Below are 244,946 nucleotides of genomic sequence, written 5' to 3' on the forward strand. Positions count from 1 at the left end.
TCTTCTTAGCACTTCACAGAAAATTCTCTAAAATTGACCACATACTTGGTTACAAAGCAAATCTCAGCAGATACAAAAAATTGGAATAATTCCCTGTATCTTACCAGATCACCATGGCTTAAAGTTAGAATTCAACAACACAAATTACAGAAAGTCTACAAACTCACAGAAACCAGACAACTCTGAACTCATCTACCACTGGGCCAAGGAAGAAATGAAGAAATTAAAGACTTCTTAGATTTCAGTGAAAATAAATGTGCAATGTACCCAAACTTATGGGACACTATGAAAGCAGTGCTAAGAGGAAAATTCATAACACAAAATGCCTACATAGAAAATTTGGAGAAATTTCAGACTAGTGTCTTAACAGCACACCTGAAAGCTCTAGAGCAAAAAGAAGCAAACTCAACCAGGAGGAGTAGATGAAAGGAAATAATCAAACTCAAGGTTGTAATCAACAAAAAGAAACAAAGAGAACAATAAAAATAATCAGTGAAACAAATATTTGGTTCTTTGAGAAAATCAACAAGACAGACAAACCCTTATCCTAATTAACCAAAAGACAGAGAGAGAATATCCAAATTAACAAAATCAGAAATGAAAGGGGGAACATAACAATAGACCCTGAGGAAATACAGAGAATCATTAGATCATACTTCAAAGACATGTACTCCACAAAATTGGAAAATCTAAAAGAAATGAACAACTTTCTGGATAGCTACCATATACCAAAACTAAATCAAGACCAGATAAACAATTTAAATTAATATATCACCCCCAAGGAAATAGAAGCAGCCATTAAATTTTTCAAACCAAAAAAACAAAAAAAATACAAAAAAACCAAACAAACCATGGACCAGTTGGTTTCAGCATAGAATTCTACTAGGATTTTACAGAAGAACTAATATCAATACTCCTCAAATTGTTTCACACAATAGAAACAGAAGGAACATTACCAAACTCTTTTTACGAAGCTACAGTTACCCTTATGTCCAAACCACACAAAGATACAACTAAGAAATAGAATTACACATCAGTCTCCCTTCAAGAATACATAAAAAATCATCCACCATGATCAAGCAGGCTTCATTCCAGAGATTCAGAGATGATTCAACATATGAAAATCTTTCCATGTAGTCCACCATATAAACAAACTGAAAGAAAAAAAGATCATGTAATTAGATGCTGAAAAAGCCTTTGACAAAACCCAACACCCCTTCATGATAAAGGTCTTGGAGAGAGATCAGGGATACAAGGAACATACCTAAACATGATAAAAGCAATATACAGCAAGCTGACAGCCAACATCAAATTAAATGGAGAAAAAGTCAAAGTGATTCCACTAAAATTAGGAACAAGACAAGTCTGTCCACTCTTTTTCTATCTATGCAATGTAGTACTTGAAGTTCTAGATATAGCAATATGACAAAAAGGGAGATCAAGGGAAAACAAACTAGAAAGGAAGAAGTTAAACTTTCTCTACTTGCAGATGATATGATTGTATACATAAATGACCCCAAAAATTCTATCAGGGAACTCCTACAACTGATAAACACCTTCAGTAATGTGGCAGGATACAAGATTAGCTCAAAAAATTTGTAGCCCTCCTATACACAAATGATGAACAGGCTGAGAAGGAAATCAGAGAAACAGCACCACAAATGATATAAAATGCCTTAGGGTAACTCTAGACAAACAAGTGAAAGACTTGTATGACAAGAACTTTAAGTCTTTGAAGAAAGAAATTGAAGAAGATATCAGAAAATGGAAAGATCGCCCCTGTTTATGGACAGGTATGACCAACATAGTAAAAACGACAAACTTACCAAAAGCAATCTACAGATTCAATGCAATCCCCACCAAAATCTCAACAGAATTCTTCACAGACCTCAAAAGAACAATATTCAGTTTCGCAGGGACAAAGAAAAATCCCAGGATAGCTAAAACAAGCCTTACAATAAAGGAACTTCTGGAGGCAACACCATCCCTTACTTCAAGCTCTACTATAGAGCTATAGTAATAAAACAAGCTTAGTATTGGCATGAAAAACAGACACATGGGTCAATGGCATCAGATTGAAGACCCTGACATTAATTCACACACCTAGAAACACCTGATATTTGACAAAGAAGTCAAATTTTACAATGGAAAAAGTAAAGCATCTCCAACAAATGGTGCCAGCATAACTGGATATCAACATGTAGAAGAATGCAAATAAATCCATTTCTATCTCCACACATAAAACTCAAGTCCAAGTGGATGAAAACCTCAACTTAAATCCAGTTACACTGAATCTGATAACGAGAAAGTGAGAACTAGCCTTTATTGCATTGGCACAGGAGAGTACTTCCTGAATGTAACACCATTAGTACAGAAACTGATATTGACACATAATAAATGGAACCTACTGAAACTGAAAAGCTCTTGTAAGGCGAAAGACACTGTCAATAAGACAAAACAAGAGCCTACAGAATGGGGAAAGATCTTCAATAACTCCACATCTTACAGATGGCTGATATCCAAAATATATAAAGAACTCAAGAAGCTAGACATCAAAATACTAAATAATATAATTAAAAAATGGGCTACAAATCTAAACAGAGATTCTCAGCAGAAGAATATCAAATGCTGAAATACAGTATAAGATTTGTTCAATATCCTTAGTCATCAGAGAAATGCAAATCAAAATGACTCTGAGATACCATCTTACATCTATTAAAATGGTTAAGATCAGAAACACTGATGTCAACTTATTTTGGAGAGGATATAGAGTAAGGGGAACACTCCTCCACTGCTAGTGGGAATGCAAACTTTTGAAATCAGTATGGTGGTTTCTCAGAAAAATGGGAATCAATTGACCTCAAGATCCAGCTCTAACAACCTTGGGCATATACCCAAAGGATGGTCAATTAAACCACCAAGGATACTTGCTCAACTACATTCATAACAGCATAATTTGTAATAGCTAGAACCTGTAAACAACCTAGATGGTCCTCAAATAAAGAATGGATAAGAAAAATGTGGTACATTTACACAATGGATCATTACTCAGCTATAAAAAAACAATAATATCATGAAATTTGCAAGCAAATGGATGCAACTAGAAAAAAAAATAATCCTGAGTGAGGTAATCCAGGCCCAGAAAGACAAACATGGTGTTTACTCATTCATAAGTGGATATTAGGAGTAGAGTACACAATAAACAACCTACAATCCACAGCTTCAGAGAAGCTAGCTAATAAAGAGGGCCCAAAGAGGGATGAGTGGATTTACCTGGGAAGGGGAAATAGGAGAGCTCTCCTGGGTAAACTGGGGCAGGGGTGGGGGTAATGGGGAGTGGCAACTGAGGAATTGGGTTGGGTGAGCTGGTCCTGGGAGGTGGGTTGGGGTGCGACGGAGCAGGAGAGTAAGGAAAGAGGCATCTTGATGGGGCCCATTTTGGGTTAGGGAGAAACCTGGTGCCTGGGAAACTCCCAGGGATTCACAAGGATGGCCCCCGCTAAGGCTCCTAGCAATAGTGGAGAGGGTACCTGAAGTATCCATCTACTGTAATCAGATCGGGGATGGCTCTAACAGAGTTTGTACTTGTAGCCTCTGACAGTCCTAGAAAACCCAACCCTTCTTCAGTGATCACTGAGCCTTAGGAGCAGGAGCTGTGATGTAGATGAAGAAGTTGACTCTCAACTCAACAATGCTTCAGTCTGATTGGTTGTGGTTTCCTGTAATGGTCTCTGTTGCAAAGAGAATTTTTCTAAGTGAAGGGTGAGGAACACACTTATCTATGTGTATAAGGAGAAATGACCTGCAGTAACTGCAGAAACCAATGCAGTAAATATGGCTCATTGTGGGGTGGGAGGAAGGCAAGCAATAGAGTGGAACAGTGTGGCTGTTGGAGAAGCTAAACCTCCACTTTATTAAGCCAACACAATCCCCAATTACCTTCTAGTGTTAGCTCTGTCTTTTAAAAAAGATTTATCTATTGATTGTTATATGTGTATGAGTGTTTTGTCAGCATTTATGTATGTGTATCACGTGTGTGCCTAGTGCCTCAGAAGTTAGAAGAGAACATTGGATCACCTGGAGTTGAAACGAAATGTTTTTGAGCCACTGTGTGTGTGCACTAGGAATCAAACTCAGGTCCTTTGCAAAAAAAAATCAGTGATCTTAATCACTGAGCCATCTCTCCAGCCTTTACTGTTAACTCTTAAATTCCCTGTGTAACCAAAGATGATTGTTAATTTCTGACCTCCCCAAGTAGTTGGTTACAGATGTGCACTACCACATCCAGTTTATATGGCACCACTTAGCATCATCCCTGCCCCTTGTGATAACAGTTTTTACAAAATGTTTAACTAGAAATCATCAAATAAGCTTCAAAAACAGCTTTGTTTATTCCATTGGAGAGAATGAGTCAATCTAACAAAGTAAAGACTCCTAGAGGCTCAGAAACACAATCATTTAACTTAGCTTGATTAAATTATTAAATTGCATGGGTATGGTTATACAGAGCACATTTGTATCAGAACAATTCTGTTTAAATCCCTATTCCACCATTCTCACACTATGAGTCTATGTTAAACTCAGATGTTTTTTTGGTCTCAAAAAAAGACATTTAAAGGAATGGCCCCATGAATTTGATGAGACAATTAAGTTAGGTTCTTCATGTATGGAATTTAGCTGAGTAAATATCACATGAGAAATATCAAACATTTTTGTTAACTATCATTGCTTTCCTAATTGCTTCATTACTTTATTTTTCTCATAACTCTGGCAAAACCCATGGAAATGTACCCCACTTTTGATGAACAATTATGCTTTCTGGAGTGATTGTTCTTGTACTTCTGTTTTGTTCCCTTTGCATTAAAACACAATGTAAAAATTGGTAGACTATGAACCAAGATTATTAAAAAATTCAAAGATGGAAGGAAAACCGATATAGATCTTCCAGAGATGTATTCCAGGAGAAAAGTTAGTTTTTAGCTTATGAGTAATGCAAAAAATTTCCATGAGGCATTTTTCTCTTGAAAAGCAATACTTCTAGCAACAGAGGATTATCAGGTAAGGAATAGTAATTTCATGGAGTCAGGTCTTCATTACACTAGACTATAAATGAGAACCACATGCCATGCTGCGTGAAAAATGTAGGAGACTTATTTTCTTTCACTTGAGGGTATCTGTGTGGAATGACAACATCATTCCAATATATTTTAATTCTTCTCACATAAATTCTCAGAATATATTAAAAGATATATTTAGCTATGTCTTGAAAATTTCCAATGAGTTCATATGAATATATTGCTTTAAAATGAATTCCATTTAAGAACGTTTATGTTAAGAATTCCTAATTGCATTGCCAAGTGACTCTGACATAACTAAAGTATGGAATAAGTTTTTCCTTTAGATATTGGAGTGAATGTATATTTGAAATGGTAACTTCTGCCTCATGACATAGAAGTACATGTATTTTTATAAAGCCAACAGAAAAAATATTATGCCAGTATAGTATTTATAATTAGAGAGAGCAGATTAAGTTGCCCCTATTTTATATTCCCAACAGCAGACTCTAAGGCATGGTTTCCAGTGAGAGTGGTATGTACATGTTGTTCCAAAATGTAGGTAAGGAGCTGAGAAGGAAGGTGACTTGAAGATACTGCATTCCGCTGGGGCTACCATAACAAAATGATGCAAACTGAAGAGTCTAAAGGCAATAGAAGTATATTTCTCAAAGTAATGGGAACCAGTAAATTCAAGACCAAGGTGCGGTCAGGTCTGATTTCTTTAAGCTGTTCCTTCACACAGCTGATGGGGCAGTCTAACTCTCTAGAATTTTTTATAAGTGTACCAATCTCAATCATGAGGTTTTTGTAGCATTGTCACTGGTAACATATTCAATTTTTAAGTATCATTATTGTGTGAGTTCATAATCCGTTGTGTGAATGCAGGGGGGATACATTCAAACTAGAATGGGTGCATTATCAAGAAGCTACTGTTTTGGGAAATTCTGGAAGAGTATAATACCTCAAGCATTTTACCAATTGAGGTAAAAGTTAGTCAATCCTGTACCAATCCTGCCAGCCATTGGTTGGGAATGGCTAGAGAGAGTATTAATTCCTAAAGATTTCTAGTCTGGCTACAGGAAAAATATATGCGGATTATGGTTAGATAAAGCCATTCAGTAGAATGGTCCATGTCAAGGTTAAGGTGAGATATTGAAAATGTTTTCTACAGTTTGAATTTAGCTCTCATTCCTTTTAACATAAAATCATTGAGTATTAATCATATACTCTTTTCTTAATAAGAGTACTATTACCTCAAATTACCACCTATTATGGACCATTTTAAGCTGTTGTATTCCATGTGATATATGTAGCATTTATGCAAATTTGGCCATGGCTGATATATCATAATTATCATATATATATATATCCCATAGGGAGTGGTGGTCCCACTTCATAGGTTCTTGAACATTAACTATCATTATTTAGTAAAAAGGGCAAAGGAATGCTTAAGACCTCAAGGCTTAACCTATTCAGTACATGTCAAATCCTAAAACACAAAGCTAGATTTTCATAGAAGGTATACAAAAGTTACTGATTAATGAATTTTCAGTATAGTACCCAAATTTGAATGAATCAGTTATATTAGTTGCATTTCTCATTGCTGTGACTTGTTTTGGCTCACAGCATTAAGTTAATGTCTGTCATGGTGCAGAGTTATACTAGCCACTGGTCACTGTTCACATGACTTCCATAGTCAGAAAGTAGACAGTGATGAATGCTTGTGTTCAACTGTCTTGCTCCTTTATATTCAGTCCAGGCTCCTAATCCATAGAATAAGACTACCCACAAATAAGGTAGGTTTTCCTCTCTCAAGTAACTTAATCTAGATAGTCATCCACAAGTGTGCCCAGAGGCATAGCTCCTAGATCATATCAAATTGACAATATCAATTATTACACCACTATAGTTTGTTGCAAAACCTTTCCTGGGGAGTTGTGAACAAATGTCTCTTCACCCTATATAGGGTACCAGCAACACAGTGAAGGAATGTTTTCATCAAAGTCTTTCTTTATAAGCCAATGACTTTATTGGCAGTACTTAAAAGAACATGACATAGGGGTTACTCATGAAACATGGGTTACCTACAGGCATCTAGCACCAAAATGCCCACACCAACATTGGTGATAACTCATTACAATTCTAACTTTCAAACTTCCTCAACTGAACGAACTTGCAGTCAACTCCACAAATGCCAATAGCAAAGTCTAGTACCCATGAAAAGATTCCATCATATGTTTCACATTTTTCCCTTGAAAAAGCAATACTGTGGGATGAATGGGGAGCATTATTTTATTTAACCCACTATAGTTCAGTTGTTCTCTGAGAGTTGTCTTGCTCTCTCCTCCTGGGGGGATGGATGCTGCCTGCCACCCATAGTTTCTTCACTGACTGCTAAAACATTGGTGGGCTGAGCAATATACACAATGCATTCTTGAGGGATGGCTGCCTACTGTGAGGAAAGCATTATTGTTCTCGTCTGTATCAGTCTGTCATCTACTTCTTTTATCCATTTGAAGTCGCTCAGGCTTTAAAGTCTTACAGCTTTTACGTTTAGTCAATGTCTTCACTACGAATTCCAAGTTGTTATTAATTGCCAGGACCCGTGGGACAAGTCAACGTGGGTTATCCTGGGGAGAGACAAATGGGGGACAGGAGACACAGGAATGGGAGCAAGACAACATGGCTGATCAAGCTCTGTTTATTGAGGATTTGTATATGCTTATATAGGGGAATGAGGTAGGGGCATGGGGTAGAGGAATGCAGGACACTGAGGGAGGGGTTGGGGCAAATAAATGCAAGACATTATTAAAGGCAGGAAGCATTAAGAGATGGGTTATCTTTGGTGCATAGCTTGTCTGCAAGGAGTCACCTGAGAAATGGCTTTAGGCTGAGAAATGGAAACTTCCTGAGACCTGGTATGGGAACTTACTGAGGCCAGTACTTGTGCTGTGGCTTAAAGACTTAAGGTCCCCAACAATAAACCTTGCAGCATTTGATTTTAAGAATAACCTCAGAAGATCCCCTTCTATGATTTGTTCTTTTATAATCCCCCTTTAATTGCTTTGGAATTTTATATACCTGATTTACACACTGGTCTAAGTCAATCAGATCCATATTGCAAAGAGCTCATAACACCATGGGTCTCAGCACATTCACTAAAACCCCATTCTTCTCTTGAGGTCCCTGATGGGTTAATTGCTGCTTTACTTTTCCTTGAAAACACAATCCTGTCCATTCCATCCCATTGAAGGGAGCATATAACTTTCATTACATCAAAGGGGCACACCATCTCACTGCGAATTGGCCAACGCATCCACATAGAGGCTGTTTACATAGTGTTCAATCTCAGGTTGATCAGCCTAAGTTGCATGTCTTGTCATTCATTGCATAATCAGGCACTTGCTTCTTCCCAACTCTTGTGTGGTTTTATTGATCCCTGTTTTGTTCAACTGTATTGTGTGACTTTTGGAGAGATGTGTTCAACTGTCTGTTCACCATAGGTAGGACACCAACAACTGATCAAATAAATATTTCCACCCAGCTCTAGCTTGATGAATCAGTAAGTTTATTGCCCTTATTTTAGAGGGGTATTGGTGAGAGGTTGCTTACAGAGCACAGGGAGCTGCATCACCTCAATTTATCATGAGTGAGATTTCATGAATGATACATCCATGTACAACTTGTAGATGATCCCACCAACTCTTTTCTCCCAGACAGTTGTTTACTGCTTCAGTAAGCCTGGAGAAGGGTACTGTGAATCCTGGAACTTTCCAGAATTTTCAAGCCCACTGAGTATCATTAGTTACCCAAGTCTTATAAGATACCCTGTCACTTCAGGAGGGAATATTTCAGTTTGGAGGAAATAGCTACACAGTGAGCTACCCTTTTAAACCAAGAAGTTTAATTCTCCAGAGGGGGAAAAGTTTCAATGCTACGTAATTAAAGCAAAATTTACTCACATTAAAAAGCATCCATGTTGATGTAAAAAGAAATGACCTTGCACATATTGAGCCATATTTTCCCTGGAGATTCTTTGAGAGTGTGGCTAACTACCACATTGTGTGATAAGTCAGAAGCACTCCTGAAACAAGATAAAGTCTATTCTGAAAGAATGTGGTCTTGATTAAAATCATGTGGAAATTTAGTCTAATGTTGTAATAAAATTGTGGGAATGATTTCCGAAGCCATACAATTAATTTAAAGTATAAGTAACAAAAATTAATTTCACAGTTGCATGGATTTATTGTTAAGCCCTTGTAGATAATACTTTGTTAAAATAACATGTGTAGCAAAATGTACAAAACAGGCTTTCCATTTCCTGCCAGTGTGCAGCTAAGATTACAGAGTCAGTCACAGATCCCGAGACAGCTGTGAAACTTAAACCTTTCAATTTTTTCTCCTGAGTGAACATAAAGATATCTTCCAGGGCACTTACTTTCTTTAAACTTCATGAAAGAGATGGCTATACTCAAGTGCACAAAGTCAAATGTTTACTGAGAGTTATGGAATGACTACATGGGATGTAGATAAGTCAGTGTGACTTTATAGGAGATTTCTTAAATGCATCGGTTAATTGTCCTGAAATATATCATAACTAATTTACCAATGGAAAACAAGGGCAGCACAAAATTTTGAAACAAATATCTTAATGATAATTGTTTTGTTTTTAATATGAATCTATCTGCATGTGGATATATACATATGTATATGTATGTGTGTGTTTAGTTGCCTATGGAGGCTAGAGAGGGATTTTGGATTCTGCGGAGTTGGAGTTACATGACGTTGTAAGCCACTTGACATCATCTGCAGGAGCAACAAGTGTTCCTCACCACTGAGCCGTTTCTCCAGCCCTGAGACAACTTTTATTTATTAAAATATCCAAGAATGAAGTGCCAGTGCTGTGAGCCTATAATCAAGCTAGTATTTAACAATGTTTATATTTCTTGTGGATTCTTAAATCCAGTAAGGGATTCTTTCTGACAGTGATATTTCCATATATCTTGTGGTTTTTTAATAATAAAAGATTTCTACTGATTCTTTGAAAGTTTCATGCAAGGTGTATCTTGATCATATTCAGTCCCTATTCCTTCTGAAACTCCCGATCCACTGCCTCTACTTTGTGTTTCTCTGTCTTGTAGCAGATGCTCTGGTCCTCTGGCTCTTACAATCTTTCTGACTCCTCTTTGAGGGTGTTCCACTAGCCTTAAGTGTAGGGGTTTGTTGCTAATTTGTTATGTGCGGCTGGGCACCCCACAATCAATTGATTTCTGCATTTTGATTACTTGTTGCTTTCTGTGATTATCTCCATTTTGCTCAAAAAGATTTTTTTAATGAGGGTTGAGAGCTACACTTAACCTGTGGATATAAGGATGAGTATTCAGATGCCGTTAGAAATCACTCTGGTTTGAGAAAGTAGCAGTAGTGTGTTCTCCTCTAGGTTTTATGGTACTGCCAGCCATGGGGAGTTAGCAAAGTTTACAGAGCCCGGGATGAATTCCCTTCCACTGACCAGGCCTAATGTTCAACTAGGTAGCTGTTGCTTCCTCTCAGGAATAAGTGCCACTATTCAACCTTTCAGAATATCTGTCTGTGCTAGCCATTGTTGTGGCTTGTAGGGATTATAGCTGGGTGAGGCCACTAATTGCTTTTCTCCTTTGGCAGCTTGCAGGGCTCCTTCTGATACATTGAGAGTTAGTTCTCAGGGAGGAGGCTTCCAAGTCTGTTCCAGATGAATCTCTTCAAGTCTTGTGTGCTAAAGATATGATGTTTTCAGTAATGGGGTCTTATTTTATTTTTCTTGAAGGCAAAAAGGATGGCTTTATACCACTTGTTATTTCTTAAATCTAACATCCTTTAAAATTCAGTCCAGGTACTGTGCATATAGTAATGTGTTCTGTGTGTGGTGAATATATACTCACTGGGGTAGGGTTGCAGTATTTTAGAAGAATTAGGAGGTGTGGCCTTGTTAGAGGAAGTGCTGGGGTGGGCTTTGAGGTTTCAAAAGCCCATGCCAGGCCCTGCCAGTCTCTCTCTCTCTCTCTCTCTCTCTCTCTCTCTCTCTCTCTCTCTCTCTCTCTCTCTCTCTCCTTCCCTCCCCCTCTCCCTCCTCCACCATCTGTCTTCACCTGCGGGTAAGGATGTAGCTCTCAGCTACTGCTCCAGCGTCGCGCATACCATCATACTCCCTGTGATGATAATAATTGACTAAGCCTATGAAACTGTTAGCGTGTCCCCAGTTAAATGCTTTCCTTTCTAAGAGTTGCCTTGGTCATTGTGTCTCTTCATAGCAATAGAACAGTGAGTAAGAAACGTGTATCAACAAAAATCCTCAAAGCTGTCATTTGTATCTTACTTTACCCTTCAGCAGGCCCTCTATCAGGAAAACTTTGTGAAAGAATTTTCTACATGGACTCTTTTTATTCCTTGTGATGGGATCATGCTTCAATTTACCGTCTTATCTGGTCATTTTCCTAAAACACATCAACGACCATAAAATACCTCAAAGAGCTCTTGCTTCATTCATCCTGTGTAGGACCACTCAGCAACACGTGGCATTCCCAGATGCTTTCCATCTCAACTAATGCTATTGTCTGCAGGTTGTTTTCCTTCAAATTACTCCCTTTTAGCCTCCTTTGTTTCCAGTCCTTTCCTGCATTCTACATATTGTGATTCCTCAATTTTCACTGTAAGTTTCTCCCATTTTGTGCTTCTCTTTCATCTAAAATTACTTTATTACTATCTTTAATTTATTATCCTAGCCAAAGCCCTCCTTTGGATACACATATTAGAATGACTACTTGATATGACTTGGAGACCTTAAAAATGCTTCACATCCAACAAATCCAAACTGAGCTCTGATTCTCTTAGCTTTAAACCTCCCCCCTCATTCTGTAAATTAATCCCAGTGGGTCATCTACACTTACTTGAGCAAGTCACAATGTGGGGATCGGCTTAGATGCCTTTTCTGCCTTAGTACTATTGTTTCCATCATGTGTGTGTAGAAGTGATACAGCTCATTTTTTTTCCAATTTGAAACGGTCATGTCTTGTACAGTTGTGTCACCATTGCATGACTGTCTCCTTTTATTTGTGGAGGATTGGCTTAAAAGACTTCTCATAACCAACAGAATCCATGGATGCCTTTCGCATATAAAATCACAACAGATTTGCCTATAACTTGGGCAGTCTTCCTGTGTGCTGTAAGTCAGCTCCAGATTGTTTCAACATGTAAAACTAAGGTGATGCTATGTGAATCATTGGTATACTGCATTGTTTAGGGAATAATTACTAGAAAACGGATGACAAACATTTAAAAAATTTTTTTGCAGAGAGTTTTCATCCAGTAACTGATGGAAACAGATGCAGACAGACCCACAACCAAGCATTGAGCTGTGCTCAGGGAAACCTGCTGAAGAGAGAGAGGAAGGAATTATGAGACAGGGGTGTGGGGTGGGTCAGGGACCTCACAAGAAAACTCACAGAAATAACTTATGTCTACTCATAGGAGCTCACAGAGTCTGAACCAAATAACCAGGGAACCTGAATGGGACTGACCTAGGCCTTCTACCTATATTTGACAGCTGTGCATCTTGGCCTAATTGTTGAGCTCGTAACTCTGGGAACAGGGTTCTGCCCTTAATGCTTTTGCTGGCTCTTTGGAACCCATTCCTCATACTTGGTCATCTTGCCCAGCCTTGATATAAAGGGAGGTGCTTAATTCTACCACAACTTAATATGTCATGTTCTGTTGCTACCCATGGAAAGCCTGACCTTTTCTGAGCAGAAACAGAGGAGTGTGTGTGTGGAGGGGGCGGGGGTGGAGAGGAGGTTGGAGGAAAGAATAGGAGGAGAGGAGGAGAGGGGTAATTGTGGTTGGGGCTGTAAAATAAATAAACAATTAATAAAAATGTTAAACATTTTATCTCAGAGATATTAAAAATAAAATTACTTTGAGATTTGATTTTACCCCAACCAGAATGTCTATGATTTTTAAAAATGACAAAAATGCCGGTGTGGATGTATGGAAAGAGGAATACTTATCCACTGCTGGTGAGAGTACAAACTTGTGCAGGCAGTGTGCAAGTCAGCGTGGGACTTTTCAAAAAGCTAGAAATAGATCTTTCACATGCGCCAACTATACCACCCCTGAGAACATACCCCAATGGGTATGGGGAGATTCCAAGAGACAGGAGATAGAATATGCTAGCATAAAGACTTTAAAGGGAATAATTCTATAGAAATGATTAAAATGAGGAAGAGGATGGCAAAGCCGGATAGAGGGAGGAACATTGGAGATAAGACAAATAACTAAAGACATTTTGAAAAAGTCATGGAAACCTACTACTATAGAAGATTCCTAAAATATATGCACATAAAAGAGTTTAAATGGAATTACCCTATGTAAAAATAATGCCCCAACTAAATGCTATAGGATAACAAACCAAAAGCTAAGTAGCAGGAAATGGGCTGCCTTTTTTGTAGTTGCTGGACAGTGAAGTACTATGGACTCCCAAACATTATTGGCTATTCTCACTGCTCTTGGTTACACTCCAGAACTTGGCAGTACGGTCCTGTTTTTAAAGACAGAATATACATGAGTCATAGAATCTGGGTGAATCTAGCTGGTTCTGACTTGGAAGCTCCATTCCTACTGGATAGCTTTCAAAGTTCTAGACTATGCTATGCATGGTACTAGAGGAGAAAAGTAATCTTCAGTCATTCCCAGCTATGAACCCTGAGAACTACAGTAATGAATAGCCAGCCTGTCAAGACATACCCACTGTGTAATAGTGGCACAAATATGAGCGTAACCAATCAAATTCAGATTTCTGATTGGATTTAAGGTCTTCTCTACAAAATAAAACTTATATGTGACACCATTATCAGGATAGGAGCCCATGGCTAGAAAAGTCTTCCACTAGGTCCTATAGAAGAACTGAATACTATTCTGCTAAATGGACGTAGTAATAACTGACTCCTTATCATTGTGCCTGTAGATCAATGCATATCTCTACCTTCATCTGAGAATCATTTATTTGCAGTAGATGGTGAGTAATACAGGGATCCATGACTGGTTGATGGGCAGAGAATAGAAGACTCTGGATTGTTCAGTTCTAAATGGGACCTGCATGGCACTACTTCCTTCCAAGCTCAAGGATGATGATAGAAGAGAGCATATAAGAACTGGAAGAGAGGGATGGCTACAATGAAACTGTCTTCTAGATACAGAAGTTGTTACAGCATGCAAAAGACCTGCCATGGAGAGTGGAAGTTGGCATGAAACTCCCCTGCAACCAAGGAGCTGTTGGTAGCTGGTAGTTGCTCAGAGAGGAATCGTCAGTTTTCTTTAAGTGTATTTGCAAGTGGATCATACTCTAGAGGAGGGAAGGCCACACATCTGAGAATATATGAACAGCACAACTGGACCTGTGAGTTAAACAAACAAAAAGGTATAAAGTTGGGTGCATAGGGAAGTGGAGGCAGGTTTGTGAGGAGTTGTGTGTGGGGTCAATATGATCAAAACACCTTATATGATTTCTCAAAGAATTAATACAAAATTAAGAAATTATCATAAATCATGCAGAGATTTTAACTGGATTTAATTTATAAATTACCATTTCTTGAATATCTGAGTGTCTTGAAATGTTGCCTCCCTATCCAGTCTAAACAAAACTTTATATTTACCTCTGAAATCCCCATGTTTTCAGAAAGTTAGGTTGACCAATATATTCCTTCTCCCTTCTACCCAAGTAGATACTGTTATAGGGACTTTCAAAACTGTGGTGTGAACTAAAGTTTTTCCAAAGAGGAGTCGTTTGATCTTCCCTGGTGTTTAAATTTCACTGATGGAAAGTTGTGATCTTTTGAAAGGGATTTGTGTTATAAATTAAGAAGCCCAAGATGTATTGGGCTATTTTGAAGCCTTGGACAAGTAATTTTTTTCTTTGTACAACTTTTAGTGATCCGAAGAGTTTTCTTTTAATTTAAATTAGAAACAAGCTTGTTTTACATGTCAATCCTAGTTCCTTCTCCCTCCCCTCTCCCATGACCCCCACCAACACCCTATCCCATCCCCTTTTGCAACCCAGGGAGGGTGGGGCCTTCCATCGGGGAATCTTCAAAGTCTGTCATGTCATTTGGAGCAAGGCCTAGGCCCTCCCCCATGTGTCTAGGCTGACAGAGTATCCCTCTATGTGGAATGGACCCCCAAAGACCATTCATATACTAGGGATAAATACTGATCCACTGCCAGAGGCCCCATAGATTGCCCAGGCCTCCTAACTGACACCCATGTTCAGGGAGTCTGCGGTCAGTACTGTGCTGGTTTCCCAGCTGTCAGTCTGGGGTCCATGAGCTCCCCCTTGTTCAGGTCTGTTTCTGTGGGTTTCTCCAGCCTGGTCCCGACCCTTTTGCTCATCACTCCTTCTTATCTGCAACTGGATTCCAGGAGTTTGGCTCAGTGTTTGGCTGTGAGTGTCTGCTTCTTCTTCCATCAGCTACTGGATGAAGGCTCTAGAATGGCATATAGGTAGTCATCAATCTCATTATTGGAGAAGGACATTTAAGGTAGCCTCTCCACTATAGCTTAGATTGTTAGTTGGGGTCATCCTTGTGGATCTCTGGATAGTTTCCTAGTGCCAGATTTCTCTTTAAACCTATAATGGTTCCCTCTGTTATGGTATCTCTTTTCCTACTCTCCTCTATTCTTCCTCTGACTCCATCTTCCTGCTCCCTCATGCCCTCTCCCCTCCTCTCCTCCCTATGCTCCCAATTTTCCCAGGAGATCATGTCCCTTTCCCTTCTCCAGGGGAATATGTGTGTATCTCTTAGGGCCTCCTTGTTTCCTAGTTTCTCTGGCATTGTGGTTTGTAGGCTGGTAATCCTTTGCTCTATCTCTAAAACCCATATATGAGTGAGTACATTTCATGTTTGTCTTTTTGTGACTGGATTCCCTCACTCGGGATGGTTTCTTCTAGTTCCATCCATTTTCCTGCAAATTTCAAGATTCCACTGTTTTTTATCCCTTGCTGAGTAGTACTCCATTATGTAAATATACCACATTTTCTCTATCTACTCTTCAGTTGAGGGGCATCTAGGTTGTTTCCAGGTTCTGGCTATTACAAATAATGCTGCTATGAACATAGTGGAATAGACATCATTGTTGCATGAATGTGCATCTTTTGGGTATATGCCTAAGAGTAGAATTGCTAGATCTTGTGGTAGACTGATTACCATTTTCCTGAGGAATCTCCATACGGATTTCAAAGTGGCTGTGTGAGTTGGCACTCCCACCAGCAGTGGAGGAGTGTTCCCCTTTTTCCACATCCTCTCCAACATAAACTGTCATTGGTGTTTTTGATTTTCGCCATTCTGACAGGAGTAGGATGGTATCTCAGAGTTGTTTTGATTTACATTTCCCTGATGGCTAAGGATGTTGAGCACTTTCTTAAGTGTCTTTCAATCATGTTAGATTCCTCTGTTGAGAAATCTCTAGTTCTGTACCCCACTTCTTAACTGGATTATTTGGTGTTTTGATGACTAGCTTCTTGAGTTCTTTGTATATTTTGGAAATCAGTCCTCTGTCAGAAGTGGGGTTTGTGAATATCTTTTCCCATTCCGTGGGCTGCTTTTTGTCTTGTTGACTGTGCCCTTTGTCTTACAGAAGCTTCTCATATTTAGGAGGAGCCATTTATTAATTGTTGATCTCAGTGTCTATGCTACTGGTATTATGTTCAGGAAGCAGTCTCCTGCAAAAATTCATTCAAGGCACTTCTACTTTCTCTTCTAAAAGGTTCAGTGTGGCTGGATTTATGTTGAGGTCTATTATCTATTTGGACTTAAGTTTTGTATATGGTGATAGATATGGATCTATCTTCAGTCTTCTACATGCCAGGATCCAGTTAGGCCAGCACCATTTATTGAAGATGTTTTCTTTTTTTCCATTGTGTAATTTTAGTTTCTTTGTCAAAACTCAGGTGTTCCTAGGTGTGTGGGTTAATATCAGGGTTTTCCATTCCATTACATTGGTTTACCTGTCTATTTTTGTGCCAATAACAAGCTGTTTTCAGGACTGTAGCTCTATAATAGAGCTTGAAGTCAGGGATGGTGATGCCTCCTGAAGTTCCTTTATTGTACAGAGTTGTTTTGGCTATCCTGGGTCTTTTGTTTTTCTATATAAACATGATTATTATTCTTTGAAGGTCTGTAAAGAATTGTGCCGGTATTTTGATGGGGATTGCATTGACTGTAGATTGCTTTTGGCAAGACTGCCATTTTTACTATGTTGATCCTACCTATCCAAGAGCATGGGAGATCTTTCTATTTTCTGGTATCTTCTTTATTTCTTTAAAGACACAAAGCTATTGCTATAAAGAGCTTGTTTGGTTAGCATTACCCCAAGATATTTTATGTTGTTTGTAGCTATTGTAAAAGATGACGTTTCTCTGGTTTCTTTCCCAGCCCACTTGTATCCTGCCATTTTGCTGAAAGTATTTGTCAGCTATAGGAGTTTCCATGTAGAGTTTTTTGGGTCACTTATGTATCATCTGCAAATAGTGAAAATTTGACTTCTTCCTTTCCAATTTATATACCCTCGGTCTTCTTTTGTTGTCTTATTGCTCTAGCTAAAACTTCAAGTACAATATTGAAGAGATATGGAGAGAGTAGACACCTTGTCTTGTTCCTGATTTTAGAGGAATTGTGTTGTTTCCATTTAGTTTCTTTTTGGCTGTTGGTTTACTGTATATTGTTTTTACTATGTTTAGGTATGTTCCTGCTATCCCTGATGTCTCCAAGACCTTTATTATGAAGAGGTGTTGGATTTTGTCAAAGGCTTTTTCAGCATCTTGTGAGATGATCATGTGGTTTTTCTTTTTCAGTTTCTTTACATGGTAGATTACATTAATAGATTTTCATAAATTGAACCATCTCTGCATCCCTGAGATGAAGCCTACTTGATCATGGTGGATGATTTCTCTGATGTGTTTGTTCTTGGATTTGATTTGCCAGTATTTTATTGAGTATTTTTGCATCAATGTTCATGAGGGGTATTGGTCTGTAGTTCTCTTTCTTAGTTGTGACTTTGTGAGTTAAAACGTATGAACTCAACTTTCATGAGTTGAGACCAAGGAATTCCTTCCCCTGTTCCTATGTTATTTGGGCCTTCCTGCCTAGACCACAGGTACCATCTCCTTCTATATCAATGCTAAGATGTCATTTTTAAAGAAATGGGTAAAATTGGTCATATTTTTTGTTTTGTTTTGAGACAGGGTTTCACTATGTAGACCAGGCTGGCTTCCAACTCACAGAAATTTGCCTGCCTATGCTTCCTGAGTGCTGGGATTAGAGGTGTGTACCAACATGCCTGGTGGGAACTATGCTCATTTAATCCTTATTATGTTTGGATCCCACAGGTATTGTGGCCTTATGGAGGATAGACTCACTTTATCATGGAGTCTGAGCTCATGAACAGAAAGTAAACGTGTTTTGACTGATGATAGCATTAAGATGGAGATGACCACATGATTTAGCCACTATCTTTGTTAATGACGTCATAATGATGATGAAAACCAGGTGAATTTGCCATCATCTTTGTTAATGTAATTACATGGCATGAACAAAATTGGTCACACTGATAAACTTCCTGGTGACATTGGGCCCTCAGGGGCTTACTTCTTCTATATTGTACTTAGGAAGCAATGCCATATTTCCATGGTGTTTATTTGTTCTGTTTTATTTAACTTCTGTGCATTGCTTTGCATGATATATTTACTAGCTTCTAGAGGGGAATTAAAGAGTATCCTAGGGGTTTTGATGGATGAAGGTCCAGTACAAACAGGTTAAAATAAACCAGATAAAATACAGAGATAATCAAATAAGTTTACAGGAGAATCCAAGCAGACTGCCTTTTTATAATCCCTATTGAAGAAATGGAAGAAACAAGTATCCTGGCCTTTATTTGTTAGGTATACTATTTATATTAGATACATTATTTATTTTTTAAACTTTTTGTTGATTCTTTGTAGATTTTATATCATGCATCCCAATGCCCCCCAACTCTCCTTTCTATCCATCCACTGTCTTTGCAACCTTCCCCCCAAAATAAAATTTAAAAGAAAAACAAAACCAAAAATCCCAAACCAAATAAACAAAAACAAAACAAAACAAAACAACAAAATCTGCCTAGGGCAGCTGAAGCATGGGCCAGTGAGTCACACAGTATACCCTTAGTCCATGCATCTTCACTCTGTGTTTATTAAAATGAGTCATTTGTCTGGTTCAAGGCCGTTGACTTCTTCTACACTATCAGTCCTGGGCCCTCACTGGGGCTCCTCTTGGATATCCTGTGTCATGGAGCTTATTCAGTTTTGGATCTGCAGGTCTGGCCCCTTCGCATGCTCCAGCAGCTTATAGATGGGGTGGATGTTGGGGTGGGCTAATTCATAGCCCTGGTTCTGGGCCTGGGTGGTAGCTGAGTTGGTCACTCTTCCAGCTTTCCCTATCATCACCACCAGGGCGAGGTCTCCAGCACTGCCCCAGTTAGTTCACCCAGTGCAGTGGGCAGCAAGGAGTCAGTCTCTCACACCCCAGGGCTGGTTCATCTGCACTCACACTGGGTGCAGGGACCTTTCTCCCAATTGCTGCAGTTGGTGAGCGGCAGTTCCAGCTCTTCTATTCTCATGCCCCTCCTCCCTCCCCTGCTACTGAGGCCAGCTGTCTTGCCTGCCAGTTAGCAAAGTGTATTTTCCTCACCCATGCCACCATATGGCATAGAATGGGGGCATCAGATCTCCTGCTCTCACAACCTCTGTGCCCCTGCCAGCAGGGTCAGCTCTAGTGTTCTCTAGGTGAAGTGCAGGGCCTGCTCTCCTGAGTAGGGCCGTCTCTTTTACTCTTGTGACCCTGGGGCCAGCTCTCCCACCTGTTGTAGGTGGCAAGGGGCAATGGGGAGAGAGAATCTTTCCCTCACTCATGCCATCATATGGCAGATGAGGAACAGCAGGGTCAGTTTTCCTGCTCTCAGGCTGGCTCCCCTGTATCCCTGCCAGCAGGGTCAGCTCTATTGTGATGGCCAGGTGAGGGGCATAGCCTTCTCTCCTGAGTCCTGCAGCTTGTAAGGGGAAGGACGAGTTCTTCTACCCACCACGGGCATTAAGGGGTGGGAGTAGGAGGAGGGGATCTCTTCTTCACCCATTCTACCAGATGAGGGGTGGGTCCACATCTCCTAGGCATACTTGCTGCACCCCTATTGACATGGACAGCACACTAGAGCTGCCCATGTGAGGTGCAGGGTCCAATATTCCCTGTGCTGCATCCCTTGAGGGGCAGGGTCATCTCTCCCACTCTCCTGACTCCAATTTTCCCACCTGCAATAGGTGGGGAGGGGGAAGGGGTGAGGGACAAGGGACAAGGAGAACATCTTTCCCTCATCCACATCCATGAGTTATAAACAGAGTTTTCTACTCTCAAGACTTCGGGGCTGGTTCACCTGCATGTTCATGGGGTCATCTTTACTGGACTACCCAGGCAGGATGCAGGACCTACTCTTCTGAGTTGGTGAGGATCAGGGCCCTGGTACTGCAGTCAGTGAGAGGTGGGCCAATTCTATGCAGCCCTCTTATCACTGTCGTTGGTGGTAACAGGAGCAAGGGACATCAACATAGACCATGCCTGCTTCAGGGCCACAGACAGAGACATGGCCCTGGGTGGCAGCACATGCCACTCAGATCTGTATGACTCCAGCAGCAGCACAGCCCTTGGATACTAACATGATCCTAGGTCAGGCCCTGGATGTTCATGTGGCCCTTGGTGGCAACATGGACTATGAATATCAACACAGACTCCAGCTGTGGTTGGGCCATGGACCCAGACATGGTGCTTGGCAGCAGCCCAGATGTCACCATGGCCCCAATTGGTGGTACAAGTCACTCAGACTGTTCACTCAGATGGACCCAGTACTAACATGGCCCTTGAACACCATCATGGACCTAGGTGGTGGCCCAGATCCCCGGCATCTGCATGGCCCTTGATGGCAACAGGAGCCTCCATCAACAGTGGCCTTGGCTCTGGATCTAGAAATGGTCCCTGCCACAGCTCAGGCCCATATGAAGCCATGGTCCTGGGTGACAGTGCATGCCATTCAGGTTGTAGGGCCCTGGCAATGGCATGGTCATTAGGCACCATCATGACCCCAGTTGTTGGCCCAGATCCTGGGCATCTGTGTGGCCTTTGGGGGCAACATGGACCATGGACATCAACCCAGCCACAGGTTGTGTTAGTACCATGGACCCAGACATGGTCCTTGGGTGGCCTGAGCCCAGATATCATCATGACCCTAGCTGGTATCACAGGTTACCTAGACTGACATGGCCCCAGTGGCAGCATTGGTCCAGAACACTAACATGTCCCGAGGTGACAGCCCAGACCCTGAGCATCTATCTGCTCTGTCTTCAATGGTAGCAGGGTCACGGATGTCAACACAGATCCTAGATAGAATAGGGCCATGCAGATATTATTATTTATATAAATAGTGAACTGACTAATCAGATAGGTGTCTCCATTTCCCATGTTAACTTGTTGAGGACCAGCTCACTGTACATCTCTATTTCTCGCCCCAAGGCACTTCCCAAAACTCAGGTGCCTTCCCACAGGTGGTCTGGAGCCACAGTGCTTCATTAACCCTGTGCTCCCTGGTGACATCTCCTGCTCATCCCTATCAAACGCTTCCTGCTTCTGACAGCCCCCTGCCCCATTTCCCAGCACCTCCTGTCTAACAACCTCTGCCCCATTCAATGCCACATTCCTCTACATAAGCTTGTATGAAACCCTCAATAAATAGAGCTTGATCAGCCAGTTTGTCTTGCTCTCATTCTCTGTGTCTCCTGTCCCCCATATGTCTCCCCTCAGGTTAACCTATGTTGACTTAGCCCCATGGGTCGGGACATTAACTCGTGAGAAAAGGAATAAAATCTAGGAACTATAACTATAGTGGATGTTCTGGAGAAGGAAACAAAGATGTGGAAGATCTTTCAATAATGTTTCGTCTTACAGATGGGTGGTTATCAGTGAAGAACCTCACTCACTGTATCTAACCCATTGGAATCTCTTCCATCCAGGAGCCTTGAGGAGGGATTGTCTAAGGCTTTTCTGTACATAGTTCTGGTCTGAATACTACTTGAAGGATAAAGAGTAGTCTTTATAGAAAAACAAATGCAAACAAACAACAGTATTGTATTGCTCTACAACTTGATTTCTTTGTAGAAGGGAGGGTACTTACTAAGTTTTTCAGCTTGTCTGCCTCTGTTTGTAGACGTACCTAAATAGATTGTAGGTATTGGTCACCCCAAGTATAGCCAGAGAGAGCCTCAGTGAAGACAGATACTTCTGTTGGTTTGATCCTGCTTGATCATGTGTATTGACTGACACCCTTGATAAAGACATCAGAAAGGTGACTCTTCAAATTTAAATGTTCTGTTTGGTGAGGTTCTCTAACTCATTTATTCTGTTGGGGTTCCCCGAATTGAGAAGGGGTCCCCAAGCTGGATTCATCACCCCAAGAATCAAGAGTCCACGTGCCAATTGATGCAACATGCAAGAGTCTTTAATTAGGCATCTGCAGATGGGCCTCTCGGTCAGCTTTTAGACCGATTGGCCCTGAGGTTCAGTTCCAATCAGCTTTTAAAGACAAAAACCACAAGCCTTCTGGAGGGGTCCCTATCTTGTGACTGGGGGTATGTGACTACTGACCAGGGGAAGTAGGTGTCTTCCTGTTGTAAATTCCTCAGACCTTGGTATGAGTTAATCATCTCTCCCTAAGTAAATGGTGGTTATCATCTCCTTGTTTCCCACGAATCTTGTTTGCCCATCTCTGACGCCCTGGTCAGTTCGTCACAGGTGGTCAGCAGCTCGGAATTGGCCTTTTGTGGGTTTACAGCCCTTCTGCAATTAAGGTTGCTAAACCATACATCCCATTCTGTGGTCTTTCAATTCAATCTGTTAATCCCTGTTCCCAGTACATAACCCAAAAGATGATGAGTAGTGTAAGCAAATCTCTAAAGATTATAAGGAAATAAGGAAGATTGGTGCTTTGGGGCCCACTAGTTGTTACTGGATTCAGCAGCAAGTCTCTGAATGTTGAATGTAAGCCCAGGGATGCAGCTTTATAAGGGAACAGGACCTCCTGTGTATACTAATGTTCATCTCATGAGATAAAGGTATCTTTAGTAAAAACAGTTGATAGGAAGCTAATCCATGGAGAGGCTAGAGAAGACCCTCTGTCTAAAGATATGTCTGTAGTAACTACAGCACCAGAGATTTCTTCATGGATTTCTTTGCCTAGTTTTACTGGAATCTACAAACATCAATGTGATGATGTTTTGTTATATATTTGTTGCTGCTTTGTATCTTCTACACACACTAATTTGAAAACAAATGAAAGGGTATGGGTAGCAACTCTATGTACAGCATAAAAAACTGTCATGTGGGTTTTTCTTTTTTAATAAGGTTGAGCTTAACAGTATGTCCCTAGGAAACATTAAGTTATTAGATTATTTTATGTATTATCACTACCTTGTGGGCTAGCCCCCAGCAGCAGCAAGACTCAAGGTAAGTCACGGCATTGGGGCATACTAGGCTTTTCTATCTGAAAAAGGTACCCACATTTTCTCTTGATCTTTTCCCCCTTTATTCTCTATTTTTCTGTATTATTTCTACTGTATACTATTTTTCTACAGCTTATATACTGCAACGAAGTTTTTCAGGTAATATAAGAACTACAATGTGGTTAGGTTACACTGAATACAAAACAAAGAGTAAAAAAAACCAGCATGTTTTTCATATCCCTTACATGATTAAACATTTTGCATGTTATAGGTGAAAAACAAATTATCATAAGAACCCATGTACATTCATACCCAACCAACTTGTTATAGATTAACCATGTGGACAAGCAAGGTATGCTTCTCAGGGAGGTCTTTTACTGGTAGGTTATATCTTGCAGTTACAAAGAAAGGGCTGATTACTTAGCAGTTACAAAGAAAGGGCCAAATATATACTTTATTGCTTATTTTGAAAAGTAATCTTATAAGGAATCTTAAAGAAATCATAAACCTAAGATTTTATATAAGAAAAGAATCACTTAGCTCTACTTTAAGCCTCCAGGGTGTATATTCACTCATCAATAGTTTTTTATATCAGGATACTGATGGCAGGAAAGTCGTCACCTTTGATCATCAACCAATCCTAGTAAGAAAATACGTCAGGTAATAACAGTTGGACTACTTTGTATTTTGACCTCAGCTGTGTGTTCTTGTGAACTTTAGATTGTTTTACTGGGATTATTCATATTAAAACTATTATCAAAGCATCTGATCTAGCCTGAAGTTATCTTAAGAGTTTGTTTCAGCCAGTGATGCACACCCAAACCTGTAGCTGCACCTTTCAGCATTAAGATTAAAGGATTTTGATTTGGCTCCTGGGACTCTTTTGTCTTTTTTCCTTTTTTTTCTTTTTGCTTCATGTCAGAAATTTTTCTTTACTATTGGAAAGAGTATTTTGATTTTCATTGTAAAGCCACATTTAATTTCAAGAATTTAAAAATTACCACTCAAATGTGAATTAAAAAACATTTATTCTTATAATTATGAATATTATATTTATAAAATTTCAATTTTTTATACTCAAGGTACTTAATTTTTTAACTCATTTTATACACCAACCAGAGTTCTCTTTCCCTTCCTTACTCTTGCTCTCCCCACCTCCCTCCACCCCTCATCCATGACTCAGAGAGGTTAAGGCCTCCCATGGGGAGTCAGCATATCAAGTTGAGGCAGGACAAGTCCCCCCCCATTTCTGTCTTCCCCAAATCAAGACTGAGCAAGGTACCCTTCCACAAGGAATGGGCTTCAAAAAAGCCAGTTTATGCACCAGGGATAAATCCTAGTCCCAATGCCAGGAGCCCCACCAATAGACCAAGCCGTACAACTGTCATTGCTTTCTCAGAAAATTGGGAATCTGCCTCAAGACCCAGCAATACCACTCTTGGACATATGCCCAAAGAATGCTCAATCATACTACAAGGAATCTAGCTCAACTATGTTTATAACAGCATTATTCATTAATAGTCAAAACCTGGAAATAACCTAGATGCCTCTCAACTGAAGAATGGATAAAGAAAATGTGGTACATTTACACACTGGAGTGTTACTCAGTGGTAAAAAACCAATGACATCCTTGACTGCCCTGACTTCAAGCTCTATTATAGAGCTATAATCATGAAAACAGCTTGGTATTGGCACAAAATAGACAGGTAGACCAATGGAATAAAATTGAAAACCCTGAGATTAATCCACACACCTATGAACAGCTGATTTTCGACAAAGAAGCTAAAATTATACAATGGAAAAAAGATAGCATCTTCAGCAAATGATGCTGGCGTAACTGGATATTGGCATATAGAAGACTGCAGATAGATCAATGTCTATCGCCACGCACAAAACTTAAGTCTAAATGGATCAAAGACCTCAACATAAATCCAGCCACCTGTTAGAAGAGTAAGTGGGAGGTACCCTTGAACGAATTGGTACAGGAGACTGCTTCCTGAACATAACACCGGTAGCATAGACACTGAGATTGACAATTAATAAGTGGGACTTCCTGAAACTCAGAAGCTTCTGTAAGGCAAAGGACACAGTCAGCAAGACAAAAAGGCAACCCACAGATTGGGAAAAGATATTTACTAACCCCACATCTGACAGAGGACTGACCTCCAAAATTTACAAAGAACTCAAGAAGCAAGTCTCCAAAACACCAAAGGTTCCAATTAAAAAGTGGGGGACTGATCTAAATAGAGAATTCTCAATTGAGGAGTATAAAATGGCTGAGAGACACTTGAGAATGTGCTCAACATCATTAGCCATTATGGAAATGCAAATCAAAACAACTCTGAGATATCATCTTACTCCTGTCAGAATGGCTAAAATCAAAAACACCAGTTTGTGCTGGAGAGGATGTGGAGAAAGGGGAACACTCCTCCACTGCTGGTGGGAGAGCCAACTAGTACAGCTACTGTGGAAATCAGTATGGAGATTCCTCAGGAAATGGGTCTGAGTCTACCACAAGACCCAGCAAATCCACTCTTAGGCATATACCCAAAAGATGCCCATTCACACAACAAGGATGTCTGTTCCATTATGTTTATAGCAGCATTATATGTAATTGCTAGATCCTGGAAGCAAACTATATAAACCACAACTGAAGAGTGGATAAAGAAAATGTGGTACATTTACACAATGGAGAACTACTCAGTGGAAAAAAAACCAATGGAATCTTGAAATTTGCAGGCAAATGGATGGCACTAGAGGAAACCATCCTGAATGAGGTAACCCAGATACAAAAAGACAAACTTGGTATATACTCACTCATATATGGATTTTAGATATTGATCAGGGGAGTGTCAGCCTACAATCCCAGTGCTAGTGAATCTGGGAAACAAGGAGGTTCCCAAGAGAGATGCATAATACCCCAGAGAAGTGGAATGAGCCAAGATCTCCTGAGCAGATTGGGAACATCAGGGGAGAGGAACAGGAACCAAGAAAAAGAGAGGGGGATAACAGGAGGGGAGAAGAAGGCATGGGGGAGCAGGAAGGTTGAGTCGAGGTAAGAATAGAGGAGAGCAGGATGAGAGATACCATAATAGATCGAGTCATTATAGGCTTGAGGAGAGAGCTGACACTAGTGAGATCTCCAGATAACACTAACTGGCAAACTAAACAATAGTGGAGAGACTACATTAATAGCCCCTCCTTGATGACAGGCTTGATGACTACCCTATAGACCATCCTAGTACCTTCATCCAGGGACTGATGGAAGCAGAGTCAGATACCCACAGCTAAACACTGAACTGAACTCTTTAAATCTAGTGACAGAGATGGAGGAGTGATGAGCAAAGGGGTCAAGACCATGATGATGAAACCCACAAAGACAGCTGACCGGATAAGGCGGAGCTCTTGAATCCCATACTGATGGCTGAGAGGCCAACAGGGGATTGATCCAGACTCCATGAATGTAGTGTCAGTGAGGAGGTCACAGAAATCACTGGGGCCTTGGGTAGTGGATCAGTGTTCACCATGGCTTATGAATGAGCTTTGGGAGCCCATTCCGAATAGAGGGATGCTCTCTCAGCCTGGACACATGGGGAAGGGCCTAGGTCCTGCCCAGGATGAAATGACAGACTTCAGAGATACCCCCAAGGAGGGCCTCACCCTCCCTGGGGAATAATGTGGGGATTGGGTGGGGGACTGGTGGAGGAACAAGGGAGGAGGGGTGGGAGAGGGAGCTGGGACTGACAGGTGAAGCATTCACGTTTCTAATTTAAATAAAAACATTTATTGAGGAAAAAAATTGAAATTTACAGGTAAACTAACAGAACTAAAAAGGAAATCATCCTGAGTGACGTAACCTCAACCCAGAAAGACAAACATGATGTGTACTCACTCAAAAGTGGATATTAGATGTAAAGCAAAGGATAACCAGACTACAATCCACAATTCCAGAGAAGCTAGGTAGCAAGGAGGACCCTAAGAAGGATGTGCATGGATCATCCTAGGAAGGGTAAATAGATGAGATGTCCTGGGAAAACGGGGTGGGTATGTAGAGGGGAGGAAATGAGGGATGAGAACATGAGGGAATGGGAAGGTTGCGTTGGGGGAGGGAATGGAGAGGGAGAACAATTAAAGAGATAAGAGAGAGCCATTATGGCATTAGGGAGTAACCTGGTGCTAGGAAAATTCTCAGGAATCCACAATGATGATTCCAGCTAAGACTCCTAACAATAGTAAAGAGGGTGCCTGAACTGGCCTTCTTCTGGAATCAGATTGGTGTCTACCTTAATTGTCATCATAGCACCTTCATCCAATAACAGTTGAAAGCAGATGCAAAGATCCACAGCCAAGCATTGGGCCAAGTTCCTGGAGTCCATTTGAAGAGGGGAAGGAGGGATTATGTGAGCAAGGATGGGGGGATGGGGTGGGGTCAAGAGCATAATGGGAAAACCCACAGAGACAGCTGACTTGATCTCATGGGATTTCGTGGACTCTGAACTGACAGCTGGGGTGTCTGTATGGGACTGAGTTAGGCCCTCTGAATGTGGGTCACAGTTGTTTTTCTTAATCATTAACTTGAGCTAACTCTGTGCAGCTCTTTAAATGAAACTCATGGGCCCTAGTTGTGTAAGATTTCCTTGTATTTATTTTTATTCATCAAAACTCTGTATAAGCTAGCATTATTATTATCAATTTGATTGAACACCTTAGGGACGAATCATCTTCATAATAATCCAAAGGTAAAAATGCCCAGTAGAACAGGATGTTTCCAGGAGATAAACACACTACATTACAGGCAGTGGGGATCTCCCCAGTCCAATTCACACTATGCCAGAGACCAGAGAAAGATAGCAGCAGCAATCATGTAAAGGCAAGGCAGAAGAAAAAGGCATTTAAGGGTCTGTAGTCTCAGGGCCTTGTTTAACAGAGATTGACCCATCAGGAGGTTTGGAATTCAATCGCCACATGCTGCTCCTCTGACAAGGCTACAGGCAATGTATGCAGTTTCTAATCAGTTTTTTTAAGTGGTGCTATGCAGCACTATTCTAAGCCAAACTACTATCTTCCTAAAACCAGCTGTGTCTGCACACAAAAGATGACCACCATTGGGTTTGTAGAGGGAGTAAAATAGGTCATTGAATCCTCATTCTGAGTATCTAACTTCTCTTCCAGTCACTTGTATGCAACTGAATACTAATTATCGTGGCCTCATGGTTTGGCTAAGAATGATTAGGGACAGGAGGTCCACTTATGTAGCTATGGGAAAGCCATTATGCATGTTGTATAAAGGCTTCCCAGTTTGGCTGCTTTTAGGGATACCCACAACCCTGTGAGTATCCCTTTCATCTACACTCAGTGAATGAACCCCATACACTCATTGTTTCCCCAGGGTGAATTTTGGTGAGACTAAACTTTGATTTGCCATCAGGACCTCATGAGGAGGGGTGGAGGTTGCTTAGTTCCTCTCTATTGGGGAGAAAAATTTCCTAACAGTTGATAAATATACTTGTTAATGTTATTATGTCTTGTGTTATTAAGAAAAGTATTCAGTATGGAGAAGAAAATGTTAGAAGGATACAAATATGTAAATGTTTTAATAAAGGACATAGATAGATGAAGATTAAGATGGTTGGATATTTTCCAAATAGAAAAGACTAGAAAGATTTTTACAAGTTACTAAGGTCAGAGAAAATTATATAAGGTACATAACTTAAAGATGATGCATATGATATTAAAGTTTATAAGGGCGAAGATACCAAATACAAAGCTTAGCTAAAATGTATGTCTAATCAAAGTTGAGTTAGAGATGTCTGGTTATTGAAATACTATGCAATAATTACTAGACTGGTGTGACTAGGTATTTAATAATCGTGCTTGGAGGCTATTCAGATGTGTTCAGAGAGATTAAAAGAGAGAATATTTTCCCCCTAGCCCTCCAAGGTTAATGAGATCTCAGGGGACCGTGGCTCATCTGTCAAAATCTTTTCTAATAGTGGAAAGAGTTCCTCAGCACTTTCAAGGAAGCCATAGTCAGGCTGAGCAAACCCTTTGACTCATCCTCACACTGATGGATAACCAGTAAAAGAAGGGCCAGAGGAGCCTGAGGTTTCTCTCAAGGCCAAGGGACCCCCTGCGGACCAGATTCTCAACTGGCCTTGACAGTAGAAAAAGAGAAGTTAATCTTGGCCATTGCAATCTTAAACATTCAACAGGAAAGTATAACCAAAGACTACGAGTGTCTGAGCCAGACAGCTGATCTGGGTTCATACCTGAGAAAGGGAGTGTGAATTGAGGAAAGAAGCAAACAGGAAACAAGAGATAGAATTGGGAGGGCATTCCGTAAACATTGAATATACCAAGTTTAATGTTCAAAGCTTTTTATACCGCCATTAAAAGAGGAGGAGACGGCAAAAGACTTCTTTTCTTATAATACAAGGAAAAAACAGACTAATTACCTCTCCAACACCCAAAACATCAAGTAACTACATCCTGAGTTAAGCATTCTAGTGTTTAGGCAGGACATGCAGCGACCATACCTTAGGCCAAGTATCTTGTTGTATTTACATCTTAGGCCAAACATCTTTGTCGTTTCACCTTGGAAGAAGGGCAGGAAAAACTCTCTGACCTTAAGTCAAAATGGAATGGAGTCAGTTCTGTGGGTTCCCACATAAGAGTACAAGGTATTGAACTCTCCGTACATTAGATGTAAGTCTCCATGAGATGTTATTTAGATTACTATGACTCACTAAGATTTTCTTCCTGATAAAAAGAAGTTGCCCCAATGTAAGACTCCAGATCGTGGCTCACTATACAGCACCTGCCTACAGCCAAGGGAGACAGGACCACTATTGTTTTAACCTAAAAATTAAATGATGGATAATCACTTCTTTCCCCATCTTGAAGCCAAATGAGTAAGACATTGTGCTGACTTTTAGCTGGTGCAGTGGTTATAATAAAGCACAGAAGCAGATTGTTGTTTCTGTAAGTCAGAGTACAGAGACATCAGCAAACTAGACTGTTCCATGGGTAAAAAGAAAGCAACAAGTACTCTTAACATCAGAGCCACCTCTTCAGCCCCAGACACTCATCTCTTGATTGTTACTGGGCACTTTAATGTATTTTAAAATATTCCATTATGGGAATTTTGTTATTTGAAAGTCATTACAACAAATTCTAAAGAAATAATAATAATGTATAATATTGATTCTTTTAATGACTTGTGCTAAATGCCATTGTATCTACATTAAATCATATGCAGCCTAATTAGGTAACTGTAAGTGTGACCCCAATTTATAAGGAAGAGCAGACATAAAAACTGAGCAGATAGTTCAAGCTCACGTAGCCAAATCATGAGATTTGAAGCAGGTCAGAGCCCCAATCATACCTGCACCCTGGATCAATAGACATATGTAAAATTCACTTACAAATTATTGTAAAATATTTGTTGAATTGTGTGAACTTTTTAGAATTCTATGAAATCATCAGTAGGCAATTTATAAGGACCAAGTTCTCACAAGGTTGAGTACTATTTACACTGGCTTTTCTTTTAGGCAAAAGGCTGAAGTAATGAGGAAATTTCTTCAGATGATTCTTTTTGCTTTGTCTCCAGGCAACCATCACTGCTTGCCAAATAGAGCATGCAATACTCTTTAATAATTACACAATCATATTTATGAACACATATCATCCTTTACCTCCAGATGCTTCAAGGTTCAAATACAAGACACACAAGTTCATGCCTCTGTAATGTCCAGAAAAAGACAGAAGCTGTAATTGTCTGTAGTAATTCAGTTATGTACTTATGGTCACAAGCATGTTCCTACATGCAGCAAGTAGGATGCAGGGACTGGAGGAGAGCCCTCCACCTCTCTCTCTATGTTCCTGACTCATGCATTCAGTACTGTTCGTCTTTGTCACTCCATAAACAGCAGGGGGCACGCTTGCCTTTCTGATCTTCCTCCCCACACTGAAGTTGAGTTTTATTGAATTCCCTGGTGTTCTTGATCTGTCTCTTGGGATATGTTATATCATTCAATAAATTGAGTTCATAAAGACTGAAATACAATCCTATGTTCACATCTTTGAAATATTTGAGAAATTCTTAGGTAAAAGATATGTTTAAAATTCACATAGAAAAATTGTAGTGGATTTATCGCTTAATTTACAAAACTCAAGTAAAGGATTTGTCTGAAATAAAGTGACCAAATGAGTAGACTATGTCAACTTGAAGTCTATGAAGTCAAACCAGAAAGCTTTCTGTGGCTGGTTCTGTACACACTGTAATTTTACGTGGATTGTTTGCATGTTTCTATCACACAAACCCCAGAATTAGATGCTATTATTTTCTCATCTTAGTGCCTTTGAACTTTTGTGTGTGAAAGAACCAGGACTCGTGATGTTTTCTTTGAACCAATTGTCCTCACCAGATGCAGTCAACACTTAATTTGGGAAGATTGTTTAGAGAGTATTAAACGTATTTCCCCACGAAACAAGTAATAGATATCTTGGTATTATCCTAAGGTAAGCGTTCTTTTTAAAGTTCATTTTGCTTGTGTCTATTTTTGAAATAATAACAGCCAATAATTTCATCTTACAAGGAAAGTTTCCTACTTTAGAATGTTTTTCTTCTTTGCAAGAAATAGATACTTCGAATATTTAAATTTTAGACAAACCCCATGCTTTATTTATGAACCTGGAAGAAGATGAAAAGTAACATATAGGCAGCATTTAGTCACTTAAAGTACGTTCATGAGGACGGCAGATTACTGCTGAAATAGTGCCACAGAGCCTTCCAAGGATCACGGAGGACTGGAGCTCTGTGCTGCGGAGCGTCTTCTGCTTGTGCCAGCATCTCGCTGCTCTCAAAGGGCCTGTCCTGGCTGCAGCCGAGCATGACTACCTCCTGTTCTTCTCGCCAAGTGCCTCCCATGGAAATTCTTGAAAAATAAAGCAACGTTTCAACCCACACTTTAATGAGTGGACTGGAATCCCTGTCCCGTTAGCTATCTCAGAAGTGACTCATGCAATTGTCTAGCCTATGCTTTCCTAACGTTTTCCATCTACACTAAGTTATTTTTCCATCTTTTACGGCTTGAGAGCTCTTCATGTTTGCCAGCTGAGAAACTAGGAATAAATGAAACCTATAGTTTCAAATTTGAATATGCTGCCGTTTGAGCTTTTTAAATGCAGCGGTGATCTAGTGTCTGGCAGAAGCACTTTTTGGAAAAATGGACAGTGAGAATGCAAATATAAGTTACTCACCTGCAATTTACTTAATGTGAAGCCAAACCCTGCAACCTGACCTGCTCATGTTATCTACTGTAGTCTTTTGCAGTCACTCATTTGCTTGGTACCATTTGTTGCTGTGGAGGCACCTTTAGGTCATCCAAAGAATCTAGATACTTAATTTCAAAGCAAAATCAAGTCCTGCCCCATCAGATAGAGTAGTGTCTGAAATACAAGACAGGTGGGATATTGTAATTAGGGCTTCAAGTATGTTCTTTGAGATAATTCAGGGGGTGAGGAATACGCTAATTATGTGATTTGTGAAACTCTAAGTGTTCAGGTATCAGCTGATCACACATTTGCCTGGAGATTCTCATGTTACTGTTCACATGAGCAGTATGTGTGAAATGTTATAGCGGCCTGAGAAGTTACATTTTAAAGAACAACCTATATTTTAAAAGGCATTTCCTTGTTGACATATTTTTGAAATCTCTGAAGCCCTAAACTCTAGCATTTGCTTTACCAGTAACTCAGAAGCCATGTTTCTGGTGACATTCCTCCTCAGAAGCAGAGCAGCTGTGGGGAGACATGGAATAGATGACTCAGGACCTCTGTGGTTCTGCCATGGTAGTTGTGGTATGTGACCTTCTGAAATCAATGATTTCATCTTGACTTCAAGTGTTTCTAAAGTATTTCCTACTTTGTCTCATGAGATTTTTGTTTTTGAGCGTCAAATGAAAGGATACAGAAAGAAGAAAAGATTCCTAAGATGCTACCATTTGTCACAATGTTCTTTGTAGGCTCAGGCTCAGGAATTACAAGCTGTGTTGGCTTTTTACGGACTTTGCTAGACACTCTCAATTACAGACAACAGCTGGCAGAGGGGTGCATTCTTTCTCAAATAAGACCTTAGGAAGTTTGTGTTATCCAAACATAACTTCCCTTCTTCCTTAGACTTGTAAGAACTGACTGTGAATTATTAAACAAAAGAGTGGTCATTGGTGAGGAATACTCAAGTGTTAATCAAATAGAATTAAAAGGCTTTAATGGCCCTATAATTGATTACTTACTATGCCTTGAAAAAACTATACATAATAAATTATATTTAATAAAATATTTGGGCAGAGAAAACTAGTAGCACAGAACATCTCATTAGATGAGAATATCTGTTTGTGGGGCCCCTATCAGTGGGACCAGGATCTGTCCATCTGTCCCTGGTGCATGAGCTGGCTTTTTGGAACCCATTTTCCTATGGTGGGATGCCTCACTCAGCCTTGATGGGGGAGGGGACTTCGTCTTGCCTTAACTTGATATGCCAGGCTTTGTTGACTTTCTGAGAGTGGATGGGGGAGGATAGAAGGGGGTGGGGCGAGGGAAGTGGAGGAGAGGAGGGAGGGGAAACTGTAGTTGGTATGTAAAATAAATAAAAAATTTAATAAAAATATCTTTTATAGTACTGGAATAATTTTGATTCTTTTATCTGAAGTAGGCAATTTCCCACTATTTCTTATACATGAACTGAACATTCTTAGAGTTTTGTTTTACATATTATGTTAACAGAACTGCTGTTTCAGCATGGCATATTAATTTGAATTATATGGCATAATGTGAAAATCAAGGGTGTCAGGTACTGTTGGCTAGAATATACTTTCCAGATCTCAATAACTTAGTAATTGAAACATTTTCTTTTTTGAAATAAAAAGCATTTCAGGTCTATTTTCATTTTAATTGTGTGCATGTGTGTACTTGTCTGTATCTGTGAGTGTGCATGATCTTCAGAGGCTAGAGGTATCAAATTTCCTGGAGCAGGAGTTACAGACAGCTGTGAGCTTCCTGACATGGGTGCTGGAAACTGAACTTGGTTTCTCTGCAAGAGCCATATGTGTTCTTAATCACTGATCTACCTTTCGAGTTTTCCTCTTTGTGTGTGTGTGTGTGTGTGTGTGTGTGTGTGTGTGTGTGTTGTACGTGTGTGTCGTGTACACATCTGAGTGTACAGGCATGCGTTTATGAGTATACATACAGAGGCTAGAGTAGAATGTTGGGTGTTCTCTATTGTTCTTTGTGTTACTACCTTGAGACAGTGTTTCTCACTGAAAGTGAAGCTTGCCATTGCAGCTATAGTGAGCTCTTGGAATCCATTTGCCTCTACTTCCCCGGTGCTGTGGTTATATACGTGCGTAGACATAAAGATTTTTACATGAGTCCTGAGTATTTGAACTCCAGTCTCATGCTTTCAGTATGAGCATTCTTAACCACCAACCATCTCAGCTCCTAAAAGACATTATGCCATTGCAGACCAACATCAGAGGCCTGCTCACTGCTGCTGCTGCTCAGTGACATACACTGATGGAGGATCTAGCTGTCTCCTTAAACTTGCCTGTTTCAAGGCAAGAGAGGGGACTGTGTTCTTCTATTGTCCCAGAATTAACATGCATTACCTAGTCCCACATCTTTTAGACAGAATGAGTCACATTTCCTACCCTCCTACCTTCCCCCAAAAAAGCACCAGAAAGTGAAATTTACCACATTCCTAAAACAAAAAGGAGTTGAAGCAGAAGCAGTTGGTAAATAGTTCTAATGACTAAAAGTGAAGACAGAGCTCATGGAAATTAACTGGAGATAATTATCTTATGTGAAATAAGTCAGTCCTGCAAAAATAAGTATATGAAATGAAGGTGAATAGTTAGGATTGTAGAAAGAGGAAAAGTAGAAGGGGAAAAAAGGAGAGCAATAGAAGGGGTGAACATGATGAAAGTAAATTATGTGCATGCGTGGAAATGTCATCATGAACCCCTTGTATAATAAATTTTAGAAATTCAATGACAAAATTATTGGTAACATTTTCCTTGAGAGCTATGTGCTAAGTGATGTGTGGAATGATTTCCACATAGTGTCTCATGTAAATCATACAGTGAAACCATGAGGTGAGTTAAATTACTACTTCTATTCTAAAACTGAAAAAACAGATGAGATATACTAAATGGGGCTGGAGAGATTGCTCAGCCATTACAGGCTAGGCTCACAACCAAAAATATAAGAGATATATTAAATGATTCATCCAGTGGAATGGATGCAGTGAGTATTAGATTCAAATCTGTCTGACTCTTGAGGTAGCAGCTATAGAATTCAGCCTTCAAAAGTCTACAGTCATCAATGTTCACATTTAATGAAAAGGGTATAAGAGGAAGAGCTCCATATTCTTGTGTTAAGCACTGAATGATTTCTCTCTTACGTTTTGGAGAAGAGGAGCCCAGTGAAGAAAGCCAGCCTATGAGCTGAGGGAGCAGGAGAGGCACCACGCATTCCAAGCATCTTAATTCTGCTTTTAATTACTTAGACCAAGCAGAATTATTCTATGTAACATGCAATTTTTGTACATCTTAAAAATTAATGGTGAATGTGGTTCAGATTAGAGAGACACTTTACATTCATGTGGTAGCTTTTGAAGTTTTCAAAGTTAGGCTGTATTTTTAAAGTAAACTGGAATGACTACTTACAGAAATCTTGTGAGGATAATTTGGAGAGTTTCTATCTACTGTACCTCATTTTGTCTGCGTTAAGGCCTTATATCAGTGTCTTTGTTGCTGTTCTATTGCTGTGAAGGGACACCATGGCCAAGGCAACATACAAAAGTTCATGAGCGTCATGGCCAGTAGTATGGTGGCTGATAGGCAGGCATGGTGCTAGAGTAATGGCTGAGAGCTTACACACATCTCATCCACAAAAGGAAGCAGGGTAAACCTGGATTATTAAGAGTATTCCTGCAGCAACTATTATACTTGAATGAAGGAGAGCTGAGACTGAAAAGAGAGCAAGATTCACTCCCAGTCACACTTCCTCCAAGGCCACACCTCCTAATCCATGCCAAACACCTGTAATTAGTCTTTTTCTGTCCTGACAGCCAGCTCCCAAATAACGACACCAAGACTTCTTATTAATCATGAAAGCTCAGCCTCAGTTTAGGCTTGTCCCACTAGCGCTAGTAACTTAAATTTATTTTATTTGATTTTAATTTACATTTATTTTAGTCTACATTTTGTCACATGACTCATTATCTCATGTATTTGTGCTGCCCATGTTGCTTCCTCTGTGTCTGGCTAGCAAATCTGCCTTCTTCCCAGAGTTCTGGCTCTGTTTCGAAGTCCCACCTGTACCTCCTGCCTAGTTAATCTTTTTAATGACACCAAACACAGAAATACACCTTCACACAGTGTATAAATATCCCACAACACAGTCCCCCAACTGGGAACCAAAAATTCAAATATATGAGCCTATGTAGGTCATTCTCATTTAAATCACTACATTTAGCATGACATACTTGTCACAATGAGTGAATTAATATAGACTCACTACCGTGGCTCTGCTTTATTCAGATTCTTTAGCTTTTCCCCACTATTTCTTTTTGTTTCAATGTCTCATCTAAGATATCACAATGCATATAGCTAGCATGTCTCCCCTGGTTCTTCTCCATTGTGACATATTCCATATGCTTCCTTATTTTTCTTAAAGATTTGAAGCCCAATAAAGTAGTTTATGGAATGCTACAGCTACTTTCTGTAATATGAATCTCATGTTCAGACTGGAATTCTTAGTTCTTGATTTCCTGGAGGAAGACTACAAAGATCAAATTAGCCTCACATTTTACTCTTTTTTGCTCGTTTTCCCTCCAAATCCTCTCCCCCCACATACACACATAAAGTAAATTTTTACATTTCATATATGTGCATAATGTTTTGGTCACTATCTCCCCCACTCTCATCTTTCTTCATTTCTATCAAATCACATCTCTCCACCTTAAGGACATTTGATTTTGTTATGTGACCTGTTTTGTTCAATAAACAACATTTATGTGACCATTAGATTAGCACTATCCATTGAAGTCTGATGGGATCACCAGTGGATATAAACTGAAAGCAATGGCTTTCCCTTTCCTTGAGTCAGGAGTGGAGTGGGGTTCCCTGAATATCCCCTCCATTTTCTTGTGGCTATTGGTGGGTCTATTCTTGTGCAGCTGTATGTAGTAGCTGAGAGTTTGAGAAGACAATAGTTGTGTATTTTCCAGGTGGATTTCACAGATTTTCTCTCTATGTTCTAGCTATTACAGTCTTTCCACTCCCTTTGTCAGTAACATCCCCTGGGCCTTAGAGGGGCTGATGTAAATGCCTTGTTAAGGGCTAAGCGCCAAACTGTTACTAATTCTCAGAACCTTGTTAAACCATAAACTCTAAATTAATCCTAGCTAACTGGAAAGAGAGGTTTTCTCATTCAAACGGAGAGTGAAAACTGTCTGTAGATATAAACATATCTATTTAGACACCGTGTCAATTTAGCTAGCCAATGTAATTAAATTGCCTCCTGGGTCCTTTGTCCTCTTCTGTCATTAGATTTTGAGTGGGTCTTGACAGGGGCAAACTGATGTGGAACAGCCATGTGACCATTAAGTGGTAGAAGATGCTGGTAATATATCATTGCTGTGTCAGCACAGATTGCTAACCCCTAAACCTAGAAGTGAAAATTGCACTTCTGTTTGCATGAGTCGCAAGAATTGGATTTTGACACATGCATTTAAGCATAATTCTCAAATTAGGCATTTTTTCTGCTGGTGCTGGCAGTAGGGGACAATCCACTTCTAGAGATTCTTGAGTTTTCCCTGGTGTGTGGATGAAATGAATGTATTAGTAGGCTAATGATGGCACATTTTGTTATAGTGGCTGGGGCTTCTCTTTGATCGGTTCTAACAATCTACATATTAGAACTGGTTCCAGTTGCTCTGATGGCAACTTAGAAAATTTTATCACACAGATTTCTCTCTGATCCTTTCTATATGTTTAAATCACATCCCCAGAGAGACCTTTCTTTCCCCTTTGTTTTCATTCTTCCTTCCTTTCCTCTATTGAAAATTTATTCTTCTCTCAACAATACACCCTAACCAGTTTCCCATCCTTCTACTCCTTCCGGCTTCCCTACCTCCTCTTTACCCCAGAATCACTCTTACTGTCAATTATATCATTTTTTTAACTTTTGTTATTGATACTTTAAGAAGAAAGGTCCCAAAAGATCAGAGACTTTGTTCTGTACATTGCTATATGTATTACAAGTTCAACTAGTTGCAAATTTCATTCACACTTATTATTTGTTGAGTGAATGAAATTTGCAAATAGTTGAACTTCCTATTTTTAGTGGTAATATTACTGGTAACCATTATGAGCATAGTATATAATGGTTAATTAAATTTTGATTTGGTACTGGGTTTATTCCTTGCCTCATGAAGCAACCATAAGTATAAACTAATGACAAATGCCTTTTTTGCCCTTCTTGACTCACTTTTTGGAGTCTGACTTTTAGACACTGTCTAAAAAAATATTTAATAAACTGAAGGCTTTTCCCTTTCCAAATAAGAAGCTCCATTCATTGAAATTTTATACCAGACAGATCACACAGTTGTCATTCTTTCCTAGTTATTCATAACCATGGAGCATTTTTGGTCAGTGGTTTGATGAATAAATTCTAAGCTTCTTTAACCCCTGCTGTTTGCAGTGTTCAATATCATTTCTGGCTAGACATTTACCCCTTCTGGTCATATTGTAGTGATATATCAATAGCTGTCCTTCAAGTGTCTCTTTGTAAAACAATAATAAAAAATACAGCCTGACAATCTCATATGGTTTCTATAAATATTAAATGACAATTATTCAAATGTATTCTAAGCATTGGGAATTTATTATAAAACATGCAAATATGTATTTCTTTAAGTTCACTTTCATGTGTTCCAGAAGAAAAACAGTATTTTTCCGTTAGCTCTAGAACTGATGGTTACACGAGTTTCTTTTCTGTTAGTGTGGCAGAGATACCTGGTAGAAACAACGCAAGGGCATTTACTTTCACTCACATTTTTAGAGTGTTTGTCCAGTGGAGAAGACATGGCAAAACAGCTGTTTCTGGCAGCAGTGACATGAGGCAGTGACTGCTCATGTCATAGTGGGCAAGGGAGTAGGGACTGTGCTGGAGCCAGGGCTGCCTCTAACCTTCAGAGGCTCAACTACAGTGACCTCCTTCACTCAGCCAGACCTTGCCTTCTACGTGTTCCCAAGCCTCTCAAAAGAGGCAGCAATTTGAAACATGGTCATATTTGGGGTATTTCAGACTCCCACCACAACAGTGGTTACTGACAGGTTGTAGTCCTGTGCTTTTTAAGTGACAGCTTGCAGGTGGACTCGATGAATGTTTGCTCTCTCCTGGAAAACTGCTGGGACCTTACTCTGTATAGAAAACTATAACCCTGTGAGCCTCAGGCTACTTAGCTTATTCATTTTGAAAGTACTTTACAATTTTGCTCAGATGTTGAATATATATACAGTCTGCCTTAGAAAATATACAACATTGTTTGGAGATGCTTATTTTGGGACTATACTGAGTTAGGAAAAATCTTCTGATGCAAGAAAACTGTGTGCCAGGCCCCTAGCTTTGCTATTCCATTTTGTTTAGATTTGCCGTTCTGGGGATGCAGCACAGGACCTTTGGATACCAGGCATGTCTTCAAGGAGCTGTACAACAACCTGCCACAAATCTTTACAAAGAAACCCTAGTGTAATAATGTACTAGCTACAAAAATCAACTTTTGACATGTGAATTTCATTTGGACTAGCTTTTTAAAATTAGTTTTGATATTAGTATAGAAGTGTTTGTGGCTAAGCTGGAATTTTTACAAAAATACCATTATCATTTTATAATAAATACATAGATGTAGGAGGAGACTTTAGGACTGTGCCATTACCCATGTGGTGCGCTAGAGGTGCATACGGATGTGGTAAGGATAGGGATGTGAACAGTGACGCTAACCACACCTACTTTGGGCGTGACTAGAGCCATGTACGGATACGGTGAACTATGCTTTTGGGCGTGGCTAGAGGTATGTACAGAGGTCCTAATAAAAGACTGTGCTGCAGAGCAGCACTCTTTCTTTTTGGCTTCCGGTTTGGTGACTAATGCTACTTGACTCATCTGGGTTGCCCGTTTCCTCTTATAAGTAATTTCTACAATAAACAGTTACCTATACCCTCAACAAGTGTGCCGTTTATCGTTATAGCTACACATAGACTATATGTTTGCTGGAAACCAACATTTGTGTGTATGTATAATCCACTTTTATATGAATAACCCAAATTCATATGGCTGTTTTCCTATGCACAATATTTGTTTACTTTCTAAAAAATTGTCAATAAGTTTCTAACTATTTATCTTTTCTGTCTTCTATAAATTTGTTTTTAAACTATTAACTTAAAAACCACGATTCTTTTATCTTGAACTCTTCTCTTTAACCAATGTTCTTACTTTAGTCAAGTTTTTTCCCCCTGTTTTTTGTTGTTGTTGTGGTGGTGGTTCTTTCTTTTCTCCTTAAAATCCTTCCATTCTTTTTCTTTTTGAACTTGGAAGTTTCAGTATGAAATTAAAATAGACTTTAATACTGAAAGTAGGACTCTGAGCTGAATGATACTCAAATTTCCCAATATAATATCCATCTGAAACAATGAGTTCCATAAGAAGAAATTATTAAGCAAACAGAAAAAAATTTTTAAAATAAGTATTGTCAGAATGGTAGTATGTGTAATGATAGGTGGCAGAAGCATATGCTAATACAAGACTCAAAAGTTGGTTATGAAAAAAAACATGATTGCTAAAAATATTCATTTGATGCAGAAATCCTGCTACTGGATGTATTGCCAAAAGAAATGAAATAGTCTATGTAAGGCATACTTAATGATTGTGTTTTGTTCAGCTCTAACATACCAGCAAAATGTAGAGTGAATCTAAGTATCTACCAACAAGTGAATAAAGAAAATGTGTGTGTGTGTGTGTATCACATAACATTAAGTGAAATAATACAAACAGAGAAAAACAGTAACTTCATGATCTCACATTCCACAAGAAGAAAAATGTTATATGAAATCTAAAAAAACTGAGTTCAGAGGAAGAAGGAGCAGCATAGCCTTGGGTGGTTAGTGGCAAATGACAAATGGGGAGATGTTGATCAATGAGTACATAATTATAGTTAGACAGGAGGGATGTAGAAATAACCATAATAAAAATACACAGAGACAAAAAGTAGATACATAACTACGTGGGGTTGGTGGGAAGAATGGAGAGGATGAGTGGATAGTGCTAATGATTATGAAGTTTGTGTGAGAGATTTCATGGGTGTGCATGTGCACATGTGTGCGAGTACATGTGCAGGCTAGAGGGCATTCTCAGGAGTCATTCCTTATGAACTTTTCACCCTGTGCTATGAAGCGGTGTCTTTCCCTGGGACCTGTGACTCACTGACTAGGGTAGGCTGGCTGGCCACTAAGCCCCAAAGGTTCTCCCATCTCTGCTTTCCCAGAACTGGTACTAAAGGCATCCACTACTATATTCTGCCTTATTCTTTTCTTTTTTTGTGGAAGGTTCCAGGAATTGGACTCTTAGGTCTTTATGGCTAAGACATTTCTCAAGGTCAAAGTGTCTTTTCCGAGTGATGGTAATGTTCTGAAATTGGTCAAGGTTGTTATCTAAGGTGAACAAGCTAAAATCTTTTGTATTCTGTACTAGTGGGAGAAGCAGCTGAGACAATGTGTTATCATCTGTCAGATACTCCTGAGTGAAAATCACATGAGAAATTCTACTGTCACCGTGAAATGACCTCATTAATTAGTTTTCCAGAATTAAGGGAAAAAAGGGCTTGGCCTGAGAGATTTTTAATCTTTTCCTAAATCTAGCTATGGTTATCGCATTGTTTGGAGAGATGTAGAATATCTATTTCACCTGCCACAGAAGAGGACTATAAAAAGCCCTATAATACTGTTTGAACTGTGACAGAAATTATTTCCTGAAACATTCTTTTTAATTTACCAGAAGAATTTTCTTTACAGTCATTTACTCTAGAGCAGTGGTTCTCAACCTCTGGGTCACAACCACTTTGGGGATCAAATGACTCTTTTTACAGGAGTCGCATACCAGATATGCTGCATGTAAGATATTTATATTATGATTCATAGCAGTAGCAAAATTACACTTATGAAATAACAATGAAGTAATTTTATGGCTGGGGTCACCACAAAATGAGTAACTGTACTACAGGGTCACAGCACTACGAAGTTTGAGAATCACTGCTCTAGTGTGACTCCACTCCCTTTAAACACTTCAGACCAGGACTGATCTCACTGTAGCAATTCTTATAAGTAAGTATTATATATTGAGTCAGGGGTATTTTTGGGTTTAAGCTGATGCACTTTGATTCTGGGGCTTAAATACATTCCTTCCAAACAATACATTTTTTTGATACGACCACCAAGAATGGCAATCATATTTCTCATTCCTCCAGGAGGTTCTGCTTTAGCACATTACCACAGTTAATTACCCTATCTTTCATATGAGTCACTTGCATATTGCCATCGTGGATATGTTGCCTTGTCTCCAGAGCTACTCCGACCAATGTTGCTTCACCTTCCAACTAGCCAGAGTCTGTCCATTCTTAGTTGATGGACAAAGAAAAACTTAATTAACTTTAGCTTCACTTGCTCTTAATTTACTTGGGAACCGTTGATTTTGGAGCTCATCCAGATGGAAACACATTATTGTTTTACTGACTTTCTTACATGTATGTCCCCACAAGGGGATTATGGTAACAGTTGTACACATTACTCTTCAGAGACTGTGCTGGCTAGTTTTATGTCAACTTGACAGAAGCTGGAGTCATCTGAGAGGAGGGAACCTTAATGAGAAAATGCTGCCAGGAGACTTAGCTCAGGCTAGCCTGTAAGCATTTTCTTAATTGATGATTGATGTGGGAATAGCCAGTTAATGGTGAGTGGTGCCATCCCTGGATTCATGGTCCTGGGTTCTATAAGAAAGCAGGCTGAGCAAGCTATGATGAACAAGTCAGTAAGCAGCACTCCTCCACGGCTTCTGCATCAGCCTCTGCCTCCAGATTCCTGTCCTGTTTTGAGTTCTTGCCTTAGCTTCTCTTAGTGGACTGTGATTCAGGATATAGAAGCCAAATCAACCCTTTTGCACCAAGCTGTTTTTGGTCATGGTTTTCATTACAGCATACTAACACTAGCTGAGACAGAATTTGATGGCCACTTGGGCCCAAAACTTGACTCTTAACTTGGGCTCATTTCAGGTGTCTGGGAGGATTTCCATCTTCAGATTGTGCCTGGCCCCTTTGTTGCCAGAATGTCTAGATCAGATTCTACTCAGCTCTGCCTGTAGACATCTTGATTGTCCACTAAAGCATGCCGTGTGTCTTCTCATGCTCTGCCTCTGTGCTTTTTCTGCAGCTTTAGCAGTTGGCATGGCAACACCACCAGCCTTATCACTAGGCCCAGATGGACCACAAGCAAGAATGTACAGGATGCTCAAACCATTTGCAAAAGAAATTCAGCAATTTCCAGGACAAGCTCAAGCTGGCTGCTGATTAACCTTCTAACTAAAAGCCAGGATATTTGCACAAAAGGAGGAAAACATAGTCTCCAAAAAGAATGCCCAAGGCAACTGTAAAATTACCAATTTTAGCTGAACCCAGCAGGCCAGTGGAAGTTGCCTCTCCATTTGGAGAGCCTGGTCTCTAGAACAGTGCTGTGTTCATCGTGGCCTATCTCAAGTTCTGTTGAAGGCATGCCTGCGTGTTCTTAATATTCTTCTCCAGTATGATTCTATGGTTTCTTGACACAAGATCCCATCTCCAGCCACTGCTTACACAACACGGCATTTCTACCATGTCTGTAATTTTTCTAGTTCTTGTTTGAACTTCTCTGAGGTGTCTACTGCTAGCCTGTTGGGAGTCGGTTTTTTACTTTACCAAAGCAAGTTTGATATTTTTAGTACTAATGTTTCTGAAGATGTTCCCATTTTGGAAACCTAAACAGCTTCAGATTTTTCCTGAAAGGAAAAGAGTTCCTGACTGCCAAACTTTCATTCAAATACCATCACTGTAAGTGACAGATTACTGTTCTGTCAAGGCTTATTGGTGACACTGTGGCTGGCAAGGGTCTTGTTTGTAAAACCCATCTTCCTAAGCCATTGCCTAAGAATCTCCTCTCTTTATGACTCTTGCTAGGAGGGATGTCTAAATAGGCCTTTGTAATACCTGGGATGCTTTTCTCTTTAGGAATATAAAGAAAGCTAAGGATGTTTCAAGTTGACCTGAACTCACATGTAATTAGCCCAGTCAATTCTTACATTTTCAACCTGGCTTTAGTTAATGAAGCTGTTCTTCTGTTTTGTTTGTTTGATTTGTGCTAACTCTGATGAGCATCAGCTGATCATATATATAATGTTATATATATAGTCTTTATATAGTAAAAGTATCTATGATTAGTGGGCTTCTTATTTTGGTTTCGTAGCTAGGAAATATAAGTACTATTAATATATAGTACTTTTATACATCAGTTAATATAGACCACTCATTGATTTATGCATTTCATATTTGTTATTTGATCCCACCTCAGTTGATTTTTTTAAATCATCCTAACAGGAAGAATTAATGAGTTAATTGACTTTAGAGAGTTTCACAGCTTACCTTTTCACAGAACATGGCAATGCTGAGATTCAAACCAAAGTCTATTTACAAAAAAAATTGGAGTTAATTAACTCATTTACTGCGAGTTTTCTGCACTAGAAATTTTTAAAAAAGCCAATCATTGATAAGTTAAGGATGTAAATTTAGGCAGAATTTATTGTATTATTAAGTGTATTTGGATATATTACTATAAAACACATTCATGTAGTGGATGCTGTAGAGAAGAGAAGACGAAAGCCCTGCCAACCACTAGAGTATGAATAATGATTAGTTCTACATGCGCAACAACGCACATTTAAAAGATCATTAAGTCTAAGCCTTTATTCTCTCTTTTGGAAACAATATAGAAATATATCAACTTTTACTCAGACACATTTTGAAGTAGTTTTCTAAACTGGTAGGCAGAGCTTTAAGTAGGTCACATTTTTGTAACATGACTCATAAGTGAGCAATTCTTAAGGAAATTTTAAATGTGGCAATCAGACAACAACTATATGCAATGTGGCAAATGCATAGTTTAAAATTCCAGCCCACATTTTGAAGTTGTTCAGAAATTTGATGTCATTCTCTAAGTCAGAAGGGAAAAGCCTCAGATTTCTCCATTTCCGAAACCACATAGGAGGCAATTTACTGTAAGTGAGCAGTGGAGTTCAGACAGCTCATCAGATGTGTGATGGTGAATAGCACACTGTGGTCAGTGCACACTCCATGCCACAGCCCCACTGTAGCTGCCCAGAGCTGGTCTCACAATGCCAACTACCTAGTTTGACTGAAAAGCATTTAAGAGTTAATTTGAACTGGTATAAATATTCACACCTATAAGCAGGGGCAGGTCAGTAGTATTTTAGCAGCTTTCTTGAATTAAGAAATGAGAATAAATATATGTCAATATCTTCCTTTTTGGACAAAGAAAATATTAGTTGATCAAGCAAAATTTCTAATTTTGATTTAAAATGCTCATCCTAATACAGGCAAATATCAACTGCTCAATCATATTAGCTGGTTGTAAAGAATAAAAAAAAGGGTATTACTTATTTAGAAACAACATTACTTTCTCAATTTTGTGGTATTTTCAATAATTTGATTAGTTGGTTGTCGGTTTATTTACTTAATTTATTTTTTATTCTTCTCTCATATACTACATCCTGACTGCAGTTTACCCTTCCTCCCTCAGTCTCTCCCTCCATCCCACTCCTAGTCTTCCTCCCACCTCCCCCTCTTTCTCAGACCTACCCTCATTCCATCTCCCCTTAGAAAGACCAGGCCTCTCAGGGATATCAAACAAACAGGACATAGTATGTCACTATAAGACCAGGCACATACCATCACATCAAGGCTGGATGAGGCAACCCAGTAGGAGGAAAAGAGTCTCTTAAGTAGGCAAAAGAGTCAGAGACAACCCCTGCTCCCATTGTCAGGTGTCCCACAAGAGCACCAAGCTACTCATCATAATGTGTATGCAGAGGACCTAGGTTAGACCCTACAGGCTCTTTGATCTCCATGAGCTCCCTTGAGTCCTTGTCAGTTGATTCTGTGGGTTGTGTTTTCTTGCTGTCCTTGACCCCTCTGGTGTGAATTTATGTGTTCTATTCTATTCTATTTTATTCTATTCTATTGACCAATGTGTACATTTTTATACCAAAACCCTGTTTGTTTGTTTGTTTTTTCTGTAGTTCTGTAGTAGAGCTTGAAATCAGGGAGGATGATACCTCCAGAAGTTTTTTTAGTGTACAGGATCATTTTAACTATCCTTGGTGTCTCTGTTTTTCCATATGAAGTTGAATATTGTTCTTTCAAGGTATGTAAAGAATTGTGCTGGAATTTTGATGCAGATTGCATTTCATATGTAGATTACTTTTGGTAGGATGACCATTTTTCTGTGTTCGTCCTACTGATTCATAAGCATGGGAGATCTTTCCATTTTCTGATACCTTCTTCAGTTTCCTTTTTCAAAAGGGAACAAAACAACAGAAAGTGAGAAAATCCAGATACTATTATGATATACTTTAAAAGCCTGTTCTCCACCTGATTGGAAAATCTAAAAGAAATTAATAATTTTCTCAATAGGTAACACTTACCAAAGTAAAATCAAGATCAGATAAACAATTTAAATGGACCTAAAACATCTAAAGAAATAGAAGCAATCATTAAAAGTTGCACAAACATAAAATACCCAGGGTCAGAGGGTTTTAGCACAGAATTCTACCAGATGTCCAAGGAAGACCTATTACCAATACTCCTCAAATTATTTCACAAAATAGAAACATAAGGAACATTGCCAAATTCATTTTATGAGTCCACAGTCATCCTGATATCTGAACCACACAAAGATTCAACAAAGAAAGAGAATTAAAGACCAATTTCCCTCACGAACATTGATGCAAAAATACTCCATAAAATACTTGCAAACAAAATCTAAGAACACACCAAAAAGATCATCTACTATGATCAAGTAGGCTTTTTCCCAGAGATGCAAGAATGGTTCAACATGTGAAAATCTGTCAAAGAAATACATCATAAAAAACCCCATATGATCATCTCACTAGATGCTGAAAAAGTCTTTGACAAAATCCAACACCCCTTCATCATAAAGTCTTAGAGAGATCAGGCATACAAGGGATATACTGAAATATAATGAAGGCAATATACAGAAAGCCTACAGTCAAATAAAATTAAATGGAGGAAAACTCAAAGCCCTGGGGAAGGGCACACGAGCCAGTCAAAGATGGTGCTGAGGGGAAGTCAGATAGGCAGGTCCCGAGTTGTTTACAAAAAAGCAATTGGTTGCCTAGATCTAGCCAGATGAGGTCACTGCATGAACAGCTCGTGTTCACTAGGTAAAGCATAGGGCACCTAGGTGCGTGATAGGCTGTCATTTTAAACCATTGGCTGGCTGTTTTCCTGCTCTGTGGGGTTTTTTTGCTTTAAAAGATGCTTGCTATGGGACAATAAAGGAGTTCCTGCTTGACTAGACTCCCTGCTATGTCTGAATTTCTTCAGAATCCTGGGAGGCTGAGGAATGGGCAAGCAGTGCACTTACCCTTCCTCGGACCCAGCTCAGCCTTCCATGGTTGGGCTATCAGAGCCTGCATACCTCTCATGCTCCCAGCCTTCTTCAGCTGCCTATAGTTCTTGTGAAAGGCCCTTATTGGCCTTTTCCTGTCCACTTGGGTTTTTGGTTTTATTTTTGTAGTTTGTTTGTTTATTTGTTTTTTGATTTGTCAAGACAGGGTTTGTCTATGTAGCTTTGAAGCCTTTCCTGGAACTCACATTTTAGAACAGGCTAGCCTCGAACTCACACAGAGGGATTATGCTGGTTTAATGAATCGGTGGTTGTAGACTCTCCTACAATAACTGTTACTTCACAAGCACAGAGAATTAGCTAGGCTTTCAATTCCAGGTGTGCTTTTTCTCTTGTTGAGTGGTCTTATGGACAAAACAGTTCCAGACCTAAGGCTTATTTAATAATAATTGTTGAAAAGAGACACCCTGAATTTCAAGCTGAGTGGGGAGGAGCATATGAAAGGGTTTGGAGGGAGGAAAGGGAAGGAAGAAATGTTATCATAATTTCAAAAATAAAATAACACGCAACAACACTAAAAATGCAGCACCCTTCATGTGTTGATATTTCAACATTTCTTCTAACAAAATTAATTAATCCATCGCATTTGAGTTCAGCTTCATTCAAATTTCCAGGTCTCAAGCTAATCAGTCACAAGTTCTGTGTAAGATGCTTTCTGGTGCAATTCCCAGCACAGTTGTTGTTCCCATGGAGCAATCTTTACCACCTGAACTTCTGGGAGGTTCTATTACTTAGAGCATATACTGGAATGACCCATGACCTCTGTTTGCAGCATTCAAAGGCTGTAGCCTGCCACAACCCGAAACACATCCAAATTTCTGACCAAAGCCTAAGAACTCCTTGGTTGAGTTTATTCACAAGTGTAATACTCCTTTTTTAAATCAATTATTTTACACAGTTCTGGGACTGCAGTAATGCAAAACTGGACACCTTCACAAAGGATTCACAGACAGTTCATTAACAGAAAGCAGATTATATTGTGAGAGTGTTGTACACATTTTGGTTAAACCTTCATTATTTTTTCATTAGCTCAGCAATCTTATTTATTGACAAATTGAATCTGCATTTGCTGAGTATAGCATAATTTTAAAATTTGTTTGTCTAATGGAACTTTTAAGTCAAACTATCTAACATATGGATTATTTCACATACTTCTTTGAGGTAAGAATATTTATAATTTATTCTCCTGTGGATTATAAATATAAACAATGAACTGTTATTAATTCTTGTCTTATACATACCATAAAACTCTGAATGTATTTGATCAAGCTATCTTATTTCCCACCTTTCCAAAATAATTATCATTCCATTTCTATTTTTGTTCATTTTAAGCTCTTATATGTATTTAATATATAACATATATGATACCCAATATTTATAACTTTTTCAATCTATTATCAACCATTTCTTTATCATATATATCTATATTCTCTCTATTCATCTATTTCTCTTTCTATTGTCTGCATACACCATCTATCCATCTATCTCTCTATATGCATCATCTCTATGTATCTATCATTTATCTCTCATCTATCATCTTTCTTTCTTTATGTATCTATCATCTATCATCTGTCTATCATGTTTCAATTTATCTATATTCTATCTACAAATCTCTCATCTCTCATCTATTTATATCTATCTATCTATCTATCTATCATCTATCCACCCTCATGTTTCTATTTATCTACATTCTATCCATTTATCATTTATTATTTATATTTATCTATACTATATCTAATGTTTATCTCTTTGTTTCTCTATTTCTATCTATCTATTATGTCTCTATTTATCTATAATCTTTCTATCTACTACCTTAGATCAAGTGATACTCAATTCTTGTGCCAGGCATATTTTACTTAGTAAAACATTTAACCACATTACCACAAATGTCAGAATTTCCTTCTTTTATGTATAACTAGTATATTTCCTTTATTTAGTCATCAACTGATGGACATTTAGATCGTTTCTTTTTTTGGGTTTGGTAAAGAATGCTGCAGTAATCATAGGAGTGCAGGTATTTCTTTACACTGATTTCTTTTCTATGAAATGTTTATCTATATATTTACAACCTTGAAAAACATTTGTTATTTTTCCCTTTTGACTATATAATTTCCTATATATGGGAGGCAATAACTCTCTGTTTATAATCATATTTGCCAAAATTAATGACCAAAGAAATTAGGTAATAATGCATGGACCAAAAGCACATACATTTTTATTAATATACAAACATACACTGTTTAATAATATACATTTTCTAAATGCTCTTTGCTTTCCATCATCATAATACCTTTCATCAAATCAGTTTAATTTTCTGTACTGAATTATACATAAAATTATAAGATAAATCTACACTATTATTGTAAATGATCTGAAAATGACCAGTGTTTTGATCCATCTAATTTGCAATCTATCTTTACTTAGGATATTATAAAGAAGAGCTATTTGTGCTGCCTGTTGGTTTGTGGATAGCACAGGAGAACCACCCAGTCATTTACAATGATATTCTGGGCAAGAAGAAAGTTATAATCATTTCACAAATTGGTGGTCATAACACACAGAACATACACAGAACAAAGATTTCCTTAGTTCCCAAAATGGCTATCATATTTGTCCATGTCCTCAAATTGGTAGAGAACACCTACCCCTCTACACATGCTTCATGGATTTTGTCATCTGTTTCTGAGATCTAGAGTTTAAAAGTCTAGAATATTTGGAGCAGACTCACTGCAAAGCTATTACATAGTAAATTGTGGAAAATTGAGAATTTAAAAGGAAAGCCCGTGACTATCCAGTCTGAAGAAGAAAAAGTGAGGTGTGATTTATTAACTTTACTCAAGTATGGAATTAATTTTTCTGAGAAAAAGTATCATCTGTTTTCCAACCACATTATAGAAAGAATTATTGGAAGACTTTCAGATTTAAGAGAGCCAAAAAGAATTTCCTTACTGTGGAAAAGTTTGGGTAATAGAGTTATTAGTCACCCCAATTCATGACATCCCTCCTTGCATTCCTTCAAGATAAGGTTGGAGCTTGGCTTCAGAGAGAGCATCATAAGCTGTTAGGGAGATATGTGCTCTTCATATTCAATGTCCTTACCATAAAGACTTTGAGAATTTAAATGACTGATGACTAGCAATCCGGACCTAGCACAAATGTCTGGAAAATGCCCTCTTGACCAAAAGTTGTGTGCTTTCTCAGCCTTCTCCTAATGTGTTGATATGTTTACGTGGACAACTAAATTTATTCAGCACAGCCAATACTAGTAGAATTTTCTCCCCAAATATTATTTGTTACAAAGAGATGACTCATTTTTGATCAACTGGTAAAGTGTCTCATGTCTTCTCAAAGCCTCTCCTGGCATAGTCCACTGTCTTCTCTAGGGCTACTGCAGCTAACTTTCATTTTCTTCAAACAATTCATGTCTAACAAATCTACACAGACCAAAAAAAATCAATTTCCTGCACATCTCTTTGAGGTAGAATATTTTGCCTAAAAATTTTATTTCTAAATATACTGAATAAAATCTGTTCAGAGCATTACTATAAAAATAGCACAAAGTCTGGAAATGATTTAAACTTCTACCACAGAATCAGGAAGCCAGAAATGAAGCAGCTGGCAAATTTTACCCAAAGAGAAGAGAATGCCTTGCCTTATAAATGAAGCGATTACCTTTTTTGGTAGCAATAATACCATTTTTAAAATGTCTTAGTTTAGTGATTATAATTCTGTTTTCTTTAAAAATTTATCTTAAAAACGTTGTGTCTCAAAGAGTGGGGGAAAATAAAACTGGAACTTGATTGATATTTATTCATGGATAAATTGTGAATAACACATTTTGATGTCAATTTTGAATATGGAGACACAGAAAACTCAAGTATTAGATAGTCATTTCTGTCCTTAGTAGCTAAAAAAAACCACAGGGAAAGAAACATAGGCACAGCTGTATTTTTTTAAATGTATGAAATTGATTAAAGTCATTGGGTTACAAAACCAACAAAATTATACAAAATGGAGAATGTTGTGTGCTAATACAGCTGGCTAATTTGACTTGATAAGTCATTTTCATGGTGGGCCAGATGACTTTCAGTAAAATATTCATTTACACAGGAGCGTTTGCAAATATCACAATATTTACTTTAAATGGAGATGCCCTGAGTCTGTGAATCAGGTTTCTAGGAGAACAAAAAAAATCCATCATGCTACTTCTTTAATATCCTGGGTCACCAGCTTTATGGCATTTTATTTTATTCAGGAGCTAGAGAGATGGCCCAGAGTTCAAGAGCAGTGGCTCACAAAGTTTGATAATTTCATGTTGTTTGTGGCAATTGTAAAGGGTGATGTTTCTCTGATTACTTTCTCAGCCCTTTTATTGTCTGTATATAGTATGGTTACTGATTTTCTTGAGTTGATCTTGTATCCTGCCACTTTGCTGAAGGTGTTTATCAGTTGTAAGAGTTCCCTGGTAGAGTCTTTTGGGTCACTTATGTAAACTATCATACCATCTGCAAATAGTGAAAAATTTACCTCTTCCTTTCCAATTGGTATCCCCTTGATCTTCTCTTTTTGTCTTATTGCTCTAGCTAGAACTTCCAGTACAATATTGCGTAAAATACCTGGGGGTAACGCTAACCAAAGAAGTGAAAGACCTGTATCGAAAGAACTTTGAGTCTTTACAGAAAGAAATTAAAGAAGACACCAGGAAACAGAAAGATCTCCCATGCTCTTGGATAGGTAGGATCAATGTAGTAAAAATGGCAATCCTGCCAAAAGCAATCTACAGACTCAATGCAATCCCCATCAAAATCCCAGAACAATTTCTCATAGACCTTGAAAGAGCAATTCTCGACTTCATATGGAAAAACAAAAAACCCAGGTTAGCCGAGACAACCATGCTCAACAAAGCAACGCCTGGAGGCATCACGATCCCTGACTTCAAGCTCTATTATAGAGCTATAGTCCTTAAAACAGCTTGGTATTGGCACAAAAATAGACAGGTAGACGAATGGAATAGAATTGAAAACCCTGAGATTAATTCACTAACCTATAAACACCTGACAAAGAAGCTAAAATTATACAATGGAAAAAAGATAGCGTCTTCAACAAATGGTGCTGGCATAACTGGATATTGGCATGTAGAAGAATTTGGATAGATCCATGTCTATCGCCATGCACAAAACTTAAGTCTAAATGGATCAAAGACCTCAACATCAATCCAGCCACACTGAACCTCTTAGAAGATAAAGAGGGAGGTACCCTTGCCCGAATTGGTAGAGGATACCGCTTCCTGAATATAACACCAGTAGCATAGACACTGAGATTGACAATTAATAAGTGGGACCTCCTGGAACTGAGAAGCTTCTGTAAGGCAAAGGACACAGTGAGAAAGACAAAAAGGCACCCTACAGATTAGGAAAAGATATTCACTAACCCTCAGCTGACAGAGGGCTGATCTCCAAAATTTACAAAGAATTCAAGAAGTAAATCTCCAAAACACCAAAGGATCCAATTAAAAAGAGGGGGACAGAACTAAAGAGAGAATTCTCAATAGAGGAGTATAAAATGACTGAAAGACACTTAAGAAAGTGTTCAACATCCTTAGCCTTTAAGGAAATGCAAATCAAAACAACTCAGATATCATCTTACTCCTGTCAGAATGGCGAAAATAAAAAATACCAATGACAGTTTATGCTGGAGAGGATATGGAGAAAGGGGAACACTCGTCCATTGCTGGTGGGAGTGCAAACTTGTACAGCTACTTTGGATATCAGTATGGAGATTCCTCAGGAAAATGGGACTCAGTCTACCACAAGACCAAGCAATTCTACTCTTAGGCATATTCCCAAAAGATGTCCATTCACACAACAAGGATGTCTGTTCCACTATGTTTATAGCAGCATTATATGTAATAGCTAGATCCTGGAAGCAACCTAGATGAACCACAACTGAAGAGTGGATAGAGAAAATGTGGTATATTTACACAATGGAGTACTACTCAGCAGAGAAAAACAATGGAATCTTGAAATTTGCAGGCAAATGGATGGCACTAGAAGAAACCATCCTGAGTGAGGTAACCCAGTCACAAAAAGACAAACATGGTATGTACTCACTCGTATATGGATTTTAGATATGGATCAGGGGAGTGTCAGCCTACAATCCCAGTGTCAGTGAGTCTGGGAAACAGGGGGGTTCCCAAGAGAGATGCATGATACGCCAGAGAAGTGGAATGAGCCAAGATCTCCTGAGCAGATTGGGAGCACAGGGTGGGGGAAGGGGAAAGGGAGCCAGGAAAAGAGAGGGAGAAAAGAAGAAGTGAGAGGAGGACATGGGGGAGCAGGAAAGTTGAGTTGGGGTAAGAATAGAGGAGAGCAGGATGAGAGATACCATAATAAATCAAGTCATTATAGGCTTGAGGAGAGAGCTGACACTAGTGAGATCTCCAGAGATCTACAAGTATAACACCAACGGGCAAACTAAGCAGTAGTGGAGAGACTGCATTAATAGCCCCTCCTTGATGACAGGGTTGATGACTACCTTATATGGCATCCGAGAACCTTCATTCAGTGACTGATGGAAGCAGAGTTCAGATACCCACAGCTAAACACTGAACTGAACTCTTGAAACCCAGTGACAGAGATGGAGGAGTGATGAGCAAAGGGATCAAGACCATGATGGTGAAACCCACAATGACAGCTGACTGCACAAGGGAGAGCTCTTGAACCCCTGCCTGATAGCTGAGAGGCCAACAGGGGACTGATCCAGACTCCATGAATGTAGTGCCAGGGAGGAGACCTCAGAAATCACTGAGGCCTTGGGTAGTGGATCAGTGTTTACCATGGCATATGAGTGAACTTTGGGAGCCCATTCCAAATAAAGGGATGCTCTCTCAGCCTGGGCACATGGGGAAGGGCCTAGGTCCTGCCCTGGATGAAATGATAGACTCTGGAGATCCCTCCCCAAGGAGGGTCTCACCCTCCCTGGGGAATAATGTGGGGATTGAGTGGGGGGCTGGTGGAGGGACAAGGGAGGAGGGGTGGGAGAGGGAGCTGGGATTGACATGTGAAACATTCATGTTTCTGATTTAAATAAAAACATATATTGAGAAAAAAAAGAATTCCCAGTCATGTGTTGGGTTATGGTAGTGCGCTAATCCTAGTTAGTATCTAGGACTGAGAGAAAGGATAATCAGAAGCTCAAGGTCAGCTTCAGTTATAGAGCAAGCTCAAGGGCAAGCCTGGACTATGAAAGATTCTGTTTCATAACAACAACAAAGAAAACATTGAAATAAAAGACTAATGCACAGAAACAGCTGGCCTGAACAAGGAGGAGCTCTTGAAAGCCAGACTGATGTCTGAGAGGCCAGCATGGGACTGATCCAGACCCCCTGAATGTGGGTGTCAGTGAGTAGGCCTAGGCAATCTATGGGGCCTTGGGTAATATTTATTCCTGGCATACAAATGGACTTTGACTGCCCATCCAACAATGAGGGAGGCTCTCTCAGCCTGGACTTTTGAGGGATGGCCTAGGCCCTGCCCTGGATGAAATGACAGACTCTGGAAATCCTCCATGGAGGGCCTCATCCTCCCTGGGAATCAGAGTGGGGATTGGGTGGGGGCTTGGGGGACCTGGTAGGAGGTGCAGGGGTGGAGGGGAGGGAGAGGGAGCTGGGATTGACATGTGAAGCAAGCTTGTTTCTAATTTAAATCTAAAAAAATGAAAAAATAAAATGAAAGGGCTGATAAAAAAAATTGATAATTTCATTTTCAGGGGACCTGATGCCCTCTTTGGCTCTCAAGAGCACTGTATACATCCAAATAGGCAGAAACACTCATGCACACAGAAATGCAAATAAGTAAATCTTTCAAAAGTTTGTTAAATTTTATTTGGAATAGGGAAGACTATTTTTCCAGCTCTCGGCACTCCTTAGTTGCTTTTAGTTCTTTGTCTAGGGTTCAGATCTTATGAATTTTCCCCTTCCATGCTAGCCTGTTTGTTGATGTCAATCTGGTTCAGGTCTTGTTTAGGCAGTCATGTTGTTGAGGTTTCATGGGTGTAGCTTCTCTGATACTTCTAGGGGACAAAATCCCAGCATATTTCCTGTTTCTATGGCTCTGATGTTCTTTCTGCTCCCACTTCTGCTATTCAGATCGCTGAATTCTGATTTGTTGTATTTTGCTGCATTGGTCTTCATTGACTGCAAGGAGATGTTTCTTTGATGAGGGGTATAATAGCAAGCTGTTAGCTCTGAAATTATATATATACAAGTAAGATTCCATAGACTGAGCAGGTGTATTTTTACATTTAGTGTGCATTAGAAAGGCTGGAGAGAAGAAAGGGGAGGGAAAATATGCAATTACATCTTAATTTAAAAACAAAACATTTAAAATTTAAAAAAGAAATTTTATTTTGTTTTAATTATTCTATTACAAAGGATTATTACTAAGTGTGTGTGTGTGTGCATCATGGAGTACATGTGGAGATTAGAGGACAGTTTGTGGGAGTTGATTCTCTCTTTTCACTAGGTGGAACCTCAAACTCAGGTCAGCAGCCTTGGTGATGGCACCTTTATTCACTGAGATGCCTGCATTTTCAAATAAATGTGTTGAATCACAGAGTATCTCCAACTTCCAGTATTACATGCTATACTATAATAACATTTTTAGACATGCTATCATGTGACTATCCAGCAGATTATCTCTATAGAACATACACAATGGAAATCATCATTGAAGCAATGTTTCAGAGTATTTTAGGGCAGCTTTATTGAGATATAATTCAGAGGCCATTAATTCATCTTTTAAAATATATATCCCAGTGCTTTAGAATATTCAGAATTCAGTTATCACTGCTACAAAATTGTAGAACAAATTTCGTCACCTCCAGAAGATGTCTTGCACTCGTATTGTACCTTCATTTGCATCAACTGAAGCTCTTGCCAGTTATTCATGCAAAGAAAAAAAGTCTGCTTGCAATTCATTGAGCCTGGAAATAACTTCATTTTACATATACAAATAAAACTTGTGTTCAGAATGGTTTCTTGAATGCAACTGTATATTGCAATTAGGATATACTGATTTGGCAAAAGTTGGTATGTGTATACATGATATTTCTAACAACTTCATTCCATCTTAGTACAAGTTTTCAAATGTTTTGTAAAAGACAACACTGAATTAGATCGACTCAGAGTCAGTCAGTTACTGATCTAAAAAAGAGAACAAGTCCATGAACCACAGATGCTCTGCTCTTGATCGTTTTAAAAGTCGCTCTGGGGAAAACCCAGCTGACCTGAAAAAGTGGGAGCTCATAGACCCTAGTCTGACAGCTGGGGAACCAGCTTAGGATGAATCAGGCCCTCTGAACATGGGAGTCAGTTGGGGGGCCTGCGTGGGCTCTGGCAGTGGAACCAGCATCTATCCCTAGTGCATGAACTTGTTTTTTGGAGCCCATTCCCTATGGAGGGATACTCTCTCAGCCTAGATATGTGTGTGTGTGTGTGTGTGTGTGTGTGTGTGTGTGTGTGTGTGTGTGTGTGTGTGTGTGTAGGTCCTGCCCCAAATGATGTGAAAGACTTTGATGATTCACGGGAGGCCTCACCCTCCCTGAGGAATGGATGGAGCATGGGATAGGGGAGTTGGTGGGGGGAATGGGAGGACTGGGAGGGAGAAGGAACTGGGATTGATATGTAAAATAAGACTTTTTTCCCCCTGAGACAGGGTTTCCCTGTATTATTTTGGTGGCTATCCTGGAACTTGCTCAGTAGACCAGGCTGGCCTCCAACTCACAGAGATTCCCCTGCCTCTGCCTCCCAAGTGCTGGGATTAAAGGTGTGTGCTACCAATGCCAGGCTGATTGTTTTTAATTTAAATAAAAATTAATAAAAAGGGGGGGAAAAGTCACCCAGCTCCACAATGTAATGGACCAGATTGGCCATACTTACATTCTTTTTTAAAAAAGATCTTTTTTCTAGGTAATGAGATGGTGTGTGCACATGTGTGTTTGTGTGTGTGCACATGCATGTATGTGTGTGTGTGTTTATGAAACACTCAGTGGGGATCTGACAGGTAGTACCTTTCTTTTTCCTCTGCAACTTACATTTGAACTTTCTTTTTCATCTGGAAGCCTGTAAAGAAATGCCTTTAAAAGATGAATTAGTCCTGTATTCTTATTTAAGGAGTTAGCGTTTGAAAACTGCACAAGAAACTACATAAGATTTTTTGTTTTGAAGTTAATCTTTGGATATGTAGTTACTGAGAAATTCAAATTAAATCATGTACACATTCACCAAAGGCAATATTGGCAAAACCCTTGTAGAAAATAATTAGTTACACTTTTATGAAGCTTGCCATTAACTAGGATGCACATAATCTTGATTCTGTGTACTGTGGTATGCTTTGGAAATGTCTTACTTCCATACCTCCCTGAGTTTGGAAGCACTCACCTCTTCTCACTCTGTCTTTCTGCCTGTTTAGTCTGTTGCTATAGCAGAATGTGCTTCCTAACACTTGGCTGGAAGCTCAGACTTGTGCAGTGAGTGACAGACATGACAACTTTGCCCTAGCCACTGGCCAAAGTAAAGACCGATGTCAGTGAATGGGATGGTCATTATAGTCTTCCCCAAATCCTGTGTGAGCTTCATGTTTTCCAAGCTGAAAAAAACAAGGAAATCTAAGCTGGATCATAAAGCCAAATGTGTTACTGACTCTTAGAACCAAGAACTAGCTAGCTGACATCTGATTCGAGTGCACTGTATGATGGAGGAGAGGAACTTTTATGATTCATATTTCTCTTGAACAACTGCCAAGTCTTTTCTGACTGACTGACCAAATGTCAAATATCCTTTGGAGGATTTCTTGATGTTTTCAGCCAATCTGCAAATCTCATTACTCTTCTAACAATCTTTCCAGACTTCTTTTGTATTTGCTTTTTCTCTTATTTTCTTTATGGTTTTTGAGGATGTTCTTTACCTAAGACACCATTTCAATGCATTTATGTAGCCATTAGAGACATTTTCTTTGACATATAATTGCAATTAAACATTTATAACTTGATGGTGACATCCTAAGTTTTTCATTCATAGTTGTTATAAATACATGCTTATTTGAATTAATAAGCATTCTTAGCATGCTGAATAAATTCTGCGTGACTATATCGTTGTGAATTATATGAAACACGTGTTTTATCTCAGTACCTTTATGGAGGAAAGTTAGGATGAAGTGTTAGGTCTCAGGATCTCAATGAATTTTTAAAATAATTGCAAAAACTCATTATAATAAAAATGTATGTGTGTGTGATTTATATATGCTATATACCAATATATGGTTATCTCATATATATATCTGTCCTGAATTCTTGTTCCTTCAACCTTATAGTCTAGTTGCCATAGACACAAAGAGTTCTGCTGTATTTTCAAAGGCTTCATAGAAGGAGAATAGCAATGTTTTTTAAGTGATCAGAGCTCATGCTTTTCCTCTTATGTAACCTGAATTCCTACTTCTGCAATGTAATTTCCCTTTTACAAATTCTGAATAGAGCCCATCTGCTCACCATCCTGCTCTCTTTTTATCTTTGCCAAATGTCATTGGCAGAACCATCTCCTCTGACCTTTACCCCTCAAGTCTGACCCTTTGAAAAGTGCCACTTTATTTTTGTCTGTTGTAGGGAAGAGTGCACAGCAATGGCTTCTTTATCTCTGCCTCATTGAACACATCCTTTGGCTCTCTCTGCATTTATCTCGCAATTCTGGGCTCACCTATTTTCATACCATGATTTCAAGCTTTGAGCTACTTTAGAGAGTCAGAAGGTGGTAATAGATAGAGCTAACCACCCTTGAGGTAGCTAGCCTTTTAGTTTTAGAAAATGGAGCCTGAAATCATTAGATTATCCACAGGCTCAGTGGCTAGTCAGACTAAGACATTTCTGACCACTGTCTTCCTAGGATACCTTGTAGCTATTATCTTTACTTGCTGCAAGTTTTGAGTTGATGTCTATGGGCAGCCTGATGAGGAGGTATGATTCTCATGAAGGTAGCCATTAAACAGTAAGTGTGAGCATTTGTTTTGGAGACCCTATAATTTTTCAGAATTACCTAGAGTAATGCCATGAAACAAAGTTTAAAAGCATGTTTATATTTTGTACACTAGTGGTCTTACTACATTTATAGCAAAGGTAAATAAAATTAAGGAAATAAATACCTTTGTGCTTCCATACATTTCTGTGTCCTTTGTTGGCTGTGTTTGATAAACTTTTATGCTCTCTTCTGTCTCTTGTGTGGAATCTCCCATAGCAACTGGGTCATTAGCTAAGTTATTGAGCTCTGTGACCCTTCAGTATTCTGCCCAGGAGACAATTGGAAATTGTTTGGTGTTTTTACCTAATGAAGTTCTCAATATCTTTTTTAGGAAATGCCATTAGCAATAGAGCAATTCTGATTTTCTTTGTCATGTATCTTAAACTCTGTGTGGTCACATTACTTAATGGGCAAATCTTATGTTAGATTTCAACTACTTCTGTCAACAAACAACTTATGAGATCATTTGCCAAATACAAGAGTGTGAAATATGAGAATATGGGTTTCTTTTTTATCTTCTCTTTTCATGTTGATTTTGTTTTATGATCATAGAAGAATGACACAGATAAGGAATAATGAAAAATATAAGGAAATACTATTTCTTAAACTTTGGAAGAGTATAAAATCTGAAAATTAGTTTAAACTTGTGACAAATCTTTTAAGGCTGCTTTGGAAAAATGCATGGCATAGAGTTACTGTAGTGAATTAGAATATTCATATTGCTAGTGTATGGGGTTCAAAATAATTAAGGAGCCGGGCGGTGGTGGCGCACGCCTTTAATCCCAGCACTCGGGAGGCAGAGGCAGGCGGATCTCTGTGAGTTCGAGGCCGGGCTGGACCGATAGCCTCCAAAACAATACAGAGAAACCCTGTCCCGTAAAAACAAAAAACAAAATAATTAAGGAGAATTAGATCTTGAATGAATGTTACCACTAGACTTTGTAACTCACAGTTCTTAGTGTGGGGTCATTCTAGCTTGCTTTCTAAACACCATGGTCAAAAGCATCTTGGGTGGACAATGGCTTACTTGTTTGATACATTCAGGTAACAGTACATGTCGGAAGGCAGCCAGGGAATACTCCAGCAGGGCAGGAACTTAAAGTAGGAATCATGGAAGAATGCTGCTTAATGGCTCATTCTCATCTCTTTCAGCTACTTCATGTATGCAGCCTAGGTAATTCTTCCCAGGAGTGGCACTGCTTACCGTGGGATGCGTCCATCTACATCAAGTAGCAATCAAGAAAAAGTCTTGAAAACATGTCCATAGTCCAAGCTAATAAAACCAATGCTTCAGTTGAGGTTTCTTCTTGCCATGTGTGTCAAATAGCACACAGCACACAGTCACACTTGGAGAGGAAAGCAATACATGTTTATTTCTCCTTATTGTTACTCTCCAATCCAATTTCAATAGTAACTGCACCACCATCAAGGGCGTTTCTGGGCCATATAAGACCAGGGACTCATTATAGATAGATTGGCTAGTGTACATGAATAGAAAAATTGAAGTCAGTCTTATTTTATTCAGATTAAGCTCAAGTTTTTGAGCACCAAACTGTTTCATTGGGATGCTAGAAATACAAAGTGTTAGATGAGATTGGTCCTTGAAGGAGTCTTGGAGACTGTCTGGTCAAGCTTTTAAAACAGCTACAGGAATAGGCCAATGTTTGGCTAGGGCTTGGCCAAGGTCACGTAGCAAGCACAGCTGGCATTGGCACTCAGCTCTTCTGCACCCTGCTGCATGCTCTTCCTGTCTCACCATATTGCTCCCTGGCAATTGGCTATTTTCTGGACAGCTGAACTTACTTTCTTCCAGGCAAAAGAGGAATAAAATCTGCATCACTATCAAGCAACCAACCTCCTCAAAAGAATATTACATAAAACTTCTTTAGTGTACACACATACAAGTATATACTATGTTACCCCATCGCTTCAATTTAAAGGGCAAGATTTATTTATAAATTTCATAACTAAATGACTTTATTTCTCAATAGAAATAGAACCAAAATTACTACTGTAAGCACACACACACACACACACATCCTACTTTTAGAGAATTAGTTATCTCTGATTCCCAATAAAATAATTTGGTATATTTAGCTAAGACATCTGTTTTGAAGAGAATATCTACTTCAAGTTATGGAAAAGAACAATTTTGTAAATAAATTATTATACATACAAAATTAGATATTGTGGAGTAACTTAAATACTATCCCAAATTTGTTTTATAGTCAAGTGCTAGGGTTACATTTGAATATTTGTAACTCTTATCATTTTTAATTTATATTGAAATAGATGATATCTCTTTTGACAAAAACATTTGAAAGAGTTGATATTCATTAAGGTTTATGTGAATTTTACAATTTTAAACTAAAAACTTTCAAATTTGTGTGTGTGTATGTGTGTGTTTACACGTATGGATACCCATACATGTACTGGTGCATTTGGAGTCTACAAAAAGGGCTTCAGAGCCTCTGGAGGTGGAATTACAGGAAGTTTTGAGGTGCATAATGTAGGTGCTGAGTTCAGAACCATAGTCCCATTGCAAGGACAGCAAGCTCTCCCCCCATTTATTAAAAGCAGCTTTTTTTTCTCACATAATGCATCCTGGTTACAGTTTTCCCTGCCTCTACTCCTCTCAGTTCCTCTCTACCTCCCCTCCCATCTGTATCTACTCCCTTTCTGTCTCTCATTAGAAGACAAACAGGCTTTTAAAGGATAATAGTAAAAGAAAATATAATAAAGTAAAATAAAAAGGAGTATATTGCAATAGGACAAAACAAAGAGAAGGGAAAGAGCCCAAGAACAGGCACAAGAAACAGATATAGAGGCAGAGACCCACTTACTTGCATACTCAGAAATCCCATAGAAACACTAAACTAGAAGCCATAGTACACATTCTTAAGAGCACTCCTCCCATCGTCTCTTCTGCAGGGTTCCCTGAGCATGAGCAAGAGGATCTAAAGAGACATCCTATTTGGAGCTATGTGTCCCAAGGTCTCTCATTCTCTGTATAGTGTCTGACTGTGGGTCTCTGTATTTGTTCTCATCTGCAGCAAGTGCTTCCTTTCCAATTGCAATGTTTCAGAATCGTATACATTATTTAAATAGACAATCATCACAACATAATAATAAGATAGTAATTAGACGTTTACCTTGTACCAGTTAGAGAAAAAAAAGGTGTCTTTAAAATGGAGGAATCATGGACTGGAGAGATGGCTCAACAAGTAAAGTTTGCCATGCCATGTAAGTGTGAAGACTTGCAAGTGGGAAGACCTGGGAAGTGGGAAGACCTGAGGTGCTTCTCCAGAACAACATGGAACCAGCAGTGAACCTCTGTAATCCCAGAACTCCAATGAACAATTCCTGGAGCGCATATAGGTCAGCTAGGTTGGCTTAGGCATTAATGAACAAGAGATCCTATCTCAAACAGAAACCCTAGGGACAGAAACCCAATTTGTTCTCTGACTTCCACATATTCAACATATTCACTCACTCCTCACTCACTCACTCACTCACTCACTCACTCACTCACCTGTGCTTATCACATTCATATCACACACACACACACACAGAGAGAGAGAGAGAGAGAGAGAGAGAGAGAGAGAGAGAGAGAGAGAGAGAGAGAGAGAAACTTTCATATGCACTAAAATCAAGAACATAGACAGTCTTTCATTCTGGATATATATCCTTTAGATATGTGTGAGGTATGTGCATGTCATTAACTTCAGTGTCATTTATAATAGAAAAACCAAAAGTGGTCTGAATCTTAAATTTCTCCAAATAATATACTGTTTAAATACATTTTCATATTTTCCAAAGAGAAAACAATGAAAATATTAGAGCATTTTTTGGTGACTTAAAAATCACCCCAAATCAGCCGGCTTGCCCAGCAGGTCAGGTATTGTCAGTCAGCCTGGAGAAACAGTAAGTCTTAAGGTCCCATGCTCATCTAAAAGATCTGGAGACAACTGAGCAGAATTTCCTATGCTTGCTTACTCCTTTGAAATTTGCCCTTTGCTGACTGATTTCTCTGTCTCAGAGAAAAAAGAAAGGCTTTGAGTTTTGCTGATGGTTTCTACCACAGAGAACACAACACAGGGGCAGGGAAAATGCGAGACAGTGCATCTTTTGTGTTTTGAACATTTCATTCCACAAACCTGTTTAGTACACTATGAAAGAGCAGCCTCAGGACACTGCCCATTGCTCAATGCCTTTCTACAAGGCTCCTCAGAAGCCTCTGCTGGCTTTAGAAATAAAATTAAAAGCCTTAGCTCTTCTGTCTGGACTTTCTAGACTGGAAGCAAGGCAAATCTCAGTTAACATTGATTCATTACTAGTTCCTGGGTCTGGGACATTGCAGGCAGGAAAGAGTTTATGGTTAGTACTAACATATGGATGCACTAGTTGGAACTCCCACTGGTGGTGTGATCATTCCCAGAACGTAAGATGCTTTTGTCATCAGTCTTCTTGTTGATGGCCATTCTGACCTTAGTGAGATAGGGTCACATGCAGTTTTCATTTGCATTTCCCTGATAGCTGAGGATTTTAAATGTCTATTGGTCTTTTCTATTTGTTTTAATTTGCCTCCTTTTGGAGTCTGGGGTGCATATGTTTTTAAATTTTTTGTACATCCTAGATATTAATCCTCCCTCAGATATATAAATAACAAGGATTTTTCCCGTTCTGTAATCTGTCTCATCATTCTGTTGTTGTGTAGAAACTTTTTAATTTCATACAATTCCATTTGTTAATTCCTGCTATTATTTCTTGGGCTGTAGGAGTTCTCAAAGGTATCTGTATCTTGAGAGGTTTTTTTTGTTGTTGTTGTTTGTTTGTTTTTTATTTTTTGTAAGCCATCTCAGCATTTTGGCCCCAGCAGTGAGGTCTTCACTCTCCTTGTATGAAGTTGAGAGGCCCCAGATTGTGCGTCTTTCTATCATTAGGTTATTTACCTTCCGTGGTGCCTTTTAGTGCCAAGCCCATAATAAGCCTTTCACCCCAATGGGAAATTTCCCTCACCTTACTTTTGCAGCATGTGCTTGATTCACTTTAGTTTTTACATCATTCTGACCTATGTGAGAGATATCTTCTTATTTGCTCCACCCTTTTGTTACAAGCTCCACACCAGCTTATTTTAATTCTATGTAGAGTCTAGCATTAGAGCCAACGTAAGGTAAGAATTAATACCTACGATCAAATTGAATGGATGATGGAAATATTTTATCATGAACAATCCTTTTATGAGCATATCAGCATTTGAAAACAGTTGTTCAAATAACAGTGGGTCTGAGTGAAATAAATGGAACATCAAAGACACTTTGGTTGTTGAGATTAGAGGAGAAAAGTTACCGTTTGAATGCAGAAAAGCAAGAGTACAGATGTTAATATAATCACACTGTGAATTTTATTCTTTGGAAAGAATGTTAAATGGCTACACATACTTTACTGTTTTAATGATTAATTGGGGAATGCAGCTTTTTTTTTTCTTCAGAATTTATATGTGAACCAGACTTTTAGTTTGCTTGGGTCTTAACTGTTTATTTTTTAAATTAACTTAATCACACATTGCATTAATTAACATTTAGAATTCATGTTTGGATTCTTAGACTCTCATCAACCAAGAGTCTCGGGCTCAGAGATGTTTCTAAACCATGGGCAAGAGCTCTCTAGCTGTTTTCCAATTGTTTGATGAAGATGGACTTGTGCATTATGCTGGTCAGCCATGATCCCTGGCAAGGGATAGCTCAGAAAGGAACCCCTGCTGGTGTTGACGAGCCCACGTAGCAGTCAGCTGTGAGCAGCAGGGCAGGGCTCTGAGAGGGCTGTGCAAATGGTTTCCTCGGGATGAAAGGGGTGTGGACTCACGCCTTCACAGGGCAGAAACGTGCTTCCCAAGCTGAACGAGAATCTGTGAGGTGGTTTACTTTCCATACTGGCCCCAGATTCAGTATTCCTGGCATCCTTCAGTCATGGAATCCTGTCTTTTGGCTCCTGGTGACAGGCAGCCTGTCACCTCTGGTCCTGGTGCCATGTCCAAGGAAATGCTCTGTGCCACAGGGCATGGAAAGACACAGTTAGAACAGGAGAACTGCCAATGGCCGAGGTTCCACACCAGGATGAGCGCAAGGGAGTGGCTGTAGGCCACTGTGGTCAGTCTGAGCGAGCTTCCCTTTCACAACCCACACTTGGATGACTAGATGTTGCACACATTTGGCTGGCTGTCCTTTGGGGACATTTTAAAGTCCTGCCTCTGGTCTTTCATTGGCACAGTGACGCTTTAGATCTTTGGCCAAGTTGCCTTTGAATTTTTATAGTAAGGTAAGCCAGCCAACATTTAAACCTTGTTTCTGACACCTGCCCATATGATTAAAGTAATGCAACTCACACAGGCTCACTAGTCACCATGTCGTTACATTATAACAGAGCTTCTGCTTAAAACTTAAATTCGTTCTATGACTCAGATGTGTGGTGTCTTCAGCAATGGGACCTTTCCATCAAGTTCTAGAGAGCAGCCAATCACATTGACAGTAGCTGTAATATTTAGGGTTTTATTGCAGTTCACTGACCAAACACTCCAAAAGAGGTAACCCTTTTGGCACTGGGCTATTTACTTGTTAGTTTGTGGTATCTAGCAGGAGCATTGTTACCCCATTATCAGGTAACTCAAACTTTTAAACAAGTAAAATTTTCCATTCTGGTGGTTTCAGAAGGATTTGTTGTAGGTTACCATGACAGTCTTGGCGGTTTCATTCACTATGAATCATTTCAGATGCATAGGACACCACCAAGATTATATGCAAATATTGCTAAATGAAGGTACTCCAGAAAACCTCCAGGGGTTAGCATTTATACCATACAATCTCTTCTCCATTTTGATCTCTACTTCTCTCTCTCCCTTACACACATTCACCCTTCCTTTTTCATACTGATCATATTCCTTACTGATTTTAAAGAGTATTCATCTAACTTTTGTTTTGCAGTCATTATAACTCATATTTCCCAACTATTTCCTAGTTATTTACTGTTACAAGATCAGTTTGGAGCCCTTCTCATCTCAAATGAATGCAATTAGCCAGGAGCCCAATGCTACAACCATTCCCATTTTGCACATAATTGCACAGAGTTCACACCACTAGACTGGGTAGGCTTTTGACAATATGCTCCTGTTGTCTTTAGAACACACCAATTGAAAGATTCATGTCATGATTCCTTATGGGTATCTGATTGAAACAAGAAACTGATTTGACTTTGTTATTTGTCTTTCCTTAAAGTAAGAGTACCATAGTTAAAGAAATCAAGGAAGATGAGATGGCAGTTAAAAGAGGAGCAGGCTGTCATAGAACTCACTGTCTCAAAGTGAAGGCTGACTTTCTGTCCCACCTGGTCCTGCCACACTTCAGCCCCAAATAAACACACTGAGGCTACATTAATTAGAATCTGTTTGACCGATGGCTCAGCCTTTTTACTGGCTATTTCTCCCTTAATTATTAACCCATTCCTATTAAACTATGCATTGCCATGAGGTTGTGGCTTATCCGTAATCCAACTTTACATTGACCCACTGAAATAAACTGATAAAATAATTTAGGATACTCTAGTTATTCTCAAGTCCTCTAATGAATTATGGAGCATTTTTGAACAAATAACCTTTAGTACTGAATTGCCACAAACACAAATCAATGTTCTCTTGTCATAAATATGTACATACTTTCCCCCCACTGTTTTATTTCTTAATTTTATTAAAGCTACAGATGGGATATTTTTGTTATAAATGATAAAAAACAAATATGGTTCAATTTTAAGTCAACTCACTTTTTTTGTAAGTACTTTGAAATATTATAATAACCTCCTTAATATTATTATAATCATCTTTTAATTATCTTATCAAAATAGCCTTAGGAATGTTTTGAAACTGTTCTAATAAAAGATATAGAAACAGGAATACAATGAAAATATAGCATGAAACAACAATGCATTTCATAAAATTGTCGAAGAATATTGTGTCAAAATTGCTTTTTTTAAAGATGTGGAATGGTTTAAAAGCTATAATTGACATAAAAAGTGGGAAAAGGACAAAGCCACCATGGCTAGTTTAGGAAGTCATAAATTATAATAGGCAGAATGAACTCAAAGTATTTTCAGTGTATAATGCAGAGTTTTGAGACTCAGAATTATGCTGACACAGTGGTCACTAGAAGCTTCTGCACTTGTCCACATATGTCTATGTAGCACATATTCAATAATTTATTCTTTATCTCATTTTGAATGATTTCCTTCAAGAAAGTACATGTAAAATAGAACTGCTATTTCCACAGAGTCATTCTTCCACTAACACTCCTGTAACTGCTGCCAAATATTTCTGCAATAGTTTAAAATGTGTTTCACCATTCACCATCTGTTTTTTCTCTAATTTTTCAAAACATGGAAATAGCTGAAGATAAGGGAAAGTTCTCTGAAATGCCAGACTGTGCTGTATAAATATAACCTATAATATATACATACAGCTATGTCTTGGGAATGCAAGCTACTAATTTGTAACATTGAAAAGAGTAGTTGTTATTATAATAGCAATTGTGACTTTTAAAAAGATTATATATATATATATATATTTTATATTGCCTGTTTCTTGTACATTAGAGCCAGTGGTAATAATAAATGTTTCCAAAAAGTATAACTTGAGAAACTCAAAAAACAAAACCCAATACCGAACCAATCAAACAAAAATAACTGGATTAAAAAGTGGGGGAAAGACTTAAGCAGCCATTTTTCAAAAGAAAACATTTCAAAGGCCAATGGGCACATAAAAAAGTGATCAACTTCACAGGGCATAAGGAACCATGAGGCACCACCGAACCCCAGTACAAATGCCTAGTAACAGCAAGACTAACAGCACATGCTGAAGATGTGGCGAAAATGGACCCTGGCACACTATTGGTTGTGTGAATTAGTGAAGACATTATGGAAAACAGTATAGAGGTTCCTTGAAAATTAATACTACAGCTAATGTTTGAGCTATGAACCCTGGCATGGGTAGATATCCAAAAGAAGTAAAATTAGTGTGTTGAAGAGGTTCTACACTCCTGTGAGTTAAAAATAAGCTTGAGGTCACAATGATGCAACCATTCCACCTGAAGAGTCTGGACAATGCAAGACTACTCACGGCAGCGTGCTGGAAAGAGGGATACACAGGGACAAGGAAAACACATGGCTTTATTCTAACTCAGGTGGCAAGTGGCTCTTTCTCACATTGGCTGGAGTCCCACCTCACAGTCTTACACAATTGGCTCCTTTAAAAGAATTGGCACACAGGAAGTGAGGGAGGAAGGGCCAGGCCAACCACTTTAATTGGAGAATGTAGTAGGGCCTTTGTATAAACAAAGGGTGTCTGGGTGGGGAGATTAAAGCACTTGCATAAACATCTTACAAGATAAGGGAGATAAAAAAGAATAAATTCCTCCCCTAAGCACAAGTTTTAAAGTATTTGATAGAAGTTTCATATTAAATATTTCTTATACATGTTCATTGTAACATTATTCATAATAGCCAAGAAAACAAAAACCCAAACCTAAATATCATCAGTGATGAAAGGATAAGGGAAAATGCAGTACTTGTTAACAACAGAGTCATAAATTCAGCCATAAAATGACAGAAGCTGTGTTGTATGCAACACTGTAGATTATTATACTAAGTCCGGAAAGCCAGGGACAGAAAGATCAATACAATATCTCACATGTGTGGAATCTGACAGTGTTGACTTTCATATAAGAAAGCAGAATAGTAGTTCCCAGAGTCTGAGGAGAGGAATAGGAGAGGGATGAGAATGGGCTAATCAATAGGCACTGTGTTACTGTCAGGTAGGTTACAGGAGGAGGATAGGCTAATCAATGGGTACTGTGTTACAGTCAGGTGGGTACAGAATGAGGATGGGCTAATCAATGGGTACTATGATGCAGTTAAGTAGGCAGAGGATGATCTCAGGAACCACTGCACAGCATGGTGACTGTAGGTAACAATAATGTACAATGCATTTCAATAAACTAGAAATGGGGAATTTAAATAAATAGTGTTTGAGAATGTAAATATGCTTAGTCTCATTTAAAACATGCTATATGCAAAGTGCATCAAACATCATGTATGTGGAGGCAATTGGGATGTATGAGTTTTATGTTTTCACCCATTAGTTAAAAAAACAAGAAATGTAAATAAAATAAATACAAAGTATGGCTTTACTTAGAGAGTAAAATATTTCCAAGGTAAATATAATCAGTCTTATTCCTATGTAGATTAGAACACACGTTTCTATTTCTTTAGAACCTGTCACTGTTTAGCATGGTGAATCTTTTTCTATAATGTGATGTTTTATAAACTTCAAAACTATTATAGCAAGAGATTAAGCATGCCTTAGGATTCTGTTTGAGCACAGTGTTCCTTCTGGGAAGTGAGGCTGGAGTACAGGGACCTACACGGATATTAATATATACATGTCTACACTGGTTTGTGAATATTTAAGTAACATGTTGGATAAAGAGTTCTAGTCTTCCAAATGATAGTTTCTCTTTTAGGTAATTTCCCTTTCATTGCTCTGGAATTTCCTAAAGGTGGCCTCATTTGGCACTACTCCTTTTGTAACTTGCCTCTGCTTGCCATGATGTCCATCCCTCTGTTCTTCTCCTTAATGCTCCCTGCAGTCTCTAAAGCACTTTCTCGTACATTAGATCAGGTTTTGTTTACTCTGAAGACAACCAAACTGCCCTTTCTTAGAATTCCTTGCCTGTCTACCTCAAATCTAAGATGGTTTAAGATGATTTCATGTAAGGTGATCTCTTTTATCTGACAGGAACACCTTCTTCCATTACTGCTGTGTGTGTCTGCCGTGTGTGTGTGTGTGTGTGTGTGTGTGTGTGTGTGTGTGTGTTTATGTATGCTGTTTGAAATCAGAAGGGTAGTTATTTAATCTTCAGTAGACTTGATTTAATGAAATTCATCCAACTTGAAGTTACCACCTTTGGGTAGGTATTATAAGGCAATTGGTTTTACCTAGAGTCCTTTAAAATTCTAGCTTTTGTTCCTTATTGAAAATATAGCCATTAATTCATCAGTTACTCAGTAAGATGTCCCCACAAAAGTCTTGCTGAATGCTTCATGTGCATGTTTAAGTGTCAAGAGAAGACGAAAACCCCAGCATTATACCACCCACAACAGTGAAGCTAAAGGGAACCAATTATATTAGAATGGTACACATTTCCCCAACAGAACAGAAAAATATACCTAGAAGTACTTCAAAATTTGTAATCAATGTAGATGCATTGAATTAAAACAACTCATTTTAGTTTTATAGACTCCGGGCAAACCTGATAGGATCCCATTGCACCTACTCTTGCGACTCCATCACAGAATAGCAGCCCCAGACTATTTTTATTTTATTTTTTACCTTTCTACATAGCATTTTTTGTTGATGATTTGGGAATTTCACATCATGAACCCTAAGCAAACTAGTTTCCCAGCCCTCCCAGTTCTGCCCCCTCCCACTCTTGTGACCTCCCTACCAAAAAGAAGGAGTCCAACTTATGTTGCCTGTATGCTCATTGGAGCATGTCAAAATCCCAGTGGGAAGCCCATTAAAGAAAACAGAGTCCTTCTCCACTTCCAGCCTTGCCAGAAGCCGTCAACATCCTTATCACAATTTTTAAGAGTTCTCTTGGATGGCTTTCTGTCTAGGTTGTTACCTCTTTTGGAGGTGGGGCAGGGTGGGGTGGGGGTTGTCACAGAAGCCTTCTGTGTCCCTCTTTCCTCAACTGTGAGTCTACTGTCATCACTACCATGGCAAAAGTGACTTCCTTGCCCTTTACAGTCATCGGGAGCACGGATGATGGACATACACATAGTTTCCGGTGACATCATACGCCATGGACCTCAGTATGGTCTCCAGTGGCAGTAGAGACCACAGATATCAACACGGCTCTCTGCTGCAGCATGGTCCACAGGTCCACAGACACCATGAGAGCCCTCTGCAGGAGCACAGGCCAAGGACATCAACATGGCCTCAGGTGGCAGCACAGGCCACTCACATCAAAATGGTCCCCAGTAGCAGCATAGCCGACAGACATCAACATGGCTTCAGTACCTTTTTATTTTTATTTTTATTTTGGTGTGTGTGTGTGTGTGTGTGTGTGTGTGTGTGAGAGAGAGAGAGAGAGAGAGAGAGAGAGAGAGAGAGAGAGAGAGAGAGAGAGAGAGAGAGAGAGAGATGGTACATATCTGGAGTTCAGAGGATAACTAGTGGAAATCTTTTAACATGTGTGTCCCAGGGATTGAATTTAGGTCATCAGATTTGACCAACATGCCTTCACCTGCTGAGCCATCTTGTTGGGCCATTTCATTTTAATTTTAAGACAACATCTCTAAAGGTTCCAAAACTGGCCTTGAACTCACTCTATAGCTCAGGTCGGCCTTGAACTTGTGAGCCTGCTGCTTTCACTTACCAAATTAGTGGGATTGCATGCAGGTCTGTTTTACCAGGCCCAGCCTTATAACTACTTTTTTTTGACAGGGGTTGGGGGTGGGGGGTTGTGACAGGGTTTCTTTCTATAGCTCTGGCTGACAAGGAGCTTGATCTGTAGACATGCTGTCCTCAGATTCAGATATTGGCCTGTCTCTGCCTCCCGAGTGCTGGGATTAAAGGTGTGTTCCACCACCTCTCAGAAATATAACTCCTTTTTAATATTTGATTATTATTTTCCATATTTATAAGCTACACAGAGCTGTAACTACTTTTTCAAATGTTTAAAAACTAGTTTTGCTACTTCAAAATTCCCATAAGCAAATAGAAAACTGGTGCCAAGATACCTAAGAATATATATATGTATATATATATATTCATTATTAAAAATACTTACCTTACTCTTCAATGAGAGTCTCAGAGCTTGGGGGAAGTGATCGTGACACAGATGTCCCATTTACTGCTAGAGTAGGATGAGTTTCACAGGCCTCCACCCTATGTAAGGAGCTATTGACAGCTGCCTACTAGAAGAGGGAGAGTCAGTTTTCTCTAAGGGTGATGTTCCTTGTATGTTGACTATGCTGTAGTGAATGGTCTCATGTCCATACATCCATATATAGATGAAGCACAAATTGAAGCTGGTGGGTTATGATAAAGATAAGAGGATATGAAGTTAGGAGGGGATGGGGGATAGCTACGGAGGGAGTTAGGAGGAGCATATGGAGTCAATATGATCAAAATGCATTATGTATTTGTATGGAAATTTCAAAGAATAAGAATGTTACATAGAAAAAACATTTATAACTTTCCATAACAAATGTTTTTGTTCACAGGAGGTAGCAATATCACCAAGATGAATACAATGTAACTAATAGTTGTAAGTTTTTGTTTCTCTGTGACTTTGGAGGCTGTCCTGGAACTACTCTTGTAAGCCAGGCTGGCCTTGAACTCACAGAGATCCACCTGAGTGCTGGTATTAAAGGCATTCACCACCACCGCCTAGCATTTTACGGAATTTTTGATGGTGTTCTCATTATCTGATCAGAAAACTCAGCAGCTTGCCTCAGATACATTCCTAGGTTGACATGATTTCCCATGTCTGTGAATTCTTATGCAGCTTAGTATTTCTGTCATTTCACATATAGGTTAGGAACTTCTATCTTTCCATCAATATTGACTCCTGTGATCATTTCCGAGGTTTGCTGTGTGTTTGTGTGTTGCAATGGTGGTTTCTATGACTTTATTCTTAGTTTTATTTGTGGATTCTGTGAAATAACAGGTAAGGTTTAGGTATTTATAATAAAGGATTAGACGGGAAAGATAATGTAGCTTCCAAAGATATACTCACAGTTAGAGGACATCTGGAAAAGGCCAATAGTGTCTCCCAAGAAGAAAACACTAAAATGTGAATTCATGCATATGATTAAGGATAAAAATATTGGGCTGTTATCAGGAATAAACCTGTAGATTGTAAAAGTCCACAAGATTCCAGAAAAAGAAACAATGAGGTTTTCGTGAATAATATCCTAATCATATTTTTTTATCACCAATGAAAAAGGACTTCATGACATATTCTAATGGGACATAGCTCTCAATGTAAATGGTAAGGGAATAAAATGTTTAAAGTAATCAGTGAATATCTTTATGATTTTTTAGGTAGTAAATATTACCTAAGCAATGTACACATATTGTTATCAAAAAGGAAAAATTGAAGTTAAGAATGCTGTTTATTGGTTAACAGTTAGATACAATGTGGGAGAATGATGCATTTGTAAAACTAACCAACATGTAAAATAAAGGCCTTTTATCCAGAATAAATGAAATACCTGGAACAAGCAGACAAAACAGCAGAAAAAAACCTTAGTAGGTGGTGGTCAAACCATTCATAAATCTATGGAAAAGGTCTCTAATATATTTGGTTGCCTGGGAAATTCTAAATTGAAACCCAAATGAAATGGCATTCCATACCAATTGATTGGCTAAAGTGACTGTGCCAAGTGTTGGGGAGGAAACAGAAAGCCTAGGCCCCTTCTCCATTACTGACAGGAGTTGTAAATTGACATGACTTCCCAAATTACTTGTTAGTATTTAGTAATACTAACCACATCCATATTCTCTGGTCTAATAACTGTGAAAATTCATCATACATTGCCAACAGGAAAGTACAAAGATATTTCTAGCAGTCCTATTTATAGTAAACCTTGTCAGCAGTTGCCAGGACCACCCCAAAGTTGGCAATTCACAGACATACTTTCAAGATCCAACATTATTAGTGTAATGTTTGTTAGTATGGCTTATCTTCATGAAAACATATACAACGGAAGCAGCACAAAGAAAAGACTTATGGGGCAAAGTCCAGAGACCAGTTTCATGTTTCTAGAGTTCTCTCCAAGTGGAACACAGAAGAAATGCTACCCCAACCATTAGAGCTGTCTACCAGGGAAATTTGGTGGAGACTTGGTGTCAGGTGTGTTTTTTCCCTTTTATTGAAAATAGACTTTTTCCCCTCACATAATATATCCTAAATACAGTTTCCTTTTCCTCTACTCCAGTTTCTCTCTCCTCCCCTCTTATCTGGGTTCACTTCATTTCTGTTTCTCATCAGAAAGCAAGCAGGTTTTTTTAAGGGATAGTAACAAAATAAAATAAAAAAATTAACACATCGGAATTGGACAAAACAACGGAATGAAACGAGCCCAAGAAGGTAGACAAGAAATAGAGACCTGCTCATTCACACACTCAGGGATCCCGTAAAAACACTCAACTGGAAGCCATTACATATATGAAGAGGACCTGTGCAGGCCACTGGGCCAAATGTATTCATTTTGGATGCCATTTTATATTTTATTCAATGAAAAGTTTACTTATGAGCATGTTTCTCTAGTTAAAAAAAGTAGATAGGAAGGTAGGAGAAACATATTACCTAGAAAAAATGGTTAGAATTTCTAATAGTTTTGTGGTATAAAAATCAAATAGTAAAATTATGAATGATTTGGTGAATATCAAGTCAGATAGTTTACTGAGAGTGGCATTACAGAGCTTTGTACTGTCCATATAGTGATACTATATCTAATTTCTACTTAGAGCCTGAAATGTGGTCATTTCACACTGATGCATCCAGTATGTCTATTGCATAGGTGTCATAGTTATGTGCTCTAAGTACAAAATACAAGATTCTCAATATAAACAGTCACATCATGTCTCAACATTGTATTGTTGCAGGCATAGCAGAAGCTACTGAGCACATTTCAAACACAATGTTTAGTCTGTTTACATTTTAATATGACTACCACAAATTAAAACTGTATATGTGGCTCATATTGGATTTCATTTAGTGGTATTATAAATAAAAAATATGAATAGACATATTTTCTATTTGATTAGTTTCTAAATACCAAACTCCTAATCAAGTTGTTCTTACTGGTCCTCAGACATCCAATTCCATACGCTAGTTTAGCGTGGCATCTTTAGAACTCTGTTGGCTCTCAGGTCCCGTTGGCTGTTTAAATGTTTATATCTACTGACAAATAGCCATATAAATCAAAAATGTTAATGTCTTGTTTTCAATTATCTTGACTCATGGCAGCATGTAGATTATCTATAAAATATTATGTAACGGGACTATTTAAAACTATTATTATCTTTCCTGGGTCCCAGTCTCTAATTACCCGGAAACACAGTGAAGGCAGCGAGAGCACAGGTGACGATGCTAACAGGGAACTAACTGTACGTGAACTTGGTGTAATGAGCACATGCATTTCTGCCTCCAGGGCTGTTGATTCTATGTGCTTCCCCTAGACTGCGGGGCTTTGGGAAATTTCTGAAAAGAAAACCCAGGATACTAGAAACCTGTTTGTTATGCTATATGTTATTGATGAACCAGTCAACCTCACCTGCTACTCAAACTGAGTCTCAGTGTAAGTCACAAGTAGAACACACATCCTCCGCTACTTCATTTCCCTTTACTTCAGGTGGGACTGCGACAATCAATAAGCACAGGTCAGTTCTTTTTAGTTTATTTCTCCTTATCATGGCAGTGTTTCCAGACTTTCAAACAATGAACGACTCTCTCAGCCCTGTTCACTTCAGATTCTGCTGCGGGCACCCATGGAAGAAGCTTGCTTCTGGTTTAGTTCCATCGGGAGCTCTGCTCTGAGCTGGACTTCAGAGTGTATGTGGGTGATTGCTGGCATCCCACGTTGAGAGCTGGGATACTCAGTCATCCTTTCTGTTTCCTTGCTGCCACCAGCTCAGTGATTCTATTACACTGTTGTTACTGCTGGAGCTGTTGGCATCAGTGCTTACATTCCCCATGTCCTGGAGTGACACTGACGCTATATGGACCAACACAGCTTGGATCTTACTTTAACCATAACCCTTTCACTGCAATATTCATGTTAGGGGCTGTGAGGACATTTTTGGACGGGCATAATGATACTTAGACCTGCTCTCTCACTCAACTGATAATCATATCCTTTAACCACAACTTCAGTCCCCTCACAGTTCTCCTCCATTACAGACCAGCTTGTTTTTATGAAGCTCTTGTTCGTGCCACTAGACAAAACACAGAAAATCCAGTCAAATTTTAACTTAAAAAATTGTCTTAGTCAATTTAGTCTATTCTAACAAAAATATAGATGACATAGTTTAAAAACCATGGAAATTTTCTTCTTGGACTGGGGAGATAATAAAGTGCTTGCTATACAACCATGATGATTTGAGTTCAATTCCAGGACCCACATAAAGATCAGTCTTGTCAATGAACGCTTGTTATCCCGTAGCTGGGGAGACAGAGATAGGGGGACCCCTGGGACTTTCTGGCCAAAGAGTTTAGCCTAAATAGCAGCCTAAGGCAAGTAAGAGATCTTTTTTTCAAAAAACAAAACAAAACAAAACAGTGTGGATGTCTCTTGAGGAATCATGCCTCCACAAAGGTATGCTCACTTACCAGCACTCACACCTGCACAAATACCCATATGAATACCCATACACACAGGAACAAGCACACACAAACACTCACAGGAACAGGCACCTATACACATTTACATTTCATAGTTCTTTAGACTAAAATTTAGTGTCTAGTGAGGGTTCCTTCCTGGTTTTTATTTAAGTCTTTCATACAGTTTTAGTGGTGTGTGTGTGTGTGTGTGTGTGTGTGTGTGTGTGTGTGGTTTATGGTATAAGATAAAGGTAGTATTTGTTTCTATTGCATATGATATTGAGTTTATCCATCACCATTTGTTGAAGATTATGTTTATCCTGTTTCCAGCACCCTTTTCAAAGAAGAATCAATCATATACTCATAGTTTCATTTCCTATGCCAATGATATACCATTGTGTTTTTTATAGTTTTGTAATTTGTGCAATCAGAAAGTATGAAGTCTTCAACTTTTTTCTTCTTGAATTAATTCAGATGTTTGGGTTTCTTTGTGCTTTCATATAAATAGTAGGGTTTTTTGTCATTGAGATTTTGATGAGAATTTAAACTGATTGAGTCAGGCTGTATGAACATTTTAGTAATGTTAGTCCTATAAATCCACAAATAGAGATACCCTCCTATATATTTGTGCTCATTTAATTTTCTTCACATACCACACCCATAATTTTTGGAGTAAAAAATTTCATCCTTGATGGGCATGGTGGCGTACACCTTTAATCCCAGCACTTGGGAGGCGGAGACAGGCAGACCTCTGAGCTTGAGGCCAGCCTAGTCTACAAAGTGAGTTCCAGGACAGTCAAGGCTACACAGAGAAAGCCTGTCTGGAATAACCAAAACCAAAACCAAGAAAAAAGAAATACATCCTTGGTTAAGATTATTTCTAATACTTTCTTCTCCTACATGCAAATGGACATGGAATTATTTCCCAGCTTCTTTTTAGAATTTTCCACTGGTAGTGGTAGAAAGAAAACAGTTAATTTTTGTCAAGTCTTGTATCCTGAAACCTTACTGGTTTAACAAAATTACTTCTATTTCTATTTTCACTCTGTTGTTATACAAACAAACACTATGATCTTTTAAAAGCAGCTGAGGAGAGGGAAGGATTTATTTGGCTTATACTTCCAGGTCAGTCTATCATTAAGGGAAGCCGGGGTGGGAATTGAAACAGTAACTTGAAGTAAAAATCATGGAGGAACTCTGATGTTTGGCTTACTTTCTTATGGAGCCTTCTGTCACCTGCCCAGGAAATGGTGCTTCCCACACTGGACTGGTTGCCCTACATCAGATAACAGTATTAAAAGAATCCCTCAAAAGACATGCTCACAGGCCAATCTGCTCTGGGCAATTCTTCATTCAAGTCTTTCCTTGAAGAAAATTCTGACCTCAAGGTGACAGCTAAAGTTAACTAGGATGTCGAGCTCTTTAGAGGATAGAAATGTTCTCTCTATCTAAGGTCACATCATCTTTACTAACTGTAAAAGATAACTTCACCTTCTTCCATTCCAATTTGAATGTCTCTCATTGTTTTCCTTGCCTAATTGCCGCACTAAAGACTCTGATGCTATACTGAATAAGAGTGGCAGCCATGTGTATTTGTGCCTTGCTCCTGATTGGAGGGAAGAGCTGTCAGTTTCATTACCTAGTAAGATGCTGGGTGTCATTTAGGAGGCCTGGGCAATATATGGGGCCTCTGGTAGTGGATCAGTTTTATCCCTGGTATATGAATGGACTTTTGGAGCCCATTCCACATAGAGGGATACTCTCTCAGCCTAGACACTTGGAGGAGGCCTATGCCCTGCTCCAAATGATATGACAGACTTTGAAGATCCCCCATGGAAGGTCTCACCCTCCATGGGGAGCAGAAAGGAGATGGGACAGGGTGTTGGTGGGGGACAGGAAGGAGGGGAGGGGGAGAGAACTGGGACTGGCATGTAAAACAAGGTTGTTTCTAATTTAAATAAAAAAGAGGAAGAAAAAGATGTGTGAATATATGGTATATGGCTTTACTTATGGTGAGATAAGTTTAAGTGCTTTTATTATTTAAATGTAATTAATTATATCAAGCACCTTATCTGCATCTATTTCGATGATTCTATGATTTTTTTCTTTTGATCTGTTTATTGGGTAAATTGGATTGATTATTTGCATGTTTAATCTTCGTTGTTTTCACTGTTCCCTAAACAATTTAGTTTATATTTTGTTCTATACAGATTCTTTTTATATCCACAAGGAGAAGAGCATTCATTTCATAAGAAAGCTCCTTCAACTACCACCCTCTCTGCTGGCTTTCTTTGGTGTTTCTTTTCTTTGCTTGATCTCATTCTTATGGCTGACACATTTTTCCCCCTCAGAAGTATCAAGTATCATAACAGTTTTGGAAACAATCTTTTCACTGCTGTGAAATTCACATAGAAAGTGTTTATTGTTTATGAACATTTAACCACATACATGAATGCACATGAACACACACATGTGCAAACATGCATATACATTTATTTCTCTTGATTTCTCATGGGCTCATATTCCCAAAATAAATAAACCCACAGCACTAGGACCCGGGAGGTGAACCAGGACACATAACAACCCAGGCTCTATTCCTGTACTCACGGTCAGTCAGCATCACCTCTTTTACTTCCTGTGTAAGCATAGTGTAGATGTATACCATGAGTGATTAATTTTTCACTTTATATAGTTTGAAATATATAATATAAAACAAATGCTTTTGGTTTCTTTTGTTCAACACTGTATTTGAATTTTTGAATGATTGTGCCGTTAGAGACCATTTACCATTGTTGCTGTGTGATTATAACCACATATTTACCCACTATGCTGATGATACATATTTGAGTAGTTGCTATTTTTCTCTTTTAGGAATAGTTCTGGAATGAATACTTTTGTTCGTGACTTTCATGAGCAAACAGACAGATTACTAAAAGTCAAATTAGGTTTGTCTAATTCTCTGGCTTATTTTTGGTCTTTCGTTGGTTAGCTTGGTCTAACATCCGTCAGGACTCTATGAATGAAAAGAATGATATGCATTTAGAATTGCAGTGAATGATGGGCTTGGCAAGTATCTGTCAGATACAATTTTTCACAAAATATTGTTCCAGCACATGATTTTGTGGCTAACTCTTACACAGGAGATAAATTGGGAGAGGAAATACGTTTAGAATTTTAAAAATGCCTTTTCCAGCATGGTTTTACTCAATAATTATTTTAGCAGATAATTTGAAGAAATTTATTGTAATGAATAAAAGACATTAAGATATTTTGCTATAAAGTTGCTTTAGATAGGTATATATTTTTTAAGGTTTGGCTTTGATAAAAATAGATATTTGACCTTTTTAATTGAAACTTGGAATTTGCTTATGTATAACACTTGGCTGTTATCCATGAATTATTCTGCCATACCTCCTGGGGATACTACAATGAGTAAATGAGAAGTTTTCAACCTATCAGGCTAGGCTGAATTTATGTGAACGTAGCTCACAGAAGTAAAGCTGACTTATTCTGGTTCTAAAATCTGTTTCTCATGTGCTCAGTGATGGCGCTTCATTCTGCCTTTAACGGAATTTTACCGCTGGGGTTCTGAGAGGCTGTCTCCTGAATGCAAGTGATTTCCTTTCCTCAACTATGAACAGAGATGCCCCTTCTGAGCAGGAAAGCAAGAAGGTTTGCCTTGGCCAAAACCTCATGGCCCTGAGTCAAGTCCATAAGTGCTTTTTCAAGTGCCTAGACTAGTTTCTTTGAGGACCAGACAAGGTAGACTAAGAAGGAAATTACCCAGTCATTTCTGTTCTGGCATCTATTAGTACACATCTGTTTCTTTCAGTTCTGTAGGAGAATGGGTCTGAACTAGCCACTTCCCTGGATATGAGGATACATCTACTATGAGACCGAAAATAATTTTCCTGCACCTACAAACAGTTGGAGACTATATTATAAAAAATTATGCCTAATTACAGTTTATTTGTTAAATCTCTCTCATGCAGGCTGCATAGTATTTCTAATGATATTTACAGAAGTAGAAAGCTTGAAACTTGGGCATTTGTTCTAGGATTTCTCAATATGTGGACCATGCCCTGGTCCTGTTGAATCTGAGTCTCTGTTGAAGGGGCCTAAACACTGTCACTTCTGTCAGTTGTTTCAGATAACTCTGGAGTAAACTAATATTCAGTGTCTATATGGCCTCATCCTTAGGTCATGCCTTGCTGAACTGACTGTTAGCACTCATTTGAGAATAAAAGAAACATTATCAGTAAAATAACTGGTGTGAATTCAAATATAAATACTTTTAGCTTCAGAGACAAAGTAACTGTAGAGTTCAGACATCATTAGTTTATCAAATTTTAGTGTCACTCTGATAACATACACAACTTTGCACCAGAACAGCACAGATTTCGGTGTGATAACCATGCAAGAGTAAATGGGCTTTGCTTAAGTATGCAGTAACAATGGAAATATTTATCTTCAAGAGTGAAGAAGAGACTCTGTTTGAACACCACGTGTCAAATGTGAGCTTCGCTGGGTTACATTTCTTGATTCTTTACTTAGTGGTGAGGACATTGTAGGGCTTGGACACGTGTTTTCAGTGTTAATGTTACTGTGCCCATTTTTTCCTCTTTATCCTTTCTTTCCAGCAACATCACACTTTCTCTACTCAGGGTTTAAGTTTCTATGCCTCAACAAGTAACAATATCTTAATCATATTCTGAGTAGCAAAAACCCCAAGTTTTATCACTAGACCTAGATACTATTCTTATGGCTTTTTCCCACTTAAAAGAATTAGAATAGCATTCTTATTCTCTTCAACAAAAGCCCTGAATATAAGAACATTTGATCATTGTAAACAGAGCTTTGTTTAGAAAGTTGTCTTTTCTGCCTTTTTAAAAATACAATTTGGATTGCTCACCAGGATGAGTATTGAAGAATATCTGTTGCTTTCTCTTTTTTTTTTTGGAAGATTTTTTTATCCAACTAGACAACCTGGACAGAGTATAATCACGTACTTGCTTGCCGTCATTGTCTTCTCTTATTTTGTTCTCTTTCTGGGGTTAATTTTGCATTATTGAATGATATCTCAGGATTTTTTCAATGGTGATATATTTTTTGAGGATAGGCAGTGTATCAGTGTGCTGCCCTACTAATGCTCAGAGATGCTTATAGATTACTGTTCCCCTGATTTCAAGACTTTGGTAATGAAGAGATGAGAAGCTTTGATCATGTTTATGCTGCAAGGAAGTGACAACATTCACAATTAGTGTTTAGATTTGCTTGACTTAAAAACTTGTGATTTCTTAGACTTTTAAAAAATTATATTTTAAAATGATTTCTCAATATATATGAACATTGTTATGGCTTGGTTCTTTTTTAGTTTTAGTTTTGTTTTTCTTGTTTTGTGTTTGTGTTTCAGGTTTTTCTTTTTTAAAAAAATTGTAATCCTCACAATTCTTTAAGAATTCTACTATGGGGGAGGGACCTGGAGGCAGAAGAAAGCAGTCACCATCATTCTGGTCTCGCCCCTCCACCCTCCAGTAGAGAGATGAGTCCCAGGGCCTCTGGACACCACCCTCTACTCTCCTGACCCTCGGCCACAGGAACCCTCCTGCCACCAAACACCACAGAGGAACCTGGAGGCAGAAGAAAGCAGCCACCATCATTGGCCGCCATTCTGGTCTTGCTCCTCCACCTTCTGGGGGAGAGAAAAAGAGAGAGAGGGGGGAGGGAGAGAGAGAGAGAGGGAGAGAGAGAGAGAGAGAGAGAGAGAGAGAGAGAGAGAGAGAGAGTATGGGACATTGTGAAAAGATCAAACCTAAGAATAATAGGTATAGAAGAAGGCAAAGAAGCCCTGCTCAATGGTGCAGAAAACATATTCAACAAAATCATAGAAGAAAACTTTCCCAACCTGAAGAAGGAGAAGCCTATGAAAGTACAAGAAGCTTTCCAAACACCAGATAGACTGACCCAAAAAAAAGTCCCCTCACCACATAATAATCAAAACACCAAACATACAGAAACAAAATCATATTAATAGCAGCAAAGGAAAATGTCAGGTAACATAGAAAGGCAAATCTATCAGAATTACACCTGGCTTCTCTATGGAAACTCTGAAAGCCAGAAGGTCCTGGATAGATGTTATCCAAACACTAAGAGATCACAGATTCCAACCCAGCCTATATTCCCAGCAAAACTCTCAACCACTATAGATAGATTAAACAAGATATTCCATGACAAAACCAGATGCACACAATGCGTATCCACAGCCTTTTAGAAAGTTCTAGAAGGAAAACTCCAACCCAAGGAAGTTAACTACACTCACAATAGCATGGCAAATAGATAATCTTACTTTACTAGAAGCCAGAAATAGGGGAAAAACTCATAAATAATACCATCACCAAAAACAGATCCAAAACAAACAAGAATCAACAATCAATGATCATTAATATCCCTGAATATCAATGGTCTTAACTCACCTATAAAAAGACACAGGCTAGCAGAATGGATACAAAGATAGAATCCATCCTTCTGCTGCATACAAGAAACACACCTCAATTTAAAGATAGATGTTACCTCAAGTTAAGGGTTGGGAAAAGATTTTCCAATCAAATGGATGTAAGAAGCAGGCAGATGTAGCTATCCTAATATCTAACAAAATAGAATTCAAACTATAATTAATCAAAAGAGATGAAGAAGGTCTTTTCATATTCATCATAGGAAAAATCCATCAGGATGAAGTCTCAATTCTGAACATCTATGCCTCAAATACAAAGGCACCCACATTCATAAAAGAAACATCACTAGGACTCAAATCACACATAAAACCCCACACACTTATGCTGGGAGACTTCAACACCCTATTCTCACCACTGGAAAGGTCCACCAGACAGAAACTTAACAAAGAAACAAAGGAACTAACAGAAGTTATGACTCAATTGGGTTTAACAGACATCTATAGAATATTCCATCCAAACACAAAAGAATATATCTTCTTCTTAGCACCACATGGAACCTTCTCTAAAATCTACAACATACTGGGCAATAAAGCAAACCTCAACAGATACAAAAAATTGGAATAGCCCCCCATATCTTATTGGACCACAAATTGCAGAAATCCCACAAACTCATGGGAATTGAACAATGGTCAATTGCATCACTCCTGGGTAAAGGAAGAAATAAAGAAAGAAATTAAAGACTTCCTAGAATTCAATGAAAATGAAGGCAATACATACCCAAACCTATGGCACACTCTGAAAGCAGTTCTAAGAGGAAGGTTCATAGCACTAAGTGCCCAAATGAAGAAACTAGATAATAGCCACACTAGAGAATTAACAGAACACCTGAAAGCTCTAGAACAAAAAGAAGCAAACTCACCCAGGAGGAGTAGAAGCCAGGAAATAATCAAACTGAGGGCTGAAATCAATAAAGTTGAAACAAAGAAAACAATACAAAGAATCAATGAAACAAAGAGTTGGTTCATTGAGAAAATCAACAAGATAGACAAACCTTCATGCAAGACAGAGAGAGAACATGCTAATTAACAAAATCAGAAATGAAAAGGGAGATATAATAATAGACACTGGGGAAATCCAGAGAATCATCAGGTCATATTTTGAAAACCTGTACTCCACTAAATTGGAAAATTTAAAGGAAATGAATGATTTTCTGGATAGATACCACTTACCAAAATGAAATCAAGAACAGATAAACAATTTAAATAGATCTATAACCCCGAAAGAAATAGAAGCAGCCATAAAAAGTCTTCCAATCCCCCCCAAAAATCCAGGGCCAGATGGCTTCAGTGCAGAATTCCATCAGAAATTCAAGGAAGAGCTAATATCAATTCTCTTCAAATTGTTCCACACAATAGAAGCAGAAAGATCACTGCCAAACTTTTTTTACGAGAGTAAAACTACCATAATTACGAACCACACAAAGACACAACCAAGACAGGGAACTATAGACCAATCTCCTTCATGAACATTGATGCAAAAATACTCAATCAAATACTGGCCAATCAAATCCAAGAACACATGAGAAAAATCATACACCATGATCAAGTAGGCTTCATCTCAGGGATGCAGGGATGGTTCAACATAAAAAAATCCATCAATGTAATCCACCATATAAACAATCTGAAAATGAAAAACCACATTATCATCTCACTAGATGCTGAAAAAGCCTTTGACAAAAATCCAATACCCCTTCATGATAAAGGTCTTTTAGAGAACAGGGATAACAGGAACATATTTAAACATAATAAAAGGAACATACAGCAAACAGACAATCAACATCAAACTAAGTGGAGAGAAACTCAAGGTAATTCCTCTAAAATCAGGAACAAGGCAAGGGTGTCCACTATCTCTATATCTCTTCAGTATTGCACTTGAAGTTCTATCTAGAGCATTAAGACAACAAAAGGAGACCAAGTGGATACAAATTGGAAAGGAAGAAGTCAAACTTTCACTATTTGCAAATGATATGATAATTTACATAAGTGACCTGAAAAACTCTACATGGAAACTCCTACAGCTGATAAACACCTTCAGCAATGTGGCAGGATACAAAATTAACTAAAAAAAATTCAGTAGCTCACTATATACAGACAATAAAGGGATGAGAAAGAAATCAGAGAAACATCACCCTTTACAATAGCTACGAACAAAATAAAATATCTGGCAGTAACTCTAACCACACAGGTGAAACACTTGCATGACAAGAACTTTGAGTCTTCAAAGAAAAAAAATTAAAGAAGACACCAGAAAATGGAAAGATCGCCCATGCTCTTGGATAGGTAGGATCAACATAGTAAAAATGGCAATCTTACCAAAAGCAATCTACAGATTTAATGCAATCCATATCAAAATACCAGCACAATTTTTCAAAGACCTAGAAAGGAGAATCCTCAACTTTATATGGAAAAACAAGACCCAGAATAGCCAAAACAACCCTGTAAAATAAAGGAATGTCCGGAGGCATCACTAACCCTGACTTCAAGCTCTACTATAGAGCTATAGTCCTGAGAACAGCTTGGTATTGGCACAAAAATAGACAGGTAGACCAATGAAATCGAATTGAACATCCCAACATTAACCCACACAACTTTGAACACCTGATCTTTGACAAAGAAGCTAAAATTACACAATAAAAAGAAAGAAAGCATCTTCAACAAATGGTGCTGGCATAACTGGATGCTGGCATATAAAAGACTGCATATAGATCCATATCTATCACCATACACAAAACTTAAGTCCAAACTCATCAAAGACCTTAATGTCAATCCAGTTACACTGAACCTCTTAGAAGAAAAACTGGGAAGTACCCTTGAATGAATTGTTGCAGGAGACGGCTTCCTGAATATAACACCAGTAGCATAGACACTGAGATTAACAATTAATAAATGGGACCTCCTGAAACTGAGAAGCTTCTGTAAGGCAAAGGACACAGTCAACAAGACAAAAAGGCAGTCCATAAAATGGGAAAAGATATTCTGTAACCCCACATCTGACAGAGGACTAATCTCCAAAATTTACAAAGAACCCAAGAAGCAAGTCTCCAAAACACCAAAGGACCCAATAAAAAGTGGGGCACAGAACTAAACAGAGAATTCTCAATAGAGGAGTCTAAAATGACTGAGAGACCCTTGAGAAACTGATCAACATCCTTAGCTGTCACAGAAATGCAAATTAAAACAACTCTGAGATACCATCTCACTCCCATCAGAATGGCTAAAATCAAAAACACTAATGACAGTTTATGCTTGAGAGGATGTGGAGAAAGCATAACCCTCTTCCACTGTTGGTGGGAATGCCAATTTTTATAGCTACTTTGGAGACTGGTATGGAGATTCCTCAGGAAAATGGAAATCAGTGTACCTCAAGACCAAGCAGTTCTACTCTTAGGCATATACCAAAGATGTGCATTCATACCACAAGGACATCTGTTCCACTATGTTCATAGCAGCATTATTTGTTACAGCCAGAACCTGGAAACAACCTAGATGCCCCTCAACTGAAAAGTGGGTAGAGACAATGTGGTACATTTACACAATGGAGTACTATTCAGTGGGGGAAAAATGAAATCTTGAAATTTGCAGGCAAATGGATGGCACTAGAAGAAACCATCCTGATTGATGTAACCCAGTCACAAAAAGACAAACATGGTATGTACTCACTCACATATGGATTTTAGACATGGATCAGGGGAGTGCCAGCCTACAATCTCACAGCCAAAGAGTCTGGGAAACAGGGAGGACCCTAAGAGAGATGCATGGTAACCCAGAGAAGGCAAATGGGATGAGATCTCCTGATCAGATTGGGAGAGGGAATTTGGGGGTTGTGAGGGAAGATGGGAGAAATAGAGGGGGAGGAGGGGAGAGGAGGACATGAGGGAGCAGGAAGTTTGAGTCAGGGTAAGAACAGAGGAGAGCAAGATGAGAGATAACATAATAGAGGGGGCCATTATAGGTTCGAGGTAGAGATCTAGCACTAGTGAGATTTTCATAGATCTACAAGAATGACAGCAACTGGCATTAAGGGGACCATAAATGCCCTCCCCACATAATGAGATTGATGCCATCCTAGAACCCTTATCCAGTGGCTGATGGAAACAGAGACAGACACCCACAGCTAAACACTGAACTGAACTCCTGGAACCCAGTTGCAAAGAGGAGTGACAAGCAAAGGAATCAAGACCTGGCTGGTGAAATCCACACAGGCAGCTGACCTAAACAAGGGGGAATGCATCGACCCCAGACTGATGACTGAGAGGTCAACATGGGACTGATCCAGACCTCTGCCTCCCCCGAACCTGGATGTCAGAGAGGAGGCCTCGGTAATTTATGGGACGTCGGATAGTAGATCAGTAATTGTCCCTGGCATTCAAATAGACTTTGGGAGCCCATTCCACATGGAGGGATGCTCTCAGTCTGGACACATTGGGGAGGGCCTTGGTCCTGCCTGGGATGATATGACAGACTTTGAAAATCCCCCATGGAAGGTCTTACTCTCCCTGTGGAGCAGAGGGGGCATGGAGTGGGGGACCGGGGGTTGTGGGGGCGCAGGGGAGGATGGGAGGGAGAGGGAGCTGGGAGTATCATGTGTAAAGGTTAAATAAGAAAGTTATTATAAAAAAAGAATTCTACTATGGTGGCAGTGGAGGCTGGGAGATGGCTCAGTGGTTAATAGCACTGGCCACTCCTCCAAAAGACCCAGGTTCAATTCCTAGCACCCATATGGCAGTTCATAACTGTCTATAACTCCAGTCCCAGGGTATCTCTCATACTCACATCAGACATATAGACAGGCAAAACCACAATGTACATAAAAAAATCTTAAAGAATTCTACTATCTGCTCTACATTGAGGGTAGTACTTAGTAAGCTCAGTCTACCCAAATGATCCTGTACTGTGATGTTAATCACACTATAATATTTTAGTCTACATACTAGATATGGACGTTTTTAAGGCAACAGGAACCTAGACTTTTTTCATTTTTGAATTCTTATTTTTTTTAGCCCCCGAAGAATAAAGCATTGAATAAATGAGTTAAGTGAGTATAACAGTAGCCAGTACAAATTAGTAGCTTGACTGAAAACTGTGAATCCATTGCAGATGAAAGTATTTAGAGAAGGATGGAACATGAGGACATCACTCAAATTAACCTACAGAATTCCATGTTTCATTTTGCAAGTGATTATACTAAATCTGTTAAAATGAATTCCCCTTGCTTTGTCTACTTACTAAAATTAAGGTCAGAGCGTTTCATAATTACAAGGCTTGTGCCCCTTAAAAACAGTTTAATTTATTGTTCTTCTAACAGGCCAGCTCAATAATTGAGCCACATAAGAAGAGTGAGGAAGGATAAATGCAAAAAGAAGACTCTAGTCCCACACATGGCACATTAGACCAGCAGTGGAGAAGTGGGGTCTGCATTTCAGAAATTGGTCCAAACTGGGCCACATAAGAATTCTTCAAGGAATCTTTGAGGCACTTAACTGAGTCAAGCAACTCAGGTTCTGGTTTCAGGTCTGCTGTTGACTGTGTGTCAGTAAGGAATTAGTTTGCTGGAGTCTCAGCTTGTTGGAGCAAAGACAAGAAAATGTAACTCATGGGAAGTTCTTGAAGGCTTTAATAAAATCACGTAGGAAAATAGACTCAGGCTGATTCCAAAAGCTGATGTTAATAAACAACAGCTAAAACAGAACCATTGCTTGTTTAAATACATGAATCAAAATTCTTTGTCTACACATGTAATTAATAGTGCTGTCATCATGGAAGAGGGATCAGAAAGATTCTAAGAGTCAGGGACAGTAGAGGATGGTCACTAAATAGTATTTTCAGGGCATTACATTGCCATTGCACACATGAACTCCCAGAAGCTGTGTCTGTATGAACAGGACCTGCACAAGATAAAGCCAGCCAAAATTACAGTGTGGCATGGGGAGGATCTCAGGAAGGCTCATCTCTAGTTGAGGAGCTATGACAATTGATGGCTGCTGAAGAGACATAGGTTTTTCTCTTTTCTGATAGGCTACCCATGCTCTACTAGATGGCCCTATCCCCAGGCTGGCAGCACTGAGTGGACTCCAGTGAATATAAAAAGAGTCCATGAAGTTGGCAGTGGAAAGTGTGGGGGGGTTGAATATAGAAGAGTTGGAGAGGAGGAAGTGGAGGTGGAGCTGATCAAAACACAATATACGTATATATGGAAATAACAATAAATTAAAAAATAACAGTGAAATTTCTTTTAACAATTTTGCATACACCCACAGCACATACATGCAGAGGACTGGAGTGGGTTTCCAGCACTGGATTGGGTAGCTTACAACCACCTGTAATCATAGCTCTACAGGATTTGATGCCCTCCTCTGTCCTTTGATGACACACACATATAGGTGTGCACACATACATAACACACACACACACACCACATACACACCACACCACAGCACGCACATATACACATACCACACACACTCATACACACACACACATACACAACACACGTACACCATATACAAACACACAATATGCATATCATATACAAAACACATACCACATGCACACACCACACACACATACACACACACTACATATACTACACACATCACACACATACCACACACATGCACCACACCATACACACACCACACCACACACAGTACAACATATACACATACATACACACACATCACACATACATATACACACACCACACATATACACACACCACAACATACACATACCACACCACACAAACACACCACATACACACACACATGCACACACACACACATGCCATGCTACACACACACAGCATACACCCACAGCACATACATGCACACACACACACATGCATACACATACACTCACACCACATACACATATACACATACCACATCACACACACACACACATTAAAAATTGGTCTTTCAAGAATTTCAGTGAATGAATTTATCTTTTTTTGTTTTTTATTTATTGCTGCAGAATTTGGTAGGCTTTCTTGATAATATTTACTTAATATCTGTATAAAATAAAAAACAGTGAAATCTTGGAGACAGTGTGTCTTCTTAGTTAGAAATAAGAAGGAAATGGTGCTCTTTTGGTTGGTCGTTTCTGCCTTCAGACTGCGAAGCATACACTTACAACAGCTGTAAGGAGCCTCACCCCTCAGACTTTGGAGTCCACAGTTGATTCTCTAGAAAAGGAACTGCCGAAGGTCACCAAACAGGGATTCCTTTTCCAAACGAAGTTCCCTAATTATAAATCTCCCATTACTAAGGGATGTAAAGGTCAGCATTAGCAGCCTTGCTCTCCAACTGATCATGAACAAATCTGCTAGTGGACATTTGCCAAGAAATGGAGTGTTTGCAGATTGTTTGGCATGGATTCCTATAAAGGAGCAAGCTCCCACTCCACCCCTTTACACTGCATTTCCTGCCTGCCTTGCTCCAAGGAAATAAATGTTTAGATACATTTGAAACATCAACAGCAGTTTATACCAATCTTAGCACAATACATTACGGAGAACAGATAATGTTGCAGTATTGCTCATTTCCCCCCAGTTAGCAAGATCTTTAACTTCACCCTTGAAAACAGAGGACTGCCCTCTTTCCAGACCCATCTCTGTTTGTCCTTGAAAGTTCTGAAGTCCGTGTGATTTAGTGCATTATTTCTCGAGTAGCTTTTTCCGTTTCACACTTTGAACTGAGCTAGTGCCCACACTGCTGCAGGTCTGGCCAATCAGAAGCTCACCATATTTGGATTTTCTGTTTTCTACTTCCAGTGGGTTCCTCTGTCTTTTACAAAAGTAAAATATTTTAATCAAGTGAAAACAGACGGGAAAAAAAAAAGACTCATTCTGCTCAGCCAGGGGATTGGGTTGCTGATGTCATTCTTGCAGTGGTGGCCAAGCGGTTCTAAGAAAAATCAATCTAGCAGACCCCGCTCCTCAGTTAGAAAGGAAAACATTTGTTGCAAGCTCTCTTATCTTCTCCTCCCTCCTCTTGTTTTCTCCTTTCCCCGTAGAAAGGAAAGAAACAGAAGCGAAGGTAAATCTCTGAAAGAGTTGCATGCTTTCCTTGTGTGTCACGCCACACGTGTTTCTTTTCATCCTCCTGTCTCATTCCACTGGTTCATACACATTTTGCGTTCAACACTGTTATTCTTTATGGACAGAAAAAGAATGACACAAAATTTTATTTAGCGGTTCCAAAGCTCTTCTCACACCAGCCTTCCTCTTAGTTCAGGCATTGCTGTTCTTTGTCTAGGCCCTGAACTCTTTGTCTTCATGTAAGCCTGTTAAAAGTATCCAACTGAGATCCAGCTTCCAGTCAGGAGCATGCCTCAGATGTTCTATAAATTTGAATGCAAAATATTTGACGTTGGGAATTCACATCGGACACCTGAGCCTGGTGTCTTACTATTCTTATTTGTCACTGTCATAAGAACTTCATCAGCCACCAGACATCAAAACTGGGTTTCTGAGGTGATTTTGACTTCCCTTTCTTGGCGATTCTGTCTGGTCAATTAGTAGCCAAACACCATTGCTTTGTTCTAGATGAGAGGACTGGCATCACTGAAAGTCACATGAACTTTTTTCTCTTGTTCTTTTTGTGGTGCTGAGGGCAGAATCCAGGACCTTATGGATGCCAGACAAGGGCTTTCCTACCGAGGTACCACCCTGGCCCCAGCCTTATTTTAATATAAAACCAGAAACTCTAGTTTAATCCCTATTTCTACTTCCTGCCTGGGGGACTGGAGTGAGAGACATCTGCTGCTTTAAATTTCCCTGGGTCTCCTAGGAAATGGAGATAAACCTAATGCCAATCTCAAAAGAATTATGGACTTAGACTAGCATGTTGGAAGACTTCTATAGATGTTAGATGCTGTGTTTTTTCACCATCATTGTCTTCAGTCACATGGCCCCTGACTTTATTTCTGCCTAGGATACTGAGTTGTTTAGTCCGCTGTCGTCTGCATCTCTATTTCAAATCCACAGCAGTGTTTCTGCCAGTCAAGGACCCAGTCAGAGCTGAATAAAGTCATACTAGGTATTTCAATATACACAATCAAAGATGGAATGACTGTCATTTAGTAGAACACAGAAAATTACCCAGAGAAGGAACAAGATGAAGATCTTTTTTTTCAGTAGAGCAGAGGGAATGAGGCAGGAAGCTGGGGTGTTCACTAACTGAAGCAAAAGTCCTTGAAAGCAGGAGTCTGATGTGGCTGGGATGCCCCAGGTACCTCCCCAGGGAACAGAAGGAGCCTGACATAGGAGAGCCAGATGAAGTTCCAAAGGTAAAGTGATGTTGACAAAATTTGTAACAAATGGAAAAGAAGGAGCTGATTTTTCACTCCTCTTTTACAGTTTTCAGATTCTAAGAGAAGCATCTGATACAAAAAAGTGATTTGCATCACACCTGGGCATAATAGTAGAAGAAGATGAACTGGGTGAGACATAGGCAGCACCGTGTTGTCTAAAACACAGAACCTCTCTTTCGCCTGGAAAAAAAATCATCAACTACCTGTTCAGGGCTTAGGTGAGAAAGTTCAGATGCCTCAAGGTTTGGGCAAAAATCTACTTTTCCAGTTCTTTCTCCAAATCCTTTATTTCCTCACCATTATCCGTAACTGGGAGTCCCTTGACTTTGTATGTTTTGATTCGTTCTCCTGAAACATTTACTTCTTCTATTGTTTTCCTCTATCGCCTTTTTTATCGTTTTTCTTTGTATTTTAACAAAATCTTCATAATTCAAGATTCATTTCTACTATTCTGTTGAAATTCCAAGGCAAAATTAATAACCTGTTGTCTTAGTTATCTTTAAATTTCTCAGAAAAGACTCTGTGACCAATGCAGCTTATAAAAGGAAGTGCTTAATTGGGGGCTCAAGGTTCCAGAGGGATAGAGTTCATGACTGTCAATGTGGGAAGCAAGACAGCAGGCAAGCATGGTGCTGGACCAGTAGCTCAGAGCCTATATCTTGAGATACAGCCATGAGGGAGAGAGAGAGAGAGAGAGAGAGAGAGAGAGAGAGAGAGAGAGAGAGAGAGAGAGAGAGAGAGAGAGAGAGAGAGAACCAATTGGAAATGGATAACATGGGCTTTAGAAACTTCACAGCCTGTCCCCAGTGACACAACAAGACCACACCTCCTAATCCTTCCTCAAACAATTTCGATAACAGGGGACCAACTATTCAAATATGCGAACCCATGGTGGGGGTCATTCTCATTCAAATAACCACATCTGTTCCTCTGTAAATCCGCAACCACCTCTTTACTCATTCAAAGAAAGTATGTATTGATCTTTTATTATGTAAGAGACACTGTTCAAAGCACTGCACTTTCAACAATGAGCACAGCACTCTTGGTCTCCGATAAGCTGACCACCCTGTGGGACTGACCCTGGAACTGGACTCTGAGGTAACTAGTGGTAATTAGAAAGGGGGAGGTGGATTGGAGAGCAGCAATGAAGTTGGTCTTAGACAAGTTAACCTTGATAAGTTTTTGAAGACATCTAAGAGGAGAACCCAGAAAGCTGTGGTGCATATGAGTTTAGAAGTCTAAAGTAGTGATGGCTAGAGAGATGTATTTGGAATCTGGATTTACATTCTAACTTAAGTGCTGAGGAGAGAGAGAGTAAAGAGGAGGCCTATGGCTGATAACAAATTACCAGTGTGTCTACTGAGGGGCTTCACCCATTAGAACAGGGATGCCAGAGAGGAAATGGGGCGGGCAGGGAAGATCTCCAAATGTGGAGAAATCGGCCAGCACACAAAGGTTGTCACTGGATTGGCAATCTCACTAGAAATCACACAGAGATCCTCTGCAGCAGAGTGAGAGCCCTTTTACAGGAAGCAGAACAAAAAAGAGTAGAAATGGAGATCACTGTTGTAAAGAGCTTGCTTGAGAAATTTGGCCAGAAGAAAAAATGAACTTATTTTACTTTGTATGAATGTCTCTGTTTCTCTGTCACTTCTCTCTCTCTCTCTCTCTCTCTCTCTCTCTCTCTCTCTCTCTCTCTCTCTCTCTCTCTCTCTCTCTCTCTCTCTCTCTGTGTCTGTCTGTCTCGCTGTCTCTGTCTGCTTCTGTCAGTCTATACGTCTGTCTCTCACTCTGTGTGTCTTTTTGTCTGTCTTGATTCTTTCCCTTTGTCTCTCTGTGTGTATGGTTGTCACATGATGCAGAGTACACTTGTACATAGCAAAGCTTGCAGTAGTTGATTTTCTCTTTCTACCACGTGGGTCCTGGATTTTGAGTTTACATCATCAGGTGAAACTGCTAGTGCACTTACTCATTGAGATGTCTCACTAGCCCCAGGGTACTTACTTTACTGTATTATATTTGCTATTGGTCCCAGCTCCTTATTTTATTTTATTTTTAAATTTAAATTAGAAACAAGGTTGCTTCACATGTCAATCCCAGCTCCCTCTCCCTCCCATCCTCCCTCACCCTTCCACCAACCCTCCATCCCCCTCCCCCAATCAGCACACTCCTTTCCCCAGAGAGGGTGAGGCCCTCCATGGGGAGTATCTATAGTCTGTCATTTCATCCAGGGCAGGGTAGGCCCTCCCCCAGTAGCCCAGGCTGAGAGAGCATCTCTCATTGTGGGATGGGCACCCAAGGCCCCATAGATTGCCTAGGCCTCCTCACTAACACCCACATTCAGGGGGTCTGGATCAGACCTATGCTGGATTTTCAGCCATCAGTCTGGGGTTCAAGAGCTCCCCCTTGTTCAGGTCAGCTTTTTCTGGGCGTTAAACAAGCCCAGTCTTAACCCCTTTGGTCATCAGTCCTCCCTCTCTGTCACTGGGTTCCTTGAGTTCAGATCAGTGTTTAGCTGTGACTGTCTGCCTCAGTTCCACTAGTCATTGCTTGATGGTTCCGTTTCCTAGACTCTCTGGCAGTGGGATTGTAGGCTGGAATTCCTCTGACCCATGTCTAAAATCCATATATGAGTAAGTACATACCATGTTTGTCTTTTTGTGACTGGGTTACCTCACTCAGGATTGTTTCTTCTAGTGTTGGCAATTTGCCTGCAAATTTCAAGATTCCATTTTTTTCCCTCTGAATAGTACTCCATCGGGTAAATGTATCACATTTTGTCTATCCAGTCTTCTCTTGTGGGGCACCTAGGTTGCTTCCAGGTTCCGGCTATTACAAATAATGCTGCTATGATTACAGTGGAACAGATGTCCTTGTTGTATGAATTTGCCTCTTTTAGGTATATGCCTAAGAGTGGAATTGCTAGGTCTTGTGGCAGGCTGATTCCCATTTTCCTGAGGAATCTCCATACTGATTTCCAAAGTGGCTGTATGAGTTGGCACTCCCACCAGCAGTGGAGGAGTGTTCCCCTTTGTCCATATCCTCTCAAGCATAAACTGTCATTAATGTTTTTTATTTTAGCCATTCTGACAGGAGTGAGATGGTATCTCAGAGTTGTTTTGATTTGCATTTCCCTGATGGTTAGGGATATTGAGCACTTTCTCAAGTGCCTCTCAGCCATTTTAGACTCCTTTATTGAAAATTCTCTATTTAGTTCTGTATCCCACTTTTTAATTGGATCCTTTGGTGTTTTCGAGACTTGCTTCTTGAGTTCTTTGTAAATTTTAGAGATCATCCCTCTATGAGATGTGGGGTTATATCTTTTCCCATTCTGTGGGCTGTCTTTTTGTCTTGTTGATTGTGTCCTTTGCCTTACAGAAGCTTCTCAGTTGCAGGAGGTCCCATGTATTAATTGTTGACCTCAGTGTCTGTGCTACTGGTGTTATGTTCAGGAAGCCGTTTCCTGTACCAATTCATTCAAGGGTACCTCCCACTTTCTCTTCTAAGAGGTTCAGTGTGACTGGATTTATGTTGAGGTCTTGGAGACATCAGGGATAACAGGAACATACCTACACATAATAAAACCAATATACATCAAGCCAACAGCCAACATCAAACTAATTGGAGAGAAACTCAATGCAATTCCTCTAAGATCAGGAACAAGATAATGCTGTCCATTCTCTCCCTAGCTCTTCAACATTGTGCTTGAAGTTCTAGCTAAAGCAATAAGACAACAAAAGAAGGTCAAGGGGATACAAATTGCAAAGGAAGAAGTTAAACTTTTGCTATTTGCAGATGATATGATTGTATATATAAGTGATCCCCAAAATTCTACTAGGGAACTTGTACAGCTGATAAACACTTTAAGTAAAGTGGCAGGACACAAGATTAACTCAAAAAATTAATAGTACTCCTATATATAAGATGATAAATGGGCTGAGAAAGAAATCAGAGAAAGGTCACCCTTTACAATAGCCACAAACAACATAAAATATCTTGGGGTAATTCTAACCAAACAAGTGAAAGACCTGCATGACAAGAACTTTAAGTCTCTTTTTTGGCAGGGGGGTGGTGGGGGGAGGTTGAGACAGAGTTTCTCTGTGGCTTTGGAGGCTGTCCTGGAACTCACTCTGTAGACCAGGCTGGCCTCAAACTCACAGAGATCTGCCTGCCTCTACCTCCTGAGTGCTGGGATTAAAGGTGTGTGCCACCATCAAACGACTGAACTTTAAATCTTTAAAGAAAGAAATTAAAGAAGGTATCAGAAAATGGAAAGATTTACCATACTCTTGGATAGGTAGGATCAACATATGAAAAACAACAGTCATACCCAAAGCAATTTACAGATTTAGTGCAATCCCCATCAAAATGCCAACGTAATTCTTCACAGACCTTGAAAGAATAATACTCAACTTAATATGGAAAATCAAAAACCCAAGGTAGCCAAAACAACCATGTACAATAAAAGGAACTTCTGGAGGAATCACCATCCCTGACTTCAAACTCTACTATAGATCTGTAGTAACGAAAACAGCTTGTTATTGTCACAAAACAGACAGGTAGACCAATAGAATTAAATTGAAGACCCTGATATTAATCCACACACCTATGAACACCTGATTTTTGACAAAGAAGCTAAAATTATACAATGGAAAAAAGAAAGCATCTTCAACGAATGGTGCTGGCATAACTGGCTGCCGACATGTAGAAGACTGCACATAGATCTATATCTGTCGCCATGCACAAAACTTAAGATCAAATGGATCAAAGATCTCAACATGAATTCAGCCACCCTGAACCTCTTAGAAGAGAAAGTGGGAAGTACCCTTAAATACATTGGCACAAGAGACTACTTCCTAAATATAACACCAATAGCACAGACACTGAGATTAACAATTAATAAATGGGATCTCCTGAAACTGAGAAGCTTCTCTAAGGCAAAGGACACAGTCAAGAAGGCAAAACAGCAGTCCACAGAATGGGAAAAGATCTTCATCAACCCCTCATCTGACAGAGGGTTGATCTCCAAAATACACAAGTAATTCAAGAAGCTATTCACCAAAACATACAAATAATCCAATTAAAAATGGGGTACAGATCTAAATAGAGAATTCTCAATAGAGGAATCTCAAATGATGGAAAGGCACGTAAGAAATCATTCAACATTCTTAGCCATCAGGGAAATGAAAATCAAAACAACTGTGAGGTATTGTCTTGTATCTGTCAGAATGGCTAAAATCAGAAACACCAACGAAAGTTTATGCTGGAGAGAATATGGAGAAAGGAGAATACTCCTCTATTGCTGGTGGGAATGAGAACTTGTGTATCTAATTTGTAAGTCAGTATGGAGGTTTCTCAGAAAAATGGGAATCAGAAATTCCACTCTTAGACATGTACTCAAAGATGCACATTCATACGAAAAGGCCATCTGTTCAACTTTGTTCATAGAAGCATTATTTGTAATAGCCAGAACCTGGAAGCAATCTAGATGCTCCTCAACTGAATAATTGATAAAGAAAATGTGGTGCTTTTATACAATGGAGTACTACTCAGCAGAAAAAAAACAATGGAATCTTGAAATTCACAGGCAAGTGGATGGAACTAGAAGAAATCATCTGGAGAGAGATAACCTAGTCACAGAAAGACAAACATGGTATTTACTCATTCATAAGTGGATATTAGACATAGAGCAAAGGATGACCAGTCTACAATCCAAACCCCAAAGAAGCTAGGAAACAAGGAGGACCCTAAAAGATGCACACATGAACCTCCCCTACCCCCCTATCCCAGAAGGGAAATGGTACAAGATCTCCTGAGCAAATTGGGAGCATGGGGGAGGAGCGAGGAAGGTAGGAGAAAGAGAAGGGGAAAAGGGAAGGTGGGAGGAGAACATGAGGGATCAGAAAGGTGAAGTTGGGAGAACAGAGAAGAGAGAGCAAGGAAAGAGATACCTTTATAGAGGGAGCCATTATGGGCTTTAGAAGAAAACTGACACTGGGGATATATCCAGGATCCACAAGGATAACCCCAACTAAGAATCTAAGCAATAATGGAGAGGCTACCTTAAATGCCCTTCCCCTGTAATGAGATTGATTACTACCTTAAAAGCCATCCTAGAGCCTTCATCCAGTAGCTGAAGCAGAGATTCACAACTAAGCACTCACTGAGCTGAACTCCTGGAATCTAGTTGTAGAGAGGGAGGAGTGATGAGCAAAGGGATCAAGACCATGCTGGGGAAACCCACAGAAACAGCTGACCCGAGAAATTGGGAGCTCACTGACCCCAGTCTCACAGCTGGGGAACCATAATAGGACTGACCCAGCCCCCCTGAACATGGGTGTAAGTTAGGAGAACTGGGCAGTCTATGAAACCTCTGTCAGTGGAACCAGTATTTATCCCTAATGCGAGAATGGGCTTTGGAAATCCATTTCCTATGGAGGGATACTCTTTCAGCCTAGATATATGGGGCAGGGCCTAGTTCCTGCCCCAAATGATGAGATAGACTTTGGTGATCCCCCATGGGAGGCCTCACCCTCCTTGAGGAGTAGATAATGTGAGGGGGTGATGGGGTGGGGCTAGTGGGAGCCATGGGAGGACAGGAGGGAGAGGGAGCTGAGAATCAGTTGCTGCAGGCCGTAGTGATTGGTCAGCCCAAGGGAAGTCTGTGAAGTCTGAGACTGGAAGTAGCTAGACACTCAGTGTGTTCCTGTTCACGTAACAAGCACCTTACCTAGAGCCTGGTTTAGAGGATGAAACGCTGCTGTTCTTCCTTTTCACGAGTTAAGGAAGCAGTGTGTTTGACTAAGTTATGGGAACTCTGTTCTTTATTTTCAGTTCCTGAACTATATTCTCAGTCTTGCAGCATGACATTTCTGAAGTCAAAGAGCAGGCATTCCACTTTTATTGAACTTCCCCCTCACACGAAACCAATCAATCATGTTTTAGACTGCGGGGTCACCAGCTTTTCTCTCTGTGACATTGAAAATATGAAATGTTTCAAAGTGAGAAAACAACTACAGCCATGTAACAAAGATGAGGCCATAAAACAAATTATAATGGGCAAAGTCATTGGCTATTTAATAGTGACTGCTTATTCTACACAATTTATGAAAAAAATGACAAATGATACTTTGTTCTCTAAACTTGCTGAAACACCACAAGTTGGATATTCCTTTATGTCTAGTTCAGCAGTTTCAGAAACACTGAAACATTCTGCATACAGCTGTGTTCCCACTTGCACAGACACAACATCTGCCAAAGCAAATACTGGTCTCTCCCTGTAATTCTACCATTCCACCAGAATTTCTCTTGTATTTATAGGATGGGTGTGTTGATTATAAGCTGGAGTTCTGGTATTTGGTTCTCAACTACATTGTATTTAAGTTCATTCTATGTGTTTTTGGTTAGAACTTGAAAGCAATGCCACTTTTAGATTTGGGAGGGTGCAAAGAAATACAGCCAGACAATTACATTATGTTCATGGTATATCCTCATTATGTGTCTTTGTACCATATGCATGTTTGAAGTGCTCACTATTTCTCTCCTTTCCAAAATATAAATTTAAAAACTCTATTAAAGATTTATATTTTGTATGTAACAGTTAATAGTACAAAATGAATCTTGTTCTTACCATTTTAATCTATTTGTGATATAGAAAAACATGCATTGATGAAGGGATTTAAAAGACATCAGTTATGATACTACAGAGAAGAGTACCAGATGTATCTACACATGTCCATACATCATCCCCACAGTTTGCTCAACTGATAAATATATCAGTGATGACTATTCTTTCCAATAATTGGATTTTATTACTACTTTCCTACAGCTTTCAAAATGATAACACATATCTATTTTAGAAGGGTAAGTAAAATGTTTGTTTTTTATTACATTTTTTTTATTTTTAAGTTTAAATGTAGATTAGAAACATGGTTGGTTCACAAGTCAGTTCCAGGTCCCTACACCCTTAATCATTTTTTAATGTACTAGGAACTTTCTTCAATTTGCACATACATTACTGAGTTAGATCGGGCATATATCAGTTGAACTAGACGTATATATTCTTTGCAATGGCACACTGCATTCAAAGGTCGTTATGAAATAAGACTTTTAAAATTTTACTTTTAATTACCTTTTATTTCTTTAAGCTTATAATGTAATTACATCATTTCTCGCTTCTTTTTCTTCCTTCAAACCCTGTATACAAAATATCTTGAGTTTTTTCAAACTCAAGTCTTTTTAAATTAATTGTTGCTACATATGTATACGTACATATGTATACATACAAACTCCTAAATACATAAAGTACAACCTGCTCAGTTCATAAAATGTTGCTTATATGATATTTGCAGGGATGAACATTTGGTATTAGATAACCAAATAGGTTGATTTTCTCTGGGAGGATTATTTCTCCCCCTCTCAGCATTCCTTATTTGCATGTAGATTTTTGTGTATGGTTGAGGCTTTCTGGTCTTTCCCATCCACTTTGGCATGTCTGTTGTTGTCCTTGTTCAACTCATGTTTAGCAGTCACACTGATGAGCTTTTAATGGCTGTAGCTTCTTGTCTTAGTTAGGATTTTTATTGCTGTGAAGAGACACCATGACCATAACAACTCTTACAAAGGAAAACATTTAATTGCGATGGGTTACATTTCCACAGGTTTATCATCATTATCATGGTGCTACATGGTGGCATGCAGGAAGACCTGGTGCTGGAGAAAGAACTGAGATTCTACATCTTGACTCACAGGCAACAAGAAGTTGTCTGAAACCCTGAGCATGGCTTGAGTATATATGAAACCAATGGCTTGAGTATATATGAAACCTAACAGCTTACCTCCACAGTGACATACTTCCTCCAACAAGGCCATACATACTCCAACAAAGCCATACTTCCTAATAGTGCCATTCTGAATGGGCTTAGGAGGGCCAATTACATTCAAACTACTACACATCTGATACTGGGAAGAAACACAGTCTCACACCAAACTCTTCGTTCCTCTGGCTCTTACAATATTTCTGTTCTTCTTCTACAATGATCCCCAAGCCTTAGTATGGGTACTGTATTATAGATGTATCGAATGGGACTTTGTTCCACAACTCTGCATTCTTATTTGTTGTGATTCTCTGTAATGTTCTCCATCTGTTGCGAGGAGAAGTTTCCTTGAAGAGAGATGAGAATTACACTTATCTATGGGTATATGTCAAATATGTTGGTTTAGTAAAGTGGTGGTTGTTGATTCTCATTCAAGGGCTAGGTTTCCAGTAACAAGCATGGTTTCCCTCCTTTTGAGCAAATCTTAAGTCTAATTAGAGAACTGTTTGTTACCACCAAAATAGGCATGTTACTACTACACCCTTAGGATTATCATTCTATGTGGATCATCGCTATGGCTCACAGGCACTATATTTGTCTAGGATTATTGGTTGCTTCCCTTATTTGGAAGCTGACATGGTGTTTTCATGAAAAAATCTATACAAAGCTTATTGTACCATGGGAGCAGGTACAGGGAACCTCTGAATCCTGTCTGGAGTGCATAATATTTTTAGCAAATAGGGACTTACATCCCACCTCTGGTGGGCAATCAAGGATAATAGAAATGGCCTGTAATGTTTTGTGAGTCTCTTGGACAACCTTGACCAACAGCTCCAAAGCAGATTTTTCATGCCTAGTTTTGGGAATTTTGTTGTGTGGTCTTTGGCTCTTGGAGGGAGCATTGCCATCCCAGATGAGAATATTTCCTTTGAAAGATATATACACTGACTTAAGTGTATTATAAAAATGGAATTCATTTTTAAGCATCTAAAACATTTACTATTACAACAAACATCTCTTGATTACTGATTTCTCAGACATATGATTAAGGAAGGTTTCTGATAAATGGCTTTGTTCATTACATGGCTTCCATTTGTAAACAAGGAATTCTCTCTTGATTGTCCCCTGTGCTATTAAAATTTCTTAGCTACCTTCAAGAAAAGATCACTGGATTTCTTCAAAAAGTGGTTTATTTTGCTTTGTGATCCCTTGGTGCTATTTGTACTCTATCAAGGTAAAGACGAACATAAATTCATTTAGCATACCCTTTTGTAACTCCCACACAATATGTAGGAGTGTCGCTAGGTTCTGCCATCTAGTACTCAGACACTTAACTCAATTTCTCCAGGAACTGTTTCCACCTTCTGTTATTGTAAACTGAGAGATAATTGAAGAATTTGTCAAGAATTCTTGAATTAGTTTTGGATTACCAGCAGTCATTGAAAGAACTATTAAATAGTGATGTTAAAATAATAACTAGAAAAGGGTAGGATATAAAGCAAGATAATATATGTCATTTAGCCATGCAAATATTCCCTTTCCCTAAAGTCCTTGACATCTTACTAATTTGGATTGTCAATTCTTCACATTATGAGATGGAAAAAAGTCCTTGGAAAGTGATTGGTGTTATGAATATTAGACAATGACTATACAGGGGTTGCTAATGAGGTGATTTTATTTGATGCTCTGTGTTTTTCCTTCTATGAGTGGAATAAAAATAAAACAGTTTTGAAAACTTGAAAAATAAATACAGTAGTGAAAATAAAGACAAGAAATGAATATTCTTGGATCATGAAGTAGATCAGTATTTGTCAAGCAATGTCAAACTTTTAGAGTTCTTCAAAATATTATAATTATTAAGAATCCTAAATAGATTTGGGGGATGATATCAATTGATACTATGAACTCTTAGTTTTAAGTTAGTAACTATTTTGAAATAATAATAATAATAATTACATATTGACATAAATTATATTGTTTTATGAAACTAAAATTTAATTAGAAGAGGAACATCACATTTTTAAGACATCAGTTTAATATTGAATTTAATGCAATTCAGAAGAATTTTTATACTTGCATCTGATTTCAATCTACTTCCATATGTCATTATGGTTAAATTCTCTGAAAAATTCTGGCTTCATACAGACACACAGTTAAAAAAGAGAAAAATCTCCCCATCAAATCCCTACCTTCAGTGCTCAGGGGATCCTGGGGAAGAGGAGGTAAGAGGATTGCAAGAGCCAGAGGGAATGGGGGACACCAGGAGAGCAGGGTTCTCTAAATCAACAAGACTTATGAACTTCCAGATAATGAGGAATGAGGGAGCTTGGGTAGAACCTACACAGGTCTGCACCACAAGGGGTCCTAGACCTAAAAGGAGACATGGACACAGGGCCTTACCCTTAACCCAGAAGCAATCTCCAACTGATTGCCACTTGTAAATGAAAACTTTAGTTTTCTCTAAGAAATTTTACTGGGAAAACAAATTGCACCTAAGTTTAGGCTGCATACCCAGAAGTAGATGGCCAACAGGAAAGAAACTCAATAGCATCTTTGGAAGTTCCTTGTCTCATAATGTCATATAAAGAGTTTTTCTTCTTTTTAAAATTTTTATTCTTAAAAAATACATTATATATAGTATTATTACACACACACACACACACACACACACACACTAACTACCCTAGAGGTCTTCTGTTGAGTGTTTTTATGGGAGTTGTGAGTGTGCAAATGAATGGGTCTCTGTTGTGCCTTCTCGTGGGCTCTTTTCCTTATGTTTATTTTATCTTATTTCAATATGTTAACTTTTGTTTAATCTTATAATTTATTATAGTACTATCCTTTAGATGCATCTCTGCTTTCTAATGAGAGACAGAAAGGGAGTGGATCTAGATCAGGGGGAGGGGAGGAAGACCTAAGAGGACTAGAGGGAGGGAAAACTGTAATCAGAATATATTATGTGAAAGGATCTATTTTCAGTGAAAGTAAATAAAAGAAAAGAAAAGAAAAAGAAAAATATTCACAGACTTACCCCATTTCCTTTCCTCATAGAAAATTTAGGAGTTCCCAAGTGTATTTATTCTGTCTGTGATTCAGAGGAAGAAACAGAAGTCAGGTCTGGGGTTGAGTTCTACATGGCTCACTCATATAATTGCATATGATTTGATATTTCTTAATCAAATGCTAATTTTCTGTAAAAACATGTCTCTAACTCATGGTGTGGTTGAGAAAAATCAATAAGACATTTTTGTGAAAATCGTCTTGGACAGCAAAACAGAGGAGATGTAGCAGGCATTTTTAAACTATAAAATCAGAAAATTCTCTTAATAGGAATGATATTTGGAGTGCTTACAGTCATGAATGGCAAATTAATAATAGTTTGGTTTTATGTATAGTATTTAAGAAATTGTAAAGTTTGTTTGCTCCAGTACCCTCTGACACTATTCTTTCTCTTAGTCAGTGTTATTAAGTCAATGATTGAATGAAGTCAAGGAGTTTGAAGGAAACTGGCAAATCAACAAGCATTGCATCACTTACTACTACTCTCTTCCTTTTAACAAGCTGCCTTTACCATGCTGCTTCACAAAGAAGGCACTGCACACTACAGAACTCTGAGGGCTGCCTATGTAAAGCAGCCAGACCTCACATTTCCCATGACCAAAGATCCTCTTACTTAACAAAAGGTGGATTTTCACTCCATTTGTACTCATATAAAATTAAAATAGGGTTATACTTACCTCTTTAGTGTTTTACATTAAAACTGTATTTGAAGTAGAAGCTTCCTAGATAAAATTAGAAGGGGCCCACATAGGAGTGTTTTGCTTTTCTCTGATATATTGACTTGAGCTGCTGACAAAGATATTATTCTGAGCCTGGGAGATGGAATGAGGTCACTATGTGACAAACAGAATTCTGATCTACATACGGTTGCGTATTCAAGCACAGCTTTTCTTGAGCCATGTCTTCTTTTGGAAGGGAAGATATGGGCATGGTTCTACAACAAAACCCAAGTAAAGTTGTAAAAATGTTTTTTTTTCTACGAGAATAAAGATGTGGGGATATTATTCAAGTATTTTTCTGTCTCCCCAGTGGCCTGATACTATAGAGATTCTAGTTCAGCAGCCTGGCTAATGAAACAATTTTAGAAGTTCCAAAACGCAATGGTTATTGTAGAAATTCTCTTGGCATACTGACTAGACCATTATAAGATAAAGTTGATGTCAAGGCTGGTGTTACAGCAATTGGATCTCTGAGATATTTCTGGTAATTCTTCCCATCATATGGCCTATTAAATTTTAAGAGTTTTGGTTGGGATTTTGGTTTGTCCATTTAGGTGAGAGACCAGTGACTTAACTCTGCTTGGCTAGTAATAACTTTTTTGTCCCACTTGAATTTTCTTTAATCACACTTCAACCAGTATTTGCTGGTTTAGTGTACTTTCGAAAGTTCTGTATAAATTCCACAAACATGAGTATCCTTCCAAGATTTTACCTTTACCCTTCCAGTGTTTTTTATACTTCCAAAGAACTTATCCCTGTATATTCGTGATTTAAATGTCAGGGGTTGGGCTTACTATCTAATCCAGTACAAGGATCAACTCTGTCCTGCACATATTTGTTTCCTTAAGGTGTTCTCTTAACAATTGTGTATTACATCAAATGGTGCACAACTTTGAAATTGGAATCCCCTTCATCCTTAAGTTATGATAATGAACTTGATGTTTATAACCATCCGGAAGCCTTCATCCTGTGACTGATGGAAGCAGAGGCAAACACACAATTAATCACTGAACTGAACCCAAGGAACCCAGTGACAGAGAGAGAGGAGTGATGAGCAAATTGGCAAAGAATGGGCTGGCAAAACCAGCAGAGACAGTTGATCTGAACAGGGGAGACCTCTTGGACCCCAGACCGACAGTGGGGAGGCCAGCATGGGACTGATCTGGACCCCCCAAATGTGAGTGTCAGCGAGAAGGCCTGGGCAACCTATGGGGCCCTGAGCTGTGGATCAGTGTCTATCCCTGGAATACAAACAGTCCTCGTGTGCCTATAGCACAAAGAGGGATGCTCTCTCAGCCTGGACTCTTAGGGGAGTGCCTGGACCCTACCCAGAGTGAAATGACAGATTCTAGATATCCCCTATGTGGAAGGAATTGGCAATAGGGTGGGAGGGTGGGAGGAAGGGGAGTGCGGGAGGAGGAGAGGGCGAGGGAACTGGGATTGACATGTAAAACAAGCTATTTAAAATTAAAATTAAAAATGATAAAAAAAATGTAGTAGAGCTCAGAATTTGTGTAGGAAATAAAGTATGTTATAGCTCCAGGAATTGACAGGCTTTGGAGATTGACTACAGAACATGAATTCATAAAATTATCTTTTTGCAGACAAATGGATTTAGGTTGAATTTAGAGTAGGCTAACAAGAAATGGCCAGGTCTTCTAAGGGTCAATCCATTGTCTATGCTGTGTATTTTATATACAGAAAGAGATTTCAGACATTCTAGCAACAGTTTTCAAGATTCCCTTTGTTCCTGATTGAGGGAGGCAAGCACACTGCTATAAAGAAAGCCAGAGGACATTTATAAAATCCCACTCATCCAACAGTACATTATAATTGCACCCATTCCATAGCCAACAAAAGTTACTGTGAAGTAGCTCAGTAGACATATGTGCTCTTTCAAACCTCATTAGAGCATACCACTCATTCCCCAAAATTAAAACGGTACTTTTTCCTACTGGTGAGTAAAACCCGAGTTAGAATTTCCTATGAGATAGGAATAGTACATGTCTTTTCATAGGAAGTGATCATATTGGTGTTTGACTTTTAGTTTTAGCTGCCACAGAGGATTCAGGCTTATGAGGACACAATAATTGGCAGTATACTTAAAATCAAGTTCACAAACTGCTATTTAGCAATCCTTAACAAATAGGAGTATTTATTTAGTCTATGCATATATACTGTATTAATTAAATGGCAATTATGGCAGATATACAGAATGTTTCTGATGTCAAAATGGTATAACAAAAGAGTAAGCAGCCTTGTGGTATTTAGAATATTGGAAAAACCTTTATAATTCAAACTTCAACTATGGTGGTTGAAATTTACTTTAATATATATTTGTGAGTTCAGGGATTACATGAAGATATTTAAATAGAAACTGTAGTGTAACTGTGTCCTGTATTTTAAGTCACTAATTTGGACATAGTTTTATTGATGATTTAAGCCTGTGGGTAGAGAATGTGTCATAGGAGTTCAGAGCAGACCTTCCTACTGTTTTGTACCAATCAAGACTGGGCCCTACAGTTAATTTCCCATGTGACATACTCCACCTAGGAGAGGGAGAATAGATGGTAATTTTTATTACTCAGAAATTGTCTAACAATATTTTCCAAAAGTTAGGCATTTCACACTTCAGACACAGTGATAGATGGTTTAATTACTTTATTCAAATACTAACACAGTTATAACCTATAAAGCAGAACACCGCAAAAGTGGCTTCAAGTAAGTTCATGTATCTGTTTTCCTGTCTAATAGCTAGGTTACAGATGCTTCCTGCACCCCTTGCAAAAGCAGAGAATCCCTAAACTTCAAAACAAGTGACTACAGAGTACAGGAAATAGCTTTCCCAAATCCAGGAAATATTAAAATTAACCAATACCAATAGACTTATAAAACAGGATAAAATAGACCACATGGCTTCCACACTCTCCACTGGCCTCTCTATGTCAAGAAAAGACCCATTCCCAGACCCTGGGTCACCACATATTGGTTAACTGAACAATGAATGTAAGGCTTTGATGGGCTGAATGGTGCCTTCCCAGAAAACCATATTGAACATTCTAGTACTTGAACTTCCTTAAAAAGCACATGCAGGGTGGCATGCTCATTTGGTAGAAATGGCTTTTGGTGTCAGTGAGCTTCTAGACAATTTCTCCTTTGTAGCCTGTATGTAGCCTTGTCATTGAAAATGTTTCCCCCGGGGAAGTACTGACTCATGACTCTTATTTTAGCTACACAGAATTGTCCATTCCAGTACAAACAATCTTCCATGGCTCAAACGAATTAGACTTAAAAGTAAATAATGGATTAGTGGTTTAAAAATTAACAAAACTTTAAAATATGTGTACAAAAAGTTTAAAACAAGTTGCTGATAGGCCAATATGGGTGAGTTTGAGAACCAGATACAGAAGACTGAGAATAGAATGAATCTATTTATCTAACATCTTAGAACAGCAAAGCCATAGAAAAAGAAATCAGGTCAGGCTGCTAGGGCTTAGATGACAGGAAACATTGACTCCAAATTAAGGATTTGGGGAGGCAAAAATATGTCCTATGGATTGTGATTATGATTACGTAATCTCACTCATTTGTCAGAATTCTAAGAACTGTATATCTCAAAATATGATGTCTGTTTTGTATAAACCATCTCTAATAAATACATTTCTAAAGAGGGCATCAAGTGGAGCACATGTTGTGATTAAATTAGCTAGTTAGTCACCGTGGTTTTTTATTTTAAAATAAACTTAGCAGTCTGACGGCAAACTTTTTATTATATCAGCACTAATATCACTATTTTATGCAAATGACTTCTAAAATCTTTACAACTCTAACTCATTGCATTCTCACAACAACCCTGTGAGGCAGACAATATTACTATCCCCAGTTTTCAGATGAAGAGATAAGTCAAAGAGAAGACATCAGTTTTCTTAGGACCACCCATCTGGTAGATGGTTGGATGATCATTTGAGTTGTCTGTTTGGCTTTAGGGCCATATTTATAAGTGCTGAATTTCCATGAAAATTTTAAAGCTATTTTCCTAATTAGTAAAATTTGGGTAACTTTTAAATTATTGAAGAAAATTCAAGGAATGCTAAGACTTAGGAGAGTTATACTTGAGAATCATTCTTTGCCTTAGGAGAATTCTGGAAAGAAATTAATGTTGTAGACATTTCCTAGGGATATAATAAGCAAACATCTGTTCTTCCCAGTAAGTATCACTGATAACAGACCAAAGAAAATTCCACTCATTTAACTTAGTGAACCAATAAGTTTACTGAAGGTACATAAGAACCTGTGGTGACTCAAAGGCTGCTGCATCATTGAAAACCCCACCAGCATGGGTGATGACTCACAAAGCTAATTTTTAGGAACTGAGGTTCCTTGGAGATTCCCCCCTCCCCAGTAATCCTTACTGCTTATTTAACTTTGGGGAGGGAACTTGTGGATCTTGTAAGTTTCAGGCCCTTCTTATGTTTGTTAGTTTTGCCTGCTTCAGGAAATCCTATCATTTCCCATTACTACCAAGGTCCCTGTCCAGGAAGGATTGTTTTAATTCAGAGAAAATAGCTACATAACACTTAATTGCTTTGAATCCGGATTATGCAAATATATAAAGACAACATACTCATGAAGTTTGGATACTGGTAACATTTATTATAAATCAATTAACACATGTGTTTATTTAATTGAAAAGATCCCATAGCATCCGTGAATACCTCAGCAGGTAAAGATGCATACTGTTACACTATGCAATTTCAGTAGGATCCCCAAGATTTGGGATTTGGACCATAAGAGAGAACTGACTTTTGCAAGCTTCTTTTTGATGAAAATGAGATAATAGCAAATTCAAGAGATTATAGAAAATGAAGCAGCAGTTTTTAATATACAGAAAAAGAAGATGTAGAAATGGCTGGTGTACTGATTTGATGAAGGACAGTTTTTTAAGCTCCCTGACTGCAAGACATTCCTGACCTTTTCTTCCATGACTGGACCTGTTCCCTTCTCAAATGAGACAATGCCTTATCTAATGAATAATTTGGGTCCTGAGAACACATTTTCTGGTTATGTGGCCAACCACTTAGTGGACTACCTGTAATACTCCATCTCTCAGAGTTCTGAGAGAGGCAGGTGCACACCATCAGCTGGAAGAGAGGTTCCAGAATCCCATGCTTATATGTAACTCTGATGTTTTCTAGGTGAAGTGCACCTCACACTTACGGTGGACCATCAAAATCCATTTCTTACCCTCTGAAATTCACACCTGTGTCATGAAATTAGAATGTCTCCACCCATGCACACACATATAAATGAACAAGATGTAATTTTAAAATTTTAAAAATATTAGGCAGATAATCTGAATTTTTCACTATAGCCACGTTTCAAAATGTCAGCGACACAATTTACAATAATGAAGTAAACATTCCACAATAACTTTGAATTTCAAGTCTCTGCTAGAACAAAGCATCCAGGACTTCAGACCTGGATCCAGGACTTCCCTGACATGTTAATTGATCCAAGTTATTAAACTTCAGTGAACCTCAATTTTCTCCATCATCCAGAAAAAAAGCAATTATGGTTGTAGCTCGTATGTTTAATTTGGAGATTAATTCATTTAATATACATGTGGTACTTGCTTACCAACCATATTATTACTGTGCTTATTATTTTCACAGTGGCTTCCAACGAGAGTATACTAATAAAATGTTTTGTTCTCTGTTCAAATTGCCATGTTGCTGTTTCAAAGAGTTTATATGTATAGGTGTATCTAATAAATGATGTGTTCTATTTCTGCTCCTTTACCTATTCCTCTTCCTTGTATAGTGTAGATATTTCTATCATTTTCCTAGTAATCTAGAGTTGACATCTCGCAAGCATCTTTATATAGGCTCGCCACCATTTCTCTCTTTGTTGTAAACCATGTTTTTGATTCTCTATTAAACAGTAGGTGTTCAACAAATAACTACTAGGAATAAATACCTGACAGATGTCTGTGTTATCAAGGAGCCTTCACTGTGGTAGAAGACACAGATAAATACAGTGTGGTATCTCTACAAACATATCAGTCTGTGTTATGAAAGAGAGGCCTGGCTGGTCATGATTAAGGAGGCAATGACTAAGTCTTGCTGGCTTCATTATCTACATAGGTGGCAGAAGTTTTGTCCCTGGGTGGTAGGAGAAAGAGAAGGGGAGAAGAGGAGGGGAGAGGAGAACATGAGAGATCAGGAAGATTGAGTCGGGGGAAGAATAGAGGAGAGCAAGAAAAGGGATACCTTAAAAGAGGGAGTCATTATAGGTTTAAAGAGGAATCTGGAGCTAGGGAAATATCCAGAGATCCACAAGGATGATCCCAACTAAGAATCTATGCAATAGTAGAGAAGCTACCTTAAATGCCTTTCTCCTTTAATGAGATTGATAACTACCTTAAATGCCATCCTGGAGACTTCATCTAGTAGCTGATGGAAGCATAAGCAGAGACCCACAGCTAAGCACTGAGCTGAACTCCTAGAATCCAGTTGTAGAGAGGGAGGAATGATGAGCAAAGGGGTCACGACCATGCTGGGAAAACCCACAGAAACAGCTGACTTGAGCAAGTGGGAGCTCACTGGCCTCAGTGTGACAGCTGGGGAACCAGCATAAGACCAAACCAAGCTCCCTGAATGTGGGTGTCAGTTAGGAGACCTGGGAAGTCTATGGGGCCTCTGTCAGTGAAATCAGTATTTATCCCTAGTGCATGAATGGACTTTGGGAGCCCATTCCCCATGGATGGATACTCTTTCAGCCTAGATAAATGGGGGAAGGCCTAGGTCCTGCCCTAAGTGATGTGACCAACTTTGATGATCCACCATGGAAGGCCTCACCCTCCCTGGGCAGTGGATGGTGGGTGGGATGGGAGGGTTGGTGGGGGACATGGGAGGATGGGGGGGAGACAGAATGGAATTTGATGTGTAAAATAAATTTGTTTCTAATTTAAATAAAAATTTATATAAAAAAAGAGGTGCTGTCCCTTATGGAGTCCATGTGTCTACCGTTTTTAGTGGATGAACAGTCTCAAGTTCTGTAATGTATCGTAGGTTCCCCTACTCCCTTTTATTTTACTTCCTTAGTCTAAGGTATTATCATCTCTCATTGTAATAAAGTGCTACCCAATTTGAGTCTCTGCCTTCATCTTTACATTATATAATACATTTATCACATGCTATTCAGATGTCTACAAAATCAGTTAATTCTCAATCCTTTTTGGAGAGGAATGGGTAAAGAATGTGATATATATTCATGTATACTTACAGTGAATTTTTATTCAACTGTAAAGAACATGAAATTATGCCATTTGAAGGAAAAAGAATGGACCTGGAGATAATACTTAGAAAATTAGTCTGACTGAGAAAAGAAGTATTTCATGGTTCTTTCATATGCAAACTCTACATTAAAAATATATAAATATATATAAATGTAGAAAGGGGATTAACGGGGGTGAAATGATGTGTTTAGAGAAAGGGATAAGGCTATAAGATAAAATACTGGATAGAGAATAGAACAAGTATCACAATTTCTCTCATATATGGGACCTAGTTTTATATGTATTTGTGTGAAATGAAAGCAGAAAGGTGACTATTTGGAGGTAAGAAGGGGACCAGTGGGAGGAGGCAGTGGGAATAAGGGGAGATGATTAGAGCAACAATTAACAAAGTACAATAAGATATATAGAGAAATGTGAGTGTGTGTGTGTGTGTGTGTGTAAGTAAAATAAAGAAGTTCATTATTTTCTGTTATGAGAAGCTTTCCTTGTTAGCTGCTTTGGTTTATCACCAGTCAGTCGCCTGGGCTCTGCCGCGTCGTAGACCCCAAATAAACACACAAGACGCTGTATTAATTATGAAGCTGTTGGCCTTGCTTGTTTCTTACTGGCTAGCTCTGACTTAAATAATTACCCCATAATTGTTAATCTAAGTATGTCTCTTACTGGAGAATAGTTCCGGGTTCCTACCCCATGGCGTTACATCTCGAACTCTCTTGTGTTTCTCCTTCCCAGAATCCTCCTGGACTCCTAGTCCCACCTATCTAGATTCCTATTGGCCAGACAGTGCTTTATTAACATAAGACTTCCCTAACAATTTTCCAGGATAAACACAAATTACTTATTTTTATTTTTATCTATGTGTCTGTGTGAGAGTGTTTGCTTGTGAGTGTGGGTATCTGTGAAAGCCTGAAGAGAGCACTGGATGGCGTAGAGCTTGCATTCTCAGTGATTGTGAATCACTCAATAACATGGATACAGGAGCCAATCTGTGATCCTCCACAAGAACAGCCAATGCTTTTAATTGCAGAGTCATCTCTCCAGCCCCTCAATTAGTTTATAAAATAGTTTACCCTGGTGTCTTCCTGCATATCTGTAATTCCAGCAGCTCAGGAGGAGAGTCTTGGCTGAACCATGTTAGTATGTAAATAAAGCTAAGGACAGCTAATAGCCACTGTAACCCAAATCAATGAACAAGGAGAGGACAACAGTGATGGCAGGTCAGACGTGACAATTGAAAACATCATCCTTATTCTGTTGGGGGGTTCCAAAGGAAACTGGACTAGTGAAACAGATACACAGAGAGAAAAGGGTCCCCAAAAGAGGGAGGGAATAATCAAAGAATCAAACAATTTAGGGAAGTATGGTTAAATCTGCAGTGCTTTCTGCAGGTTCCTCTTTTGAATACTTATTTCCCAGGTGGTGGTACACACACACACACACACACACACACACACACACACACACACACACACCTACACACACATGGGAAAGGGGAGAGAGTTATTAGAGTTGCTACACTTACAGGCTGTGGTCTGGGTAGTCCCATACTAGCTGTCTTATGGTAGAAAGTGTTTGTTCAGTCCCTGAGACTGGTTGCTGGATGTCTCAACAGTCCCATTCTAGGTCTAGAGTCCAGGAGAATTCCTGGAGGGCTGCTAGTCTTCTGTCTGTGCTGGCATTCCAAAGAACCTGGTTCTAATACCAGCAAAGAGATGCCTTGTTAACAAGACAGATGAAGTTGCCAGTGTCAGTGAGAGCAATAGGCAGAAAGCAAAAAACCTCCTTCCATATTCCTTTATATGTGTTGTCACCAGCATGTGGGGCTGATATTTGAAGCTCCCCACCTTAATCCTCACAGGCATGCCCAAGCTGATTGGGTTTGACTCTGAATACAGTGATTTTGACATTGAAGATTACCCATCAGATTAGCAAATGAGAGAAAGGACATACTGTCCCAAGGTAAATTGAAGGGATGAGAAGAATGGAGAGGGAGATATTAACTCAGAAAGAGTGCTAAGGATGTATTTTCCTCCTGAGATAGGAACATGGTATCAGGTAGGTCTAGAAGAGACAAGAAACAATGGTAACCCTCACATGAAGTTAACCATCACACAAGTAGGAACTTAGATGGACTAGATAGGCAGACTTGATCAAGAAAGCTTCTTTAAAGCACAGTTTTTATAAAGAGTTTGAAAACCAATAGCAAAGTAAGCTTTTAGGATTGTTATGAGAACTGTTATAGATTCACTCAAGTACTTGCCGTGGTGGGTTGCCGGCATGCCTCATGAGAACCGGGCCTTAATTCTAGAGCCCTGCTCCAACAGTAATGGGCTAGAGCTCATTCTCTACTTCTCAAAAGGCATAGTGGCATTTACTTCTCCAGGAATTCAACTGCATCTGTTAAACTGGTATATCTGCTGACACCTGTGTACATTCTAGAATTTTCTACATTGTTGTGGAAGAACAGCTCTAGCTGGAAACAGTTCACTCTTAATGGTTTCATGGCAACAGATGGCAGAAGCTCATGGAGAACTACAATACAGACATTGATTTATCTCAGCTCCCAAGAGAATGGTTCCTATGTATGGTCTTATCACAGACTTCGAGTGTGATGCAAAGAGATAGTAGAAATTATGGAAGCCTGGGAAATTGTTTCATTGTGTTTATAATTCCCTCTATAGATGTTGTGCCCACAGGTAAACTTAAACACCTGTATTGACAAGCTCATAACTGTTGTAACAGCAAATGGAAACTGATAGGAACAGGCACTGAGATTAGGTTTGCTCGCTCTGCTCCTGCAATCTTACCTTATCATGTTTGAACTTTCAGCCTGGAAATAGTTTCCAAGAGCTGTAGATTCTCCACAAACATCTTTTATCTCAATACTTCAGTGAAGATTTCAAGATACCCCAAAAGTTGGCCCAGGATAATTTTGGTGCCAGGATGATGTTGGTATCTAAAATGGTCTCCTAGTAGAAGAAAACTGGTAATCTCAGTGAAAACGATGTTTTTTTCCTGTATTTATTTATTTTTCTGTCACTGCCATTGATTATTTAGCAAGATACTTTCTCTTTGCTTTTTAAGATTATAATATAATTACATCATTTCTCTCTTCCCTTTTCTCCCTCCAATCCCTTTCATATTCTCTTCCTTTTTCAAATTCATGACTTATTTTTCATTAATTAATTACATACATAAATGTACACACATAGATTTATCTATTTCAAAGAGTATAACTGCAACCTGCTTAGTCTGTATCATGTTACTTGCATGCATATTTTCAGGGATGACCATTTGGTATTAGATAACCAGTTGGTATGATCCTCACTGATGAAGGCTATTACTCTCATGCTCAGCATTGCTTAGTTGCCTGTAGTTATCTGTGCCAGATTGAGGCCTCCTGGTCTTTCCTCTGCCTACTTTGGCATGCTTATTGGTGTTGTCCTTAGTCAGCCTATGGTAGGCAGTCATGGTGGTGAGACTTTATGGTTGTAGCTTCTAACATTATTAGTAGCACAGTCTCATAGCAAACTTGTCGATGCTTTGACTCTTTTTACCTCCTCTTCCTCAATGTTCTCTGAGCCTTAGTTTTAGGAGTTGTTCTGTAGATGGATCCATTAGAACTTGGCTATACAACTCTGCATTTTAATTGGTTGTGGTTTTCTGAAGTGATATCCATCTGTTGCAAAAGAAAATTACATGGTGATGGATTAATAAGAGTATTGACATCATGGTTTTTCTCAGATACTGTTCAAAAAATTAATAGAAGATTGATTTTTATTCTTCATTTAGTCCATTAAGTGGGAGCAAGACAGCCATGGGAACAGCAGTGTTGGTGAGGGAGTCACTGTACAGGACTAGAAAGCCATTCTTTGAACTTCTCCAGAGTCTACCTGCACCACTCAAACTGAAGCCTCAGGGATTTCTTTTACTAAGAAAATTAAATAGTAAATCAAGCCTATATTCCTATTCTAATTATAGACTCTATTTTTTGTATTTATTTTGGGTTTAATTCATTCCACACCATTATATATCTGGTTTGTATTTTTTTCTTTCATGTAGACATATTTTTCATCCATTGCATATGTTTCTTAAAGACGACAGATGTGGCCTTTGTTTTTAGTATGCCATTGTTTTAGTTAGGGTTTCTATTGCTGTGAAGAGACACTGTGACCATGACAACTCCTATAAAGAAAAACATTTAATTGGGCGGTTTTAAGTTCAGAGATTTAGTCCGTTATCATGGTGGGATATGGCAGTGTGCAGACAGACATGGTGCTGGAGAAGGAGCTGAGAATTCTGCATCTTTGATTCATAGACAACAGGAAGTGAACTGAAACACTGGGTGTGGCTTGAGAATACATGAGACCTCAAAACCCACCTTCACAGTGCCATACTTCCTCTAACAAAGCCATACTTAGTCTAACAAAGCCATCTCTCCTAATAGTGATACTCCCTATGATCTCATAAGGGACAATTACATTCAAACTCCCAAAGGCACCCTACCTCCAGTGTTCAGTGAGGCTCAAGGTACCTGGTCAGAACTGAATAATTATTTACAGTTGAGTCACTCACATTGTGTGGGGCAGATTCCTGATCCTTGAGGACTCAAGGTATCAAATATATTAGACTGCTTCAAATGCACTGAAGGCATTCAGATCTTGTCAAGCCTGAGTAGGACACAAAGTTAATGGCTTTTGCTCTTAACAGGAATGTTCAGCTGGGACTACCATGCTTCCTAGAAAGCCATTTAGGGTTAATAACAGCACCATCCACTTTTATGTAGCTCTTTGCAATTTGGAATGTAGTTAATAGCACATTACTCATTTTAGTGTCACCAAACCCTGCATACTGGTCAGGGAAAAGCCCCTTTTCCAACAAGAAAATTGGAGTGCACAGAGATAAGGACTATGTATAACTTCACAAAATTGGTGAGTGGCAGATCTGATGCTGGGACCCACCCTTTCTTCGTCCAAAAGCAGTGTGTTTTCTTCAGTCTACACAACTCTTAGTAGATTTTTCTTACTTTTAACATAATAAAATGCTCTGTGATGAGGAATATGTATAGATATTGCCCTTTAAGAGATGTAGAAACAGCTTAGTGCAAAGTATTTCAGGTTTGTTTTTGCAATTTTATCCAGTTTCTTCTCTAAGAATCCTCTCAGAGCATGAGAAAGGGAACAGAATGAGAACTGGGACAAGAAGTCTTCATCTGCAGTCAAAAGAAAGGGTTAAAAAATATGACGTTTTAAAGGCTTAAAGTGGCGAAGAAACTTCAGAATACCTAAACGCAAAAACAAAAACAGAAAAGAAAAAAGAAAAGGAAAGAAAGAAAATTCCCACCTAAAGGGTGTTTGTCCATCCTCCCTAAACCTTTTTTAGTACCTCTGGAAAAGTCAGTGGGTGTGTTTCTGGGGGAAGGGTAGGGAGGGGAGGATCAGACTCCTATTTGGCTTTCTTAAAAAAAAAAAAAAAGAAGAAAGAAAAGAAAAACCAAACACACACCCAACAGAAAGAAATAAAAGTTTGTCTCTCTTTGGCTCCATCTGCGCTTAAAGTCTACAAGAAGTAAGTGAAATCCCAAGTTGCAGAAGCGCGCGCTCTGATTTGGTTGTTTACCATCAATCAGACGGTTGCTTGGCAGACACTGGATGGTTATGAGCCTGAACAAGCTGAAAGGGGCAGGAAAAGAAGTGGAGGCAGCATTCTTCCTATTTAAAGCTGCATCGCTTGAAAAAAGTTTTCGCAGACTGTGCCGGAGCTGGTGCTGAAACAGGCTGAGGCGGCCTGGGGGCTGGTGCTGAAAAAGAGCCCTCAGCGGAATCCATGGTGCTACAGTGACCTCAGTATCTACTCTTCGTTCCCAGGACCCACATGTCTCATATTTAGACGTGATGGCAAACTGGGTGGTAGCAAGACCTCTCCTCATTCTCACTGTTTTATTAGGGCACTGTGTCTCAATAAAAGCCCAGGAACAAGAGAATGGTGAGTTCGCTTTTTGCTTTGCTTATGGTGTTTATGGCTTGGTTTGGGACTAGATGGAATGTTAAGCTGCTGGAAGAGTGTGAAGAGGAGACTATTTGAAGTTTGAGGAGGGGGCTGTGGGACTTGTACCTGGGAAACAGCTTAACTCTGGAGCTTCTGTGTCTGTCCTGGCAGAGTGGGCTTCTGCCGTCCAGGAAGAGCCAGGATCAGACCAGTCTTTTTGCCTGAATGTAAGAGCAGGACTTTTAAAAGAAAAGAAGAGTGCTTAAAACGGAGCCCCGAAGGCACTTTTAGTCGGAGTCAGTTGTGTGGGCTGGCGCTTTCCGAGCAGGGAGAGCCTCTGCAGAAGCTGGGCAGGGTGGAGTCGTTCCTGTGCGAACTTCAGCTGCTTCATGAAAGTCTTTGTTTAGAGAAACCTCTGCTGCAACTCTGATAGCTCGGAATTTCCTTTGTCTTTGCTCTTCATTCCTCTTTCCCCACAGCCTCAATCCTCCCCTCCCAACGTTTTCATCTGTGATCTTAAAATCGTGTTTGCTTACTGAGAGAGAGTCAAGTTTATTTCTCCATGACAGGGGCTGATAGAAGCCAGATTTCTTAAACTGCGGTATTTTCCCACCCTACTGACTTGGTTATCGGGACAGTGTGGTTCCTAGGGGGTGGGGGGAAGGATGGCTGAAGGCAGGAAATCAGCACGCCTTAACTAATTAGGCATGGAGTATTGATAAGGACATTTCTCTTAGATCCTTGCTTCCTTCCTTCTTTCTTCCCTCCCTCTCTCCCTCCCTCTCTCCTTCTGCTCATCCTTTTTCCTTTTCCTTCCTTTTAAGGCATATCTTGCTTGGGTTATATTGTTAAGCAAAATGACATGGCTGCTATAGAATACTACAAAAAGCAAAGCAAACAACGAGAGCAACGAAAAGCGCCTGGCTCCTGATTCATTTAAGCAAAGTTAAATCCTTAACTTTTGAGGGCTGAAACACCAGCCACAGACATGTTCTCATTTGCAATAGGCCGGCAGAGATCTGAGTCATCACTAGTACTGAACTCAAGCTTCTAACTTAGCACATGTGTTAATCATGTCTGTCTCTGTCTTTCTCATGTGTGTAGCAACCCGTTTCTATACATTTGTCTCCTGCATCCCTGTTTATTTCCTCTAAAAATGTTTAGAAACTGCGTTTGGCAGCTATATATTCTAGAAAAGTATAAGGAGGGAAAACAAAATTCTGGAGATGAATTTCAAGTCTGTTGTAGTCCCATAGAGGGGGCCCTTTTCTAAAATCTTGGAACTTTTTAAGTCAGTTTCTATGTTTCAAAGAGTGAGGGGATTTATACAGGGTGAAACTTATCACATTTCTTCATAATTCCTAAAGGACAGAGAAGTTAGGAATGAGTACAAAAAAAGCAGTAAAATGTCTATTATCAGGAGTCTGCTCACTCCCCTCACCCACCAGGGACTTATGTTAAAATGTTTGTGCAGACTTCATTCCCAACTTATATTAAAATTATGTGATTAATTTTTGCAAAGTATGGACATAATTGAATATGTGTGTTAGTGAAAGATGTAAGATGTTGAAAAGTCTTGAAGGGTAGGCCATATGCTAAAAACCACTTCTAAGTCATTCCATTTATTCTGTAGATATTACTGAAAACTAAGGGGTTTATCTTTCTCTACCATTCATTTACATAAATTAAGAATATAAGGTTGGTTCAAAAGAAGCTCTGCCTCTGAACCAACCTCTTTTACCCTAGTGTCATTAAATAGAAAAGAAACTCAAACCCCAATTTACAGAGAAAGTAAATTCTCTCATAGACATTGTGTATAGTAATTAAAATAGATGTGATAAAAATTAATTGCAGAAAAGTGTGTGTCTAAGTAAGGATAATATTTACAACTCAGCAATCTAGTGTATGCAAAGCCATTTAACTTACACTCGACTCATTTCCCTGCATACTTGGGTGTGCACTGATACTGTGTGAACACTTGTTATACTTCATTTCTCCTGTTAGAACCTGGTAGTTCCACATTATTTTTGTTTTACTTGAGGAACAGTACATATGGGGGATGCTGTTATATTAAAGAAAAGCCTAAGACTTGCATGTCAAGAACATAAAAATTTCAAATTGTTGTTATAAATGGCACTGATAGTGGTAATTCCTTTGTGTTCCCTTGAATATGTGTTATAGAAAGCTGGCATTGTATGGACGTATATATTTATAAGCTTAGCCTGTTCTTCCATCTTTTGTTAGTATAAAGTATAGCTCTCTCTCTCTCTCTCTCTCTCTCTCTCTTTCTCTCTCTCTCTTTCTTTCTTTTAACTGTGGACCATGAAACACAAGCACAGTGCCAGCCTGATGGAAATACATATTGATGCTAAGATATAGTAAATAAAGTTTTAGACATTTGTGGCCAAAACAGAACTACCTCACTCAACTTTAAAGATTGATTTGGATTTTAAAAGTTTGTTAGAAACTAAAAAGAAAGAGTTTGGGAGTTAGACTAACTTTAGTTGAAAGTATAATGTAGCCAAGATGAGAAAATCAGCTTTGCAAGATCTCCCCCACCACCAAACACTCCCTCTGGTGTGTATGGTGTAGGGAGGCTTTGGAATGTTCTACATTTGTTTTTTGTAAGAGAAAAAATACTAGGCCACTTTATTTCCAAATCAAAATGTAACATCTAGGGAAGGATGCACATTTTTGTTATTAGCACCAGGCATACTTAATCTTAGGGAATAGTCTTCCCTAAGAATATTTATTGACTTGAATCATTTTATTCAACACTGCATGAGTGATGGAGAGGAGGCTCAGAAGGGAGTACATCCTGTGAACTTCAGTGCTTCCAGAAGCTAAGCTTGTAACATAAACAGTGATGCAATAGTTTTGTGTATTAGCAGGGTTGATGGGACTTGTGGAGAACTGAAGACACAAATATGCCCATTTTAATCATTCCAAATTAACATTTTTTTCAGGAAGCATTTCATGAGCCACATCTAATATGTCCAATGGCCAAATGTGGCTCATGGACTATGAACTGTCAGTACCCATGCTACAACCCTACACTGAAACTTGATTCCAAGCCAGCTTCAAATAGCAAGAGAAAAAGTGCATATAGGGTTTTTAAAAAAATATTGGGATCTCTTGCATTTTTTTGTGATGTTATACCTGTGATTTATCTTGTAAGAATGCAGACAGGAAGCATTAGATGCGTGAGAGTTAGCCATGCTTGGATGATGTCATTTCAAACGAGGCGCAAAGAAACAGGATGAATATATCACTTAATATATTCACATTTATAAGTTGTTCTACGCTCACTACTATTGAAATGATTTTATTTTAGAGTGCTTCATATGTTAGAATACAGTTTCAATCAAGAAAAATATAACAGAAGCCTTTTCCTTATGTTAAAGAAGATCTCAAGTAGAGTGATGAGCTGGTGATTGAAAAGAGCTGGAGACTCAAACTTTTTCTCTCTGTGTTCTTTCATCCCTAGAGCATAGTCTTTGATTTTACAGTCCTTGGTGACTGCTTGAGATCTGGCTATTGCATGTAGTTTCCTAGTCATCTGGACAGAGAATGAGAAAGCTGTGACTCTGCATTTCTTAAATGGAATCTTCTCTCTCTTCAAAACATTTAAACTTACTTATGCTTGGATGGAGTTTCATCATACAGTCACACAAAGATGCAAGAATGGGTAGGAAAATGTTTATTTTTTAGGTGGACGATGGTTCTGTGATGCTCTACTATTGAGGACACTAGAAAGAATTTTGAGTGATATACTCTGGTGACTGTTTATTTCCGAGCAGAGTGGAAAGCCAAGAACACAACAGAGATGTGTGTGCATGTGTAATAAATATTTAATTATTATCTAGACAACAGTGAAGTGTCACTCTGAATACTTATCTCTCTCTGCATGGGAGGTTAGGGAATCCATTATATTGACTAGTGCAGTGTGCTTCCTCCATGATTTAGTATTGCATAAAGGGTTGCCTGAAGATCTTGGTATTGATACAGCTTTCAGGTCTTATCCTTTTTAAATGTATATGGTAAGCTTGGATGTGCTATGAGAATCAGACCTTTGTGGGTGAGCTCTGTTCACACTGGTAAAGCACTACACTGTGTCTTTGAACAGACTTCTTCTGATACAGAGGATGTGGCTTCTATGCACCAAAGTAGAAATTCTGGGACCTTCGGTTTGTTAGTGATTCATTTTACTCATGAGGCTGACTGAAGTTTGCTGGTAAACCTTTACAAATTTGATATCATTTGATGAAAAGATAATCCAAAGCCTAACACATGGTATTAGGTAAATAATTCGGCTTTACAGAAGACATGCGTAATTCCGATATATTTCCAGGAAGTTGAGTTCATCTCCCATCCCTCCTATCCCTATTTTTCATACATTCAACACTATTACCTCAAGCCTGGAATTGATTATGGTGACCATCCCAAACATGCATTCAGTTCAAGATGGGAAACTAAATCAGGAAGAGGAGGTTCTGTCTTGAGGAGACTGGAATTATGCTAACCTGATATGGCAGTATGGAATCATTTTAATCATACAATTTGTTCCATGTCAAGGATAAATCATGTGTCTTTGGCCTCATGAGGCATATGTTAGTGTTGGATTGGGAACATTTTAACCTAATGTTTTTTGACTCTGCGATCACAACATTGAGAAGTGTATATATACATATGAGAGATACAGTAATGTTAAGAGGAAAAGATTAAAATTGTTACTAAGTAATCTATCATCTAAATTTGGGTAGGTTGTACAAGGTTATAAAAACAAAATTTATCCTAGAGGTAATTAACATTCTTGTATGCATTATTCTCAGTGATTTATTTCTGGATACTTGGATATGACATGAGATATTATCAATTTACTGAAAATTTGCGTTTTTTAAAACTTTTTTTCCATGAGTGTATATACATGTTCATGTGTGTATACTTGGTTTTAGATATCATGCGTGTGGAGGCTGTAAACTGACATTAGATGTCTTCTTTTTCTTCTTATGCCTACTTCAAAATTTATTGCTAGTGTGTGAATATATGTCTGTTTGTGTGTGTACTTTGTGAGGTCAGTTCTTTCCTTCCATTTTTATGTGGGTTCAGGGGATCGAGTTAATGTAGGCCGAATTTACCAGATGAGTTCTTGGCCTTCAATTTTATTTTTTTCAAAGATTATTCATTTATTTTTATTTTGTGTTTCCAAGTGTTTTGCGGGCATGTATATGTATGTGTGTGGTGCCCTCAGAAACCAGGGCGTCAGATTTGGAAGTGAAGTTATAGGTGGTTGTGAGCTGCCACGTGGGTGCTAAGAACCAAACTTGATCTGAAAGAGTGGCAAGAGCTTTTATTTGGTGAGCCAGCTCTCTTGTCACCTCAGTTGTTTTTTTGTTTTTTTTTTTTTTTTAGAAAGGACGGTTGGTTCATTGATTATCTAAAGCGGATGGTATGTGAGCTTCCTGTCTCTGTCTCCCTTTTGCTAGGAATACAACCCGCATTTTTACATAGGTACTGTTTATTCTAACTCAGGTTCTCATATTTTCATGGCAAACACTTTACCAACTGAGCCATCTCCACAGACATGATCATTTTTTATAACCAAAAAATTCATTCTAAAGTTAGAATAATAATCAGAAAAATGCAGACAATTTCCTTACCTTTAAATGACACAAGATTGAAGAGCTGTGTTTTCCATGCCCCACCTACATGGGGGGCAGTCCTGACAACAGAAGGCTTTGTCTTTAAGGTGCAACTGTATGGGACATTTTTATCTTGTTCTAATCTTTATAAATAAGCTGTACTTCAAATTAATGTGAATCCATCTTCTACTGAATTTATTCAATAGGGGAAAATCCAGTGAAGCAATACTTTCCTAACTACACCTTGCCTTCTAGGGAGAAATCACTCATGCCAACAGCATTAATAAATGAACACAAATATATTCATGGAACTTTATCCCTTTAACATTTTGGTGTAGTGTGCAAACTGAAATGTTTACTTGTTCAAAGTTTAGATGTAGGAAGAAGATAGCATCACAGTTTTCTTTCTTATGGCTTTATTTTCAATCAGAACTATGGCTTCAGTTTTAAGATGGGAACTAGCGTGCCTTTGGTCACTTCTCAAGGAGAGTCAGCCTTGATCTCTCCACTGTTTATGAGAACTGTGTTCTTGGCATTGCTGCAGCTCTGCAACATTCCAAGTCCTTTGCATCTTCACCAAAAATGGGAGGAAATAAGACAGCCTTGCAAATGGATTCTGGAGCTTTAACTGAGGCACAAAATATGAACACTTATTCCAGTCGTGACAGGTCTAAGCTCCAGCAGTGTAATCGTTTTCCTTTTAAACAAATCTTAGACTCTTTTGAAGTGTTCTATGGATTTGTTCTGTAACTTGCTTGTTTTCTATCTTTCCGATGAACTATTTGTTATCAATCATGACCTCTTCAACTACTTGCCTATTCACACTTGGCGCTTTCTTCCTAGCCTCTGAGCAAGCTCAACTGTCTCTCAGAACTCATGTTTTCTTTCAGAGCACAACTGCTTCCAAAGAAGAGTAGTCGAGATTTCTGTCCTAGTCTCCCTTTTCTCCCAGGCCTCATTTTTCCCCACTTGACTCTGATTTTGATCACTGTCCCCTGTGGCCCCCCAATCCGTGTAAACTGATGCAGAAAGGAATAACATGCATGATAATTCCATGGCCTCTCTCTCATCAGTTTCAAGGCCTTTCTACTGAATTAACACCATTGAACACTGTAGAGTTTCAAAAATGCAGTTCTCTGAAGGTTTTCCCTCCCCTCCCTGACTTTCTTTTCTTGTTCATAGGACTCCTCTTTTTCTCCCACTAGCTTTTTTTTTCTTCTTTAGTGGTTCTGTCAGGATATTGCCTTTTTAGGTCATCCAGGTAGCTTCCGCATTGTCAAGGGTTTTACTTGGTGACTAATGCTAATTCTCCCACCAATCCCAATCTTTCATATGAATTCTAGAGTATATATCTAGCCACTTAGAACCATTTTGAATTTATGTATCTACCCCCCAAGATTGAGCTATTTTCTTACACAGTACTTATGTCAGTTAATGCCAACATCATTGTGTCATTCAGTGAATACATTTCCAATCAGTCACTAATTTTGCCGTTTCATTTACTAAGTATTTCTGATACATAACTAACATTCACCTTTATTACAAATTTCTTAGTTCAAGCCCTCATTTGTCCATCCCTGGGTTACTGCAATGCCAGCTAAATAGATATTCTTGTCTCTGTTGTGGCACTTTCCTATCAGCAGCTCCATATACCCCCTTTTTACCAGTGCAATACAAAAACAAAATGTAAGCCTGTTTTTAATTTCTTATTCTTCCATGGGAACTCATAGTGTGAAGAGACAGCAACGGTCATGCTTGTTAGCTTGCATGTATTCGTAATGTCACTTGTCATTCTTTACCCCACAATAAAAAGTCTCTTGTAGTTCTCACCCCCAAAGTGCTGTGCTTGTCTTTATACATGGACACACACACACACACACACACACACACACACACACACACACTTTTTTTCTCTTTCCAAACCTCTACTCTTCAGAGTGCACTGAGCTTTAATTTTCTCTTAGTAGAACCCACTGTTCCTTCATTTTTATCTCATAGAACTTAACTCACCTTTCCTTTCCCTGCATGAACCATGAGCCATATGTAGAGGATTTCTTTTTTAGATCTTCCATTTTGACAATTTTCTTTCTAGGCTACTGATCTCAATTCCTCTACAGAAATAGCTATAATTATTTTTATTTGTGTTTAATACTGTGTAGCATCATTTCTTGGGTTATTGAAATATTTTAGTTGAGTAGTCTGTAATGATTACCTCTTTCATTTCTCTCTATGTTCTCTAAGTGGTCAGTTGTATTGATGCTAATTCTCTGTCTTTTGAGAAATAGAGACCATACCATAAATACATTTCATTTTTTTCCTTTTAGACAAACATCTCAAAAGGCTATTAAGCCTACTGTGTGCACATGTTCAGATAGATGGGCTCAGATTTTAAAATTATTTGTGGTTCTCAGCTTTAATTATCTGTCATCTCTTTAGTGCCAAGAAAAAAAGTGAGGAAACAAAAGGCTGCTCAGGGAGCTTGTTCTGGGAGTCTGCAGTCTTCCTGGTTTGCACTCTGCTTCTCTTGGGTTTCTCAGAGGCATACAAGCCATGCATGCTCCACCCATATACCAGTTCCATTCTGTTTCTGTACCAACTCAGTCTACTTCACAGCTGATTTTCTGAAAATATGTGAGTCATAAAAGTCTCTACTGAAAATTGGAAGCCATCTTTCCACCCAGCCTTTCCCTGGGTCTACATTTGCAGTAAGAGGAGTTGTTTCATGGCAAAAGGATGTACAAGGCAGGACTACCTGGATACAGCAGTGAGTTGAGCATCTTTCACAAACTTTGCAGTGAGTTTCTTCGTTCTCCAGAGGCTGCCAATGCACTCCACTCCCTCCACTTCAGGACATTATGGTGATTGACTCCGGATAGTAAACACTGTTGCTGGTTAGGTACTCTTCGGATTCTGCAAGACTTTTCTTGCTTCTCTATTCTACAAATGTAAAGGAAATCACAACAACAAGATGATGGGATTAATCCAAGAGGAGAGATTAAGATAAAATTTTGTCCAATAATTTGTTACAATGAAATTATTTTATTCAATCTGTGATACCCAATATGTTTGTTCTCTGGCCATCAGCATTAAGTTTTCTTATTATATAACCCTGAAGATAATGGGTAGTCTCATAGCACTTTAGAGATTTAGCATTTTTCTTGCTTTCATTACCTGTTATATATTTATTTGCTCCTTTAGTAAAAGAATCTGTCAGGTCCATTAATGTTAATTTCAAAGTATTTTTAAAGCGTCTTCAATCCCAATTTTCTAGGACTTTATATGTAATAAGTGACAAATTACAGTTCAATTCTGAAGAGTCACGTTTCTCACGCAAGTATGAAAAGTTTTAGTTGAAATTTATGATAAGGTAGATGTTATACAGTGAGATTAGCTGATTATCATGAGAAAAGAAAATGTTTTCTGATTTTCAATAGAGAAACAAAATCTTTCTGTCATTTGCCCAGAAAGCCTATAGTTTCTTTGAGACTTCAGAAAAGAATTGGCTATTTCAAGGCAAATGAAAATACCCCTATGTAATAATAATCTTTTGCAAAACTTTGTATTGAAAACAAAAACAAAATCAGGAAAAGAAAAGAAAATATCTGAGGTTAATGAAAATGGAATGGTGGAAAATTCTACTTAGGAACTTGCATTCAAGTCTTATGGTACCTGTCTCAGATAGGTGTCCACTGCTGTGCCTACTAACCATTAGGAGCAACTTAGGAGACAGGCTTTATTTGACTTACGGGTCACAATTCCATCATTGATGGAAGCCTCAACATGGAGGAACACTGCTTATGGGCTTTCCTGATGGCTTGTTCAACTTGATTCCTTGTACAACCCAGTACCTCAACACCCACAGGCTAGGCTGTCCCACATCGATCAGCAAAATGTACTACACACTTGCCCACAGGTAATCTGATGGGGGCATTTTCTCAATTGGATTCCCTCTTTCCAGATGTGTCTAGGTTTGTTTTAAGTTGACAAAGGCCAGCCAGGATAGTGCCATAGTAGGATGTTGTTTTGGATGCTTCTAAAAAATTTCTTGGGTGCTTTATATTTTCTTTTTTAATGTAATATTTTGTTCTTCATCAATATACACGTGTGTATATTCCCATCACATCCCTCTTATTTTTTCCTTCAATTCAACAACCCATATTACCCTTCCAACTTCATTCTCTTTTCTTATTTAAAAAATATACAGCCCACTGAATCCAATGAGAGTTTCATTCATATATATATATGTATATATATATATATATTTACTGACTGGAGTATGTCAGTACCTCAGAGGACCATAACTTTAAAGAAGCAGACCTTTCCTTCCATAGTAGCCATCAACTGCCATTAGCTCCTGGGATAGTGAGGGTAATTCAAAAGCCCCTCCTTCACCCAAGCTAGAATGTTGACTGGCTTGGTCTTTTCTTTTCCTTCCTTCCTTCCTTCCTTCCTTCCTTCCTTCCTTCCTTCCTTTCTTTCTTCCTTTCTTTTTGAAACAGGGATTCTCCATGAACAATCCTGGCTGACCTGAACTTACTCTGTAGACCAGGTTGGCCTCAAACTCACAGAGATCCACTTGACTCTGCCTCCTGAGTGCTAGAATTAAAGGCGTGTGCCACCACCGCCCATCTGACTGGCTTGACCTTGTACAGCAACCACAGCTGCTGAGAGTTCAGGAGTGCAGCAGTCTGGTCATGTCCAGAGGGCAGTTTTCCCCAGTTCTCTGCAGCCTCTGGCTTTTACAGCCTCACTACTCAGGATGCTTTCTTTCATCACACTCAGAATCTGTTAAATTTGTAAAAGGGGGAATGGTTGGGATTATTCCAACTCTTTTATATAGAATCAGGGCAAGTTGCAACAGAATTCATCTAAGATGTACCAGTGAAGACATTCCAGGTTCCACTGTGAATATTTGTGTTCAGATAAATGGAGGATAACAAAATGGGATTAAATTAGTACAATGTATGCTATTTCCATATAATTGACATGTAAAGATCGCCTCATACATTTGGTAAATATGCACCTCACATGGGCTGCCTCATGTTCCTGCCATCTGTTCCTTTGGTGGAATATGCTAGAACTGTGGTTCTTGCCCTTCCTCATGCTGTTGTTACCCCTCAATACAGTTCCTCATGTTGTGGTGACCCCCAAGATAATTTTCTTTGCTACTTGCTGCATGTTAAATAAAAGATCCAGAAACCGATATTGGGCTTTAAGCTTCAAGCTGAAGATCAGAAAATCACTAGCTCTTACTTCTACCTCAGTTCTGACAAAAGGGGCAATCCTCAAACTGCTCCCGACTTCACTGCTTCTCAGATTCATTTACAGTGCTATGCTCTCCTCAACATGTCTAGAGACTAATTCTCAGACTGAATGTCTCTACCTTTTATACCTCTCAAATCCTAAGATTAAAGGTGTGACCCCTGATTCACTCTCTGGTAGCCCAGGGTGGTCTTGGACTCAGAAATTCATCTGCCTTTCTCCTGAGTCCTGGGATTAAAGGTATGCACCACCACTGCCTGATCTCTATGGCTTGAGGCTGGCTAACTTTGCTTTCTGAATCCTGAGGCAAGCTTTAATATGTTACCACAGCTACTTCTAGAGGGCAATTTTGCTACCGTTATGAATTATAATGTAAATATCTGTGTTTTCTGGTTGTCTTAGAAGACCCTTGTGAAAGGGTCATTCAAACCCTAAGGGGAGGGGGTCATGACCCACATGTGCTAGAAGGAGGAGCAGGTCTTTTCTTTCTAAGAAATCTCACCAACAGGATTCAAGTTGCACTTGAGAAAACTCATCTGGTCCTGTCCAGTCAGCACTGTGTGGGTATCAGGAGTGAGGGTTTGGAGAATGTGAAGTCCATGGGAAGAAGGGACCTTGAGGGGATGCAAGCAATTCTAATAAGTTGAGTGAGACAGCTGAACTGAAAGACAATAAAATGTAAGGTTCTATGACACATTTTCCTATTTTATAACTAGACTTCAATTTTTCTGTGAGGAAATTGTAGCTTCCTCTGAGAAGGTGGGATCTACTGTAATCATTATCTCTTCCTTATTCAAGTCTCATCAGGAAGTTTGTCTCAAAACCAGTCAGCTCTATTTGTAGCTTGGCATCTCTTTTTCAGTGGGTTTAAAGTGACTTGGAGTAAGCAGCTGAGAGAAATCCCCAGCAATCAGCTGAGTGTTTATACAAAGGCCCCATCTTCTCTCAGACTTGTCTGCCTTCTGATGTATTTTAAGACTCCGCTTGTAGAGGGCGAAACATGCAGTTAACGAGATGAGAGCTTCAAGTAAACAGGCTGTAACTTTCTTTCATGAATGAATTGTTGAAATAATTTAAATGAAAAGCTTCTAACTTAAAACTGGACCAGGACACAGGGATTCTGCATTCTAATTGCAGTTCTGTCATGGGGCCACTTGGTGATTTTGTGGAAGTGACTCAAATTCTCTGGGCCTCAGAAGCCTTCTTCAAATCATGTGGTATATTGTTAAGCTCTGAAAACCTTCAATGACAGAGGATTTATGTAAAATTTCTTCACCAAGGTCAGACTAAAGTTATAATGCTAGAGTATATGATGTACACAGTTGGATCTCTGGGACCATACATAATATGTATTTTCTGTGGGTGATGTATTGTGTCCATTTAAAATTAGGGTTTAAAGTTTCGATCCAGGTTTCTAGTTATTTCTTGGAGGATGTGGCTATGACTTATAGAAGCTAATTTTCCTGAACAACATAATGTTCCCACTAAGCTGACAGTTCATCTCTAATGTGATAGCAGTAATTGTACAGAACTAACAAGAAAAGGTGGAAGGTGAAAAGGGAAGAGAGGGAGAGAAAAAGGAGGAACTGAGTGGTGAAAGGAAGAATCATGTGAACTGCCTGTGAATCTTGTCTGAAGAGTAGGCCATAGAATTGTCGCATTCCTTCTAGTTCTTCATTTCTCATTTTTTTTACAATAATGTTAATTGGAAGAAGTGAAAATGTTCAGTCTAAATATGTTACTGTGATTCATTGTATTGGTATTTCCTGAGCCCGGAACACTTTAGACCATGCTGTCTGCCCCTTTTTCATTTCTGAGTTTCTCTCCCATTTTTTTCTTCACAAACCGTGAATGAGATATGTGAACATTTATGTTCCAGAGTTCTGCTGGAATTTAACTCTGAGACATTCATTCTAAGCAGGAAATAAGAGTGAATGATTTACTGGCAGACACACAAACCCTCTGTATTAAAAAAATCTCTACATTGTATTTCTAGTTCATGAATTATTAAGATAAAAGTCTGATACACAATTTATAGAATAAGTCTTATTGTCTAAGAAAAGATGAATGCATAAAGAAAATGTAATATGTATGTACAGTGGAGTTTATTAAGTATTATCTGTTCCCTACTCATGTCTTATCATATTTTAGCAATAAAGTATAAGATTATGTCATTTGTAAGAACCTAGATGGAACTGGAAGTCAACATGCTAAATGAAATATAATGCATATTTAGAAATAAAGATATGGTTTTTCTCATATACCCTGAATCATATATATAAATACATATGTAATTCTTCATATATGTGGCATGAAATTATTAGGGGGACTATTGGAGAAGAGGGAAGGGTATTGGGAAGAGAGAGTGAGGCAGGAAAGGATTACGAACAGTGAATACAATCCAAGAGCATATTACACTTCAATAAAACTGACACTCAACCCAAATGCTTCCATGCTAAATTAGAGACTACAAAAAGAGCACACTGTCACCAGCTGAATGGGCTCTACAGTGAGAGATGTACTTGACCATTTGCAAGCATTTAAATGTAATTTGCTTTTTTAAAGGGAATATAAGTCATTGTATCCTTAAAATCTGGCTAAGTGAAGATTTCTGATGGCCTTCAATAACATATCCATAAAGTTAAGGACCAAATTAAAATTTCTAGGTGTTCAGGTATATTCAAATACATTGACTTCTGAACTAACTTCATATAATAGCCATTTATGTCATTACATTAGACAAACTCAGGTAATTTCTTTTATTTGCACACTGTTTTCTCAACATAAGGGTCTCTTCAATATTAATGAAATCATGAGCATCTATTAGGTTTTGTACTGTATTAGTATAATTTTATTCTAAGAAAAAATTATAGTGGTGTTAAATTAAGGGAGAAGATTATGGTTTCATTAAGAGTTTGTGAAATTCTTGGCTTGGAAACTTTAATCTATACATGATGGTGATATTTTCTACCATCATAAGTATAGCATAACATCATTTTCCACAAATAATTCATTACTATAGTACTAGTCACTTCTCTTATCTATAAGGATTTCTGTGATGTGGTTCAGGACTGCATCTATTCATTATTGAGCAATTATCTATAATACTTGCAATTAAAATTCAGCAAATATTCACTAGATGCCTACTATGTTTGGTTATCATGTTAGATTATAGGAATGTTTAAAAATTAAATGCCCCCTTAAAATTTTCTAATTAAGTAAAAAAGAAATTGTAATGTACAACTGTCATATTCTAAATAGTTTAATGATCATACTGATTTTATTGATGCTAAAAATGTTGTCTTCAAGGCAGGACATACCAGAAGGAATAGGGCATTTTGAACAAACCCTTGGCAAAGATTTACTTCAAATAGGAATACCACGAAATATTTAGTTGCACTGAAAATTTAGCCCACATTTTTTCATCCAAAGCACATTGTATTCCAGTCTCTCTTTTATTGGTATGTATGACAAGACATTTTGAGGTAGACAATAATCTAGATGAGAATTCCATTTGGTAGACTCTGTTCAGTAAGGTTGCAAAGTCATCCAGTTATCATCTCCTTAAACAGGTAGCAGGGACATGTTGTGTGGTTATTACTGAAGATAAATTATTATGTGCATTCTTATGCCTTTTATATATTTTACTTAAATGTTCTTAGAAAGTCCTTTAGTGAATGTTTGAAATTATTCTGTATAACTGACTTTTTGCTTTTGCTTGCAGTTAAACTTCTCTATTTCTCTCTATATCTATATTTATATTTATCTATAAATATGTATATCTATCTCTCTATCTAATCTCTCTCTCTCTCTCTGTGTGCATGTGTGTGTGTGTACATTGTTGTTCTGTCTTGATGTATGTCTGTGTGATAGTATCAGATCTGATACCCTGGAACTGGAATTATAGACATTTAGGAGCTGCCATGTGTGTGCTAGGAATTGAACCCTGGTCCTTAGGAAGAGCAGAAAGTGATCTTAACCACTAAGCCTTATCTCCAGCCCATCTAGATATATTTTTAAGGATTATTTACTTGTGTATATATGTGTGTGTTTGTGTATGAGTGTTTGGAGGGGACATTAGATGTCTCCCTCTATTATCCTCTATTTATTTTAGGCAGAGTCTCTCTGTGATCCTAGGCCTTGCTGCCTTCAACCTCATTTCAGCTTTCCAAATCCTAAGATCACACAACCCATCTCTAAATTCTCCTTTTAGAAATTTTTTCCAAGTGTGTTAAAACATGCATCATTAACAACAAATCGTTTGAGGACTGAAGAAATGGCTCAGTGGCTAAGAGCATTTGGTGCACAGTTGTGAGGACAAGAGTTCAGATGCCAGCACCCATGTGAAAAACCACATGCCCTGTACCAGCCTGGAACCCCAACTCTGAAGGGCAAGGAGGCAGGAAAAATGGCTGGGACTTTCTATCTTTTAGATGGAGGCCTGCTGGTGTACCTAGTAAGACTCCATCTCAAAAAGCAGCTGGCCATCTCAACCACCATGGGAACAGCAATAAAAAAGAAAGAAAATAAAGTAATATAATAATTTTAGTATGGATTGTATTTGGAGTTCCATTTATTCTAGAAACGACCTGTAGGAAAAATATATATGCATAAATATATGTATAAAACAGTTTATGATTTCTTTAGACTATGCAGAATGTCTGGTTACTTCCTTCAACATAACATGAATGTCATTCATCATGATGGATAAAATACAATTAGAACTGTAGTCATATTACCAATTGCTTAGACTGAATTCTTTGTTTTCTTTCTATTATTCAGTTACTATGGCAACTAATCTTCAACCATAATTCCACTACTTCATTGAAAAATTTAAGTGACTTATTAAATTGTATGCTTATGTTATTCTCCAGTGAGAATTAATACTGCATGTTCTGTTGGCTGATTTAGATGTTTTATGAGACAATATAATTTTACATTGTGAGTTTAGAGGAATTTATAGTAGATAAGTATTCATAAAAGTAAATCTGAGAGACACCAATATTTATTTTAGACATTCAAAAGAGCAACTTTATACAAAAATACCACTATTCTAGTATATAAGTTTACATTTCATTGGTGCAACCTCTGTAACAAGGTAGGGTAACCTTTGAAAATGGTTTTATAAGGCTAAGACCATGGATATATATATCAGAAAACCAATATTTAATGTTTTAAAGGTTTGAAAAGTTTCTATAAAGGGGTAATATAGACAAATAATTTAATATTTAAAGTGTAATATGAATTATTATTTTGTATTCTTTTTTATTTTATATTCTCTAATTCTCAAAATACGTAGTCAGAAACTGTTTCTTTAAAAATAAATTTTAGAGTTAAAGGTAGGTCTGTAATTCTATCACTCTGGAGGCAGAGCTGGTTCCCTGAGGTAAGCTGGCTAGCAATTCCAGCTTGAACTGGGTGAGCTCTAGGCTCAGCATGATGGCCTGACTCAATAAATAAGTGGAATGCAATTGAGGAGGAAACATGACATCAACTTCACCTGGACACATTCGTGTGTCTAAACACAGGAATATGTATACACCCAACACACACACATAAACACATGCAAGGGGGGGGAAATATTGGAAATATTTGGCCCTTTAAAAATGCGTAAATTTGGCAGGGTGGTGGTGGTGGTGACGGTGAATTCAGTACAGTCAGAGGTGTAACACAGAGAAACCCTGTCTCTTGTAAAACCAAATCAAATAAACAAATACAAAGATGTTTAAAATTTATTGAAACAGGAAGTTGTCCTAGTCCAGGCTGGCTTCCTCCCACTCCCCCAAGATTTACTTATTGTTATTTTATAAGTAGAAGCTTTCCATAAATGTTTGCAAATTTACCATATGTGAGCCTGGTGCCCTCAGAGGTCAGAAGAGGGCATGGAAATCTGAGAAATGGGAGTTACAGGTTGTAGTGATCCATCATTTGGGTGTTGCGAATGAAACCAAGCAAGTGTTTTAAATTGCTGAGCCATTGCTTCAGATGCTAGGCTGGTTTCTAGGCCCTGGTCTTCTTGCCTCCAATTCCTGAGTATTTGGACTACAGGTAAGTACAACCATGCCTGCATCAAAAGGAACTTGAAAGTTAATTTATTCAGTAAATGTTCATGTCTTATGTGTACGTGGCAGACACAAGCATGTCTCTTAGGATACAGTAATGAGGAAGTCCATGAGTACACAGAACCTCAATTACATACTAGAGTGGGTGTGGATGAATCATTTCCACCCTCTGATCTCTGCAACTTGTGTGTATACTGCCTCTTGTAGAGTGGGACAGTAATGTTTGATGATGAAATCATGGCTGCCAACAACTAACCTCCAGATGAGCCTGGATTAACTGACTAGACCTCCTGTGAGCAAAGCAGAAGAGATGTAGCCCAGAAGGAAGACATCAGAGCCAGAAGGAGATCTGAAGGTGTCATTCCTCTGCTTGTGACAAGAGCAAGAGGGGTTCCAGCTTCTTCTAAGAAACTGGAAAAGGCAAAGACTTGGATTATCTTTTAGGGTCTCCAGAAGGCAAGGCTGTCTATACCTTGATGTTAGCCTGATGCAACCCATTTTAGGCTTATAATGTCAAAACGATATTTATTGGCTTTTCATTCCATTCGATGAGTAGAAAATGGTTACAGCAGTGATAGGGAATGAATACAATAATATCAAATTGAGAGTGAGATGTAGGATGGCGCTGTGAGCTGGAATTGCCTGATTTGTAAGCCTTGACAATGGGGAGGAATCATTAGTCAGCTTCTTAGAAGCTGGAAAATGAGTGGTCTACTCCTCCTTCCCAGAGTAATGCAAACTCCTTGGTGTGCAAGTGACACCTATTTGGGATTTCTGACTCTCCAAAATTAGCTTTCTTGTTAACCTGCTGTCTGTGGCAGACTATTGTTGCAACCACCAGAGGTAAGGATAGAGATATAGATAATAAATGGATAAAATAGTTATGCATATTATTTTAAAAGGATTCTTTAACATAACATGCAAAAAGGATTAGAAACTGGGTAGGTGTCTAGGATTGTGATGTCAAATATAAGCTACTGATAACATGATACTGTGTAAATTTAAATTAAATTAATTACAATCATAATTATAATGTAACTAGTGGCTCTATTAGTACAGACGTTAAGAACTACCCATTATGACAGAAATGGTCTTGGCCAGTGTCTTTCTGAATGTTGCACAATTTTACATAGGGTGAATTCAGATAAGAGGTGGGTATGAGGAAGGAATAATAAGGCTTGAGAAAGAGTGCTAAGGCATTTCAGGTGCAGATAAAATAGATAAAAGACACAAGTGACACAGCACATCTTAATCCCATCAGAGTGTTCTAGTAACACAGTTATTGTTTTACTATTAGGTAGTAGCAACTGCTCATTCATTCATTCGTTCATTCATTCATTCATTCATTCATCCCGAAGCATTTACTGACAGCCTACTTTTGTAATGAATGTTTGCCTGGTAAATACATACACAAAAGTTGGTGTTCAGGGGTAAAAGTCAAGAACAATTAATTATTCTCTTGTAAAATTCATAGTTCTTTCTGAAAGTTTCAAAGGTCATTGGTTTGATAGGTAGAGAGCTGAGCTACAATTCTGTATTCTTGGTTGAATGAGGAAAGAGAGAAACTGGAAAAATTCTCCTGTGCTGGGGGCGTGCCACTTGTGTAGCACCAAAGGTGTCTCTCTGGTCATTTTATGTCCCTTTTTCAACTCTGGCAACAACACACATGGCGGAGGCGGCACGAAATAAGTGTCTCCAGCTGCCCTGGAAAATGAACAATGCTCCATTAAATTGTAGGTTCTTCCAGTGAGTCTTGAACTGGAGACTTGGACTTGAAAGTGTACTGTTCCTGCTACGTATTCATTTTCATCAAAATTTGCAGCTAATGACAATAACTTTCATCTGTTAATGTCAGCAAGCATAACAATTTCATCTGAATACAGCTTTCTTGCTTAGGGAAGATTGTAGGCTATGTGCATGTATACTTTTTTTCACTTTAAAATATGGCTTGATTATACTAAAACATTAACATATAAAATGCTATTATTAATTTTATAGAAATCGCCAAAGTGTGCAGCCAGTGAATATCAACTTTCCATAGCCAGGGAATATTGGAAAGCTGTTATCCAAAGGTACTGTGGAATCTCAGGGGGTCTGCATGGGAACTACCTTTTAAGGCAAATGCATCTTACTGGTGAAAGTGATGGAGGATGATTTCCAGATGTTGAAATGCTTGTTTTGGCAACTGCTACAGAAAACCGAAACGCGTTGCCAGAACAACTGGGAATGATGTGAGGCACTGATCTAAGAGGGGTTGGGCACACACAAAGCAATATGTGCAGAATTCAGACAGGAGATCCAGGGGATGTATCTGGGTGAAGGCAGCTGTAATCAGAGCCGAGGAATTGCGTGGAGTAAAAAGTATGTGGGCCTCTATGTTAGAATACACCCAGTCTCATCTCATTAGTGCTATGTTCTCCACTTCCTATGCTGTCTTATTATCTTCCCCATAATCGTTTACATTGTGGTAGTAACCAGAGAAACTATGCCTGGCTAAGTATCTTGTAACAGGTTATGAGGTTAGTGACATATACTTGGTGGTGAAACCACCAAGTAACCTGTCTTTAAACCCTGTGTCCATTATTTGCTACTAAAATAGACTTGACTAAGTCTCTTGCTCTCTATAGTTGTTTCTTCCATCATAGAATGGTATCAGAAACGACACCACCACTACTAAAGGGTTGTTATAGGAAAAATGAAGTGAGGTCTTTTATCTTACCCTTTTCAACCAGCCTCCAGAATTAATAATAAAAGAGATACATTTTCCAAAGCAATCTGGAATTTTGTTTTTGGTCTGATTGACTTTCCATGAGATTTTACAAGCATCTTATAGGCAACTAAGTACTCTGTTGGGTGTTGCTTTAGGCTTGCTTTCTAAAGGTGAGAGGCGCTAAAATAAGCATCGATCTTTGATTAAATATTTATGTTGACCACAGTGCTTCTTTCCACCACCATTTTAAATGTACACGTGGATTTTCAAACCGAGACAAGAAATTGTTGTTCTGAAGTAGTCAGCCTGTGCTGACCTGCTCTAGGTAAATGAGTGTTCATCTAACTACATTCTCGTGAACCTTTTCCCTTTATTTCCTAAATTGTTTTGATTACACCTTTCCCCTCTACAATGCTCTTCACTTCAACTCTTCCATAAACAAAGACTTCTTGGCAATCTCTGTAGGTAATCGTGTTCCTGGGCCAGAAAATGCCAGGCCCTTCCAAAAACTCAGTCTCTGTAGAAGTTGGAGCCTGAGATCCCAATTACTGTTCCAACTATTTTCACAAAGAGTGCAGCAATAGGACCAGGATAGCAGGCAGGGACCTCTACAGGGAGCTAACTTGGTTCAGGACTGGAGAAGTGAGCGTGCTCTACTATGCGTTTTCTCAGAAGATGTTCGAGTGTTCATGATGGAGAAAGTTGCACTGTATATTGACTTTCCTGTAACTTTGTTTACCATCTTCACTGTCCATACTCTTGAACTGCTAGTTTACCTGAGGAAACATCAGACACACAAGCCAGAAGATTTTGGAATCTTGATTTGTAGTCTAGAAACCACAGATTGTTGACCTTACATATATTGTGCTTGGAGTTAGAAACCACAGCTTAATTTCTAGCTTCATCAAGCACTAGTTAAATGATCCTGTATTTCAATCATACATGTAAATCTCAGGATACAGGCCACAAAATGCAAATAATAGCAATACTGTATAGGATTGCTTTGTAGTATGCCAGGAGTATGTGTTTGTAGTATGCAGAGAGCATCAACTCTTCTTTGTTATGCACCGAGAGTCTGTAAATTCTGCTCATGTCACGATTATTTGGTTCTTTTTACTGATTCGGGAATTGGGATGGATTCTTCTTATTTGAAAGCTCTTGAGTAAGAAAAGGAGTGCCACAGTTTCCTGTGTGATGTTAGGTAGCAAACTCTTAGACCCAGAAATGCAATTTAAAATGATCTCTGTGTTTATGTAATGTCTTTGTGACAAGCAAAGAGGTTTTAAAATCAAAATGACTTTCATATCATTACTTACAAAGAAGTTTACCAAAGCTATTTAGAACTATGAAACAAGTGTAATTAGTGGAAGAATCTCAGTTAAAACTGAATTTTAAATAACTATGGAGACTAAAATTAGAGTCCACACTAGTGGTCTTTGTAGTTAAGATATAAAGAAAAGAATTGTGGAGTAATGTGTGTGGGTTTTATTTATTTTCTTTTCTGGCAGTTTGAGGATTGAATCAAGAGCCACACACATGCCATGTAAGCACCGTATCACTCAGATACAGTCTCTGTCCCTGTTGCTTAGATTTTAATGCAAGCACAATTTGGTAAAATTCATTTTGGAAGGTGACTACCTGAAACAGGATCTTAACAGAAGAGATGGGTATATGGCGGGTAGCCATCCAGTGTGCAGGTGACCTTTCATTTCTCCTTAAGCACTTCATTTCTCCAGTCAGAAATACAACAGAAAGCACATCACTCAAATCCTGATAGTTTCACCATTAGCTTTTTTGGTGAAATCTGTAGTCTAGATCATGTCTTCACAATGAAGATAACATCCCTTGGCATTATGTAATTATATAATATAAAGTACCAAACCATTTGTAACCAACCCTAGACTCTTCAACAAAAGCTATTTTAGTCAAAAGAAGATACATTTTGGAAGTATATACACAGTCAAGAATATGGAAAATCCATTGTAACAGTAACTGTGAGGTTATTGTGTCTAAATCACAGAAAATAAAGAATGGGAAGGGTTATTAATATATCTCAAAATGTTTGAAAAAAAGCTCTAGCTATAGAATTAGAGTTGAATAAAATAAGAGATAAATGGCATTTATTTCTCTGAACTCCAATAAATTACTAGAACCATGTGGTTTAGAAAGCAGATAGTTCATTGCTTCCAATGACACATTCAATGAGTAATATACAGACCATCTGCTGTGGGTTCCATATTTATATTCTCTAATATGCCATGTGGCATTCTCTATGAAAGATATTTTTAATACTTTGGCCTAAAAAATGGAACAGGATCCCGCTGAGGCAACATATTCATTTTTGAAAGTAACCAGTCAATGGGTCTATTACCCTGGATACTTTAGAAGGAATTCCTAAGAAATTAGACTAAATAGTGTTTTGTTCTCTTCTGAAGATTTTTTGAATTTAGTGTTCCAGTAACTCCTGAAAAGGTTCCTAAGGTCATTATAGGACAAAAGCCTGGGAAGAATAGGGGAGCATTTATTATACACAGAAAGTCATTTTGTCAAAGCTCATTTGTAAAAAACAGGAGTAAAGAAATCAGAACTTGATTGAAGTTATCTTTTAAATTAAAAAATAACCACTGTGTACAGAGTCACTGGCATTTTAAGGCAATCTTTCAATCTTTGAAACTTTAAGAAGACTAACATTTACATATTTAAAATACTTATTTCAGAATGAAAGTTAATGAAACATAGACATTCTTTCCAGTTCACTATGTCCCAAGTATTCACAAAACCGAGGTGTGCTTATGTACTAACATGTGACAGTTAGCAAGAGATCCGTTTGCCTCGTGTATCCAGTCACTTATCACCAGAGCATTTTCTGATATAATTTATTGCTGGCTAACCATCTCTGCAGTACAGTTGTAATGGAGGGAAGGAAACAATCACTGATGTTTAGTGGCCAGACTGCTGACTGCTTTCTTTTGACTTTGTGGACTGTGAGTCTCTTAGTTGGATTCCTGAAGGACATATTGTTCGGGAATGTTTACCAGTTATGAATGATGGCTAATTTTCCATATTGACCTCATCCGTAATTACATAAATTAAAGCAAACCATAACAACTGAGGCTACACATAAAATTTTACAGCCTTCGCCTTGCACTAAGCTTGAAATTACATGCCATACAGAACATACATCATTTTTGAAAATATGTGTTTAAACCCCTCCTAAGAACTGTAAATAAAAGGTTCTCTTCTAGAAAATGTCACCATGGAGTTTTCCTCTTGAAAAGTCTGGCTAGTGAGACGGCTTATTGGGTAAAGGTGTTTGCTGACAAACCAGATGATCGAATTACATTCCTGGGACCTACATGGTAGGATATGGAGACCCACAGCAGATATATGCTAACCAATGAATATATCATTGAAAATGATCTGCCTATGCTTCCTACTACCACAGGTGTATTAAGCCATTGGAATTTAGGAATACCAGCCCTGAGACATAAATATAACCTACTATCCACAACTTCCCTCTGACCTTCACATGTGTGCAATTGTGGACACACATATACATACACACGCACATTCATGCACACACACTCACACATACTAAAAATTAATTAAATGTAAAATTTTCATCTTCTGTTTTCTAAAATTTGTCTACTAAGTAAGAGAAAAGGCAGTGTGTATAACCATGGAAATTTAAAAAATTTATTTACTCATTGATTTACTTTTCTTAGAATATGATTACTTGGTAATAGTTTCTATAGCTGGGATTCCAAGCTGCCTTCAAACTACCAAACAAACCAGACTGTGGTGGCACATGCCTTTAATCCCAGCACTCAGGAGGCAGAGGCAGGCAGATCTCTGTGACTTTGAGGACAGTTTGGTCTATAGAGTGCATTCAGGACAACCAAGGTTACACAGAGAAACCCTGTCTCAAAAATGCATATAAAAATTATATAAAACTAAAACAGGTTTAAAAATGGAACAGACATGGAGTTTATATTCAACTCAGTGAATAGAGAGGTCATCTTTTGTTGCATTTATAATTTGTAATTACAATTTACCTGGACAAATAGCCCTTGTAATATGTGATTTGAGGAGTTAATGATGTGGCAAGTCATTGCTTTTTCTTAGTGTAGTCATAAGATGTCTACAAGTAAAGTTGTAATGTGTGCTTCTTTAAGAATTACTCTTGTTCCGACTTTGATGGAATTTATACCCCACACTAAATACATTAACTGATATTTTCTTTGTGATTGTGGAGACCTTTAGTTATTTTTCAAATATTAATGTTCTGGGATTATTAATCAGAAAGTATTTTACATTCCTTTTACCTCTAAAATGATTTTGTTCAAAGTTTGCAGTCAGTCATCTTCCCAGCTAGATGCTGGAGCAACATATAAGATTAATGAAGGAAACCCCTTCACTGAAGCCTCACCAATTTTTTTCTTTCCCTTTTGTAACTTCTTCTTTTCCAATTTCATACATGTATGCTATATAGTTCAGTCACTCCCCCATGTGCCCTCTCCTATTTCCTTCCTACCCCAAACATCACTCCTTCATCCTCCTAATGTCTTTCCACTGTTTACTGACTTTGGTTTTGTTTAGAGTCCCAGAGAGCTTAATTAGGGCTGTCCTGTGAGTTCTGAGTTTGGAACTAACTATTAGAGCCTGGCTGGCTCACCACTCAGTACTATGACTCCCTCTACTCCAGAATCCATTATCCAATAATAGACCAACAATATGTGATAAGGCCTTGTGCTCCCTTCCTCCCTCTATAACTGTTAGGAGGAAATAACTTCTGTGGCCCAAGTGCTCGTATAGACAGACACCTGTGAGGTTCTGTTGCCGTGGCTGTGTCAGACATCTGTGAGTTTCTGTTGCCGTGGCTGTGTCATGCTTAGAAGATGGTATTGCTCAGACTTTCTTCTCATTCTCCAGTTCTTACATTCCTACCATCCCCTCTTCCATAATATTTTCTGAGCCTTAAAGAAGTGGTATAAATGTCATGTTTAGGGCTATTCTCTCAACCATCCTTTATTTTTAGCATCTTTGCAGGCATGGGTCTTGGCATTTACCTCTGTTTACTGCAAAGAGTAGCTTCTATGGTTAAGTCTGAGAGTAGCTTCTGCCGGACTCAAGTCAGATCCAAGTAGCCTCTTTTTTTAATAAGAAGAAAGTTGATATGGCTTTGGCAGGATAAATAATATTCTACTTTTCAAAATTTTTATTAGCATTGTTATTGGACATGGTAGCAGAATTAAAATGAGCTCAGTGACCCCTCTTATAGTTTAGGAATTTTGACTTTTGGCTAAGGCTGAAGTCTATGCAAATTAATGATTTACATGATGGATCATATTTTTATTATCATTTTTATTTTAATTTTAAATAGCTTGTTTTACATGTCAATCCCAGTTCCCTCTCTCTCCCCTCCTCCCGCACTTCCCTTCCCCCCAGCCTCCCACCCTATTGCCAATTCCTTCCACATAGGGGATATCTAGAGTCTGTCATTTCACTCCAGGTAGGGTCCAGGCACTCCCCTAAGAGTCCAGGCTGAGAGAGCATCCCTCTTTGTGCTATGGGCACATGATGACTGTTTGTATTTCAGGGATAGACACTGATCCACTGCTCAAGGCCCCATAGGTTGTCCAGGCCTTCTCACTGACACTCACATTAGGAGGGGGTCCAGATCAGTCCCATGTTAGCCTCCCTGCTGTCAGTCTGGGGTCCAAGAGCTCTCCCCTGTTCAGATCAGCTGTCTCTGCTGGTTTTGCCAGCCCATTCTTTGCCAATTTGCTCATCACTCCTCTCTCTCTGCCACTGGGTTCCTTGGGTTCAGTTCAGTGCTTAATTGTGTGTTTGCCTCTGCTTCCATCAGTCACTGGATGAAGGCTCCCAGATGGTTATAGACATCAAGTTCATTATCAGGAATGGGCATATTTTTGAGATGAAACATCTTCATAGAAAAATGAGGTTTCAGAAAAAAATCTATGAATATAGAATATATGGGTTGTATTTTGTCAATTTGACAAAAGCTTAGACATATATAGAAAGGGGAAAAGAGAATTGAGAAACAAGATTGGCCTGAAGGCAAGTCTGTGGGGGCATTTTCCTTTAATAGTTAATTCAGGAAAGCCAAGTCCACTCTAGGTGGTGCCAGTCCTGGGCAGATGATCTTGGGGTGTATAAGAAAACAGGACCAACAGGTTAAGAAGAGCAAGTCAGAAAGCAGCACTCTCCCATGACTTCTGACCTACTTCCTGTCCTTCTTGAGCTCTTGCATTGAATCTTTCCAGGGGTGGGCTATTAACTGCAAATGTTAGATGAAGTTAACCCTTTCCTCCCCAAGGTGGTTTTTTGTCATGGTGTTCTACCACAGTAGCAGGCAGCCTGAGACAAAGACTTTCACACACACTTCCTAACCTATTTGAACCTTATAATTCCTAATTAGATCATTTTGATTGATGTAGCACTTAGGCATCATTAGGAATTTTACCAACTTTATAATATTTTCTTTTTAAACTTTAATTTTCATGTTTCAAGTCTCATGGTTTGTCAGACCACATTCTGGTTGACTTCTTTATACCTCCTATACCTATTAAGGATCATCTTTAAGGATAATCACTTGTAATTTTTTTTTGTTTTATTCTCCCGAGGAGTTTCAGGATTATCCAGTATGATCTGTGAAGATTTGGATCCCGATGGTCAAGCCCTTCATTTCTGGCTTACCTGACAGATGTTGTAGATGGTACCAGAGAAGAGAGAAATCTGCTTTCCTTTCCTCCATGCTCCTTTCAACTTTTCTTCTTCTCTGTCCTTTTGTTCTTAATCTTCTTATCCCAAAATTGACTGGGGAACCCCAGTGTACTAAGGAAGGCATGTAAATAGATTCCAATATAAAACCACAAAAATATCACTCTGATACTATCTAGGATGATTTGGTTACTGTTCTATCTAGAGTAGCTACAGCATACAAAGCATTGTAAAGCTCACCATCTGGGCTTCTTTCTACCTGAAGAAACACCTTTTTGGAGATTTATGTGTCAAAGCATCTTTGGAACCTAGTGGGGAGTCAACATTTAAGCAGTCTTGGTCTGATCCATGTTATATACTCTTTCAAAATACAAATATACTACACCTATCAGTTCTTGCATTAAATGCCTTCTTAGCTTGACAATTCTAACAGATTACTTAAGCATTGTTTTCCTTCCCAGGACTCAGATTCCCTTTGTAGGGTCTGTTATATTAAGCATATACAATATATGTGTCAAGTTGATGTAGTAGATTCCACAGGATTGCATGGGTGTAATTAAAATTTAGATTACCAAAATATTCAAAGGATTCTGCTAATAAGTGGGGGATAAGTTTAGCAATTTATTTTTTTAAAAAAATTTGGTTAATTTGTTTCCAAGTGGTCACATGATTGGTTCACTGTTCAATATCTAACCCTTACCTTCTCTCATAATTTTATGTACAAACTACATTTTCTCAAGTATTTCTCTGTATCAAATTTTATGAATGTTTTCAACAATTAATTTAATATTTCAGAAATGCCCACTGAAACTACACTTTAAGTATTGAAACTAACAAATAAATAAATCAAAATGGACTAAAAACCAACGACCATTGAATAGTCTTCAAACATTCCATTTTATTTTTACACTTGCTTTGGGTCATCTGGTTGGATTCCTTTCTTCTGTTTGACATTTTAAAGGATCTTCTTGTTGGCTTTGAAATCCTTGTAACATAGTTTCACAGATAGTTTTCTGGTCTGCCTAATTTCTGCTGGCCTCTGACCTGTCACACTTTGGAAGTCTTTCTTTTTCCTTGGTTTGCAAGCTTTCCACTTCACTCTGTTTCTCTCCATAGTCAGATTTTAAACAAACGGGGCAATCTTGCTCTCAGACTGCCTCCTCAGACTGCTTCAGACTGACTTGCTTAGCCTGCACTGCTTCTCACACTGCATTACTCCTCAGAAGGCCTTCTACCTAGACAGCACTGAGCTCCTTTCTCCTCCTGCCTTACACTCCCCTCTCCACCCAGTCATATCACTCAGGTCTCCACCTCCCTACTGCTGGGATTAAAGGTGTGGGACCCAAAGTGCTGGGATAACCTTTGTGTGAGCTCTGTTTCTCTTTTAGACAGATTCATTCTCGTGTAGCCCAGGGTGACCTTGAACTAACAGAGATCCCTCTGCCTCTGTCTCCCAACTCCTGCAATTAAAGGTATGTGCCAACACTGCCTGGCCTCTATGGCTAAGTAATGTGGCTAGCTTTGCACTCTGATCTTCAGGTCAGCTTTATTTGTTAATTAAAATAGACTCCAGAACTTCTGAGACTCATCAAATATTAATTTTTACATGTCTAAAAACAAGGTAGGATTTTCATTTTTTCCTAAAATTAAATTATTTTATATGGCCCTCCTTTTTTCATCAAACACTGATCCTGATTGTAAATAGGAAACATAAATGCACCTCTGTGATATGGCCTACACCAATCCCCGTCCTACTCTGTCTAGATGCTGAGAATAAAATTTAAGAAAACAGACATTAGAGTCTTCTTGCATTTAAATATATGTTCAACCAACTGATAAGAGGATGAACAATAAAAATCCACATTACTACTATTTTACCAATTATGTTTACTTTCCTAATTGTTCTATACTATTTGAATAAATTTTAGTAGCCAGCTGTAAGTACAGTGTAACTTTAAAGTTTTTAGACAATAATCAAGACTTTTATCATGTTATCCTTATTCAATTCAGCTTTGTTTTACTATATGAGTTTTGAAAATTTTTATACTATCAATCTTTGTAAATAATATGTTCTTTTGAGTCTTTATGTTTCCTGATAGCTTTCTGTAAAGTATTTATAGTTTCTTCATTGATTATCCGTTCAAAGGTTATCTAAATGTCCTCACTGGGATCAAAAACTTCTCTGTAGGTTATTCTATAGTTGAAGTACATTTAACATGGTCCAAATTTATGGTCCTTTGCCTTAACTCTACTGTCTCACTCAGGTTGTATACAAATATGAGAATCACATTTTTTTCTTCTACATGATAAATTCCACTCATTCAATATCTTTGTGAAATTATTAATTTTAACTGGCTATTAAAGGTCCTATGAAAAAGTCATGCTATTAAGGACTAGGGTCTCACTTTATGTTTTATACTTACCCTCTCTCATGTAAAAAGGACCTTTTCTCATGTCAGTTATGTTCATAGTCTCACCTCATTCTTCATGTACTAGTTTTCCTTTATTATCTAAGGAACTGTGCAAGTGTTTGCTTTCCTTTAAAATACCATGTTTACATCATAGAAATCCTATGGGAGAAACTCTTCTGCTCACTAGTTAATAATGATTGTTTAATTGTCTCTGTGGATCTAGGCAATATAATAACTAGATTGTCTAAATCATAAATGACAGCTAAGGCTTGAGGTTGTTTGCATTCATGGGGTTTCTGATTCAGTCTGTGATCAAAATAATGTGTAAGTGTCAATAATTTTATTTGGAACCCCAGTAATAAAGTAGGAATGATGTGGATTTTTATTGCTCATCCTTCTATAGGTAGATAGACTATATATTTAAAGGTTTTTAGTGTAAGCTTCTATTCTTACACATAATCATGAATTAGTTTAATTTAATTATTTGTGGTTTTCTTTACCAGCTTGAATGCCCTCAAATGCTTTCACTTTGTGTGTTTGGAGTTAAATATAAGATCTACATGTTGGATGTTCAACTGTGGCAGATATTTGGGGTTTATGTCTATAAAAATATTGTTGTATTAGTTTCATTACTACATGGAACTCTATTATACTTATATAACTGTATTTTAACACTGCTTTGAAATCACATAAAAACAAAGAGCAGGAAAGTGGTGAGGGATAAACTGTTGTCAATTATTAATCTAAATTATTTCTCATGTATTTTACTTAACTCTTGAGAGCACTATTGGATTGATAGTTGTCAGGTAATACTGTTTGTATGAATGCATGTTTTCTCACAGCATGTCTCATCTAATTTATTCAGAGCCTGAGTTGGTGAAGTTTATATGTGGACACTCATCATGTCCACTTTTCCTTATATATAGTCATAGAAACACTCATTGTCCACTTTTCCATATATATAGACAAGGGCACACTCATCATGTCCACTTCTCCTTACCTATGGACATGGAAGAAGTGATGTCCTCTTTTCCTTATCTATGGACACTGAAGCAATTATCATGTCCTCTTTTCCATACATGGTAGGACTGCGAAAGTAGCTTTGAAGCTGATTGTGGCTGTAGAGTAGGGAAACACAGCTTTCTATATGATGATCCAAACTCAGAGAAGTGCCAGCTCACAATGGATCACAGTAATGATAGAGAATTGTCTACTAATGCACCCCAGGAACTGTTGAAATCTCGTGTCTTAATAATTTGGCAGGACTGAAGTCCTCTTCTATAGAATGCAATTTCCTCTCAAAAGGATGTGAGGCATGCATCTTCTCCTGCTCAGAAGCAAATAGAGAAGGCTTCATCAGCGTTAGCCATGCTGCCTAGCACCCACAGTGCGCTTAAGGCTCCAGTTACTTCACTACACAGACTAGTTAGTTATCTGGTGTCTCATGTTATTTGTTGCAATTGTAAGCACTATTCTATTTCCAAACTCATCACTATTAAAAAACAAACTTTCTGATGAGAGTGTACATATGCATGTGTGTAACTGTGTATTTAGTGTTTCATATAGTGGATTTTGTTGTTAGGTCATGTGAAAACTCCCAAGTATTATATAGCATATATATCTAAGAATATTCATGCATATTGTGTATGCAGATATATTTTTGTTTGATTTTACTCTGAGTATTATTGCAAAGGATATATTGCAGCCACCACTTTTCCTTATGAGGTTAACCTATAACACCATTAACAAGCCCAGTTTTGTAACTCAAAATTTAGAACAAAAAAAAAGCCTCATTTATTTCTCTCCTCTTTCCTTTGAGGAAAATACAGCATTTGCTCTTCTAACTCTGTAAAAGTAATCAATTTCTCACCCATTCTTTTAATGAAATCATGATTCTTAGTAGGGGCAAGTTGTTTCTCCCTTTTATCTGTGTTTGGTTTTTGAATTGCTAGGAAAACTCTTCAGAACATTCTTGCACTCTGTTTTCTGAGGCCCCAGCTTCCTCCACAGCAGCAGGGGTTCTGCTTAGGAAGAATGCCTCTGAGTAGCCACGCCCATTCTACCACCATCTGCTCTGCAGATGAGCCTCACAGCATTGTTTTTTTCTCTTTCTTCAAGGTCTGAAAAACAGATTGGAAGCAAAATTCTAACCCAGTGATGCTTAGCAAATTAATCTTCATACTTGCATGAAGTTGCTCCAGAATTTCATCCATGAGCTCCGTGTTTATTTCAAGAATGAACACATCACACCTAGGAGCACCACCTGCAGGACATTTTCCTGCTGCTGTGACATTGTCATTCTTCCCTGCAGCCTAGTTAGATCTCACACCTTTTCCAAGTCAGGGTTAAGTGCTGCTCTTCTGTGAAGTCTCTCCTTGTTAGTCTGACTCCATGGATCTCTTTCATTACCCAAAACTGATTTATACTACATTGGCATTTATAATTGCTTAAATGCCTTGTCTGTTTAATCAGACTGTAAGTTGCCTGATAGCAGGAATTTTTTTAAAATTTTGTTTAGAGTCCCAAAACAAGGGACATAGGCCATTCCATAACCAGCTATTGAAGTGATATTAAACCATTGCTTTTGAAGAAACCTGAGTAAGTCTGTAAAAAAATGCAGTCAGAAATTTAGGAAGTGGTGTCACTTTCTTTTATTCTAGACAACCGGGCAGACAGGAGCACTGTGAAAACACACACAAGAAACAGCCAAACCAGACACTAGGCACAACATCAAGCTAGGTCTCATAGTACAACAAGATGGGAAAGAAACTCTGGATCAAATGTCAGCTCCAATGGCTACCGTGAGCCTCTGTGAGTTTACAGAATTCCCCATAATTCCCCAGTCCTCCACCAAGGCAGATGAAGCAGGTGATGGCTCAATGGATTAGGAGGAAGATCTGTGTGGTACTAAGCTAGAGGTCAGGCATCTGGGAATTTATTTGTCACATTGGGAGAAAGATGTAAGTAGTTCTTGCTGATGTGGATATAGGTTTTGAATTGGCACAAGTAACTGATCTTAATGAGAACAAACATCCAGAGAATGCAGAAGTGACAATGGGTTGGAGAGTAGCAGATAAGGCCTGTAAAATGTGACACAATTCTCACTGTGAGTATGAATTTGTTATCAGGACAGAATGCGTTTGGGCACAAGAACTGAGGCTTAAAGAAGGTTACATGGCTGAGATGCCGTTAAAGGAGACAATTTTAATGGCTACGTTGAAAATAGTTATAGTAAAAATATATCTGTATGTCTGTGGTATTAGACACTGAAAAAAATGGAGAAACAAGTAAGGCAAAATACAGGCAACTTATTTGGTTGATTCTGTGAGCTTGCCATCTAGGAAAGAGTGCTTAGGAAATTAAGGGGGCAGAATAAGTAATGGTAACTGTTATCTTCTCACGGATGTCTATTAGTAATACTTACTATTTTAAGGTTACCATTTGTTAAGATTCTAATGAGCACAGTGAGTTATTACAGTATACAATACATCCTTATAAATAAAGCAATAATTATTACAATGTCATTAGCAATATTTTCATAAGTTTCGAGTATATTTTAAATAGAATCATTTGATTTGCTCCATTTACAAACTCTATCTTTATGTCATGAGCTAACTTCATACTTACCCACATCCTGAAGTCCTGTGGTTCACACATGTATTTCCTGAAGTGTGACTCTAGTCAGCAGTTGCCTATGAGGCGATGTTAAAGAGCAGATGTGGTTTTAAGTTTCCACATTATGTTTGCCCATATGATAGAGAAAACTATATAAATGAACATATTCGAGATCATTTCATATCGTGTATTATATGAAAGTCAATTTCAAGTATATCTTAATGAGACCGGAGTGGTGACACATGCCTTTAATCCCAGCACTCATGAGGCAGAGGCAGGTAGATTTTTGAGTTCAAGACCGGCCTGGTCAACAGAGTGAGAGCCAGCATAGCTAGGGGTATATAGACAAACCCTGTATTGAAAAGCAAGTGGAAAAATATATCTTTAACAAAAAATACACAAAAATAATGGCACCTAATATATGTGAATGCACATAAAATTGTAGCCATGGTAAAATAGTATGAAACATAGAATTAATCTGTACAGCATATGTTTGCCATAAAGGTTAAGTAAGCATTTATTATAAAAATACGTTGTCTGCTTCTTGATACTGTATTAGTTCTATAAAAACAAATATCCAGTGTCTCCCTTGCTGTTTACACCTGGAAGTACATAATAAAAATAAATAAATAAAATTAACTCTAAAAAAATAAGATGTCTGAGATTTTGTGAGAGGATTATACACGTTTAGATATGTCAGTATAAAGAGTAGATTTTCAAAAGAAAGGACTTCGCTACTTTAAAGAAATTTTTGTTAAGATTTGTTTTAAACAAGAATAGCTAACATGAAATTTTATCTTTTTTTTTTTAACCATATAACCCCTGTGATTACATATTTTAGTGAGTGAGAGGACCAGAAATACTAATGGCCCATCCCAGTCAAGTTGGTTCTCCACTTTGTATGACTCATACAGCCCGGCTAAAGTCCCAGAAGAATGGACTCCTTGTGTCACATAGAGAAAGCTCTGAGAATAGGCTCCCCCTTAACCCCTTGTGTCACATAACTGAGAATGGGCTTTCCATTAACTTGGTAAAATCATTTTGCCTCTAGTGCTCTAATCGCTTTGTCTGCAAAGTAGGAAACTAATCTCTGCCTCAGTTTGGTATAAGCATGTATCAGATAAGATGTGAAAAAAGCGTGTATGAATATGTGACCCTATTGGTATTAGTACTGCAGGCCCAGAGCGTCTGAGAGCACCATTGCTTTTTCTCATGTACTGTTCATATGTTTCCAACTGTGACTCCACACCAAGGCATTTGGAGTCATAGCTGATATTACCCAACTCCCCACTGTGCCTATTGTAGTCTCCACTTCGCCAAGCTCACAGTAAATGTCTTCTAAAGGAAATGCATAGAGTTACTTTGTTCATTTAAAAAAATAATGATGGTTATCATTAAAATACTTTAAAAGTAATGCATGATTTTGGTGCATTTTAAGCAGATTGGTTTGTTTTTGAGCTGGAATCTTACAATATAACTTAAGTTGATCTCTAATTCAAGTCTGCTTGTGCCATCCTCCCAAGTTCAATGTTGGCCCTAAAATAGAACAAAGGTGTGGGCCACCTAACAAGATGTGTGTATGTGGGGGTGCTTAGTAGCTGAAATGGTTTTCCATGCAGCTCCTCTCATTTCCCTTGACATAAGAATCGTTAAATGGACTTTTCTCATCAGAAGAACAGGGCCTAAGATAGATGGCTTCTTCTAGGTTTCCCTGATGGTAATTCTAGTTACAATGAAAATCATGAATGTATCTTCCAATGATGAAACCCAGTTCTTCTCTTATACATCAAACCTTGACACTTATTAAAAAAAGGAGGGGAGAGAGTCTACATAGAAACCTAATGGAAAATAATGAAGTTTAATTCTCTGGCCATTGCCTGGCACTCTTTGACTAATTTAAATCCCATTCTTCTCTTCTGTGCTGTGTGCACACCTGAATGCACACCTACAAAGTTTCAGCATCCTTTTACTAGCTCCTGGAACCCACAGTGTCACTGCCATGCCCAACTCTCTGTTCATTAAACAGTCATTGTTGTGTCAAATGTGGCTTTGGCCTTACAGTATATGAATATGTAGAATATTTTCTTAATCTAAGATGGAATAAAGGAAACAAGGGAACACACCTGTCAGGGGATGGTGCTGGAGTGGGAATCATAAGACTTAATTCAGCCTTGGGACCTCTGTCACAACTTTTATGCCTTAAAGCACGAGAGTATATGTTTTTTCTATTCTAAGTAGACTTAATGGTGTATTTATATGAGAAAGTGATATTGCTTTGGTAGTAATTTTTTAACTTAGAAATTTATCTTTATTTCTATGTTTTTAAATACATGGACAGTTTTGCATGCTAACTAATTATACTTTAAATATGCCTTAATAACCTGTCATTAAAAATATACTTCTTGAAAATATACCCTAAACCAGATGTCTGAACATGAAGTCTTCAGGCTGAATTATTTTTGCACATATATTTGGCTTGGCTCACAGTATAAATTTTCCAAGGGCACTCCAGACCCAATTTTCCCCCTTCCAGACATTATATTCAGAAGTAATGAACTAATATTGATACTTCATTTATATTTCTTTGATTTTGGCTCATGACCTTTCCTGTCTGAGGAGCCCAGGCAACACCACATTGCATTTGATGAGAGCATTTCCTTAGGTGTCCTTTGGCTGTGACTGTTTACCAACTTCTCTTTGTTTTCATGAGTTGGAAAAACTGGGGAAATCAAATGAAGTTTTTTTTTTTAGAATGTTCCTCAGTTGGGATGTGGGCCTTTGTTATTGAAGCTTAATTTTGTCATTACTAAACAGGTATGCATTTGGGAGGAAGCTTTCACAGGTAAAGTATGATACTTGACTGCCAGTGCGATTTACAACAATGATGTTAAACTTGAACACCTGACTTGTATAATGGTTACCAGTTGTCTTTACTTTAAATTACTAGTTCTCTTCATACTGTGCTCTGAGAAAGGACTTAGTGTGAATAGCCCATACTGAAAAGAGTGGAGTAGTTGCCTTAAATTTCCTTGAAGTTATAGTATCACACAAATTATTTGAAATTCTTTGTGAGTTATTTATCTATCTGTTTGTCAGTATAGATTCTTAGATATTTATTTATGTTTTAGAACTGTTGGTTTCTGTGTCCCTGTGACTGAACCCTATCCTGCATGCCACTCTTTTGAATTCTGATATAACACCATCCTATTCAAAATTTCACTTCTTTTCTGACATTTCAATGTGATCCATTTTATGTATGTCTCAGCCTAGTCCTAAGATCTTGCATTTCTTCAAAGTGGACCTGCATCTTCTATTGAGGGATATTAAAAACCATAATCTATGACCTAAGTGTGCTTACTTCTGTACTCACTTAGCTGTCAGAACAAAGATGTGTGTGTGTGTCCATATTCAAAGACACATAATTATTTTGATGAGTTATATGGTTATTGAACTTTAGGGAACAGATACAGTAAAATGACCCAGACTTTCGCATTTCACAGGAAATCACTAAAGGAAGCAAACCAGGCCATGGTAATGGATAGTAAAACTAGGTAGAGGTTAGGAAGAATATTAGGAGAATATACCGTAATTCAAATGTTTCTATCTGTAGTCTTGGGCTGGATATGTCTGCCCAGGCATTTTTTTGACTCATGGAAAACTTTGTAAACAATTAGAATTGTATCACTGAGTAAAATACAGTCAGAGGTCAAATGCAATGCTCCCTTTTAGATGCTCTGAGCTTTGTCAGGCCTGGGACACCCGCACCTGTGTTCTCTATTTGCCAATTGTCTTCCACTGATTGGCAGTACCAACCTTAGTGAGGACCACACAAGCACCTCTTTTCCAGATGATCTACTCATCCCCTCATCCAGCTCACCATCTCCTGTGCACTGGAGGCCAACTCAGGCCCCAAATGCTCATGGACTATTGCTTCTATTCCAATATGAAAGAAAGAAAATTGTTTTTTGAGCCCATGGCTAACAAATTTGGAAAACGACAAAAATAATTTTATTTGTCTATGTGAATGATATCCCTATTTAAGTAAAATTGTGAACCCTATTGAGATACTAAATAAAATTCCAGTGCAAAATAAGCACAGTTCAGTAGATTTTGGCTTCTGCACAAATCCTGGTTCTCAAATGATAATCATGAGTCTACCTTCCTAGCCACTCCTTCAAAATTGCTTAGGTAATATGAATCAATATAAAAGTTGTATCCGAAGGGCTGGGGAGATGGCTTAGGGGGGTGCTGCTCTTGCAAAGGACCTGATTTCAGTTCCCAGACCCATGTCATGCTGTTGGCAACCCTATATAACTCGAGCTCCAGAGGAGCTAACACCTCTGGCCTCCAAGGGCACCTGCAATCATGTACACATACCTGTATAGAGAATTAAAAACACAGAATTACATACCTACCCAGCATTAAAAACAACAAATCTTTAAAATTTGAATTTGGATATGACCTGATAAATGTGATGTCCTTATATGTGCTATATGTTTAAATGCTAGAAGATATTTCTTTTGTGAAGATAGTTTTATTTTTGACAAATTTTTAGTATCTTGAACTATACTGTATCCTGTAAAAAGCCACTTATCTACCTCAGACACTTTAACTACTTCTAAAGGCTGAGACTTGTGGCTTTGTTTGTAGTGGGTTTGGTTAGTCTTAAGGCTGAGGGCAGGAAGCAATGGAGTGCTCATGGTGCATGCATATGGCCCTAAATTCAATCCCCAACACTGCAAAGCAAAACAACAAAGCAAACAACCCCAAGATGGGCTAATTTAGCTTTATTGAGAAAGGACATGAGTTAAGAAAAAGTTATTAATTATAATCAATGTTTCTGATATCCTATCATATAGATATAAACTATCATATTTGACATTTGACTTCTGCCCTAACAGATATTATGAAGCAATAAAAATCCGAGCCATCAATAGTCAAAGTGCAAATGAAATGCAGATTGTGAGAATCTGGGAGTGAAGCAAGCTGGCAGCTCCCCAAGTGTTACTGACTGAACTAAATTAATCGTATTTTACAAGACAATGGGCTTACAATATGACGAAAAAACAAGTATTGTAGCTATGTGAATGGGGATGAATTTAGTTAATTTCAAAGTATTAAAATGAATGGTGCATAAAGTAGAAGAAATCACTTCTAGTTAAATAACATTAAAATGTATGTCAAGTATGGAAACTCGACTTTCTTCTTTCCTAACCTCCATATTAGTGCATAATTTGCTAGGATTATGTTTCATAATGCTCACATTTATCTCTCTGCATATATGAATACACAAACAAAGTTTCACCGTGTTTTCATACATATGTAGTTTTGTGTACATATAATATTTATAAAATGAAAAATCTATAGCTGCCAATGTATAGCTATTGATATAAAGGACAATGTCTATACATATAATATATATAGATATAAAAACTATATACAAATACACATGTATCTTTTACCTAGACACATTGTACATACACAACAATAATGCTTCCAGGAGATTTTAATTAACTCTCTTGAAACTGTGTTTGAGGGTTAATTACATCTAAATTGTAAAACACAACTATGTTTAGTATGTTGCAAGTTCTTAATAAACACTAGCTTCTAAGTTTCTGTTTTACTCTTACAATTATCACACTGCCAATTTAAACAAAGACATTTAAATTAAAATATTTTTAATCTAATGTCAATTATGAAGTTATTAAAGGAAGTGTTCAGTTGCTAGTTATTTGCCATTAACCTGAAGATTTTACAGGTTTTTGGATGTGGCTTTAGTGTTTGCAAACTAAGAACAAACATTTGGAAAATAAAGATTAGTCTCTGCATTCTTCATAATAAAACACTTAGTTTTCCTTTTTACATCACTGTTTGTAAGCAACAGTCTTGACACCAAGGCACGGGATTCATCAGAAGTCATTGTACTGCCTCTTATGTGAGTGGAAGTAGTAGTTATCTCACTGGGGAACGCGTCGTTGGCCATTTCATAGAACACTCAAAGTGCTTAGGGGTACTATTACAAACCACCAACTACATGTAAGGCAATAATTTTACATAAACCATTTCAATCATAATTTATAAATGACTCAAATATTTAGACTTGGGAAGAAGTTTCATAATGGGTTGAGATTGTAACATATGACCATCTTTGGTAAGTTCTATTTAATTGACTAGCCTATATTGAAATTTAATTATTTTAAATTAAATTTTAAATCAACCCTCTTTCTTGCCTTATTTGAGCCTCCCTATAATTGTATTTGAATTGGAAGATGGAAGCAGACAAGTCAGGAAAATTCCTATAACTTGAAGATTTATTTTATGGAATATAACATCATTCTATTTTATCTATTAAGTCTGTCTGCCTGCCTGCCTGCCTGCCTGCCTGCCTGTCTGTCTATCTCTCTTTCTCTTCCTTTTGTCTTTTCCAGCTAACCCAGTGCTGTGGCATTGGACTATAGTACTGTCTTCAGTGGAAAGATTAGTTTGGAAGCTCTGCTACTAATGCTTCTTCAAATGTATGAATTTGCAGCTTCATGCAGGAGATAGAGGTAAAAAGAGAAGCTTGGCACTAGAAGGTGTTCCCTTCGTAAAGCTTCAGGCAGACTCTCCCTGATTCTCCATCTCCATTCTCTCATCCAACATTAAAGGATGTACTTACAAGTATTTTTATAATATAGTTCACTTAATTTTTCTGGAATATGCCTGTGACTGGTGTTTTGCAATACCAGGAAGGTGTTTTATGTATAACTCAAACACTTCATTCACTGAATGTAAATTTACTTAATGAAGAATTATTGAAAATTATATACTACAATAAAGTACAGGAAGTTGTCAACCAGTTTTGTTTACATTGTCAGTTACCATAGAGGAAAATTTGGACTGGAGCTATAAATTACAATTGCTTCTATAAAACCATCTGACTGGAGAGAGGATGTGGTGTTAGGCATGGGACATACACTAATAACTCTAAGTGGGATGTAGAAAAATCCCAATACCGCCACCTTTGTGGATGCAGACAAACCTAGTCAGTGCGCTGATTAGTGTCGTCAAATTCACACAACCCTGAGTCAGTTGGGAAGAGAGAACCTCAACTAAGGAATGGCCTCTACTAGACTGGTCCGTCAGCATGTTTGTTGGTCATTTTCTTGATTAGGGTTGATGTCAGAGGGGATGGGCCACTGTGGATGGTGCTCCCCTGGTGTCTTAGGACCCAGAGTTATGTTAGGAAACAAGCTACTAAATAGTTTTTGCCATGATCTTTGGATCAGTTCATGTCTCTAGGTTTCTGCCTTGAGTTCCCCGGATTATGGACTGTCACTGGGAAGCTTAAAATGAAATAACCCTTTCCTCCTCAAGTTGCTTTGTGTTATTGTTTTGTCTCATCAATAGAAAAGCTAACTATGGTTGTCAGTATGTGATTTCAAATATATTTTTCTTGATATTTTGGGAAGGTCGAGGGGCTGTATCCTCAATAGACTGAGGTGTACGAGTAGAGTTCAAGTACATTTCTCCAGTCCCTTGTTCAGAGGTTCAGAGAGCCCAGTTCCCCCTCCACCTCCCCGCCACATCCACCCTGCCTGACCCCAAAATAAAGGAATAGGGCATGAACTCTTCAGGGCAGAGTAAGGCAGTGTGTTTTCTTATATGAGATATAATTTTGGAACTTCTGTTTTTGGACACTGACACTTACATGGTGAGTGTCATGTCTTTCCACTTGCTGCCCCTCTCTATCCTCTTCTGTTGACAGGACTGACCCGACTTACCTCATAGTAGGCTACCTTGCAGATTTGCTGTGTAGATCCTTTTCTGATAAACTTTATTTTTTTTTCTAGCACCACTGGGTATTCAATCTTGTCACTTGCCATTTTTCTGCTCCCTTAAGTAAAGGCATTCAAGATATCAAATCACCAAAATGAAATCCAGTCATGCAGTATTAGCTTATACTTTAAGTGTCAAAGTTTGGAGGCAGCCAGGGCTCTCTGGAATTTTGCCTACTTCCTACCAAAGCAATCTCTACCACTATGTCCAAATGCATTCCATTCTGAACTTCTTAATCTCTGAATAATTGCTTGGGTATTTCCTGAGTTATTATCTCTGACACTCCTTGACAGTGATAAGAGGGCACAGTTGATATTAATTTATTGCTTTGATAAAGAATCAGCTGAGGAGTTAGCATTATATAAAATGCATTTTCATTCCTATATCTTTGGTTATTTTACTTTCATTCATTGCTTTTTAATCCTGTTATTCTTTTCAAAGGATGCTAATGGTATGTGGTTAAAATTAAATGCAGTTATACTGTTAGAAAACTAAGATAGCTTTTACTTAATATTGAAAGTTGTAGATAATGTGTTTTTCATCTCTAAAAGTGTACAAAATTCATTTTCTCTGATTAACAAAGTTTTTAAAGTGTACAACTAAGTTTGTAATTTTTCCCAGAATGTTTTCATAGCTTTATTTCTTTCTTTGATTTTAAGAAGTTGTCTGTACCAAAATGACACTGTTATTCAGGAATGTTGATGTGGTAGGAAACTTCTACTTATGTCTCTAGAATCTAGGCCATGATGACATATCATAAAAATAGATTCAAAATGTGGCTACTCTTGCCTCTTGGTGTCCATGAGGTGGCTTAATCACGTGTCTGTACATGTCAGCAGTTAATTTTTTAAAAGTAGATGTTAGTATATGATGATCAAAAATAAATAAATTCATGTGGGTGACATAATACCAATAATGTAATAAAATGTTTATCATTCTCTGAACTAACCCCTGTTCAACATTTATTTGTCAATTACATAAACTTATTGTTTGAAATAGTCAAGTTTTATTTATTGATTTACACATAGAATCTCACCCCTTTTCCTCCAGTTTGTTTTCCCAAGTTTAAGAGACAAATTTAGTTCAGATGAAAAACCTCTTGGAATGACTTTAATCTTATTAAAACACACTTAAGTACTGATACTTGTCAACAATTCCTTAATGCACATTTCATTAGATTTTCTAGAGTTTCATCTTTTTAGACAAAAGTAGGTATGATCAGGGTGGTTTTTTTTTAAGTTAATTTCACACACACAGAATTTTGTGTTTTCCTATGTTTAATGAATACAGTGCTCCCAGATGGCCTTTCAAACCCAAGAGAGAAGACAGGAAAGAGAGACTAGAAAAACCACAAGTCTATTTTCTGGGAAGCAGTTTAAATACCCTGTGGGAGAGGTCTTGAGCATCTCTGGAGGAGGAGTCATCATTTGGTGGCTTTTTGAGAAGCAGTAGGGTTTGGAGGGAGATAGGAGAGGGGGGCTTGGGTGCAACTTTCACTATAACATTCCAGACTCTTTGGGTACATGGATGCCAGGAGCTGGGGTGAAGCTTCCACGATAACATATACAGCACAGGCTGGGCCCAGCCCACAGCCTTCCAGTGCTGGTAACTCCCGCCATCTGTTTTCTATAAGGCCGTTGTTTTGCCTTTTTAAGTTCTCCTGTGTGAAATGTTTTTCTTGAGATTTCTTTCTTTGGTTGGTCAATTCTACCTTGTGATAAAACACACTAGGGGACCCTAGAAGCATTTGGGTACTCTGGGAGACCTTTGCAAACTAACTTCATACCAGAAGCTCACTGATCTGATAGAAACCAGACCTTTACAGAGATATCTTTGGCTGACTCAACTGAACGGTCCTGGCCATTAAAGGACTTTTTGACTTTAGAGATTTTATTTTTTCACTTTAGAGAGTGTTCAGGTTGGTGGTAGCTGTCAGCAGCAGGTTTTCCTATGGAAAATACCAGGTAGAGTTTATCTCTGTTGTCACAAAGAGCAATCAGGAAAAGCCCTCAGTGAGAATGATCATACTGGGGCATGGCAATCATCCGCTTCCTCCATTTAATGGAAAGGACATCATTGGAAGAAGAGCTTGTTGTGAGGGCAATGGTAACCGTACCCACATCTGCACCCAAACTATGAGAAAAGCATAAAATAAACAGAACTTTCCAGACTCAAAGCAAAAAATAGAATCAGTAAGAGCAGGAGGTAGGAATTAGTATTAAAAAAACAAAAACCAAAAATCAACAACAACAAAAAAACCCCCTCTGTGTTTCTGATTGAGAGTGGGGTTTGAGAAGCAGCAAGGTAAAATTAAAGCTAAATTTAAAATGAAATTAAAAACCTTCAATTTGAGAGATACACTGTGTTTAAAATCACAAAATACATATAATTCTTATGGGACTGATTTTCAGTGAAATGTTTGAATTAGGGAAGTAAAAAGATTATAAATATATGGTCTTAAAAATAGCCTGAAACTTTAAATGGCTCTGAAAGATAAACCTGAGACCTACCTCCCTATCCCACAAGCGGGAGCATCCACCCTTTAAAATTATAACTGGCAAAATATGGGTTATGTTGGCAGAAATCTCAGAAGACTCTTCATCACTTAAAAGCCTCTTGTCAAGATGCCTTGTAATTAGCGTCTCAAGTCTCATCTGTGACGCTGTTAAACACAGGTGAATTGCTCTGGGAAAGTTGCTCAGGTATTGTGATGTTAACAGAATCCATTAATTGCTATAGTGGCTTTGTTTCAATATCACACTAACTCAGAGACATTGGAGAAACAGTCTTCCTCTTCCCTACCCTTGTCACGTATGTGCTTGAAATATTAATGTTTCTGGTTTGTGATATTGTTTAGCACTGAACCAATCCCAGTGTGTTCTGTGGAATGGCAGGATTCCTCCTGTTCCACTGTTATTGCAGTCCCGTGGGAATGGGTCTCTGCCCACACACCATAACATGACTGTTTTGTTTTTCCCTAGTGGACATTCTGATAGGACCCTCCTAAAGATAACAGTGGCAGGACCTTAATTGCATTTACACAAAAATGGTTGAGTGAGTGAAGAATTTTTACAATCATTTTTGTAACTGTTCAATTTGCAACACAGTTTTAAGAGATGGTGTACTGGGCAAAAATTTAAGAATAAACTGAAGACCCAAATATGCATTTACCAAAGGCTGCACATGATGTAATTTTTCAGGGCCAGAGTGAGAAAGGAAAGGAACATGCAAAATTGGTTTTTCCTAATTATTTGATGTGTTCCTCTTTATTAGTGCTTCTCAGTGCCTAGTTTAACTGCCAAAATATAAATGACATCGTAGCAGTTAGGTTGTAAATGTGCCTGTCTCCATTCTTCCTTCTTTTGCTCCGGGGTGACAGTGTCCTACTCTCTCTGAAGATTCAGCGAACCAAGCACATCAGTGATCTGTGTTTCTAATACTCCACACCAGCATTCCTTCCAACACGGTCTCATTCACCACCACTCAGCCCCCACCTCTTTCTCTATAGAAGCTGCTGGACCTGGCATTAGCTTAGGATACCCCAAGACCAAGTTAGCATATTTGCCCCAGAGGGACAGGGGGCAGGGAAAGAGAGACAAATACAGGGCATAGAGGACTGGAGAGAGGGGCAAAGCAACAAGGGAATGGGTCAGGTGTATTTGTCCTGGAGGGAGGCACAAAAATGTGCGTCTGGATAGAGAGAGACATGGCACATAGGCAAATAGCAGTTTATAGAGGTGAAAATGTAGCTTCCTGTTAGGAGGAGGTGTTCATTTTTGATGGAACATGTAATTAGGTTAATTAGGTGCATCAAAGGGGGTTTTGAAGCTGACTTCAATAAACTGATAGCTTGATCTTGTTAGTCTCAGAAAGAGAAAGTGGCCAAAAAGAAAATAGACCTTGTGGCTAGCTTTTTTTTTTCAAGGCAGAGGAAATGGGGGAGAAGGGCAAGGCTTACCAGAGCCATGTTTGCCATGCTCAGTCTGGCTAGAGTCTGTTGAGTCTCTTGAGACAGGGTCTTTCTACATAGCCTGGCTGTTCTGGAACTCACTCTGTAGATCAGGCTGGCCTTGATCTCACAGATAGCTGCCTGACTCAGCCTCCTAAGTGCTAGGATCACAGGCGTGCCCAGCCTCAGTCTCTCTTCTTTTGTTGTGTTTTCTCTTTGCCTACTTTGCTTCTAGTCATACTGACTTAATCATACTGTTTATGGATAAACCCTGTTTCTTCTCAGTTCTCAGCTGATACAGCACTTCTGCTTAAAATGTTAACTCGATCCTCCCCCACAAAGCCATGGTAGTCTCTGGTATGATATGCAGCGTGAGGTGGATCCATGGATCCCATGGTAGAGGGCAACCACAGTAGTTATAACAGTTGTGTCAAGATCCCTGTCGTTATGCATTTTAACTGCTTTTTAGATATCTTCTTCATTAGACTATCTCTGTTTAGAATTGGGATGATACATTTTCTAGAGCCTGATTGAAAAAATGTAATAGGTCCTCAACACTTGCTGGGTTGTAAAAGCCATTTATTCTCTGTATCATGCACTGCCTCGGCATTCCTTGCAGGATTCTTCTTTCTAATTCTTGGGAAGCCTAATTTGTTCCTCACTCTGTCAAGGCCTTTCTGATACCCCTACATAACAACAACACTGTGCTGGAAATATTTAGTTGAACGTGGAAACTTACATATATATGTTAGAATTTCATATATGAACACCATTTCCCTCTCCATTCCCCCACCCTCTCAATTATGGAAGTTTTATAGGTACCATTAACTTCTTGGATTGGAATATGGTTTATTGTGATGTTACTCCTGCAAGTTAGTAGATTTGATATTAATTATTTTCCTTACATGATATATGTGTGTGTGTTTGTGTGCTTTATGCTGTTTATATATTTGTGCAACTATGTATAAGCATGTATGCACATTTGTACACATGATATGAAGGCCAGAAGTTGACCCATTTTATCTCTCACTGCTTTTCACCTTATTTTGTGAGATAGGGTCTTTCTTTTTCTTTTAAGTTTTTTTTTGTTGAAAATAGATTCTTTTATCCTTTTATAGAATATATCTCCACTACAGTTTCCCCTCCCTCTACTCTTCACTTCCTCCCTTCTCTCTCTCCCCTAGATTCACTTCTCCTCTATTTTTTTCTTCAGAAAAGAGCAGGACTCCAAGAGATAACAACCAAACATGACAAAACAAGAGAGAAGGCTAAACCCCTCCCATTAAGGTGGGACAAAGACAGCCCAATAGGAGATTCCCAAGAGTAGGCAAAAGAGTCAGAGACACTGACACTGTCACTGCTAGGAGTCCCACAGAAACACCAAGTTAACAGCTGTAACTTATATGCAGAGGACCAGGTGCTTGCTGCTTCAGTCTCTGTGACCCCACACATGCCCTGCTCAGTTGATGCAGTGGGTCGTGTTTTCTTGGTGCCTGCAATCACTTCTGACTCCTATAATCTTTCCTCCCCTTATTCCTGGGATTCCCTGAGTTCCCAGGGTAGGGATTCAATGGAGACCTTCAATTTAGACTTTCTCTCACCATAAGAGACAAGGTCTTTCATGGAACCTGGAGTTCACGAGCTCAGCTAGACTGAATGACCTCCAGGGATCCACATCCAACCCCTCAGCACTAATGTAATAGATGTGTTCTGGTCCAGTTTTTATATGAGTGCTGAGGATCTGAACTCAGGTTCACAGTTGTGCAGCTACATTTTGCCCACTGAACCATCTTTCAGGTCCTAGATGATTGAGTTTTAATGAGGTAACTTATTAACAGTATTTTAGTAGGAACACAAATTTGATATGAAAATTTCCCATTACACACAGTTTTACCATTGTAAAAATCTATGTATTCTCACACTGAGATAACATTCTTTTTGCTATCTTTTTTTGTTTGTTGTAGAATATTAGTTTAAAATGTGTTACATTCATTTATGCTGTGGAATATTTGTTTAATGATGCAAAGATGTGTTGCATTGATTTAACTCTGTAAAGCTGTGTTACTTTGCCTGGCTAACACACCTGATTGGTCAAATAAAGAGCCGAATGGTCAGTAGCTGGGTAGGAGAGAGAAATAGGTCATGCTGGCACGCAGACAGAAGAAATAGAAGGAGAGAAGAATGAGGAATGAGAAAAGGAGAAGGAAGGATGCCAGGGCGCCCCTATACCCACTCACACAACCAGCCATTAAATAGGAAGGAATAGAGAAAAGACAATGGTAAAAGCACAGAGGCAAAAGGTAGATGGGATAATTTAAGAAAAGCTGTTTAGAAATAAGCCAAACTAAGACAAGGCATTCATTCATAAGTAAGAATAAGCCTCCCTGCATTTATTTTGGAGCTAGGAAATGGGTCCCCAAAGAGTAAAAAGACAAACAAATAAAAAACCAAAAATAAACTGTATTTACTAACATTTATAATTAACTCCTAAATCCAATGATGTTAAATTAAATTAACTTCCAATAATGTTAACAGTTAGTTCCTTTAAAAGAATTAGTTTTTAATTTTCTGACTATTTTTTGGAAACTTTAAATACTATAGTTTATAGTTCATCTTACATAGGCTAGCATAAGGCCATGGCTTGAAGAATATATTCACCACACATTTAATATTCCTCCAATTCCTGACTAAACTCTTCACTTCATATAGTGTTCAAGGATCACAAACCCCAGAGCTCATAGGCACAAACAAGCTTATTTTATTGTATGGTACAAGGCAGAACAGTGTGAGCACATGGACACTGATACTCTGAGGTAGAACAGTGTTGAGTACATGGGCACTGATACTCTGAGGTAGAACAGTGTTGAACACATGGGCACTGATACTCTGAGGTAGAGCAGTGTTGAGCACATGGGCACTGATACTCTGAGGTAGAACAGTGTTGAACACATGGGCACTGATACTCTGAGGTAGAACAGTGTTGAACACATGGGCACTGATACTCTGAGGTAGAACAGTGTTGAACACATGGGCACTGATACTCTGAGGTAGAACAGTGTTGAGCACATGGGCACTGATATTCTGAGGGAGAACAGTGTGAGCACATGGGCACTGATACTCTGAGGGAAAACAGTGTTGAGCACATGGGTATTGATACTTTGAATTAGAACAGTGTTGAGCACATGGGTACTGATACTCTGAGGTAGAACTGTGTTGAACACATGGGCACTGATACTCTGAGGGAAAACAGTGTTGAGCACATGGGCACTGATACTCTGAGGTAGAACTGTGTTGAGCACATGGGTACTGATACTCTGAGGTAGAACTGTGTTGAGCACATGGGTACTGATACTCTGAGTTAGAACAGTGTGAGCACATGGGCACTGATACTCTGAGGGCGAACAGTGTTGAGCACATGGGTACTGATACTCTGAGGTAGAACAGTGTGAGCACATGGGTACTGATACTTTGAGTTAGAACAGTGTGAGCACATGGGTACTGATACTCTGAGGTAGAACTGTGTTGAGCATATGGGCACTGATACTCTGAGGTAGAACTGTGTTGAACACATGGGCACTGATACTCTGAGGGAGAACAGTGTTGAACACATGGGTACTGATACTCTGAGGGAAAACAGTGTTGAGCACATGGGCACTGATACTCTGAGGTAGAACAGTGTTGGGCACATGGGCACTGATACTCTGAGGGAGAACTGTGTGAGCACATGGGCACTGATACTCTGAGGGAGAACAGTGTGAGCACATGGGTACTGATACTTTGAGTTAGAACAGTGTGAGCACGTGGGTATTGATACTTTGAATTAGAACTGTGTGGAGCACATGGGTACTGATACTTTGAGTTAGAACAGTGTGAGCACATGGGTACTGATATACTTGCAGCTTGATGTGGAAACAGACAATGATTGCTTGGAGTTCTTAATCCCAGACAATCTAGGGACACACAGATGGGTTTAACAAATCCTTTCAATCAACTGTTGTATTTACCAATCCAGAACCTACAGACACCTTCTTCTCCTATAGCTGAATTCTATACTATCAGAGATGGAGACTGTTGGAAACAGGCCTTCTGTTTCTCTCTGCATCAGGCACATCTTACAGTCATGCCAAGTAGGTTTGAGATCATGAAACGCCTACAGTTGACAAAGGCCTCTTAGTCATTGATATCTCATTATATCACAAAACATCCAAATTTACCCAATTACATTATATTATGCAAATATTCAAATGATTGTATTTAGATTTTATAGAGGACATGCTTATAGTATTATAAAGGAACATCTGCAATCATATTTTTCATTTTCTTTCAAATTCTCAAAACCAACTAATCCATTGCACATAGCTTAGCAAAGACAAATAAGACAGTTGGACTTGTGCTGTATTGTTAGAGGATACTTGTTTTCAAATTTCTTCACAAAGCCTCAAAAACAAGCAGAAACTGGAAACAGAGCTAGAATTTTTTCTTTTTAAAAATCTTATATTTTATTTTGTTTATATATTACACATATAAAGTACCTTCCCCCACCTCCCCTCCCACCCAGATAAACTCATGTTTCCTTTAAAAATATAAAAAAGCAGACCTCCCAGAAATATCCACTGAACATGAACTAAGAAAGTACAAAAAGACTGGGCACAAATCCTAGTATCAAGGTTGGATGTAGCAACCCAGTAGGAGGAAAGAAGTCCCAAGCTCAGGCAAAAGAATCAGAGACACCCTGACTCCCAATTACTGGAAGTCCCATAAGAACTCCAAACTGCACAATCATTAGGATGAGTTCTTAAAACGAGCTAAGTTGCTGGGTGTTGGTGGCACACTAGGGAGGCAGAGGCAGGCGGATCTCTGTGAGTTTGAGGCCAGCCTGTTATACAGAGCAAGTTCCAGGACAGCCCCTCCAAAACAATACAGAGAAACCCTGTCTCAAAAAACAAACAAACAAACAAACAAAAACAAAAACAAAAAACACTAGCTAAGTTTTAAGACTTTATGTATTATGTATTTTAAAATGTAGGTAGTTGATGGTTTTAAATTTTACTTTTCAAGTTGGATATTTCCCAAAATTTTGAAAGCAAACAAACAATATCTGGTTAGTTAAAAGAAAGCAGAGAACACAATACTATTGTTTGCTGTGAGTGAGTCATTTTTATGCACTAAAAGCAGAATATTCTGGGGGAAATTAATTTCCTGTGCCCTATAAACTAATCTAAGAAGGAAAATAATAGCTGGTATGCATCCATTTGCTAACCATATTTATGCAAATATCTGAAGACTTATTCATGACATGGACTTGGTTTCCCCATCAATATCCTACAGGATCTCAGGAAAGCTGGAGGAATTTTCACCGGATATTAGGATGGGAACATTTGGTGGCTGCATAGGCCAGGCACCTGGAGATGAAATGCTGGCCATTAAGGGCCAGGAACTGAATAGAAAGCATGGAGCTCACATTCTTCCCTAGAATAACAACCTAAGTTTTAAACATTGATCACTTTAACCTCTCTTTTCAAAATGTCTAATGTTAGCTTATTATCCTATTTTTATGTTAAGGCATATACTCTTGGGCTTCTTTCCTTCATGTAAGCTCTATTATCCATCTTGTTGCATCCAGTTAATCAAATTCCATATTAGATTTTGAATTTCAAAATTTTATTTGTGCAAAATTGTCTTCTCTCAAAAGTAGAAATCTGGTTGTCTAATGAAATGTAAGAATGGTGAAGGCACAGGTAGCTTTTGAGTGTGCTTTAGAAAGTTACTATTTTTACCAAAATCCCCCAGTTCCTCTTGTACATCATTGGTATTCCCCCTTCTGGCCCTACCCATATGATATTTTGTATTTTCTCAATGATTATTTCATGGGATCCCTCTTACCATCCAGGCAGTCTTTTTCACTGCACCATGTGTAATTTCTTGAACTTTTAAAGGCCTCCTTAAGAATCTGTTTTTCTTTATTTTCAAAAATTTATTAAATTTGCTCTTAGACAATTTTGAACATTTATGCTATGCATGCTGACTGCTTTCATCCCCCCACCCTTATCTATGGTCTCTTGTCTACTTAAATATTTCTCACAATTATATATATTTGTCTTGTTTTGTGACCTTCTGGGATAAACAAGGACTGTCTGTATGACCATGCTTTTGGAACTATTCATTAGAGCTGGTATACTCAGCAGTAGGTACACAACTAAAGACGGTGTCAATTCATCCTCTTTCAGAATCTATCAAGAGCCACTAGTTCAACAGTAAAGAGTACAGGCCTTCTGAGCTGCCCCACACTTCCCTTTCTTCCTTGGCTGATGGCAGTGTTGTTCAGTATGGGTCCAGTGCAGATAACTAGAGTTGTTGTGAATTGGTGGTTAAAGTGGTTAGGTTGAGTTCAAAGAATGGTATTTTGCAGACCTTAACCTTATTGTCCATCTCTTTCATATTTTCTGCCCTCCCATTCCACAATAGTATAAGGGTTAGGTCTTAGAGGAGGTGAAAGCTCATATACATGTATATGTATATATATGTGTATATATATGCATAAAATACGTGTATATATATGTGTGTATATACATATACATACATACATACATACATACATACATACATATCCACTTTTACTACTTGAAATCATTTAAGAAGTAACTGGCTAGAACATAATTTTTTTCTTTTATCATTTTTTCTTTTAATTTTAAATAGCTTGTTTTACATGTCAATCCCAGTTCCCTCTCCCTCCCCTCCTCCTGCACTCCCCTTCCCCCCCAGCCACCCACCCTATTGCCAAATCCTTCCACAAAGGGGATATCTAGAGTCTGTCATTTCACTCTGGGTAGGGTCCAGGCACTCCCCTAAGAGTCCAGGCTGAGAGAGCATCCCTCTTTGTGCTATGGGCACACGATGACTGTTTGTATTCCAGGGATAGACACTGATCCACAGCTCAGGGCCCCATAGGTTGCCCAGGCCTTCTCACTGACACTCACATTTGGGGAGTCCAGATCAGTCCCATGCTGGCCTCCCCGCTGTCAGTCTGGGGTCCAAGAGCTCTCCCCTGTTCAGATCAGCTGTCTCTGCTGGTTTTGCCAGCCCATTCTTTGCCAATTTGCTCATCACTCCTCTCTCTGTCACTGGGTTCCTTGGGTTCAGTTCAGTGCTTAATTGTGTGTTTGCCTCTGCTTCCATTAATCACTGGATGAAGGCTCCCGGATGGTTATAGACATCAAGTTCATTATCAGGAATGGACATTCGAGGTGGTCTTGCTTAGCTTGCCAATTGGTGTTATCCCTTTTACTAGAACATACTTTTAAAATATGATTTTATGAATGTTACTCTTTTTCTCACCTAAAAGCTTTTAGGAGTGGTATGCATAACTCTTTTACCTCTGGCATGGACATAATCAAGCATACAGTAAATAGATTCAAATATCTATAGAAATGGCTAAAAGTGGATTTCCTAAATATAAACTAAAAGTGAATCCTAGTATGAGTTTTTAGTAACTATCTTAATGCTCAGTGTTTACTGTATTAGCAACTGTGATGAGTTTATTTTTTTCTAACTTGTCACTGCATAATACACTGTTATTTTTTTGAAATGGAAAATGTTATGAGGATATAATCCAGAATTTTTAATCTAAGTGTGAAAAATGGCTACGGAATTGGGCTTGGAAAAACACATTTATAGTATCCTATGCTTGCCAGAGTTATTCATTGGCAACAAACATCCCCTCCCTGTTTTACTGTGCATTCTGGCTTCTGGGGCATTCTGCAGACTGTTGAGGCACAGCCTTCTCCCAAGTCACCTATTGTGGACATACTAACATATTTAGAAACAAGAGTGCCATTGTTTCCCCCTTAGGCAAGAAAAAAAGGGAAGACGGTAAAGGAATCAAAGTAGGAGCAGTGGGCTTGAGGAAGTACCATGTTTTTTCAGATGTATGCTGAACAGCTGCCAATTGCCAGCATGAGCCAGGAGTAACACTATTACACATCTTGGAAAAGGGTTTTTGGAAGGAACCACTTCAGATTTTAATTTTCTTCCTTAAAAAAGAATGTTCTTCAACACAGTAAAGAAAGGAATTAAGGCATTACAGAATCAGAACCACTGGAGGTTTTGATGCCTCTTCTCCAGACTAGGTGAGTGGTACTCCCTGAGTGTTCCAACATCCAGGTTTGCCCCAGTTTTATGTTTAATGAATAATGTACTATCAACCTAGGTGTATTGCCTCATTGATTCCTTCTTCAGTATGTAAAGGCAGGACAAATTGCATTCACTACCTTAGCTTTTATTTCTTGGCATAATAATAGCTTGGCATAATAATAGATGACAGATTTTTGTTTGGTAAATTATCAACAGGCATGCACTATATTGTTTTATTGTCTCTTTCATAGGTAAATTGTTTATTTTATAATATGAAACATTTTTATTGTAAAAGGTACTGCACAACTGAAACATTTAAGAAAGGCAGAACACACACAGGGAATCTTGACTTATGATCATTCTGTGTGCTACAGGGCTCTAAGTCTAAGGCTCAAAATATGTTCCATTAATAAGTAAGGATGGATGAATATGGCATTTCCTTTATGATAGCTTAATGGCATGTGAAATTCTTTGTTTCTTTCACTCCTAGCTTATTTGATGTCTGTTCATACAAAGGCATCCTCAATTCATTTTCAAATAACTGAAGGTTGCTCTTGTTTTACATTCTAGGAATGTCTCAGATTAAAGTTTCTAAGATTTAGTTGTAATTAAGGAAAATAACAGAATTAAGCAAACTCTTGCCAGAAGAGAGGAAAATTCTAGAATACTATTTCAAAAAGCTCCCCAAGAGCACCTAGAATGAGAAGATAGACTTGAATCCACGAGGGTTGTTGTGGTGCCCTGAATGATAAGAAACCTGGAAGCTCTTATATTTGAATGATTGGTCCCCAGCTGGGAGAGATGTTTGGGGAGGAATAGGAAATGTGGTTGTCAGAGTAGGTGTGTCTGTCACTGGTTGGAGGGGTCTGTGAGGTTTCAAAAGCCTATTCTGGGTGGCTTTCTCTCTCTCTGCCTTGTGCTTGTGAATCAGATGTAAGCTCTGAGCTACTGCCCAGGGCCGTCACCTCCTGTCTGCTACTATGCTCCCACCATAATGGCCATGGACTTCAACCCTCTGAATCTGTGAGTCTTCAAATTAAGTGCTTTCTTTTGTAAGTTGCCATGTTCATGGAGTTTTGTCACAGCAATAGAAGAGTAACTAAGACAGTCAATGTACAGGTAAAATTTAGACTGCATATAAAGGATGTGTGCAAATCTGCACAAATATGTTTATACAAAGACAATTTCATAACTTTCTGTAACTCTTGTATATTTTGTTATTTATGGGTAAGAAGCTGACCCTGAAATTCTTTTTCACTGGCCCTAAGTTTGTTCTTGTAATCGATAATGTCCAAAAAGGTTTGATGGATAAGTGAATATTGAGTAAATAAGTTAATTGCTATTTCTTTTTCAGATTGATTAAAAACTCACATTTCAAGGCAAATTTACTTATAATACCCTTTAAATATTTTCCCTCCAAATTCAATTCTCATTTAAAAACAGAATAAATAAAGGAGAGAGTCCCAAGTATCAGAGGATTAGAGCATCATGTTTTGCGTGTGTGTGTGTGTGTGTGTGTGTGTGTGTGTGTGTGTGTGTGATACTTGAGACTTTTCCTAAAGTAGTCAGGTGGATTTTCTGCAAAAAGTAACCTTTGAGCTAAGACCTACAGGTGAAGAAGGCAATCAGGTAGATGAATATTTAGCATTTGATCTTAGCTCAAAGCCTGGGCAGCTGCAGAATATGTATGTATGTATGTATGTATGTATGTATGTATGTATGTATGTATATATGTATGTTTACTAAGGATAGATAATATATGATTATATAGAAATTGGTACTTATATGTATCTATATAAAATATTTATATATTATATAATTCATAGTAAAACATTTATGTTTACTTGTATGAAGTATGTTAGAACCTCCTAACCTCTGTATGAGGATAGGTAGATAGGATGATGTCATTCTCTGCATCTATTCAGGGACTTGAGCTGTGTATTGCTTCTTTGTGTGGGAGTAAACTAACAACAGTGACAATTCCTTAACAGCCTGAAAGTCATTCTTGCAGACAGAGCTATAGATGAGCATTGCACAAAGACATGTGTACTTTTAGTTTCATAACATGGCCACAATTGTTTACATTTCCAAAAGGCACATGGAAAGAAACCTAAGTAATACCTAATAAGCGAGTCTTTGCTTTTCATTTTTTCCATTTTAAGTCAAGTAAAACCAGAAGTGTTGCTAGTTAACTGAAAAGCTTTTATGTGTGATTAAAAAGACTTTCAATGACAATACTAAGGAAACTACCTCTGTCATAATTTACCAAGCCTGTTTATGTATAGGATATCCTGAAATTGTGTGGGGGTCATCTTCTTTCTAATTTCTCAGATTTTAATAACAACTCTAAAATTTTTCATGTTGCTTTAGATTATAAAATAAGATCATTCTTAATGGAACAAGAATTTAGCTCAGCTTAATAAACCTTTGGATATTGTGGTAGGCAATTCAGGCAATTCTTTTATTCCTGACAGAAACTCATACAACTTAAGGGCATTTTTGTTAAAATTTCCAAAGTTTAAGTCAGTGCTAACTGGATGTTTCTGCTTCTTGGTGTGTATGTGGTGAGACAGTTTCAGGTAGGTATGTGTAGAGATAAGTGGCTTACCTCTGGCAAACTGGAAAGAGAGAGGAAAATTTACAGTAAGTGGTCAAGGGCAGGATATATTGTTCAATGACACCTCTTAGTGATCTACTTCCTCCAGCTACACCCCATGTGCTAATAACCCATTCAGACGTGAACACCGTGCTTGATCCATTGAAGGAGCTAGTACATTCATGACCCAGACAGCTACAAATAGAGCAAGCTGGGGATCAAGACTTGGGCACTCCTAATTCAAACACAAATGCCTACTCATGTTTACTTAGTACAATGGCAGAGAGCACAGAAAATGATAATTTGGATGAGCATCCTAAAAATATATTTACATTTGGTACCTTATCACAATAAAAGTAGATTTAACAACAGAACTCTTTTGTACTCACCTACCTACCCAGCCATGAGCTTGGGGCTGAAGTGAAAACACATTGTCAAGCCACAATCCCCTTCTGCTGTTTTGGTGGCTTCAGATGGTTATGACTTTTAAAGGCTGCGAGACAAGGGCATGGCACTGCTAGCACTTACTCATTAGAGGCTAAAGGGAAAAATGAGTGCCCTTCTCCTTGTCTTTTCCTATGGTAATTGGCTCCCTAGAGTAGAAAGTACTTTGATCAGAAGAGTCTCTAGAAGCCGGGCTAAGCTGAGGTTGACCATGCTTTTCTGGAGACAGTGTCTGAGGACCAATCCAGAGAGCTGAGGTTGGTCATTCTTGCTAGAGACAGTGTGTGTGGCAGAGCCCAAAGAGATGGGTAGCGTTGTTTGCTGTTGCTTCCTTTGTGGCACAAGAGGACACTGATGTCGGTATGACAGTCAGAGGAGCTTTAAAAAATTGTATGCCAGACCTTCACAACCCAATCAAGAAATGGGGTGAGCTGAGTCAGGAAGCCAGTTGTTCTGAAAAACAAGCTGTTAGGACCACCACTTTCTTCTTCTTATCTGATTTCATAGAGGTCTTGACACCAGAGACACTCTGTCAAGACACTCATTCAAAATGTCCTCTGGGAATTTAAGAGGGAGGAAAGAGATGAAAGTGTTATTTTTCAATAGATTTGTTCACAGGCTAGATATTTTTCTTTGACCACCATCCATACTATGAGACAGATAAATTTGTAAGACATCAGGAAAACATTCCTGAGATGGGCACTATTTTAGGTCCCAAGGAATTTACAGCTCAGGAGAAGAAATTGATCAGAACAAATATTTGTCTGAGCAATAAAGGAGAAATTATTGTAGTATAAGCATACTACATAATTTCTACAGGGACGATCTTCAGTGAACTGTAGTTAAAGGCCCTCAGGTTATTTGCAGTTTTCGTTTTAAGGCATAATAGTACTATGCACAAGGGTTTAAATTATTTTCTTCAGGTTCTATGAAGAAGAATGTTAGTTGCACGACTTAGGAACTATGTATCTCTGACTCACAAAAGTTTCAATATGCATCTTTCTTTTATTTTTCAAGATTTTATTTATTTGTGTGTGTGTGTGTATGTGTGTGTGTGTTGTGTTGTGTAGTATGCCATGTGTGTGGAGATACCCATGGAGGCAAGAAGAGGTTACTGAATTCCCTGGAGCAGGAGTTACAGGGCATTCAGGGCATTATGAACTTTGGGTACTGGGAACTGAAGAGTAGCAAGTGTTCACAACCCCTCCTAATATCTCTCCAGCCTGTCCCCTCCTTTCCCACCTCTTTTTTTTTGAGATAAGTTGTCATGACATACCCTAACTGGATTTGAATTTGAGATCTTCTATGAAGTTATCTTTTGCACACATACTATGTATGAAGGAATGAAAATGTGGGTCATGTGAGTTCACAGCTGGCAAATGGCAGCTTTAAAATCCAGTTTGTCATTGTTTATTGTTAAAAGATGGTGGGCTTGCTCTGCCATCTAGTGATTCAGAACTGAATTTAGACAATTAAATTAGAAAGCATATAAGATTTATAAGAAAAAAGATCTATGAAAACTTTTTATAAAAATAGGACAATTGAGTTTATTTCAAGTAAAATATGATCAAACAAAATGCATCTCTCCATCTAGATACCCATGCCAGGGCTTTGTGGGTGACTTCAGAATGGAGCCAGTCTGACGGAATATTTAGTAAGAGGAAAACAATTCTGTAGCTTGGAACTTAAAGTATGGGGAATTACATCACAGAAATTAGAAAAGAGCACAAAAACATAGCCAGACTTCAACCACTTTAAAATTTTAGAGGCATTAATAAACTGCAAGTAGCAAAAAGTGTAAGTAGCACAAGTAGGATGTAATTGAGTATGTGTGTGTGTGTGTGTGTGTGTGTACATGTGTGTGTGTCTGTTTTCTAGGACTGAAATCTAGACAGTAGATATGAGCCTTGATCATGTTTCTGAAATGAGTAGCAGTCTTGAGGGTACTATTAGATATCTCAAGATGTCATTGGAAAATTCCTACATTTTGTTTGTTTTTCATACAATAATTATGTCATGAAATGTTTGTAATTCTTTTCAACAAACTAACAACCATTTTGTTTCTTATTCTGCTTTTCATTTAAGTAAATGGCCATGTAGAAACACAGAGAAGTGCAAGCTCTTTATTTTCTCACCACTCTTGCTTTGCACACATCTTTCATTCAGACACACACAGCAAGACTTCACTGAGCCCTCTGTGATAGGAACAGATTCCTGTGTGGGCGAAGAGAAGGCATGCCTCAGTAGTGAATGTGGGTTTTCATCTCCTTGCCATTTAAAGGCATTCCAACTACATGTCCATATCATTTTAAATTCAATTATAAATTTTCAGGAGAAAGAGACCAGTGATGAATCAGAATATAAAACCAGTTTTTGGCATTGTAATTTAAAGAAAGCAATACAGTGACTCTTAAACTTGCAGGAAGGCATTGCTCTTATTTGTGTTAACACAGGACTGAAAGGGTGAATCTTTTTTCCCAATCTCTCTCCCTCTGCCTCCCTTTTCCTCCCTCCCCTTTCCCCCTCAGGTTCAAGAACAAGTTCATTTGACTTTCAGAGAAAATATTACAGATGATTTGAAAATCTCAGCAGTCACCAGGAGAAGATATGGAACAGGAAACGCCTTTTAAGTTAGGGTGGAATAGAAACAGCTTTATGGACAAAGGCAAAAGTACTCTGAACAAAGTAAATGAACTAGTGAGCTGGGCAAAGAGTTCCGCAGACCTCCTTTCCCGAGGTAGCTGTAGAGATATGATTAAGCCATCTGCTGAAGAGATTTTTACACATTTTAGTAATATCCAATTGAACATTTACATGCAATCTTGTTTATCTTGATTGCCCAGTTTTAGTTCGTTGCAGTTACATTGCATGCATTATCACATCTAATAGCCTAATTATATGCTGTATGTAAGAATATTTCATTATATATAAATTTAAGTTTGTAGCTTATAGCACATTAAGTGTTACCAATTAAAATTATATGGCATAATAATTCCATGTTACTTATATTTCATTATATAGTCAACATTAATTATATTTAATCAATGTTAATGTATTGTATACTAATTTGTAAAAATTTGTTTTTCTTGTATGAATAAATTTAACTTCACAATGTTGTATAAAACATTATATATAACAATCCACATATATTGCTCCACAGTAATATGTGTGTGTGTTTTCAATATTTGAAGGATAAGCACTTACACACTACCTTCTCACCCCCATTAATGTGTTTGAACATTACCCACTCCCAACCTTGACCACCCAAATTGCGAGAGAAATAGCTATTTGACTTTATGAAGTATTTACTTTTCAAGCAATTAATTTAAAACCAGTAAATAGTTGCTGCTTCCTCAACCAAAAACTTAATGAACAAAGTTCTTTTTATTTAAAACAATATGTTTATTCATTTATTCTGCATGTCTGCCCACATGTTTGTATGGAGGAAACGGGTTCTCAGAACTGAAGTATGGAAGTCAGAGAAAAACTTTGGGTTTGCTCTCTCCACTCTGTGAATTCCCCTGCAGTTAAGTTCAGGCCTGGCTACAGGTGCCTTTATCTACTGAGATACCTTGCTGCTCAGAAGTTATTTTAAATTTATCTATTTATTATAATTGTTTAATTGATTATACACACGAGATTGTGTTTTGGAATGTTTATTTTAGAAGTAGAATGTTTAAAACCATTTTAAAGCAAATATAACACATTTTATTGTTTGAAAATTTCATACAAGTGCATAATGCAATTCAATTAGTACCACTCAATCATCTCCTCTCCAATTACTCTATTATCACCTCATCACTTAGTTTTCCCAACATTCTTTGCTCTTTTCTTTTGGAGTTAATATAGTGCATCCTGAATGTACGTGGGTGTGGGTAGCTCTTCAGGGAGCATCCTTGAAAATAGCCTGACCATCCCTCCCCCAGATGCCATCAATTGCCAATAAATCCTCAACTAAGGTTGGGACTTTATAAGCCCTGCCCCTTTCCATGCTGGGATTTTGATTGGTTTGATCTTGGGCAGTCAGTTGCAGCTGACGTGAGCTCACGTGTACAACTATGATAGTCTGGGACATACTGCTTGGCTGTAGACAGCCACTGTTTCTGTATCTTACAATCCATCCTTCTTTCTTTCCTCTTTTGAAATATTGATACAGGGTCTCACTATGTAGTCCTAGCTGGCCTAGCCAGGCCCTCACCATCTTATTGCCTTCTTCTCTGTAATGGTAACTGAGGGTAGGTTGTGATACTGGTGTCCCTCCCCTGTGTTGTTCTGAGCATTTGACAGATGACTGTCTATTGCTGAGAATTGGGTACCATTCTGTTGTTTCTGTTTCTCTCCTGGGACTTCAGCATCTGGAGAAGTTTGTTGGTTGTGTGCTTCCCCACTCCTCTGTTCAATTGCTTTTCTTCTTTCAGTCAAGGTACATAAGATGACAGGTGAGGAACAAGTCTTAGCAGGGTTGAGATGCCCATTTTCCTCTGTGGGGTTGTTTCCGGAAGTTCCAGAGGAGAGTAAGTGAGTCTAAACAAGGGAACCTATTGTGTCCTTGCTGAAGAAGGCCACATGGGGTGGGATCCTGAAGCAAAACTCTTGGTAACTGTAGGCAGTGATAGCCGTGAAGATGTAGGATCACTAAGGGAACTTTGAACCAGGCAGTAGGTTTGTTTATGATGATCAGAAAGCAGCTACCATCGCTGTATGGAGTAGTTCTGGTGCTAAGGAGCTGAGAAACTCCTGAGGATGTAGAACCATGCAGTGATTCACTTCGTGTTTTATTACGCACAAGTTGACCTCTCACAAAAATTGAGGCTAATCATTTAATACATATATTTTTTCATGTTAAATATAACTGTTGTTGCTTCATATGTACACCTGCATGCATATTCCCCAATACTAAAAATACATTTTATATAAATATAGAAAAGTAATTAGTAAAGTTACATAAAACATACTGTACTGCTTTTCCTGTAACTTTCCTTAATTGATTTCAATGTAAAGATAGTCCCTCAATATCTTTATGAGTTCTGTGTTTCTGCTACAGTTTAAAAAATTAATACCCTCAGTTTGGTATAGCTAATGGAAACATAAACCAAGAGATAGGAAATGGTTATTTCATTGTAAATTCATGTTTAAAACAGTTCTCAGAAGCTCATATGCTATTCTTTGGAACTTTATCTCAGTACACGAGTCTGTTTGAACTCCTTGCTTGAGATTTACTTGCATAAAATCTCTTGTAAATTGGAAGTCATGTAGGGTTCACATGTACTGAACTTACCCATTCCCTTTGGAAATCCTTTTGTCTTTCTTTTTTCAAATGTTTTTTTTCTGTCCCTCTTCATCACAATTATGTTCAGTCACTCATAATTTCAAAAATAAAATCTTGTGAGAAACATTCTTTGGCTAAAAAACATACTTATCTTGAATCATCTTTTCTCCATCTATTAGAGGAACATGTATTTCATGAAGAACTACTCATTGTTTTATGTGAATAAGTTCATTTGTATTTTAAAGAGATTAACCCCTTCTCTCTTCCCCTTCCTCCTCCTCCTCTTCCTCTCTTTCTCTCTCTCTCTCTCTCTGTCTCTCTGTCTCTCTGTCTGTCTCTGTCTCTCTGTGTCTTTGTGTCTGTCTGTCTCTCTCTCTGTCTCTGTCTCTGTCTCTCTCTCTCTGTGTTAATGCCAAAGACTGATGTTGGGTACTTTCCACAATTACTTTCTATCTGTGTTTTGGGACAGAGTTTCTTACTGAACTTTGTTAAGGGAAGCTTTTTCTTTTGATAGGGGCCTTCCCGCCAGCCTGGTTCTAGAGCCTCATCAGTTCCAAATAAACACACAGGAGGCTATAATAATTATGAAGCTGTTGGCCTTGCTTGTTTCTTACTGGCTAGCTCTGACTTAAGTATTTACCCCATAATTGTTAATCTATGTATTTCTCTTACCGGAGAATGGTTCCGGGCTTCCTACCCCCATGGCATTACATGTTGACTCTCCTGTGTTTCTCCTTCCCAGAGTCCTCCTGGACTCCTAGTCCCTCCTATCTAGATTCCCTATAGGCCAGACAGTGCTTTATTGACAAATAACAGGCAAATAAAAGGACTTCCCCAACAGAACTTAGCTATACTGAGTGTTGTTAGGTGCTCTGGGACTCTACCTTCCAGTCCAAGGGTTGTAGACATATGTGACTACACTTGCTCAACCTTTTGCATGAGTGCTGGGCATCTAACCTCAGCTCCCCAGGCAAGCACAATGGGGACTTTGCTTATTGATCTAGTTCTCAAGCCCTAAGAGGCTACTTCCTAGAATTTTTAAAAAAACAAAATGATACCTTATTTTCTTAAACATTCCACAAATTATAAAATTTCAGATTATTAATATTTTTCCTTTATATTTCAGATGAATATGATGAAGAAATAGCCTGTACTCAAGGTGGCCAGATGTATTTAAATAGAGACATTTGGAAACCTTCTCCATGTCAGATCTGTGTCTGTGACAATGGTGCCATTCTCTGTGACAAGATAGAGTGCCCCGAAGTGCTCACCTGTGCCAATCCTATAACGCCTGCTGGGGAATGCTGTCCAGTATGTCCACAGACACCTGGAGGTGGAGATCCCAGTTTTGGTAAGAATGCTCAGGCTATTTCAGAATAGAGTGGGGACTCACCTTCATTTCCCAGTGATTGCTGCCCTCAGAGTTTAACAATCCAAATGAATAGTCATAGTAACTAACTCAGTGACCTCAGGGGTCAATGGCATGGATATCAGAAAGCTAAACATATTTTTAAAAAAGTGTGATGAGCCTCCTGGAGCAAGTAGGGAACTCAGTATTCCCTCCTGAGGCCAATTAACATAGAAGTAGACAATGATTTATTGTTTTCTTAACTAGCAGAGAATCTTGTTTTGAATGGTTACATCTAATTAGAGAAAGAATGTGCATTATACATGGCTGCTGCTATTGTGCTTATAAAAGGTGCCTCCAAGATATTTTGTTGACTTTCTATTTCATTGCTTAATGTCCAACAGAAAATGCAGAAAACATGTTTATCATCTCCGGTATAAACTTTGCCCTACAGAATATGATAATTATTCACAATGTAATTTACTGCTCTAGCAATTTCTCTTACATTGCCTCAAAACTTCAAGGTGTGCTTAATGTGAACCACATAATAGAATGAAATGGAGCCAAGTTCTTGGAGGAAAGAATGATGCGAATTACTGGGTTTCAAAATATTTTAAAAGAAAAATGTCTTTGATTAATATATATTTGATTATTAAAGAGACAGGCATGCATTATCATTTGTGCATTTTAATTAGTTATATAAGACCAGCATTAAGCTTTTAAGTTGTTTACTTTAGTTCTTATACTGGTCATTGTCAAGACATTATCATTTCCTTTTTCTTTTCACAACTTTCATTGAAAATAACTAAATATAATGAAGTATTCAACAGTACATACATGGAAATATTAGACAGCAACTTAAATCTTTTAATCTTGGATATTATTTAGCAGAATCAATGCACCTAAAATAAATACTTACACTCAAATTTGTACAGTATGATAAACATGTGCCATAGAATAGACATATCGACACATAGAATAGATAAAGACACAAAAGCTCCTTGAAAGCAGACATAATTTTATAGAAGCCCAGGAATCAGAACAATTAAGCCTTGGGGATAAACAAATAGCAATTGGGAATATGTCAGCAAATATCAGAAAGTAAAATATACAGTTTCCTGCCAATAATCAGTGCAGGAGAGTGCAACTCATCCCAAGAGGAGTAGTGAAAATGAATGACAACAGATTTATACAAATTAAGCATGACAGAAGGGTAGCCGATTTCAGTTAAGTTTATGAGACAGAGAACACACTGGCATATGTGTGGCCATTGGTCAGACAAATTTTGGCTGAATATAGTGACATATGCCTTTAATTCCAGGACTTGGAAAATGTAGGAGCATCAACAGTTCAAAGGCAGCCTGAGCTACACACTCAGTTCAAGGCTAGCAGGAACTAAGTAAGAACCAGCATCAAATCCAAACAAAATTAACCCATACCAAACTAAACTAACAATATTCTGCCAATTATACAACTTTTTTTGAGACAAAGTTTCCTGTATAGCAAGCCAGTCTTTAAGTGATTTAGCCAAGGATAGCCCTGAACTTCCTTAGTTTTGGATGCTTAATGTATGAATAATTGAAACTAAGTACTAAGATGTGCCTCCAGCTCAAAATCTAGTCAAGTCATAACTATGTTTAAGAAAAGAAACCTCTCATCAGGATCAATGTTTAGTGATAGGAAAAATAAAACTGAAAGATAAACCAGGAAGTTGAACAATGAGGTGATAGTGTTCAAATTACAGAAAAGGAACAGATGACATCTGTGGGAAATATAATATAATATATTAATATATTAATATAATATATTAATCAAGAAGAATTGAATATATTGAAAGGCAGAACACATGTAGAAGATATCCATGCTATTGAAAAGTCTCCAAAGAAGAAGCTAACGCAATGACAGAATAAGCCATAATAATTCAAGAAAACTGTGCCTAGACAAACCATTTTGTTACTTGGGAAAATTAAGAAGGTATTTGGAAAGTATAATTTTGCCTTCTGCGCATTTTATATGAATGATAGCATACAGCAGATAGCCACTCCAGATATGTGCCCTTAAGGCAACGAACATTATAGTTTCCACAGAAAAGTCTTAATGTTTCCATTTGTAGAAAACAAAATTGTGCATTTACAAAAACCAAGGAAATTGAGTAAAAATTACTATAAGGCAGTTTAGTATAAAGATAATCAGCAGAAATGTATAAATTTTCTGTGTAAAAAAGTTGTATTTTAGTATAAATAATGAGAATAAAACATATGCAATTTATAGCAATAACAAATATCTATAATTAAGACAAAACACACAAGAAATAGCTGATAAAATTATAGTAAATAAGCAAAAACTTAAAAATGTGAACATCCTATGGACATGAATATTATATTTATAACAGTCACACATCTTACCTTAGGGCAAACCACGAATAGTTCTCAAAAATGAGATAAAATGGAATTCTGCTCAAGTCAAAGATAATGGAATTCTTTTGTAGTCCTGAAATGTAGAAGGTGTTTTCTGTTTTGGTACAGTCCAGTGGTAAAGTATCCACATCACATGAGAGAGGCCTTAAGTTCATTACCAAACATGTAAGTGAACAAAGAAAACAAAAAACAAAACCAAACATGGGCATGCAAGAAACAAAGCAAATTTGCAATTAAATTTACAAAGGATAACTATGTTTTGTACATATGGAAATTTTAGCTACAAATGATAAAATAACAATAGCAAAAGATAGGAAAGGAAATAACACAGGTTTTAATGGAAATTGAGTGTAATACCTGTCAAATTCCCTCAAAATCAAAATTGAGACGTAGGTTACATTGTTTCAGCTGGCAAACTGAACAATACTGTAATGTTTGTCAGCACATTGTATCACTGGCCATTATTTTGGGAGTTTTGTTCACTGGCTTCAGGAGTACATAGTGGTAGTAACCTCATGAGGTGTTATATTGATAATATGTTCAATCATAATTGTCTGTTCATTGGCTTAAAGAGTTTAAGAAAATTTATCTTACAAATATACTTACGGATAGTCATATATAAAAAGTATTCATTATAGCATTATTTATAATAATTAACATGGTTTCTGACTAGTCCATCAAAACTCTAGATTATACCAATCAATATAGCTCTCATTTCCATCCTTCAAAATATTGTGGTAGGGTAATAAGCAAATAAATCAAATAATTAATTGTGGGGAAAGTAATGCTGTTAAATTGACTATGATGGATTCATGTAATGAGATCCCAATTTGAAAATTAATCTGGAAAACAACTTTTATGTGAAGATTTGTGTGATTTAAATATCTATAATTATATGCAGACAAGAAAAGGAGAATAAGGAAAAATTAGATATCTGGTATCATTTGCTTATTTATGAGGACTATAATAATATACATGGAACCAATAGAAGTGGATTTGATGGCACAGGACTTGGCAGAGACCAGGAATTAGGGGATAGCATACAAGACACAGGTTTCCATTGCAGAGACCAGGAATTAGGGGATAGCATACAAGACATTTTGCATTTGAACTAAATTACTTGGCTCATTTAAAGTATTAAAAAACAATAGGGAACATTCATTAAATATAATTTGTGATAAAATGATTGGTTTTATGGTTTTGCTAACACTAGAATCTCTATGAATGTTGTGAAGAAAATTATGATCACATGAGAATATTCCAAATATATGTACAATTTCCTTTGTTGGAATTGATTCAAGACAGTTGTTGAGCTCTGATATATTAGTGGGTAGAGAACCTATGTTGAAATTTATAAGAAATATACTATAGAACGTATATATGTTACATGTTTTTCATAGTTGTTTCCTCATAAAATGACACATTTATTCTTTTCTTTTTGTAGGTAGAGGAAGAAAGGTGAGTTTTATTTTGTATAGCTTTTTTTCACAAGTAAAATTCTTTCTAAGACTGTCTACACAGAACTGTGCTCTGAAATGTCTGGAAGCTTGATGTGGAGTATAAAGTAGCCTGAAATACACTGAGACCAAATGAACACAGTTCTTTGACTGGTTGAGTTACAGAGGCCACTAGTCTTGGCTCTACAGTTCATTTGTCTTTTCTTCTTTCAGTGTGGGAGAGTCAGGGTTTCCCAGACACTAAATAAGCATTCAACCATTGAGTAGTTTTTACTCACGTGTGCATGTCTGTCAGAAAGTTGTAAACTGTATTAGGAGCATGTTATACTGTTTCCATCCTTTTATTAATCATTGTACTTAGTAAATATTTTATTTGCTTTAGAAACTTGGTGTACATTTGCTGACAGGGATACAGTGAGGAAGAGGAGGGAAGGAAGACAGGAAGGAAGAAGGAAGAGAAGGGGAAGAAAAGAAAATGGAGGCAGTTCAACCTTAATGAATTGATCTTTCCATTGGATGGGGATTAATTGACCCAAAACAAATTATTTTTTCCTGAAGCACACTGTTTGCCCTCTTCTCCCTTCCTCACCTTCAGGACCTTGAAATATTTTTCTAGAGAAGAGCTCTATGTATGTGAGGACATCCGTAGTCATAACGGTTACCTCTGCCTCTACTCTAGGCCACTTTCCTACTCTGAAGCATTACCTGCTCCAGACTCAGATCAACTGATGTGATGAATCACTGTGTTGTACACCCTGCCACTGACTCTGTTATTATGGTCATTACAATTATAAAAGTTTTAAATTTCATAAGTCTTTCATGTGTGAGGTAATATTGGGAATATGTAATTAGATTGCCCCCTTTGCAGTATACAATTTGGTGACATATATTTAAAAAGAACAATATTCAAGAAAGTAGTATGACTTTTAATCTACATACTTTCTAGAAGCACCTCTCACATATCCTTCATGATGCCACCCCAAGCACTGGTACTCAAGGATGTTCACTGTGGTTCTTTTGAATATGACAGTTTAGGGGTGTAAGCAGTGCAGCTTTGAGAGTGCATAAAAACGATGGGAACATGTCAGAAGGGTAAAGCTGTGTATCTCTGAGGGACTGAGTGAGGTAACTTCTTCTGTGTGTTTCCTCTGTTTCCAAAATTCCCTGCTAGCCACATTTTGACTTCATAATTAGATGGAATAATAATACATGTGAGAGAAGAAATTAGATAAGCTTACTAGCACTCCTCTTGCTGTCCTTTCACGTAGGATGTGAGTGTTGAATTCCACTTGCCTTCCTCAGTTGTGTCACAGAAGAGGGCATTTCATAATGTGTTCATTAAAAATAATTGGCTCATGAAGATCATCAAGGAAGAAAAATAGGCAGACACAAGGATGGCACCAAGGAGATCAAAATCACACAAAGACAAACACTGAAGCGGATAACACTAAATAATATATGAGGAAATAGAAATATATTAGGCCACCCAATAGTACTTACCTTACACACTGAGATCATAAAATCAGTATATGCACTCCAAAAGTCTACAGTTCTTTGTAGAAATTGAATGCCTGTGATGTCTACTTTCCTTGTTGCTCCTTCGCTCAAGCACATAGATTGACTAGGCAGTATCTTCCTACACAGTTGACATTTTCTGTCCGAGATTTAGAAGTACACAGCTACAACAATTGTACCTTCTCTTCTGCTGAGACAAACATACTTACCTTCTGTTACTTTTGATGTTTTCCATGAATGTTTTCTGCATTTAATGATAATCCTGCCTATTTGTGAGTGTGGGAAACTCAAACACACACTTCTCTGAGTTTCTTCTGTGGTTTCGTCTTGGGAAGAGGTCTGAGTGACACTCTGCCTTTACTTCTTTCTCCCCGACTCTTTCTTATTCTAGTCAACTCCTTGCTTTTGATGCTGTGAAAAACAAAGTAAAACAAAACTTTTCTCATTTCATATCCTAGATTTGTTTTATGTTCTTAAGCTAAGAAGAAGTTATTCTCACAAGTAATTTCTGACTAAATGTCTTTATTATGGAATATTAACTTTTTGTTTTCATTATTAGTATTCTGTAGCCTAGTGTGACATGCTATTGCTCAAAATAATTTATATTTTACTAATTGCTTTCTTCTTTTAAAAAATATTCCTAGGGACAAAAAGGAGAGCCAGGATTAGTGCCTGTTGTAAGTACATATGTGTGTTATATATTACATGTTCTATGTTTACATATAAAACAATATATGTATTAAACATAGCTACAGTAGTTGTATATACTATTGTTTCCTTTAAAAAGGAAATTATTTTGTAATAAAACATTTTAATAAAACATACAGAAGAGAAAATATAGTATTTGGCATGATATAATGTTTTATAACATTTAAATATATAATCCACATACCTGACAATACAAAAAAATCGCATTTTTGTAGCATTGAATGTGTATATAATGACGTTCCACACTTTAGGAAGTGTGCCATCCCTTGATCATGATTGAAATTCCATGTTAATTCAGAATTCTCAGGACATCTTCATTCTTGTTGGTGACCAGAAGGTACACCATGAATATGCTGGAATTGCTAGCATTTCAAGTCATATGCTGCATAGCAGTTTTCATCAATATATTAAGAGAAAAGACTACACATGTTAATTAGTTGGTAGTACACATGTTTTTGCTTTATCATTAAACCTTATTTTCTCAGTTTATCAGAAAAGTAAACACTTCAATAGTTTCCCTTTTCATGCTTGATATGTCTTAGATTCTAAATATTTGACAAACATTTATCAATCTACATAATTCTAAGTGAGATTATTTCATAGATACCATTTTGCATTTGCATGCAAATTTCCATTAAAGAAGCTTAGTATAGTATAGAGGGAATAAATAATTAGTCCAGGGTCACACAGCTGCTAAGAGAGTGAATATTTAAGTGCAGTGGCCCTGTCTTTAATGTGTGTATATCAATTTCCATGAAAACACTATATTCCCATATGCAGTTCAAAATAGGTGGTATTTTAACTAACAAGACAGAGGAAGTGCAGCTAGTTGGGGGACACTCTTAAAAAGATTCCACTGTGCTTTAGCATTAGACCATTGAGTGTTCTAAGTCTCTGTAAACTTTGTTATTACAATTTTCTAATTGTCTTCTTTGGTGTTTAGGTAACGGGCATACGCGGTCGTCCAGGACCTGCAGTAAGTACTTTTCTTCAGTATTTGTTGTGAATAATGAACATCATTATTGACAAGACATACATGAGAAAGCAGCATAGCACAAAAGGATGCTCGACATCCCAAAATACTTTACTTTAAACCATCTTCAGATGTAGACATTTTGTTTTTAAGTACTACATGGCACACGAGGGTCAGTTCACCTCGAAGCTGAAAATCTTTGTTTTTTCTTGCCCATTAGTCTTGCTGTTAGTGAAAGGAAAAACAATCTATGTTTACATTGTTAATTTTACACTGACCTTGTTCTTGAAATGAGAGCATACTTGCATGTTTACTGATGAATAGAGATTTAGTTATTTAAATAACATATTGCAATAGAATTTGAGAGGTTATATACCAGCATGACAGATTTCTGGCTTTGCATAAAAGCTATTTTATCTCAGGTTTGGATATCAATAGCATTCTTAGGTAACTATATGAATAATGTACACTCATATGCATACCATTTAAATATCAAAACATGTCAGATCTCCTGAAATAAAATACTAACACAGCTCTAACAGACTCATTTTATTCTGGAGTTTCTGTTTTTGCACAGTGTTGTTGAGTAGGGCATGGCAACAAGACACATAGTTCTTGCTTTTCAGGAGGATGAGGCAAGAAGAGCCTTTAGCCAAGGAGTTTCAGGTGTAGTCTGGAAAACATTTTAATAAAAACCTAAATAAGACAACGGAAACAAAGTTGTTGGTTGAAACAAATAACCATTTTAAATAAATTATTTTTAGTAAGGCAGAAACTGTGACAATTATAATCAGAGAAATTAGAAGTAGACTGTATATATATGCACGTATATATGCAGTATGTAAACCACTGTTTGAATGTACATGAAGCAACAGTTGGCTGACAGCAGCAGGTAGACCAGTGGTCTGAAGCTTTGTGTGCCAGTCTGAACTCGCATATTCTACCAGATAACTGATAGTTTAGGGTTTGCACTTATATGTGAGTCTCTAGACCTAAACTGTTAAGTTTTTGTACCTAGAACTTAATGACCAAAAATCTGCACTGGGACAAGTGTGTGAAAATGATGCTTAATTTGCAATTACTAGCATGTTAATATGTTTACTTCCATAGTACCATATGTGGTATGTAATTCTTTGAGATCTTTGAACTTAACTCCTCAACACTCAGCCCTTTTGTTTACAGAATATTCATAGGCACAGGCTTTGCTGTCCAGTCTTCAACTGAACTGAATTGGAAATTAAATCCTTTAAAAATTCATAAATGTTGATATCTATAATCACAATTTATATTTTAGGGTCCTCCAGGATCACAAGGACCAAGAGGGGACCGAGGCCCCAAAGGAAGACCTGTAAGTTGGTGGTTACTTTTTTTCCCCAAATGTCTGTCAAGTGAATTGACTTGCACTCTTCCTTTGAGTGCAGTGAGGGTGCCAGAGACACTGTTACTCTGTCACCTCCATTACATGCCACAAAGAATTCCAATGTTGAAATGAACTTACAGCTCTCCACACTTAGAGAAAAGTATGGCATGAAAATTATTACCTACCACTTAACTAGAGAGATATCATGACTGCAGTCACTTATTTTATAAGGTCAAGTTACAATCAAGCTGGCTAGAGAAGCAGGGCGCATGTGTGGGCATGGTGACAATCCATAGCCTTTAGTTAATTTCTCCCTTTGATTTGTAACTTTTGTTGGTTGTCCTGGTGTAATTATTATCACTAGTTTTTAGCTACTGACATACCACCGAATACTCATAGGGAGAAGGTTTTGATTCATGACACAGCGCTCATCAGAGGTGTTCGCTGGATGAAGGTCTTTACCGTCACTGTAAGGCATGGTGTTAAAATCCTAGGTACCAGTGCTCATCTCCAGTTTCCATTACTATCAAACAATACAGAAGACTCCCATAATCTAGTGTGGTTTCTCAACCTCAACACTCCTGAAGTTTTGGACCAAATAATTGCTTCCACTGTGGGATTATTGTCATCCCTGCCTACCAGATGCCACTAGTAACCCTCATCACCATCCTACTTGTCACAAATAAAATACAGGAAAAATGTGCTGGATTGAGAAATACTGATACAAAGAAACTGGGGGAGCCAGTGACCACCAAGATTCTTTCATCAAAAATCCTCAGTTTAGAGTGTGTTATCCAGGTCCCTTCACAGTGACATTCAGCATTATGTTGAATACAAATTGCACATGACACTTCTAGGGATCACCACATATGGTGAAACATGCACGAGTTATTACAGCTGTAATATTACATAATGTACCTGCGTGCTTGCTTATGTGTGCTTGTGTTTGTGCGTGAAATTGCTAACCCGAGCAGAGAGAACATTCTTGAGGAGTGTGCAGCTGTTTTCTTCATGTGAACGTTGAAAGTTCGCCACCTAGTGGCCATCCATAAGTACTTTTATGCAGAGCGCTGCCTGAGAGTATTCTGGGGATGGGTGAAAACAATGATACATAGAAGAGCGTTTACTTACCTTAACACACAAATTACGTGACTAAGCTTAATAGGAAATATAAAATGCGGTTTAATTGATTCCAAATTATAGTTCATTTTCAGTTTTTAATCAATAAACTGTCTACATTATATTTTTCTTATTCTCATTAAATTGTTTATCCTCTTTGTTTTAGAAAATTTCACAAATGTTTATTAACTTAAATTTTAAATTACATTAGACTAACACACCAGGGATATTTAAAGATGTTTCAGGAAAATATAGAGGAGACAGGAAGTTAATAAAAACACAGACTGTCTTAGGATCAGACCTTGCTTAGTATCTGATCAGGCTTTGCCAACAAATTCATTAACAATTTAGAGAATTAATATTATCCAGATCTCTTTCCAGTCACATATAAAGTAAATTTTTCTGTTTATTTTGGAAATGTTTGGGGAGTAAGCATCTTGTTTCTGTTAAGTGCCTGTTTATAATAAGTTATCATTTAGCAGTTGAATTTGGGGGGAAGAACCCTGAATGAGCTCAAGTGCCACTCTGTGTGGTCTGGTGCAGAAGGTGCCTGCCACACTGTGTGATCCAGGAGCCTGAGACAGCAGCTGGAATAAGCCCGATTGCACATTCAAGAGAGTAGAGTCAGTGGTCTCAGGGAAAGAAGGGAGTTGATTTTTAAAATATAAAAATTGACTTTGATGATCCCCCGTGGAGGGTCTCACTATCCCTGGGGAGTGGGTGGTGGGTGGGGGTTTGGTGGAAAGCATGGGAGGATGGGAGGGCGAGTGAATGGGGGAACGGATATGTAATTTTCTATAAAATAAAAAAAGAATGTTTCTCAAATTACGTTTTGAATTTTCTGGGCTACTTTTTCTACCTCAATTTAAAGACATAAATGCTGCTATTTGGTCCACTATTGAAAGATATGGTCGTCTGAGTGTAGTAAATCATGAGGAATTAGCCTCTTCAGTTTGTCCAGCCTTCTGGCCTGCATTGTTGGATTATATTTGAATTGGTACTGTGGGCCAGGTAGAGTTACTCTCTTGGCTAAGAATTAGACATCCTTCTACTGTTAAATGCCAACTTACCACTTTACTCAACCCCCATGTTTAGTGATAAAAATGAAATTATCTTGGACTTTATTGTTCCTCTCTTTTCTACCAGAGCTTAAGGTTTACACACACACACACATACATACACACAAACTCACTCACACAACCCCTCACACTCACACACATAGACATACACTCACACACATTCACACACACACTCACATACACTCACACATACTTTCATGCACATAGACAGACATACATACAGACACACAGACACAGACACACACACACACTCACACAACCCCTCACACTCACGCACATAGACATACACTCACACACACTCACACACATACTCTCACACACATAGACAGACACACAGACACACACACACAGACACACACACAATCACACAACCCCTCACACTCACACACATATACATACACTCACACATACACACTCACACACATATTCTCACACACACTCTCACACACATAGACAGACAGACACACAGACACAGACACACACACGCCTAATGGGAATGATGAAGCTGGGAGATGGAGCTTTTCCTGACCTGAGGACGTGGCTATTCCCCAAGCTGCTGTGGTTTAGGGAAAGGGTGGGGCTTGGCAGTAAGGGCCATTGTTCACTTCTCTGAGAACTAGACTTGGCACATCACAGTGCCTTGCCTCTGATTTCTCATTGGTCTGGTTGACCACTTGGGTGGGAAGGAAAATATTATGTGCCTGACTTAAAGTAAAGAAGAAATGTGCAAATGTTATCCACAGTATTGAATGTCAACCATGCACCAGAAATTCTGCAAGCCTCATGCAATTTGAAGATGAAATAGACCCACAAACTATCAAGGGCCTTGATTTTGGGAGAAGATAGGCTAAAGAACAGGTTGTGCAGGCACATTCATAGTTAACTGTAATACAGGATGGGTACATTCAGAAACTGTTTATTAAATGTACTTAAGCAAGAAAAGCTCATCAAACGCATTCTAGAATGCTGCTGAGGTGACATGATTTTCTGATTATTCTATGATTTAACACATAAAGTAAGATTCTTACCAAGACTGCGTTTCCATAACAGAAGCCATGAGCAGTTCTGAAATTGGCAGTGTTTAGATTGTCTGTTGTAATTACCATGATTACCATCTAGAAGTCTGTGCATTTAGCCTTCTACTAAGTACATATTTGGAAGTGGTTCTGATATCCACTGGTTTTCTTTCCTAGGGTCCTCGTGGTCCTCAGGGAATTGATGGAGAGCCCGGTGTTCCTGGTCAGCCAGGTGCCCCCGGGCCTCCTGGACATCCCTCTCACCCGGGACCTGATGGCATGAGCAGGGTGAGTTGTATGCTCTGGTCAGTGCAACAGTTGGGTTACACACAAATTCTGAATTCTGTCTTCTGGTGTTAGACCTATTGGTTCAGAGGTTGATGCTTTGCTCATGCCCCGGTGATGAGTGCAGACCAGCTATGAACAACAGTGAAACTGCCAAGTCTGCAGTGGATTGTTGGAGATGCCAAAGGACCATTTTCTAAAGCCTCGCATCACATTATTTGTTTTCCCAGTGGTAGTTCTAGACTCCAAAGCCTTTTTTTTTCTGGTGATGCTGAGACTCCACTACACTGTTAAAACAATGAATTGAAGAACATACATCTCTGTTCTACTGTTCTGCAGGCTCCCAAAACACTGACAAAGCCAAACTTGTATTCTCCTGAAAGAGGATGCTGTATCTATGACAGTGGAGAGAGCAGAAAGTCACACAGAATCTTGGGGCAGGCATTTTTGTCACCATGACAAATGATGGTGAGAAACCATTTAAAGGAAGGAGGATTTGTTTCAGTTCACAGTGTGACAAGTTTCCCGATATGGCTGCTGGCTGGGCCAGTGCTGGGCATCATGGCCTAATATTGATAGAGCAAATATTCCCCTCCTCCATGTCCAAGAAGAAGACAAACAAAGACAGGGAAAAGACATAGCTCCCCCAAACATTCCCCCAGTGGCTTGACTAATTTTATCCAACTCGATGTCATTTCTGATATTTCTTCCACCTCCCAGATGTGCTTTTGGCTTATGATTCCATCAGTGGATGAATTCAGTAATCATGCAGTTAGTTCCATGGTCTTGTTACTTCCCAATACTCCACCCGTGTACATTGCACTGGGGATCAAGATTTTAACACAAGTCTTCAGGGTGTGTTGGGGGAGCAGCATCAAACCATAACAGCATTAAAATATTCCTTAGATTTTAATTTCCTACTTTAATCAAATAACTTTCTTCTTTCTGTGTGTGCTTTTGAACTCTTGGTGGACACAATTGGCACCTAGGAAAATATTGCACAATACAAGTGACCATGTAGAGTCTGAAGACTACCACTATTTTACAACTGTTCATATGTTTGATTACCAACTGATTGCAGAAGGAATTGTCTGTTTATATTTTGAATAACACACATATTTTCCTACTCAAATTTGGAAATTAATAAAACTACTGGAAAATAGTCGAACAATTTTAGTCAGTTTAATTGCCAGAGTATTTTAAAGGTCAAGAGAATAAATAAAGCTGTTTATAATTCTTGGAATAATCAGAGATTTATTGAAAGGATTGTAACAATTTTGTTAACTTACATAAAAGCATTTTAGGGTTCTTTCCATGAGTGAAAAAAAACCAGAAAACACCATTTACTTAAAATAGTCTGAAATGGAATCTGGCATTTTTAGCATAAATACTTAAAAATACATCCTTTAAGCTTTGCTCTGTTATTAGCATGGTCTAGGGATGGCAGGAAGCCAGGTGAAGACATCAAATCCATAGCAGACAACTAATAACCCATGAGGATGATCTGTGCTTCTGCCTGGCTTCAGCGGTTTCTCTGAAACAGCATACTTATAAAATACCCTAGGGGAAGGATAGTCCATCAAATGCACACACATTGAAAAGCAACTTGAATTTTTCCCCATGTATTAAAGTCAAACGTTTAAAATGGCTCCTAGAAGAGTCTTGTATGAAAGTGGCAGAGTGTGCACATTTCTCACTATTAAAAGTGTGCTGATGCTCATCTTATTACACTGTGAATAATGTCAACACCTTCCTTTTACAGCCCTTTTCGGCTCAGATGGCTGGGTTGGATGAAAAATCTGGACTTGGGAGTCAAGTAGGACTCATGCCTGGCTCTGTGGTAAGCATACAGTTTACTGGTAAAGCATTGGTTAAAAGACACTTATAAATGGAGAAGCTTGAATGAGCTAGTTAGAAACATTCTTAAACCAATGAGGTGGCTCAATCCATGAAGGCAGCCGCTGCCATGTCTGAGATCAACCCCCAAGAAATATATGGTGGGAGAGAATACTCTTATGGCTTCTACATGTACACCATGACACAAATACACATACACACAGAGAGACACACAGACACATACACACACTCACACATGCACATTCAGACACATACAAAAACATACACACACATGCACACACAAACTTAAACACACATATGCACATACAAAGAGACACACATAAATGTTCATACATACACACACACATGGACATGCACATGCATACACATATATATATACTTTATAAACATAAAAATTATAATACTTTAAAACACACTTACCAATACATTTTATTTGCTTATCAAGTCCTACTGTGTGCAAGTTAAAAGCAAACCATTTGTGAATGTCAGAAAACATCTGTCTGCATATTTCATTTAGCACTACAGGAAGTAGAAGACAAAACTACAACCATCAAGACTGTTACTTTATAATAAAAGTGTATTTATTAAGTTTTATTGTGCCAATTAGAAACACTGACTTGGCAGAGTTTTCAAACAGATTTCAAACTAGGCCATTTCCATTTTTATGAGTTCCTAGTGACCTAACATGCTTTGACTACTTTATTCCAACAACTCTGCTTCCCGGGCTGCTCCTCTTTCATCTTTGACCTCCTGAATTTCCCATCTTCTTGGGATAATTCTTAACTTGGTTATTTGAAGGTCTCTAGACCCATAGAAGGAATTAACACTCCACATCAAGTCTCCCATGCCTTTTAATCACAATAAGTCAAAAATTGTTCAAGTTAATGAGATTTCCAAAATCCAAAATGAAGTCACACCTCATAGATACCCATGCCTCACCTTATCATTAAGGCCATCTTTGATTTGTATTTTTTTCCAAGTTAGTAGTGGCGCTGCTCACTGCCTGTTTTGTGATAGTTTTCTGAGATATCTAATGTTTTATATATTCTAGTTTAAATTGCATAAATATTTATACCAGTATCTTATAAAAATTTTAATTTTAAAATCCTTTAACTTAAAATTAATGTTTTATTAGCCTATATTAATTGTACATAATAGTGGCTTTCATTATGTCATCTTTATACATGTACACAGTTTGATCATAATCATTCTTGAATTTCCCACTCTTGTCCCTTCCCTCTCATTGGCTTCTCCTCCCAAGTAGACACCTTTCAACTTCCACATTCTTTTTTCTTTTTTTCTTTTTTTGGTTTTATGAGACAGGGTTTCTCTGTATTGTTTTGAAGGCTGTCAGTCCAGCCCGGCCTCGAACTCACAGAGATCCGCCTGCCTCTGCCTCCCGAGTGCTGGGATTAAAGCCGTACGCCACCACCACCCAGCCAACTTCCACATTCTTAAAGGTGTTTATTTTCCTTAGTAGCTAGAATAAACACTCAACCAAAATCAACTTAGCAGCTTTAACTTGACTAAACTTTATTTTAGTGAAATTGATTTAACTTTATAAGATTTTGCATTAAGTTTTGTTGTCCTCATATGGAATTAAAATTCTCCTAAGTTTTCATTTCCCTCAACATCCCTTTGCTTCAGAGGAATCCTTCATGTTTAGATGAGGGAAGATTGTGCTTAGACTTTTAATATATGTTGTGAAAGAAAGAAATGTTCCAGAAAACTCAGTTCCCAGATAATTTTAAGCTGACACTGAAGATAATCTGGCCAATATTGTTGGCATCATAAACTGTTAACTTACTTGGTATTTAAGCTAGCTCTCTCTAGAGCTGAAAGAACAAACAGGCTGTCTGTAAGTACCGTGTGCCTGCCAAGATGTGTTGCTGTGTCAGAGCCACCCATTTGCACATGTGTGGGCCCTTGTCCTAAAGGCACTGGGTGTGCACAGGCATATTTATCTCTCTTTACGGAGCAGAGGATAGATGATGAAATCATCACACATGCCACTCAAATTTGCTCTCTCTGAGTCCATCTGCCTCCCAGAAGAGCAAAACCAGAGTGTGTCAGTATGGCCCTCGAGCCAACTGTCAAAGTCACCTTCCAGATTCAAAAGCACACTCAACATTTTAAAAGTATGAGTTGAGGGGATGGAGAGATGTATCTGCTGTTGAGAGCACCTGTTCTTGAAGAGAACCCAGGTTTGATTCTCAGCACCTCATGGTGGCTCACAACTATCATAACTCCAGTTCCAGAGGGCACAGTACCTTCTTATCACCTCCAAGAGCACCGGGTGCTCTTGTGGCACACGGGCGCATGCATGAGCAAAACACTCATATGCATAAAATAAATACATCTAAGAAGAATTAAAAATAAATATGACGTGATTTGAATATGAAGTAACATTTCCTTTCACTTATTTTTAAGGGTCCTGTTGGCCCAAGGGGACCTCAAGGTTTACAAGGACAGCAAGTAAGTGTTTTATAACTGAATTGTATACTGTAACATAAGGAAAGAGCACAAATAAGGTTCATGCTTCATGACTACTTTGGGCAGAACATTAAACCACATAATTATCACTTGGAATGGTATCTACCAAATAATCTTCACCCACCTTTGTCAGTTTTTTTAATAATGCATGAGTGCATGTGTGCATGTGTGTGTGTGTATGTGTGTGTGTGTGTGTGTGTGTGTGTATGTGTGTGTGTACCAGTTGTATGTCTTCTTTGATCTCTCTCTGCTTCATTTCTTGAGGCAGAGTCTCTCTCTTGCAGGCAGGGTTTCTTGCTGAACTGATAGCTCATCAGTCATTTTGTTGACTTGTCACTGTCACTGTCTTCCTAGAACTAGGATCCCAGACTGGCCATCTCTCTGCCCAGCTTTTGCATGTGTGCTGGGGGTCACACTCTGATCCTCCTCATGCCTGAATGACAAATGCTTATCCACTGAGCTGTCTCCCTAGTCCTCAGTTTTCATCATCTGATTTCTTTATGTGATTTCTAACTCTAGGATTCATATGTCTTTGGTTCTAAAAGAACAGAACATTGTCTCATGTCATGATGATTTCTGTAATTGATTGTTGCCAACTCTCAGGCTTTACAATCAGATAACAAAAAGCCATTTCCAACTAGTATTAGTATAAACTAAGGCCCAGTTTATTATTTTGTGGAATCTTTAAGATCCTAATACTATAAACTTTCTTTCCACATGTATCAAATGCTAGTGAAACTATGATGTAGAACTATTTTACTCTTTATAATGATCTAATGGGCATTAGCTAATAATAGTTCAAAAGAAAAAAATCATTAGCTAAGCCAAGGTAATTATATTGTCATAATCACCTCTATGAATCTTACTTCATTACATTGCTGAACATAGAGGTAGTTAATAATGGTGAAGAAGATGATGATGATGAAAATGAGCACACATTCAGTGCTAGCACTATTTTATTTTAAGACACATTTATCTAAACAGATCAATAAATTGTGAAGGCAGGATATTAGTGATAAATGATAAATGGGTGTTTTATTGGGGAACAACTTACACAGATAGAAGTAAAGATTCAGTCTCTGCTCTTCTGATGCTCTATGAGACCCAGTCGAGAGTGTGTGCCCCCCCATTCTCTACCTTCAAGCAGTCACCACCTCCACACCTGAAGCCATGCCTAAAGGGGTGGGACCACTAACGCAAATTCACAGGCAAGGTGAGATGCTACTACAAAACTGAGTCCTAATCTTAATCTAATTTTTCAGATTGGGAAACTGCATTATACTGAGAGCCAGTAATTTTCCTGAAATTATATATCTGGAGAGTGACAGAGCACAACCTCCACATTATACTTTTTAAGAATACAGAAGTTGCTATCCTGCTTACCTTTGCTTCATTTATCATTTTTCTCAACTTTAGGGTGGCGTGGGGCCAACAGGACCTCCGGGTGAGCCTGGTGAGCCTGGACCAATGGTGAGTGTGGAGTGAACATGTCAGCCCATTTCACATGACTCTACTTCTATGTGGTTTTGTGAGATACTTGTTCTCCTAGATATTTGTCCCCCCACAATAACTTAACAGAAAATGATAATCCTATAGACCCTGTACTGTGGTTTATCCTTAAGTTCTGTGCTTCTCAGTCACAGCATTTCAACCCAGAGTCTGCACTGTGGAGTCTACTTAAGCTCTATGTTTCTAAGGCACAGCATTTCAACCCAGAGTCTGAGTGTTATGGAAATTAGGGGTACGTAGGTTTGTGCAACTCATTGTTTCTATTGCTAAACACAAGATCTGAGACACAGAGATAAAATGCAAAACATTAGCAATGCCATTTGTCTCAATAGTATTTGAATAATGCTGGAAAGAGGAGGTAAATATTTTTCTTTGCTTGTCATTTTGTTTTTCCTTAGGGCCCAATTGGTGCTCGTGGACCTGAGGGGCCACCTGGGAAGCCAGGAGAAGATGTGAGTTTCTGTTGCATGTTGCTTTGGAGTGTAGAAGAGGTTAACAAGGGTTCCATGGGTCAGGAGAGCACTCTGCTCTGATTCCCATTCTGTTTCCTCATCCTTTCAGCTCCCCTTAAATCTACTCTAAACTGGAGAACACGGGTTATACTTTTGTAAAATCTGAAAGGACTCTATTACGAGAGTGTCAAATTATTAGATTATATTTCTACAGAATCCTCCAGGATTTTTATTAATGTTTATCTTAGAAAAAAATGTTTTTTTGTCTCTTAGAAGGTTCAGAAGATGACTCAATCTGAATGCACAACAAACATTTATTTTCCTTTTTGCTGTGCTAGGGATTAAACTTGGGGTATTGCGCATGACAGACAGGGTCTCTACCTTGAGCTGTATCCCTGCCCTCTGCATGTAAATTCTGAGGTTCCAGAAATGGCTAGATCAGAACAGGTTACTTTACATCCATTTGTTCTCGCTGATAACTTTGTGGACACACCATAAACTGAACTACAGGATTAAATGTTACCAGAAATAGAGCCTGGTTTCTGTTTTTACACTGTTTGTGGTATGACACAAAAACTCACTACAGGCTTTTTGTCTGCAATTTGTCATGCAATCTCAGAAAAGAATACTTAATCTCTTCACACTTCTCACCTCCTTTTTCCTATGAAGGGTGAACCTGGAAGAAATGGCAATACTGGCGAAGTGGGATTTTCAGGGTCACCGGTAAGTTTATGATTATCAGTATAAGGACACAAAGATTAAACGAAGAATGTGAAATGTGTAGTTCATTGTTCGCACATGTATTAGACACCCACGTGATAGCTCCTTCTGTCAAAATGCAAGATGTGGAGGGACATTTTGCCAGCATTACAGTGAATTCTACTTCCAAGAATTGTATTGGCTCCAGATGAAAACCCTAGAGCCAAACAGTTGTATCATAGCTATAATACTCATGGATACTCCCAAAACTCAAAATTTCCACAATTAAGAAGTCTCCAAAGTGACCTATTTGCAATTCATAACACCTGAGTTTTGTTGATCTCTAAATATTTTGATTGTATAGCAGTTCATCTGTCTGAAGCAACAGCTTGAGTTTCTTGCCTTATGTGTGTTTTTAATCAGCTGGGGACCAAACTGTGGACAGGTTCCTCCTTTGGCTGATCCCCAAGTCCTAATGTTGCCTGACATCCTTTATTAGTATCCTGGGCCCTAAAATCTCAGGACAAGATGCATTCATTGCCAGGCTGCCGAACACAGCTGTTTTATGTTCCCTTAACTCATTCAAGGAACACATATGTGTCAACCCACTCCACCGGAATTCATGCTCTGGGACCTTGAAAGGCCTCCAAATCTTCCTGTTTGACCCTCCTGTTGTTTTTGTTTAGTTTCTTTTAGGACATGCTAGAACACAGTGGTGAACATTAGAGATGGAGGAAACAAAAATCTCCTCAAACATGCCAGTGTGTGCAGTTTCTCTCAACCAACAGCTCCTAGCTTAATTCATCTCCCTTGTTTAGTTCCTGTAATTCCCTAATGTTTCTATACTTATTACAGCCACTGCGTGACTTTGCTTTCTGAAAATTGATGAGGTTAATTGCTGGAACTTTGTTTGTTTGTTTGTTTGTTTTTTGAGACAGAGTTTCTCTGTATTGTTTTCGAGGCTGTCCTGGAATTCACTCTGTAGACCAGGCTGGCCTCGAACTCTCAGAGATCCGCCTGCCTCTTCCTCCCGAGTGCTGGGATTAAAGGCGTGCACCACCAACACCTGGCTAGAAGGTTGTTCTCTAACTAGAATGTATAGGGCTCTAAGCATTATTTAGTTTCAATTATCAAGCCAATCCCCCATCTTCCTCTTTCTTTCTTTTGCTCCTCTATCAACTTGGTGTGTAAGTGCAGACAAAGGCATGAGGTTCAGCTATTGGGACAGATGTTCTCTTTGACCAGTTCAGGCTGGAAACTCCTGTGACCTTCTGCACTGCTGCTTGTACTCGAAACGTGTATCTCCACAGGGAGGAAAGGTACCCTGCCAGCACAGCATAGATGCACGCTGCAAGTTCACTGCAGCAGAGTACATCTGTGCTGCGATGACAGCTCTGGGTCAGCAGAATGAGAGTTCTTTATGAATGTTAGTACATCTCGTTCATTTCCTTGCTACACTAGAATATGTAATCATACTGGAATTTCCCCCCCACAGTCATAAAAGTTGACGTGAACTAATTATTTGAAATAACAACTCAGTTATTCCCTCATAGGCTTGGATGGGTGTGTACTAAGTTGCTCACTCAGTATTAAGGGAGACATATCTCAGTGAAAGAGAGGATGCCAGTAAAAAACCTTCCTGATATGAAAGATGTTCTAAGCACGGTTGTGTCCACAGCAGAATAGCAGCACCTCATCTTTTCAGATGAGTAGTAGATCCCTGCAGTGATGCTCTCAAAACACTAAGGTTCTTTCCCTGCAAGAAGTCACAGAAAGCACTGCTCCAATCTTATCAAATGTTTTTTATTAAGTTGCCTATTCATACATTTAGTATATACTGAATAAAGATTGTAATGTGTGGTGTGAAAGTACTTTGCCATATGTGTAAGTGCTGGGACACGGGAAGGTCCTCTGGAAAGGATTGGTGGAATCGACGAGGATTCGAAGCATTAAGGCTTTAATTCAGTCAGTTGTCAATCTCATGATTATGATTATTTATTGATCGCTTGCTAACCCAGCATAAGGCTAAGTGCTAGGGATTTGATGATTAATAACCACAGTAGAAATTTGCCAGTTCTTTGGTAGCACCAATTTGTGCTATTAGGGTATAGAACCTTCCAGTGGTGGTGGCAATGGGAATTCAACGCAAAACCAATTTCATGTGGTCAAAATAAGTGCATGATTGAGTACCTGGGTCCTTATCATTTAAAAAACAATATATGGGAAAAGCTTTAATATTGTTTCAAATAGTTATTCAACAAGTTTTCATTTGTGGTTGCATTTCTGTCCTTTTGATTTAATGTGCTTGACTAGAAGACACAGAATAGCAGAAACATAGAAACGACTGAATCAGGACAGAAAGCTATCCTCACATTTGCTGATTTTCTGTTGGATATTTTAACTCCTCACTCACTTTCCAAGAAGTTATCATTTCACGAAGCTTGCCATGATCACTTACTTTAAAAAATCTGGACCAAATTACTGTGTTCAGACGGTAGAAACAATGAAAGCCGTTGGCTTGCTACATGCAAAGAAAAACACCTTCTCTTCTACGACAGAGGAAGCACCCCCGTTGGGGTCCTCTCTTGAAGTTTCTTCCCTGTGCCTGGACCTAGTCAATTTACACACTGCACATACTGATTCACGAGTACTTTCTTGTCCCTTTTCAGCAGACCGCGAGGTGTCACCAAGTGAGCAGCGGGTTCTTTAATCCACATCTCTGTGTGTTGTGCTTCCTTGTCTGACAATGTGTTTGGTTTTCCAGTTTCGATTAATCCAGTACCATCTTTATAGACAAAATAATCCTGTTCTTTTCTCTAATATGTTGGTAAAAAAGATGTGTCAGTTGCCTGGGGCAGAGGCACATTAAGTCATTTTTTGTTTTTATTAATGACCATAATGTGCCTATGTACATTTTCCACAGGGTGCTCGAGGCTTCCCTGGTGCTCCTGGTCTCCCAGGCCTGAAAGGTCACAGAGTAAGTTGTTTTATTCTCTGTTTTACTAAGTGGGGCCTGGGGATAATTCAGTCAAATCCTTTATAATTCCCCTGTCAACTGCCCTTCACTACTTATGATTTGCAACATTCATCTGCATACTGAAATCACAATACCACCATAAATGCCTTTGAATTTCACATGATTCTTTAAAGAAGTACTGCGTTGCATGAAATGACACCACGGTGAGCAAGGAGAGCCTCTGATTTACAACCTCAACTAATAAATGGGTACACTAGGAAATGAGGCCATCATTACACAGGGCAATGAGTGGCATGATTAAAGTGGAGCATGCTAGGTCCAACTTGGAAGACAATAGAAGGTTTTTGAAACGAAGGTAATGAATAGGAAACTATTAAATATAGTGCTCACAGATATAATCTACAATCAGCCATCTATTATATGTGTCTGTATTGGGATGTGTGTATCATCATTCTATCTCCCATCAAATTATGTATCAAAAAGCAAGGCCAGTATCAGTTACACTATGCTGGGTAGTCCCGTTTGGAGGGGTTGAAATTCTGAGTGGAATGTGTGTTGCTGTACAAGTTATCAAAAAACATCATTTTTTCGTGTCTGTTGGGGAATGGTTCCAGGAAAAGAATACATTTATTAAAACTATAAAATCCTGTAATCTGTCTAGGGCCAGTATATGTTTCTGTAGTGTAAATTTTCTTTCTATGAAGTCACATTGATCAGTACTTTCAGCTGAGATGATTACTTGTGAAATCTTACTCTTTCTTCTAATGCATTTCAATAAAGTATTGAAATTTTAGAAAAAAACAGTGAGCAATGATTTTATCCATACAAATGTGTTCTGGTTCTTCTAGCATGGTTTGGAAAACTGAAGAAATCTAAACACATTTACAAATTTATACTTTTTTTTCAGGGACACAAAGGTCTTGAAGGCCCCAAAGGTGAAGTTGGAGCAACTGGTGCCAAGGTATTTGTTTCTCACTAACCCTGACTTTGCGCGGCAGTGAGGCTGCCGTGAGCAACGTTTTAAAAGGAAATATATGGAGAAAAGAGGGACTTGGATAAATGAAAAGTCCAGTAAATAAATGTTTCCTGGTTACTCCATTCTTTTCCAAGACATTCTAGCCATTCTTTCTTTCACAAAGTGACTTATTTATACATAACTAGAGAAAACAGCACAGACCTGTCAAGGACTTCTTAAGAGGAAAACATCATTATGAGATATATGCATGGAAAATATGTTTCTAATTTTTTTGTTCCTAAATTTCCTAAGAAAATAACCTAGTTAACTTTAGCACTGTAAATTTTATTTGGGACATGTAGGACTTGTAAGTGCTCATTGACTAGAGGTGACAGTTTATATCAACCTTGTTTAAATTCTCAACTTTAGACTGTTTCTATGGTAATTAAACTTTCACTTAATTTCGAGGAAAGATAGTAAAAACGAATTCTGATATCTTTCTTTCTTTGGAAGCACAATTTTCAAATGTTCGTTTTGAAATTGTGCCTCCAACATCATGCCTGTAACTGTATTTAGATTTCTCTCACTGTGATGCACTCTGCTCTCCTTTGCTTTAGGGTGAAGCTGGTCCCACTGGTCCAATGGGTGCCATGGGCCCTCTGGTAAGCCTCCCATTCTTTAGTTATTTGTTTTTCCTGTTACAGTAAGGAAATGTTCTAATGAAAATGCATATATTTGCTAGTAGATAATTCTGAAAAGCAGTCAAAGGAAATCTGGCTCTTTATTTGGAAGCTGGACCTTCCAGGATTTCACTACTTCCCTTTTAGCAAAGTAATCAAAAATTACTCTTGTTTACTTAGCTTTTAAATCCATGTTACATGAAATCTGTTTGTATCAGGGTTTACATCTCCACAGATAAACAGATTTTCACATCCAAATTTTCTCCTTTTAATATTGCTTTTAATATCAGTTATATTATTTTATTTCACAGGTCTCTATTTTTATTGATATTATGTCTAAATTGGATGAAGTCAAACAAGTCTAGAACTCATGTTAGGTGCCTCAGGAGACTTTTTTCCTATGTCTCTTGTAGGGACCAAGAGGAATGCCAGGAGAGAGAGGAAGACTAGGTCCACAGGGTGCCCCTGTAAGTATACCTGGATCATGTATTTATTGAGAACTATGTTCAAATATTTTTTCTTCAGTTATGTCTTAGCAGATAATCTTCTTAAATCAGAGTAATATCAGGGCATATGACTTTATGGTTGGATTAGTTTTATTTTGAAGCAAATTTCAACTTTGAAATACTAGACAGTGTGACCTGACATCTAAAGCTGTGAAGAGAATTCATGGAACACAGCTCCTGCAGATTGAGTCACCATCATCCTTTTGGTCTGTTCTCCACTAAGCCTTCCCAAATGCCCAACATAGCTATTGCATGCTTAGCCTGTTCGTTTCTTCTGAGTGCTGCCTCAATTCACTGTTGGAGACAACACTTACCTCTGTACAGCAAGTCGAGGATGATTCCTCCTCTGTCTACTGCTACCTGGCCAGTGAGGAATCCAACCTCAAATGTCGACTTCCACGTTGGCCCTCTTGTGGCACATTTGATACCAGTGGACTTTGGGTCTTGGGTCAGTTTTCCTAGACAACAGCTTGAAAGCTGTGACTTGTGTGTGGGAGTCTGATGAGGGAATGCATCAGAAAGCATACCCATGAAAAATGAATAAGGAAGCAGACTTTTGAGAGAAGCCGGAGAGTGTCGCAGTTACCACAAAGACTTCAGCAAATACCTGGGCAATTGTCAGCCTGTGTAGACACGACCAAAGAAAGGGCAGCAGTGGGGAAGAGTCGGTGCAGTCTCCAGGGAAGTCAGACTGCTGCCCTCAGCAGGTGTTATCCCAGCAGACTCAATGGACCCTTCTGCATTATTTCATCCAGACAGGGATCTGGATAAACCCCGAAGAACTAATTTGAACTTAATTTTTGTTTGTGCCTCCTGTGTTATTAGTTATTTTGTTTGTTTATTTTACAAAAGCGCTTGTCCTCCAAGTTAATCTGGTCAGTAAGAAAGCCAAGATGCCCAAACTATCTTTGAATCTGAGTTTACATGACACAGGGTGTCTCAGTCAAGTATAGCAAATATTTGGATCCATTTCCTTTCCTTAATCCTGACTTTTAGTTTTGTTGTTAGTTAGTTTGTTTGTTTTTACTGATACAGGATAAATATGTTTATTGCTACCCTATATACCCACAATCTGTTTTGTATAAATTAATGCTTTTATTACCATTAGTTTAGTGGCCCTTATTGCTAGTCAGCCTTAATATTTTTTTCAATGTTTTCAGGAGAAATTGTTTAGGAAGCAAATGAATTATGAGGAAACACTGTGGAAGGGAAGATGCATTTCCTTCTTTTAATTCTCTGTTGTTTTTTTTTTTAAATTAGGGACAAAGAGGTGCCCATGGTATGCCTGGAAAACCTGGACCAATGGTGAGTTGTGTTATTTTCATATTAACTATTTAATTAATCCATTACTGGTTTGTATATTTTACATTTGATGATTTATTCATGCATTACTTTGTTTTTGTGTATACATTTACAGAATACTCACTGTGTTCTAGACACTTGGAATAAAAACATGGCAAGCACAGGTCTTAATTTTGAAAACAGAGTATATTAATTAACATAGGTGTGGAATATAATTACATTATTTGATATATAGATATCCTATCTGTTAAAAATACAGACCCCCCAAAGAATAGAAACAGGACATCATTGTATACTGATTAAAAATATATAATTGTTGATTTCTTTTTCATAGGGTCCTCTCGGGATACCTGGCTCTGCTGGTTTTCCAGGAAATCCTGGAATGAAGGTAAAATAGTAACAGCACTTGATGAGTGAAGGGCATTTCAGTAATTGAAGAGTGTGGGGGTTATTCTTTCTTTAATTAATTTGGTATTTTTTCCCTGCACAATTACAGTTTCCCCTCCCTCCCTCCTCTCCTTCCACCCCTTCCTCACCTACCTTTAATCTCCTCCTTTCTCTTTGGAAAAGGGCAGGCTTCCATGTATATCAGCCAGCCATGCTATATCAAGTTTCAGTTAAGACTAGGTACCTCTCCTATTGAGTCTGGATAAGGTAACCAAGTAGAAGTAAAGGGTCCCCCCAAAACAGGTAACAGAGTCAGAGACAGTTCTTGCTCCCGCCTGCTCTTAGGAATCCCACAAGAAGACCAAGCTACACAATAGTAACAGATGTGCCAAAGGCCTAGGTCAGTCCCAAGCAAACTCTCTGGTTGGTGGCTCAGGCTCTGTGAGTCCCTATGAGCCCAGGTTAGTTGATTCTGTGGATTTTCTTGTGGTGTCCTTGGATCCTCTGGCTCCCATAATCCTTCCTACCCCTCTTCCACAGGATTCCTCAAGGTTCACCTAAGGTTTGCCTGTAGGTCTCTGCATTTGTTTCCACTGTTGCTGAGTGAAGTCTCTCTGATAGAACTGGACTAGGCAAAAATCTCTGAGTATAGCAGAGTAACACCAGGAATCATTTATTGACTATTATTTTTTGCAAGTCCTGAGTAGTGTGTTCATGGTCCTAATGCAAGGGGATAAAAAAAGAAAATGGAGAAATTAAAACCGTTATATGATGTTACATTAAAGGAGAGTCACTTAAAGCCATAAAATTGGACTCTATAGACAGTTTTGAAATGGCTGTAAGGTAAGTAAGAACATCTGTGAGCTGGTGGACACTCTGTTCTTGGATAGAGTGTAGAAAACGATAGCAGACTGTTTAAACAATAGGAAGTTAAAATAAATTAGATCTTGCCAAAAAAAAAAAAAAGCAGTTTTCTGTTACAACATGCTGGCCGTCACTCAACCCCTTCCCGCCTCCCCACCCAATACCCTAAAGAAGTGAGTAGGGAGGGTACTTGGCTTTCCATGTGGGGATGGATTAAAGCATTCTGTGGGAATCATTTGGTGGCACAGTTTGTTCTTTCTCTCAGTTCTTTGGGAGAGAGTCAAAGACTAGAGTAGGAGGACAATAAGGTTATCTGAGCTAAGTCACATACAAATCAGAACACTGCTTCTGAGTTGTGAGCCACGGGGGTTGATTTCCTTTTGCACCAGGAGCAGGAACTTTCTTGGTCTGAAAAGAGATTTCCTCACAACACTCAGCTTGCATCCACGGCCCACTAGGAGCTTCTCTGTGCCTCATTCTCCACTAGATTTCTGTCCAGGATTAAGTGTGATGACTTGTGTAAATCCTTACCATAGGCGGTGGTCCAGCCAGTATGGTGCAGGTTCATGCTTGTTAGTAGCTCTACTCAGACAGAATGTGAATTTAGAAAGGAGAGAAGCTGCCATTATAAGTTTTAAGTGGTCTTTGACATAATTTAGTCAAATTATTCTCCAGGCTGAGAGCTTTAAGTGGAAGTCTTAAGTCATTTAACTGTCTCTGGCATCACTGAAAATGTGTCCCTTTAGGACTCTGATCTCTCAAAAGCCCTCATTCCTCTTCCTCCTCTTCCTTCCCCTTCTCTATCTCCTTGTCCTCCTTTCCACTTCCTGTTTCTCTTATGCAAAACTGGCCATTCTTCTTCTTCCCTCTCCCATCCTTTTTTTTTTTTTTTGAGTTTTCACTGATGCTTTTAAACAGGTTTCTACCACTGTTACACTACTCCCATGAAATCCAAATTTTAATACTACTGACTGGATCCAACCTCTCTTCATGATTTAATGAAAACATATAAAATTCCTTCATACTTCCACGGATACTCCCCACCCTCAAACGGAGTGCTGCCTAGGGAAATAAGGAAAGGTTACTCCCTGAGCCTTAGTCTGTGAGCTGACAGAAAGGAGTGACTTCCTACTCTACCTGCAGGCAGACATTAGTTCAATTTATTTAGTGACTTGCACAACTGTTTATTTGGGATACTGCCCTGTTCCGCTGAGCATTGGTAGGTCTCATTTTTGGCTACTGAATCCTCCTTCACAAAACTTAAACATGAAGTAAGTTGTGTGCCCCTCAGAATTTATCTCAGTGTCTCTGCCTCCTTACTTCTTCACCATAAAATCTCTGGGACCTTGGTTTTAGTTATTTATCTCAGACTATACCATAGTTTCTGGCTGTATGTGTTTCAACTTTCACATCCAGCCACTTGCATTTCCCTGAAGGCTGGAAGGAATTTAATACGTTTTGTTACTACAGATGAGCCCCTGAAAGCTTATAATTTTAGTTTTCGTAGATCCTCTAAGGCATATGCAGGATAAAATACTGGACCTGGCATGAATTTCAGAGAAACATAGGAAATGTTTGTGGTAAAAAAAAAAAAGGTCTCAAAGTTGTATAGAAGAAACTCATACTGAATTTTTTATATGAACCAAAAGTTACCTGAATATGCTGGATTTGGACTTGCTATCTTTACTGTCATCTTGGACTGAAGTAGAGGTTACTGTGGCCCTTTGCTCCATTACTAATGCTGTGATTTTAATATCTTCTAGTTCCTAGAAGAGAAAGTGTTCATTATTTTGTTAATGCATTGGTTTTTGTTTTTATGATGCTAGAAGTCATCAAGTTTATTAGCCACTTCAGAACCAGGTGTTTTCCATCTTACTGACTAGATATTTTTTGAAGGTCAATAAGTGAATATTTAGTAAGTCACAGCATAAGCTTTTCTCTGAAAAATGATTTTCTATAATTCTTCTATAGAGAGGAAATGATTTCTTGCCTCTAAATTATAGTATGAAATTTCACATGTAATTTTACAGTGAGTTTAATGCATTCAAAGAGTTATCGAGTCCTGTAAAAAAATTTAGCTATAAAATAACATTGGATGTGGGTACATTTAGAAATCTTCTGCAGCCTTCTGTGTCTCAATCAAATTGTAATTGTGTGGTTCCTGGTTAGACTCCAAATGTCCAGGTTTACATTGAACAAGCTCTTGGTAGTTTCAGATATGTAGATTTTAATGAAAAAAAACACCTCCAAATATGCAATTATCTTTAGACCATAATACCAGTATTTTACTTACATTAACGTTTTCTTTTGCATTCCTTTAGGGAGAAGCAGGTCCAACTGGGGCCCGAGGCCCTGAAGGTCCTCAGGGGCAGAGAGGTGAAACTGGTCCCCCTGGTCCAGCTGGCTCCCATGGTCTTCCTGTAAGTGTCTAAGAGCTAGCCCAGAAATATGCTAATTTTTTTAGTATCAGAAGATGTAACTTGTTTAATATAGTCAACTCTGAACTAACTCTTAGAAAAAGAAAACTTTACCTGTCAATACATCTTGATTTGTCTATCTTTTGGAAAGGGTTGTACACAAAAAGTACAGTTTTGATGTAATTGTGGATTTTTTTGTTTACAATTTCCCTGTCTCTTCTTAGATGATCTGAATAATATGCTAGATGTGTCAGACATAGTATAATATTTCTAAAACACGTTTCATGTCCTTTTTTAGGGTGCAGTGGGAACTGACGGTACACCTGGTGCCAAAGGCCCCACGGTAAGTAACAGCATTTATATCCGGTGATTTTCAAAGGGGTGCAATCCTTGGCTCTAGATTACTACCAGGTCTCTGCTTATTGTGTCACCCTTGCTTCCGGCAGGGCTCTGCTGGAACCTCTGGTCCTCCTGGCTTGTCTGGGCCTCCTGGATCTCCTGGCCCTCAGGGCAGCACGGGACCTCAGGGAATCCGAGGACAACCGGTAATGTCTCGTTACTTTTCAAAAAATAATCGTATTATTTCACCATTTCCTCTAAACCCTCCCATATACCTCCTTTTCTCTTTCAAATTCATGACCTCTCTTTACATTAATTGTTATTATGTATTGTGTGTGTGTGTGTGTGTGTGTGTGTGTGTGTACGCGCGCAAAGGTGCCAATTCACCCCCGTACAAGTCCTCTTACTCCACTCCCCATGAACGTGAACACATCCACAAAAGTTACTGCATTTCATTTTAGTGCCGACTCAAGACAGACTCAGCAGTCCATTCACTGTACTTAACTACAGCAGGTGGGTTGGTTAAATTGCTCAGTTCTTTCAACTACTGATATTTTATTTTAGGGTGATCCAGGAGTTCCAGGTTTCAAAGGAGAAGCTGGTCCAAAGGGAGAACCAGTAAGCCTTCATTATTTTAATAATGAAAAGCATAAATATTGTCTAAATATATATTGCTTAAATTTTCATGTATGAAAAATAGCATAAAATAATTATTTAATATAGTTTAAATTTTTACTGACTTCATTAGATGAGTTTCTTAACTTTAACTCAATGAATGACTCTTCCTGGAACCTGTGCTTCTGTTTTAATAGGGGCCACATGGTGTCCAGGGTCCCATAGGCCCACCTGGTGAAGAAGGCAAAAGAGGTCCTCGAGGTGACCCAGGCACAGTTGGTCCTCCAGGCCCAATGGGAGAAAGGGTACATTTGAATAATAAAATTCATTTTCCTCTCCTTTCCTGAGTGTGCATTTTGGGAGGTGGCATGAATAAATAGGAAGGAAACATAAATTAGGAGACGGTGCAGAGACCTTGCATAGTATGCTATGTTTATCATCAAGTATTGACTGATTAATGTAAGCCAGGTAGTGCTTTAAGTGCTCCAGGATACATCAGTAAACAATCAGTAATCCTCATGTGGGTTGCAGTGAACAGCATTATTTACTGGGTGGCAAACAATAAGTCAACAGGTAAATAAAACACATTTTAATAAGTCCTCCTTACAGTATTAAATAATTGGTGATAGTGGAGAGTAACCATGGATATCTAACAGTAGTGGTGACAGTGGGGCATAAGAAAACAGACCTGAAGGGACTATAATCCCTTAGATTTGTGTAGAGTTTTACTGAAATCCAAGGTCATCTTCTCCTATAAGATAATACAAAACATGCTAATGTTGGCGTTTTAATTGCTATAGACAGTGATTTTGCTTCAGGGTCTACATATTAGTTTTTCTGTGTTTATTTTATAATTAATTATTGGAGTATGTCTTCTTGAAGATTTGGTTTAATACTCATCTTCATCAAATTTTCAATATTCTTCTAGTGAGATTATTTTCTTCATATTTATCTTTTGCTATGTTAACTTGACCAGAGCTCTGAAAACCTGGTAACACCAAAAATAAAACCTATTCATCAGTTATGTCACACAATCTCAGAACTGCATTTTGGTTCATTTTAGGGTGCTCCTGGCAATCGTGGTTTTCCAGGGTCTGATGGTTTACCAGGGCCAAAGGTAAGATCACATCTAGGCTTACATTTCCAGAATGGGGATGTGTCCCTGACCCACATGACTCCATACCCATAAGGAACATAGAAGCAGGTATTGGGGGGTAACCCCAAACCTCTCTAGTCTATTATTTTATCTTTTGACCATTAGGAATTCCTAGGACATAGACGGGTGTTGTAGTAATATGAGACCTTGCTTCTAGACTTCTGGAAACAAAAGGTTATAGAGCTTTAGTATGGACGATGTAACCTTTAAATGAAATTTAAACTCTAAAACTATTTCCTTGTTGGAGTGAGGCTGTGATTTCATCTTTATTTAACGGTGAATAAGACCATTTTAACAGGGGATACAATTTAGAACAAAACATTAAGTGACATGGTTTTAAAATACCTCTTTGTCAAATCTTTGACAAAATGGTTGCATATCACTGTACAAATAGGAATTTAATGTCTTCTTGCTTTGTTTCAATTCTGTCCTGTCTGTCGTCTTTGGAATAGGGTGCACAGGGAGAGCGAGGTCCTGTAGGTTCATCGGGACCTAAAGGAGGTCAGGGAGACCCAGGACGTCCAGGTGAACCTGGACTGCCAGGTGCTCGGGTAAGAACCCTGTAGTTATATGCTGTCAACATCCAATGCTTCTGCCTTCATTGATGTTTCATTTCCCATTTTTATATTTAGATTATTTTACAACATAGGCCATCCTTTTAATAGTTTTGGATGTATGCATTATTTTAGAAATGCTGGTATGCTATTTTTGACATATACATAAAGTACATTCTTTTTTTTTTAATTTGTTTTGGTTTTTAGAGGAAGGGTTTCTCTGTAGCTTTGGAAGCTGTCCTGGAACTCACTCTGTAGACCAGACTGGCCTCGAACTCACAGAGATCCCCCTGCCTCTGCCTCTAGAGTACTGGGGTTAAAGGCATTTGCCACAAATGCCTGTCTAAGTACAGTAATTTCAAAAATATCTTCTTAAAGCAATGTATACAAATAGCTTCACTGCTTGTCCTGGGAACAGTATCTACTTGTAAATTTTTGCAACTTCCAATTTTTTGCTAAAAAATAACCTGTTTGACCTTTCATAAAGAAAATTGTTTCAATTTAACAAGATTTCATTTAAAATATTTTATTTGAGCTACAAAATTGCCCTTCCTTTTAGTTATTTGCAATGAAGTATGGTTTTTCTATTTTAAAGTCTTTATACCAACTGCTATTCAGCAACAAGTTAACAATTGATTTTCATTTTCAGGGCCTTACAGGAAACCCTGGTGTTCAAGGTCCTGAGGGAAAACTTGGGCCTTTGGTAAGTAATTTAAATAATCCCATCACTTTTAGCGTTTCCCAGTAGATGTGTAAGTTATATTTATTTATCCTGTGAATGGTGGTCATGAGTACATTTTTAAGGTCCCTCTAGCAACAACTTCTTAGTATCTAACAATTTTCAAATTGAGCAAAATAAAAAGTTAAATTCTCTTAATTAGATGTTTGAAACTAAAATTTATTCAGTGAAAAAGCTAAAATAATACTATTGTTAAAAATTGTTTAAGAGTATTCTCATTCCCTGGTGGCATTCCACTTGTACATGTTTTAGAAATAAATATGTTGTCAGCTTATGTACCCTGAGTCTTTTCTTTAGTGTGAAATGGGAATTTTAAATATTCAAGACTATAAAACAGAGTAAATGAAAGAAAGGAAGGCAGACCCCTTCACATGAGGTGGTCAGGAGATGGTGACAAAGAAGTTTATGAAAGGAGCAAAATTAGAATTTCTGGTCTAAAGCTCCAAGCGCCTCAGGTCTTCAAACCAAACCAAACCAAACCAAACCAAACCAAACCAAAAAACCATTTGGCTCTTCTCATTCACTAAGATATAAACATAAGGAAATTAATGTTTAGCTAAGATGACTTTTATGGCTACCTAAGTCAGGTGAGAATGTGGGCAGAACTGTGCTTCAAATTCAGCTTACCTGCCTGCTGTGAACTTTGCAGGGTGCTCCTGGGGAAGATGGCCGGCCGGGTCCTCCAGGCTCAGTTGGCATCAGAGGACAGCCTGGAAGCATGGGCCTTCCAGGCCCCAAAGGTAGCAGTGTGAGTACAGAGAAGAATGTTTAACAGCTATTGGGATTCCTCAGCTGGAGATCAAGGTATATTTCTTGAACTGAATGAATTTAGAATAGTGTCCATGTATTCCTTAGGGTGACCTTGGAAAACCAGGAGAAGCAGGGAATGCTGGCGTTCCTGGACAAAGGGTAGGCATTCATTTTATGGTATTTAATAAAAAATATTAACGCCATCGAAATTCTGATAGCCTCACCTAAAATGTCATGTCTTTGTGATCCTAGGGGGCTCCTGGAAAAGATGGAGAAGTTGGTCCTTCAGGCCCCGTGGGGCCTCCGGTATGTGATATTTTTGATGACATTGTATGTTGCATTTCTCAGTGTTTCTTCAAGATTATTCATGAATAAGTTCAGAATGAGAAATAAGGGACTGGAGATGAATTTCAGTTGTCTTTTCATTTTATTCCTCTGAAGTATTGCTTTCTTTTTCTTGGGTAAAAAGATTGATCTCATTTTAAATTGTAAAATGGTATCTAGTTTCAAAGGTGGTTACCCCTTGTATACCATAGTTGAAGACAAACATAGTGTTTGAAAATGTATTAATTTAAAATGTTTAAATGAAAAATTATTCTTAAAATTTTAAAATGTAATTTATAAAACATATTTAAGTTGGCTGGTTTTGAAAAGGTAAAAAGAAATCGTGTTCATCTTTAGATGTTATGCTTTCCTCTTGAGATTTTTAAAAATTGTTTATCAAAGATGTTTTGACATTAGTTTTTGTGGGGTCAGTCTAAGTAGTCTCTCAAACATTGACATTGCTTTCTTTAATCGTTCTATTTTGAAATTATAATGAATAAAAATAAACTTGTGTAGAAATAAAACCCTTTAAATTGGATGTAGGAAATAATGGATTTCTTATAATACATCTATGGTTGGCTCTAAATATTTTTTGTTTGAATTAAAAACAAAACAAAACAAAAACAAAACCACACTGTAATTTCTTTACTGGATTTTTAAATGAAATTTTCTTACTTTCAAGGACTTCAAATAATGGGATTTGGTGATTCTTATTACTAGTGTGTTATCTGGCTAATATGTAGAGCAGGTGGTTGGAAGAAATACAAAGAGATCAATACTTTTTGTTCATATAAACAAGAAACAGACAAACACTTCTGACAAGATTCATTTTGTTTTTTTTTCTCTTTTGTTTAGGGCCTAGCTGGGGAAAGAGGAGAGCAGGGACCTCCAGGCCCTACTGGCTTTCAGGTATGCACTAGTTTTCATTTATTCTATGAACTGCTTTTTTAAATTGTTTTTAAAATACTACAGAAAGCAATCAGTTGTGAATTCTCACACCTGCACTCCTACCAGTTAGAGGATTGAGTTAAAGGGGTGGCTTTGCACACAGGGTCAGCCTGTGGTACTTATTAAGTTCCAGATCAGGCTAGAACACAGGAGACCCTATATATATGAATAGTTATGTGCACATGCATCCATGGACATGATAGAATGTTTCAAAGGTCTTTCGTTTTCAAAGTAGACATCTTTTAGGATAGTTGTGTATAACCCAACATTGTTGTTCAAAAGCAGGGAATGACCTTCCTCTGAAAAAAATGATTGAACACAAACCTGGTATGAAATTAATGATAATAGAATGTTCCCAATATCTCAACAGGTTCATTAAACTTTAGTATATTCACAGAATGTTTCCATATAGCACACATTATTTAAGGACACAAAACAATTAAGTTTGGTGAAATGTCAGTCAGACCTTCTTCCAATAATATTCTAGCAGGTACAAAAGTGCTAGAGACAAAACAAACATGAAGAGCCTTATATTACATTATCTTAACTTTTAAGAGGTACGGGTAAATAAGAATCCAGCCTTTTAAATAGACTATTCCCTGTACCTTCTAGTAGGTGGCTTTCCCAATGTATTTGGACAGTATTTTTCCTAACTTTTGCTTAATATGTCCATGCAACGTTTTTTGCATGGAGGTTGAATAAAGTATAAAATGTAAACTATTTAGTTTTGGTAGCTGATAAAACTTGCTGTGAATAATTAGTTTTATTTGACACTCTTATTTTAGGGGCTTCCTGGGCCTCCAGGACCTCCAGGAGAAGGTGGAAAGTCAGGTGATCAAGTAAGTTTTTAAATAGTAGCATCAAAAATATGAATTGGTAGGTTATAATACCCTCTTGGATAGGTGAAGCTCTAGTATTTTTTTCTGTTCAATAATGAACATTTACAGATGAAGGAACTCAGTTGTTGTGTGATTTCCCCAAAGTTACACAACTCCTCCACTTGAACCCAACTCAAACGCTTCCTATGCACATGATATTACTTGGTGATTCACAGTCTGGAATTGATATAAACATTTTAATGGAACACGGATTTGCTTTTTTATCTGTGAGGAATTAATTTGTTTATTACCATTCAATAAACATTTCCTGAACATTCTATGTGCTTGGCTCTGCTAAGCACTGAACCTCTCAGCTGGATAATTGGTTGGGGATTCTGTAGCTCTGTATTTCCAAATAACAGAAGAGAAAGAATGTAATAATAGCATGATGCAGATGCTACAGCAGAGGAGGCACTATAGATGACGATTTCATGGTATAGGAAGACTTTCTAAAAGGAAGATTGTACATATTATCCTAAATGTTGTACATCATATCCTAAAATCTGAAGGATAAAAGGTGGAAAATACTTCAGGAAGTGGGAACGGCAAGTGCCAATGGTTGCTGAGAGACTTAAGGCACTGTAAAAATGCGGTGTCAGACTTGTGGAATACAGTGAGAGTGGTAGAGACAAGGCTGGAGGGGAACCAGACTGAAGGGAGCCCTTCATTGAGTTTCATGAGGGAAACTGGCAAAAGGCTTTGAAGCAGGAAGTGCTGCAGCCAGACTTGGGATTCAGGACTGGTGTAACAGCGAGAGCAATGCACTTCCAAAGAGAAATCTGGAGGCGAACTTGACAAAGTTATTATCTTTCTTTCTTTTTAATTCTTCTCTCACATAATACATTTTGACCACAGTTTCCACTCATCCCAGTCCCTCCCCAACACTGCTCTTCCCCATCCACTCTTCTGCCCTTTCCCCTCAGAAAAGAGCAGGCCTCCCAGGGATATCAATCCATCAAGGCATAACAAGTTACAATTAGTCTAGGCACAAACCCTCATATCTAGGCTGGACAAAGCAACCCACTAGGAGGAAAAGGATTTAAGAGCAGGCAGAAGAGTCAGAGACACTGCTGCTCCCACTGTTAGGATCCCACAAAACCCCCAAAGTAAATAACCACAGGTACCTAACATAGACACATGCAGGCTCCATGCTTGCTGCTTCAGTCTCTATGAGCTCCTATGAGCCCTGCTTATCTGATTCTGCTGGTTGTGTACTCCTGATGCCCTCAACCCCTCTGGCTCCTACTATTCTTCCTCCCCCTCTTCCATGGGTTCCCTGACCTTATTAAAGGAAGAAGTTTTGAAATAGCTTTACTTCAATTGTGATCCCATAATTCCTAGTGGAATGTATATCTATATATATGTATCATTGAAATTGAATTAGTTGAAATAACTGGTTTGTATGTGCTTTTGTACATTACTTTCCTACTATTTAAACACTTTCTCATACTCTGTTTTAAAAAAGATACTGTAACTATATTCTGTTATCTCTAAAAAAATCTAATATGCTATCTTTGTGAGAGAATAGTCTACACATTCTCATTGCCAACAAAACCAGGCATTTAGGTTAAAACAAATCTTTGCATAAAAACATGATATTCCCTCAATTGTAAAAGTTAACATATTTTTAATTCTTTAATATTTATTTTAATGGGATGATGAAGAAAATGTGATGTTTGATCTGGAAATATTTCTAATAGTACAAGAGCTAGAGTAATGTTTTTCTTCCATTTTTCAAATTGTGTAGGGTGTTCCTGGAGAGCCTGGAGCAGTTGGTCCTTTAGGACCTCGGGTAAGTATTTTCTCTTGTGTCATTCATTTTGTTTCCCATTAGCTACAGAATAAAACTAACTCTTATATCCTGAAGGCTGTTTTATTTTTAAGTATTAAGTAGTTCTATGGTTTGGAGAATTCATGAGATACCTGTCTTGTGAACAACATAGAGTATCTTTAGTTCTAGTTCATTTCTTGGTACTAAATTAGTCATTATAGTGTCTCCATTATAATAATTTCTTCAGTCAAATACATTTTTTAGAAACCTTTTAACTCATTTAGTTTAATATTGAGGTTATCTGACATCCTGCTGTCATGCTAGGGAGAAAGAGGGAATCCTGGAGAAAGAGGAGAACCAGGAATAACCGGGCTGCCTGGGGAGAAAGGCATGGCTGGAGGACATGGCCCTGATGGTCCAAAGGTGAGTGCCATAATGACCTGGGTTTTCCGAGTGCCCTAGAATTTACCAACTGTCTCTGGTATTTCCTGTGATAACTTGATTAAATTCTTTCTTCTTCAACAAATCTTTAATGGTTGCATTTTGGTTTTCCCTGGCAACTAGAGAGTGAACTTTCTGTGGTGGGAATGATGACCCCAGACACAGGGTACTCCGCTTATGTTCCCCATGCTTGTATGTTTTGTTGATAACATCTACGAATTAACAGGGATGAGAAATGGAAAATCACTTACTGGTAGCATCTATGAATGAGAGAGACAAGAAAGGTGCATCACAGTTTATTAGTGGGCACAGCAAACCATGTGCCCATGTTCTTCATCTGGGCTCCAGGATTACAGTTAATGCCTGTTTGAAAGTATTTAGCTTTGAATATAGTGCAGCATTGAGAACATGCCTGTGTGGTTTCATGTGCTGTTTTAGGATCAGTGGACAACAATGTAACCAACTTTCATGTGTGGAACTGAAGTGGAATTTCACATCATCATAGGACTAAGAGGCCTTTAATATCATCAAAGTCCACAGTGATGAGCAAAACCAATCTGAATTTGATTATACAAATAGCTGGGAACCAGCTTAATCTCACAGGTTTTCCAAGGAAATAATGAAATGTTTCTTTTTTTATTAATGGGTCTGTCGTGGTCAGAGGAGGGAAACACAAAGGCAATTTAATTAATTATATTTGAAAGAAGATTCATTTTTATTTTTATTCAAATTTGTGTTTAATTATGTATAAATATAGGGTAGGTATGAGTCATGAAACTAGGGTGAGACCATGAGAGGGGTAAAGGGATATTGACTCTGTGTGTGTGTATGTGTGTGTGTGTGTGTGTATGTGTGTGTGCGCGCGTGCAACATGTCACACAGGTGACATGAAAGTAGAAAAGAAGCCACTAGAGGTGGTATAGTACAAGAGATGCCAAGAGGGTGGGAAGGCATGAGTAGGATCCACAATGAAATCTAATAATTTATACACTAATTGCAAATAAAAATTAAATGCATATAAATGAACAGTTAAGTTGGAAAAATGAACAATATAATAGAGGGGCTGAAGTTAACAAAAGAGAGAAATTAGAAATTTAAGCCAAAACTCAGAATATCAATCAAAGCTGTTTTTAAGAACTCCCAATGAGACACAGTTTCCCTAAGTGCAAAATCTGAGCATTGTGCCATACTATCTAACTGCTAACATTCAATTATTTTAGACTGGCAAAAACTCCAACTTCACACGTTTTAATATTAATATACTAACATCATCTCATCATTTATTCATTTTAGGGCAATCCAGGTCCCACTGGGACCATTGGAGACACAGGGCCACCAGGTCTTCAAGGCATGCCAGGAGAAAGAGGAATTGCAGGAACACCTGGCCCCAAGGGTGACAGGGTAAGTCCTGTTTTATGTTAATTTTCCCAGTGTATGTCTTGAGATTTTCTATGATAGTATTTCCTAAGCAGCCTTTTATTTCAATCAGCCTGAGTAATAAGTCCTATTTTTCTTCTAAGCATCTTTATTTTTTGAGAATATGCATAGTCAGGTACTATTGTAGGTGGTACTCTGAGCTATGAAGGAGACAAGTAAACATTTGCCCTCAAGAAGCTTCATCTGGAGCATAGGAAGCACAGGTAAACAAACAACCGGTATTTTGTTGTTTTGTGTTTTTCCAGGGTGGCATAGGAGAGAAAGGTGCTGAAGGAACTGCTGGAAATGATGGAGCAAGGGTAAGGGAAAGTATATCTTCTTGCATGAGCTACAAACCTACGTTATCATTCATTCTACAAACTTCCTTTAAATTTTAACAATAAAGTTATTCATGCTGATTTATGTTCAAGAATATAAAGACGATGCCTTTTGAGACTTGATGTAGATCGACAGTGGTATTTATTTTACTTACCCTGCATTACAGTAATACAATAAATAAATAAATAAAGCAATAGAATACATAAAGCTATCCCTGTATCTACTATGCTTCTAAAAATATGTGTGATAGATCAGGGAAAATAAAAATTATTTGTGGCAATACATTGTTTTAGGAAAGAGGCATTTCCTGTAAGAAAGCAACAACATGTTTTCTCTGTATTAATAACATCCTCCCCTATATGAACAGGATGTTTTTATTACTTATGCATGTAAGCAATGAGCTGGTTTTTTTTATGAGAGAGGGTTTCTCTGTATTGTTTTGGAGGCTGTCCTGGAACTCACTCTGTAGTCCAGCCTGGCCTCGAACTCACAGAGATCCGCCTGCTTCTGCCTCCCGAGTGCTGGGATTAAAGGCGTGCACCACCACCTCCCGGCATGAGCTGGTTTTTACTCAGGTCTCAGGAAGTGTTCTAGGAAAATTATTATAGGAATATGTTTTCTGATATAGATCTGGAAAAAAAGAAAAAGTTTTTCACAAGAAAACACAATTATCAGTTTTACTCTTTATGTTCTTTCAACAATGCAAATATAACTTTAATGACAAAAGAATGTTGGACTGCTTATGAAGAAGAAACACAAGCTAGCAGAGCACTTTTTTCTAAAGAACCCCAAACAACCCAGCCACTTACAAATTGAGATTATGTGTCCTGAATCCCAAGGCATTGCCCCAGGTGGTAACTGTCCCTACATTCCCCATATAGAGGATACATCAACAGCAGTGAGCCTTGACTATGGAAGGCTCTTTCATTTTCAACCCTGAAGACATGTATAATTGCATTTTTAATAAAATCATTGCATTTTTGTTATTATATTAAAATTGAAGAAAATATCACAAAAGGAGAGCCAATTTTCAATCTATACCCAATTTCAAAATAGATACTAGCAAAATTAAACAGGTTATAAAATCAAATAAACATTGGCAAAGAAAGCTGCTAATTTAGAACTAATTTGAAGACAGTTTCATGTATTGAACAGGGTTAGATGAAAGAGGTCAAAACATTACGTAGAGAAAATCTGATTGCTAGTGTATGGACGACATGGCAAAAGTCTTGAGAATGTAGAGGTGGTGTTGTCTGTGGTAGGAAATGACTTGCAAAAGCAGTCATGCTACAAAAACACTAGCTGGTTTGTTTGCTTATTTACTTAAGCATGGAAATTTATATACACATTTTCCTTCAATGTACATATGTTCTGTTAATTTGCAGGGTCTTCCAGGTCCCTTGGGGCCACCAGGTCCTGCAGGGCCTACTGGAGAAAAGGTAAGTTAAAAGAAGTCACTGTGCACTCCAAAACAGCAAGGCCTAAAATGTTGCTGTTTCCCAACACTGTGGTAGAGATAGATCATCTCAGAGTTTGGTCTACTTACACATGGTGTCTAGTGGTCTTCAATTGTATTATGTATTGGATACTTAGCTATCTAAAACCTATTTTCTAGGGTGAACCTGGTCCTCGAGGTTTAGTTGGTCCTCCTGGCTCTCGTGGCAATCCTGTAAGTGAAAATCTTTTGATAATCTTTAGTGTGAGGTTGAACACTAAAAGATTTTTTCTTTTGTTGATCTATCTATTTATCTATCTATCTATCTATCTATTATCTATCTAATTAATAACCATCTGTCTCTTTATGTAATTCTCATGTTTATTCTGATAAGTTATTTATAGCTCCATGGTTTTCAAATTTCATTTTCATTAAACTTAAAAAATTATTGGCTGCACAATCTATTAAATCTCGGTAAATAGAACTTTTCTAAGTAATTAAGTTTCTTTGATCTTGAGAATTTTGTTCAATGACCTCCAATTTATTATCTCACTTAAGGATATTCCTCAAGCAATGCAGTCGACTTCCCTATATACAGTTAACTACATAAAATGTACACTCTATGTGTGAAAGGTTCCATCCTTCTTGTCTCCTTTTAGGGTTCTCGTGGTGAAAATGGTCCAACTGGAGCTGTTGGTTTTGCTGGACCCCAGGTAAAAATTCAAATGTTTCCAACTTATAAATTAATACACTTCTTAGTAGAGAAATGAGTTTAAGTGTTAATTCTCATGTTTTAAGATATATTAAAATATTTAACTTTTAAAATATTTTATGTGTTATTCAACATATTTTTCATGGGTGGAACAAAAGATGATGCTTATAATATTTTAGCATATGTAGTTTTTTTTTATATAATGAACATAGTCTAAGATTTTTTCCCAAGATGTTATTGAGGTTTTGTTCCCCCATGCCATGCTTAGACTAATTAAATAACAGCATCCTATAAGACTAAATGGCATGTTAGTATTAATTACTATGAAATGACTTGTTTATAAATATTAAAAACAGTTACTCATTTGAAAAATTGCATTTAGGGTCCTGATGGACAACCTGGAGTCAAGGGAGAACCTGGAGAGCCGGGGCAGAAGGGAGATGCTGGGTCTCCTGGACCACAAGGGCTAGCAGGATCACCTGGCCCTCATGTGAGTTAAAAATGAAAAGGGAAATTTGACACCAGGGCCCAATATTTACAATGCACAGTACCTGCATTTAGCTTACACTGGCGGTGTTTCTTTCTTCCATCCAGGGTCCGCATGGCGTTCCTGGACTGAAAGGTGGTCGGGGAACCCAGGGTCCGCCTGTGAGTCTCTTTGTTATTCTGGGAATTGTGCACAGCCAGTTGCAAACATCAAGTCACCTAAGGATGTAATAACATGTTATCCTATGTATCAGCCGTACTATAGAGCAAAAGGTGCTTAGCTTAAGCTGGTGATCTGGGGTGAAGATCAGTTTTTTTTTTTAGTAGTGAAAACCCAACTGCTTCATATGGAGCAGAGATATTACATATCAAAGTAAAAACGCTTTATGTAGTTGGTTTTAGCTCAACTTTTATATGCTTCATAAATAAAAGTCAAAATAGAAAAATTGTGTAACTCTATCAGTTAATCTAGATTCTCTAAAGCATTTGAGGACCGAGAGGAAGGGAAGGGATCAACAGGCCCCGAGCCTCCTGTGTGAAATGTAAGCTTCAGGAAAATTAAGAACTGATGTGATCTGGACAGATTGTATGATGTTTTTTCTCAGGGTGCTACAGGATTTCCTGGTTCTGCAGGCAGAGTTGGGCCCCCAGGCCCTGCTGTAAGTCAATTTAGATTTACATCATTGGTAGTAATTCTAATGCATGTACTTGCATGTGCACTGCCACACATGTGGTATTTTAATTATTATTTTTATTTAATCTCTTACTGATTTGTTTTCCTCTTGGTCATCTTGTAATCACAGTGACATTTCACCAAAGCAAATTCAAAGTTTCCAGTCAATGAACTTGGAAGAGATTATTTGCCTGTTCTTTCTAAGCTAATGTTTGACCCTGCTTCTGCTTGAGTTCTACGTACCTTTTTTGTTATGAGCTAATAATAAATCTTAGAATGCATCTCTAAAATCTCCAAAAAGTTCTTCTTAAAAGTTCATTCTTTTTATATATACATGTGTGTGTACCTGCATGAGTTTATAAAACACATGCATGCAGGAGTGAGTGGAAGCCAGAGAGGGTGTTGAATCCTCTGGGACTAGAGTTAGAGGTAGCTGTGCTCACCTGCAGGTGCTGGGCATCAAACCCATGTCACAGGCAAGAGGCATGAGGGAGCTTGATAGCTTCACCATTATGGCAGCCTCTGAGAGTTTCTTTAGTAAATTCAAATAAAATAAAACATTATAATCTATGGTTGGAACAGAACCTTAAACACACATGGAAATTAAAATTAATTTCATAGCTCTTAATAGTGAGGGATTAAATGGTCATCTGAAAATGAGAGTTAGGTTTTTCTTAGGCATTAATCTATGGTAAGCTTTGTTTTCTTTTGCTTTGCATAAGTATTGGAAGTGACCAATTATCTAGGAAAATAGCAAACAATCCTGTAGGGCTGTGGCCTCTGTGGCTGAGGCAGAACCCTTTGGATAAATTCTTCTTACTTACCTTCCATTATTCCCTTCTCATTGTTTGTTTTTGTGTGATGCCAGGGAGCTCCAGGACCCGCGGGGCCCATAGGGGAGCCTGGGAAAGAGGGACCTCCTGGTCTTCGTGGAGATCCTGGCTCTCATGGGCGAGTAGGTGATAGAGGACCAGCTGGCCCACCTGGTGGCCCAGGAGACAAAGGAGACCCAGGAGAAGATGGACAGCCTGTAAGTTTGGCATCTGTTTCATTACAGCTCCAACTGGAATATTTATAAGAAGAACCCTGTAATAATCACTACCATAAAATCTATCAAAATATTATTCTGAAAACATTTCTAAATGCTTTAATCTCACCAAGTTATATACAATTTCTAATTCTCTGCTATGAAAGTGTGTATATATATATCGATAAGTTTACAAAAGGTTGAAGGATGTGGCTTTCTAAAATAAACCAAAAGACATTCATTATTGAATATCTCCTATGTGAAGAAAGTAAAACATACATTATCATATTTAATATTTACATACTACTAAATATTATCACTTTTAGAAATATAATCCTTCTAAATTTGCTTTTTGTCCTTTTAAAAATGAGAAAAAAATTTTTCCAATAGCTCTTTCCTTTTATTTTCACTCGTTATCAAGTTGCTTTCCAAGTGTTGAATAATGTTAGAGGCTGTACTAGAACTCTTAAGTATTAACATTCACAGTTTGATGAGATGAGATAACTTTTTTTCCTCATACCTCTTCAAATTCTACAAGGCTACAGTCAGCTATATAAATTACTCAGATATGGACTATTCTGTAGAGTAGTAATTATAGTCTGCCATCCCCATTAGGGTCCAGATGGTCCTCCTGGTCCGGCTGGTACCACTGGGCAAAGAGGGATTGTAGGAATGCCTGGACAACGTGGAGAGCGAGGCATGCCTGGTCTTCCTGGCCCAGCGGTGAGTAGCTGTTGGTCAATACTCATTTCGTAGAAAGAATTGATTTGTTTTGCTTGATGAGTTGATTCAAACAGTCTTAAGCTGACATAAATTCCTAGCTTTTAAAAACCTTTGATCCTTAATGTTAAATGTTTAACAACCTTGACAAACACTTGTTTAACCTTGGAGCTAGTGTTTGAATGCTTGGTGACTCATGTATGTCTTCAATGATAGAAATGATGCTAGTACGGTGGTTTGGTAGTATCTTTTAAAATAAACATCCTTAAAAAAACAACCATGCTTCTTAGTAAACCATAAAAGATAATAGGTAAGCTGAGGTCACATTGGAAGTGATTGTGGGTGAACTATAATCTCCTGTTTCCCATGGTTGCTTGAGGATCTCATAGTCTTGGGAATACAGAAGGAAGTTTGATGCTGTAAAAACTCCGAAGTAGTTGATGTTACCAGTGAGTGGTTACAACGTTTGATGGGAAAATGGTGTTTTTATGGAATGTGGACAGAGGTTGGGCTCCTGGTATGTTAAACTAGAAGAACTTTGGGTAGAAATATGAAGCCAACATTTAGGAATTCAAGTTTATCTTGATGATAACAGAACTGAGGCAAGAACTGGAAAGTAAAATTCTTCAGTGATGAGTCTAAAGTACTGGGACACATTTAAAACAAATGAGCTGAAGAAAAAAAAAAACAAATCCCAGGAGTGAAAAGGGTGTATATCTTTGTAGTTATACAGATTCCAGAAGGAAAGCCATAATTGACTACATATATTTTAAACACAAAATGCAGGTGGTACAGGATGCTTCTGTCTCTATGATATGTCAGAAGTAAGGTGATAAGACGTGGGCATGTCTTCAAGTAATCATGGGTGCCGTACGATACTGGACAATTCTTTCTGTAGGAGGAGAAACTGAAGCACTACTAAATAAATAGATCCTTCTGGAAACTGGTATTCCTAATTTTTTTCTGCAGTGGTTGACATATTTGTGCTTTAATTTCAGGGCACACCAGGAAAAGTAGGACCAACTGGTGCTACAGGAGATAAAGGTCCCCCTGGACCTGTAGGACCCCCAGGCTCCAATGGTCCTGTAGGAGAACCAGGGCCAGAAGTGAGTGCTGATCTCTAAAGAAAATACCTTCTCTTTCAGCTGAGTGTGATGGGGATAATCCTTCCATTATGAAGCCGATGTAGATATTTAGGGATGGATTGCACAGAAGAGCTTACGAAAGATTCTTGTCAGGCTGTTTAATGTACTCCACCTCCCTAGAGAGTTGCTAAATATTAGAGAAACTAAATCAGTGCCCTTGTACTGACTTTCATAAAAGCTGTGTTGAGGATTTCCATTGATTTAGCTTTGGGGAAATTGTTTTGAAGGTGGAAGGACATAGCCATTCATCTTTCCCTTGTTACTGTAATGGGATATTTATCAAATTGCCAAACTTTTCAGTGATAGGATTGATGAAACTATTGCTGCTCATGAAGAAGAAAGAAGAAGTAGAGGACATTCCCCTTTATCACTACAGAGTAACATTGTGATTGTCACATCCCATTAGTTCTTTTAAGAGGAAGTACAATGTTGACAGGCAATTTGAGACACTAGAGTCTGGAATACCCTTCGGCTCGGCCGCTTAATGAGTCAATTGCCAAAAGATCACGTTCTCATGAAAGAATTGATCAATGATTTTGAAGCTAATTTTATCAAAAAATTAAAACATAATTCTGAAAATTATCAAAGCAAAATAAGGAAAGAATAATATACACTTTTAAATGGAATCATATAATATAAGCACAGTTATCTGGTTTCAAAACCTTAAAAATATTATTTGGGAAAGCAAAGTGGGAATTCAGACAAAATGCAAGATAGCAGCACTGTAATTTTGATCTATTTAAATGTGTCTGAGGACCTTTCTTTGTAAAATTGAGAACTAGAGGCAAATAATTTGAGCCAATAAGAATGTGGTAATTTTAGAAGCAATTGAAAATATGAAGAAATTGGCAGCCATTTTTCTCCTGCTAAGGTTCCTATTGAGTGCTATTTTATAGTTTAAAGAAGAGTAAAGTACAACATGTTGCTCCTTTCCTGTCAACTGGGATGAATGTTGTGAAGCAATGTCTCAAACACTGTTCTTTTTAGGGTCCAGCTGGTAATGATGGTACCCCAGGACGGGATGGTGCAGTTGGAGAACGGGTGAGTGCAATGCTACCGATTAGAGTGATAGAGTCACATAAACCTGAAATCACTGTAATTCTAGTGTAATAATGATGATAATGATGATGATGTTGATAACAGTTATCCCCATAGGCACAGTGCAACTCTGACTTTTCTGATGGCAAGCTTTTTAGTAAGGTTATAACCTTGGATTATCTTTTAAATGAAATGATATTTGGATGCATGACAAAGTATGACATATATTTCAAGAGTAAGGAACAAAAATGTTTTCATATTTGGTGTGACATAGAGACTTTGTGTGAAGATTTAAGTGGACCTTCTAAATTTCCATATCACTCACATAGCTGTATGACATCTACATTTTTCTATTTATTCCCCAAAGAGATAAGTTATAAGAATATAAGCCATGATGCTTGCTAAGTGGTAGACACACTGTGTATTTTTAAATTAGACCTGCATTGAGCTGACAATTTTCCCAGGTGTATCAGCAGCTAAGTCTCTTTTGATGGTTGCACAGCTGTTAGGAAACAGATCCAGCCACCAAGGGCAAATCAGCCACAGGACACTGAGTTTTCTGAGTCTATTTCCCAATACCTTAAATATGCTTAGTGCAAGTGTTTACATGCTAATACCAGGCTTAAAATTCTTCTGTAGAGTAAGGACTCAAGAAGGCTTGTGTATTATAACAGGAGCGTGGAGTGTTTCAGGGGTGGTGGTCCTGGGCTAAAACTCTCCTTATCTATCATAGCCACAGAAAATTTTCTAACATCTGGAGAATTTGCCCTTACTGGTGTATACATGGAATGCAGAAAGCATTCAAAGGTCTTGAAATGCACTCCCTGAAATATTATTGCAGCTTCTTGAACTCCTACGTGCACTTTAAACTGCTGTTTTGTTTTTAATCCCAAAGTTGAATGCATACAGCACAGGCAATTCCTTGCAACTTGCAGCTGTTTGTGTGCTTTAAAAGATGTGTTTTCAAAATCTTCTCTTCAGTTTATTGTATATGTGCTCTTTAGCTTAGATGCAAATGTTAATTCTAGCTGCCAAATTACTTATTTATATTTCATGTATGAGTGCTATGCATGCCAGAAGAGGGCATCAGATCCCACCATAGATGGTTGTGAGCTACCTACCATGTTGTTTCCGGGAATTGAACTCAGGACCTCCGGAAAAGCAGCCAGTACTCTTAGCTACAGAGCTATCTCTCCAGCACTCCAGACCACTTCTCCAGCTGCCCTAGCTGCCAAATTAATACGTCAAGATAGAATTAATTTGTCAGAAAATGAAGTTTGACTCCCTTTATTGACTCATTAGTTGTCCACGCATGCTCATGCCACATTGATTTTAACCTGTGCCAACACAAGGAGCTATTATTTAGAGCCTTGTCGTATGGGTCATAGAGCGAAAGGAGGGAGGACTCTTTCCCAGTTTTCCAAGTGAGACCTTAACAATATGAAGACATCTTTGTGTGCCCCTCGGAAGCAGTTACTTTCAAGGGCACTGTAGCATACAGGACTGCAACTGTCATAGTGTTTGCCTTCTTCCATGAGGTGGGGAAGGAGAAGGAGTAAAGAACTCTCAGAATCAGTATTCTGAGACTCCATGGAGCTGAAAATGTAGGAAGTGGTTTCCTTAACATTTTCCCACTCTGAAATTACGGTGTTTTAAAAACTTGGACACTCCTTTGAAGACTGCTAGTCTAGGAAGTTAGGATAGCAAATGTTACATTCCGGAGGTGATACTCCAGTACTCTCAACAGTCCGAACATAAGGAACAGCCAGTCCTGGAGGTGGATGAGATCTGAAGCAGACGAAAAACAACCTTAGTCCCTTGAGTATAATGTACAGAGTAGTGAATAAAAGCAAAGCCGTTAAGTAAAACAATAAGCCAGCATGTTTGAAATGGTGTGTTTTTATAGTGTATATTATATGAGCAATATAGAATATTGTTGCTATTATAGAATGAATGTTTAAAGAACAATACTCTTTCTATTCTTGTCAGGGTGACCGTGGAGACCCTGGGCCTGCAGGTCTGCCAGGCTCTCAGGGTGCCCCTGGGACTCCTGGGCCTGTTGGTGCACCAGGAGATGCGGGACAAAGAGGAGATCCTGTAAGAAAGTCAATTTCACACTGACAGTTTTATGACACTGATATTCTATCCTGTAACTATGTGTATATTCATCCTATCTTGTATATGTTGTCAGTTAAGAACTCTAAATAATGACAATTATGAATTAAAATGTATGCTTAGTTGAAAAATGAGTTATTTTTTGAATATATGATCTTGATATAATTACTTTAGTTATCTAAACAAGTTGTGATTTATATGAACTATAACACACATAAATAAAATTAAGTAAGCAATATCATTTAATAGTCAACAAAAGTGAACTTCATGTGGTAAAGCTAAGAAAAATGTTGACTATAATGTGTTACTAGAGTTAGTGCATTCTTACCTGATGTGGAGACATTTGCCAGACATCAATTAATTAGCTATAATTGTGCACATTTTATTTATATCTCTGCTTATGTTAATATGTTACTCATATTTATATTCATATTTACATTTATATTTTTTAAGATAATAAATTTTATGATTTTTTCTAGGGTTCTCGAGGCCCTGTAGGACCACCTGGCCGAGCTGGAAAACGTGGTTTACCTGTAAGCTCTATCTTTTCTGAACTAAGATATGTTTTCTTATATAAAATATATACACAAAGAGGAAATTTAATTTAATATTTATAGATAGTTATTGACCCAAAGAATCCTGAAAGTTTGTGACATGGTACCAATAATGACATGTAGCAGTAAGGGATATTTCAGAAAGATAGAAGACAGATTTTGAAAGATTTTATTACAAAGAAATTATACAAATGGCAGTGTATTTTAAAGCTGCATTTAAAAATCACAAGGGGATTGAGTTTAAAGTGATGTGGGGAAGACGGAGTGTCCTTGAGAGTAATAGAAGTTTTCTTGCTTCAGACGTACAGTAGCTAAGGGGGCGAGGGGTAGGGTGGGGGGAGATGAGGTCCTGAGATATCAAAGGATGAAAAATTTTTCCCATCCAGTGGATTCCAGGTCCATGTAGATTTCATGAACAAAATGAATGGCGAGTTTTTAGAAAGAAGTTTGCCATAGGTCATAGATGAGAGCTAGAGAGACAGGAAGCAGGCAGAGTCTAGAACAGCAAGAGTACGTCCGAGGGATGGGTTGCCATTGCGATGCTAGTTTAGGGACTGTTTATTTGACTTATGGCAAAAGCTATGTTGAGGTACGCCAAGGTAAGCTGATCAATCCAGTGCCTGCTTATGACATTTCCCTGTGGCTCTCCATCCTAGGTGTCTGGGCTAGATTTATGGTGCTATCTATGTACAGAGCTTCCACTCAAGTTTACCTTTATCTGTTATGGGTAGTCGAATGGATTGTGTTCTAGTGTTTATATATCAATATCTACTGTTTTTGTTTTATTAAAAACTCTCTAGTCTATCAGATTGTTTTGAAATCCAAATTAAACCCAAAAAGCAAACAAAATGAAACATAAAAAGGGAAAAATATTAGCCTAAAATCCACTGGATTTGATCATTCTATCCATTCTCTAAAGTTAGATTAGTAGGGTTCCAATTCTTCCAGGAAACCAAGGATAACACATCTAACCCTAGCCATCTGCCACTTGTCTGCTCAGTGTGAGCAACTGAACCCTGAAGCAGTGTTCATTTTATAGCACTCAAAATCAACGACAGAACCCACCTGGTGGATACCTTTACCACTTCTCTGGATGTGGCTTATATCACAAATAAGATTCTTCTTTATAGTTTTTTAGGATCAGGATCCTTGGATTTGAGAACAGACTGTTGTAGATATGATGAGGATGACATTCTCTCTCTCTCTCTCTCTCTCTCTCTCTGTCTGTCTCTCGTGTGAGTGTGTGTGTGTGTGTGTGTGTAATGAATGTAGCTTACTGATAATATTTCAGTTTCATTGCCCCAATTTTAAAATGTTTTTGAGAATGTTATACATGAGTATTATATTTGCATCGTTTCTACCCTCCTCCTCTCCCTCCTTCTCCAAGTTTTCCAGTGTTCTCTCCACTTCCTCTCAGTTTCATTACCACGTCTTTAAATGTCTACACATACGTACCTATAAATACAACCTGCTGAGTGCATTTTACATTGCCCATATGTATATATGCATTTGAGGCTGACCTCTTGTGATTAGATAACCTATCAGTGGTTTGCTCCTGGAAAAGACCAATTCTCCCCTTCTTCTGTGATCTTGTGATCTTCCTTGAATCTTATGTGTAGGGGTTGTACTGTAGATGTGTTAATGATGCATGGGGAATCCCGTGGTCAGTTGTTCTCTGCATTTTGACCAGTGTGGATTTCTGAGAGGAGTCTAATAGAGGGTATAGAGCTTTATCTGTGGATTTATGGATAAGTATTTAGAATGCAGTTGGAAATTAGTTTACGGTGTTCTCCTCTAGGGCCCATGATCTCACTAGCCATGGGTAGTTTGCTAAATTTCCAGACATGAATTGCTTCCTACTGAGTGATTCCTAAGTCCAATTAGGTTGCTGTTGGTTATTCTGAGGTACAAATATACATACTAAGCATTTATTTGTTTCTCAATATAGTCCCAGCAGTCCTAGCCTATCCTTTTATTTGCATATGTAAATATAGTATTCCTAGATAAAACTTGGAAAATAAAAGCTAGTATTAAGTTTTAATTTCAGAGAAACTATTTAAAAATTAAAGTAAATACAGTCTTAAAGAGCAAAATTGCAGCTGGGTGGTGGTGGCGCATGCCTTTAATGCCAGCACTTGGGAGGCAGAGGGAAGCAGATCTCTGTGAGTTCGAGACCAGCCTGGTCTACAAGAGCTAGTTCCAGGACAGTCTCCAAAGCCAGAGAGAAACCCTGTCTCGACCCCCCCCCCAAAAAGAGTAAAATTTTAGGAAACTGTAGTCTTAAGAAGTAATATTAATGACTGACTATTTATAGGGACCCCAAGGACCTCGAGGTGACAAGGGTGATAATGGAGACAGAGGTGACCGAGGTCAGAAAGGTCACAGAGGCTTCACGGGCCTTCAGGGTCTCCCTGGCCCTCCTGTAAGTTTTTTGTTTAAGCATTGTCTTTCCTTGCATGTGAAAATATACTGATGTATTCACAGGACTACCAATCCCTCCATGAAATAGATTGATGCTTTTGTATGCCATTTTAATTTAAAATGTACTTAAAATATTGATAGTTACATAGTTACCTAATGTAAATGCCCATACATATGTTGTAGGGGAAGAAATAAAGCAAACATCTTCATACCCCTTTACATATATAGTTGACTTCAATATTAGTTGGATGTTAAGGAAGTTAATAGCTTCATTTCTAGTGCTAAAGTTAGTAACAGCACACTTTCAAAGACAAAACACAACACAATGCAAGATTTATATTTGTATTTATTATTTTTCTGGTTCATGAGCTAGCTTTTTGGAGATTATTCACTATGGTAGGATTCCAGGCTGAATTGTCATGCATGGGGAAAGAGTTTGGTGGGACCTTAACTTAATGTACCAACCAGGCTTTGTTGACTCCCCATGGGAGGCCTTACCCTATGGGAGGAGTGGATGGGGTGGGCTGGAGGAGAGCAAGGAGGGCCGGGAGGTGGGGTTGGAGAGAAAACTGTGGTTGTAATGTAAACTAAAATTTTAAAAAATGTAAAATATTCATGTTTTAGCAACACTTTCAATATTCTTTCTGTGTAGGGTCCAAATGGTGAACAAGGAAGTGCTGGGATCCCTGGTCCTTTTGGCCCAAGAGTAAGTAACAGAAACTCTTAGGTTTCAGGTGTGCATAATAAAGCCTTTAGCGACATAATACTGTTTCTTGATACAATATTCCTGGTATTAAAGATTCATTGGTTCATGGTTTCTGAGGTTTGCAGAAGATGTATGGGACAACCTTAGCAAGTAATTAAGTATTAATATCCTAGAATTTGATATATCATATATTTTACTGTGAGCCCATGGTAAACCTCTTACCCAGGTTTTTATATTTTCTTCTATTCAGTTTCTTACTGGAGGTTAAATTTTCATTAAACATGAATTCTTTGAGATGATTGGACTTACTCGTGAAGTGGAATGGATTTTCGAGATAGAAATGTTTTGCTCTTTAATTGTGGTAAAACCAGAGAATAAGTTTATAAAAAGATAATTTGAAAGCAAGTCATAAAAGAAAATCAATATGTGAGGCTTTTAGAAATTCTAAAGTAATATAAATGTTGCTTCTTATGTGTCTTTGGTGTCCTAAGACAGTATGAATTAGCAAAACAAATATGCTGTGTTTAAGTATAACATAAATTGAGACTAATAATAAGAAGAAGAAGGCTAGGATATGATGAGATTCTGTAGTGTAAGTACTGAGGCTCGGTTATCGCAAACACTCAACTTACATCATTTCCTTCTAAAGTAATTGAAATTCCAACCAGGTTTATGAACAATTTGATGGAACAGTTTCTACCAGTGAAAACCGGTGATTAGCATGAGTGTTAGTTAAGATTTCTATTGCTGTGAAAAGACACCATGAGCACAGAAACTGTTACAATGGAAAATATTTCATTTAAATGGCTTGCTTATAGTTCAGAAGTTTAGTACATTATCATCATGCTGAGACATAGTAACACGCAGGCCAACATGGTGCTGGAGAAGTAGCTAAAAGACCTATATCTTTCAGGCAACAGGAAGTGGTCTGAGACAATGGTTGTTTCTTAAGCATACATGAGACTCCAGAGCCTGCCTCCACACTTCCTACAACAAGGAGGTCACACCTCCTAATGGTGCCACTCCCTCTGTTAGTATTTTTAGCTTACCTTGGTCCTCTACCCAGAATTAATGATGGGCAGTTCACACACAATGGAATTATAAGTGTAACAAAATGCTGAAAGGCAACTTAAGACTGGAATCTGAGCAATCATGTAATTACTCAATCTCTATAATGATTCTTTTATTAGAGAGACATTGCAAAGTCTTTCTTCTGAAATGTAGTTTTTGTGTTCTGACAGGGTCCTCCAGGACCAGTAGGTCCTTCAGGCAAAGAAGGAAACCCTGGGCCACTTGGACCCATTGGACCTCCTGGTGTGCGGGGAAGTGTAGGAGAAGCAGGACCAGAGGTAAGCTCACAAGTTTTCGTGGAAGATGCTGCCATTAGGATGGGGTCTATCCAAAAGCATCTGTGCAAACATGTCAACAAGGGTTTTAAGAGACTCCTTAAATAAACCTAGAAGTCACAACTGAAGCTTATCTCCTTAAGTAATTATTTCAAGTCTTTTAATACACAGTATTTAGAACATACAAAATGAAAGTTCAATATATCAAGTCCTTGAATTGATATTACACCAAGATCAAATATCAAGCAATGGCTGCATTCTTATCAAAGTTGTGCAACTAATGTATTGTGTGAAATTATATTTTTCTTAGTTTGTTTTCCTGTTGCTGCTTAATACTCTGACAATATAATATCAAATTGAAAAAGGGTTTATGCTACCTCATAGTTCATGGTACAGTCCATCATGGCAGGGACATGAAGGCAGCAGGAGACTGCAACAAGATGATTATATGAGTTTGAAAGGTTTCTTTACTGAAAATGTTGTTCAAGATTTCAATTTAAAATTTTCAATTACAAATCTAAGGGCATTTAGTATAAGATGATATCAAGTAATAAACCATGTTAGTTAGTCTCTAGCTTCTCTGTTCTTAGACATGCAGCATCTATCTACATACATATGTACTGTGTGTATCTAAACTTCTGTCTGGTGTTTCTTTGATATTTTTTATCTGACCCTACCTTGTTAGTCTTTGTTCTTCTAGTGACTGTGCCATTGATTAAAATATTTATTATTTTTATGTAGGTGTGTAGGTTTATTATCATCATAGTCAAGAATGTCCCCTCCTTCTTTCTCCATGAAGAGCAAACAGTCATACTGTTTATCTGTGACTTGTGTGGTTCTTGATGTACTGAGTGTTCTTGGTGAGATGAGGCTATTCCTCTCAGATTAGTGTAATAGGATGTTTGGAATCATGATGACTTTCCAGAAAACAGTCATCCATCTATCCATCTACCCATCATCTGTCTGTTTTACTATCATTAGTCTTTTGAGAATGTGAAAACATTGGCATAGAGGCTACCACATGTTGCCTGGAGGCCCCAGTGAATTGCAGAGCCAGTACTGGCACATCAGGACGGTGCTCTCTACCTGAAATATGGGCACCTTGTCTCTTTAGTTACATGGCTCTTTCAAGACTCAGTTCTTTCTCTGAAAATGCAGAAGAATTAATGGAAAGCACTTAACTTGTAAACTTTACTACTTTTTTCCATCTTATCTGAGACTTTACATTCCTTCAGTCTTCCTGAAAACAGAAGAGCAGGGCCTATCCTTAAGGCTATGGAAAGGCTAACTGGAACTTCTCTTGGACTTTATTCAGTACAGAGAATTTTTACATTCACCATAATTCACTTACATAGAAAATGAACTTCCTGCCTTTCTTTTTGATCTGGAGGAGCCAACAAGTTCCATGTTGGGGGTCTTGTGATTATTTCCCTGGTATTTGCATGCAGACTTACAGAACCAGATTCCATACCCTACCAGCCATTTTGCCTTCTGCACATAGCTGCTTTTGAAGAATTCCAGTTGTATCTTGCCCAAAATTGTTTTGAAAAGAATGTAACTCTGGATGTTCTTCACATGAGATACATCGTATCTTCAAAGAAGACATCAAAGAGAAGAGTTTGGCTTTAAGCTTTGTTTATCTCAGAGGCTGAGTTGAAGACTTTTTTGCTTGAAAAACAACTCTACATTACTTCCCATTCTTGCAATCATATCTGTCTCTTGACAGGCTAGCCTTGCCTGTTTAAAAAGCATGAGTCACACTTCTTCAGTAATGACAAATTGGTGTGCCAAGTTGTAACTGCCAGTGCACTGCTCAGCAGCAGTTTAGTAACATAAAACAAAACACTGTTAAATGTGTTCCCAATTTCTCCTATTTAGGGTCCTCCCGGTGAACCTGGACCCCCTGGTCCTCCAGGTCCCCCGGGTCATCTTACTGCTGCCCTTGGTGACATCATGGGCCACTATGATGAGAATATGCCAGATCCACTTCCAGAGTTTACTGAAGACCAGGCGGCTCCTGATGACACAAACAAAACTGACCCTGGGGTCCATGCTACCCTGAAGTCCCTCAGTAGTCAGATTGAAACCATGCGTAGCCCTGATGGTTCCAAGAAGCACCCAGCGCGGACTTGTGATGACTTAAAGCTTTGCCATTCCACCAAGCAGAGTGGTGAGTAGATAGGAGGCAGTATGTGAAGCAGGTTGTTTGTATTGAGTTGTTGTCAACTGTGACCCAAAACACTTTTTAACTTTATAATTAATGGCAGGCAAAAAGACAAGACTAAGTACATGCCACAGAGCTTATAGTTTTGTGGTAGAGACAATTACATGAAAAACTATATAGTAACAATGATGGGTAATATATTCAATAGAGGTCATATCCTACTAAAACCTAGTTTTGAGGAAGCAGTCCCAACACACACATATGTACATTCAGAAAATAGTTGCTCATGCATAAATAAAGATGCTCTCTCACCTTCATGATCATCCAGATTAGGTAAACCATTGAGAACCCAGTGAAGTAGGCATTTCCCTAAATTATTTGCATATGGGATCTTCTTATTGCAATTTAATGTCCTGCCTATCACTCCTTTGCAAGCCTTCCTGGCAGGAACATGTGTAGTGAACTTCAAGGCAGTTTGGAATGCAGCAGTGCTTCCACCTTAATTGCATGACAGTGTTCTCAGTTTGCTTTCTTCAATGATTTTGAATGATCTAATTAGACCCAGAAAAGGCGTATTTACAACTATAAGAATGAGCTGTAAAATACCAAAGTTTCAGTTAACTTTGAGATGGCATCAACAGGGACAACTAAAAATGTTTTCTCCAAAAAACAACACACTTTTCTTATTAACTGTATAATTTACATCTCCCTTTTCATTTCATTCAAAATTAAATTTTTATAGTTTATGCAAAATAGCACACATGTGTATATAGACCTACATAGATACATGTAAGTATATTTACTTGTATATTTATATGATTACATACCAAACATCAAGCACTGTCTTAGTATATCTTGTTTTGGAAATCACTTGGATGTTTTTAGTCTGAAATACACAACTTGAAAAAGTGCTTTTGAATGGAAGTAAGCATTGAGAAGGCTTCCAGTGTTTAACAGTCACATTCCTACCTAAATGTATATGTGAGTGGTTGCGTGCATGTGTATTGTGTGAGTACATGTGAATATGTGGAGAAAGCTACCTTTGATATCTTCTTAAATTACTGAATGTCTTACATGTTAAGACTGTTTATAGCTTAGTCCACAGCTCACTGTTTTAGATATTCTAGCTTGTTGATTTACCCTGGGATTCCCCTTTCTGTCTTTCCATATGCTGGGATTGAGAGTGGACCACCATATCCATCTAGTTTGTATAGATTTTGGGGATCCTAACTCAAGCTATCATGTAATCATGGCTAACATCTTACCTGCTGAGCCTTCTCCCAGTTCCCTTAACAATCCCATTTTGAATAAAGGGTCAATCTCCACTGATTACCTTATAGATTCATAATCATGAATCTTGAGATCATCTCCATTTAGCAGATATTTCTATCTTGAAAAATAGGTGAATATTGGATTGATCCTAACCAGGGATCTTCTGAAGATGCAATCAAAGTTTACTGTAATATGGAAACAGGAGAGACATGTATTTCTGCAAACCCAGCCAGCATTCCACTTAAAACCTGGTGGGCCAGCAAGTCTCCCGACAGTAAGCCTGTGTGGTATGGTCTCGACATGAACAGAGGATCTCAGGTGATTTACTGTTGACTCCCAATTATATTTTTTACTTTTTATTATTTATTTTTTTCCACATTTATTAAAGCAATGCTATTATTCTTGAATGGGTTTATTTTTACTATGCTTACTTTTAAATGATTATGTTCTCATTATAAATGCAAAATCTTTTTCTAAACAAGTTTTATCAAGATTAATTAATATAGATTTGTAATTATAAATTTTCCTTTTTCATAGGATGAAACAAATAATATTTAATATTAGTGTCTTTAATACATGCCACTGACTATGGATTATAGTGGGAGGGGTCTTGTTTCTGCTCTAAGAGACCTGGATCATAATTGAAACTTATAAAATTACTAAACTTTTCAAAACCTTATAGTTACTTTAAAGTAAGTGTGGTAAGACTGACCTCACTGTCTTTGTGAATGCTAGTGTTTAGTGTAGTATCTAGAATGATAAATGATGATACATATTAGATAAATTAATAAAATAAGTGGATCCCTTAGGATTTGTGAAGTATTACTTAAAGTTTACTCATTTTTTCTAATTAGATGAATTATGTTATAGTGTTTCTGGGTTCCAGTCTACCTCATGTTTCTATTATATTCTAGGGTTCAGAGCTTATCAGACCTTGGTGTTTCCTGTTACAAAATCAGCATTTCATATCACCTTACCTCCCCTGCTTCCAACCTTGCCCCAGTTAACATGTTATGGAAGAGTTATAATTCTGTATACAATAAGCTAGAATCTATTATCATTTAGTGAAAATAAAAATTTAAATTTAAAACAGCTGAAACGTAGTTTAAGCAAAATAATATGTCAGAAACCAAAATGATGCCACTGAAAATGAACCCAAAGCTGCAGATGAGAAGAAAAGTGGGAAATGAATTTTGGGCTCTTATATTATAGAAAATAATATTTTTGATATGTATTTAACTGTTCAGTAAAATAGATTTATACTTAATTCTTATTTTTATCTAATTAGTGAAAAAGTTGAGTTGTATTTATTAAGTATAATGCTTATAATACACATACAATTGAATCAGATTTAAAAGCATTTAACTTTTCTCTGGGAAATTAAATTATTTTTCTAACCTCTTCTTTGAGGTCATGAGGACACAGGTACTTGTGACTATGGATAAATATTTGAAAATATTTTCCTTTGTATAGGTATGGTATCTTATTGTATGAAAACAAATATTTTCAACTTTGACTTCTCTATAGTCAGTTAGTCCTCTCTCTGTCTGTCTACCTGTCATCAATATGCCATCTCTTTGGGCAGCATCATGAATCCACAGTTCCGTTGTGTCATTTCTCTAGTTCACATATGGAGATTATCAGTCACCTAATACAGCCATCACTCAGATGACCTTCCTACGCCTCTTATCCAAAGAAGCCTCCCAGAACATCACCTATGTCTGTAGGAACACTGTGGGATACATGGATGACCAAGCCAAAAACCTCAAGAAAGCTGTGGTGCTCAAAGGGTCAAATGACTTAGAAATCAAAGGAGAAGGAAATATTCGATTCAGATACACAGTTCTTCAAGACACTTGTTCCGTAAGTGCCTCCACAGCTGTGTTCCTCTGTAACTTCTCTCCTTTCTTCAGTCATTAAACTTATGGAATCTCACTTTCAGTCGTAAACTGCTGTTAGTCTACATGCGCTGATTTGCATGTCCCCTTCCTGCCATGCACACTAGTGCCACACATGCCTGAGCTGTGCACATCACTGCTTTTTATGATATAAAGAGTTGCCTTTGGGAGGGTGCTGCTGTGTAAAATTCTTAGAAAAACTGTATATACTATTCACCATTGCCCTGTTGAATTCCAGAAGCGTAATGGAAATGTGGGCAAGACCATCTTTGAATACAGAACACAGAACGTGGCCCGCTTGCCCATCATAGATCTTGCTCCCGTGGATATTGGCAACACAGACCAGGAATTTGGCATTGAAGTTGGGCCAGTTTGTTTCATGTAACAGAAGCCCAAAAGCATCGACACTGCCATCAGTGACCACCACCATGACACTGAGCACTGCCATCAATGACCACCACCATTCACAAGAACTTTGCCTGTTTGAGGTTGATCCTGAGACTCTTGAAGTGATGTCTGGTCCTGCACCAGCTTTGTACATATGGTCTGAAGTGCCTGGCCTCCTTAATTCTTCAGAATATTTATTTTACTTACAATCCTCAAGTTCAATTGACTTAAACTATTTTTCAATACGGCAGTTTAAATTTAAGATGACCAATGACAATGACCACCTTTACCAAAAAGTAAACTGATTAAAAAATAAACATGTTTTCATCAATTCACTTCACTGTAATGAATGGGTTGCTTAGTATTTATGAGGAAACTCTTCTTCCTAGCAGGTAGCTTACAGATCGGAGTGAGTAAAGCCTCAGCACATGTTGACTTTGCTTAACTGCAGTCTGGAAAGCAGAGAACAGTGGCCTTCTGTGTCCTCTTATTCCCATATCATCAATGGAAAACAAATGCAAAGTATTTCACTTTGTGGCTGAAGCTCTCATGCATGTCTTGATATTGTACTACAATTATAGAAATTCTTTAAGGAGAATATAATGTATCATCTTTCCACTTTCTTAAATGAAATATTTAAACAACACACAGTCACTGAATTTCAGGAGGAAAAGAAACTCATAAAAGTGCTTCGATTTGCCAATCTGTGTTGTAAAAATTGATACATTTAGATTTTTTCTTATTTCAAATTTAAGAGTAACATTTTCCTATTTGTTGTAATCTTTCAATACAGGTAGAAGTTGTATTTGTGATTTGTGCTTAGTTTTTAAGAAGATATTGAATGCAAAAAAAACACAAACAAACACAAAACGATTACCTACATCACTTTCTAAACACACCCAGTAACTGAAGTTGAGACTCCCTAACAGATACCATCTCATTTTCCTGAAGCCTATCATAAAGGAAAGGTCTAGAAACCCCGAGTTATGATGATCCCTCGAATCAAATGTGAGGATTTGAATAAGAACATTCATAAGAAAATATGACCCCACATTTCTTAGCATGAGCTACCTCATCTTTAGAAGCTGGGATAGACTTCCTGTTCTTGTTTATACCTTAGATATTGAAAGGTGCTGTGTTTCTGTTGTTATTCCAAGACTGGGGATAGGCAGGGCTGAAATACTATTACTTTTCTTTTAATGATGGTGCTAAAATTATTTCAATAAAATTCTTTAAAATTAAAGATGATTTCATCAATGCCATTTGTGAACATAGAACTGTTAAACATCCCATTTCTGAGAGACAGAACATTGTTCACAGTCCTGTTGACAGTTCCCCTCATACTATTTTTGGAATGCTTTGTATTAATTGCATGTGTCTTAGTCCAGTATACACAGGTTCCCTTGTGTCTCAAAGTATTTTTTTCTTAATTGTGTTTTTTTCCTCCATTGTTATTTCTTACTTAAAAATTAATAGTTTGGGCCTTTCCAAAGGACAAGCCACGCACACAGCTTTGGTCATGTATCTCTGCAAAGCAAGGAATTAAATGCATGCTTCTGTCATGTCAGCTGTTCTCAGTTTGTTGAATTCCTCTGAACGCATTAGATCCTTTTGGCTTCCAACAGAGAAAACTAAGGGTTTTCGGTAGTTTTTGTTTATCATTTAATAGAAGATACAACCAGTACCTTCCGTTACATCTGCACTGACTTAGAAATAAAAATCTGTGATACTGCCCACAAAGGCATGATGACATCAGTGAAGACAGTCTATGCCTTAGAAAACTCCAGCTAGTGACTGAGTAAAGACAAAAGGAAACGAAAATTCCCTGGCTGAATAAACTGATAATAAAACATGTCTCAATGTGTATAAAGTATCATCTTGAGCATCCATCAGCATCTTATTTGTAATGTTTGTTTCACAACTTCATTTTTCTAATTCAATTATTACCTGAGCTCTACATCTTGAATTTGTATAACTAAGGATAGCTGTAAGTTTTCTTTAATTCCAACCCATATAAGTTATACAGGTTCATATAAGTAATCCAAAAACACATGTTGATTTCCATTAAATAAAAATACCAGTAGTTTCCACCCACAGAATACCAGCTCTTACCTGAAGGTCGAAGATGCTGTGAGAATAGTTCATCCACCAAAACTTCAAATCTCGTCCTGTGTTCTAGGTATACAGGTCTCTTCAGAGCAGTGGGTTTCTTTACCTTCATAACCTATTTGGATGTTAAATGACCAAAAGCAAAATAATCTACATCTGGGGCAGGGGCTAGTGCCATTTCTTTATTGCTAGTTGATTAAAAATTACAAATAAAAACTCTTTCAAACAAGCTTTAATGAAGAAAACGAAGTGAAGACAGCAAATGAGTGATGCTAAAAAAAGTTCGAAACTCACATTATGCTTTCCCCAAAATGGTATTGGTTAGCGTTTTTATTACTGTGATATAACACCATGGCCAAAAGCAACTTGGGGAGGAAGGGGTTTATCTCAATTACATTTGCTCATTGCATTCCAGGGACTGGAGGCATGAGTCGATGAAGAGGCCATGGAGGAGGCTTCTTACTGCCTTGTTCCTCATGACTTGTTCAACCTGCTTTTTTTTCTTTACCAGCCAGTACTATTTAACCCAGAAGTAGCACCACTCACCAAAGGCTGAGCCCTCCCACATCAATCATTAATAAAGAATATGTCCTATAGACTTGCCTACAGGACTAGCCCATGGAAGCATGTCTCAAGCATCTTCCCAAGTGATTCTAGCTTATGTCAAGTTGAGAAAACACTACCTAACTCAGATTCAGTAAGAATACAAAAATAAAAAAAAATCTGGACAAAGCAATGACTGGAACTATCACACATAGGATATGTTGTCCTACTGTATCTCAAGGGAACCCATTTCACTTGAAATTATAAAGATTTCAGAAGACATTAAGGAAAAGCATTAGCAGTTGATTTTGGAGACTAAAACTAACAGTGGCAATGCATGCTCTGAGCCACAGGGCACCACAAGGCATGGCAGTCAGCTGATTTTCTTTCTTTTAAAAATCAAAATAGCTACTCCATTCCAAAGGAACTTTCCACCCTTCTGTGTCAGTGAGTCAATTCCCCAGCTGCTTCAGTGTGTCTGTCCCCAGGGACAATATTATCAGAACATTCATACTCAATACCCTCACCTGATTTTATCCATATCTATGCCTTTAGTTATCATCCGGATGTCAACAGCTTAAAATGTAATCCCAACCATTCTCTTTGGAGTTTGAGCCATTCTCTGTTGGCGTCCCTTTGTTTCAGAGGCCTGTCCATTATGTCCCCTCACTATGCCCCAGGTTAGATGTTTGCATCATGTAAATTTTCTTAATGCTCTACTTTTCATTTATGAAAAACTGATTCTTTTACTTCACTTTTATGAGTATCGTTATTGGTACTCTGTTCTACAGATTTGTTACAAAAGCAGGGAATCATATTTACAGAGATACATAGATTTCCTTAGTATTTTGGCTAATTACCACATATTCATTGAATGAATGATAAAAATGTAATACTATATAATTGCAAAACACACTCAGAATATTCATACTTGATTCCTGAATTATTTATGCATATGTCATTATTACTGCTGTGTTAGTTCTAGCGTACAAAATGTACAATAAAAGAAATTTTATTTTTGGTTTTACGAAACAGGGTTTCTCTGTATTTTTTTGAGGCTGTCAGTCCAGCCTGGCCTGGAACTCACAGAGATCCGCCTGCCTCTGCCTCCGGAGTGCTGGGATTAAAGGTTTGTGCCACCACTGCCCGGCAAGAAATTACTTTCG

At 38.2% G+C, this 244,946-nt stretch overlaps 1 protein-coding gene across 1 annotated transcript; it reads left to right on the plus strand.

The window, feature by feature from the left end:
* Positions 1-119,296: 119,296 nt before the first annotated feature.
* On the plus strand, positions 119,297-242,695 carry Col5a2 (collagen type V alpha 2 chain). The gene is made up of 54 exons (XM_005084481.4): positions 119,297-119,729; positions 181,511-181,735; positions 185,594-185,607; positions 187,766-187,798; positions 188,773-188,805; positions 190,097-190,150; positions 193,554-193,664; positions 195,424-195,501; positions 197,949-197,993; positions 199,428-199,481; positions 199,919-199,972; positions 200,642-200,695; positions 203,595-203,648; positions 204,556-204,609; positions 205,221-205,265; positions 205,697-205,750; positions 207,050-207,094; positions 207,426-207,479; positions 210,664-210,762; positions 211,058-211,102; positions 211,206-211,304; positions 211,663-211,716; positions 211,911-212,018; positions 212,777-212,830; positions 213,322-213,420; positions 214,073-214,126; positions 214,812-214,910; positions 215,018-215,071; positions 215,165-215,218; positions 216,092-216,145; positions 216,970-217,023; positions 218,810-218,854; positions 219,158-219,256; positions 220,568-220,675; positions 220,957-221,010; positions 222,415-222,468; positions 222,645-222,698; positions 223,124-223,177; positions 223,559-223,666; positions 223,771-223,824; positions 224,268-224,321; positions 225,204-225,365; positions 225,978-226,085; positions 227,081-227,188; positions 228,215-228,268; positions 230,255-230,362; positions 230,860-230,913; positions 233,249-233,356; positions 234,008-234,061; positions 235,303-235,410; positions 237,286-237,577; positions 238,974-239,161; positions 240,467-240,706; positions 240,980-242,695. The coding sequence occupies exons 1-54, from the start codon at positions 119,639-119,641 to the stop codon at positions 241,124-241,126; spliced, it is 4,494 nt and encodes a 1,497-aa protein (XP_005084538.1). The 5' UTR covers positions 119,297-119,638; the 3' UTR covers positions 241,127-242,695.
* Positions 242,696-244,946: the final 2,251 nt, after the last annotated feature.

The sequence above is a fragment of the Mesocricetus auratus genome, unplaced genomic scaffold (assembly GCF_017639785.1).
Source record: "Mesocricetus auratus isolate SY011 unplaced genomic scaffold, BCM_Maur_2.0 Super-Scaffold_100010, whole genome shotgun sequence".
NCBI classification, from domain to species: Eukaryota; Metazoa; Chordata; class Mammalia; order Rodentia; family Cricetidae; genus Mesocricetus; species Mesocricetus auratus.

Bases quoted from the DNA above. Each gene is read 5' to 3' on its own strand.
- Col5a2 (XM_005084481.4), top strand. From the start codon at position 119,639: ATGGCAAACTGGGTGGTAGCAAGACCTCTCCTCATTCTCACTGTTTTA. The intron at 214,127-214,811 runs GTAAGTAATTTA...TGAACTTTGCAG, and splicing joins AGGGAAAACTTGGGCCTTTG to GGTGCTCCTGGGGAAGATGG. The intron at 226,086-227,080 runs GTGAGTAGCTGT...CTTTAATTTCAG, and splicing joins CTGGTCTTCCTGGCCCAGCG to GGCACACCAGGAAAAGTAGG.